This window comes from Myxine glutinosa, chromosome 12 (assembly GCF_964187855.1).
Source record: "Myxine glutinosa chromosome 12, kmMyxGlut1.1, whole genome shotgun sequence".
NCBI classification, from domain to species: Eukaryota; Metazoa; Chordata; class Myxini; order Myxiniformes; family Myxinidae; genus Myxine; species Myxine glutinosa.
The window spans coordinates 40,432,461-40,711,640 of NC_136272.1; the positions used below are offsets into that span (position 1 = coordinate 40,432,461).

General features: G+C 46.0%; 4 protein-coding genes across 11 annotated transcripts in view; 1 reads left to right on the forward strand and 3 right to left on the reverse strand.

Moving 5' to 3' along the window:
• Window positions 1–5,415: 5,415 nt before the first annotated feature.
• LOC137437246 (cadherin-related family member 2) lies at window positions 5,416–164,103 on the reverse strand. 2 transcript variants are annotated; one of them, XM_078766757.1, is made up of 34 exons: window positions 163,889–164,103; window positions 158,301–158,348; window positions 156,519–156,584; window positions 155,030–155,187; window positions 151,920–151,988; window positions 151,007–151,111; window positions 150,224–150,313; window positions 145,589–145,708; window positions 132,326–132,460; window positions 131,456–131,531; window positions 128,175–128,278; window positions 122,001–122,207; window positions 121,539–121,679; window positions 118,953–119,105; window positions 102,778–102,842; window positions 98,241–98,484; window positions 96,102–96,362; window positions 92,767–92,839; window positions 80,310–80,452; window positions 76,697–76,986; window positions 61,109–61,254; window positions 58,527–58,598; window positions 56,310–56,362; window positions 55,590–55,753; window positions 50,520–50,622; window positions 48,274–48,362; window positions 39,499–39,582; window positions 36,247–36,312; window positions 36,043–36,103; window positions 30,316–30,443; window positions 29,627–29,722; window positions 29,198–29,272; window positions 10,227–10,296; window positions 5,416–6,234 (listed from the first exon to the last, which is right to left on the reverse strand). In XM_078766757.1, the coding sequence occupies exons 1-34, from the start codon at window positions 163,914–163,916 to the stop codon at window positions 6,139–6,141; spliced, it is 3,879 nt and encodes a 1,292-aa protein (XP_078622883.1). In that variant the 5' UTR covers window positions 163,917–164,103; the 3' UTR covers window positions 5,416–6,138. The 2 variants fall into 2 exon arrangements, with proteins under 2 accessions (XP_078622883.1, XP_078622882.1); XM_078766756.1 differs by having other exon boundaries at window positions 5,416–6,243; window positions 163,889–164,027.
• A 7,048-nt stretch (window positions 164,104–171,151) lies between these two features.
• Window positions 171,152–207,792, reverse strand: LOC137437931 (histone H2A.V). The gene is made up of 5 exons (XM_068132689.2): window positions 207,614–207,792; window positions 202,866–202,955; window positions 190,936–191,049; window positions 190,625–190,754; window positions 171,152–171,991 (listed from the first exon to the last, which is right to left on the reverse strand). Exons 1-5 carry the CDS (start codon window positions 207,614–207,616, stop codon window positions 171,930–171,932), a joined length of 399 nt encoding a protein of 132 aa, XP_067988790.1. The 5' UTR covers window positions 207,617–207,792; the 3' UTR covers window positions 171,152–171,929.
• Window positions 207,793–226,113: 18,321 nt separating this feature from the next.
• LOC137437930 (prosaposin) lies at window positions 226,114–261,978 on the reverse strand. 4 transcript variants are annotated; one of them, XM_068132686.2, is made up of 7 exons: window positions 261,825–261,978; window positions 254,135–254,269; window positions 253,867–253,936; window positions 253,628–253,659; window positions 240,334–240,468; window positions 227,934–228,093; window positions 226,114–227,817 (listed from the first exon to the last, which is right to left on the reverse strand). In XM_068132686.2, exons 3-7 carry the CDS (start codon window positions 253,928–253,930, stop codon window positions 227,738–227,740), a joined length of 471 nt encoding a protein of 156 aa, XP_067988787.2. In that variant the 5' UTR covers window positions 253,931–253,936; window positions 254,135–254,269; window positions 261,825–261,978; the 3' UTR covers window positions 226,114–227,737. The 4 variants fall into 4 exon arrangements, with proteins under 4 accessions (XP_067988787.2, XP_067988788.2, XP_078622885.1 ...); XM_068132687.2 differs by having other exon boundaries at window positions 254,135–254,266; window positions 261,825–261,950; XM_078766759.1 differs by lacking the exon at window positions 261,825–261,978 and adding an exon at window positions 254,520–254,620 and having other exon boundaries at window positions 254,135–254,266.
• Window positions 261,979–271,970: 9,992 nt separating this feature from the next.
• The window catches only part of LIPE (lipase E, hormone sensitive type), a 123,286-nt gene continuing 116,076 nt past the window's right edge, over window positions 271,971–279,180 (forward strand). For 2 of the 4 annotated variants that reach the window (XM_068132685.2, XM_078766300.1), the window contains exon 1: window positions 271,971–272,326. In XM_068132685.2, the coding sequence (XP_067988786.2) occupies window positions 272,209–272,326 (118 nt within the window). In that variant the 5' untranslated portion in view covers window positions 271,971–272,208. The remainder of the gene's footprint in view (window positions 272,327–279,180) is intronic. The other 2 variants (XM_068132684.2, XM_068132683.2) reach the window with 2 other exon arrangements.

The window sequence follows — 279,180 nt, forward strand, 5'->3', positions numbered from 1 at the left end:
GAATGGAGGAGAAGTTCCAGAATCAGTCTGGGCTAAGTTGTGTTTCGTTGTTCGTTTCACAGTTCCACGTCCCATCCGTGCCAGAGCCATGCCCTCTCCTCTCCTCCGAGCAGAGCGACAGGACGCAATGACCATTTTCCCTGCACGAGCTGTTGGGACTGTGCTGGATTTCTTCCCGCAGGATTCTGCCACAAGTACCCGGTATTTGTCTTGTGGATACTCTCTGTCTTCTCTATTCTGCGATGAATATGGACTCGGATAAGACATTAAAGAATGAAGGATCCCGTTCATTTGTTGTTCAGTGGGTGTGAATGCTTCAGTAGTAGGTAGGTTTTTTTATTGTGCATTAGTGTGATTGCTACTTCTTGTATTTCCTCCCCCATGACCTTTGCTCTCATAATTAAATCTACCTAGTCTCGGGGTGAATTTGGGTCGTGATCATTTGTTGCAATTGGGAAAGTCCGTTGAGGGTTAATTGGTAACGGCTATTTACGCCATGCTCCTGGACCGTGCTGCGTGTCTCTTGGCTTGCTCAGCCACAAATTGGAGACGAGGTACGCGGTACCAATTAGTGTAACTCATCGGCTGATTCGACGGTCCCATCGGCATGAAAACACCCGTAATCCGGGCCGGGAAGGCCGAACCAGCTGGCCATTACAGTCGCATTGAAGTGACCCGCCGGGATCGCACCAGGCAACTGGAATGGCCTACATGCCTACAACAATACAGTATAAGAAATAAAGATCAATAAAGATATTTATTCTTCTTTCTTTTTGTGTTTTAATAATGATCATATTTCCTGATGATGTGAGCTGCTGGAATATTTTACATTGGGTGCATCAAATTTTATTTTTGCATTTACCCTCACCCGGTGACGTTTGGCAAACAAAAGGTGTTGGTGGTCCTTACACCGAGCCTCACTTCCAGCTATTACCCTTTGGTGCGGACCATTAAGAACCATCCACTAAATCCCTTTGCCTGCACTCACACTTGAAATCAAGGGCCTGGTTGCAAAAATTCCCTTATCCTTAACGAAAGATTTCCCTTTAGGTACACTGATTCCTTCGCAAAGGATTTTCTTAAAGAAACACAATCATTACATTTTTGAAGAGATATGTTTTAGAGGATGATATCCCTAACCCATTAGCGCAAAAAAAAAAGGGCGAATCATAAGCTGGATAATCGTGTTTTAAAATCGGTTTATTTTCACTTCCATTATGCAAATGAGATACTTCTGTTGATTTACGAGAAGTCACGGGGGCACAACTCATTGACGGATGTGTACATCTGTGTTTCATCACAAGTTATTCCAGCGTTCAAGATGCCAATGTGCCCAGCTTTCAACTGTTCCAATCATCGAGAAATTTGCCCACATAACTGAGAAGTGTTTTTTTTGCATCCCTGACCCACGATAATCAACAATCATGTGCTTTGTCATTGAAAAACTTAGGAAGAACCAAATTCAACATCAAAGCATCTTTCATAAAATATTGTGTTGTTTGCATAGACTACTTCGAGCCATCAGCATTCAAATTTGATCAACAGGCTCACTACCTGGGAAACAAGCCTCGAAAATTGCTGAAACGATGCAGTACCGACACTTACCGCGTGAGAGGTACCTGTTGATTTGAAGGCATGGGAAAGCCAGACCCATGTAGAGCTAGTCCTCAATTAGTTATCTATATTACTAGAATACTAGCAAAGCCTACCTGTCACTTCGCTGACGGACCAATTAGTCTTTCTCTTTGCCAAAAATTGCCATATTGATTCACTGTGTCAGTCCATAGATCATGATAAACTCAACCTGCATATGGGAATATTTTCTCAGTTTATTGAAGTGCCCTCAGGTCTATAATTGGTCGTGGCTGATTGTGACTTCGTTTGTCATATGCCCTGAGGGAAGTTTGTATTCTCGTAAGATAACCGATCAATCTCCCAGGAGCGAGCAAGAGTTCCCTCACATCGTAAATGATGTGCTGTTGCCTTCATGAAGCCTGCACCTTGCAGTCTTCCAAAATGTAATTGTTCTGCACAAACTGGCCCGCAGTACGGGGACAAGACAACAGATACTGCAGGGCGGCCTGCGAACGCACCACTATGGCCTTCAAGTTCAACTGACTGATGTATAGTTTAGGTTTACCCACCAAATTTTTTTTACAACTTCACCAATATGGTCTAACTGTTCGACCTGTTGCTCTGTGCAGGTTGTAACACATTCCTCATTTCAATTACAATCCTGATCGTCGCTGATGGGTTTATTCAAAAGACAGACACATTGGCGTTTCCCAGTTCCCCACTCCCACCAACCCTCACCACAACCAACCTTACAGTGTGAGGGATCGATTCACAACATCCATCATCAGTCCGATGTATGTGAAAAGTACCAACTCCTCACGATTTAGTACCCTCCTTCATGAATACCCCAGCATAACTTGACCAGTAGTCAGACACTCCATCACACATCACATAGACTCGAGTACTCGGAGTAACCTACCCCTCTAGCAGTAATTTATCCTCCCCCTTACACATGGTCCTGAAGAATACACCAGGAGGATGGAGGCCTTGAATTTGTTCATATGCCATTCAGTCTCCGTGACACAGCTCAGATATTTCAATGTTTCATCGACGACGTCACGCGAGGATTGCCTTTGGTCTATGCCTATCTCGACGACCTCTTAGTGGCTAGCTCTACACAAGATGAGCATGTAACACACCTGAGACCGCTATTCGACTGGTTGCCTAAGTATGGTGTAGTGATCAACCCAGCGAAGTGTCAGTTGGGAGTATCTACAATCACCTTCCTGGGCCACGAGTAGATGAGCAGGAAATACGCCCTCTACCAGACAAAGTGAAGAGCATCCAGAATTTCCCAACACCAACATCGCTCCGCAGTTTGAGATAATTATTCGGCCTGGTAAACTTCGACCACCATTTGATTCCTAACTGCGATGACATGCTTCAACTCCTCACTGACGTGCCCTGGGATAAGAAGAAGAAGAACCAGCCTATCACCATTGGTGAGTGAGATCTTTCAGTCCTTGATAAGGTGAAAGTTAAATTGGCTGAGGCTGCCCTCCTTGGCCATCCCAAGTCAGACGCTCTGTTATGCCTCATGACCGACGCATCAGACGTGGGTATTGGTGGCGTACTGCAACAGTTGGCCGACGGATAATGGCAGCCACTCTCATTCTTCTCAAAGCAACTGCAGCTGGCTGAGACTCACTACAGAACCTTTGGTCGGGAGTTATTAGCCATGTATCTCAGTTTCAAGCACCTTAGACATCTACTAGAAGGAACATATCCCAGTTCACGACAGACATCAGAAATGTTAAGGAACTCGATAATGTGGTAGCGGATGCACTCTCACGTTTGCACATTGCTGCGCTTCACACTTCTTCCTCTATCGATTACAGCTAGATAGCAGCTGATCAGGAGAATGGCGAGGAGCTCTGCAAGCTACAAGATTCATCTTCCACATTGTCATTTCGGCAAGTAAGGGAGAGGCAGGTTAGTTGATTCACTTTTCAGTTATGTTGGCCTATAATGAAGACTGTTAGCTCGACAGGATTCATGAATTGTCCAAAAGAAATATCAGGGTCTTGTACATATCTGTGAAGCATGCCAGATCCACTGCATTATCAAACTTGGAATGGTGGCTCACAAAAAACTGTTTGTCAAACATATCATCTGACCTGACCAAGTGGGTTAGTTGATACACCTTGGTCGGCGTGAATGAGTTAGATGATACATTGATTTACATGGTGAATGAGTTTGATGATACATTGATTTACATGGTATTTCTGCCAATGGTAACAAATTAGCATGCATATAATTACAGATACACATCAAACTAGGCAACATACCATTATTTCTGTATAATATTTGTACTAATGGTATTTTCAGAGTCAATGAGCACTGTTAATTAAAGCTGTTTGTTTGTTATTTATTCAGTACAACAATATAAAAGGAACAGTATAAAATGAATGAGTTTTGGTGGCCCTTTCATTTTTTCGTTTGTAGCATTGGGGCATTTTCCTGCAATAGGTTGATGGTGGTATTGAGTTATGCAAAATGCACTTTGATTGTAAAGTGTATCTAACAATAGGGCTAAAGTTTAAGATAGAGTGAAAAAAGATCTGCCAAACAAATGAATCGGCAAGCATAAAATATCAGGAAAGGAACAAGATTCACAACTCAGATGGACACAACTCTTATATTCTGAAGATGTATAGTGTAGGCTATATAGGCCTACATATATTATGACGTATGAAGCCCAGTTACAAATGGCTACAGCATTGTTTTGTTTTTAAAAAATGGGTTAGTTGATGCAGGTCGGTAGGGTTAGTTGATACGCGTATCAACTAACCTACTCAGACTGTATCATCGAACCCATCCATGGGTTTTTTGCAACACATGTTGCCCACATGCTTATGTGTATTATCCTGGCAATAAAAGCAGCGTAGGCTGAAAGCCACTTTCACAAGGTATAATCAACCAATGAGAACTCCTGTGAAATCGATGTAGTATTATCACAATAAATGATCTTACCTTTTGTTGGAGTTTTTACTCAGGAGGACACAAATCAGGTTTTTTGGAGAATCACACCCTTTCTTTGTCTGTAACTTCTTGACCTACTTATCAATGATATGTAATGCAACTAACTAACAACAGAGGGCAGCATTTACACAAGTTTCATTTCTGAGGGTGAGGAGGAAGGTTGTATCAACTAACCTACTGTATCAACTAACCTGCCTCTCCCCTACCACTCCCTGCTTCAAATGGATACATCTGGTGTGATGTCTCAACAAGCCACCAACGACCTTTACTGCCTAAAAAACACCGGCGTGGAATCTTCAATGCACTCCACTGTTTGTCGCACCCTGACATCAGATCCACTCAGAAATTGATATCGGCACGTTTCCTTTGGCCAGGCAGGGATACTCGTGAGCGGTAAAGTAATTGCATTCCTGAAAGTGGGTTAATTCCCCGGAAAGGTAAAGCGGGGTCAGACGCTGGACTCTGTCTGAAATAGGAGTTATCTGCGGAGCGACGGCTTCAGGATCATCGGCCAGATAGTGGATTTGAGAACTCCCATCGCAATCCCTATCAATGGCGAATCCGTAAAAATATATACACACAGGGTGTTTCAAAAGTAACAGTGCACCTCATGAAATATTTATGTTTCACATGTTTGTTTCACTTAAAATTAAAATGTATGCCTGTTTACTTGCGGGTATAATCGACTCACCCAAGTGAGATACCCAACAGCTGACAGACAACTCAAGTGAACTTCTGTTATCTGGATGTTAATGGTTCATTCCTAAGGCAACCCATAAAGAATGGTCTTAACATTGAATTCAAGTGTTTCTGGTGCAGCATATTTTTCACTATGATGGGAGGTACACTACTGAAGTGCAGGGTTTGTTTCATTTGTCATTTGAAAATCATTTTATTGCAGTTCCTCCAAAATTTACCATTTTGCACCAAAGTTTCAACATACTACTATAAAGATGCATTCAGTGCTACCGTAGCATAATCAGGGATTTTTCTGCACATACTTAAAAACAAAGTGAAAAGTGTATACACGAACCATCGCGTGCTCCTATATGGACTAGAGGAGGGTAACGCAACAGATTTCTTTCGTCTACAAAATCTAGGCTCGCAGAAGATAATCAAGAAGAATAGTCTCACATTTTGGTCAAGTAGATTGGATACACAAAATAATAATTATACTGCCACCATATAATACTACTGCTATACCGATTGTCAGGAATGTGAAAAAATGTCGTGCGCTTCCTATAGTGGTGTAGCTGCCATAAACACAAAAATTCCACCAAATAACGATTATGAATTAAATGGAAATAGGCCAAACCTTATTATGATCAAATACTGCAAAGAAAAGAAGCTGCTTATGAATGCTCCATAATGTTGTTATATTTTATCACAAAGTCATATGACAGTAACTGGTATTTGGCGCACTTCGTGTGGACGATGATTCCATATAGAAAAGAAAAAGCTTTATAGCATTGAAGAGGAAAAAAGTAGAGCAGGACAATTGCCGTCATGTGTGCATGTCAATGGTTGTGGTGTGCTCATTTCTGGAACGTGAGCTCTTGTCTTGTAGATAAGTTGGGAGGATCAAATTTCTGTCGAACTGAGGGACTTCCCTGAGTTGCCAAACTCTTTCAAAGTCTCCTTGAGGATAGGTGGCCGATGTGACACGCTATCCTCTCCCTGCACATCCTCACAGATATCCGCATTTGAACGTTTAGCATTCAAAATGGATCAGGCAAAAATGCTACACAACCTTAATTTATTCTGTATACAATGTTATTGGTTCACACTGAAAATGATATTTCATAATCTTTGGTTTATCATAATTTGTATAAATTTGCACGACTCAGACCAAATAAAGTGAATAAACATTGAGTGACTGTGAGAGCTCCAACTCCAATACACAGATTAAGTTACTTCATACAGAGTTGAAAGGAGAGCAGAGGAAAGGAGAGTTGAAAGAGAACTCCAGGATAGGTTAGAGGAGAAAAAAACAGAGGAGAGAAAAGCCGAAAGGGAGTTAAGGGATCGTGAAATGGCACTTCAGCAGGAAATTAGACTCAAGGAGCTGGATGTAATGAAAGAACGGGGAGAGGTACCATCCATGCCGACTGGTTCGACACCTAGTCAGAACACCTGGGAGGTGTTTAACCCTGGTGTTGGGCTAGCGGCTAGGGTGCCAGCTTAGGATCCTAGGATCGAATCCCGGTCGATCGCTGAATTAACGCCAGGGGGGTTGACTCAGCCTGTCATCCTTCCGAGGTCGGCTAATTGAGTACCAGTTCACTGGTAATTCCCTGCTTGTCGTAAAAGGCGACAAAAAGGGTTGGCGGCAGGAAGGGCATCCGGCCGTAAAACATTGCTTCAAAAAGGGGACCGAAAAACAACAACAACCACGGTCCCCGAAAAAGGCCAACCCCCGCTTGCGGGGAAAAATGGCCTCTAAAGGTGGTTTTTAAACAGAGAACGAGATCTGTTTTGTGGAAATTAAATATGCAAGAATTGCAAGTGTGATGGAAGTAATGAGGAGTAGGTGGGAAGTAAAAGAGAACAAGGGCAAGAAGAGATCGGGCGAGGTAAGACACATGCAAGGCATATTGCGAGGTCAGGTCACAATGAATAAATGAAGCAACATATGCATAAAGAAAAGGAATGGACTCGTGAATGTTTTACCTGAATATACACACAGCTCAAGACAACAGTTGGAACAAAAAGGCAAAAAAAATTGGTAGGATTTCCTTATATTTTAGTGTGGTTGAGGTGGTGAATACATGGTGCGCATAGCGGGAGAGGGAAGGGAGGTTGATGTGGTGAGTACAAGGTGTGCACAGTGAGTGGGGAGTATGGATGCGGTCATGCGGAGCTTGCATATGCATGAATCACAATCCTCAATATATATTATAACAAGTACAGATACATTCAAAGTACAATGCCCCATTGCCCCAATGCCAAATAAATAAATAACATATCCTCCAGTGCACGGTAATGCCGGGCGCCCTAGGCACCCGGCGATGCTGCTGTGCAGTGCATAGAATTGGTATTGAGAGGGAGACATCAACAACAACAACAACAACATGCATTTTAAAGGCCATTTTCCCTACTAGAGCGAGGGTTAGCCTTGCGGTCCCCATGACAATCTTCTCCATTTTGCCCTATTTTCTGCATCTCTCCTTGTTAACCCCCTTGCCCGCATTTCTTCTTCCACCATCTTTAGCCAAGTCTTTCTCGGTCTTCCCCGTCCTCTACTTCCTTCTACATTCATTTCCATCACTCTTCTCAACCAGTCACTTTCATCCTTCCTCAACACATGACCAAATCATCTCAACCTGTTCCTCTTCACAGCATCAATCACAGGCTCTATTCCCATCATCTTTCGCAATTCATCATTTGTCTTCCTCTCTCTCAATGATACTCCACACATCCACCAAACCATTCGCATTTCCACCCTTTCCAGCCTTCGTTGCTGGTCTACGTTCATTACCCATGTCTCGCTCCCATAAATCATAACACTTCTCACACATGCAGCATACACCTTTCCCTTCAGCTTCAACGACACTCCCCTCCTCGTCAGCACGCCACTCAGTTCCCGAAACTTCTTCCATGCACATCTCACTCGAGCAACCGTTGCCGAGTCTGATCCACCTTCTCCATTCAGCATGTCTCCGAGGTAGCAAAATGTTTTCACACCTTCCAGCTTCACACTATCTCCAAGATCCAACTCAACATTTCCTCCATCTGCAGCTCCATCTGTGCACACCTTACATTTGAATGTAGCTGCCACACTGGTTAATGACCTTCTCAGAACACTACATTTTTGATGAACCCACTCAGCGCACATTGTACATTGAATGGAGTTCACTCCGACACCCTTCCTGCACACAGCACATAGTCACTTCCCAGTTCTTTCCACCTCACCACATGCTTTACCACTTGCCATCACCTTCGTCTTTCCGATATTCACCTTCAGACCGTTTGTCTCCATGCATTCCTTCCACTTGTTCATCTTTTCCTTCAGTCCATCCATACTTTCCGCAATCAACACCAGATCATCTGCATACAACAACTACCATGGTAAACCCTCCTTTACGTTCTGAGCCAGCACCTCCATCACAGCTACAAATAGTCGTCGACTTAGTACCGACCCCTGATGCACTCCCACCTTCATCTCAAACTCACCACTGTTCCTGTCCTTCATCCTTACAGCTTTGCGCGCTCTTTTGTACATTGCCATCACTACTCTGGTCAACCATTCCTCCACTCCTAACTTCCTCAATGCCCATGTCAATACTTCGCGTGGAACCCTATCGAATGCTTTCTCCAGATCAACAAACCCAAGAAGCAACTTCTTCCTCTTCTCCATGTACTTCTCCTGCATCTGCCTCAAAATAAAAAGCACGTCTGTCTTTGCTCTTCCTGGCAAAAATCCAAACTGCATTTCATCGATCTTCACCTTCTTCCTTATCCTCCTCTCCAACACCCTTTACAATATCTTCATTCCATGCTCCAATAATTTTATCGCTCGATACGAGCCACACTCTAGAGGGTCACCTTTCCCCTTGTATAGAGGGACGAGGGTACTCAGTTCCCAATCCACTGGAATGCGGCCTTCTTTCACCACCAGATTACAGATCTCTGTCATTCTCTTCACACCCCAACTTCCTGCTGCCTTCAACATATCTCCCACAACTCCCGTCGGCCCTCCCGCTTTTCTACTCTTCATTGCTTTTATCGCTTCCTCAACTTCCTTCTCAGTTATCTTCTCTGTCGGTCCTAAAACTGGGTTACTCTTGATGTTGCCGTCCCATTCATTCTCTGCATTCAACAGCATTTCCATAAATCTCTTCCATCTACGTTTAATTCCATCTGGGTCCACAACGATTTGTCCCACTTCATCCTTCAAGCAACTCACCCCCATCACATCACACCTCTCTTTCGCTGTCTGCTTTGCAATCCTGAATACCGCTCTCTGACCCTCTTCCGAATCCAAGCGTTCTCCGAACATTTTCCTGCATGCCTTCTGCGCCTTTGCTCCCTCTTTCTTTGCAGCCTTCTTGGCTGCCTTTTAACTTTCATGCTCTGCCTTTTCTGCCCCCGTACCCTTCGCCTTCTGCCACTCCTTGAACTTCTTCCTCTTCTCGTCAATCCTCTTTCCAACTTCGTCATCCCACCACCATGTTTCCGAGTGCCTCGGTGGTCCTTTTGTCCATCCACATACCTCACCAACGGCTCCCAACAGACTATCTTTCATTGACATCCAACCACTTTCAAGCTCAACCACATCATCCTCTACCCTACTCAGCCTCTCTTTTAATGCCTCCCTTACTGTCACCTCTTTCAACCTCTCTTTTTGAGGCAATGTTTTTATGGCCGGATGCCCTTCCTGACGCCAACCCTCTTAGTCGCCTCCTACGACACAGAGGGATATGGTGTACCTATTCTAAACCAGGGTACACACCGGGAAACGAAAACAAAACATACTACCCTTACAATGGCACCTTAAAAACAAATTCACATGCAAATTATAGAGGTGAAATAAGTCAGCTTTAAACTCTAAATTTAATATACATTAAACGTTTACACTTATCCCCAACCAAGCATGATCACTTTAAGTAAAAAAAAAAGAAGAAAAAAAGGAACTTTAATTGCAGTCTAAATCCCAGCACACAACCTACCTCCAGAAAGGTATTCAAACAGTCCAATGTTCCAGCATCAAAATGTAAACGTTCATCAAGGGAGTTTATACTGTGGTTGGAAGGAAGAAACAACAATCACTCAGTTGATCAAAAACATTAAAAACCAACCAGTGGCAAAGAGTTTTCAAAAAGAACCAAAAATCAAAACATAAATAACTAGAGAGTTGATAGAACACCTTAAGCCATGCAGTCTTGAGAAAAAGGACATGAGAAGGGTTTTTTTAACTCCTGCTTTCCATTTCCGAGCACAGTCTATATTTTCTATGAGGTGCCATTTTGTCTGAATCTCGATATTCCCCAATGCTGAGAGTGCGAGCAGCAAATTTGATTGGTCAACACGGCAAAAAAAAATTGTCCAAGTACTGCTAAACTGGAGGTTTTTGGGAGTAGTGAGAAGGCGATTTGTGTTCTACAGTGAAGTATTTACTTCATTTGAAATGAAATAAAGGTTTTAAAGGCTACAGAAAAAAAACTTCTTTCACAAATTTACAACCGTTAATGCCACGATTCATTACACAAGTTTATTTAACACGTTTAATTAATTACTTGTGCCTGTTGTTTGTGTCCTTCATGACATCTCAACAAACAGTAAGTTCCTGTTGGGAATTATTTTCAATTTTGGTTCACTGCCTAACAGACAAACAGACTAAAAAAATTATCTTACTTATCTGTGTCACTGTGTGCATGCATGCTCAGGATGAGATTACATACATTTTTCTAAATTCAGAGCCAAAGGTACTGCTAAACTGCTGGTTTGTATTCGAATTCATGTTCTGATTTGTGTTCAAAATATAACATTCATTTGAAGTCAAGTAGTTTCTCGATTATAGACTGACATCTGTAGACAGACAGACAGACAAAGTGAACCAATTGCTTAACCCTGGTTTTCGCTTCGCACATGGGGGTAAATACAGTGGCCTGCAAAAGTATTGTCACGTGACTGCTCTCAGTTAAGACCGAGAGTAAGCCACGGATGGAAACGAGCGTTAATGGAGGCGTTCAACTCAAATTGATGGCGGATTATACAGAATGAGGAAGAAGAGTACCGATTTACCTGAACGACCTCGCTGATGTCTTCACCCTGCGAAAATAACTCAGCCGGGACGCTCTGACTGTGAGAAACAAGATTCTGTGGTCCGATGAAACCAAGATTGAACTGTTTGGCTTCCGTCTGGCTGTCACACATGACCAAGTACATGTTCATTGAAAATGACAAGTTCAAATTGCATTTTTACAAGTTTGGCTAATCGGTGCAAGACAGTATTAAATGGACGCATTACTTGTCGACTACCAAGTTGATAATGTAAAATTGTTAAGCTAGTCTGGTAATCGTCAGTTGCGTAATCCTTTGTTTAAGATGGGTATTTAAGATGGGCCGACAGTGTATGGGTTGAGAGACAGTCTGAGTCATTGAAAAGATGGTTCAACTTACGACTGAACAGCGGACCTTCGTGGTTACAACCTTTCACCAAACTGGAAGTTTGCAGCAAACTCATGATGCGTTCAGGGAACGTTTCCCAGAATGGGAGCCTCCAGCAGCCAAAACCATCTGGGCGAATGTTAGAAAATACCAAGAGCATGGCACTAGCCTCAACCGCAACAAGGAGAATTCTGGTAGGAGGCGCACTGGGCGATCGGAAATGAACATTGCAGCAGTAAGGCAGCAAGTTTTGGAGCATCCTAGTGCAGGACGAAATGGGACGGGATTGCCTTCGGCAACATTCAATCGAATCACAAGACTGGACCTCCACCAACATCCATATCAGAATCACATCCGGCATCAACTTACGCCAGGGGATTTTGCCAGGAGGCTGGTGCTTGCCAGATGGTTGATAGCACGTTGCGAAGCAGATGTCAATTTCCTATTCCCAATTTCCCATTCACACCTTCGCACCATCCACTCCACTCCATAGTTTCCACCATACTCACTCCACGACCATCCATCTCGTTTCATCGTCGACGAAGCTGCTTTCGCCATGGACGGCAAGGTCAATACCTATAATGTTCTTGAATATGCACCGACAGGACAACCCCCGGAATTTAATTTTGACACCAACATGAATCGACAAAAGTGGACTGTTTGGTTGGGACTTTGTGGAAGTGGTCAGGTGATCAGACCATTTTTATTTCAAAGGAATGTCAATGGTAACAGGTATCTGCAGATGATCAATGATGAAGTTTTACCGCAGCTGGAGGAGAACTTTGAGCGACAGGTTCGTGGTGTCTTCAGATATCTCTGGTGGGCCCCAGACGGCGCCCCAGCACATCGTCTTGTCGCTGTCCGAGATCGACTGAGGGAACTCTTTGGAGACTGAGTCATCGCCCTCAACCATGCAGTGGAATGGCCGCCAAGATCACCTGACCTCACACCATGTAATAATTTCCTTTGGGGACATTTAAAGAACAAGGTGTTCGTAACTCCTCCCAGTGATCTTGACGAATTGCAGGGCCGTATTCGACATGAAGTGGATGCTTTGCTCAATGACCCGTCTATGGTGAGACGAGCAGTTCAGGGCATGCTCCGCCGCTGTGAGCTTTGTGTTGAAAGTGGAGGTGGACATGTTGAAGGTGTGGGTGCATAAAGGCCAATCCTTCCTGAGAAAAGTTCACATCTGACGTTCATTTTGCACCAATTATCCTGACTTGCATCGATTAGCCAAACTTGTAAAAATGTGATTTGAACTTGTCATTTTCAATGAACATGTACTCGGTCATGTGTGACAGCAATGATGCATGGAACGTATCAATGGAAAGCTGAGGATCTCCTCTTAATTATGAAACCACATGTAAATTGTCAAAATAAATAACCTTTGCATATTAACCTCTTGAATTCGGATTACCTTTTTTTTGATATGCACTGTATATATATGTATGTATGTATGTATATATGTATATATATATATATATTGTTACGGACGCGGTTTAGATGTTACTTTGGGCCGAGCGGATGGTCCACCGCGACCGTTACAGGATCCCCGATTGGCCCGACTCCCCCAACGTTGACCAGATCGCACCACAGATATTCAATTTGGAAACCTCTAAAGCGACCGAAAGAGAAGGAAGAGAGAAGAAGACAGAGTACGGAGGAATAACAGGATTTATTATACACACAAGCAAAAAGAAGGAGCGATCAAAATTATTTACAAGCAATGGATGGAAGAAGCAGTCACACAGTGCATCGTTAGCTTATACTAGTCAATTTACTTAACCCCAGGACAACGATTAGGACAGACGACGTTCACACTTACACGGGGGATATTGCAGGCAGGTATGGCTTGAGGATGGATGGTTGTTTTTGGGAGGCAATGGAGGGTCCAGCGTGGATTGCTGCCTGGCGCGTCCTTTTCGTGGCCTGCGGCCCCTTAGCTGCCCCCTTAGCTGCAGCGCAGCTGGTCGCACGATGGCTCGCACACACCTGCTCGTTCAGGCGTCTTCCTTCTCCCCAGCAGCAACGAGGGACAGCAAGCAAGAGGACGGGGTCAGAGCAAGAGCAAGAGGGGCAAGAGGAAGAGCTGGAGGGGCAAGAGAGAGTGGAGTGCGTCCCGCGGCGGCTTATATTGGTTTCCTCTCCGAACCTTCGCGCACTTTCTCGGGGGTTCCCGCTCCGCCCTCTCTTAGCCAAACCCCTTGTTCTGGGTTGGCTGAGCGGGGCCGACTTACTCCTCCCCCCTATGACGAGGGGGCGACCCGTCTTCTCTAGCCACTCCCCTTGTTCGTAATGGCCGCAAATGGCGAAAACCGGTCAGCAGCTGCAGGTAAGGCGCCGTCACGTTGCACAGCAGTTCAGTACTGCAATAAACGGTTGATGTCAAAGCTCAAGTGGGGGAATCCCTGGCACTTGAGCTGCCATGGATCATCGGAGGGGCCTACGCTTTATTTCGTTTGATGCAATGCAGAGTCAATCTAGTGGGAAACACATATTTAGCCTACATAGAATAAGGAAATAAACTATTTAAAAAGATATATCGTGGCCTGTGTGTAAGTTTCATGGAATTAACTAGGAGGACGGCTGCGACCATTATTTACATTACGAGGGTGTTACACACAACAAAACCATACTTTTCACATTCGTTACACTTCCTCCAAAATTGTTACACTTTTCAAAACCGTTACACTTCTCAAATTCGTTACACTGCACCCTCCTTTCTTCAGGCCCGTACTCGGGCCTACAAAACTTTAACTTAGTGTGACACGTAGGTGTAATTCCCTCTACAATTAACCTGACCCTGAGTGTGACAATCTTAAAACACAAATAAGTCTGTCCCCCTATTGCATTGCACCCTGTCTAACAGACTCAAGCCCACAGCTAACCGAATTACGGAATTGTTCTCAAACTATACATTTACGGTGGGGAGCATTATTTACAGTGACGTTATTTCTTATTTACAACGCAACCCAGGACCTGTGTTTTTTTTGTTTTTTTTAGGGTACAAGAAACAGAAATTCCTGTTGGGAGGGAGGAGACAGCACGCATTGCATCGATGCACCAATACCAATACCACCAAAGCACCCAAAAGCACCACAAAAGCACCAAAAGCACCACTCGATGCACAGTCACCACTGTTCATAATAAACACAACAAAACAACTGGTGGTGGTCTTCTCTTTCTCTGCTGGACCGATGTTCTTCCCGACGTCTTCTGGCTTCATGCGGCCTACTTGGAAATAATAAAAAGCACAACTTGTGTTCATTTTTATTTAGGGCCGCAGGGGCCAACTAAGGGTGGTCCACCTGTTTGGCATAGGTGCCGCCTTACCGAGGTCCGCAAGCAAGATTCCCTGGCCACTATGGCCGGTCTCCAACAGAGGTGCCCTGCCCCAGAACCTGGGGTCCATCAAGTGGTACTTGGCCGCAGAACAGCGGTCCATAAAGTGGTACATCAACGCAATGCATGCTGGTTCTGAGAATCTCGTGCGCACAATGGCCATCTCACGCACGCTCCCCTCGGCGCCCAATGCCGCACAGGTCCTCAAGTGGGAGACAAAAGGGGGGAAGACAAATGAGCGAGGGGTAAGGTCACAAGGGTACACGTCAATAAAGGCAATGCAGGGTGAAGTGCGTACGGAGAGCGAAGTGAGAAAAAACTCGTCCCTACCGTACGTCACCCCCCCTGTCACCTACACTACCCTTGCCCTTACCCCATATTTACAAGAATTTACACCTTTACAAATTCGTCACTACGTCTTGTCTTCCCCATCTTTCCCTTCTACACCAAATTCGTCTCCAATCCCTCTACTTCAAAATTTGCCATCATCAATTCATCATCAATCCTCATAAGGAGGAAGAGATGGAACATCAAGCACAATGTCACACCCACGTCATGATGCGTCTCACCATCCAAAACATTTGCATCAAAAATAATTAAACATGGCATGGTGCGGAGTACCTGTCACCTCAGGTGAGTGGATGCAGATGGTGCGAGGAGATCCTTCATCCTAACTATCCTCTAAATGATTTTAACACACTTTACACTACCCGGGGTCTTTCCCTGCCAATCCATTGGCCACTTACTCTATGGGTTCTAACAACCAATTCCCATTGACCAAACTGTGGTGCTTCTCAATTTGGGGTCTCACTCCCCCGATTCATCTCCCGGTGCCCTTGCACAATTTCTGGGCTGTGACGTGTAGCTCTCCCAGCAGGTCTACCCACCTGCACACCTCCACCACTGTAGTTGCCACCCGAGCTTACCTAGCTCCTCACCCTAACCTAACTAACTGGGGAAGACCCCTCCTGGCTCTGTCACCCCACTCGGTGCCCTCTGGCACTGGGCTACCCGGGTCCGTCCTACGGATCCTCGGGCCCCATCCACAACAACTACTACCGGCTCCCAGAGCCCACCTGCGGCCTCACCTGGCCGACATCCTCACAGTGGTGGAGTGCCCAAACCAACTACACACACTAACAGGCTACACGCCCAGCCATTTCCACAACACTAATGCACCCATCCAAACATCATTCTTCCACTCGCACCACAGATGCCAATATCCAACCACAATTTACCTATACCCTCTACCTAACACTTACACTACCCGCCCCGGGTATTCGTGATGGGGGTCCATCCTTCCCCCATTCACACCTTCGCACCATCCACTCCACTCCATAGTTTCCACCATACTCACTCCACGACCATCCATCCCAATACGCCATATATCCCATACCATTTATTCCACACAACCATTCTCCATACCTGTTGTTGCACACCTGTGCACTCACACCTGGTGCCACCTGCACCCTCCTTTCTTCCTGGACCATTTGGTCAACACAACACGCAATCACCACTACTCCCTCATACACTGCTCCATACACCTGTTCAGTTGCACACCTGTGCAATCACACCTGTTCAATCACACCTGTTCAATCCTCAAACACACGGCATCATCTCATCTAACTACTCCCCTCTGAAACTTGCGCTTCCCAGTCGCCCTTTTAAACTATTGCGCTCCCACGTCATTATCATCCACGCTAATCTACCTGCGTCCCCACTACAGGTATCCTTGTCACTAACTAATCTTATCGTTACCTAATGTCATCTTCTAGGTCCCTACACACGATATCCTAACCCACCCGGGCTAGTTTTCACTGCCATCAACCCCATAAGCTAGTTCTCCTTTGCCCCCCTCCGGGAGGGATGGTGGATTTGCCATCCCACCACATCGGGGGTCTCTCACTATAAATTTTGTTCGTCCAAATTCAATAAATCAAAAATTTGCCAATCACTCTACCATCATCAAATTTTGCTTTTTTCTAATTTTGGGGCCAAAACACTATCCTCATCACCCGTCTACTTATTAGATCCTCTCGGTGCGCCAATTCCCTTCTAAAGCTCGGCTTCGTACAGCCGAGCAATGAACGCGGGTTCTTTGGTGCCGGCGGCTGGATGCGTCCGGGACTCGGTGCAGGGACGGGGGCTTACCCGTGCCGAGATCCCACGCACCACCTCGGCGCGGAGCCATCCAATTGCCCGATCTCGACCTGCCGGAACGTCTCAATAAAAAGTGGTCGCCATTGTTGTGGAAAACCAATCAGGTCCACACAACTTTAGTCCAATGGTTGGTTTAATTGCATTTAGATCATCACATCATCCTGTAAAGTAGAAATACACAATAAGTATACGATGCGACATCTCATGGGTCCATTCATCTATCTATAATTCCAGTAATCTCTGTGTGTGTGTGTGTCTGTGTGTTTGTTTGTCTGTGACCGCTGTTTCTCGACAACCACGGGTCCGATATACTTGAAACTTGCCAGGTATATTGCTGGGGACCTGAGGATGTGCCTTTTCAAGGTTTCATATTAATCGGACAAGTAGTTACCGAGCTATGGCGATTTCTTTACCAACCGTTCGCTTTGGCTTTGCGAATGGACCAAACCATTTCATGTAAATAGAGGGGGGGGTTCTACCGTACTCGCAAGCCGTTCGCTTTGGCTTTGCGAATGGACCAAACCATTTCATGTAAATAGAGGGGGGGGTTCTGTGGTCGTTACTGCCACGTGGTTTCAAAGTTTTTTTTTGTTGTTGTTGTTTGCACGCATTTTTTTTTGCACGCAAGTACGGGCAAGCACGTACGGGCAAGCACGTACGGGCAAGCACGTACGTGCGGGCACGCCCTAGTATCATTCAATGCAAGCAAGCTGGATATTCTATACAGGCGTACCGTTAGTGAGGCTACCGATGTAACATGTCACAGGAGAAGTCTCTGGAGCACCGTTCGCAGCAGCGGGTCTTATAGTCACGCCCCTAGCGGTGTCAACGTGCAGCGAGCATCACCCCGGGTTCAGTACGAATACGATTTCACTACATTCTCCCCCTGTCAGAATTATACGGCCACGCGGCTAAAAGCGAGTGAGCGTCAGCACGAATAGGGTGCGGAATATCAGTCGACCCAACCGTATCGGGCCGGGCGGCGAATTTCTCTGCCAGCACGCGTCCGAAATCCCCCGGGTACGGCATCACGTATCCCTGTGTCCCCAGCGTCAGAGGCGCCAACAGGGTCGGGTGACGAAGGGGGTAACTCCAAGTCGTCGGGCCCAGGTAGTCTCGGCGAGGGAAGGGTCGGTAGACTTTCGGCGATGGGAGCGTCGGGAGAGGCCATAGACTCATAGATGGGTTCGATCGGTTCGTCCGATTCCCTACTTAGGTCGTCGACCCCGCAAGGGGCAAGGTGACGGACGGAGACAGTAGTCTCACGGCCATCAGCCGTCATCACACGAGCATGCTCAGGATTAGCCTGGAGAATCTGCACTTTGTCCACTAGGGGGTCGTACTTGCTCGCGCGAACCGCCCGTTTAAGGTAGGCCGGCCCGGGCCCAGCGAGCCAACTGGGCAAAGACCGTATACACCCCGAGCTCCTGGGGTGGTGGAAAAGTCGCTTGTGGGGAGTTTGGTTGGTTGCCGTACTCAGGAGAGCCCTGATCGAGTTCAACGCCGCAGGTAGCGACCAAGCCCATTTATCGAGGCCCCGGCCGAGGGTCCAGAGGTGGAGCATGACGGCCCTCCAGATAATCCCGTTGAAGCGTTCGATCTGCCCATTAGCCTGGGGTCTGTACGGCGTGGTGTAACTAGACGCAATGTTATTTTGGAGCAGATAGCCGCGCACCTCCTGAGACAAGAAGACCGCACCCCGGTCGGTATGGACATAGGCCGGGTAACCGAACATTGAGAACAAGTTCTGTAAGCATCGCATCACCGTGGCAGCAGTCATGTCCGCGCACGTATAAGCAAAGGGGTATCGCGAGTACTCATCAACGATAGTGAGCAGATAGCGAGAGCCACTCGACACCGGCAATGGGCCCTTGAAATCCATCGCCAAGCGTTCCCACGGGCGTGTAGCCTTCACCAGAGTCCCCATGGGAGGGTTATAGAAACGCGGTTTGATTTCCGCGCAGATAGCGCAGTCGCGACAGATACGGCGGATATCGTCAATCGAGTATGGGAGATTCCCACTCCGCACAAAATGAGCGAAACGCGTTACGCCGGGATGGCCCGCAGTGGCATGCAGCACCCGTAGGCCCTCCAAAGAGGTGATACCAGCACATGTAGCCGGTCGTGATAAGGCATCGGCGGCCTGGTTATCCTTCCCCGGGCGATATTTGATGGTGTAACAGAAGTCGGCGAGTTCGATACGCCAGCGAGTGATTTTCTCGTTCTTAATGCGCTGGGCGTGTAAGGTGTCGTACATGAACGCAACGCTTTGCTGGTCCGTGATGATTTGGAAGCTCCGCCCGGGTAGGTACGGGCGCCATCGCCGAATAGACTCGACAATCGCATATGCTTCCTTTTCAACGGACGAGTGCCTCTGCTCAGCGGTGGTAAGAGTCCGTGAAAAGAAAGCCACGGGACGCCCGCCTTGGGAGAGGGTCGCCGCGATGGCCTGATCCGAGGCGTCACTTTCGAGGACGAACGAGCCGCTCTCGTCGATTGTCCCCACGGCGGCTCGGGCGATGTCGGTCTTAAGGCCTTCAAAGGCCGTCAATGCGGCCGAACTCAGGGGGAAGGTGTCGCAGGCCACAAGGGGACGAAGTTTCGCGGAGAAACTTTGCACCCATTTGGAGTAATGGGCGAACAGCCCAAGAGCGCGCTTCAGGGACGCCCGATCGCAGGGAGGGGCCATGTCGAGCAAAGGTCGCAGACGCTCCTTATCCGGAGCGACAGAGCCATGGGTCACGGTGTACCCCAGAAGATCTATCGTGCGTAGGGAGTATTGGCACTTATCCTCGTTCATAGTTAAGTGATACCGCTGCGCGACCTCGAGGAAGCGCTTCAGATTAGCATCATGGTGCCCTTGGTCATATCCACAAACCGTAAGATTATCGAGGTAGACGAAAACATCGGTTAAGTGCTCCCGCGCAACGAGGTCATCCATGGCCCTCTGGAAACAAGCGACCCCGTTCGTTACCCCAAAAGGCAATCGCGTAAATTGGTACAACCGCTGCCCCGACTCAAATGCGGTATAGATACGATCCGCCCTAGAGATAGGGATCTGGTGGTACGCACTACGGAGATCGAGAGTGCTATAGACCGAATACTGGGACACCTGTTGCACTAGCGCGTCCATCCCCGGAAGGGGGTAGGCATCCAGCTGTGTAAAGCGGTTAATCGTTTGGGAATAGTCGATTACCATGCGTCTGCGATGGGCCTCGCTGCGCACCACCAAGACCTGGGCGCGCCACGGCGACCTACTAGGTTCTATGATGCCGTCTTTCAAGAGCTGAGCCGTTTCGTCCGCAATGAATTGCATGTCAGCGCGAGAGTAGCGTCGTGATTTTACCGCGACAGGGGTGCAGTCGGAGGTTAGATTGGGGAACAGCGAAAGCGGCTGGACGTCCATTTGCGCTAGGGCGCACACCGCAAGCGCGTCGTCCGCCCCCACAACAAGAGTGTCAGGCCCACCAAACTCCATTACCAGACGTCCATGCAGCTTAAGAAAATCGTGTCCTAACAGAATATCAGCACATAATGCGGGTAAAACCATAAGGTGTACATCAGGGAAAACCCGTCCCTTTAGCACGAGTTTCAATCGGCATTCCCCCTTCGTGCTGAGCCGAAGCCCCTGGGAAGCCATGAAGATTCGTCTCGTAGACCGCCAGATCCGCCATCCATGCCTGAGCACAAGTCGCTGGTCGATAAAACTATCCGTAGATCCAGTATCCACCAAGGCCCGAACACAATGGCCTTCAACCATGAGGGGAATAAGGGCTTGAGCCAGGCCAGACGAGGCTGCTGGGAGCGGGACTGAGCCCCCCCGAATGGGTCGGACCAGCCTCGCGGGTGGATCCTACACCAGCAGCAGTTTTGCGGTCGTGGCCGGAGTCTGCGTTGACCATGGGGAATCCATTATCGTCATCAGAGGGCTTTCCCCAGCATTCCGGTGTTTCGCGATTCAAAATCTGACAATTCTGACGAGAAAAGGCCTCCGTAGTATTTGAAATCGCCTTTTGACACTTTTGGCAGAAAAAGGCTTCCGTAGTATCCGAAATCGCCTTTTGACATTTTTGGCAGAAAAAGGCTTCCGTAGTATTCGAAATCGCCTTTTGACATTTTTGGCATCAAAAGGCCTCCGTAGTATTGGAAAGCTCCCTTATCTCCTTTGTCGGGGCGTGGGCCGCTGTTAGCTCGTGGACGACTCGAGGAGTACGTTCCGCTGGGGCTTGGCGAGGTTTCAAAGCCCCTTGCGTGGCCCGGAGTTTGGCCAAGGACACGGCTTTTGTGCCCGATGGAGAATGAGACGGTGGTGGCTGTCCGGTGACGCCCGCCAAGGACGTCTGAGCGCCCAGGGGTCCGCAGAGAGGGGCCCTCCCCATCGAAGTCGGGTAAGGCGCCGGGTGTCGGGCTCTCGCGGGCTCCGCAATGAGCCCATTCAAGGTCGCTGCGCCCGCGACTGCGCGAGTCAATGAGCCGCGAGCCGCGTGCCGTTTTCCTGCACACTTTCGCGTAATGTCCCTTTAACGAGCACAAGTGGCATATAGCGTCTCGTGCCGGACACACGACCCGGGCATGACGTGGCCCCCCACAGAAAAAGCATGCGGCCCCGCGCAAGGCCTTGGGTCTGGTCGTAACGGCAGCCGTCAGGGCTGGGTCTTCCTCCGGAGCATCCCGGAGTTCAGCGAGCGGATCCGCGTCCTCGGCGGTAGCACTCTCCGGCTGGGCGTGTAGTGTGGTGCCCGCCAAAAGGCGCGTGCGATCATAGGTGTTCGATTGCATCCGCGCTTCGGTGTATACTGTCGCTTGCTCGAGCGCCGTAGCGAAGGTCAGGTCGGTCTTCTCCAAGAGTTTGAGCCTTAGTTCCTGGGAGGAGACCCCTGCAATGAAGGCATCTAAAAGACGATCATCCTGAGCCTGCGCGGGAGTCCGTGGCTCCCTGATGCTGTCCAGTAAAAGCTGCCAGAGCTCCTGGGTGTAGTGGTCCATCGCCTCGTTGGGTTGCTGGCGTCGCGTTTGCAACAAATAGCGTGCGTACACCGGGCTTTTTTCCTTTATGTATAGCCGTTTGAGCTCGGCGATGGAGAGGTCGTACGTCGCGCATTGAGCGATAGCGTTGTACACCCGGTAGTCGATTTTTGCATGGAGAGTTGCTAGCTTCGCGGCAGCCGTCGGTGCGGTCTCAGGCTCATCAAAAAGATTCTGCAATTGTCTGAGCCAGTGCTTCAGCTGCAAGCCACCATCCGCGGCTTGCGGGTCGGCGCTGAAGATGGACACCGTCAGCGTCTTGTTGCCAGCCATGGATCTTAAATGCAATTAAGTGTTGTGGAAAACCAATCAGGTCCACACAACTTTAGTCCAATGGTTGGTTTAATTGCATTTAGATCATCACATCATCCTGTAAAGTAGAAATACACAATAAGTATACGATGCGACATCTCATGGGTCCATTCATATCATTCAATGCAAGCAAGCTGGATATTCTATACAGGCATACCGTTAGCGAGGCTACCGATGTAACATGTCACAGGAGAAGTCTCTGGAGCACCGTTCGCAGCAGCGGGTCTTATAGTCACGCCCCTAGCGGTGTCAACGTGCAGCGAGCATCACCCCGGGTTCAGTACGAATACGATTTCACTACAGCCATGACGACCCTTCCTATCGGGCTGCCCGCTCCGCCTAGTGGAGCCCGGACGCGGCCGTTCCAAGTGAGGCACAGCGCCGAAACCTCCTCACTCACTCCTCGTCGTATCCCCTCTTTCATCTCCTCCATCTCTTTTGTAGATGCCACCCTCATCTGTCCCAATTCATCCCTCTGAGCATCCAGTTTACTTTCTAACCCGATTTGCACCTCCTCTATTTGGTTCCCCATTCGTTTGATTTCTCTGGTAGATTGTTCCCCTATTTCCCGCAATTTGTCCTCCATCCTATTTTCTAACCCTATTAACCCATTTTTCACCTCTTTTATCCCGTTGTCTAACCCCTCAAAATTATTGTCTAACTTCCCAAATTTCTTGTCTAACCCCTCAAAATTATTGTCTAACTTCCCAAATTTCTTGTCTAACCCCTCAAAATTATTGTCTAACTTCCCAAATTTCTTGTCTAACCCCTCAAAATTATTGTCTAACTTCCCAAATTTCTTGTCTAACCCCTCACCGGTACCCCTCGCTTCGTCCCTCATTGCCCCCATTTGGCCCCCTATCCTGTTTTCCATCCCTTTGAAATTATCGTCTGTTTTTACCATAAAGGCCATCATCTGTTTCATAAACAGGTTCCAATTCATTGGCATCTCTGGCTCGGCTGCCGTGACCACGGGCGCGGCTAAATTTGGTGCCGCTACACCCATGTGCGCGAGGACGCCATCTTGTGCGCCCGAAACCTCGTGCACGAGAGCGCCATTTTGTGCGTCTGATACCCCCTCAACCACATCCTCCATATACATTTCCCCGAGGTCCTGGGTTACCCCTAACCCGTCTATCTCCCCCACCGACATCCGATCGCCTTGATTGTCCATGGCGCGATCTCAAAATTCGGGTTTTATAAAACAACGAAATTTCGGCAGCTCGTAATTTTGACCAAATTTTTTCCTAGATGTTTTTTTAAAAAATTTGGTTCGGGCCTCGAATCCCACTCCTCGACACCAATTGTTACGGACGCGGTTTAGATGTTACTTTGGGCCGAGCGGATGGTCCACCGCGACCGTTACAGGATCCCCGATTGGCCCGACTCCCCCAACGTTGACCAGATCGCACCACAGATATTCAATTTGGAAACCTCTAAAGCGACCGAAAGAGAAGGATGAGAGAAGAAGACAGAGTACGGAGGAATAACAGGATTTATTATACACACAAGCAAAAAGAAGGAGCGATCAAAATTATTTACAAGCAATGGATGGAAGAAGCAGTCACACAGTGCATCGTTAGCTTATACTAGTCAATTTACTTAACCCCAGGACAACGATTAGGACAGACGACGTTCACACTTACACGGGGGATATTGCAGGCAGGTATGGCTTGAGGATGGATGGTTGTTTTTGGGAGGCAATGGAGGGTCCAGCGTGGATTGCTGCCTGGCGCGTCCTTTTCGTGGCCTGCGGCCCCTTAGCTGCCCCCTTAGCTGCAGCGCAGCTGGTCGCATGATAGCTCGCACACACCTGCTCGTTCAGGCGTCTTCCTTCTCCCCAGCAACAACGAGGGACAGCAAGCAAGAGGACGGGGTCAGAGCAAGAGCAAGAGGGGCAAGAGGAAGAGCTGGAGGGGCAAGAGAGAGTGGAGTGCGTCCCGCGGCGGCTTATATTGGTTTCCTCTCCGAACCTTCGCGCACTTTCTCGGGGGTTCCCGCTCCGCCCTCTCTTAGCCAAACCCCTTGTTCTGGGTTGGCTGAGCGGGGCCGACTTACTCCTCCCCCCTATGACGAGGGGGCGACCCGTCTTCTCTAGCCACTCCCCTTGTTCGTAATGGCCGCAAATGGCGAAAACCGGTCAGCAGCTGCAGGTAAGGCACCGTCACGTTGCACAGCAGTTCAGTACTGCAATAAACGGTTGATGTCAAAGCTCAAGTGGGGGAATCCCTGGCACTTGAGCTGCCATGGATCATCGGAGGGGCCTACGCTTTATTTCGTTTGATGCAATGCAGAGTCAATCTAGTGGGAAACACATATTTAGCCTACATAGAATAAGGAAATAAACTATTTAAAAAGATATATCGTGGCCTGTGTGTAAGTTTCATGGAATTAACTAGGAGGACGGCTGCGACCATTATTTACATTATGAGGGTGTTACACACAACAAAACCATACTTTTCACATTCGTTACACTTCCTCCAAAATTGTTACACTTTTCAAAACCGTTACACTTCTCAAATTCGTTACAATATATATGTATATATATATATATATATATATATATATTTATATATATATATATATATATATATATATATATACAGACTTGGCATTTAATATGGAATTTTTTTTTTTTCTTGACTTGGGTTTACTTTATGAACTCAGTATATCAATCTGGTGAGTTTCTTTTACCCTTCGGTGATATCTTTGTTGAAAGAACCATGTCACGGATTGTCTTTCGCAGCAAGAAGTCAATAACAGGATTATATCACAGGTGGCGTGACAAAATGTAAGGACAGGTACATTTGACGATTGGCTTCACAATCGGGTATATAAGGGTTGTTGCGTTCTGTGTTAGTGGAAAACAACTGCTGCACGTCTAAAAAAGTTTTTGCCGCTTCCTCTGGAGATGGTCCGTCAACTTGACAATGCTGTTTGTCATGGAGTGGTGGCTTTACGAAATTCTGGCATGAAACAGCGTGCTATTGCTCGGCAGTATGGCATCACTCAAGGTCAGGTGTCAAAGATCCTGAAACGAAATGCTCAGAGGGGTGTCCCTACTCCAATACCGAGGCCAGGACGTCCACGCAGAACCACAAGGAGAGATGATCGCCAGCTGCCCCGGTTAGTCTGCAATGGCCGTACCAAGTCAGCTAATCGGCTTCGGGCTGAGTGGCAGCAACTCACAAATGTGCCTGTATCCAGAAGGCTAGTCAACCAACGACTGGTTCAAGCAGGCTGTCGTGCCAGGCGTCCCCTGAGAAAGCCACGCCTGACCAGACAACACAGCCAGCGCCGATTGCAGTGGGCCAGAGAGCACCGTCAATGGCAGCCAGGACACTGGAATCACGTGACCTTCAGTGACGAGTCTAGATTTCTGGTCTATCGTCAAGATGGCCGCGTCCGAGTGCGCAGACAAGTGCATGAAGCCCACAACGAAGATTGTATAGTGCCAAGAGTCCAAGCTGGAGGTAGTGGGGTGACCGTTTGGGCTGCTTTTCATGCAGGGGGCAAAACTGACCTGGTTGTTCTGAATGGAAACCTGAACCAGTTCAAGTACAGGGTCATTCTGGAAGAAACATAGCTTCCATTTGCTCGTACAGCCTTTCGAGGAAACTTTGTCTTCCAAGATGACAATGCACGGCCTCATCGTGCTCGCATGATCCAACACTTTCTTGCTGACCGTGGTGTCGAGCATATGGAGTGGCCTGCCATGTCCCCGGATATGAATCCGATAGAGAACTTGTGGGCAGAATGAACGCGTCAAATCGACAACTTGGACCAGCAGCCTGCCTCTGTGCATGAATTGCAGCAGGCTATTGTCACTGCATGGCAAGCGATTCCTTTGGCAAATCTCGTGAACAGCATGCCTCGACGTGTACGTGCTCTCCTGAATGCTGGTGGGGGTTACACGAAGTACTGAACTGTAATTTTACTGTCCGTAATCCCAGTCATAATTTAGCTTTTGTTTTTGTTGAAATTTTTTTTGGCTAATGTGCAAAATAAAGAGATACTTCTGGAAAACGTACAGAAGTTTAACACAGTACTGTCCGTGAATTGAGTTCGATATCAGTTTACATCACTTTCAAGGATCAATTTATTTGCTTCGAAATGTCAAATGTGGTTTTTGTTTCTTTCAAAGGTCACATTAACAAAATCTAGAATAATTTCAACATAATTCCAATGAACTTTTGGTTCTAAGTCATCTTGAAAAGTAAGTTCACTCCCACAAAAAAAATATTCCATATTAAATGCCAAGTCTGTATATTTGTATGTGTAGACACATATATATATATTGTGTTTGAAAATACTCATTTAAAGTTCTATGTCTGTCAGGATTTAACATCTTCAGCGATTTTAAAAACACATTTTTCAAAAAATACAACAGAACCGTCACACTGAATTAACATTAGCATGTCAGGCAGATCACTGAGCTATGAGACAAACATGACTGTGAGTACAACTATTACATGGCATCACATTCTAACTTATGTCAAGGTTTAACTGAAGAAGAACTCTGCTATATTTCTACAACTACCTCCAACACAGCATTTAACCATTGGCCAGTAACTATTGTCAAAATCTCCCAAAACCCCCTAATGTAGAGCACAGATTTGTGCTTGTACGCTACATTAAATAATCACAAGTTACTGGCCATAAAGTATGAAATTGATTATGATGGAGGGTGTGGCTCAAGAAAAATCATATTCTCATTAATCATGTATGCAGCTTAGGATCAGGTGCCAGCTTAGGATCCAAGGATCCTGGGTTCGAATCCCGGTCGATCGCTGAATTAACGCCAGGGGGGTTGACTCAGCCTGTCATCCTTCCGAGGTCGGCTAATTGAGTACCAGTTCACTGGTAATTCCCTGTGTGTCGTAAAAAGGCGACAAACAGGGTTGGCGGCAGGAAGGGCATCCGGCCATAAAACATTGCTTCAAAAAGGGGACCAAAAACAACAACAACAACCACGGTCCCCGAAAAAGGCCAACCCCCGCTTTGCGGGGAAAAATGACCTCTAAACGAATGAATGAATGAATGATGTAGTTCAAAATTTTTATTTCACATTCGTTCACAAATTGCACCCAATATGGCATCAGTCTCCCATTAAAACAAGACCAGAAGTTTAACAGCAGCGTAGCTGGGCTTTTAAAATATTATAAACCACAAGCACATATGATTAGCTTTTTAAACAGTCGCTAATGCTGTTTATGACATTAAACAAAAAAAATTCGAGATATCCCGACATCCATAAGGTAAGCTTTACTTACAGAACTGAGCGAAGATCTACTGTAATCTATATACCCCACAAGGATTGGGTAAATAAAATGACCCTTCCTGCCGCTAAAGTGGAGTTTTTCGTAGCAACCTTTTGAAACCCACCAATTAAGGTTTTGTTTTGAAAACCACCAATGAAACCCACTTTTCCTGCTGTTTAACATGAAACTGAAAGGGAGGAAGACCGGGGTGTGCTCATTTACCAAGCAGCTAGCTAGCGCTTGCCAAGCCAGCCGTTCCTTAACAGTTTTGAATGGAGTGCTTCTCCAATGCTTAAAGCACTTGGTGATCTCTCCACAAGAAACTTGGTAAATGAACACACACCCAATGTTCTTGAGACCCGACCATAGATCGACTGTAATCTATGTACCCCAAAGAGGAATGACCCTTCCTGCCGCTCACATAGTGAGCGGGTGTACTAGTAAATAAAATGTCGGTCGGTGGAGTCAGCCGTCGTAATGACATCATAGACGTAATGACGTAGTGTAACGGCCGGACACAAAGCTGCTGCTACTTTAATATATTGAAGATGACGATGCTTTCGATACTTGATGATCATTTTAAGAATCGGTTTGTTTGTGTTTCACACAGAATGAAAAAGGTTATGGTAGAGCATGGCGATTGTGATATATGACAGATTCGACGATATGTTCCGCCTGAACGGCATATACATCAAAATGGCGGAGTGTGGAGAGTCAGTTGCCGGACTGCCATAATGACGTCAGACCTAATCACATCACCCTGGCATGTGACCAGATCCTCAGCTCTGATTGGTATACGTTTGAAGGGGCATACATACATACAGACGGACAAACACTGTTCTAGACTGCTTTGCCCTATGGGCTACGCCGTAAAAATATATATTTGTCTATGAAAACATTGTTTGAACAGACTTGGTGGAATAATCGTTGTAGCATCCACTCTGACTCTGAGAGGTCGGTGGTTCAATTCTGACTCTGGTTGAGTCATCCCAAAAACTTTGAAGATGGTACATGCTGCTTCCTCACTTCACGCTCAGTATTTAAAGGATGCAGAACAGACAAGCTCCATGTGTTGGCATCCATAATAAGGAGAAAATTTAGTCTTAATTGCTCCACTGAATGTGGAGAAAAAAAGCAACATCATAAAGTCACCCACAGTGTCTTGGGAAGTTAAATCACTTTCTCCAAGCTCAGTGGCTGTATGTCTGTGAAGTCAAGGCCAATGTTGTATCGTGCATTTGTCTTCATGTGTAAGTGTGATTTGTGTTGCAGCTCCTCCACGAGCTTAATTAAACCCTATAAAAACATAAACAAATAAATATGTATTCAGTTAACCTTGACGGAGATAAAAATTTTGGTTTACATATGGAGAGATAAAAAATGGGTGGACAAAAAAAAATGCAGAAAAACTAAATATAGTTTCTTACCTGTGCTTCTCGACATCAGTATCGATGTCGTCGTATGGAAGCTCAATTGCCTCCTTGTTAAACAGTGGATTTTCTCTGTTTCAAAGAAATGCAGAAAAAAAAGAATCATTATTTAGTACGAAATTTATTCACAACCTATCAAAGTAAAACTCTCAAGACTCAAAACTGATATTCACATTTTTCTGAAGAAAACAACTGGATTTGAACTTGAACTCAAAACGTAGCACATAAGGCTTTCACTTCAACATTATAGCTTTTGCATTTTCTTTAAATGGCTTCAACATACCTCTCTTTGCCTGTGTGATTTAAATGAATAAAATGAATTCCATTGTCTGTTCAATAGCAAATAATATGTTTAAAGGCCTAGATACAAGGGTATGAGTACAAAATTGGGAATGAATGCATAAGGATGTTGAGCATGAGTTGTACTTGTTATGAGGTTGTTGTTGATAACTCAGTGCATTTGATGCCAGCGCAGCGTGGGTATTACGTAGAGCCTGCTCAGTCTTTATGCGTCTTTCAAAGCTGCAAATGTAAATACAACGATGTCTTGATAAACAGTATATGTTGAGAAAAATAAACGTGTGAATGTGCGTGCAGATATGGAGTGAACGTGCACGCACACATCATGCAACACAAAAAGTCAGTAGCTGTAAACAATTATATATTTCGCAACCAATATCTGCAAGTCAATGGATCACTGAATTACAGTTAAGATATTGGCTTGCAGACCTCAGGCAGGATAGGACACAATACTCTCAGAAATTCATCTTAATTTTCACAAATTACGTGTAAAACCCAAAGGTACTAAAATAGTGCCTTACAATACTTTGTAAAGATTCTTCATAAGTAATGTATTTTGCATTCCCTATTCTTTTTGACATCCTCTCCTAATTTTTTTTAAAAGTAGAAAGTAATTACATGCATATCTTTTTATTAACATACTGTTAACACTGTGACATAAATTAACATACTGCAGTAATTAACACACTGCATATGGCTGCCGAAGCAGTTTCCTGACCGTTGGGCACAATCCTGGTTGGGGCGTCACTCCTACACAGGATACTCGAATGGCTTATTCAGTAGAAGTACGATATGAATGGTAGGCTGCTACGAACCTTCTTCTCATGCAGATAGCAGATGTAATGGAAATAACAAGAATTAAGGCAAGTATCCCAGCAATAACCCCCACAGCAATCTGCCAAGGGAGCTCTGGGGAAGTGACATCAGGTACTTTGGGTGGATTCTGTTAAAAACAAAGCAGCATGAAACAAGAAAAGTGAGAATTTATTTTGTATACTTAGTCGAGGCTCGTGTAAGAGCTAACACATAAAACAAATAATAAAGGGAGTGGGAGACAAGAGGGGGAGAGAGAGTGAAGCACAACAACAGTAGGGAACAGGGACATCGGGAGATCTGTGGAAGGGAGAGGGCTGGGGCGGGGTACATGGGATAAACAAGATGGACCCTACAAGGACTTTCAGGAAAGAAAGCAGGGAATTTGAAGGAGGTGGATTGGCGGGGGTAGAAAAGATCAAGGTTTTGAGGCATTCAGCTTTGTCACGTGCGGTGTCAGCTGTGTAGCCGCTTGAGGTAAGGGAAGGGATGGAGGGGGAACAAACACCAGAAACAGATTTGACCAGATGCCACCAGGATTTCGAGGAGGGAGACTGGTTTGAAAGTTCAGTCTTGAGAGTAGAGAGATATTGTTTCCTGGCTCTCCTGAGGGTAGACACACACTTGTTCTGAGCTTTGTGATATGAACTGAGATTGCCATCATTTGGATTTGCCTTCCATGAGGTGAGGGCAAGTTCTTTCAGGGCAACTGCCTCACCACAAGATTCAGTGTACCATGGATGGGAGGAAGGGTGTGACAACTGAAGATAAGATGGGATAAATCTGTGCATGAGAGAGAGCTCATTTCTTTGGAAGAATTCCCAGGATGAGTTGATGTCAGAGACAGTAGAGATGGGAGACCAGTCCAGATGATTGATGGCTGCTTGAAGACCGTGCCAGTCGACCTGAGTGAAATGCCAGACTCGTCGACGCTGAGGAGGCTCCCTGAGAATGGTCAGAGAGATGTCCACTTTAACAAGCACATGATCAGAAGAACCGATTGGAGCAGAAGAAGAGCAGCAGATATTTGCAGGGAAGTTGGTCATAACCAGGTCTAGAAGAGATGACGTAGCTACCATTGACTGTGATCCGGGTCGGGAAATTGACAGATTGTGTCAGTCCCAATGAGTTGCAGAAGTCGCCACATATGAGTAAGAGAGAGAGTTGGGATTAGGGGATAGAAGTTGGTCCATGTTGTCGGACAGCGAAATGTAGATGGAGTCATCACTGTTTGGTGGACGGTACAACACACATGTAAACAAAAGGTGGGAGCGGAGGTGAAGCTGTAGCCAGAGGTATTCATGGAGTTTGGGAGGTGTGAGAGTGGATTTGGAGGTGTGAGTGCAGTACATGGAGAGTGAGATTTTTTTATGTACACTGTAACTCTGCCACCAGCACGAGGCTCAGGTCTATCATACCGAAGGAGGGAGTAACCAGGGAGAGATACTAAGGAGTCAGGGACGTCTTAAAGGAGGAAAGTTTATGTTAAGCAGATTAAGTCTGCTTTGTGAGACGCAAACTGTATGGAGAGATTGGTCAGGCTTGAGCGAAGGCCCAGATGTTTGAGGGTCCATACCGTTGAGGAAGAAGGAGGGGGAGCAGCGGATACAGGAGAGGGGAGAGGAGGGGTATGGTAAAATAGGGGAGAGGAGGAGGTAGGGAGAGCTGTTGACAGTGTGTCAGAGATTGCAGAAGAGCAAGGAGAGAGGGCAGGATGAGGAGCAGGACAAGAGGCTAGGTGGTGATGGGATGAGGCACAGTGAGGAGTAATATGAGGGGGGGAGGACAGAGGGAAGTCGAATATTGAAGGAGGTGGAGGAATGCATTGCAGGAGAGAGGAAGGGGAAGAGGGCAGCTTTGTGGATGAGTTAAGAGGCAACTTTGAGGATGAGGAGTGAGAGGGGAATTTTGAAGGGGAGGGGTGAGGGGGGAGTTTTGAAGGGGTAGGGTGAGAGGGGAATTTTGAAGGGGAGGAGTGTGGGGTGAGTTTTGAAAGTTTTAGACGATTAATGAAATTCGAACATCCAAAGCAAAATGGTGTTCTTCAGATTTTCAAGTCAGAGTTACGTTTGAAAATGTTAGAGGAGGAGTGGAATAAAGGTGAGTTTAAAGATTGGAGAAAGGTAGAACTGTCAGAGTTTGAAATTTTTGAATTGGAATGATTGAAAGAGTGATTTGAAGACAGCCTTTTGAAAAGGAAGAAAAGTGAGTTGTACTAGAAGAGAGTACACAACACAGGAGAAGGAAATTTAAACATTTTAAAACAAAACCATGAACATTGTCTGGGTATTCACTGAAGTGAGGGCAGGGAAGCTGGGGGGACGATGACTGCAGAACAGGTTCAGAAGGAAAGAAGGTGGTGTATGTAAGCCTTTTGTTAGTACGGGAGGAGAGACACCTTTTTATTTTCTTTATAAATATCTTTCTTTTATTTTTTGAAGGTTATGAGAAAGCAGATTTTAGTAAAAAAGAGAAAGTTGAAAGATCGTGAAGGAGTACAGTGAATACTTCACAAATAGAATGGGGATAGAAAGGTGAAATCAGTTGGAAAAGATGGAGATGGAGGAAAGAGAATGGGAGGGGCGATTTATATGAAAGAGTGGAAATTTCAAGATGGTTAACCATAATTGTTCTGTTTCTGGATGCAAATTTAACTCGCGGAAATATAGGAACATGAGAAATATCCGTGGATGAGACTGAGAGGTATTGAGTACCTATCATTTCATGTTAATACTAGAACGGCACTCAGTAGAGAGCATGTGTGTGTGTGTGTCCTGTGAACAGTTTACGTTTTGTATCTCAGAGTAGACCAGAAAATCACGATACAGAATCACATTTAATCAAAATCAATCACAGGAATCACCATAGGTCTTTCATACCCTGATGTACCCCTCGTTTTTGGCCATATCACTCAATGGTGAAGAATCACTTAAAAACTTCTACTAGCTGGATCCGGATCTGGATCTTCACAAAAATCGAATCGATTCTTCCTTGTCACACACACACACATGTCCAACAAGTTTCGTCCAAATCAGTCCATAACTTTTTGAGATATCCTGCTATGTATCGTTTTTAGCCCTATCTGCCAATGGTGAAGAATCACTTAAAAAATGATAGTAGCCGGATCGAAATCCGGATCTTCACCAAAATCCTATCATTTCGTCCTTGTCACATACACTACCTCTCTGCCAATATTTGTCCGAATCCGCCCACAACTTTTTGAGATATCCTGTTCACAAACGGACAGACAGACAAACAAAAAGATAGACAGACAAGGGTGAAAACATAACCTCCATCCACCTTTGGTGGCGGAGGTAACAAGCGAACAGCCACAGTGGTTGATCGGAAACACACCCACACACGTAGGCCTACAAATACACACACACACACACACACACACACACACACACACCAGACAGTGCTCATGTTAGGGGACAACCCTAACCCTACCAGCTACCCAGTGATAATTGAAGCAATGGGAACGATAAAGAAGAACCTCACTGAGATTTAAAAAACATCCCTGGGAATATTACCACAAACAAACTACAGCTGGAGGCTGTACGGAGCTCACTGATTATCCTGAAAAGATCCCTTGGAACAAAACTGTGAGAACACAACTTCACAACTTCGCTCATGAATCGCGATCCTTCCCCGAAGCAAGGGTGGATACTTCGAGTCCTGGAAGGACTCCGTTCCACCTTCAAAAACCCGCAAATGGAGATAACAACCAACGACACACACTTTCGTTTTTCATAGGGACACAATTTAATTTCCCACATGTATAGTCAATGCAAAAATCTGTCAAATTTTGAGAAAATACATTACTATTTCAGAAAACTGATGATTGTTGGAGCTAAGATTTCAGTTTAAATAGTGTTTAATTCTTTGATAGCAGTTGAACGTCAGACATTGACAGCAGGTTCGTGAAGGACTTGGACAAACAAAACGTACCCAGTTTGAATGTTGCTATATCCAGTCAATGATGAAAGCGCAAATGGCGAATCCGCGAATGTCACGGATGGAAACCCTCAAGTCATTTCCTCATTCTGCTTTAAACTCAATATCTATATTTTCATTCCAAACAGCATCATTCATCATTCAAATCACAAACTAATACTATCTTACTATAATTCACCAAATGTCTGTCTGTCCGTCTGTTCCCAGGTACCGCAAAAACGGCTGAACCGATTGCAACAATATTTTGGGTGGGTAATCCCGGGACCCCCTGGAGTAAAATAGGCTATATTGTTTTTCCAATTTTTCCAATTTTCCAGTTTTTCCAAACACGATGGAATAATATTTACCGATATGAACAGTGATGTGGCTTTTATTGAAATTCTACAAATACTGTTTAGATTTTGATGAGAATTACGAACCTGCCGCGAATGCGGAAGTGGACAGATGAGATGACGGCAATGCGCGGGTTTGATAATATCCCAATACAACCGTCATTCAATCGTAATGTTTAATAGTTAAACGTTAATCGTGTTCATCGTTTTGTTAAAGTATCAATCGATGATTGGAATTGAGTGAATACAATTACGATTTTGAATTCCTAATTGTATTCACCCAACCGTACGGAACTTCACATCAGGATTTAAATATTTGTTTATGTCACGAATGTTGTTAAAAGTTTATTTTTTATATTAATGTTATTTCATTTGTGATTGGAGTTATGCTGTTTGGAATGAAAAAAGAGATATCGAGTTCAAGTGAATGACGAATTGCCGTGACGGTTTCAACTTTCTAAACATGAATTTCTCGGATCGCCATCTGCAGATTCGCCATTGACTGGGTATAGAACAAACGTACCCGTTTGTTTGTGAATGGGTACGTTTTTCATGGAAGTCCTTCACGAACTTGCTGTCCATGTCTGACATGCGACTGAAGGTGCTACAGGAATGTGGAATTTCTTGGTTTCATGCTTTAGCATTCGCCGTTTCTGCATTGTCTGTTTGCTTCTGGCCTCCCACCCATGCGCAGCACGGGTACCTCACTAGGGGTATTAATATATCAAAATATAATGTTCAATCACGATTGTATCGAGATATTATCATGGAGCGAATTGTCATCGTATTGTTCACTTCCGGATCGGGAGCAGCTCCATATCGATCAAATTTCAAAATCATACTTTTATTGAGGAACGTATGAAGCCTCCGACCTACTTATGACACACACTGGGACCCCAAAACGTTTCGCAGAAGGTTTGGCGAGGCTAGCCCCAAAACTAAGGGAGTAGTTTTGGGACAGATGGACAGACGGACGAGCACTGCTGTTTTACAACGTAGATGATTCTTCAGAGGTACACTGCGTTGTCCGATGAACAAATGACGCAAGCGATGAATATTTTAGTTTGCGGGGAATAGAAACAAAATGGCATACACGGACCACGTGACCAGAAATTTCCGGACACATCATGTCGAAACTCTTCTATACAGGGACTCTACCCTACCCTGCCCCACCCAAAGAGTCGGTAAACTAATAGATTGGATTCATGTGGTGCTGAGATAGCACAGGCATGATGGACCAAATGGCTTCTTTCCATGTAAATCTCCTTGTAGAGATGGAGGCAATTAATAGTGGCACATGAGGATGAGGTGAACAACAGACCATCAATGAGAAAGTAAAGCAATGACCAAACAATGAGATGGTCGGCATTCATCGGGATTATGGTGCTGGTGCTTTATCTAATACGAAAGTGTATCTGTTGGCTGTTCAGGAGTTCTCACCACTGAAACAAGACCGAGGTTCGAGAGTTCAACCAACGCGTTGTAGTCTGCATCCAAAAGGCTACAAAGGAAGAGCAACAAGAAAAAAACTTTCGCATAAAATAATTTCTTCTAAAACAGTCAAAGTCAATTCATGTCATATTTTCATTTTAATGTGATTTTGATGAATGACTTCTGTCTGTCATTGGAATAAAATAAATGCACCTCATAACAGTAGTAGGAAGCAGGGAGGTGCCATTGCTGTAGTAAAAATAGGTATCAAGGATGGATCTGGAAAGAAGTACACAATGTGAAGAAGTATAAAAATTCAGTCAATCAAGTGAAGTACTACTCAACTTTTGTTAGGAACCATGATAGCCAACAGGGTTTCATCCTGTGACATTTATTGAATGATAGACTGTTAATATACCAGACTTCACCAGACCAGGTGTTTAATGGTTAGAGTGTCCGCTCTGTGTTTGGGAGATTGGCGGTTCCAACACGGGCCGAGTTACACCAAAAACTAAAAAAAATGGTACGTGCTGCTTCCTTGCTTGATGCTCAGCATTTAGAATGGATAGAGCATGACAAATAACCATAGGTTGGCAAGCATTGCATGGCTTTTATGGGCCTGGTGGCCTCGTCCTGTGTTAAAGCTCCTTATCAGGGAACGTATGTTAATGTACCATTTAAACTGTGGGAAATTATGCATCACAAAAATTAATTTCTTAAAAGCCATTATTATCCCAACGCTTAAAAAACGGGAGTGGGGGATATTGAAATCGGCTCCATATATCTTTCTGTCCCTCTGTCCATCCATCACGCCATCTCCTCCTAGACGGTTGTGCAGAAATTCATCAAACTTGGTAGTTATGACCAGCACAGGGCAAGAAGGTGCGAGAGCAGTATCATTTCTGGCCCGGCCCCCTGGGGCTCTGGGGTGAGGTCAAAAAGTCAAACACCAAAAATGCAATTACGGGCATATTTGTTTAATGAAACTTTTATATGCGATGATTGGGGATGCATGAAATATGTACCCATGGTTTTTTTTGGTTTTTGGTGGTTTTTTATACCCAATTTTTTGGAGTTTACCCATGGTCATGCCCCAAGTGGTGGGGACGGGATCTCAAAAGTTGATATTGGGTCATTCCTGGTGGAACGTTTTGCCATCTTTCAACTTTAGGTGGGAAGTGTGGGGATTTGCGATGGTGGCCGGCACCCGATGGCATGCCTTTGGCCCTAGTTTAGACTTTGATGACAAGAGAACGTGCTTCACCCACTAAAACCTTCTTTGTAGAAATTCAGTCATGATTTAATTATTAGAAGCCACTTTTACAGATCATCAGTCCCATGTTTTCTGCAAAACGCAATCACACTCTACCAATGCCTTTGCATATACATCCCATTCTGAAAGATGTAACATACACTTGCCATACAAGTTGAGCCCATTATAACCTTTGCCACCGAAGGTAGATGGAAGTTATGTCTCCACCCATGTCTATCTGTTTGTTTCTCTGTCTGTCTGTGAACAGGATATATAAAAAAGTTATGGATGGATTCGGATGAAACTTGGTGGACAGATTGGGTGTGACAGAGACGAATTGATTAGATTTTGGTGAAGATCCGGATCAGGATACTATGATTACCCAACGTGAAGCGAAAAGTGGGGTTAAACATTGGGTTCATGTCCTTCTGTCTGTCCATCTGTCTGTCTACAAATGTCAGTTTGTTTGGAACGAACATAAATTACCTTCTTATTAATTCAAATAACCCCCAGTTTTGCAGTATTTGGACATGTTTGGTAAGGTGGTGTATAAGGGTGGTGTTTAAGACTGCTTCAATAGCGCTAAACTTCCCGAATAATTTTTAAACGATTTTAAAATCGTTGTTTTATTTGAAACTGAAGTAGGTATATATGAACACTGTGTGGGGTAAGTTGTTCTACAAACTCTCTATTCTTCACCATTCAGAGATAGGGCCAAAAACAATCTATAGCATGATGTCTCAAAAAGTTATGGACGGGATTCGCTCTAAACTTGGTGATCAGTTTGGGTATGTGACAATGAAGAATTGATTTGATTCTGTTGAAGATCCGAATATGGATCCGGATCAGGGAGTTTTAAAAATTTTATAAACAATTCTTCACCATTGAGTGATCGGGCCAAAAACAATATTTCAAAAAGTTATGAACGGATTATAACAAAACTTGGTGGATGAGTTGGTTTGTCGACAAGAACAAGCAGATTCGATTTTGGTTCAGCTGCACATCCAGATCCGGCCTATCAGAGGGATACAAAACAAACTGTTCAGCCTGGCGGCGGTATGCTCTCTATCGAGTGCCGTTATAGTTTGGTTGTGTTTTGAGGATTCTATCCTGAAAGGTTTTTTCGTTTTTTAAAATGCTTTTTCTCACTTGGTTTTTCTCACCACCACCTGTTTGTCTAACTGGCTGTCTGTCTGTCTTGTATGCACTCCTAAACCACCAAATGGAATGAGTTGAAACTTTGTAGTTGTACTCAGGATGCACACAGGAATATTTTAGCTGGTTAAAAAAAACATTCATATAATTCCCGTTTTTTCCGGCTTAAGTGGCAACGCAAATTCTCCATGTAAATGTGTTCCATGTAGCGCTGTTCCAAGTTGGACTGCATATAACAAGTAATAATGTCATAAAATACATCAATTGTATGAAAACCATAGACATCAGAAATTACCATGATAATTTGAAGTGTTTGTTTGTTTGTTTGTTTGAATCATACGCACTCCTGGACCACTGAACTGAATTAGCTTAAAACAGCAGCTTGTGCTCAGGATGTTAGTGCAGGTTTTAAGGAGTTGGGGCTGTTACGCCCAACTTGTGTTTTAATATCAGAGTGTGGCAATTATTACAATACTTTTCACTACACTGTATTCTCTGCATGAAAGCAAAATTGGAAGTAGATTCAGTGATTACCAAGATAATGAATTTAGGGGAGTGGGTGAATAGGTAAACAGAGGAGTGGATAAATAAGTAGAGGGGGAGTAGGTGAAAAGGTAGGAGGGAGTATATGAATGGATAAAGGGGGAAGTATAGAGGGGGAAGTGATTGAAGGGATAGGGAAGACGAAGTTAAGAGAAGTAGGTAAAGGGGTAGAAAAAGGTAGTGAGAGAAGGGATATGTGGGAGTGGATGAAGCGGGTGATTGGGTTGAGTGGAAGCATGTGAAGGTGTAAAGAAGGCAATGGGATAAGGAGAAGAAGTGGGAGTGGATGAAGGCTTTGGGGGAAATATGTAACGCAGTAGAGGGGAATGGCGGACGGTTTATTGAGTAGACAGATGAAAGGGATTTAGTTTGCAGGCATCAGCTGCAATGGACCGTCTAATGTATATCTATCTATATATCTCCATCTCCATACACCTGCAGAAATTTTCCTTTCAGGTACAGAAGCATTCAATAGCCTTTGTGTATTTGTGCCTCCATTTTGTATTTCCTCTTACCTGGTATCCGTATCTCGTGTCTCTTTTGTTTCTTCATGGAGGCTGGCAATTGCCACTGTTGCTTTAACGGCAGACCTCAGCGTACTGCAAGGGAAAGAATAATTATCAAACAATTGGGCTGCTTTATTTCGAAGGCCTGTTAGTGTTTGTGTTGCCCTGTTCGTATTCCTATCTCAATCTCTGGCATAGAGATGAAATCCTGTCATTTCAGAGTGAAACAAAGCTTGTACAGCAACATACACATCAAAAAGTGCTGTGATTTGGCAGGAGAAGAAAGAATGAAGAAGGTGAATTTCCCAGCAGAGATGCTGCCATGCCTAAATAAAGGCAGACTAAACTTTTAACTTGAGTATTCGGGATCATTGCTTAAAATGGGGTTTTGCAGGCTCTAGACAAATGCTCTTACACAGATATGTACTGGAACTGGGTCGAGTACAAGAGAAAAAGTTTCCCAGGCATGACGAGGAGATCGGGCTCCGAATGATGTCTTACCCTGACCTATTTTTGCATATGATGCCAAGTGCTACCGACTCGCTATACAAAGTACATTTCACAGAAGAACATTGCAGCAGCTTGCAGAAAAGCAGTGGGGAAGATAAGTTTTACTCATTATGACAGAGCATTCAGCATACTAGAAAAAGACTTCAATGCAATGTTTCTGAAGGCAATTGAAGTCACACAGCTTTCAGTACAACATGAAAAGTAGATTCATATCCTGGAGGAACTGGATGTCCCAAATGCTGAACATTATCACTCCTGGGAACTGAATGAGAGACTGAAAACTGCATTTGGAGACAAAATCTATGTTATCTCGAGACATGGTTGTTCTGGCCTCACGTGTTCAAGCAGCATGACTTTTGGGAAAGCACTTAAAAAGGCTGCTTCCTTGGAAGGACTTGTTCACAAAGAAACAACAGATACACATATCCATGATCAAACTGACGATTCACTGGATAATGAAGAAAATTAAAGTTCGCTTATCCTTCACAAAGCTGCTGGCATATTCCGAAAACGTCTTTCATTGGTTAAAGAGTCTGCGGATGTTTATATTCAAGTGATGAAATTTCATTGCAAAAATGCCGTGAAATTATTCCAACACCTCTGTAGGACTTCACCTGTCTTGGAAATTCAAAAGCATTTGCTAATGCCCATAGTATTGGGGAAACACCACTTTGTGGATGATATGGCTTTGCTGAAAGTCTGGTGTTGGCATAACGGTTAAGGGGGCTGGCTTAAGATTTTAGGGTCTTGAGTTTGAGCCCCTTTCGTGCCATGGAAATAACACCAGGTGGGTTAACTCAGCCTGTCATCCTTCCGAGGTGGGCAAAATGAGCACAGATTACTGGGATAATAAGCCATTCGAGTATCCTACGTCAGAGTGGCGACCCGTCCAGGATTGTACGCATGAGCCAATGAAACTTCCTCGGCAGCCCTATGTGACCTCACAGTGTGAAAGAAATGGTTATTATCATGGCTCTGCTGCAGACTCTCAATGATCGGTTGTTTAAAACTTTTGATGATCTGGTGGAGCTTGGCTTTTGAAGCATCTGATGTACCAGCTCAATGGTCCACATGCAGTGATGTCTGTCATTGTCGTGTTTGTTAGACATGACAACCCAAACTCAATCAAGTCTGCAGAGCGTTTGCAATGAACAGGTACAGATTTTGCAATGAAACTCCATGACACGTGGTTGCTGGATCCAGGAATGTACCTCGTTACAAATGTCTCTTCGGAAATAATGCTTGTAAGAAGTGTCAGTTTCACAAAGATTCAAGATTTTACACCACACCTTTCCACTCAGGAGAAGTAAGACACCAGACTTATCCTGCATTCCATACATGAAGCATCATCTTAGTCAAGTTATAGTGAGATGTGATTATACAGATGTCCTTGTGTTGCTGCTGTCATGCCAGGCCAAGGGCTCTATTGATGGAAACGTATACTGGATATGCATTCTGGACACCAGACATCATCTATTCATCGATAAAGGTATATTCCCATCCACGAAAACGCAAGCAAGCTTGGGCATGATATCTGTATGAGTCCTACCTGCTATGCATGCATTAACAGGCTGTGATACAACCTGCTATCTGTGCAAGATAGGGAAGGACACAGCATACAACATTCTTTTGAAGAACAATATCCAGTTTGAACTTGCCACATTTGGTCATTCACCTTCATTTTATGAGGCACTGCCAATTGCCAAAGACTTTGTAATTGAACTGTATGGTAAGAAGGCACTGGCTGGGAGAGAGTGCGAAACTCTGGATGTCCTTCGATACCATTTGTCCAAAAACACAGACAAAACTGCTTTCCAACTGCCACCAACTGAGGATAGATTCAGGCATCATGGTATGTGCTGTCACCAAGTGAAAATCTGTGCAACGGTCACATAGCTAAACCAAACCTGCCAGTTCCAAGTAATAGTGGATGTATGTACTGTCTCCAATGAAGGAACTCTAATTCCGGTGCTATTTGTGAATGATGCTGCCCCAGTGGAGTTATGAGTTCTCATCTATCTCTACTTCTCTGGCAATCAATGTGGCATCCAAAGGAGATGCCAGTGTGTATCAGCAGGACTTTGATGCATAAAAGCTTGCCAGTACCGAGGTGACTCTGGAAATAGTGCTTCAATCACTGAAACTGATGCCGCTGAAAATGACACTGATGACCTGTAATTTCATAATTGTGGAGATAATTAATGCAAAATATCTGAAGTAGGCCTGTGCAATAATGGACAAACCTATATCATGATAATGGGCCTGATTATCAAAATTATTGCGATAATATCACAATAATATAATGTATCCTTGAGAACCATGTAGCATACAATAACAATCTCAATCAGAACAAACCGAATAGTCATAGAGTTATGTGTGTTCTTACTCTTTAATTATAAAGTTCTCGAGGAGCAGGCAGGCTCGTTTGGCAGTAACAATGTGCCCTGCAGCACTGAGGCCCTCTCCGATGAGACAGACGGGGCAGAAATGCACAAATACTTTCGTGCCATCTTGGAGAGAAGTGGAAACTGTTTACGGTAGTTCTTCCACGAAAGAAGGGCTGGGTTTCTGTTCGGGATCTCCATCGATACACTGGTACTTTTGGATTTATTTGGTAGCTGCCAGCTGAGGATTATCAATTGAACTAGATGTACTGCTGGATATGTCCTCAAAAAGTGACATAAGACCACCCTGCTTCTGCCACTTTTGTGGAGGCTCTTGGTCTGTGTTGTCTAGAATAGACACAAGTTCCTTGGCTTCTTCTATAGCAGCAACTACTCTTTTCCTGTCTGGCTCAGGTAGGAAAGACAAAGCATTGAAACACGGATCAAGAAAACAAGCTCTGTCTATGAGGTCTGTCACAGTAGGATCGGTATATCCATACCGGCTCTGCAGGCCAATGAGGATGGCCTTCTTCAGTGATGTCTTGAGATGGCTGTCTGAGGGAGCATCGACAACAGTGGTTCTCAACTCGTTTCGGTCCACGGACTACCAGGCCAATCAAAAAAATTTCGTGGACCACATCCTTTTTAACACATGGTAAAAAGAGTAGACAACAAACATTTTGGTTTGAAATTTTTGGACGGCGGCACGTGTGACTTTGGACAATGTTCCTGTGGACCACCGAAAAAGGTCACCATGGACCACCAGTTGAGAATCACCGATCTACAATATACTTTTGAGTGAGTTTGTGAAGAAGCGGCCTCACAGCTGAAAGCATCACACACTTCTCAGCTCCAATCACTTCCGTGATTTGTAGATCGGCTTCATCACATCGGGAAACGTTTTCATGGCACTGATTTCCGCTTCACTAGGCATTAGCTCAGATTTCCGGATCTGAAGAAGAGTGGTGCAGAGAGGCTGTTGTTGCTTCAAGAAGTGCTCCAGCATATAATAAAGGAGTTCCACCTCATTGCAACATCCAATGACCAAAAAAATATTGCACCGTCATGGATTGAGTGCATAATAGAGAGAGAGAGATAAAGAGAGAAAGGTGAAAGCAAATATTAATATGACAAATGACAATGTAACTTGCCAGGATCCGATTCTGCTCATCATGTCTCAGGTCTTTCTGCTTGTGGTGGAGAAAATTGGTGGATTTGATGGAATGGTGAAAGTGACTGACCAGATGCTTGGCTCGACCCAAAGCTCTGGCCATTTCTGGAACAGCCATGGTATTTTGGACAACCAAATGAAGAGTGTGAGCGAAACAGCTGAGTCTCTTCCAATCCAGAATTTCAAAAGCTGCAACAATGTTTCTAGAATTGTCGGTTGTGATCCTAACGAGGCTGGACAAATTTAACTTCCAGCGAGAAAGTGCTTCTTCTAGGTCAGCGGCTAGATTGGCTGTGGTGTGGTCAGTACGAGATTCAGCAGTCTCCAGGAGATGACAGCAAATCTCCCAATGCTCATTGGTGTAGTGGACAGTAGGGCTAACGTAGCTCTGGTTTGGCCATTAGCTCCAGTAATCGGAGGCGATGGCGAAGTGCTGCATTGCCAAAGCCATTGCATCTGTGACTTTTGCCTTTGTGCACTCGTAAAGCCCAGGAATGTAGTGGCGAACGATCGTTGTACTATCTGGGGGAACATACCGTGGCTCAAACGTGTGGAGCATGTGTCAAAATCCAGGATCATTCAAGGCATTGAAAGGGAAGGGAGCATATCCTTTGCGATACAATAACATACCGAGCCGAGTCAGTCGATGACTTCCACCGTGACGAACTTCGCAAAATCGGTTTGAGTTGCCTAAAGACATCCACAATCGAGCGCTGACCTGCCAGTGCCGGTTGAGATGGCACCACAGAAGCAGTAGTGTATTTTGATGACACCGCATCATTTTCAGGTTTGTCCTTGTACTGGAGGTGGACCAGCATGTTGGTAGTGTTACCCTTGTACGACAGCACATGCTTGCACAACTTGCCTTTTTTTCCTTATCTTTCTCGACAAACTCCCAGCCTCGTGCAGGAAAACCAAAGTAGGCCCAGACAGGACTCTTAGACTTCTCTAATGGAAGAAACTCACTCATCCACAGTACTGCTCTTCACTATCTTCGGATCAAGTGCACATCCAACGGGTTCGCGTCCACTACTCGCCAGTCTAATACAGTAGCACACAGAGCTGCTCTGTACTGTACTTTCATTTCAGTACAGTATTCATTTGTTACCGCAATGGTATGGATTATTACACAATAGTAGCAGCCTATTTATTTTGTCATTTGGTAAAATGCACAGATTTATTATGGGTCCGAAGTGCAATCTACCTACTGCGCATGCCATTATCGTTATCATGATACAAATATAAAGCACGATTATCGTCCCATTGCAATTATCCCACAGCACTAATCTGAATATCACTTTTTGAAATCTGCAGATATCATGCTACAATTCCCATTCCAACGTTACTTTATAACATAAATATGGGTTTCTCAATTTTTTGGGTCCTCAGTGCTGGCCTATTTGGACCACTGACCTCCCAGACTCAGAGCGGACACTAACTGTTACACCACTGAGACTGGTGGTGGATTTCACTCCCCATTGTCCACCATTACGTGTACTAAATTTGGTTGTGATCATGTAGGCTGTTACAAAGATATCCCCCTCCCTGTCCCTCAACCACTCCCCAAAATCTCACCAACCCTCTCCACTCCCCCACTCGCATGATGCTCTCTGTGGAGGCCCCATTGTGTCTGACAAGCTTAGTGTCCCTATAATGTTCTGTTCTCCAGATATACAAGATAAAAGCCAAATTAAGGAAATGGGGAGATCGACAGACAGAAAAATTGAGTGTGACAACAAGGGCAGCTTTGCATTTGTGTAGGATTTTCCCGATACAAGACTGGTCAGCAAACACTCCACAGGTGGACCAATTTATTCTGCTCTTTCCTAGCATGTTACCCTTAACAAGTCAATCCTGCACCTCTGCTAGCATAGCACCTCTCACTCTTCTTCCCAGTTACTTACAGTCGTGGCCAAAAATATTGGCACCCTTGCACTTTTTTCAAATAATGCACCATTTCTTTCAGAAAATTGTTGAAATAAAAAAAATCTTTTTGTATCCACATTTGTATTTCTTTGGTTTGCAGTGGAACAAAACAAAAAAAGCTGAAAAAATTACAAAATCTTAGCTTATTCCACACAGCAATCCTAAAATGGCCCGGACAATATTATTGGCACCTTTTAGAAGTTGTGAGAAATAATTAGATTTCAAGCAGGTGATTCTCGTTTACTTTGGAATTGAAATCACCTGTGGTGAGTTACAGGTGCCTGCAACATAAAAATCACTCATTCAACCAGTTTGAATGGAGAAAACGAGTCATTCTGCTGTTTTGTGTCACTGTGTGTACCTCAATAAGTATGGATAAAAGAAAGAAAACCAGAGAATTGTCTGAGGAGGTCAGACACAAGATTGTAGCCAAGCATGAACAATCTCAAGGCTACAAGTCCATCTCCAGAGACCTTGATGTTCCTGTGTCCACCGTATGCAATGGTATCAGGAAGTTTAAGGCCCATGGCACTGTAGCCAACCTCCCTGGACATGGCCGCAAGAGAAAATTTGATCAAAGATTGCAGCGAAAGATTGTTCAAATGGTGGAGAAAGCACCTCGATCAACTGCCAAACAGATTCAAGCTGACCTTCAGACACAAGGTACGACCGTTTCAACTCGCACCATCCGTCGCCAACTCAATGAAAGGGGGTTCTATGGTAGGAGACCCAGAAGGACCCCACTGCTGAGAGAGAGAGAGAGAGAGAGAGAGAGAGACATAAGAAAGCCCAACTGAAGTTTTCCAAAACACACCTGAACAAGCCAAAATCCTTCTGGAAGAATATCCTGTGGACAGATGAGACCAAATTAGAGCTTTTTGGTAAAGCACATCATCTCTATGTTTACAGAAAACAAAATGAAGCCTTCAAAGAAAAGAACACCTTCCCTACTTGCATGGCATCATGAAATCAGGAGATTACCAAGGCATTTTGGAGGGCAATGTTCAACCGAGTGTCAGAAAGCTGAGTCTCTGTCGAAGATCATGGGTCTTGCAGCAGGACAATGACCCCAAACACACTTCAAAAAGCACCAGGAATGGTTCAAGACAAAACACTGGACTGTTCTGATGTGGCCAGCAATGAGTCCAGATCTAAATCCCATTGAACACCTGCGGGAAGATCTGAAAACAGCAGTTGGGAGAAGGCAGCCTTCAAACTGCGAAATCTGGAGCAGTTTTCACAAGAAGCTGTGGGCCAAACTACCAGTAGAGAGGTGTAGGAAGCTCATCCATGGCTATAAGAAGCGCTTGACTGCAGTTATTTTGTCCAAAGGCCGTGCTACCAAATATTAAGTCTAGGGTGTGTTACGCCCCCCCCCCCCCCCTTACCTCTGGTCTCGGTGGACCTCCGAACCCCGAGAGGGTCCCCGGCAGAAAGATGTATTATCCCTGGTTGAAACCCAGCAAATGAAACAGCCGAACCAATGATGCAACCACACCAAGTTATAAGCAAACCAGACTATATTATAAATCACACACAAAGAGCCATACAGCAATGGGGCAATCACCCCTACTTTCAAATCTTACGATAATATCCTTGTCAAGCCCCCATAACCCCACTCACGGCACCTCCCCCAATGTCTCTGCTCCCCTCCAAGGCGAAGTCCCAATGTCTCTGTGCGCTCCCGCGATCGGGGAGTCGAGGCCCGGTGGTCAATTGAGGCGTGGACGAGCGAGACGACCCCGAGGTCACGGGCTCAGCCCCCAGCAACGCAGCGGTGGCGAGGAACCTCACAAAGGTGCGCTCCGACGTACACGTTGCGGTTCAACCCGCGAGCCTCCGTATAATTCTCACGTGTCCCTTTCTGGCACAGCCGTTCCCGGCAATCCACCAGGGAATAATGCCCAGCCGACACAACGAAAGCCCGTTCCCTGCAGGGTGCTCGTGTGGCCAACATGGCGGACGGCTTTCGCTCCAACCCGGGTTCTCAAGGCCTGGATCCTCTGGGACCTCACTGAGAATACCCGGCGACACAGGCTCCCCGCACTCTGGCGATATTTCTTATCACCCGAACTTCCTTTCAAGGACGCAAGGTTCCCTCGCACTGTACGTCGAACGCTCGGCCCAGAGCCTCCACCACCACCTCCTTTTCCGATCTCCACCTCTTCCGGTCTCGATCCGGATTTCCGGCCACATTTTACCAGGAGCGCTTTTAAATCTTTTACTCACAACAATCCTTTCCCTTAAGTCACAATAAGCATAATATCTAGAATACTTCGAACCAGCAACAATACTCATAACCACAATCATTAAGGCCGAGTCCGTAACAGGTGTCAATAATTTTGTCAATGCCATTTCTTTTTATTTTCTGAATTAAAAGGATATATTAAGTTCTGAATCAAAAACAAAGGTTCTGTAACATTAACAGTGAAATATAGAATTGTGGAGACCAAATACTTTTGTCAATTTAAACTTATATTTAGAGAATTTTTTTCGAGCAAGAGTTATTTGAAAAAAGTCAAGGGTGCCAATATTTTTGGCCACGACTGTATCTTGGCCTCAAGTTTTATGTTGCAACTGCACGTTTTGATTTATAAGAAATCCCCATTCTGTCACCAATATAACATATACGCTATAATGAAATGCCCTGCCTGCAAAGCAAAAGGAAGATGATTTGTATTTGGAACAGATTTTCTCGGAAAATGATCCAGACGAGACAGTTGAAATGTGGGATGCTACAAGTGAGATAAAAGAAAAGCCAGGAAAGTGAACATAGAAAGTCAAGGATTTTACCTGATTATTTCCGGCAAGTTTTTTGTCACCTCATCAACTGAACTTGTGAAAATTAATTCCACCTTACAATTTTGTGGGATCATGTACACCTGTTGTACATGCGTGCACAGAAGACAGATGGACGCACGCACACGCACACACACACACACACACACACACACACACACACACACACACACACACACGCACACTTTAGTTTATTAGTACAATACAACAATTGTTTCAAAAAAACACCTTCAATTTAGAATAAAGAAATCTACTTCTATTCAATGATATACCAAGTACACTAAGAAATGATCTATCTTGTGGCTCCAATAAAAATATTGTTCGTGAAAATAATTGAAACAAGAATGCAAGTCCTAATCGCCCCTGACCGCATCTTAAAATGGGAAGTGTAGATTTTACATTCAAATATATTAAATAAATAAATAAAGGTTGCAGAAACGTAAAAGGTATATAAATAAAAAATAATTCAAGGTGGAATGTCTGTCGTGATGATAAAGTGCATGTAAAGAAATAAATCATTCCAAGGTGTGTTGGTAGTGGAGATGTTAAAGCGTATATAAATAACTAATGCTTCCCTGAGGCATATACAATCTCGTACTATTCTCTAACATAAAATCTTTGTTTAAAAACTGCCAATATCCGAAAATAAAATTGTGTGTCCCATGACTTTTGGCTCCCCTCCCAAAAATAATTTAAAGTACTGTACCTTATGCTCAGTTATTTTTGCGCCAACACAGTGGCATAGTTATTCCCTGATGTTGGGCTCGCGGCTAGGGTGCCGGCTTAGGATCCTAGGATCCTGGGTTCGAATCCCGGTCGATCGCCGAATTAATGCCAGGGGGGTTGACTCAGCCTGTCATACCTTCCGAGGTCGGCTAATTGAGTACCAGTGAACTGGTAATTCCCTGTTTGTCGTTGAAGGCGGCAAAAAGGGTTGGCGTCAGGAAGGGCATCCGGCCGTAAAACATTGCTTCAAAAAGGGGACCAAAAAACAACAACTACCATGGTCCCCGAAAAGGCCAACCCCCGCTTTGCGGGGAAAAATGGCCTCTAAACGGTGGTTGGTACAGTGGCATAGTTAGGGTTTGTGGGGCCCAGGTCCAAAGGTCAATACTAACGCCCCACAGTCACTGGCATAGTCAGGGATTTCTATTTGGGGGCCATATAAAGGAGCTCTAAGTTTCCCCATTGGGTTCAGCAGCAGAGCTAAGCTCCCCTACATTTTCCGAAGAACACCGTGGGATGCTTAACGCCAATTTAACGTCCATTTGAGAGACGGCACACGCATTGATGAATCACCCTGCCTGTGAAACACCAGGATGACAGTTTATAGATGGGTCGGGATTCAAACCCAGGCTAGACAGCTTAGAGGCATACCTGTTGGCCATTCTGAAAGCCCAACACACTCGCTGAGGCCTCTCACCACGTTTACCAATCTGTCGAGACCCTTCGGCGCCTTATTCGCTTTTTTCCCCTCACGTGCCTTTCCTCACTATATGTAATACGTCATGGCGTATCTCATATGTACACGCGGGCCGGGCTTATGTAAACTCTATCCGTGAAAGAGAGAAAAAATTAAGAATTATCGTCGGATGACCACACACATTATAAAGAGGGTGAATGATAGTAAAGGGGGGATTCAAATCTAAGAAGTCAAAAGGAAAAGCGAGAGGGGAGAGGCAGTTAAAGAACGAACTTGACACATGATCCTAGCTGTTGCTAATTGGGCTCATACGGCGCGAGACTTCTGGATCGGATTGACACATCTGTCCAACAATTATAACCTCTCAATTCCTTAGGACTATCATGTGCGATCTCTAGATTGTCTGTTCGATGCATAACATTGTCTGTTCGAAGATTCACAAAAAAATATATATAAGAGATTTACACAGCCGACAGCCCCATAATTACTCATATTGATTTATTTACTGTGCGGAGGTGATTAGTAATTAAAGAAAATGTTAAACCGGATGAAAGAGTTCGTAAACATCGACATGACACATTGACACCTCCCACGGAGTTTCAACTGTAAAATGTGGTTCTGAAAGTTACGCCTTGTGCTCTCACAAATTCGTTGTATTGTAATTTATATACAACCAAATGGAGCATGAAACTTTTTTTGGAAGGGGGGGGGAGGAGAGGGATGCCATTTGGCACCCCATCCGCATTCGCACTTGGGGTGGTGGCCCTATCCCCTCACCCCCATCACTACAGTCTGTTGGGGGCTGAAAATTGCTTACCCTGACTTGTAGGCTGGCAGATAGCGGTTTCGTTCCATTGTCCTTCACGATCAGAGCTGATTGGTAGTAACCCTCAGGTTTTAGCTGAGCATTGGTGCCAAGGCTGTACAAAGAAAAACATTATGCACGGTAATGTTTTTGTCCATTTAAACCATGGAAAAAACTATATTATAACATTCATTACTCAGAAAATAATAACAGGGTTCACATAAACAAATGTAACTGTTACTCCAAGTCAAGACCAACATTTTGACACTGATCTGCACGATTTGAATTCCTGCTTCATCTCGGGCGGCTTATTATGGCTTGGAAATGATTTTGGTTGAGGGCAAAGTCTAACACGGTCAGTCTAAGATTTAGAAAAGTCCATATCTGTCACAGCTGGGCAAATGCAGTTGACTAGGGCCACCTAACCGACAGCATACTGTGAATTTTCAAATTATTTTCTTTAACAACCTGATGCAATTCTTACCAACCGGTGAGTACACACTCAATTTTTTTTTTATTGATTGACATAGTCAAGATGAGCTGTTAAAGAGCGGACATTATAAACGATACATCTCAGCGTCTGGTGATGCAACCAACAGTCATGATGCAACCTACAGAATTACTATCCAGATACCACACTTATCTCACATTTTCCTTAATTAGTAAACCCATTCCCTACGAAGGCAGCAGGAAGGGTCATTCTTCCCTTGGATATATAGATTACAGTAGATCTCGGATCTGGACATTAAGTGAGCGGGATATATAGATTACAGTAGATCTCGGATCTGGACGTTAAGTGGGCGTTAGTCGTTAAAGGATCCCATGGTGTCACGTTAAAAATCACAAAGATCGTCATGACCATGGGGGTAATTTAGTCTAACGTCAGGCTAAGCCAGCCCGTTCGTGAAAGACTTTGGGCCAAGCCTCCACAGGCCAACCCCACAAGTGGGAACAAGAAAGAGCAATCAGAGATTGTAAATCCTTGCCAGGATGTGTTTTCAGTGGTTTTTAAGGCTTTTGTGTTAAAACAAATATGGCGGCCGAACCATGTGACCAATGGCGTCATCAATTTTTTTTTCTCAACCAATTTGCCCTAGATTATGCTCAAGACATTTCATCTTGATCGGATGAAGTTTTGTACTTGTCGAATTATGACTTCATAATGGAGGCACCTATGACATCACCATTAACAGATGTTATTCCACATGGAGAGTTCTTTACAATGAGCCATGTCCCAATTTTTTCTATTTTTTTTTTGTATACAAGATCGACGCTCGTGGAAGAGCGAACATTAATCACACAGAAAGACAAACCGACACATAAAACATATAAAAAGGGGAGCGGTAAACAAGATGGGGAGAGAGGGGGAAGGACACAAACACAACATTTGAGGGCAGGGACATCGAGAGATCTGTGGGAGGGAGAGGGCTTTAGGGGGGGGGGGGCAATGCAGCGCTTTCTATGCAGCGCTTTCTATGCAGCGCTTTCAGAGATATAGAGGTGCAAATGTTTTTGGTTTTTCCAAGATGGCGGCCGAACCACGTGACCTATGACGTCATCATTATTATTTTTTCTCCACCAATTTATGCCTACATGACACTCAAGAAATTTCATCTTGATAGGATGAAGTTTTGTACTTGTCGAATTATGACGTCATAATGGAGGCACCTATGACATCATCATTAACATATTTTATTCCCCATGGAGAGTTCTTTACAATGAGCCATGTCTCAACTTTTTCTATTCAGTGCTTTCGGAGATATAGAGGAGCAAGGTTTTTTTTGTATACTGAATCGAGGCTCGTGAAAGAGCTGACAACCACGAGGGAAAGACAGCACAGGGGCACCGCGAGGGAAAGACAGCACAGGGGGACCACGAGGGAAAGACAGCACAGGGGGACCACAAGGGAAAGACAGCACAGGGGGACCACGAGGGAAAGACAGCACAGGGGGACCACGAGGGAAAGACAGCACAGGGGCACCGCGAGGGAAAGACAGCACAGGGGCACCGCGAGGGAAAGACAGCACAGGGGCACCGCGAGGGAAAGACAGCACAGGGGCACCACGAGGGAAAGACAGCACAGGGGCACTGCGAGGGAAAGACAGCACAGGGGCACCGCGAGGGAAAGACAGCACAGGGGACTGCGAGGGAAAGACAGCACAGGGGCACTGCGAGGGAAAGACAGCACAGGGGCACCGCGAGGGAAAGACAGCACAGGGGACCGCGAGGGAAAGACAGCACAGGGGACCGCGAGGGAAAGACAGCACAGGGGGACCGCGAGGGAAAGACAGCACAGGGGGACCACGAGGGAAAGACAGCACAGGGGGACCACGAGGGAAAGACAGCACAGGGGGACCACGAGGGAAAGACAGCACAGGGGGACCGCGAGGGAAAGACAGCACAGGCGGACCACGAGGGAAAGACAGCACAGGGGCACCGCAAGGGAAAGACAGCACAGGGGGACCACGAGGGAAAGACAGCACAGGGGCACTGCGAGGGAAAGACAGCACAGGGGGACCACGAGGGAAAGACAGCACAGGGGCACCGCGAGGGAAAGACAGCACAAGGGGACCGCGAGGGAAAGACAGCACAGGCGGACCACGAGGGAAAGACAGCACAAGGGCACCGCGAGGGAAAGACAGCACAGGGGCACCGCGAGGGAAAGACAGCACAGGGGCACCGCGAGGGAAAGACAGCACAGGGGGACCACGAGGGAAAGACAGGACAGGGGCACCGCGAGGGAAAGACAGCACAGGGGCACCGCGAGGGAAAGACAGCACAGGGGCACCGCGAGGGAAAGACAGCACAGGGGGACCGCGAGGGAAAGACAGCACAGGGGCACCGCGAGGGAAAGACAGCACAGGGGCACCGCGAGGGAAAGACAGCACAGGGGACCACGAGGGAAAGACAGCACAGGGGGACCGCGAGGGAAAGGACAGCCCAGGGGGACCACAAGGGAAAGACAGCACAGGGGGACCGCGAGGGAAAGACAGCACAGGGGGACCGCGAGGGAAAGACAGCACAGGGGACCGCGAGGGAAAGACAGCACAGGGGGACCACGAGGCAAAGACAGCACAGGGGGACCACGAGGGAAAGACAGCACAGGGGGACCACGAGGGAAAGACAGCACAGGGGGACCACGAGGGAAAGACAGCACAGGGGGACCACGAGGGAAAGACAGCACAGGGGCACCGCGAGGGAAAGACAGCACAGGGGCACCGCGAGGTAAAGACAGCACAGGGGGACCGCGAGGGAGAGACAGCACAGGGGGACCGCGAGGGAAAGACAGCACAGGGGCACTGCGAGGGAAAGACAGCACAGGGGGACCATGAGGGAAAGACAGCACAGGGGGACCACGAGGGAAAGACAGCACAGGGGGACCACGAGGGAAAGACAGCACAGGGGGACCACGAGGGAAAGACAGGACAGGGGCACCGCGAGGGAAAGACAGCACAGGGGCACCGCAAGGGAAAGACAGCACAGGGGCACCGCGAGGGAAAGACAGCACAGGGGGACCATGAGGGAAAGACAGCACAGGGGCACCGCGAGGGAAAGACAGCACAGGGGCACCGCGAGGGAAAGACAGCACAGGGGGACCGCGAGGGAAAGACAGCACAGGCGGACCACGAGGGAAAGACAGCACAGGGGCACCGCGAGGGAAACAGCACAGGGGCACCGCGAGGGAAAGACAGCACAGGGGGACCACGAGGGAAAGACAGGACAGGGGCACCGCGAGGGAAAGACAGCACAGGGGCACCGCGAGGGAAAGACAGCACAGGGGCACCGCGAGGGAAAGACAGCACAGGGGGACCACGAGGGAAAGACAGCACAGGGGCACCACGAGGGAAAGACAGCACAGGGGGACCACGAGGGAAAGACAGCACAGGGGCACCGTGAGGGAAAGACAGCACAGGGGGACCGCGAGGAAAAGACAGCACAGGCGGACAATGAGGGAAAGACAGCACAGGGGCACCGCGAGGGAAAGACAGTACAGGGGCACCGCGAGGGAAAGACAGCACAGGGGGACCACGAGGGAAAGACAGGACAGGGGCACCGCGAGGGAAAGACAGCATAGGCGCACCGCGAGGGAAAGACAGCACAGGGGCACCGTGAGGGAAAGACAGCACAGGGGGACCGCGAGGGAAAGACAGCACAGGGGCACCGCGAGGGAAAGACAGCACAGGGGCACCGCGAGGGAAAGACAGCACTGGGGCACCGCGAGGGAAAGACAGCACAGGGGGACCACGAGGGAAAGACAGCACAGGGGCACCACGAGGGAAAGACAGCACAGGGGCACCGCGAGGGAAAGACAGCACAGGGGCACCGCGAGGGAAGGACAGCACAGGGGCACCGCGAGGGAAAGACAGCACAGGGCACCGCGAGGGAAAGACAGCACAGGGGCACCGCGAGGGAAAGACAGCACAGGGGCACCGCGAGGGAAAGACAGCACAGGGGCACCGCGAGGGAAAGACAGCACAGGGGACCGCGAGGGAAAGACAGCACAGGGGACCGCGAGGGAAAGACAGTACAGGGGGACCGTGAGGGAAAGACAGCACAGGGGGACCGCGAGGGAAAGACAGCACAGGGGGACCGCGAGGGAAAGACAGCACAGGGGACCGTGAGGGAAAGACAGCCGGTCGATAAAGGTCGTCCAGTTATCCATTCCTTGATCATCTTGGACAATCATGTGATGAAAAGGCCGAAACACAATGATGATGATGTGAGTCGTCGCGTTTTTTGGTTTTTCCAAAATGACGGCCAAACCACGTGATCTATGACGTCATAATCTTCGTTAAAAAATTATAGAGGTGGAGTTGCACCTATGGTGAAAATTTCCTGTCAATCGGACCAACGGTTGCAGAGAAAATCAAATTTATTCTGTGCCGACAAACAAAGAGACAGACAAACAGACATACAGACAGACAAAGGGACTCAAATGCAATACCCTTTCCTCAGGCGAGGGTAATAATAGTTGTCGTTAAAGAAGAAGAAGATCTGATTTGTTGTCATGATGTTAAACATGTAATTGAAGACATATATAGATCTGCACACAAAACAAATACATGAAGAGACCTCACCAACCTGAAAACACCTTGAAAGTAGTCCCTTCCTATCGTTGGAGCATTTGTTTCAATTTTAAACAAATCGTTAGATTCTTCTGTTAGCTTTCCATCTTTGGACATGTAGTGCACACTCTCAACCGCGAATGTGAGTTCTGCATTTTTGCCTGAATCGCTATCATCTGCCTGGAAAAAGAAACACCCAAGGAAATGTCAACTTATTTCGATGGCACTCTATGTCAGAGATACATTTTGTATTTGACTGAATTATGTTAGCATCCTGCAAGCTGATGTGCTTCCTCTTTATCAGGGGTTGCAGTTGCAACTCAAAACTTTTGCATATTTTTAGGGGTATAATAAGTTACAAATAAAATACACTGTTCATTATGGCCAAGTCCAGCACGGTGGCACTGAGGTTTTTTCATGAATACAATAATTAGGAAAGTCTCCCCACAATTATTATATTATTAGTCCCTCCTGTTGGACTTGGTCCAAAACGAGGGCTTATGGAGTGGGTCTCGCCCGTCTGTCCGTCCATCTGTCCGTCCGCCCGCAACCATATCTCGGAAATGTATCGACCGATTTTGTTCATACTTGGCACAAAGGCAAGACATGTTGGTATACATATGCACATCATTTTGTTTCGCGTTAGATTATTTCGCGTTAGATTTCGCGTTCCTTCATGTTCCACTGTAGTTGCACTCTTCATACATGAAAGGGTCTACTTTCATTTGCAACTTACCATGTAAGTAGCCACCTGATAATCTTCCTTTGCCAATTCAGCAATAATAATTTCTGCAACAGTAAAAGTGGGAAATTCACTCGTGGTTAACTGTATCTTAAATGATTGAAAAAAACAATTACATATGTACATACAGTCACGTGAAAAAGTAAGTACACCCCATGTAAAGTTTTGACTTTTTCAACATATTTCAACATACAGCTATTTGATCTCCATTTCAACAATATTGATAGATAAAGGTGATATAATTTAACAAATATCATGAAACATTTACATTTTGTAGTCCATTGTATAATTTAAATAAACATAAATGCAAATTTCGCATGTGGAAAAAGTAAGTACACCCTTGGCTCGAATAGGTGGTATTTGGCAGAAACAACCTCAAGTCGGCGTTTCTTATAACTGTCTACCAGTCTCTGACATCGACTGGGAGAAATTTTTGCCCACTCCTCCATGCAGAATTCTTTCAGCTGTGTGATGTTTGAGGGGTTTCTTGCATGCACAGCTCATTTCAAATCCCCCCACAACATCTCGATGGGATTTAGATCCGGGCTTTGACTTGGCCATTCCAGAACCCTCCATTTCTTTCTTTTCAGCCATTCCTTGGTGGATTTACTGGTATGTTTAGGGTCATTGTCATGTTGCAAGGTCGACCTTCGGTTGAGCTTCAACTTTCCGACAGATGGCCTCACATTATCCTCAAGCACCCTCTGGTACAATGAAGAATTCATAGTGGATTCTATGATGGTGAGCTGCCCAGGCCCTGATGCAGCAAAGCTGCCCCAAACCATAATATTTCCACCACCATGCTTTCCAGTTGGTATCAGGTTCTTGTGGTCAAATGCTGTCTTTGGTTTTCGCCAAACATGTCTTCTGGTACTGTGGCCAAATAGCTCTACCTTTGACTCATCTGTCCAGAGCACATTGTTCCAGAAGTGCTGGTCTTTGCCTAGGTGTTCAATGGCAAACTTTAGTCTTGCCCTGATGTTCTTTCTGGACAGCAAAGGTTTCCTCCTGGCACACCTCCCATGTAGATCAAATTTGTGCAGCCTCTTTCTTATGGTAGACTCGTGCACTTTGACATCAACAGTGGCAAGAGCTACCTGTAGGTCCCGTGATGACATTCTGGGGGTTCTTAGAGACTTCTTTCAGCATCTTGCGGTCTGCTCTCGGGCTGAACTTGCTGGGGCGGTTGGCAGTTGAAGCCTGAACAAGTTGGCAGTTGTCTGGAATCTTCTCCACTTATCAATGATCTTCCGGACAGTCGAATGATTGATTTCAAATTGTTTGGAGATCTTTTAAAATCCCTTTCCAGACTCGTAGGCATCTATAACCTTCTTTCTGAAGGCATCAGAGAGCTCTTTTGGTCTAGGCATGGTGACGCCGCACACTTCAACAACAAAGAGCAAACCAAACTAAATGTCTGAGGTTTAAATAAGACAGGTTCCTCCAAGATCCTCTCTAACGATGTTCTAATCATTTGCACCTGAGCTGGTGCACCTGATTCTAATTTTAGGTATTTGTAGTGATAAATGTTGGGGTGCACTTACTTTTTCCACATGTGAAATTTGCATTTATGTTTATTTAAATTATACAATGGACTACAAAATGTAAATGTTTCATGATATTCGTTATATTATATCACCTTTATCTGTCAATATTGTTGAAATGAATATCAAATAGCTGTATGTTGAAATATGTTGAAAAAGTCAAAACTTTACATGGGGTGTACTTACTTTTTCACGTGACTGTATAAACTGTACATACATTATTAATGTACTACACTCTATACAGTGTTGATGCTGCTGAAGCAGTTTGTGGCCTATGATTATGCTGGGTAGTTTGCCATTGCCTTCTCGTAGATTTTGTAGATTTTGTATAACTAGCATAGATTTTGTATCCGAAAAGAGTTCACAAATTACTTTCAAAGCAATGTCAAGTGTCCAACTTACACTGGTGTCAAAATTAAAATTACAATTTAAAATGTGAGACTAACTTGTGACTATATCGTTTTTTTCCCTTCCACATTTTAGGGTGTCAAGCTTGATATATTTTGACAAAGCTATAATTATAATAGTCTGAATATATTGCATATTGTAATAATATTAATAATTATTATCTAAATTTGCAAGCATTTGAAACTCTAACAAAGCTAACTAACACCATTGATTGTTAAATTCCTCAGTCTTTGTTTCTTTTTCTTTGAACAGTACTTACCACTTGTTTCAGGATTTATGAAATAGGGAGCATTGTCATTCTCATCCACTATGTTCACAGTTACATCCGCATCTGTCGGTATACATGATGGCAACAAAACAACATTAATCCTGAAACGTAATGTATGAAATTAATTCATTTAAATTTGGAGTGTTCCTGCATATTCATTGCTGTCTTAACAGTTCTTATGCTATGAAAGTAAATCTGATGCAATTTTAGTTTTCAAAACAACAAATATCTGCAATATGAAAGCTGCTTTTGGTATGCAATTTTTCATTAGCAAAGAGCAATTGCTTGCATGAGGGTTTCTAAATCCCACCACTGCGTATTTAATGCATACTGTCCACAGGACCTGTTTCAAGATGAATTGGAATAAGAGCAAAAAAAAAAGTTTCACATAGAAAGTACACTGGAGTAAAGGCAAAAGCTGCATAATTTTGATTCTCTTCCACATAAGAAATATGAATGGTGAGCATATGGAAAATTCACCAAATTCACCAAATGTTCGTCTGTCCGTCCGTCCATTCCCAAGTACCGCAAAAACGGCTGAAACGATCGCAACGATATTTTGGGTGGGTAATCCTGAGACCCACTGGAGTAAAATAGGCTATATTGTTTTTCCAATTTCAGCTTTGGTCTCCAGCATTTTCAGGTTTGGACTCCCGCCTAACGTTATTGCCCCGCGTACCGCAAAAACGGCTTCACCGATCACAACGATACACCTCCATGCCCCTGGGATTCCCACGGGTAACCACACTAGTATCATAAATGCAGTGACGACAATCTTCCTGATTTGCTCATATTACTTTTGTTGCAGAACATAATTAAATCAACAATTGCGACAAACAGCTATTGCTAGTGCCTCAGTTGATGTTACTCCATCACCTGCTTCATTTGGTTTTCTATTTGCCGGGCACTTATTCAATCAGTTGAATACAACACCTTGACAGAGCATTGTCGTGCCTTTTGTTGAGATAAATAATAGAAGGGAGGTGGGGGGGGGGATAAAGTTTGGCTTTTGTTTTGTGTGGATACTGACCATATACATAAATGGATTGATGCAATAAAGCAGCATAAATGCAAACACAACTATACGTTGGAGGAAATTTGATCACCATTAAACAGATGACGTCCGGTTTGTCAGCAACGGCCAAGATTGAGAGATCTGTCAGGTTGGAGAGGCCCTCGTATGTTTGAGGTCCACATAGTTAGAGATGGGGGTGGGGAGATGTGTTAGGAGGGTGCGGGAAGGGTGGGAGGTTGGGAGGGTGAGTGATTGTGGCAGGGAAGCTGGGAGGGTGCGGGATGGGGGTGGAATGTTGGGAGGAGGCAGGGCGAGCGGGGAGCTGAGTGGGGGGACTTGAGAGGGGTGGGCATAGGGGAATCTGAGAGGAGGAAGTGCGAGGGGGAAGCTGAGAGGGGGCGGGGCAAGGGGGTAGGGTGAGGAGGAGCTGATAGAGGATGGGACGGGGAAGCCGAGAGGGGTGGGACATGTTTTAGATTCCTAAAACAGTGTTTTCATCAGGGGGGTAGGTGAAATTGGGAGAAATATGAGGGGGCCGGGAGGATGCAGGATGAGGGGGAAGCAGAGTGGGGACAGGACTAAGGGAACCAAGAGCCAAGAAGGAGCGAAGCCAAGAGGAGGGGAAGCATTGAGGGGGTTTAGTGGGGGTGGGGGGGGGGGAAGAAAGCTATGAGGTGGTGGTATAAGGGGAAGCCTGGAGAGGGTGGGATGAGGGGGAAGCTTGGAAAGGGTGGGGTGAGGGGAAAGCTTGGAGAGGGTGGGGGGAGGGGAGATGCAGAAAGGGGGGACATGAAGTGGAGGGATGATGTGGGAGGACGCAGGCCTGTAGGCGATGTGGGGGAGCACACTGACAAGGAGGTGTTTAACACTAAAATAACGTGAAGGAGATTTGATTGTCATGCGCAGACAACCTTTGCAAACAGGACTTCTCAAGATTCCCCATATTTAGCATTCTGAGATAAAGATCATGATATGAGTGGAAGGAATTTTTGTTAAAGGTAAAGAGAAAGATCATGCTATTCCTACCGAAGAAAGGTTGACCGACCAAGCACTTAGGTGAGAGGCAGATTTGCACTATATGCCTTGTGAAGAAGAAGAAGAAGAAGGATAGATCATGATGAATAAGAACACGTGGGGTAGTCATGGCAAATAAGGAAAGTGAAGCACTGTAATATGTTTTTAAGGGTTTTTAAGGAAGAAGCAATTCCTTAAATGAAGATAATGAAGATTTCTTAAATGAAGTATCTTAAATGAAGATTTTACAGTGTTAGACACCTCCGTGTCAGGGTTTTTATGGAAGAAGCAGTTTCTTAAATGAAGATATTGAGAAATTGGAGAGATAAAGAAAAAAGGTGGGGGTAAAAAAGCTCATGCATTAATTACTCCCACTACTAAATGGCTATTACGTTTACATGTAATGCAATTGTTTATTATATCATACCTTCTTTTCAATTAATAATATGGGTGCAGTACTAGTACAGCAATTAAAATAAGAGATAAATGTATCAGGCGTTAACTGATTTGTGACAGAGTAGTGAATGAGATATAAAAATCCCACCAGAGGAATTGCTTCCTAAAACAGTGTTTTCATCAGTTAAGCAGATGACGAGCTTCAGTTGCTTGCAGGCCTCATAGTCTATAATTCCCTGCGGGATTAACAATCCAGTTGTTTTGTTGATCCCTATCCAATCATATACATCGAGCCTGGAAAAAAATAAGATGAAGGGTTAATATTGGTGTCGGTTTCATGAAAAACTGATTACAGTCCAAAAAACACAATCAACAAATGTAATCTGGGTTAGAACAGTTTTTCTTCACGACTCCCAACGCTTAAACAAGAATATGGGCTGTTTTCGCAAACAAGCTGATTACCCCCTTATGCTTATGGATGAGATTGTGAAGCAATATGTGTGCAGGTATATATGTCATGAAGAAACAGACTCACAGTATCATTGATTTATCAGAAACAAGTTGTGTTCTTCTTATTATGGGCGAGGGGGGAGCCATGAGTTAACCGCAAGTTGTAGCTATGATCGGAAGATTTACATTTCACAGAAGTAATTTGTCTTGATGACATATCAATGTGACGCTTAATGCTTCGCTGAAAGTTTAAGTACGCAACATGAGCTCTGGATCACTATATATTAAAGATCCTTGTATTTTAAGGAGGCGTTCACGAAAGTTTCGAAAAGATTTGGAATACCATCCACACTCTGTGATTGTTTTCAGATTTTCAAACTGTTGAAGGACTTCCAAATTGTGAATTAGCTTGGAGAGAATGTCTTACTAATGGATGTAAATGTATGGAGGAAAAAAAACAGACAGGTAAAAAATGTGGAACAACAGGATTTTTTTTTTTTTTTTTTTTGTATACTGAATCGAGGCTCGTGAAAGAGCTAACATTTACTTCACAAACAAATCGACCAGACAAACAAAATACACAAAAAGAGGGAGCGGAAGACAAGATGGAGAGAAAAGGGGAAGCACACAAACACAACATCCGAGAGCAGGGAGATGTGTGGAAGGGAGAGGGCCCGGGGGGAGGAGACATGGGAAGGGGGGGGGGGGGGAGGGAGAAGTATAAAGCACAAGGACACCAAGGACTTCCAGGACAGAAGTTGGTATTTCAAAAAGTGGAATTGGGGTGAAATTAGCGGGGGTAGAAAAGATCAAGGTTTTGGATGGGGGAAGATAAGAGATGGTGGTGAACAACTGTTTTAAAGACTTGGAGGGTGGAGTGGGATTGAAGAGAGTGAGGGAGTTTGTTCCAGAGGCGGGAGAAAAGAGGAATGAAGGAGTGAAGGTGAGCAGAGAGTCTTGATTTTGGCAGTTTAACCAAAAGAGGGTTGCAGGCAGATCTTGTGCGACCTGTAGGACTATTTGCGGGACAAAGTCCAGAGAGAGCTGGGGGGGCAAGGCCAGAGAGGAGTCGGTAGAAGACGGTTTAGTAGTGGGATTTAAGCAATCTTATTATAATGGAGCAAATATATATGGTTATGCAAGTATATTTGTGAACAAAACGACTTCTTCTTCTTCAAATTTATTTAACAAATTCCACCATGTTGTTTATATTGTTACGGATCTCAAACGTCGGCCTTTTCCCCTTACCAAGAAGGGGTTAATCCCCTTGTCTGTTACTGACCGACGTGATCCTGAAGTTACCCCGTTCCTTCCGGTCGGTATTAGTTAGGGTTGCTGGTCAATTTGGTCCTGTTACCTAATTATCAACACCGACCGTGAAGCAAGGAGAAAACCTCCCACCCGAGCCGCAGCGTTAGTGGATACGCCGAGCGAAGCGAGCCGCGACTCGGGCCGTTAACAATGACTAAACCTGATTATAGCGGTTCCAATCGTGCCGCGTTTACCCAATGGAAGAAAGGACGGATGCGATCGGATGGAGAGGAAACCAGAAGGTAGGAAGAACAAAGATGGGGTTATTAATTATTTACAAGAAAGAAGAAGAGGAAACGAAAGAATGTACTGGATAGGAAGAGGAAGAAGCAGAACACAGGGCAGTCTTAAAACAGTCTTATCCTTAATACCACAGACAAACGTACACATTCACACGGGGATTGTAGCTGCATTGTAGATGGTCCAGGTAGAGGGTCCGGCGATGGGGTCCAGGCTCCGGTCCAGCGGGTGAAACCCGGCAGGCAGCTCCGCGTGTATTGTTGAACGCGACCGGACAGTTAAAAAGCGGGGGAAGCTGGTGTCCTACGGCGTACGTAATTTGTGCACACTTGTGCCAAACGCTCTCTCTCTCTCTCTCCCCCCAATGTCCTCTCCGTGAAGGCGAGCTCTCTCCCGCAGCAGGTCCGAGGTCTTTTTGTCATGCGCGCGCCTCCAACAAGTCCTTCTCATGAGCGCCGCTGAATAATTCCTCTTAACAAATGTGCTCGCTGGCCAGACCTTCGCGCAATCCTGCTAAAAGCGCCGCTCTCGCACGAGTCCTGTGAAAGGGCTTTGCGCTCGCTTTTTATAGCTCTCCGCACGATCACTCCGCGAGCCAAAAAGCCACGCCTGTCGGTGATGTTACCTCAGCCCTGGTTGGCTGGTGAGGGCTTACCGGCTCCACCTTTGACGGCTGGATGACGTGGCCACACCTTCTTCTTGGCGCTCCGCCTCTTTTCTCGGGCCTTACCTCGTGGCTTATGGCGGCATGAGCGAGCGCTAAGGCAGTGGCTGCTGGCAGAGGCGCGTATCAAATTGGGAGGGGCCATGAGGCACTGACTGTAGGGGCGCGTAATGGCGTCGCTTGGAGAGGGAGGTTGTAAAATGAACGAATTGGGGACCTACTCTTATTTAATTGACGCAACGCAGATTCAACTATTGGAAACACGGCCTTATCAAAAACACATACTAATGAGATAACTGAAGTCCTATGGTGGCCTACGTGTTGCTTGTGGCCTAACTAGGGGGTGCAACCGTTAACCTTTAATGATGTTGAATTTATTTACAAGAGTGTGGGTTCTCAAAACCACAACACTGCACCCCCCCACCCCCCTTTTTCCCGGCTCGTCCCGAGCCGAAACAAAAGGGCTATCTTTTAAATTAATGTGACACTTAGGTGTGGTTACCCTCTACTTTTAACCTCACCCTGAGTGTGACAGTTTTAACACTAGATATTTCCCCCCTGCTGCGTTGCATCCTATCTAACTGACTCACGCCCACAATTAACCAAATTACGGAATGGTCTTCAAACTACACATAAAGCCGTGGGGAGCATTATTTACAAGTTACTAATTATTTACAACTGCAACCCAGGACCTGTCTTTTGTGGGAAAAGAAGAACTTTTGAAAAGAGGAAATGCCATTGCCATGCACTGCACCAATACACCATACCCATATGCACCAATAAAATGCACCATAATAAACAAATGCACCAAAATGCACAAAAAGCACCAAAATGCACAAAAAGCACCAAAATGCACAAAAACAAACATTTTAAAATAATAAAATGATGTCTTCTTCTTGCGCTTGCTCTGCTGGGCCGATGTTTCTGGCTGTCTTCTTGCTTGATGTTACGTCAAATAATAAAAGGGGCACACACCGCGTCCGTTCTTTTATTTGTGGCCAGCAGGGCCAACTCAGGCGGTCCACTGCTGAGCATAGATGCCACTTAAAAGTGGTCCGCAAGCCAGATACTGCTGGCAACAAAGGTCGGTCCCAGCAGAGGTGCCAGGCCACAGAATGTGTGGTCCATAAGTGGTGCCAGGCCACAGAATGTGTGGTCCATAAGTGGTGCCAGGCCACAGAATGTGTGGTCCATATGGTGCATCAGTGCAGGCAGGAGTCAGCAAGGGTGTGGGCGCACAATACACGGCACCTGCACACTCCCTTCGGGCACAAAAGAACATGGTCCATGAGTGGGGAAGGAAGACAACCAGGTTAGCGGGGGCAAGGGCGCAAGGGTACACATCATACAAGGCAATGCAAGATGAGGGGCGCGGGAGAGCGAGCCGAGAAAGCTCGTCCCTAGCGTTCGTCACCCCCCCCCCCCATGTCACCTACTCTACCCTTGCCCCTACCCCGTATTTACACAATCTACAACTTTACAGATTCCGTCTCTACTGTCACGTCTTTCCCATCCCCTAATCCGAATTCGTCATCAATCCCTCCTAAGGAGGAGGAGATGGAATCACAACACAATGTCTCACCCATGTCAAGATGCGTCTTCAATTCCAAATTGTTCACAAAACCAGGTGTGGAGTCCTGACACCTTAGTGAGTGGATGCGGATGGTGCGAAGAGATTTTCCTCCTAACTAACTTCTAAATGACATTAACTCTTTAAACTACCCGGGGTTTTGCCCTGCAAATCCATTGGCCAGTTTACTCTATGCGGTTCTAGAAACCAATTCCCATTGCACATACTGTGGTGCTCACAAATTTGGGGTCTCACTCCCCCGATTTTTCTATACTGTGCCCTCGCACAATTTCGGGGCTGGGTCGTGTGGCTCCCCTAGCAGGTCCTACTTACCTGCGCATCTCTGCCACTGAACGTCGCCACCCGAGCTTGCCTAGCTCCTTCACCCTAACCTACCTTGGGGAAGGCCCTCCTGGCTCTCTCACCCCACTACTGCCCTCCTTGGCATCGGGCAACCCGGGTCCTTCCCTTGGATCCTCGGGCCCCACTGAACTCTAACCTGGCTCCCAGAGTCTACCTGCGGCCTCACCTGGCCGACAGACTACCAGTGGCGGAGTGCTCAACCAACCATACGCACTAACAGGCCACACGCCCCGCCATTCCACACACTAATGCACCCATCCAAGCAGTACTCTGCTACTTTCCGCACCACAGATGTCAATATCCACCCAAATTTTCCTACTCCCTCCAGCTACTTTTAAACTACCCTCCCCGGGTATTCGTGAAGGGGTCCATCCTTCCCCCATCCACTCCTTCGCACCATGCACTCCACTCCACTCATCCCACAATACTCACTCCACACCCTTTATTCCACACAACCATTCATTGTTCTCACTTGCACACATGCAAGTCAATGCACTCAATACACAATTACACACATCCTCAATACTCCATTCATACACTTTTACACACACACATCATTCTCGAGCATTGCCTCATTTGCTAACCAGCACTATAAGGACTTCCATACGCAATGCCTCATTTCATCATGCTCACCACAAAGACTCTCATTCAATTCTTCATTTAAACTAGACCACAAACACACTGCATCATTTAATCTAACTACTCCCTTCTAATACTGGTGCTCCCCGTCATCCCTTATACTAAGCACTCCCTCGTCATTTATCATCCACCTACTCTACTCGACGTCCCCACTACCTGTACAATGTCACTACTTAACTCTCAAGTCACCTATGGTCATCTCTAGATCCTAACATTATTTATCCTAGCCCACCCTGGCTAGTTTGCACCGCCAAACCCCATAATCTATTGCTCCTCTGCCCAAAATGAGGGACAATTACCATCCCCTGACACTGGGTATTATTTCTCACCACTATCACCATGACAGTCCACTACACTTGAGCCTCTCGGTACGTCATTACATCATCAAAGCTCGGCTTCGCAAAGCCGAGCAATGAATTTGGGTGGTTTGGTCTACTGTAGGTTGGGTCCGTCCGCCATTTTCGATTCTGGGGAGGAGGCATACTCGGGCCGAGGTTCCAAGGTCCATCCCGGCACGGAACCTTCCGGTCTTCGGCCCGATGACCCAACCTCGCCCGGTCGGAGCACCGCCCCTACCAGGGGACGAAGGTCCGACCTGGCCTTTCTCCCACGGAATCGTGCCGCTCGCCGCGGCACCGACCATACAGGGCGGAGCCCGGCCCGAATCGTGCATGGTGCTCCTTGCAGGAGCGACGCGGCAACGATCCCCGCCGGCCCCCGCAGCACACAAAATGCACCACGCCCCGAGAGCTCGCGTCGGCTATCCGTCAGCCTAAACGCTGCCTCGGTTAGCGTCGATGCTCGACTCGTGTGCTCACACCACGGGTTCCTTTTCTTATTCACACATCCCGGCGCTCCAACGCCCCTCGTACATCCCATACACTCCATCAATTCTGCCACCGCACTCTCTCGTGCACACCACCCAGGCACACTCTCCTCCGTTATGTACTCCGTAACACTCACGGGTGTGCACTTCTGCATCCACCCACTCAGCACACACCTACCCACGGGTGTGCAATCCCCTATCGCACACCCAATCACGCGCTCTAATGTGCATCCCCGCACACTCTCCACAACCAACTCAGGTGTGCATCCTCGCACACTCTCTCTATCCATCTCACTCTGTGTCACACTCACTCCCACTTTCATACTCTGTAACACACTCACTCTTCGGCGCACACTTTTTCCTCATACTCGCGCCATTTCCTCTCACACAGCGTACCACGGACCTCCTACGAGCGCCCGGGTGACGTCTGGATCCCAAGCGCGTGCAAAATCTTTTCGCGCCAAACCTTTTCGCGCCATATACAGCCCTACTCACCTTGGCGCTTCCTCTTCTTCGCTCCTCCACCACCTGCAAACCTTCCATTTGGTTATGCAGCACGACATCCCGATGTGAACACGGTCTTTGGGCATATTCCATTTCTTCCTTCAACGAGTGCTTTTCTAAGTCCGCTGTCTCTTCTGCCCCAATTTCCACTATTTCTTTGATTTTAATTTATTTTTCCTCGTTAAGCTGGACGACCGCTGGCGCTAATAAAATCAAATTTCCTAATTCCGCGGTCGTCGGCTTTTCTATACCCCGAGTCGCGATTTCTACCCCGGTCCACGTGACTTTGCCTTGCTCAACTTCGCTCAACCCGCACTCCTCGAGTCGCGCTACCTCGTCGCGTACCCCCGCAACCTTTCCGCTTGACCCGCGGTCTCTGTCTCTCCCCATTGCTTTTATTGCATACCTGGCTTCTCCCCTCGCTAACCCCTCATTAATTTCTCGGGCTTGGCCACCCATGTCCTCCAATTGGGCCCCTAATTTACTTTCTTACCCCCCAATTTGACTTTCCAATTGCTCCCCCATTCTATTTTCCAAATTACTTAACCTGTCTCTCAATCCCCCAATTTGGCTTCCCAATTGCTCCCTGTTCTTTTCCATCTCCTTACTCAATCCCTCAATTTGGTTTCCCAACCCCATTTGTATGGCTGCCTGCAGCTGCGCAATAAGGTCCTGCATATTCATCCCTCCCATTTGCGCAGCGGGCGCGGCCCTCGTCGCCATGTGCGAGGCGCCGCCATTTGGTGCGCCTGCAACCCCTACTGCTGCACCCTCATTAATTACCTCTCCCATCTCTCCCACTTCTTCCCGGGGTCCTGGGTTAATTCCAACTCTTCTATTTCCTCATTTACCCCCACCGGCATCCGATCGCCTTGGTTATCCATGGCATGATTTAATTTTAGATGTTAAATAAAATTTTGGCCGCTCGTAATTTTGACCAAATTTTTCAGATATATAAAAAAATTTGGTTCGGGTACAAATCCCACTCCTGACACCAATTGTTACGGATCTCAAATGTCGGCCTTTTCCCCTTACCAAGAAGGGGTTAATCCCCTTGTCTGTTACTGACCGACGTGATCCTGAAGTTACCCCGCTCCTTCCGGTCGGTATTAGTTAGGGTTGCTGGTCAATTTGGTCCTGTTACCTAATTACCAACACCGACTGTGAAGCAAGGAGGTAACCTTCCACCCAAGCCGCAGGGTTAGTGGATACGCCGAGCGAAGCGAGCCGCGACTCGGGCCGTTAACAATGACTAAACCCGATTATAGCGGTTCCAATCGTGCCACGTTTACCCAATGGAAGAAAGGACGGATGTGATCGGATGGAGAGGAAACCAGAAGGTAGGAAGAACAAAGATGGGTTTATTAATTATTTACAAGAAAGAAGAAGAGGAAACGAAAGAATGTACTGGATAGGAAGAGGAAGAAGCAGAACACAGGGCAGTCTTAAAACAATCTTATCCTTAATACCCCAGACAAACGTACACACTCACACGGGGATTGCAGCTGGATTGTAGATGGTCCAGGTAGAGGGTCCGGCGATGGGGTCCAGGCTCCGGTCCAGCGGGTGAAACCCGGCAGGCAGCTCCGCATGTATTGTTGAACGCGACCGGACAGTTATATAGCGGGGGGAAGCTGGGGTCCTACGGCGTACGTAATTTGTGCACACTTGTGCCAAACGCTCTCTCTCCCCAATGTCCTCTCAGTGAAGGCGAGCTCTCTCCCGCAGCAAGTCCAAGGTCTTTTTGTCATGTGCACGCCTCCAACAAGTCCTTCTCATGAGCGCCGCTGAATAATTCCTCTTAACAAATGTGCTCGCTGGCCAGACTTCCGCGCAGTCCTGCTAATAGCGCCGCTCTCGCACGAGTCCTGTAAAAGGGCTTTGCGCTCACTTTTTATAGCTCTCCGCATGATCACTCCGCGAGCCAAAAAGCCACGCCTGTCGGTGATGTTACCTCAGCCCTGGTTGGCTGGTGAGGGCTTACCGGCTCCGCCTTTGACGGCTGGATGACATGGCCACACCTTCTACTTGGCGCTCCGCCTCCTTTCTCGGGCCTTACCTCGTGGCTTATGGCGGCTTCAGCGAGCGCTAAGGCAGCTGCTGCTGGCAGAGGCGCGTATCAAATTGGGAGGGGCCATGAGGCACTGACTGTAGGGGCGCGTAATGGCGTCGCTTGGAGAGGGAGGTTGTAAAATGAACGAATTGGGGACCTACTCTTATTTAATTGACGCAATGCACATTCAACTATTGGAAACACGGCCTTATCTAAAACACATACTAATGAGATAACTGAAGTCCTATGGTGGCCTATGTGTTGCTTGTGGCCTAACTAGGGGGTGCAACCTTTAACCTTTAATGATGTTGAATTTATTTACAAGAGTGTGGGTTCTCAAAACCGCAACAATATATACATACTAGCGTGACTCGGCGCGCTCTACGGGGCTCGGCACACGTCGTTTCAGAGGGGTAGGCATCTTTGACCATTTCGGTGTCTTTTGGGTCTTCATGGTGTTTTGGGTCTTCAGGGCCATTTGGGTCTTCAGGGTCTTTTGGATCCTCTGGGCCCTTAAGGGTGTTTTGGGCCTTTGAGGTGTTTTGGGTCTTCAGGGTATTTTGGGTCTTTGGTGTCTTCAGAGGCTTTTGGGTCTTAAGGGTCTTCGGTGTCTTTTGGGTCTTCAGTGGCTTTTGGGTCTTAAGGGTCTTTTGGTTCTTCTTGGTCTTTAAGGGTCTTTGGGTCTTCGGGTTCTTTTGGGTCTTTTTGGTCTTTTGGGGTTTTTTGGTCTTCTGGGGGTTTTGGGTCTTCGGGGTGTTTTGGGTCTTTAGGGTGTTTTGGGTGTTCTGGGTGTTTTGGGTCTTCGGGGTGTTTTGGTTCTTCGGGGTGTTTTGGGGTCTTCGGGGTGTTTTGGGTCTTCGGGGTGTTTTGGGTCTTCGGGGTGTTTTGGGTCTTCGGGGTGTTTTGGGTCTTCAGGGTGTTTTGGGTCTTCTGGGTGTTTTTGGTCTTCTGGGTGTTTTGGGTCTTCTGGGTGTTTGGGGTCTTCGGGGTGTTTTGGGTCTTCTGGGTGTTTTGGGTCTTCGGGGTGTTTTGGTTCTTCAGGGTGTTTTGGGTCTTCGGGGTGTTTTGGGTCTTCGGGGTGTTTTGGGTCTTTGGGGTGTTTTGGGTCTTCGGGGTGTTTTGGGTCTCTGGGGTCTTTTGGGTCCTCGTTAGTCAGGGTCTTTTTGAGCCTCAGGGCCTTGAAGGGTATTTTGGGTCTTTGGGTCTTTGGGGGTCTTCAGGGTATTTTGGGTCTTCTGGGGTCTTGGTGGTCTGAAGGGTCTTGGGGGAATTAAAGGGTCGTCAAAAGTCTGAGGGGTCTCAGCAGTCTTAACCACGGAGGTATATAATATTATTTTATACCTCCGTGGTTTATTATTATATACCTCCGTGGTCTTAACGCAATTAAGAGGGTGGTGATTTAGTTGAAGAAGAAGAAGACGTTTTCGTCGCAGAAAAACATACATGGCGACATGCATAACCATATACGTTTGCTCTATTATAATAGGACTAGCGGGGTCACCCGTGGGAATCCCACGGGCATGGATGTGTGCGACATTTCGACATATTGACTTAGATGCTGCACCTGCACATTCAGTTTCACAAAATGGTTACTGGCAATTGATCACATCCACAAATGATGTAATTATAATAGGATATATATATATATATATAAAGCTAACCTAAGAAACACATTCGTGAATTACTTGTATTCATCAGCGCTAATTATTTTGTTACTTTGACTTGATTAATCGAGAACGAGATCGCAATATGGCCAAATTAAATATACGACGTAAAAACCTGGCCGTAAGTCCAAGGTAAGCGGTGTATGTATTGCGGTGCGTCTGCTCCGAAGGCTGGAAATTCGCCTTTCCCATCTAATTTTAAAAATAAATTTGTGTTGATTATAAAATTTCGCCATGTTCTTTAGAAAGCTAAGCTAAGAAGCACATTTGTGACGGACCTGTTTTCATCAATGCTAATTATTTTGTTACTTTGACTTCATTAATAGACTCTAAGGTAAGCGGTGTATTGGGGGTATGTCTGCTCTGTAAGGCTGGCAGTTCAAATCACGGAGGTATATAATAAACTGGAGAGCCAATGACGGCTGTCGGCTGAAGCTAGCGGAAGTTGCTTGGCGGCCATATTGGGAAGCCGATTGTGTCTGCGCTCGAGAGATGAATACGATCCAGTCATCAAAGCTTTCGCACTCACTCTTCAATTTTATTCTGCTAAAGGATACGACTATGTTCGAGAGACATTCGACTTGGCACTGCCAAGTCCATCCACAATCCGGAAATGGTACAGCGCAATTGATGGTTCACCTGGTTTTAGTGCAGTTGTATTCCAAGCACTAGAGAGCCGGTTTAAAGCAGAGAAGGAGACTGGCAAGAGAACACTGTGTAGCCTGATGTTAGACGAGATGGCCATCATGAAGGCAATTGACTTTTTAGGGGACAAGGTATTGGGGTACGTCGACATCGGAAACGGAGTCCAAGATGACAGTGCTCCCCAGGCCAGCAACGCACTGGTTTTCATGCTGGTTGCACTGAATGACAGTTGGAAAGTGCCTGTAGCATACTTTATGATAAATGGATTGTCGGGGAAGGAACAGGCGAATTTGGTGACACAATGTCTACTAAAATTGCATGATATCGGTGCAGAGGTGGTTTCCTTAACTTGCGATGGACCGTCCGCTCATTTGACAATGTTACGTGAGCTAGGTGCCGACATCACGCCGCAGAATGTGAAACCAACATTTCCCCACCCAGCAAATCCCGAAAAGAAAATTTGTGTTGTACTCGATGCATGTCACATGCTTAAACTTGCAAGAAACTGTCTTGGATCCATGAAAATGATGGAGGATGGCAACAAAAAAGTCATCGCGTGGAAATACATCCAGGCACTCTTTGATCTGCAGAAGAGGGAAGGCTTGCGTCTGGGAAATAAGCTCTCCCGGAAACACATCGAGTGGAAGAGCAATGTCATGAAGGTGGACACAGCTGCTCAGACATTGAGCACTAGTGTGGCAGATGCAATTCGGTTTTGCAGGGACACTTTGCAACTATCAGAATTTCAGGGCAGTGAGGCTACCTGCCAATACATTGAAACATTGGACAAACTGTTTGACATTCTAAATTCTCGCAATCCATTGGCACGAAACTACAAGGCACCACTCATGACATCACGAGAAGGACTTTTCCTGCCATTCCTGGATACTGCCTACAGTTACTTGTCCAACATCAAAAACATGAATGGTCAAGTTATGACCAATACGCGTTTGAAAACCCCCTTCATTGGTTTCATGATCTGCATAGAGAGTGTCAAAATTTTGTATTTCACATATGTCAAACCTGCCTCATCTCCCCTGCGATACCTGCTCACGTACAAAATGAGCCAAGACCACATTGAACTTTTCTTTGGAGCGGGCCGCATTGCATGTGGAAGTGGGAATAACCCAACGGCCCGGCAGTTTGTTGCCGCATATAAGCGCCTCTTGATGCGACATGACATCAAGTCTGCAAGTGGGAACTGTTCTGCACAGGACTCAACCAGAATCCTGAATGCGGCTTCCTTCAAGTGCGTTGCAAAGCAGGCTGTGCCTGACGAGAGTCACGACATGTTGGTGGCCAGACGATACGACCTGGAGTTGAGATCGCCGGCAAAAGAGGACCACGACTATGCGGATATTCCAAATTTTGAGCAACTTTCCATCTTTACAGAGTCATGTGTTGGCTATATTGCCGGCTATGTGGTGAGGATGGTGAGGAAGACTCTGAAGTGTAGCCAATGTCTTTCTGCATTGACCAGTAACAACGAAGAATGGCAAACCACACCAATGTACAGCCTGATTGTTACCAAGAACAGGGGTGGCCTCATAGTTCCCTCGCACAGTGTTGTTCGTGTCTGTGAGGCGACTGAACGCTGTGTCAAGAGGCTCCTGGCTGTAAGCAATGGCAAAATGCCTCGTGAAAGTGGGATAAGAGCGGCAATTTCCACTTCTGTCCTTTCTGAGGTCGGTCGGTCTACATTTGCTTCCTTGGATCGGCACATGTCAACCATGTGTTTGCTTTAATACATTCTGTATCACAATCATACAGCAAGATACGTTTCCATCATGTTGTGAGAACACTCGATGATGACATGAAGGAAGAGCGCATCAGGAAAAAATATTGCAAACTGGTCCTGTTTGCTCACCAGTGAGGCAACACCAGAGCAAGCTGAAATATAAGAGCGACCTCATCTCTACATGGTGTGGGTGTGTTTTGTGGGTTAACTGTGAATTGTGTGGGTTAACTACATGACAGCGTTTCATGTCATTTATGTGACTGACTCACTGTTGATGTGTTGCTGACCCATGTCAGTGTAGAATAAACTCTGGTTATCATTATATCTGCGTGGTTTCTAACATCTCGGTAATAGAAACATACACATCTTAGTTACAATATAATGACTGAATTAAGTAACATCATATAACATGACAACAAATCACATCTTTATATTGAGGAATATTATAGAACAAGCCAAAGAATGGCAAACGACGATGTACCTCAATTTTATAGATTTCTAGAAAGCTTTCGACTCCTTGCCCAGAGAAAGTCTGGGTCATAATGAAGAAATACAGCATACCTGGAAAATTAGTGAACCTTGTAAAAGCCCTTTACCAAGACTTTCAATGTGCGGTCGTCGACCAAGGTGAAACAACAGAATGGTTCAAGGTGAAGACAGGAGTTAAACAGGGGTGTAACATGTCAGGATTCTTATTCCTACTAGTGGGTGATTGGGTCATGAGAAGAACGATAAAGAACACCGAGCGGTAATTTTGGGCACTTTTTTTTCAAACAAGCTCTAAACCATTGGATTCCCCAGGAAAAATGCGTCTAGAACCAACTTCAAACTTAATGAACACCATTTCCTTAAAGAACGGGATTCTGAGCCCGAATATCAGTTCAAATATTAGTATTCTATATTAATTAAATAGTCGGCGGTCCTAAAATTCGCTCCAGCTGCATCATCAGTGCGCCACGCCTTTGCTTTGACAGGCTTACGATCGGCTTCCCAATATGGCCGCCAGACTATTTCCGGTGGCTTCACGGCGGCTAATGCTGCGAGGTGGCCAATTGGCTCTCCATATTATATACCTCCGTGGTTCAAATTGCCATTCCAGTTTTTGATAAATTTGTGTTGACTTTCCCTTCCAGCTCCAACTGATAATTTTAAATAAATATAAATTTGTGCAGAGTTCCTTTTTATTTATACGTGTTGGGTTCTGACTTCTGTTCTGATTTACAGTCTATATTCAGTCAGAGCACAAAACATATTTGGCCGACCTCCCCCATCATCCACCCCAGAGCTGTAGATAGAGAGAGTTTGGCCAACTAAACAAGAGGCGCCATGTTGTTACCCAAGGTCAAGTCCACGCGCGCGTGCGTTCAAGCGAGCATGCAACTTACTGCTATTAGGGACGGGTTTGTTTTTATGTTCCTGAGTTTCATACATTGTTTAGTCAGTTGCGCATGAGTGGAAGTTGGGATGGATGAGTGGAAGGAGGGATGGATGAGTGGAAGGAAGGATGGATGAGTGGAAGGAAGGATGGATGAGTGGAAGGAAGGATGGATGAGTGGAAGGAAGGATGGATGGATGAGTGGAAGGAAGGAGGGATGGATGATGAGTGGAAGGAAGGATGGATGAGTGGAAGGAAGGATGGATGAGTGGATGGATGGATGAGTGGAAGGAAGGATGGATGGATGAGTGGAAGGATGGATGGATGAGTGGAAGGAGGGATGGATGAGTGGAAGGAGGGATAGATGAGTGGAAGGAAGGATGGATGAGTGGAGGATGGATGAGTGGAAGGATGGATGGATGAGTGGAAGGAAGGGTGGATGGAAGGAGGGATGGATGAGTGGAAGGAAGGATGGATGAGTGGAAGGAAGGATGGATGAGTGGAAGGAGGGATGGATGAGTGGAAGGAAGGATGGATGAGTGGAAGGAAGGATGGATGGATGATGAGTGGAAGGAAGGATGGATGAGTGGAAGGAAGGATGGATGAGTGGAAGTTGGGATGGATGAGTGGAACTTTGGATGGATGAGTGAAAGTAAGGATGGATGAGTGGAAGATCCATCAGTCATCCATCCTTCCTTCCACTCATCCATCCTTCCTTCCACTCATCATCCACCCATCCTTCCTTTCACTCATCCATCTTTCCTTCCACTCATCCATCCTTCTGCTCATCCATCCCTCCTTCCACTCATCCATCCCTCCTTCCAACAGCAATCATCCATCCTTCCTTCTACTCATCCATCCCTCCTTCCACTCCTCCATCCCTCCTTCCAATCATCCATCCTTCCTTTCTTCCACTCATCCATCCCAAATTTCACTCATCCATCCTTCCTTCCACTCATCCATCCCAACTTACACTCATCCTCCATTCTTCCTTCCACTCATCCATCCCTCCTTCCACTCAACCATCCCCACTTCCACTCATCCATCCCAACTTCCACTCACCCATCCCTCCTTCCCCTCAATCATCTGCCCTTCCATTTATCCATCCTTCCTTCCACTCCTCCATCCCTCCTTCCCCTCATCCATCCCAACTTCCACTAAGCGAATGCATGCAATGCAATGCGCGTCCTGCTAGTTACGGAGGTTGGGTAACAACATGGCGCCTGTGAATCACATGACAGCGCTTAACCAATCACAGGGCAGACCAGTTGAAACCGGGTTGACCGAACTCTCTCTCTACGGCTCTGATCCACCCCATCCCCCCCACAATCCCCGAACTACCATCACCCTCACCAATCCACACCCACCATTTCCCCCCTTCCCTCACTCCCAGAGAAAGCAGGCATGGTCAAAGATGCCGAGGCCTCTGCAGCGACGTGTGGTGAGGCGTGTGAAGTGCACCCATCCACGCTGGTATTAACAATAAAAAGATAGTGTGTGTCTGTGTGTAGTGTCACTTCAAAAGTGTCTGGTGTGTGTGTGTGTGTGTGTGTGTGTGTGTGTGTGTGTGTGTGTGTGTGTGTGTGTGTGTGTGTGTGTGTGTGTGTGTGTGTGTGTATTATGATGAATAAAAGTGAAAAATCGAGTGTGTGTTGATGTGTACATAAAAGTGTGTCATGAAGAAACAGACTCACGTTTTATTGTCTTCACACTTTTCTTCGGTAATTTTAAATAACAGATTTGCATTGGTGTCGCTGTCTGAACCTTTAATATCGAGCGGACTAAAATTCTGTGGTAACAAGTAATTGCCCTCATGCACTTCCCAAGTGTAGGAACTCTTTGAGAACTTCGGTGGTTCATCATTCACATCTTCAACGTGAATGTTGATTGTTGTATTGCCCGTTCTGGGATGTTCACCCATGTCAATAGCTTGCAAAATCATTGTGTATTCCTTTTTCGTCTCGTAATCCAATTTACTGCCAAGCTATGGGACACAAAAAAAAGAGACAACCAAACCGAGATATTAATGGACAAACGTTTTGTGTTACAGTATATTTATTGTAAAGTACTAGGGCATGCCCGTACTATATATATGCCCGTACTATATATCTATCTAAAATTATATCCCCCCCCTCTATTTACATGAAATGGTTTGGTCCATTCGCAACGCCAAAGCGAACGGCGAACGGCTTGCGAGTACAGTGACAATCCCCCCCCTCTATTTACATGAAATGGTTTCGTCCATTCGCAACGACCACAGAACCCCCCCCCTCTATTTACATGGAATGGTTTGGTCCATTCGCAACGCCGGCACACGCGATCGTTCGCTGCTCTCTGATTGGTTGAATCGTTTTTTGGACATAGCTCGGTAAGTAATTGTCCGATTAATATGAAACCTTGAAAAGGCACATCCTCGGGTCCCCAGCAATATACCTGGCAAGTTAAAAGTATATCGGACCCGTGGTTGTCGAGAAACAGCGGTCACAGACAAACAAACGTACAGACAGAGATTACTGGAATTATAGATAGATGTCGTTCTCATGAAGCTTATAAAAGTTATGTTAAAAACTGCATTTCTAAATTTCGATTACTTCTGGCAACATATGTTCGTCTGATGGTGGCAGGGATTTGGAATGCTGCCCGAGCACCAGAAATAACTCACGTACACTTTGCAATATACTTCAACATTTACCAGTTAATGCTAGCAGATGGAACAGTCAGCTTAACGTAAATCCAAAGATTGGCGCATTTTGTAAATGCAACACCCTGCCTTCTTCTTCTTCTTCTCTCATTCTTCTTCTCTGCACTTCAATCCCAACCGTTATGGTTCAGCCAATCGGATCCGCCTTCTCCATTCTCATCTGTCCTCTGCATCTTCCTCTCTCTATCCTACGCTCTTCAAATATCTTTCCACCACCTCGATCCACCTTAATCTGTTTTCCGCTTGATCTTCCCCCCCGAATTGGCTCAGTACCATGCTTTCTTAATTGGTTCTTCATCAGTTTTCTTCATCATGTGTTCAAACCACGGAAACGTAGTCTCTCTAATCCTTTCTGTGATACTCAGAACTCCAGCTCTCTTGCTTGCGTATCTCTTCATTCCTCAACCGCTCTCTTTGTGATACTCTGAGAATCCACCGAACGATTCTCATCTCTGTCCTCTCCAGCTAAAAATCCCTTTTTCTGCAGTCATTGCACGGATTGACAGGAAATTTTCACCACAGGTGCGCCTGGGCATGAATATTTTTTTTAAGGATGATTATGACGTCGCAGGTCACGTGGTGCGGCCGCCATCTTGGAAAAACCCAAAAGTTTTACATCGCTATATCTCCAAAAGCGCTGCCTAGAAAAGATTGAGACATATCTCATTGTAAAGAACTATCCATAGAGAATAAGCCTTGTGAATGATGATGTCATATGTGCCTCCATTATAACGTCATAATTCGACAAGTACAAAACTTCATCCGATCAGGATGAAATTTTTTGAGCATCATCTAGGGATAACTTGATGGATAAAAATAATAATAATGTGAAAGCGGGGTTGTTGTAAAGCGTGTGTGTGTGTGTGTGTGTGTGTGTGTGTGGGGGGGGGGTGGGTGGGAGTGTGTGTGGGGGGGGTGGGTGGGAGTGTGTGTGGGGGGGGGGGGGTGGGTGGGTGGGTGTGTGTGTGTGTGGGGCGGTGGGTGGGTGTGGGTGGGTGTGTGTGTGTGTGTGTGGGGGGGGGGGGTAGGCGGGATGTGTGTGTGTTAGTGGGGGGTGGGGGGGGGGGGGTAGGGGGATGTGTGTGTGTGTGTGTGTGTGTGTGTGTGTGTGTGTGTGTGTGTGTATGTATCAGGGTTGTATCCAAGGGGGTTGTGTCAAAGCATGTCCAATGAAAGTGGGGTTGTATCAAAAGCGAGGTTGTATCAAAGCGGGGTTGTATCAAAAGCGAGGTTGTATGAAAGCGGGAAGGTGGAGGATCATCACTGCCAGCAGTTGTAAAGTGGCAGTTCTAGTTATTATTATTATTATTACTATTATTATTCTTTCTGCCAAATTTTGTGGAAGCTGTAGCGTCGACACTGTTGCTCCAATTAAATTGAAACTTTCCTGGAATGTTGGGGCCAATGGGAATTGATGCCATCTTTATTCTAAATTTTGATTTTGCAATCACAATGGCAACCATCTGATTTTTGCGAAAACTTTTTTAAAATCTTCTTCTCCGAAACCGCAAATGCTTTCGATTCGATTCTTGACAGGTTATGATCAACTACTCATGGTGCAAAAAAGTTGTATAAGATGATGTCATCGCTGAAGCAGTTTGGCAGATAGTTGAAGTTCAAAAAAATTCTCCAATTAACACAAAACATTTTTTGTGGTATCTACGCATCAATAAGAACTTGAATGTTTTTTTTTTTTGATTGGTCACATTGTCTAGCAATGAAAAATAAAACCAAATTGATGAAAATTGATAATATCATAGGTCACGTGACAAGGCGGTTACATTGGATTTCATGAAAACCTTTAAAATGCATCTCTGCCTTCATTTTTCGATTGATTGAGTTGAAACTTGGACCACTTATAGTATTCCACTTGACTTGATGTATATCCTCTGGATGGTGTCATCGGTCACGTGACAAGGGGGTCATATTGGATTTATGAAAACCTTTGAAACACATCTCTCCTTCATTTTTTGATTGATTGAATCTTGGACCACTTGTAGTATATGCCACTTGAATTTATGTATATCTTAAGGATGACCTCATAGGTCACGTTACATGGTGGCCATATTGGATTTCATGAAAAACCTCTAAAATGCATTTCATTTTTCGATCGATTCAGTCAAAACTTTGCATAATTGGGTCTGGGCTGCCATTGTCAATGACGTCGTCACGCACTTGTCCAAGTCGCACTTAATAATAATAATAATTAATATTATTATTATTTTTATTATTATTAGACAGCTCAAAGGTATGTGTGCTACCTCTGCAGCATCTTGTTGAATAAGTCTCCCCACCCTCCAATCCCACCACAAGACTTGAGATGTCTCTCATTAATATCAATAAAATCTCATGCAGTTATTATAACTAAAATATTCCACCGCAGCTACCTGTGTGTGTGAGGTTATAAAATTCCAAGATACATGCCAGTAGCCCTAACACATTAGGGCTCTTCCTGGTCTAAAAACGCTACTTTAGTACATCTATGAGGCTTTCATAGCAGGCATCTAAAAGTACTTGAGGCTAAATAAAACAATAAAAAGTTATCATCACAATCATTATCACGATACTGCTATGAATTTAATGATAATGGCATTGAGAATACACACCTGAATCCTGGTAACTCCATTTTCTCCATTTGGTCGAACAGTTAGAATAGCGTTTGATGGGTCAAAGGAGAAACGAAATTGAAATTGATTGTTTGGTGGCTCAGAATCCCCATCAACTGCAGATACATTGAGCAGGTAGGCACCTGTTGAAGCATAAATTCAAGGAGCAAAGTAAGAATGGAGATATGAGACATTATTGTTCAAATACAATTGGCAGGAATCTAGATCTAATCCATACAGCTCGAAGACGGAAATAGGTGGGGGAGACACATCGGAAAGTTCATTCATCAATGATTATTTCTAACCAGAAAACACTTCCTCCAGTCTTGAGGTGTCCAACCTGCTGCCCACAAGGGTTTTGTGGAAAACATGTTTTAAACTGATTTTTTTTTTAATGATTGGTTAAATTATTCATTTTTCAGGAATATCCGTCGGATTTTGTTTTGTGAAGAGAAAAAGCTTCATAAAACCCCTTTTTGGAAAATTATTTTCACCTCATTAACCACGATAAAAGTAAACACATTATAAGCGCCTCCACAAAAAGTTTCCCTTCACTGATATGCATACAAAAGAATGTTCAGTAAATAGGTCAATTTCCGAATTAAGAACTCAACTTGCAAAGAGAGTAATCGATCCCTTTGACTAGTGCAGCATTTTGCATCGCGCATTGTTTTACTGAATTAGAAATGATGTCGACTGGAAAGCACCGAAAGGTTCCGAGGAAGGAAGAGTATTTCAAGAGAAGTGGACAGATAAATACTTTTTCACCTTGAGGAATGATCTTTTGATGTACTCGGATTTCATTTGTAAGAAAAACTTGACAGTGAACAAAGAATGCAACGTCATGCACCACTGGAAGTCATTGCATGGGGCTTTTGAAAATTGTATGGGTGAAGCAAGGAAAACCAGTGCACTAATTTCTCCATGAATTCAGAAGGCAGCAGTGATGTCTCTACGCAACAATCCGCAGCAAGAAAAAGGACTTTAAAGGACCCCAAAAGGAAAAAGGACCCCAAGCTTTAAAGTTGCAAAAATCATTGCCACTCTAAAATGGTGCTAACCCTAAGATGGGGGGTTGGTCAAGGAATGTTTCTTGGAATGTGTAAACACCCTCCATCCAATTGATTGGCAAAACTTTGAAAATATCAGCCATATCCGGCAAACAGTGGCTCATAGGATCACGAGCATGGCAGCAGACATCAGAAAGCAACTCGAGATGAAAGGAGAAGGTTTGCATGTTTTTTTCTGTTGATCTTGATGAGAGCACAGACACGTCACATGTAGTCAGATACAGCCCAGATAGTTTTGTTTGCCTGTGGTAAAGATGATGAGGAACGTTTTGGTTTCCTGTCAATGAAAAACATCACAACTTGACAGGATATTTCAAAATAAATGATTCAAGCAATGGATAGCTTGAAGTTGCCATGGAATTAACTGAGTGGGATCATGACTGATGAAGCATGCCATCAATGACTGGTGTACGGTTGGGAACAGGAACCCTAATCGCTAGACATGCTTCTGAGCAACCTGGATACCCGGGGGGGGGGGGGGGAGGCGAGGGGGGGGGGGTGGTGATGATATCATTCAGTACCACTATCTTCACAAAGAGTGTTCTGCCCGAAACATCTTGGTTTAAATTATATCATGGACGACATTGTGAAGGATGCGAACTACATCAGACCCTTCTTTTTTTTTTTTGTATACAAGATCGAGGCTCGTGAAAGAGCTAACATAAATCACACAAAAAGTCAAACCGACACATAAAACACAAAATAAGGGGAGCAGTAGACAAGATGGGGAGAGAGATACAAGTATCGAGATCGAGGCTCGATCGAGGTTGTGATCGAGGTTTTGTATACATTTGATCGAGGTTTTGTATACAAGATCGAGGCTCGTGAAAGAGCTAACATTAATCACACAAAAAGTCAAACCGACACATAAAACACAAAATAAGGGGAGCAGTAGACAAGATGGGGAGAGAGAGAGGGGGAAGGACACAAACACAACATTTGAGAGCAGGGACATCGCGAGAACTGTGGGAGGGAGAGGACTTGGTGGGAGGTGGGAGAGGTATAAAAGATATGGACACTGCAAGGACTTCCAGGAAGGAAGTTGCTATTTCAAAAAAAGTGTATCTGGGGTGAATTAGCAGGGGTAGAAAAGATCAATGTTTTGGAAGGGGGAAGATAAGAGATGGTGGTGAACAGCTGTTTTAAAGACCTGGAGGGAGGAGTGGGACATGCCTTGAATCATAGGCAATTCAATACGTCCCTGAGGAAATGGAAAGTGAATACTCAGACATCTGTTTATTCAATCAGATCAGATGGCTGAGCTGAGGCAGAGTTATGCAATGAGTCTTTTTTCTTCAGAAATGCCATTGCGGAGTTCCTGCTGAGCAAGATCCATGACACTCATCTCACAAATCCTGAATTTGTGTCAGATATTGCTGATCTGAACCACCTTCAGAGGCCATTTTTCCCCGCAGAGCAGGGTGTGGCCTTTTTCGGGCACCGTGGTCCCATTTTTGAAGCAATGTTTTATGGCCGGATGCCCTTCCTGCCGCCAACCCTGTTAGTCGCCTCTTGCGACACACAGGGAATTTCCAGTGAACTGGTACTCAATTTGCCGACCTCGGAAGGATGACAGGCTGAGTCAACCCCCCAGGCGTTAATTCAGTGATTGACCGGGATTCAAACCCAGGATCCTAGGATCCCGAGCCGGCACCCCAACCGCTAAGCCAACACCAGGCTCTCAGATATTGCCTATCTGATGGACATAATACAATACCTCAAGAAAATGAACCTGGGGTTCCAAGGAAAGGGACGAAGACCGGAGAAGCAAAGCCAGATGTGAGCTTACATAAAAAGAAGAGCCCACCAGCTTTCAGTTAATGGGAGAGTGACAGTCCTTTGGAATCTATCCCTTTGATATACGAATGGTGCAACGAGCCTTCCTTGTTGTCGACCGCCTCAAGAGCAGTAAGGTGTGAAGCGACAGCACCAGCCCAGAATCAGAGGCAAAACCCCTTGGGAGGTCCATATTAAAGTATTGTGCACTGAGATTAACTCTGTGTAGCTCAGGAATGTCTTAGCTCCATGGAGAATACCCAAAGGGTGACTGGCCTTTGATGATAGCTTGGTGATAAGATTTGCCCTTGAAGGATTATGGCAGATAGAGAAGCCAGTGAGTTCCAGGGACTGCACCTTTCCAGTGACTCTCCAGAGAAGTGTATTGGAGAGTTTCATTACCAATCCTTCGAGAGAGACAATGTGAGAGCATATGACTTGCCCTCATCGAACATAATGCACCAAGTCACTGACCAGCAGCTAATCTTGTCTTGGTCTAAGGAAAGGGATTCAGAGGGAGGTAGCCTTTTGAAAATGTGATGTATTGTTCTGCACAGGGTGGAGTCATCAGCAAAATGGAAAAGTGCATTTTTAAGAGAATCAGACAGATCAATGATGTAGAACAAGAATAATGTAGGTCCTAAGACATTGCTTTGTAGAATCTTAGAATAAAGGGAAAGATCATGGGAAAGGATATCACAAAGGGTCATCCACTGTCTCTGCTCAAATAGAAAGTCAGACCACCATTCAATTATGGGACAAATATAATTTGGATCATTAAAGACCCATATAATTAAAAGCTGGAGAACTGAAATTGTATTTGGATTGGTTGCTCCCGGCTGCATCCAGGCGATTCCATATAATTAGTGGATACCAGAGATAATGTGCCGTGTGGCAGACGGTGCGTATCGCTCCCATTAAGGTACAGCATAGCTGGATGGGATACCTTAATGGCGGTTCACCACTGATGGTATGAAATCGCATTGTAACTGGTATATAACCGAAAGGTTTTCAGAGTCATAAGTGTATGCAGGACTCACTGCGTTGCCCTAATGAGCCCCAAAAGGGCGAAACCAGGTCGGTAACTGTGAGTTTAACATACACTTATGACAGTATCTGAACTAAGATCAAAATTATACTCTGTTGGATGGTTCTCCTGAGAGCTTGACAGGCAGAGCGTGCGTACATGGCAGTGACGTCATTACGTGCGCTCATTAAAAGCTGGAGAACTGAAATTATATTTGGATTGGTTGCTCCCGGCTGCCATCCAGGCGATTCCATATAATGAGTGGATACCAGAGATAATGTGCTGTGTGGCAGACGGTACTTATCGCTCCCATTAAGGTACAGCATAGCTGGATGGGATACCTTCATGGCGGTTCACCACTGATGGTATGAAGTCACATAATAACTGATATATATACATTTTTTTTTTTTTCTTAGGTTCCAGGACGACAAGATGAAAAAAAAAAATTATTTGCATCTATTGGTAAAAGGAAAGGGTTGGCGTCAGGAAGGGCATCCGGCCGTAAAACATTGCTTCAAAAAGGGGACCAAAAAACAACAACAACCACGGTCCCCGAAAAAGGCCAACCCCCGCTTTGCGGGGAAAAATGGCCTCTAAAGGTGTTTTTTTTTTGGTTTTTTTTGGTAAAAGGAAGAGCGTCCAGCCCGATATACTTCCTGTTAATTGTTAGATGAGTTAATCTTCAATGCACTTTCACACACTTACATACACATACATACACATACATACACTCACATCCGGGGTCTGCCTCGCAGGCACGTAAGACATCGGCCATTATAAAGCCCGCAGTGTTAGTGTGAGAAATCTCTGATGATATCCTGGAGACTCAATAGCTCAGTGGGGTGTCACTGCGTAAGTGATGATGTTCCTGGGTTTGAGTCCTGGGTTGAGTCAGAATTTTTTCACACTGGCCCCATGCAGGAATTTACTTCCTGTTTCTTAAATACATATATATATATATATATATATATATATATATATATATATATATATATAGTTGAGGATTTGGGAACTGTGTGTGTAATTTGCTGTAAAATACACCCTTTTGTGTGCTGTAAATATTCCTTGTAAATACCTCCAATTGTAAAGGTCAAAGGTCATCCTTAGTTAGGCCATCGCACACACGTAGCCAATCATAAGTTTCCCTCAGTAGTTATGTCCTTAGTAAATGTCAGTATAAGGCTCTGTGGTCCACTAATTCATTGCGTTGCATCGAATTCAAATAAGATAGATCCCCTTTCAATTGCCAGCCTTCATTGCCAACTGCATTCGCCCGCCATTACGCACGTGGTCAAGCCTCGGGGAAGAAGGTGGGAGGAGTCAGCCAAGTGCCAGGAACAAGGTGTGGCCCTGCCAGCGCCTCATCGAGGGGCGGGATCGGTGAGCCCTCGCGACCAATCGAGGCCGAGGCGAGCGGTAAAGTTAACCGTCACAATGTGCGCATATGGGGACGAGAGAATCCACACGAAACTGTAGAGCACGAGCGTGATTCCCCGAAAGTGAACGTGTTTGGTGCCGTTTCTCAAATAAAGGTTTATGGCCCTTTCTTTTTCGAGGGAAAAACAGTTACGGGGCAAACCTATCTCAAAATGCTGCAAAACTGGCTCTTTCCACAACTTAATGAAGATTCCGATGACATCATTTTTCAGCAAGACGGAGCACCGCCACATTGGCACCTGCAGGTTCGACGTTTTCTAAATGACACACTGCCTCAACGTTGGATAGGTCGCACGGGACCCCAAGACTTGGCGCTACACTCTTGGCCCCCAAGATCCCCAGACATTACACCCAGCGACTTTTTCTTGTGGGGATAAGTCAAAGACCGTGTTTTTGTGCCAGCATTAGCGACTAATCTGGATGACCTCAAAAACAGAATCACGGCAGCGGTGACTTCAGTGAAAGAAGACACTGAGATATATATGTATATTGTCGCGATCCCGCCGGGTAAATGTTCCCAGCACGGAATACGGACGTGAATGTCCGGGCTTCAAGTAATCCACGGAGTGGACAAAAGAGACGTAATCAACACAATTGTGTTTTAATCGGCCTTCTAGGGGTAAGGCACGATGCTTTATTGGCTCGATCACAAAAACCATGAAAGGTAACAAATGGAATAGGCTGCACAAGCCTGCAGGAACGGTCGGCCACAGACGCTCCAACAAGACGCAGGTAAGATCCTCGCGGCTCCAATCGACGAGCTCCGGGACTCGAAGGATACCAGGATGGAATACCACACAAGGCCGCCAGGAACGGTCGGCCAGGAGCTCCAACACGAAGCAGGCAATATAGGACTCACAGTTCCAATCTACGATCTCCGGGAATCACTCGTTCTCTTCCGGAATCACTCACTCGTACAATCCATAACTATAAACGATCAGCACAACTCGCTGTCGTGAGGCGTAACGAAAGTTCCCTCGCCTCGAGGCCTCGAACCTCCGAGCTGCGTCCGTATCATGAGATGGCGGCCGCGCTCTCTGACCCTCCACCAATCACGTCCCGACTCGCCTCCCAATCGCGTGAGGCTCCAAGGAGGTTACGTCAGTGGTGGGCGGGGCACTCATTTGGGTGAGAACAAAGGTGGTTTCACCGGGGGGGTTTCTCACAGTCCTCCCCCCCTAAGTAAAAACCCCGTCGAATAGACGGCGTTTTTAAAACCAGTATTTGTAGTAGGTGCAAATCACATGGCAAGATGATGGCGGGAATTGCTAACAGGCAATTAACGCAATTAACAATTACTAACACTTGTTAACAACAATAACGAAACAACGCAACAATACAACGCAACGCAATGGCGCAACACAATAACGCAACAATAACGCACTTATTAACGCAACAGGCAATTAACAGGCGTTAACAGGGTAAACAATGAACCAGTTTTGTTTTTTTTTTCACACACAATATTAAACACCATACACCCCATTAACATCTACCCCACAAGAGTTACACTTCACCCAAAGCACAATAGAGAAACAAGGGAGCCAAACTCAAGGTGGGGAAACATTTACAGGAGGGAAACGGACCGAGACCTAGAGCGGCGGGTTCTCCTCCGGTGTCGAGAACGACAGTCATATGCGTAATGACCCCTTTCACCGCACTGGTAACATCGATCTTTCGGGTCGAACGGCCTGCGGACCAAAGGGCGTCTGAAACGAGGCCGCCGCGACATGCCATTCGACATCTCGACGCACACCCGCGATCCGCAAATTAACCTTCCATCAAGGGCTCTGACCGAATCTTCAGCATCTCGTGGATCTTCAAACTCAACAACCGCGAATCCAGGTGGGTTCCGAGCAACCCATACGTTGCGGAGTGGTCCGTAATGCCCGAAGACCCTCCCTAGCTCGGCTCTCGCTGCTCCATTGCCCAGGTTTCCCACATATACCTTAGCATTAGCGTTCCTGCTGAATCGCGACATGGCGGGAGCGGTCCCTGAGGAGCACGGCACCTGAGGTTGGCTTGACGGGAGGCTCGGGTGGACTTCAGCTGACGCAACGTCACCGTCGGAAACTGGAGTCGAGGCGCTAGGCTCCTCGGGCCAGAGTGAAGATATGTCTGACTCCGCCACTCTCTCCGCCTGTTTACTCTGGGCTCTAGGGACCCCCCCACAGGTCAGAGTCAATGACTCCTCCCTGGCTATGGCATCATTGCCAATCAGCAAGGAGACCCCGGGTATAGGGTAGTAGGGTACTACCACACAGGTCACTGGACCCTTAAAAATGTCACTCCGGACCTCGAGGAGGGCAAGGGGGTACCGGCCAAGAACCCGGTCAATGCCCCGAAGGAGGGTATACTCGCCGGTATAACGCATCTGAGAGGCCGGAACTACCCCCACCCGGAGAACACACCGTGTCGCCCCAGTATCCCGAAGGTATTTGGTCTCAAACTTCAGCATCGAATCGGGGCCACCCACTAAGGCTGTCCCTGAATACTCCTGATGCAGTGGATGAATGGAATTAGCCCCGGTGGCAGTGACCTCGGTCACCGATGCCACCGTCGTGTGCGAGGGCCCGGCGGATGAGTTCCACTGATCTCCCTCCGACTTAACAGGAGGGTTGCCTCGGTAGGCCGGACTGGCGGGATTAGAGAAACAGCGGTTTTCACCGTGCCCCACGCGTTTGCAGAAATCGCACCAGGGCCCTGCCCTGGTCTGCGGCTCGCGAGCGCCCCCAGTGGAGGTCATCGGAGAACCCTTCCCCTCGATCCAGCCGCCGGGCAGACGGGGGGCGGTCTTGATCGCAGACTCCTCCGTCTTACGAAGCGACTGCGTGACTTGCAGCATTTTGCACGCCAAAACATGTTTATCAATAAGGTTGACGCAGTCTGCCAAGGAAACAGTGTCTTTGTCGACAAGAAACAATGCTAAGTCAGGCGGAAGCTGTTGATCGATACGGTAACGCACCAGGAGTTCCGCAACCGCTTGAGGTAACTCAACCTTGCTCCCCTTGAACCATCTCTGCAGCTGTTCCAACAAGGCCCGCGAATGTTCCTCATAGGTTTGACTGGACTCACGAGTCCAGCTGAAAAAATTTCTCCTATAAATACATGCGGACACCGCATAGGCATTCAAAATCTCGGCCTTCAATGCCCTGTATTTGTTTGCGTCCTCGGTTGCCATCCTCGCATATACCTCCCTCGCCTTCTCAGATAGATGGCTCACAAGATGGCCGACCCACAAGCTCTCATCAATGCCACCGGCGGCCAACAACTTCTCCGCCATCTCCAGATACGCTTCTGGCTTCGTGTCTCCCGTCCAGTCCGGCAAACGAACATGAACAGTTTCCGGGACTCTTGCAGCAGACCCCTCTGCCCGCAGTCGTTCAGTCAACATTCGCAACTCATGCTCTCTGACGCGTTCAGCTTCTGCTGCCGCATGCTCTCTCTCTGCTGCCGCACGCTCTCCCTCTGCTGCTGCCGCACGCTCTCTCTCTGCTGCCGCATGCTCTCTCTCTGCTGCCGCATGCTCTCTCTCTGCTGCGGTCTCTGCTCTGTCATTCTCCCTGTTATACATGTCAAGTTGTTGAACCGGAGTCAGCCCGGTCCAGAAGGGCGAACGCATGCATTTAGTCATGATGGGATCGCTTCCTAACATCTCGGGTTGAGTGACCGGGTCAAGGCTGCTTGCGTCGCTCACCTCGCCACCCACGTGACTGTCAACATGATCAGGTTGAACTCTCACTTCCCTGGTCGACATAGCTTGGCTACGAGTTATCATACGACCAGGCACAAAACACAACCTCCAACACAACGCTCAAACACAACGCTCTGTTGGGGAAATACGACACAACTACGCAATATCACCCGCACATCAAATTGCCAATGAGAAAAATACCACGTACAAATACTCACGTTTTTTTTTTTTTTTTTCGGTTGTTTGGAGGGATCCGAGGCTATTCGCTTATTCTTTGTCGGTTGTTTGGAGGGATCCGAGGCTATTCACTTCTCTGCCCAAGACAGCGTCCTACGGCGAGAAAGTTCCTCCCAGACGGCGTCCGCTGGTGAGAAGGCGATGAACAGATGCCAGAAGATGTCGTCCACTGCAGAATTCCCGTCTCAATCGAATGGCTCTTACTTGAATGATCCTAGGACGAGCAACCCATTTGTCGCGATCCCGCCGGGTAAATGTTCCCAGCACGGAATACGGACGTGAATGTCCGGGCTTCAAGTAATCCACGGAGTGGACAAAAGAGACGTAATCAACACAATTGTGTTTTAATCGGCCTTCTAGGGGTAAGGCACGATGCTTTATTGGCTCGATCACAAAAACCATGAAAGGTAACAAATGGAATAGGCTGCACAAGCCTGCAGGAACGGTCGGCCACAGACGCTCCAACAAGACGCAGGTAAGATCCTCGCGGCTCCAATCGACGAGCTCCGGGACTCGAAGGATACCAGGATGGAATACCACACAAGGCCGCCAGGAACGGTCGGCCAGGAGCTCCAACACGAAGCAGGCAATATAGGACTCACAGTTCCAATCTACGATCTCCGGGAATCACTCGTTCTCTTCCGGAATCACTCACTCGTACAATCCATAACTATAAACGATCAGCACAACTCGCTGTCGTGAGGCGTAACGAAAGTTCCCTCGCCTCGAGGCCTCGAACCTCCGAGCTGCGTCCGTATCATGAGATGGCGGCCGCGCTCTCTGACCCTCCACCAATCACGTCCCGACTCGCCTCCCAATCGCGTGAGGCTCCAAGGAGGTTACGTCAGTGGTGGGCGGGGCACTCATTTGGGTGAGAACAAAGGTGGTTTCACCGGGGGGGTTTCTCACAATATACATATATACATATATATATACATATATATATACATACACTACATGACCAAAAGTATGTGGACACACGAACATCACACATCTCATTCCAAATTCATGGGCATTAATATGGAGTTGGTCCCCCCCCCCCCCCCCACCGCCCCCCCCGTCCCCTTTGCTGCTATAACAGCCTCCACTCTTCTGGGAAGTCTTTCCACAAGATGTTGGAACATTGCTGTGGGGATTTGATTCCATTCAGCCACAAGAGCATCAGTGAGCTCGGGCAATGATGTTGGGCGATTAGGCCTGGCTCACTGTCGACATTCCAATTCATCCCAAAGGTGTTCGATGGGGTTGAGGTCAGCGCTTTGTGCAGGCCAGTCAAGTTCTTCCACACCGATCTCGACAAGCCATTTCTGTATGGACCTCACTTTGTGCACGGGGGCATTGTCATACTGAAACAGGAAAGGACCTTCCCCAAACTGTTGCCACAAGGGTGGAAGCACACAATCGTCTAAATGTCATTGAATGCTGTAGCATTAAGATTTCCCTTCACTGGAACTAAGTGGCTGAGCCCGAACCATGAAAAACAGCCCCAGACCATTATTCCTCCTCCACCAAACTTTACTGTTGGCACTATGCATTCATGCAATTTCACATATAAGCAGGCCGCCATGGCAGTATCTTTTCGTGACATCTTCGATTGAAAACGTGGTTGAGAATTGAATGGCAGCGGGGGAGGAAATGTTTTGTGGATTTTGTGGGCGGGGAAGGTGTTTGTGTTCACATCCACAGGTATGGATCAAGTTCTGGAGGAGCGGTGACTATGGCCCCCCTCTGCGGTCATTTCCCCTGGCAGCCAGTCGTGTATGGAAATTGGGAGCCCGTCGGTGGTGGGGGTCTGTTTGGGTGCCCTGCGGCATGGAGGCCCTTAGTGACCCATGAGGCTGTGTGGAAGCCTGAGGCGACAGACCCTGGTGTGGAGACCTCCCCGGCGGGACGACAGCGTAAGGAGCTGTTTGGCTGTCAGGGGGCCAAGGGTTAAAGGGGGGGGGGGGAGGGGGTGAAGAAGTCGTAAGTCGGGCGACTTGTTTTTGGACTGCGGGCACCACAGCCTGAAGCGCCCCCACCATCTTGCTTGTACGGTACCTCCCCGCTGCCTAGTAGAAACACACACACATGTGTAATGACATCTATGCCATGGTCCTGCAGGGGGGGTGAAATACGGTTTTGATGATTTCGTGCCTTGATGATTTTTGTGTTTTTGAAGAGTTTTGAAACGTGTATGAGTGTTTATGGGTTTGTGCGAATGAGTGGGGGCGAAATCCACCGAGCCATGTCACTCACCTGTAGCACCAGGACAGAACCCACGGAAATTTTGGGCGCATTGGGATGGCCCCGCAGGTAACGTTGGGTCTTGTGGCATCAACCGGGGGACAGTCTATAGGAAGGGGTTGTACAAATCTTTTTACTGAATTTTTTGACGGTTAAGTTTTGTGGTCAAGGTAGGTTTTTGTGTGCTTTGTTGTTTTTCTCTTCCTCCCCAGGAGTTAGGAACGAGGATTATAATGATTGTAAATATTTGAAATGTAAATTTTTGCTTAAGGGGGTAGAACGATAAGGAGAGTAGGTAAGTAGCTATGGCTCACTTCCCACAGCCCTCCTGATTTATTTCATCGGCTAATTAAGTGTGAGTCGGTAAGTGGTAAGGCTGGGATGGTAGCGCCTGAAATGAACCTTGCGGGGGCTACGGTTCCAGGGGGTCGGGGGGGGCTATGTTACGTTTGTAGGGGGTATGCAGTGATTACTTTAGTCCAGGTAGATTTGATTTAGACACTAGTTAAAATCGCCCATTAACTTCACTAATTAATAATAAAACCACCAGAAGCCAGGCATGAACAATACCGCTGGCGTACTAACAGGAAATGGTAGCAACTCGACACCTTTCATCCACAGATATTTCTCGTATTCCCTATATTTTTGTGAGTCCGATTTTGCATTTAGGTTAACAGAACAATTATGGGTAGTAACCATTTTGAAATTGCCACTCTCATCTAAATGCCGAATATTGTGTTAAAAAGACTATTTGAATTACAGATGTCATGCTTGTAACAGCAAGTTAAAAGTGTCTGGCGAGAAGAACCGAGTCGCTGAAAACACACACAGCGCATGCACAAAAGGCCTCGTTGGCATTCATACGTCATTTTGAAAGTCTCGTGTTTTACATGTCAATGATTCACAATGATTTGAAAGAATATTGCTTGGGGAATTTCAACATGCTACAACATATATGACCTCTTGATTGTGATAAGGATGAACATTTCTCACCTGGGATGGTGCTTTCAGGAATGCAAACAGCATAACTGGAACTGTGAAACTGTGGAGTGTGGTCATTCTTGTCCTGTTAACACACCACACCGTTCATTTTATATTTCTTTATGACATTTTGATTTACTTACATGTGGCAGTTCTTTCATATCTTCTTTCTATCCCAACGCTTGATATTGTCGTGTCCCCGGGGTTAAGACCCCAAGAGGACGAACTTTAACTCCAAGGCGCATTTCGAACCTGGCAGGATTATTTCTGGCATGCGCGGGAAGGTTCGAGGCCTTATCGGACCGGATTTGCCACAATCGGCAAATGTGCTGGGTGTTGTTTAGCCCTGGCGGCGTTATGAGCGAATGGAGTCATTTGTTATAGTTGTTGTTTGGGTTTTTTAATATTGTAACAAAGATGGAGGGAAGATAACAGGGGCAAATTACACACTGGGGAATTAATATTTAAGCCCTAGAATTACTTAACACAAAGCCACGCTCCTTATGGCGACATGCAAATGCTCTTACCCAGACAGACGGCCTACTTAGATACATCGAGATTCCTCTGTGCGACACTCGGAGCATTGTAATCAACACTATTCTATCTCGACTAAGGTATTTCATTGTTTACCCCCACAAACGTAACAATATTATCATTCTCCATCTATCTTTAATTCTGTTTTGGCTTGATACATTTGAATTTCCCAACCCTAGATTAGTTCCTTTATATGTACAATGATGATTCAAATTCCACCTGAAGTTATATGTAGACAGCAGTATGTATGCATGTATGTAGGACGTTTAAAATGTTCTAGGAGCAGGGTAATAGTTGGTTATCGAGAGCCGTTGCTTTGATTCATCATAAACTTACAATTGACTTCCAAAAGCCCGATTTTCTGGTCACAGTTGCTCTTTTTTGGTCCTCCATTGATCTGCTTCCAAAAAGCTGAGAAAGCTTGTGTGCTGCCGTCAATTTTATGTTCTCTATTTGTGTCGATTGTTTTTTATATTGAGTGCTCACTCCTGTGTATTTTTTTGTACTCATTCTATTTTTTACCTCTGCCACCAAAGGTAGATGGAGGTTATGTTTTCACCCCTGTCTGTCTGTCTATCTGTTTGTGAACAGGATATCTCAAAAAGTTGTGGACGGATTTGGACGAAATTTGGTGGAGAGTTGGGTATGTCACATGGATAAAATGATAAGATTTTGGTGAAGATCCGGATCCGAATCTGGAACCATAAATTTTTTAAGTGATTCTTCACCAATGACAGACAGGACAAAAAACGGTATATAGCACGATATCTCAAAAGTTGTGGACAGATTCGGACAGAATTTGGTGGAGATTTGGGTGTGTGACAAGGATGAAATGATTAGATTTCGGTGAAGATCCCAATATGGATCCAAATACGACATTTTTTAAATTCGTTAAGTGATTCTTCACCATTGAGTGACAGGACCATAAACGATATATGCTGTATGTCATAAAGTGACAGGACATAAGTCTACTCTGCTGTTGATCTGCTGTTGGTTCCCTTCAAGAGCACGCTGGGAGCAATACATTTTTCATGAAAGAGGCTATTAAGAAGGATCTTGTGTACTGACTATGTGCACATGCTCAATGATTCAACAATGAAAATATCCAAAAGGTTATACTAGGAGGGGACATGTGATTGTCCAAAATTGGACAATATGATTGAAAGTGAATTAAAGCATCATTTTGTAATATATTTGTACACACAAGCTTAGTGACAAACATACTCTTGCTTGAACCTTTTCTACGACAAAAAAAAAATCCTTCGATACAATTAGTCTTCATTCTGGCTTACTTCATAATTTAGAACTTTTCACTCCAATTGTTTTTTACTTGCAAAATCGAAGATTTTTCAAGTATACACAAAGAATTAAGTTAAGCACCCCCCCCGTTTTTTTACAACCTCGCACATTACAAGTTTGTTGTCGTCAAAACAGTGTAATATACCCATGATATTGCTATATTTTCTGGAGAAGTGATATTATGGTCACATAAAAACATAACAATCATGCCGTTTTCAATATTTTATTCTGAATAATTTAAGGTGAAATTTTTTGGGAATTTTAGGCATATTTTCACCTCAATTTAAGTATGGAGCTATAGGTCCATCACGGACAGTGTGGATGACGTTTATGTTTTCTAACGTACAGTCATTGTTCTGAGAAGACCTCTAGCGATCTGTGCGCCAATAACGTGTGTAGGACCCACGTGATCGGATCACTGACTCAACCAATCACTTTTTTTCACTTTGATCACTCAATTTCATCAATGGATAATTGCTAATGTCATACCAATCATTATTTGATCTCACATACCTTAGAATATATGCCAATGTATACATATACACAAAGAATATATATTAGGGGGTGCTTACCTTAATTCGTTGTGTAGGGGTGCTTAACTTAATTCTTTGTGTATATATTGGCCGGTTGCATTTGTGGTTCTGTCTGTCTGTCTGTTTGTCACCGGCCTACAGGTCACAATTCTAAACCGATCGTCACAAAACTTCACCAAGATGTATAGGTCGTCCCAATTGAGAAGCCTATTGTTTTTGGGGTCAAAAGGTCAACATAGGCCAAAGGTCACCAACTTTGCCAAATTTCTAAAATCCTCAATTTTCATCCAATTGACTTGAAACTTGAAGAGGACTTGCATATCTGGTCACCGAATTCAACCACCAAGTATTTTTGAGGTCAACATAGGCCAAAAGGTCAACGTAGGCCAAATTTCTAAAATCCTCAATTTTCATCCAATTGACTTGAAATTTGAAGAGGACTTGCATATCTGGTCACTGAATTCAACCACAAATTATATTTTAGGTAACAAAGGCCAAAATGTCAACATAGGCCGAATTTATAAAATCACCTATTTTCATTTGATTGACTTGAGATTCTAAGAGGATTTACATATATGGTCACTGAATTCAACCACCAACTATTTTTGAGGTCAACATAGGCCAAGTTTTTTAAATCCTCAATTTTCATCCGATTGACTTGAAAATTGAACAGCATTTGCACATTGAGTCACTAAATAGGGAAATTAACTATTTTTGAGGTCAAAATGTCAAAGGTCAACTCAAGGTCAACTTTCCAAAATCATCATTTTTCATCTGAAAAATCGTCACTTTTCTTCTTGTTGACCCGAGCTTTGATCAAGATTGTCAATTTTAATCTTGATGAAATGGACAATTTGCTGTATCAATGGAATTTTTTTCTTGGGGGTGGGGGGCGGATTTTGCAAGTATCGTGCTCCGCATGACCTCTTCTTGTTTTTATTCATTCGTCCGTAATATTGTTGGTGGAGTTTTTGTTCTTACCATTACAATAACTGTTGCATTAACAGTGCTCCAACGTCGTGGATTCCCGTGATCTTCTGCCACAATGGTGAGTTTCAAATGACCACCATTTATTCCTTCGGGTAAACTTTCACGGTCCAGAACACCATTAATTATTAGACTCGCATTGACCACAGTGAAGTTAGAGACAAGATCAAGATCTTCTCCTCTTGAGGTGAAACAACTTTGGATGTGGTAGGACACTTGGCTATTTGGAGTGTTTGGTTTATCAAGGTCAGTGGCCTGTGGCGAGAAGGAAAGATCAAATCATCAACCACAAACAAACACAACCTGATTTGAAAGGAGAGTTGCTGATCATACACAATGACAAATAACCCACAAAGAGATTCAGCAACCATGCATACGTGCACAAAGCACATGTTGTCTGTAATAAGTGGTTGAGATCGATTTGAGTATTCATTTTGGAAGATGATGTTTCAGGCATCAACCCTTAGTCGGAGAAAAAAGGGCTGATGCGATGTCAACTTCTCCTTGCGTCCTACAGCAGTTAGCATTATCATACCTCAATCAACGTTCTGTTTATTTAATCCATTCTTCGTCATTGTCATTCGTCGTTGTATGTGACTGGCACAATCGGTTGCAGGTCGCCTTCGTCATTGCATGTGACTTCGTCTTTCCTCTTCTCCAGCATTCGAATCTCTGATCATTGCTTTGAATTCCTTCCCTTCACTCAATGCTAGGCATGCTGCTGCTTATCTTTCAACAAGATATGTAGACCTTGAATCTTGTATCTGATGGCAGGGTTGTCTCTTTGGACGTATACGTATTAGGTATTCGACACAGTCTGGCATTCTGCTCTGCTTGCCAAGCTTCCTGCATGTGTCGTACAAGGTCGCCTTCGTTCCTGGCTTTCCGACTACATCCACTCCCAGTCTGCATGTGGCCCCTAAAGAAATCCTGTCATCTCCTATCCCATTAGAGACTGTTTGCCAAGGCAGTGTCTGTGGCCCAGTCCTGCTCCTTGTATACTTAAATGACCTCCCTGATGCCCTGGATAACCTTATTTGGTCTTTGCAGATGACACCAATTTAAGCCATAGCTTTTGCTTTTCCATCTATGCAAACCTGGAAATTATTGCACACTGGTTTGAAAAATGGAATGGCAATTAAATCAAGCAATTCTCCTACTTTTCTCTGCCTCTCCGGAAGGATCAATCTATGGAGTTTCTGTGTCTCACCATCAGTCATGATCTCTCCTTGGCAGACCATATGTCAAAGCTGGCATCTAAAGCCAGCTGTAAATTGAGCATCTTCTGTCGTGTAGGTCCTTCCTTGGTAAATCAGAAATTCTCATGATCTACAAGACCTTTTTCAGTTGCTCAAGCTAATACTTTTTCCTACTTTGGCCCAGTGCTGGATTAATCTCTTTATTGGATGCTGTGAAATCGAAATCTTTCAAGATCATTGACATTTCCCATGAAGTTGCTGAATAACAAGAACTGCTGCTCTCCCATTGCAGACTGTTTGGTTGCCGCTCTGTTTTACCACCTCTATTCTGGTCATATTCCTTCTTCTTTTTCTACCTTCAAACCCTATCTAGGTCTTCATGGATGCCAGTGTTCTTCCAGAAAACACCTCCTTGTTAAGTTCCCAAAATATAGACTTCCTGTTTACCTCCAATTATTTGTTCCTCTTTTCTCCCACTGTTGGATCCCTACTCCAGTGGTCATGCAATCCCACTCTTCTCTCGCCAAGACTTCTAGGTGCCTGTGCACTACCATTTCATGGCATCCTTCATATCTACCCATGATGTTTTGTACTCCCATTAACTCTCCCCTTTACAAGATCTCTTACTCATATTCCTCCCCATTCTCTTTCTTCTTTCCTTTCATCATTCATTCCATTGCTTGTTAGGTCCACTTGCAATCCCACTATCTGTACATTGCCGTTATTCCTTATATTATGTTATCTTTCTGCTATTCCATGAGCCAAGACTTCGTATATAAAAATAAATAAGCAAAAACAAAGAAATAATCGACACAAAATGTGATGAGACCGTGACATTAGATAGTGAAGAAAATATCACATTTCGACAAAATTAAACAAAAAACATCACAGGGTGGAGTTATCAACATTAAAATTTTCCCTTTAATGATTGTACCTTGAGAAAAAGCGGATTCTGGAGTGGTTCTTCTTCCGTGACAATGAGTGTTCCCAATGGTAGCCATTTAGGAGAATTATCATTGACATCCAAAATGTTAATCTCTAGAGCAGTACTCATTTTGATCCCTCCGCCATCGATCGCCATCACCGTTGCAAAGTAGGTCGGCTTCACCTCGTAATCCAACAATGCATTCTTGATACTGAGAATTCCTGTGATATTATTTAGCGAAAATGTCTCCAATCTGGAGATGCAAGACAAAGCAATAACTTACTTTTGTTAAGATCTGCAGTCATTTAAGATGATATATTATGATGGTGGCTCTTTTTCCTGTGTATAGTGTTGTGCTTAAAAAGACTGGTTGGATGTTAATCCCTCCCCAAGCGCACCTCTTTCCAAGTTTCCCTTCCTGAGAGTTTGTGGCTGTTTCCATCTTGTTCACCTCTTGTGTCCTCACCGAGCCCTCATTCTTCCCCACATCACTTATTTGTCCAAGTCTCCCTCTATTTTGTCCCTCGACCCTGCTGTTGGTAGGGAAACCCCACTCTTCTGTCTCTTTCTACTGTTCCCTTTGTTCTGTTACTTCTTGACTATTCTAGGTTCTAGTTCCTCCACCAGCCTCAACTTTGAATGCAAAAAGACGATTTCTAACATTCTTTGCAATTATTACAAGTAAATGCTCACTTTGTAGACATTGAAGTGAACAAACAACATTGGATACAAAACTATTTTTTACTTTGGAAGATCAAAATATTGCCTAACCAAACGTCATCTTAAAAACTACAACTGCATTCGGTGAGCACACATACCTCCGCCAGGCTGAACAGTTTACGTTTTATATCCCCCTGATAGGCCGGATCTGGATCCGGATGTGAACCAAAATCTACTTGGCTTGTTCTCGTCGCCAAACTAACTAATCCACCAAGTTTTGTCATAATCCGTCCACAACCTTTTTTTAAATATCATGCTATATATTGTTTTTGGCTCCACCACTCAATGGTGAAGAATCACTTGGAAAAATTTTAAAAAATTCTCATATCCGGATCTTTACTAAAATCGAATCGATTCGTCCTTTTCACACACCCAACTGTCCACCAAATTTCATCCGAATCGGTCCATAACTTTGTGAGATATCGTGCTATATATCGTTTTTAGCACTATCACTCAATGGTGAAGAATCAATTTGAAAAATTCTCTGATGTGGATCCGATTTGAATCTTCACCAAAATTTAATCGATTCTTCCTTGTCACACACACACACACACAACTTGTCCACCAGGATTTGTTCGAATACGTCCACACCTTTTTGAGATACCGTGCTATATGGTGGTTTTAGCCCTATCTCTAAATGGTGAAGATTCACTTTTTAAAAATTTGTACAATATCCTAATCGGATTTTTTTTTTGGGGATACAAAGTCGAGGCTCGTAAAAGCTACCAACACATAAAACATAAACAGAAACACACATAGAACATGTAATTGAGGGAGTGGGAGACGAGAATGGCGGGTGGGGGGGAGAGAGTGAAGCACAACAGTCGAGGGCATGGACATCGGTAGATCTGTGGCAGGGAGAGGGCTGAGGGGGTACATGGTATAAAACAAATGGACACTACTAGTAATTTCAGGAATAAAGTCGGAGATTGAAAGAGTTGGATTTGGGGGCATATTAATGGGGGTAGAAAATATCAAAGTTTTGCATGGGGGATGGTGGTGAATGGTGGTGAACAGCTGTTTTAAAGACCTGGAGGGAGGAGTGGGATTGAAGAGAGCGAGGGACTTTGTTCCAGAGGCGTGAGAAAAGAGGAAAGAAAGAATGAAGGTGAGCAGAGAGTCTTGATTTTGGCAGTTTCACCAGAAAAGGGGTGCTGGCAGATCTTGTGCATCCTGAAGGAATATTTGTGGGACAGAGCACAGACAGAGCTGGGGGAGCTAGGCCGGAGAGGAGTCGGTAGAAAACAGAAAGACCACCAACCTCCCTGCGGTGAGCGAGTGAAAGGCCCTCAGAATCAGCTTCATTGCAGGAGATACCAATGATTCTGAAAGCTTTGCTTTCTACAGCGTGAAGCCGAGCTAGGTGTGAGGCAGGTGCACCAACCCAGATGGGAGAGCAGTACTCCATCAAGCTGCAGATCAAAGCTTTGGATATGGTGAGGAGCTCAATAGTGCCAAGGAAGGACTTCGCACGATGGAGGATGCCCAGTCGGCGACTGGCTTTGGAGGCCAGCTTGGAGATGTGGTTTCCCAGGAAAGATAATGGCAGATAGTGAGACCCAAAAGCTTGAGTGACAGAACTTCTTTGAGAGGATTGTTGAGAAAGTAGATGGGAGGGTTTTCCAGATGGTCTTTTCAGAGCGACAAAGTGAGAGTGTGAGATTTGTCAGGATTGAAAGACATGTTCCACTTGTTTGACCAGTTTGTGATTTTATCGGCTGCTGCCTGCCGATCTGAGGGATGAGAGATGGAGCCGTAGAGAGTAGAGTCATCAGCAAAGAGATAGAGAGAATTTTCCAGAGAGTCGGAGAGTTCATTAATGAAAAACAGAAAAAGCACAGGGCCCAGAACATTGCTATGAGGAACTCCAGCCTGAACAGGAAGGGGAGATGAGAGAATTCCATTCAGGGCCACACGTTAACTGCGACCGGAGAGGACGTCCGCGAGCCATGCGTGGAGATTTTCATGGATACCGTAAGAGGAGAGTTTGGTGAGCAGGGCGGGGTGCCAGACCGTATCGAAGGCACGTGATATGTCAAGGGAGACAGCTATGATTTCCTGTTTGGTGTTGAGGATCTCCATCCATTGTTGAGACAGCAGAAGCAGCATGTCCAGAGTAGAGTGACCTGGTCTGAATCCAAATTGATGATCAGAGATCAAGCCATTGGAGAAGAGGAAGGATTTGATATTGCAAGCAATGATGGATTCCATGACCTTGCTGATGATTGAGAGCAGGCTGATTTGTCTGTAGTTGCAAAGATCTGTTTTTGCACCTTTTTTGTGTAAAGCGGTAATGTTGGCTGATTTCCAAGCAGATGGCAGATGACCTTGAGCAAAAGAGAGGGTGAAGAGAACAGAGTGAGGGTGAGATAGAGCAGCAGAGCAGGATTTTAGGACCCGTGGGCTGATGCTGTCTGGTCCCGTTGCAGAATCAGAGTCGAGATTTGATAGAAACTTCTTCACCTTCATCCAAAGGACCTTCACCAAAATCCAATCATTTCGTTCTTGTGACATACCCAACCTCTCCACCAAATATCGTCCAAATCTGTCCACAACTTTTTGAGATATTCCATTCACAAACAACCACATACAGAAACAAACAGACAGACAGCCACAAGTTAAGCCTCTGCATCACTTACAAACCCCATCATGATCTTTGTATGGAGGTATCAATGCTTCCTTCCACCTGACCCACCATAATGGAATACTGCAGGTCTCTGCATTCCAGGAGTCCAAGAAACCAATAAAACAGGAATGATAGCTGCACTACCCACTATCACAAACAGCCGCAGCTCACTGTTTTGGGAAGCTTAGAAGGAAACCAAGTGTGAACACTGTGGCCTATCCTACCCCTTTCTTCCTGTTCTTCAAAGCAAGATTGCATTCTTACATCATTACATATTTTTCTTCATTATCTCATTCAAATGGTGGAATAGTTGACTCTCTTTCCCCTCCCATATCCACCTTAATATTATGCATTACCAACTTCACCTACTGTTACCTCCTCACAACCTGCTTTCGCATATTCCCAACTTCTACTTTCACCCCATTCACAATCTCAGTGGTAGGGAGATACCTCTCCTGAGAACAATTATCCAAACTACCTTCAGGTCCCCATTCACTATATCGTGAGGTATGTCTTGTGGAAATTCCATGGAATTGCCACTCGCAAGAAATTGCCTACAATGGGACACACAGTTCAACGTCCATTTGAGGGACGGCACACACATTGATAAATCATCCTGCCTGTGAAACACCAAGATGACAGCTTATAGCTGGGCTGACATTTGGACCCAGGCTAGACAGTTCAGATGTGAGTATGCGTACCTCTAGTCTAGGCCATCCTGCCAGGCCGTTGCTACTATGCTTCGTCATAATCATTTTCGATCTTCTGGCAGATCCTTTGAATATTTGGGAAATGCTTCCAAAGAGAACAGTAACTGGTATCAAGACTGCAGCAATCCTATCTTTCAACTTGTAGCTATATTGAAAAGACTGTACCTTAGAAAGACTCATTGGTTCTTCATCTATACAAGGGCCAAGGCTCATGAAGGAGCTAAATAACAAGCGGCAGTATATTTACAAGCCAGCAAAGCTTTTGGGGTTGGGGAGCTTGGAGGGAAAGGGGTAGACATTCAGAAGATGGAAAGGAGGAATACCAAAAGGATTAACATTAGCCCAAAGTGGAACAGAATGGGAAGGGATGTGAAGGTTTTCCCATTCGTTTTAAATAGTTGCATATTTTATTGATTCCCAAGAAGATAACTCAGGCACAGCAGCCTGAATGTTGGCTGAAAATGTATGTTTGCTGGAAATACCAACTCACACTTCCTTAGACCCTTCGAGTTCAAAATGGACATTCCCATAGATGCCTTTGTCTTTGTCTGTTACCTGAAAATAAAAGAATATGAGTCAGACAGTAAAATCACATGATGTATTCTTCTACAAAATGTAGTCTTTAGATTACTGCAAGGATACAAGGAAATATAAAGAACTTGGACACAGGAGGAGGCCATGTCGCCCACCTGCTTGTGCTTTATTTGTTTTAATGCCTTGTTTTTAATGCTTACTCAGAATGCTGCTTAATAAAAATAAATAATAATAAATTCCCCCCACCCCAGCTTTATGTGGGGTGCACACAGTCCACCATCAACTCCCTTCTAGTGAAACTCCATAAATCCAGGATCAATGCTCACCTCCACTCAGTCGTTCCTACTTTCCCTACCTGTGGAACCAACTTCCACATTCTCTTCAACCTCAATCCTCCCTCCAAGTCTTCCAGACAGCTAAACTCCACCCCCATCTCTCGATTTCGGCCCTGTGTGAACGGCCGGCCACTTTGGTACTGTGTGGTGGTCATTGCAGATTTCTGTAAAGTTCATCATGTCCGCACTTGCGACGTCAAAATGTGTAACAGAATTGCTCTTTGGGGTCACATCTCAAAAGGGCTGAATGGACAATCCGTCTCCTGAGGTACAACCTTCGAGCAGCTCACAGTGTGATAGCGTGTGGGTTTTGGGGAACGTTGTGAAGCCAAGGATATGTTTATTTATTTCAGTGGATAATTTGTTCAGTTATTAAGTAAATATATGGGTGTCCAATCTTCTTTTTTATATTTCTTCTTCTTTTCTTTTTCCATATAATAATCTTTCTTTTCTAAATACTAATGATACACCAGACACAGGATGTCGTCCCATGGTGCAAACCACTGTTCGATTTTCCCGTCTCCGTCGTCCTCGGCGTCCACATCGCTGGGAACACCAACTGGCTTCTCCGGGTCTTCACGCCCTGTTAGTGTGCTGAGCAAGTGTATATTGTCATAGCAAACATTGCTTCTCTGAGGGGAGGGTGTCTGATCTTCTCTTCTCTTTCTATATAATAATACGCTAAGGCTTTTCTGTCATGGTATTTTACCATGGGCTTCTGCTAGTTTGTAATGAAACCAGTGGGTTTCACTGATGATGCACTTCAGTGCATCCTCCATGTAGACATAATAAATATAAGATTTATATATTTGATGTTGTGGATTGTAAGAGAGCTTTATATTCAAGAGCACTAGGTTACAATGGTATGCAAGTCAAAAGACAAACTAAGTATGTTGCATATTCATAATTAACTTAATCAAACAATGGCAAAAAGATTGCAAGTCATGTGACCAAAATTGCCATACAATGAAATATGCAATATTTAAGGTGTGCTATAATTACGATGATTACTTAGTAATGAACAAATTGCTAATTATGACAATTACTTACTAATTAGCACATTTAAAACATGAATACTTAAGCACATCATAGATCAGAAACATAGACATAGGAGTCACTTGCAATTGCTTCCTTTCTAATGCATAAGGTCCAGTCTCCTTCGACTGTTTTAAAGGCCCATTGTGCTTCCATTCTGAAAACATCTAAATAACAAAAAGATATCAATCCTTAATAAATAGAATGAGCACTATATTTAAAAGTTTACAGCTATAGTAATGTTTAATGTAAATACGGCAAAAGTTGTAAAAGAAGAGGCAGAAGACACACTTGTTACCGTTGCCTAGTAACAGGTTCCAGTGTCAGATCCCTTGTTTTGGGTCATGTGACCCGCAATGAGCAGACTGAGGCTGCACCAGAAACCTTTATTAGTGGGTACAGTATTTTCGTTTACAGAAAGTTGCAGACTGTTTTGTGGTTTTTCAAGAGATACTGGCTTAGACTTTCATTAGTATGCAAAATGTCAGCTTTCTTTGCCACCTGGAAAGTCTTAAACATTTATCAGTGAGTCAGTGGTTAGAAAGAGCTTTATATATCAGATAACGGAAACATGGCCTTCCAACCCGTTAAATGTAACATGACATTTAGCGTCAAGTGCGCATCCACATAATTTCGCCTCCAATTCTGGATGGCGTCCGTGGGCCACACTCATCTATTTTAAAGATATAATTTTAAAGGTCACAAGTAAAGGACAGTGGAGCTATCAACTATGGGCCATTATTATGGGCTCATCAGGATGACAAGCCACACAATCATTTACTTAAGACCATGCAAACCTCATCGGTTAAATAGTGTATTACACCCCCCCTAGCTTGATGGAGCGGCAAGGCACAGCAAGGAGAGGATCCTGCAGAGAGGACTACACTGTCCAGCCACAAGATTGTGCAAGAGCACAGGAAGAATATTTGAGGGCCAAGCCAAACAAAGAGAGCACCATCATGTGGAGCTGCGGGTAAATTGGATATGTAAAACCACGGCACAGGGGGTTAAAGATAAAAGAGAAAATGTATTTTAAAAAATGTTAAGTCAGTGTAGAGATACTTTCCCTTCGCACAATTTTGATGTCTACAGCCACTGCAGAGAACTGGAGTAGGATAATTGAGTTTTGTGAGGACTTCTTGAGTCACAGGTTGATAGGGTAGGGGAAGGCACGCACATATTGTGCTATTCCACCAGCCACAGCTTCAGAGTTGCTACAACAAGCCGATGATCGTTATTGAGGAACTGAGCATAACGGTATACCCTGCAGTTCCAGAGCAACCCCCAGTGGCCATCAATTAAAATATGATCAATCTCGTTTGCCACACTACCAGCATTGGAATACCAAGTCCAGCGATGTGGCGATGGGCACTGCAACCATCAACCAGTTATTCTAAGTCCACAAAATCTCGTGAAATCAACCTCTTTTCCTCCTACCTTGTTCCCTCAATCTATCCGCTCTCTGCCATTTATCTTCACCCATCCACAACAAGTGTTCAGCATATCTCAGCCGGAATTTCAACAATCTCCCCATCAAGCTCCCCCCCTCCTCCATGCATGATACCCACATGGATCCTCCTCCACACCTCTGCCTATGACTTACCGTCACCTGTCACTGTTCCCTTCAGATACTCAAATCTATTTCCGTGTCTGATCTCCTTCCCCTCTAACCTGATATTCATATATTTTCTCTGCTGCCCATCCCAGGTCACCTCAGTCATCTCCATGCTCATGTTCAGCCCAGTTTTCTCAATCATATGACAACAGAAAAAGGTGATCATTCTCTCTTAGAGTGAGGACATTCCAGGCACCCACCAAAAGGGTGGGATAACCCTCAGGATAGCCAATTGGAGACCACTGTCAGGTCGACAACACCTCAGCACCACCTGACACACACACACACCACAACCTGACACAGCAGGGTTCACCTGTGGATCTCCCCTCCCACCACCCCCACCCCCACACTTCCCCCCCATCATCAGAAACTGGGGGTCCCAAAAGCTTTGCCCCAGTCCCCTCATCGAGTGAGCTGCACAACAAAGGGCAACTGCATAGGATGTACTCCCAACACAGTGAATTATTCTGGGTTTCATTCACGTTAGTATACAGTGTCTTCAGAAAGTATTCACACCCCTTACCTTTTTCACATTTTACGTTTCAGCCTGAATTTTAAATGGCTTCAATTGAGATGTTTTGTCACTAATCTACACATAATACCACACAATGTCAAAGTGGAATTCTTTTTTACGGCGTAGCCCATAGGGTATAGCCGTCTAGAACAGTGTTTGTCCATCCGTATGCATGTATGTATTGTTGTGGATATGAGAATGTTTTTTTTTTGTTGTTGTTGTTGTGTAAATTGTTGTAAAATATCGCCCTCCTTACTCCAGTGTTGTATAAAGGTCAAAGGGCGTTCCCGTAGTTAATTCCATAAAGCATACACGAAGGACACCATATATCCCTGTTCAGTAGTTATATCCTTATTATGTGTATTAGGCTAAGGATTTGTCTTCCATTAATTTGACACTCCATTGCACTGCATTAAATAAAGTAGATCCCTCCGACATGGCATCTTTCAAGTGCCAGGTTTAGCCACTTTGCTGCATTTCATCTGCCGTCCACTTTGCTGCAATTGCCAACTGCATTTTGGGCGGTTTTCTTCATTGCCATTGCTGCCTGGGGCTAGCTGGGGCTGGGGCTAGCGCGAATCGCCCCCAAAACCACCATTGGCCACGAGGCAAGGTCGGGGAAGAAGGGCGTGTCTCCACCTCGTCATAGAGGGGAGGAGTGAACCAGCCCTTGCCGACCAACCCAGAACGAGGGGTTGGCTTTAGAGGGCGGAGAGAGAACGTTTGGGGGAGGTTCGCAAAAGGGTCAAGGGTGGGGCTTATATAACCCGAGGCAGAGGCCCCCAGAGAGAGTCGAGGAGGGAGGAGATCAGAACACCGAAAAGCCTGGAAGTTGTTGTTGGACTAAGCAAGAGAGGAAGTTGTTGGACTGGGTTGGACTAAGAAAGAGAGAGGAGAGAACCCGTCACGCCAGACCCCCCACCAGCGCGTCGGCTCCACCAAGCAGCTCCGACCCGTGATTCCGCGCACACGACAGGATCGGTGGCATCGGCGGCCGTCGAGGTCCAGCCCGACGTCCCGTGCGGGATCAAGCTCCAGCCAGCTCCTTGCCTTCTCCCCCTCCAGCCACCCACCTCCTTCCAGCCGATCCACTCTGCAATTCCCCGTGTGAGTCCGTCTTTGTTTGTTCTGTCCAGGGAATAAGTTAAGCCTGTTAGATAAGCTAGTATTTTCACTGTGTCTCTGATTTCTTCTGTAAATTGTTTTATTATCCTTCCTTCTCCTTGGTTTCTTTGATTGTGTAAATAGTAGGAATAAATTTAGTAGCATTTCAAACCTTTTTGTCTTCTTCTTCTTCTTCTTCACATCCGTGTCGCCTTTGTCTTTTCCCTATTGAATATCTGTGGCGCGATTTTGGCCAACGTCCAGGAATCGGGTTAGTCGGGGTAACTGTTAGGGCCGCGGCGCCATCCGCTCGGCAAATCAACATCTTATCCGCGGTCCGTAACAATTGGTGCCAGGAGCGAGAACGGACCTGAAGCGCTTAGTGAGCTCAAATTACGAGTGGGCCGAAATTCGTTTTATAAAAACTTAAATTTGAAAATTGCGCCATGGCTAGTCAAGGCGATCGGATGCAGGTGGGTGAGCTAGAAGAGGGGTTAGGGGTAACCCAGGATCAGAGGGAAGAAATGGAGGAGAGAAATAAGGAGGTGGTTGAGGAGGTATCAGGTGCACAAAATGGCGCTCTCGCGCACGTGGTATCAGACGCAAAAAGTGGCAGCTCGCACGAGCGCGGGGTAGCCGCGCCCGCTGCGCAAATAGGGGGAATTGATGTGCGGGACCTCATGGCGCAGATTAATGCAGCCATACTAATGGCGAATATGGGGCTAGAAGCCAAAATGGGAGAAATGGGGGGCAAAATGGGAGAAATGGGGGGCAAAATGGGAGAAATGGGGGGCCAAATGGGAGCAATGAGGGACGAAGCGAGGGGTACCAGGGCCCAAATTGGGAAGATAGACAGCAAATTGGAGGGGTTAGACAATAATTTTAAGGGGTTAGACAATAATTTTAAGGGGTTGGACAATAAATTTGAGGGGTTAGACAACGGGATAAAAGAGGTGAAAAATGGGTTAACGGGCGTGGAAAATAGAATGGCTGCCCAGGGGAATCAGATAGAGGGGGTGAAAAATGGGTTAGAGGGGTTAGAAAACAAGATGGAAAACAAATTGCGGGAAATAGGGGAGCAATCGGCCCGGGAAATTAAACAAATGGGAGAGCAGATAGAGGAGGTGAAAATCGGGGTAGAAACCAAATTGGATGCCCAAAGGGATGAATTAGGACAGATGAGGGCGGCATCCACAATAGAGATGGAGGAGATGAAGGAGGAAATACGCCGAGGTGTAAGCGAGGAGGTCTCGGGGGTACGCGAGGAGGTAAAGCGAGGTGAGAAGCGTATGGAGAAAAAGGTGAGGAATAATACGGCTAGGTTACAAGGGGGCATAGAGGACCTGACGCAGGAGGTGGAACAGCTGACGGTGGGACAGATGGAGTTAGTGGAGCAGGTACAAAGGAACACTGCGGTACTAGGAGGGTTAAAAGCGACACAAAAAGACATTAAGAACGAATTAATAGCGACACAGAAGGAATGTCAGATGGTACGTGAGGGACTGACAACGAGGTTGGACGAGGTGACAGAAGTAATGGAGACAAAGGACCAGGAGGTGAGGACGCACATAGAAACGGTCAAGGTGGCCTTAGAGGACGAAATTGAGGAGACGCACCGGGAAATAAAAGAGGTGAAGCAAAAGTTAGAGGAAGTGGAAGAGGGGGTGAGTGAAATTAAGAAGAGACGGAGGGAAACTAAGAGGGAGATAAAGGAGGAGGTGATGGAATATGTACAAGGTCGGTGCTCAAATCGTGATGGTGTGCTCGCTAACCAAATAAAGAGTTTGCAGGTGGCGAAGGAGGTGCGGAGACGAGGTGCCAAGGTGAGTGGCGACATATTCGGAAATGTATATGATGTGAGGGAAGCTTCAGTCGGCTTGGGGGTTGATTTGGATCCGGGTGTTCGTGAGAGGAAGACGGGGAGCACTAAGTTAGCAGGGCAACAGGTAGTTCATTTGATGCCGTGTGTATGGTTATAAGGTGTGATTCACAGGTGTGCAACTGAACAGGTGTATGGAATAAATGGTAGTGTGGAATATATGGAGTATTGGGATGGAAGGTCGTGGAGTGAGTATGGTGGAAACTGTGGAGTGGAGTGGATGGTGCGAAGGTGTGGATGGGGGAAAGTAGGATGGACCCCATCACGAATACCCGGCGAGGGTAGTGTAAGTGTTAGGTAGAGGGTACAGGTAAATTGTGGATGGATATTGGCATCTGTGGTGCGTGGTGGAAGAATGGTATTTGGATGGGTGCATTAGTGTTGTGGGAATGGCTGGGCGTGTAGCCTGTTAGTGCGTGTAGTCGGATGAGCACTCCACCACTGTGAGGATGTCGGCCAGGTGAGGCCGCAGGTGGGCTCTGGGAGCCGGTAGAGTTGTTGTGGATGGGGCCCGAGGACCCGGAGGACGGACCCGGGTAGCCCAGTGCCAGAGGGCACCAAGGGGTGACAGAGCCAGGAGGGGCCTTCCCCAATTAGATAGGTTAGGGTGAGGAGCTAGGTAAGCTCGGGTGGCAACTACAGTGGTGGAGGTGTGCAGGTGGGTAGACCTGCTGGGAGAGCTGCACGACCCAGCCCGGAAATTGTGCAAGGGCACAGGGAGATGAATCGGGGGAGTGAGACCCCAAATTGAGAAGCACCACAGTTTGGTCAATGGGAATTGGTTTTTAGAACCCATCGTGTAAGTTGGCCAATGGATTGGCAGGGAAAGACCCCGGGTAGTGTAAAGTGTGTTAATGTCATTTAGAGGATGGTTAGGATGAAAATCTCCTTGCACCATCTACATCCACTCACCTGAGGTGACGTAACTCCACACCATGCCATGTTTTATTATTTTTATTGTGCAGATGTTTGGAATGTGAGACGCATCATGACGTGGGTGTGACATTGTGCTTTGTTGTTCCATCTCTCCCTCCTTATGAGGATTGATGATGAATTGGGTGATGGCAAATTTTGGTTAGAGGGATTGTGGTAACGAATTTGGTGTAGGGGAAATATGGGGAGACGTGACAGTAGCGACGAATTTGTAAAGGTTTAGATTTTGTAAATATGGGGTAAGGGCAAGGGTAGAGTAGGTGACAGGGGGGGGTGACGTACGGTAGGGACGAGCTTTCTTACTTCGCTCTCCGTACGCACTTCGCCTTGCATTGCCTGTATTGATGTGTACCCTTGTGACCTTACCCCTCGCTCATCTGTCTTTCCCCCCTTTGTCTCCCACATGAGGACCTGTGCGCCACTGGGCGCCGAGGCGAGCGTGCGTGAGTCCGCCATTGTGCGCCCGAAACTCCCGGAACCAGCTGTCTGCATCGATGCACCACCTTATGGACCACATGTCTGTGGCTGAGCACCGCTTATGGACCCCATGGGTTGGGGCATGGCCCCTCTGCTGGAACCGGCCATGAAGGCCCTAAATCTTGCTGGCGGACCTTGATCACAGGGAACCGATGCCCCACAGGTGAACCACACTAGTCGGCCCTGTGGGCCATAAATAAAATAAAAATGGACACGTTTTGTGCAAGTTTTATTGCAAATAGGCCGCCAGCAAAGAAGATGACAACAACAGGAAAATAACATGGCCAGCAGAGGGAGCCGAAGAGGAAGACCAGCACCAGGGTTTGTTGTTTTTATTTTTATTCATGAACAGTGATGACTGTGCACCAATTGGTGCTTGAGGGTGCTTTGGTGCGTTTTGGGTGCTTCCTGGTGCATCGATGCAGGGCAGACTGTCTCCCCCCCCCCAAAAGAACGATCACAAGTCCTGGGTTACGTTTTGTAAATAAAGCCGAGTCATTGTAAATAATGCACCCCCACCGTAAATGTATAGTTTGAAGACCATTCCGCAATTCGGTTAGCTGTGGGCGTGAATCTGTTTGGCAGGGTGCAATGAAGCAGCGGGACATATTTATTTATGTTTTAAAACTGTCGCACTCAGGGTCAGGTTAAATGTAGAGGGAACTACACCTACGTGCCACACTAAAAGTTAAGGTAAGAGGCCCGGGACGTGCCTAAGAGGAGGAGGGTACAGTGTTGTGGATATGAGAATGGTTTTTTTTTGTTGTTGTTGTTGTGTAAATTGTTGTAAAATATCGCCCTCCTTACTCCAGTGTTGTATAAAGGTCAAAGGGCGTTCCCGTAGTTAATTCCATAAAGCATACACGAAGGACACCATATATCCCTGTTCAGTAGTTATATCCTTATTATGTGTATTAGGCTAAGGATTTGTCTTCCATTAATTTGACACTCCATTGCACTGCATTAAATAAAGTAGATCCCTCCGACATGGCATCTTCCAAGTGCCAGGTTTAGCCACTTTGCTGCATTTCATCTGCCGTCCACTTTGCTGCAATTGCCAAATGCATTTTGGGCGGTTTTCTTCATTGCCATTGCTGCCCTTTGGCTGGGGCTAGCACGAATCGCCCCCAAAACCACCATTGGCCACGAGGCAAGGTCGGGGAAGAAGGGCGTGTCTCCACCTCGTCATAGAGGGGAGGAGTGAACCAGCCCTTGCCGACCAACCCAGAACGAGGGGTTGGCTTTAGAGGGCGGAGAGAGAACGTTTGAGGGAGGTTCGCAAAAGGGTCAAGGGTGGGGCTTATATAACCCGAGGCAGAGGCCCCCAGAGAGAGTCGAGGAGGGAGGAGATCAGAACACCGAAAAGCCTGGAAGTTGTTGTTGGACTAAGCAAGAGAGGAAGTTGTTGGACTGGGTTGGACTAAGAAAGAGAGAGGAGAGAACCCGTCACGCCAGACCCCCCACAAGCGCGTCGGCTCCACCAAGCAGCTCCGACCCGTGATTCCGCGCACACGACAGGATCGGTGGCATCGGCGGCCGTCGAGGTCCAGCCCGACGTCCCATGCGGGATCAAGCTCCAGCCAGCTCCGTGCCTTCCTCCCCCTCCAGCCACCCACCTCCTTCCAGCCGATCCACTCTGCAATTCCCCGTGTGAGTCCGTCTTTGTTTGTTCTGTCCAAGGAATAAGTTAAGCCTGTTAGATAAGCTAGTATTTTCACTGTGTCTCTGATTTCTTCTGTAAATTGTTTTATTATCCTTCCTTCTCCTTGGTTTCTTTGATTGTGTAAATAGTAGGAATAAATTTAAGAGCATTTCAAACCTTTTTGTCCTCTTCTTCTTCTTCACATCCGTGTCGCCTTTGTCTTTTCCCTATTGAATATCTGTGGCGCGATTTTGGCCAACGTCCAGGAATCGGGTTAGTCGGGGTAACTGTTAGGGCCGCGGTGCCATCCGCTCGGCAAATCAACATCTTATCCGCGGTCCGTAACAGTATGTATATCAATCAGAGATGAGGATCTGGTCACATGACAGGGTGATGTGATTACATCTGAAGTCATTATGGCGGTACGGCGGCTGACTCCGCACCTCACCATTTTGATTACAATTTCGTTCAGGCCGAACATATCGTCGAACCTGTCATATATCACAATTGCCATGCTCTCTCTACCTTTACATTTTTCATTCAGTGCGAAACACAAACAAACCGATTGTTAAAATGACCATCAAATATCGAAAGCACAGGTATTACGGGTCTTCCAACAACACAGTACTTATAGGCCTTAGGCTTCATGCCTTCATGGCTCACCTTCAGGCCGCTTCAGACAAATTAGCCCAGGTATCTTAATACAGTAGTATTGTTTTTGTTATAATAATAATAAAAAACATGTTTATTTAGTATATCAATAATAGCATTAATACTAATAATATAGTAAATATAATCGTAATACTGCAATCCCTTTGTCATTATTGGAAAGTTTCTAGATTGAAGCGGTGTATGGTTGGTTCATTGTTGACGTGAAACATAAAATAAACTAATTCCGGGATTAGCCGGTATCGTGTGTGTGTATCATGGTGAAAATGGTCCTTAAGTTTTGCAGGTTTGTTTTTAGTTTATTTTCATTCATATTTAAATTTAGCAAACGAGGAAGTTCCAATGCTTCAATATGGATTCATAATGACTGTCCAGACACCTTGAGCTCCTTGTATCGCACGGTTCGGTGCTGGGGTTCTGCCTATGAGGCCTACGTGGTTCTGCAGTGACCGATCCTCTGATGGTCTCGTCTCAGCGGTGGCGAGGTGCACCCTTCCTCCCATGCCAGCATGGAATCCATGCCCCTGTTCGTGGATGTGGCGGTTTTTGTGATGTTCGGGTTCATGACCTTTCGGGCCGCTCTTGCAGTGGCCGGGAGGTTTCTGGCGGTAGGTTTCATCGGCGGCGTTTTGAGCAAGGATCGTGATGGAAGAATGCCTGAAAACTTGCAAATCGTGAGTGGTGCCATATTCTTGGCTCTGCATTTTGCGTTCGTGCCCATGCTGTCTTTGGGCTGCTGGCTGGATAGGTACTACCCTGGATTTGACGGATTCGACTCCTGGCTGCACACCTGGCTCTGTGTTGCGCACCTGGCTCTGTGTTGCGCACCTGGCTCCCCGTTGCGCACCTGGCTCCCCGTTGCGCACCTGGCTCCCCGTTGCGCACCTGGCTCCCCGTTGCGCACCTGGCTCCCCGTTGCGCACATGGCTCCCCGTTGCGCACATGGCTCCCCGTTGCGCACATGGCTCCCCGTTGCGCACATGGCTCCCCGTTGCGCACATGGCTCCCCGTTGCGCACATGGCTCCCCGTTGCGCACATGGCTCCCCGTTGCGCACATGGCTCCCCGTTGCGCACATGGCTCCCCGTTGCGCACATGGCTGCCCGTTGCGCACATGGCTGCCCGGTGCGCACATGGCTCCCCGTTGCGCACATGGCTCGCCGTTGCGCACATGGCTCCCCGTTGCGCACATGGCTCCCCGTTGCGCACATGGCTCCCCGTTGCGCACATGGCTCCCCGTTGCGCACATGGCTCCCCGTTGCGCACATGGCTCCCCGTTGCGCACATGGCTCCCCGTTGCGCACATGGCTCCCCGTTGCGCACATGGCTCCCCGTTGCGCACATGGCTCCCCGTTGCGCACATGGCTCCCCGTTGCGCACATGGCTCCCCGTTGCGCACATGGCCCCGTTGCCCACCTGGCTCCCCGTTGCCCACCTGTCTCTCCGTTGCGCACCTGGCTCTCGGTTGCGCACCTGGCTCTCGGTTGCGCACCTGGCTCTCGGTTGCGCACCTGGCTCTCGGTTGCGCACCTGGCTCTCCGTTGCGCACCTGGCTCTCCGTTGCGCACCTGGCTCTCCGTTGCGCACCTGGCTCTCCGTTGCGCACCTGGCTCTCCGTTGCGCACCTGGCTCTGCGTTGCGCACCTGGCCCTGCGTTGCGCACCTGGCCCTGCGTTGCGCACCTGGCCCTGCGTTGCGCACCTGGCCCTGTGTTGCATGCTTCTCCTTGGTTTTATCGGTGACGTTTTGGATCTGCCTTGGCATCACAGAAGGGCACTCCCTTCCTGCCATGGCTGCCCTCCCTCTGCTCATGGCTCATGACTTGATCTGCTCGTCATCGGGCCCACCACCGTGCTCGTTCCTGCGCCCCTCTGCCCATTGCTTAGTCTGCGTGTGGACCTTGGTGTTCTCTGCTGCGTGTGCATGGGACATCTCCGTGTTTTTCTGCACAAGCGCTGTGGATATCGCCGGAGTTGTAGGATGGAGGTCGAGGAGACGGTCAATGTCGCAGCCTCCTTGGCTTCTTCGGTCTGGATAAACTTCATGGGGAGGCTTCTTGGTACTGCTTTATTTTATTTTTTTCTCTCACTGCACTTCATGGTGCCTTTGTTGTGCACCACTCTGGGTCTACTCTACCACAATTGATTGTTTTGATCTACTTCATTATTTTGATATTTTAATTTGCCATACTTTATATTGCCTTTCATATTTTTCTTCTGGCCTTTTTGTGTTGAAATAACTTGATATTGGTTTATGCATTTTATAACTTGCACATATCTTATTGTAACTTATTATTGTAATCAAAATGCAGTATTTGTAAATTGACTGTAATTCAGCCTTTGGCTGCAAAAGTCTTTTTGGAATAAACCGATTATTATTATATTAATATTGTTACGGATATCGGTTTCGGCACTCCTCTTACCGAGGGGGGTTTAATCCCCTCGTCTATCACACTGGCCCGAAACCTAGAAGGTATCGCGCTCCTTTGCGGGGTTGAGATTGACCAGGGTGACTGGTCAATGGAGTCGCAGATACCTTCGCCAACCTCGCCGCAAAGCAGGGCGCTACTTCTGCCCGAGCCACGGACAAGATGGAATTTTGCCGAGCGGTTTAGCAATCCGCAGCTCGAGCCGTTAACAAAGGGACTAAACCCGATTTAAAGCAGTTGGCCAAATCGTGCCACAGGTACTCAATGGGGAAAAGACTAAGACGATCGGACAAGAGGAAGCAAAGAATACGAAGGGTATAGGAAGAACAAATATGATTTATTACTATCTACAAGAGGAAACGAAAGAAGGGAATATACAACGAGAGGAAATAAAAGGACATAGGGCAGCCTTAAACAGTCTTATATTACCATCCGCCCCACAGAACAAACAGACTTACACGAATAGGGAATGGCAGGAAGGAATGGCTGGGAGGGGGAGAAGGTCCAAGCAGATGGCAGGGCAGGAAGGTCCGGGCAGATGCACAGCGTCGAGGTCCGCTCCAGTCCACGCTCCGGTCCACGCTCCGGGCTTGAGGCGAAACCCGGCGGCAGCTGCACATATGGTTTCACTCGGTCGGACAATGCGTATATACTGTGGTATTGTCGTCGTCAACAGACCCACTCTCCTGCCTCACGATTCGTCGTGTTCTCATCTGGTACCTTGTACTTCGGACCTTCGCACTCATCTCTTGATGCACTCATCTCTTGACGCACTCATCTGCTGAAGCAGTCCCTCGCAGCCGCTTTTATAGGGCGCTCTTGTGTCCAGCCGCCGGCTCCTATGACACGCCTACCGGTCGGCTCACCTCGGCCCTGGTTGGCCGGCGGGGGCTCGCTGGCTCCACCTCTGATGGTGAGTTGACGTGCCACACCTTGTTCTTGTGTCCCGCCCCCTTTTTCCTCGGCCTGAGACCGCATGTTCAATGGCGGCTTGGGGCCATCAAACAAACCAAGACAAGGGGCAGCGAACGCTGCCCTACCGCTACTGCACTTTGAAGAGCGGGAGATGATTGGGGAAATTGAAGGGGCCTATCTTATTTGATTAATGCAATGTAGATTCAACTATTGGGAACAGATCCTTAACTAAAACACATAATAATGAGATAACTACAGAGAGGTCCTATGGTGTTCTACGTGTTGTACATGGACTAAATAGGGTGCGATCTTTAATATTAGCCAATTAATGGGGATATTTACAGGGGATCATTCATAAGGGAACATTTACTAAAATTTACAGAAGTGAAGGTTTCTAAAAACCACTAGAAGTACCCGGCGTTGCTGGGTGGGGGAAGGGGAGGGGGGGAGGGAGGGGAAGGGAGGAGGGGGGGAGGAGTGAGGGGGAGGGGAGGGGGAGCGGAGGGGGGTAAGGGGGAGGGAGGGGGAGGGGGAAGGGTGGAGGGGGAGAGGGAGGGGGAGGAGGGAAGGGGAGGGGAGGGATATAGATGGTTACTGGCAATTCATCACATCCACAAATGACGTAATCCACACAATTTATGTACTTTACATAACGCTAATAGGAATACATGGCCGTGTAGATGGGAAATACAGTTTGTTTGAAATAAATCACAAATATTTTAAAATTTAGAACTATTCACACTCAGAGTTAAACAGCACCGCAACATTACGCGGTTGCTTCAGCGTTTTCTGTGCCATTTGAGTCGTTTTTGGCGCTGTTCTTCTGTCTCCTGCTGTCTGGCCCTCGCAACACTTTGTTGATTGGCGTTCAGACGTGCCTCTGTCTCATCTTCTGTCTCTCGCTGTCTGGCCCTCGCCACACGTTGTTGATTAGCGTTCAGACGTGCCTCTGTCTCATCTTCTGTCTCTCGCTGTCTGGCCCTCGCCAGACATTGTTGATTGGCGTTTAGACGTGCCTCTGTCTCATCTTCTGTCTCTCGCTGTCTGGCCCTTGCCACACGTTGTTGATTAGCGTTCAGACGTGCCTCTGTCTCATCTTCTGTCTCTCGCTGTCTGGCCCTTGCTACACTTTGTTGATTGGCATTCAGACGTGCCTCTGTCTCATCTTCTGTCTCTCGCTGTCTGGCCCTCGCCACACGTTGTTGATTAGCGTTCAGACGTGCCTCTGTCTCATCTTCTGTCTCTCGCTGTCTGGCCCTCGACAGACGTTGTTGATTGGCGTTTAGACGTGCCTCTGTCTCATCTTCTGTCTCTCGCTGTCTGGCCCTCGCCACACATTGTTGATTGGCGTTCAGACGTGCCTCTGTCTCATCTTCTGTCTCTCGCTGTCTGGCCCTCGACAGACGTTGTTGATTGGCGTTTAGACGTGCCTCTGTCTCATCTTCTGTCTCTCGCTGTCTGAATCTAGAGACACGTTCTTGATTGGCTTGTCGATGGTGAAAAGTATCTTCATCGGCTTCATGGAGTCTCCGATCAGCGATTTTCCTTGCTCGGGAGGTTGAACGTGACAAATTTCTTTTCTTCGGTGCCATTGCCTTTATCACAGTCAGTCTTCCAGTCACTCACTCGTAGACAAATTCAAAATACCAAATTCAAAATACTCGTAGACAAAATACCACGTTTACACGTGGTAAGAAACGACGCAAACGCACGATTGCAACTCTGCGTCGTGTCGTGGGCGTGGCCAACGTGGCCTCATGCTCCCAGGTGATTGGCTAACTCGAGCTCGAGAGAGCGCTACGCTATGGCAAAAAATATGGATCTAAAGATGAAAGGGAAAAAAACCTATGTGGTGTGAATGGCAATGTTCGTCGCTGAAATGTGAAAAAAGGCAATTGCTTTTCGCTCTGAAATACGTGCGAACGCGTAACTGTGAGTTTATGGCGGCAAGGAACATCACGTGATCATTCGGAGCGAATCAGCGCGCTGCTCTGCGACCGCTCAGATTCCGTGCATAATATTCCTCGCTGAAATGCGCTGAGGTAAAAATATGGTTTAAAAATATTATGAAATCAATTTTTAGGTCGGCCATGTTCTTACCAGGCTCAATGGCCATGTCTGTGCCAAATATCAAGTACGTCAGCCTCTCCGTTTAGGCGTCTATCGGTAACATTACACACACACACACACACACACACACACACACACACACACACACACACACACACACACAAACTGTGTTTTATATATATATATATATATATATATATATATATATATATATATATATATATATATATATATATATATATATATCTCAATAATAGCAAATTTGACTTCACTGTTCAAATACGCATCATAGCACTATAAATCCTAGCCTTCAAGGCCAGAATGCATGATATCATAAATGTTTTATGATTGTGGAGTGGTTGTTTTGGGCAATGATCATATAGGATGATTACAAATCCTTCAGCACCAATCTGATAAAATATAAGTGGTGAAAAACAATTTAAGAATTGCTCAAGTACATAATTTTCTGATGGAATATATGTCATATAAATACAATATAGTTGCGGAAAAACTTACATGAATGGTCGTGAGATAATTTCCGCGTGTGGCATTTTCATAGACGTCCACATCGTAATTACTTTGATTAAAGGTCGGTGAGTTATCATTCAGGTTTATCAATACCACCAGGACTGTTAGCGTTGTGTTATACTTCCCATCTGTTGCGATCACCTGGGCAAAAAACACCATTAGAACATTAATCAAAATCATTGCAAAATGCATTGAACCTTAAACTATCTCAATTCATCAAAGGCTTGCGTTTGCTCCCTGTTACAAAGCATTATAATTATTTTTACACATTCTGTGATCATAACAATTTTCAAAATAAATTAGCAATGCTTTGTTTAGCCAGAAAATAAATAAATGGAAATCCGACTTTGCTCTGTCACATCTGGGTTTACTGAAGATGTACCGCACCTCAAAAATGTGAAGACTTTGGTTATATCTGGGGCCATCTATTTATTATGCACAAATTCAGCAGGATCGGACGAAGTACTGATAAAATACAGCTTCATTTTCTGATTCATGTTCCAATTCGTGTTCAAAATATAACATTCAATTGAAATCAAGTTGTTCCTTGATCACAAGATGACATTTGTAGACAGAAGGATAGGCAGATAGAACCAATTGCTAAACCTCACTTTTCGCTTCACGATTTTTTAAACAATTTTTTTAAAGATTACCTTTTCAAACAGTCGCTACTGCTGGTTAACATTAAACTGAAAGGGATGAAATCCAGGCTGTGTTCAGTTACCAAGCATATGTCAAACGGTTGCCAAGTCGCCAAGCCAGCAGCCAACAACTAGCGCTTGCCATGCCAATCTTTCCTTATCAATGGTTTCCAATGGAGTGCTTGCTTGAACGCCTAAGCCTTTTGGCAAGCGCTCTACTTTGGTAACTGAACACACTCCTGTCGTTCCTGAGGCCTGAGACTAGATCTACTATAATCTATATACCCGAGAGAGGATAATAACATAACTCTTCCTGCCACTCCTGTAAGAGGTGGATGGAGTAGTAAAGACAAATACACTTTAAATATCGCCGTATGAGGTAAAGCAAGGTGAAAGGTAAGCTAATAGGCTATTTGCAACAGAGGGAGGAGGATGGGGGGTGAGTTATAAAGAAGAAGAGAATTAGCAAGAGGAAAAATAGAGAAGAAAAACTTCTTTCCTGGAAATCCTGGCAGTGTCCATATGTTTATACCTCTCCCACCCCCCCCCCCCCCCTTCACATGCCTCCCCTCCTTCACATGCCTCCCCCCCAAAGCCCTCTCCCTCCCACAGATCTCTCGATGTCTCCATGTCTCTCGGTCCCTGCTCTCAAATGTTGTGTTTGTGTCCTTCCCCCTCTCTCCCCATCTTGTCTACCGCTCCCGATGTTATTTGTTTTATGTGTCTGTTTGTCTTTGTGTGATTAATGTTCGCTCTTTCACGAGCCTCGATCTTGTATACAACAAAAAAAAAAAAAAAAAAAAAAAAAAGAAACACAATTTTGGGCTCAAGTTTCACAGGCACCATTTGTAATTAGGGGTGCACCGTAGCTCCGGATCCGGGGCAGAGCTTAGCTCCGCAACACTTAATGAAAAAAAAAACATTCTCATCCATGATCAGTTGAGTTATTGTGCTATGTGTGCTTTCATGGCCAAATGATCGAGGTCAATGCTTATTCTGAAGCTTGGGTATGTCAATATGTTGGACACTTTGTCTTGGGAGCGATATTATAACAATACGGGTTATAGGCAACACAGACCCAGATGAATTGCCAAATGTAGTAAGGTCCAGAATCGAGACAAACTTTCCAACCATTTTATATCCAGATTTAGTGATCTTGTGTTTACAAAAAGTGGACGGCATGAAGGCATGAAAAAGTTTGGATGCCTACCATTAGTTGAAATATGGTAGATCCGTGATGTGACTGTTCTTGTGAAGAATGGCTATAATACATCAATGAAATGGACTCATGTTGGCAGAGCAGATAAGAATGATGTTATATACGAGTATGTTAGCATCATGATTACCCACTCTGCCATCTCCTTTAATACTCGTCGATGTTTATCTGGCCCCAAAACTTTATCTTCTTTCGTCAATTCCAAGAAAGACATCAAGTAATGTGAAAGACAATGAAATAACTAATGCCAACAGAGAGGACGCCCGTTTAACTTCCATCCGATGGACGGCACACACATTGACAAATCACCCTGCCTGTGAAACTTCGGGATGACAGTTTATAGCTGAGTCGGGATTCAACCCCAGAGGAGACAGCTTCCAGGCGTACCTATAAGCCCTCTAAGCCGTACCTCTAAGCCATCCTTCCAGACCTGGTACTAAAAAAATTAATATAAACGTTTTAAAGTTAAAAAAAAAAAAATCGACGATATAGAAGATTTTAAAATTAAAGACTTTTTAAAAGTTTTTAAAAGTTTAATATAGAAGATTTTAAAAGTTCCACGGCCAACAAATTTTGCACTTATACCACCGCTTGTAATTATATATAAAGACACAGAGTTACATAGTTTTTGCTTATAAGTATAATCATTGTGAGTTATGGAAGACCATAACCATCCACAGATCTCATCATGGTATCAATGTCGTTGTGCAAAATCACCTCAACAGTGAAATTCTCAATAGATTCATAGTCCAACTCTGTATAGACACGCAAGGAAAGAGGTGATTGTCCATCTACTTTTGTGGGATAAATAGACATCGTGTTAGGATCCACGATCAAATGCATATCTGCATATTTACCCTGTCAAGGAGACAAGAATAGGTTGTCATCAATTGCAATTATGCCTATTTCCTATCACGATTATACATCAAATTATCTTTTGCTGCATTGTTATATGTTACGAGTATATACAGTGAATTGTTATACAGTGAATTGTCAGAGTAAGACAACGGAATAAAAGAGGCTGTTATTAGTTATAATCCTGAAGAAGGAAAATGACCTGTATAGTAAATGGTGATAACATTCATTTATGACAATTTCAACCCTTCACTGAGAAAGATAAAGATAGACAGTTAAACAAATTAAATACTTAAACCAAAAGGCAGAGTGACATGTACAAACCTCATCAGCGTCCCGCACAGAGACATTCTCAAAAAATTCTACAGGTGTGCCAGTTGGGCTGTTTTCTTGCACTTCTACAGTAATACTGTTGATTTGTTTGGTAAAGTTCCAAAATATTGGTGGGTTGTCGTTGACATCCAAAACGACAACAGACACATCTACAGCTGCAGTTGAATTTGTCTCTGTATTGTTCACAATCTCTGTTGCCTGCAGTTTCACAGCACAGATAGAACGAGATTTTAGATGGACAGATATTGACAAGTGCGAAAACACAAGGAAAGGAATGGCACAAAAATGCTGGGGAAAAATAAATAAATAAATAAATAAATAAAACAGCGACATGCTCAAATCAGCATAATTCAAAATATATTGCTCGACACAATTTGCAGTGCAGACTAGTAAAGTATTCAGATTCTCATTTCAATGTCATGAAAGTTGTTGAGTGATTGTACATGCAGGGTATTTTATTTGTAATAAGCATCTTTCTTAAATAGCTAATACACAAGATCCTCAATAGCAGCTGCAAATCTTGCATCAAAAAGAAAGATGAGTTGGCAAAATAAAAAAAACTAGTGTGTGTGTGTGTGTGTGTGTGTCACATAATGAGCAAACAGCATGTCGTGCATTGCCTCCGCCCAAAGACGGATCTCTGCAACATCAATTAAAGTGTATTTTAATTTGGTCATGATGCAAGGAATGATGCACAATTCTTTAACTGCGACACCAGTCTGTGGAATGAATGAATGAATTATCGTTTTAAGGCCATTTTTCCCCGCGAGAGCGGGGGTTAGCCTTGCGGGCCCCATGACGATCATGGTTCCCTGTTTGAGGCAATGTTTTTATGACCGGATGCCCTTCCTGACGCCAACCCTTGATCACGCACGCTCTTACGATGCGCAGGGATACGGTGTACCTATTCTAAATCGGGGTACACACCGTGATCATTCATCCCAGCAAGCTGGTACTCAATTTGCCGACCTCAGAAGGATGACAGGCTGAGTCAACGCCCCTGGCGTTAATTCAGCGATCGACTGGGATTGCGAACCCAGGATCCTAGGATCCCAAGCCGGCACCCTAACCACTAAGCCAACACCAGTCTGTGGAATACACATTATTCTGACAATTAATCCTGAGTGGCCCTGATAATGTGCAAATACATAAAACTTCCCAAATATTTCCACTTCCTTGTGCTCGGCCATCCTTGGTTTATTAAAACCAGAGTACGTGCTGTGGTGACACAAATTTGTGCCCCCATCCACAACCAATGCGAAGCAAATTTAAACAACTGTTACGCCTAGGTCCCCCGTCGTTGAAGTGATGTGAGTTGACAAAGTGGAAGACGCAAGGCGGCCATCTTGGATTTTGACGTGGCGACCCAGTTTTCAATAGCGTTCTTCCTTATGCGTAGATACACCCACACACCAGATTAGAAGTTAGTAGTTCGATTATTTTTCAAGATATTTCACTCACAAAGTTCAGACATATATATGGTGGCGGCCATCTTGGATTTTGACGTGGCGACCCAATTTTTAATAGCGTTCTTCCTTATGCCTAGATACAGTCACCCACACACCGGATTAGAAGTTGGTACTTCGCTTATTTTTCAAGATATTCCGCTCACAAGGTTCAGACATACGTACATGGCGTCAGACATACATGGCGGTGGCCATCTTGGATTTTGACGTGGGTTGCGCCCACACACCAAATTAGAATTCCGTCCTTCGCTTACGCACGCACGCACGGATGCACGTTCGCACGCACGCACACACGGACGGAGGGGAAAACCATAGTCCCCCTTTCGCTCCGCGGTGCGACGGGGGAGGGGGACAATGTTGTGATGTGAAAAAAATGATGTGATGATACGTTAGTGTGTACGCAAGACGATATTGGTATCTCATGGGATGTCATGTACTGTAATAATTCAACATTTGGTTAGTATGTGTTGGCTTCCTGTACCGGGACACAGATGTTCGCAAATAGCCATCTGCTTTTCAGCAAACCTGAACATCCAAAAGAGACAATCACCACCTTTCCCTTTGTAATTAGCCCCGTTGGACTTTCTAATTAGCCCCTCCCCCCCACCCAACCCCCCCGAAACGGGGGCTTATGGATTGGGTCTCGCCAGTCTGTGTGTTCGTGCATCTGCAACCACATCTCGGACATGTATGTACCGATATTGTTCATACTTGGCAAAAAGACAATACATGACGGTCTACATATGCACATCATTTTGTTTCACAATGCGATCAAAAATGGCCGACTGGCGGCCATTTTAGTTGTAAAAAACATGTTGAACACGTCCTCAACCATTTCTCCGACAACAGATAAATAATGATGGCTTACTTACACACGTCATTACCTCTGCCACTAAAGGTGGATGGAGGTTATGTTTTCACCCCTGTCTGTCTGTCCGTTTGTAAACAATATATCTCAAAAAGTTGTGGACGGATTCGGACGGAATTTGGCAGAGATGTAGCGTATGTGACAAGGACGAAATGATTAGATTTTGGTGAAGATCCAGATTCGGATCCGGCTAGTAGAATTTTTAAAGTGATTCTTCACCATTGGGAGATAGGGCCAACAATGATACATAGCAGGATATCTCAAAAAGTTGTGGACGGATTTGGACAAAACTTGGTAGTGGTTTTGGGTGTCTAACTTGTTGGATGTCTGACAAGAACGATTCGATTCGATTTTGGTGAAGATCTGAATATGGATTCGGATATGAGAATTATTTAATTTTTTAAGTGATTCTTCACCATTGGGAGATAGGCTAACCCCCGCTCTTGCAGGGAAAATGGCCTTAAAACGCCTGTTGTTGTTGTTGTTGCTTCACCATTGGGAGATAGGGCTAAAACCAACATACAGCAGGATATCTCAAAAAGTTATGGACGGATTTGGACGAAACTTGGTGGTGGTTTTGGGTGTCTAACCTGTTGGGTGTCTGACAAGAACGATTCGATTCGATTTTGGTGAAGATCTGAATATGGATTCGGATATGAGAATTATTTAATTTTTTAAGTGATTCTTCACCATTGGGAGATAGGCTAACCCCCGCTCTTGCAGGGAAAATGGCCTTAAAACGCCGGTTGTTGTTGTTGTTGTTGCTTCACCATTGGGAGATAGGGCTAAAACCAACATACAGCAGGATATCTCAAAAAGTTATGGACGGATTTGGACGAAACTTGGTGGTGGTTTTGGGTGTCTAACCTGTTGGGTGTCTGACAAGAACGATTCGATTCGATTTTGGTGAAGATCTGAATATGGATTCGGATATGAGAATTATTTAATTTTTTACGTGATTCTTCACCATTGGGAGATAGGCTAACCCCCGCTCTTGCAGGGAAAATGGCCTTAAAACGCCTGTAGTTGTTGTTGTTGTTGCTTCACCATTGGGAGATAGGGCTAAAACCAACATACAGCAGGATATCTCAAAAAGTTATGGACGGATTTGGACGAAACTTGTTGGACCGGTTGTGTGTGTGACAAGGAAGAATCGATTCAATTTTGTTGAAGATCCGGATTCAGATCCAGCTGGTAGAATTTTTAAAGTGATTCTTCACCATTGAGTGATAGTGCTAAAACCGAAATATAGTAGGATATCTCAAAACGTTATGGACGGATTTGGATGAAACTTGGTGAATACATTGGGCGTGTGACAAGGAATAATCTATTCGATTTTGGTGAAGATCCAAATACGGATACGTACTTGATTTTGATTTGAAGAATGATTTTGATTAAATGTGACTGTATTGTGATTTTGTGGTCTACTCTGGGATACAAAACGTAAACTGTTCACCTGGTTTTCTCTGCAACTGTTGGTCTGATTGACAGGAGACTTTCAACACAGGTGCACCTCCTCCTATATAATTCTTTGATAATTATGACGTCATATGTCACGTGGTATGGGCGCCATGTTGGAAAAACAGAAAAACTTTGCACCTCCATATCTCCGAAAGTGCTGCATGGAAAAAATTGAGACATTGCTCATCTATATAATAATAGCGTAAGGACTCGACTTTATTATCCCTTTTACGCCGCACCCAGTGACCCGATGCCCACGGCACGAATGGATTTACGATCTACGAACCGCGCTCTTTGTTTATCACGTACAGCCATATTCGAAAAATCCGAATTAGCCGACGTTGGGGCCCAAAAGCATCCGATTAACTGCCGATACGACGCCATCTTACGACGCCATCTTATTGGCGTCTGCTGGGTGAAGGTGAAGCAAGCCGTCTGCTGATTGGACAGGCGAAGGCAACAGCAAGCCGTCCACTAAGTGGACAATCCCAGAGTGGTGCTTTGCCGATTCCTATTACGAATCCATTCATTTTTCAAAAGTATATCGTAGCGTTGTCATTTAAGTAGATTGCAATAAATACGTTGTTCATATACGCACTCTTCATTCTCATCTTTCTTCCTAACTCTTACTCGGACAAGCAAATCCCTTATGCCATCCATAATGGTACACTCTATCCATACACCACATCCTCCCTTCCGTGGATGTTCCACGGGTTTCGGCTAGTCTATATAATAATAGCGTAAGGACTCGACTTTGTTATCCCTTTTACGCCGCACCCAGTGACCCGATGCCCACGGCACTAATGGATTTACGATCTACGAACCGCGCTCTTTGTTTATCACGTACAACCATACTCGAAAAATCTGAATTAGCCGACGTTGGGGCCCAAAAGCATCCGATTAACTGCCGATACGACGCCATCTTACGACGCCATCGTATTGGCGTCTGCTGGGCGAAGGCGAAGCAAGCCGTCCGCTGATTGGACAGGCGAAGGCAAAAGCAAGCCGTCCACTGAGTGGACAATCCAGAGCATGCATTTGTGCCGGTGTCGGCGATCGTTGTTCATATACGCACTCTTCATTCTCATCTTTCTTCCTAACTCTTACTCGGACAAGCAAATCCCCTATGCCATCCATAATGGTACACTCTATCCATACACCACATCCTCCCTTCCGTGGATGTTCCACGGGTTTCGGCTAGTTGTAAAGAACTCTCCATGGGGAATAAGATATGTTAATGATGCTGTTATAGTGTTATAGGTGCCTCCATTATGACGTCAGAATTTGATAAAGATAGACAGTTAAACCAACTTCATCCGATCAAGGTGAAATGTCTTGAGCATCATCTAGGGATAAATTGGTGGATAAAAAATATACTGATGACGTCATTGATCATCTGATTCGGCCGCCATATTTGTTTTAACACAAAAGCCTTAAAACCACTACAAACACCTCCTGGGAAGGGTCTGCATCCTCTGATTGCTCTTTCTTGTTTAATTTGTGAATTGGATGCTGGGGAAGACTTGGCCTAGTTGTAAAGGTGTCATTAACATATCCGTTCTCATATGACAGCAAATCTTCATCAATATCAAAAGATCTTACATTCCACTTCCTCCATAACAAGATTAACTGTACCTATGGACATTAAAAGTATCAGCTGTACCAAAGATCGGTCAATGTATGTTCCATTAGACATGATGGTCATGCGATACAAACTTCTGTGATGATGATATGTTTAACGCTCAATGTTTAGTATGCTCTTTCCACTTTTTGCATTCGCATGAACTGGAATAAAACATGAATGTGAACATAACAAATATAACGTTTTTTGATGCTTTAGGCTGCTTTGCAAGTGGAACATAATGCCGACTTCTAGAACAGCTGCGACAATACTCTAAAATTGCTACATCATTCAGTTGAAAGAGCATAAATCATTTGGCTATTCACAATCTGACAAAGCAGATCCTGCTGCCCACAACAGCCCCATACAGGATATGGCGCTCGTGTTCACAGATGATGCTTGTAATTATCGCAGCTACATCTCCAGATCTACTTGCGGACGACTGGCATGATTTTGGCTCTTCTCTTCAATGGTAATGGCAATGGTTCTTCAATTCTTCAATAATGGCTCTTTCGTAGTGTGAAGGGAATAAATTGTCATTTTTTCATGGTAACCCACTAGGAATAGTCTGTCACAAATGGAAGACTATGTCCTTAAAGCAATGATTATAAATACCTGCACATGTTGACATGCAAACCACACAACAAAATAAAAATTAAGAAAACACCATATTCAATATCTGTGCCATTTACACCACATTCATGCAATCATTAATTTCAAAAGAAATCATAAAAGTTGATGAGACATACATGAATTTGGAACTCTATTCTGTCCTCAGGCAATTTTTCACGGTCGATAGTTCCATTCAAAAACACGTCTCCCGTTTTGTTATTCACATGAAAGTAAGTTGTCCCTGTCAGGAGAAATACAACAAACATCATTTGTCTGACGTATATATTGTCTGGAATATTTCCTCCACTGACTCTAAAAGCTAAGTATGCAGTGAATGCAAGTTCAAACTCAAACGGTACAGCACAGATATCGATCATCAACAAAAGCATCATGGGATAACTCACATGTGAAACAAACAATGGGTAACAACATAAAATGCTGAAAAATGGGGTAAACATCAACTTTTAACAAGCGTTACGCCTAGGTCCCCCGTCGTTGAAGTGATGTGAGTTGACAAAGTGGAAGACGCAAGGCGGCCATCTTGGATTTTGGCATGGCGACCCAATTTTCAATAGCGTTCTCCCTTATGCGTAGATACACCCACACACCAGATTAGAAGTTAGTAGTTCGTTTATTTTTCAAGATATTTCGCTCACAAGGTTCAGACATATATATGGTGGCGGCCATCTTGGATTTTGACGTGGCGACCCAATTTTCAATAGCGTTCTTCCTTATGCCTAGATACACCCACACACCAGATTAGAAGATGGTACTTCGCTTATTTTTCAAGATATTCCGCTCACAAGGTTCAGACATACATGGTGGCGGCCATCTTGGATTTTGACGTGGGTTGCTCCCACACACCAAATTACAGACTTGGCATTTAATATGGAATATTTTTTTGTGGGGGTGAACTTACTTTTCAAGATGACTTAAACCAAAAGTTCATTGGAATTATGTTGAAATTATTCTAGATTTTGTTAATGTGACCTTTAAAAGAAACAAAAACCACATTTGACATTTCGAAGCAAATAAATTGATCCTTGAAAGTGATGTAAACTGATATCGAACTCAATTCACGGACAGTACTGTGTTAAACTTCTGTACGTTTTCCAGAAGTATCTCTTTATTTTGCACATTAGCCAAAATTTTTTTCAACAAAAACAAAAGCTAAATTATGACTGGGATTACGGACAGTAAAATTACAGTTCAGTACTTCGTGTAACCCCCACGAGCATTCAGGAGAGCACGTACACGTCGAGGCATGCTGTTCACGAGATTTGCCAAGGTTTGGACAGGAATCGCTTGCCATGCAGTGACAATAGCCTGCTGCAATTCACGCACAGAGGTAGGCTGCTGGTCCAAGTTGTCGATTTGACGCGTTAATTCTGCCCACAAGTTCTCTATCGGATTCATATCCGGGCACATGGCAGGCCACTCCATATCCTCTACACCACGGTCAGCAAGAAAGTGATGGATCATGCGAGCACGATGAGGCCGTGCATTGTCATCTTGGAAGACAAAGTTTCCTCGAAAAGCTGCATGAGCAAATGGAAGCAAAGTTTCTTCCAGAATGACCCTGAACTTGAACTGGTTCAGGTTTCCATTCAGAACAACCAGGTCAGTTTTGCCCCCTGCATGAAAAGCAGCCCAAACGGTCACCCCACCACCTCCAGCTTGGACAATTGGCACTATACAATCTTCGTTGTGGGCTTCATGCACTTGTCTGTACACTCGGACGCGGCCATCTTGACGATAGACCAGAAATCTAGACTCGTCACTGACGGTCACGTGATTCCAGTGTCCTGGCTGCCATTGACGGTGCTCTCTGGCCCACTGCAATCGGCGCTAGCTGTGTTGTCTGGTCAAGCGTGGTTTTCTCAGGGGACGCCTGGCACGATAGCCTGCTTGAACCAGTCGTTGGTTGACTAGCCTTCTGGATACAGGCACATTTGTCAGTTGCTGCCACTCAGCCCTAAGCCGATTAGCTGACGGTACGGCCATTGCAGACTAACCGGTGCAGCTGGCGATCATCTCTCCTTGTGGTTCTGCGTGGACGTCCTGGCCTCGGTATTGGAGAAGGGACACCCCTCTGAGCATTTCGTTTCAGGATCTTTGACACCTGACCTTGAGTGATGCCATACTGCCGAGCAATAGCACGCTGTTTCATGCCAGAATTTCGTAAAGCCACCACTCCATGACGAACAGCATTGTCAAGTTGACGGACCATCTCCAGAGGAAGCGGCAATAACTTTTGTAGACGTGCAGCAGTTGTTTTACACTAATACAGAACGCAACAACCCTTATATACCCGATTGTGAAGCCAATCGTCAAATGTACCTGTCCTTACATTTTGCCACGCCACCTGTGATATAATCCTGTTGTTGGCTTCTTGCTGCGACAGACAATCAGTGACATGGTTCTTTTAACAAATAAATCACCAAAGTGTAAAAGAAACTCACCAGATTGATATACTGAGTTAAGAAAGTAAACCCGTCAAGAAAAAAAAATATATTCCATATTAAATGCCAAGTCTGTAGAATTCGGTCCTTCGCTTACGCACGCACGCACGGACGCACGCACTCATGGACACACGCACGCACAGACACATGCACGCACGGACACACGCATGCACGGACACATGCACGCACGGACACACGCACGCACGGACACACGCATGCACGGACGGAGGGGAAAACCATAGTCCCCCTTTCGCTCCGCGGTGCGACGGGGGACAAAAAACACTAAGCATATCCACATCTGCTGCTAAAATACACACACACAATATATTTATCGTGTTGTGGAAATGACTCCAAGTGATTAATAATACATAAAACAGAAAATATATTTCCTTAATGAGTATTTTAGAATACGCGTGAAGGAATTAAATGTGTTATTAGACATGCGTCGCTTTTATGTAATTATTAGATGACGACGTCGAAGCCCTCTTAATATCTGTCTCTAAAATCGCCATCCCTTTTGACCTATCGATTGACATTTGCGCTTTATGTCTTTTAAAGCGACTATTAGGCCTGGACGTGACAGTTTTGAGTTGTGGCCCTCATCTAATTACAACTTTCCCCTTTAATACCCCCCCCCCCCCCCGGCACACCCCCCACCCCACCCTCCATTTATAAGAAGCGTTTTCCAATTTTCCCACCTTCCCACGTGAACACCGCAAGGTTAAGCTTCATTCGGGTGATCCTTGGGGAAATGTAGTAATCGTAATATTAATTAAATGCAGTGTGGTAAATTGAAACATCGTTTCGGTCATTTGCTTATACCACCTGCTCAATCAGTCCATGTTAATGGCCCACATATCAGGATAATACACAAGCACACACGATAATACACACAAACAAACACTTCTTTATTTAAATACACACATACATAATTTGTTGAGTGGTACTCCTCTCACCAGAAATACTGTAAAAGATGTTGTTATTGATTCCTCTGTCACCATCAATAGCTTTCACGTGTAAAACTGGATCCATCTGCAAAGCATTAAGTATCTCTTACTACAACCACAACTAGAACGACACTCTTCAACGTCACGACGTCGACCGATATGCCTCCGCCCACATTATTGCATCATTATACATACTTACACCACGTTTGATTTAAATCCATTCAGCTGTTCTCAAGTATCACATATTTACCCGACATGACCTTTGACCTCACCAAAATCACCTCACTCTTCACCTTTGATGCCAAAATATAATCAGTTCATCTTTGCATCATAACATATAAATACCAAGTTTGGTCAAATTCCCATCACCGGTTCACAAGTTAGAACAGCAACATAATTTTTTTACTAAATATGACCTCTAACCTTTGAACTCTTGACCCCAAAATTTTATCAGTCATGTTTACATCATTATACATACCTGTACCAAGTTTGATTTGAATTCCTTCAGCTGTTCTCGAGTTATCACGTTTTTACCTGACATGACATCTGACCTTTAACCTCTTGATGCCATAATCCAATCAGGTCATCTTTGCATCATATAAACAGTACTTATACCATTTTTTTTCAAAATCCCATCATTTGTTCACAAGTTGGTGTGGCAACATAATTTTTACTCAACATGACCTCTGATGTTTGACCTCTTGACCCCAAAATCGAGCACACATTATTTACAAGCACTTCACATCACAGTATTGGCATATGTGCTGGTATGATAACATTTTATTCACTGCAAATAAAACTTGACTTTGTGTGCTCCAAACACGTTCAATCACCATCTTACCTCTCTCCACATATTTGTTTCTTCTTTACTTGGATTACCTTTGTAGAGTTCTCCTCAACAGTTCCTGAATATGAAGTCGAAGTGAATTCTGGAGGGAGGTTTGGTATGTCTTTCACAGTAACAACAAGATTGGCAGTGGCGTTGTGGACGGTTCCATATTGGTCAGCTCCATCCTGGAAACAGTGGTTTGAAAAGGAACCAACAACAACAAAAGAAAGACGAATAAAAGAAGATACAGAAAAAAATTCAATCCTTCGCAAGCAACTTGCAGTCAGGTGAGTTTTTTTGATACTGCCACTGGTAATATGTAACCCAGTGCTACCTGCCGCATGGTCGGGTTGTCGGCGACTAAACAACAACATTCGACAAAGGGCGGATGAGCTCCCTTCGGGAGCCAACGGCCATCCAGTATGGAGATGATGTCTCCTAAAAAGCACCCAATGGGGGTAGGAAAATTTATTTTTCTGCCTGGCCTAGTTACCCCCTCCTGCACAGTGGTCGTGTGAAGAGGTTTCCTCGTTTCAGGACTAGGTTAAGGTTTTGCCAGTTTTAACGCTTCTTCTTTTTCCATGTAGCCCTTGACATTTCGTGGCTCTCGGCCTCGTTTAGGGCAAATTTCAATTTGAAAAAAAGCAACGCTGCCCATCCAGTCTGCAGTCTACATCATGATCCATTTGTCACATTTGTCCATCCGTCATGTAAAATATCACGAGATGACGGAATAGTGCGAGATTGTGAATTAAACATTGTTTGGTTGCTATTTAATTTTAACATTGTATTTATGCATCAATAGAAGAACCACCTTTAGAACCACCTTTAGAACCACCTTTATTAGCACAATTCAGCTAAACACATTCACATGAGAGTAGCAATTTCACGGAGTTTCACGACCAAGAGTCAGTGCGACAAGCAAACGGGGAACGTCATCAGCAAAGACATTGTTGAAGTCACATTTTACATTGCGTGGAATTTTCCGCTGGTACCTGATAGCTCTATGTTCCGTTGAATGTTTAGTATAAGATTCATCAGTATATACATGGGACATTGATCAACATTCAGCAATGTGATATTAAATAGCATCCTAGAGCGGTGGTTTTAAGCTCATTATAATCTTGCATGTCTGCTTGTTATCATCATTTAGTTTCATAAAACTGACATTAATTGTTGTTGGTTGATAATCCAGAAGTTTGCTATGAGAGAATCATTTTAGAGTATAACCTTGCATGTCGTCTTCCAACTAACTGTTCAAATGCCTTGATAATATTTAACTACCTACAGTTTTGCCCTGTAATGAAACACAATTTCAGGTAATGTACTTTGTCACAATGTACACTACTCACAATAAGTTAGGGATATTGTGGGAGTGAGTTTATTTTTTTTATGGGGGTTAGGGTTACGGTATTGAAATCAAAAATGCTGTGTTTTTTCACACTCATTAATAACCATAGAATTAGGACCAACAACTTTTTTCAACATAATTAATACACAAAATCAACCACACCGTTTGCCCTTCACGTGACTCGTGGTGGTCCCTCTCGGCTCTCCCCCCGTTGGTATTTTTGTGCACATAAGATTGTTCACGGTTCTGTTTAAATATTATTTTAAATATGTTTAACCTTTCCCCTTCAGTGTTTTACTCAGTGGTATTTTACAACACGCTGTTTTTCTTCCTATTTAAAAGGCTTTTCTCAATTTCCTCTCCAACTCATTCCACCTCAAAAAAAAGAAAATCAATATCTTATACGTCTCCCTCACTACATGGTCTAAATTCACATTCATTCCATTCCTCCTCCATCATTCTGAACCGGATTGCTAACTTGAAAATCACAACAAACCCAATTTGTTTTCAATGTTCGTCTTTCATTAATCATCCACTTTCTAAACTCCCCTCTTGCCCCTCCCATCCAAATCCCTCCCCTTGCACCTACACTCCTAAACTCCCCCCTTGCCCCGCCACTCTTAAACTCCCCCCCTACCCCTCCACTCCTGAACTCCCCCCTTGCCCTTCCACTCCTGAACTCCCCCCTTGCCCTTCCCCTCCTAAACTCCCCCCTCACTCCTCCCCTTCAAAACTCCCCCCCAACCCCTCCCATTCAAATCTCCCCCCATACCATTCCTCTCCAATTCTCCCTCCTCCCCCCTCCTCCTCAAAGCTGCCTCCTCCCCACTTCGTCTCCCTTCTATCTCATACCTCCACCCCCCCCAACCTTCTTCTTTCCTCTGCCCCCCCCTCAAACAACCCCTCTCTGTGCCTCATCCCTTCACCTTCAAACCTTTCATCCTCCTCATCCTTCCCTTTCTTGGAACTCTTCTGCAATCGCTGACACACTAACATCTGCTCTCCCTACCTCCCCCTCTCATCCTTCATCTTACCCTACTCCTCCCCTCCCCTGTCCTGTACCCGATGCTCCCCCTCTCTCTTCATTAACGGTATGGACCTCAAACATCCGGGGCCTTCGCTCAAACCTGACTGATCTCTCCATACAGGTTGCTTCTGACAATCCAGACTTGATCTGCTTAACAGAGACTTTCCTCCTTCAAGATGTCTCTGATTCCTTAATATCTCTTCCTGGTTACTCCCTCCTCCGGTATGATAGACCTGAGCCTCGGCCTGGTGGTGGGGTGGCTATCTTTATCAAAAACTCTCTTCCTCACTCTCCTTGCACTGCCCTCTCTCCTCCTCACCCCCAGGAGTACCTCTGGCTACGGCTTCCTCTCCGCTCCCACCTTTTGTTCATATGTGTTCTGTACCGTCCCCCAAACAGTGATGACTCCATCTACATTTCACTGTCTGACAACATGGACCAACTTCTATCCACTCATCCCAACTCTCTCTTCCTCATATGTGGTGACTTCAATTGTCATCATGCCACCTGGTTGGGTGTGGGTTCCTCTCTCACCAGTCATGGCACCTCAGCAAAGGACTTCTGTGACTCACTGGGATTGACACAATCTGTCAATTTCCCGACCCGGATCTCAGCCAATGGAGTATCTTCTCTTCTAGACTTGGTTATGACTAACTTCCCTGCTAATGTCTGCTGCTCTTCTTCTGCTCCAATCGGTTCTTCTGATCATGTGCTTGTCAAAGTGGACATCTCTCTGGCCATTCTCAGAGAGCCTCCTCAGCGTCGACGAGTCTGGCATTTCACTCAGGCCGACTGGGACGGTCTTCAAGCAGCCATCAATCGTCTGGATTGGTCTCCCATCTCCACTGCCTCTGACATCAATTCTTCCTGGGAATTCTTCCAAAGCAAACTGATCTCTCTCATGCACAGATTTATCCCATCTCGCCTTCAGTTGTCTTACCCTTCCTCCCGTCCATGGTACACTGAATCTTGTGGTGAGGCAGTTGCCCTGAAACAACTTGCCTTTGCCTCTTGGAAGGCTAATCCAACTGAAGGAAATCTCAGTTCCTTCCACCAAGCTCGGAACAAGTGTGTGTCTACCCTCAGGAGTGCCAGGAAGCACTATCTCTCCTCACTCAAGAATGAACTCTCAAACCTGTCTCCTTCCTCCAAATCCTGGTGGCGTCTGGTCAAATCCGTTTCTGGTGTTTGTTCCCCCTCCATCCCCTCCCTTACCTCAAATGGCCACACAGTTGACATCGCACGTGACAAAGCCGAATGCCTCAACTCTGTGTTTGCCTCAAAATCCTTAGTCCCAAACCCATCTCTCTCTGTTCCCACCTTTCCCAGTCGAACCAAACTGCTCCTGGACTCTGTGACCTTCTCTCCTGACAAGGTGGAGGAGTTTTTGTCAAACCTCGACTCTGATTCTGCAACTGGACCAGATGGCATCAGCCCACGGGTCCTAAAATCCTGCTCTGCCGCTCTATCTCACCCTCTCTCTGTTCTTTTCACCCTATCCTTTGCTCAAGGTCATCTGCCAGCATCCTGGAAATCAGCAAACATTACCGCTTTACACAAAAAAGGTGCAAAAACAGATCCTTGCAACTACAGACCAATCAGCCTGCTCCCAATTATCAGCAAAGTCATGGAATCCATCATTGCTTCGGATATGAAATCTTTCCTCTTCTCCAATGGCTTGATCTCTGATCATCAATTTGGTTTCAGACCAGGTCACTCTACTCTGGACATGCTGCTTCTGCTGTCTCAACAATGGATGGAGGTCCTCAATGCCAAACAGGAAATCAGAGCTGTCTCCCTTGACATATCACGTGCCTTCGATACGGTCTGGCACCCAGCTCTGCTCACCAAACTCTCCTCCTATGGTATCCATGGAAATCTCCATGCATGGCTTGCGGACTTCCTCTCTGGTCGTAGTCAACGTGTGGCCCTGAATGGATTTCTCTCATCTCCCCTTCCCGTTCAGGCTGGAGTTCCCCAAGGCAGTGTGCTGGGCCCTGTGCTTTTTCTGGTCTTTATCAATGATCTCTCCGACTCTCTGGAAAATCCTCTGTATCTCTTTGCTGATGACTCCACTCTCTGCCGCTCCATTCCTCTTCCCTCAGATCGGCAGTCTGCAGCCTCCTCACTCTCTGAAGACCTGGACAAAATCACAGACTGGTCAAACATGTGGAACATGTCTTTCAATCCTGACAAATCTCACACTCTTACTATGTCTCTCCGAAAAGATCGACTGGACAACCCTCCCATCTACTTTCTCAACAATCCTCTCCAAGAAGTTCTGTCGCTCAAGCTTTTGGGTCTCACCATCTGCCATGATCTTTCTTGGGAAAACCACATTTCCAAGCTGGCCTCCAAAGCCAGTCGCCGACTGGGCATCCTCCGTCGTGCGAAGTCCTTCCTAGGCACACCTGAGCTCCTCACCACATACAAGGCTTTCATCCGCAGCTCAATGGAATACTGTTCTCCCCTATGGGCTGGTGCTCCTGCCTCACACCTGGCTCGGCTTCACGCTGTTGAATCCAAAGCTTTCAGAATCATTGGAATCTCCCGCGATGAAGCTATCTCTGAGGGCCTTTCACTCACTCACCGCAGGCAGGTAGGTGGTCTTTCTGTCTTCTACCGACTCCTCTCCGGCCTTGCTCCCCCAGCTCTCTCTGTGCTCTGTCCCCCAAATATTCCTACAGGTCGCACAAGATCTGCCAGCCACCCTCTGATGGTTAAACTGCCGAAATCTCGGCTCTCTGCTCACCTTCACTCTTTCATTCCTCTTTTCTCCCGCCTCTGGAACAAACTCCCACACTCACTTCAATCACACTCCTCCCTCCAGGTCTTCAAAACAGCTGTTCACCACCATCTCTTATCTTCCCCCATCCAAAACCTTGATCTTTTCTACCCCCACTAATTCACCCCAGATCCACCTTGTTTGAAATTCCAACTTCTTTCCTGGAAGTCTTGGCAGTGTCCATATGTTTTATACCTCTCCCACCCCCCCCACTTCCCATGCCTCCCCCCAAAGCCCTCTCCCTCCCACAGTTCTCTCGATGTCTCCATGTCTCTCGGTCCCTGCTCTCAAATGTTGTGTTTGTGTCCTTCCCCCTCTCTCCCCATCTTGTCTACCGCTCCCGATGTTATTTGTTTTGTGTGTCTGTTTGTCTTTCTGTGTGATTAATGTTCGCTCTTTCACGAGCCTCGATCTTGTATACAAAAAAAAACAAAAAAAAACAAAAAAAAAAAACACCGAAGAACCTGCCAATATCCCTAACTTATTGTGAGTCGTGTATATAGCACAATTATAACCTATGGCACAAATATTATAAATTGTCAAAATAGGCCTGCATTACAAATACTTTGGATTTTTCAATCATCTGCCAGTATGTCCTTTTCAATTATGTATCAGAACGTTCCGGTGTGCCACCCCACAATGTCTACTGAGCGATAAAATGCATGCAGTGATGGGCGACCATTTTCCTGTTTCAACATTGCGTGTGTTATCACACTACCTTACCTCTGTTACCTCTGTCACCAAAGGTGGATGGAGGTTATGTTTTCACCCCTGTCTGTCTGTTTGTCTGTCTGTCTGTTTCTGTCTGTTTGTTTGTTTGTTTGTTTGTCTGTGAACAAGATATCTCAAAATGTTGTGGATGGATTCGGCCAAAATTTGGCAGAGAGGTAGTGTATGTGACAAGGACGAAATTATTAGATTTTGGTGAAGATCCGGATCTGGATCCGGCAAGTAGAATTTTAAAGTGATTCTTCACCATTGGGAGATAGGGGCAAAAACGATATATAGCAGGATATCTCAAAAAGGTTATGGATGGATTTGGACGAAACCTTGTGGACGAGTTGGTGAGCTGACAAGAACAAGCCCATTCGATTTTGGTTCAGATCTGAATCCAGATCCGGCCTATCAGTGGGATACAAAATGTAAACTGTTCAGCATGGCGGAGGTATGCGATGTACAGAGTGCCATTCTAGATTTTTTTTCTGGAACATTTAAGTTACATTTTTCTTCTGAGTTGAATGAAAATGGGATGCAAGAGGAATGTGGGGGTAGCCTGGAAATTAAATGAGGGGGCAGAGGTGGTGAGGTGCCAAAGCCCATAGATTGCCAGAATCTTTTGACATTCCTCCAATATTCAGGAAAGCTTTATGCACAAAGTGAGTCTAACAATTATGCAGAGATGTCTACTTCTGAAACATCAAAAATAAGAATTCTAAATATCTATAAAGCTCAGTTGACTTTTTGCTCCACCAAATAACAGTGAAACAGAGTTGAGTAAAAGGGTGAAAATTCTACAGATACTGTGATAAATAACTACCTCTATCGGTTTGAATGTTTGAAAGAGAATAGACGTCTGGATCAATTTTTGAATTAAATTTAAATCCCGATTTATCTTCTATATAAATAAAGGAGGAGTGTCTGTGTGTGTGTGTGTGTGTGTGTGTGTGTGTGTGTGTGTGTGTGTGTGTGTGTGTGTGTGTGTGTGTGTGTGTGTGTGTCTGTCTGTCTGTCTGTCTGTCTGTATGTCCGCTTATAACCCAAGAACTACACATCGGAGAAACGTTTTAGACACAGATTCGGAATCAGCATAAAATCCCGGTGGTTAGAGGCTACTTTTTATTTTAATATCAATGGTTTAAAAAACCGGGCCAGCTGCAATTCCACTTGAGGCCACAGCCAGAGCAATTTCTGACTTTTGACGAACCTTGGCCAGGATGATATTAATGAGGAATGTTTTTCCTGTCCCGCCAGGAGCATCGAGGAAGAATATCTTGCCAGCATCATCATCAACACTCTTCAGGATATAATTAAAGGCTTGCTGTTGGTCCTCAACCATTCTTGAGACATTCTGCTCGACAAATGTGGTCAGCTCTTCCATGTTGTAGTTTGTGGCGGCGCTATTGCCCCTTTCCGATCCCATGACGCATTGCGGTTCCGATTCGCGATAAGGTCTATGCACCATCACCGACACTTTTTCACCTTTTTCATACCTTTTAATCAGATTTAACTTATCTTCCATCGTAACCACATTACGCTTGGAAACACTAGCATTATCCTTCTTCGGACCCATGGCTAACACAGACACAGTAAAGGAATACTGTACGTCGCCTCTGTTTTGAATGGGAACCAGCAGTTGCGCGTACGTACAGTATACTGTACGTACATTTTAATATATTTTTAATGTGCTTTTTATTTTATTTTAAATTGTTTTTTAGCTTCTTTCGTTTATTGTTTTATTTATTTTAAATATATTTTTAAGGGAAAAAAATTTTTCACGTCCGTAGGAGTGACATAAAGTCGCACATAATGACGTTCGCTGCCCGGTCATGAAAGAAATTATGATTCTCTTGACAAAGTGACAGATGAAGATCAGGCAGTAAATTTCCCAACTGAGTTTCTCAACAGTCATCAGCCTCAAGGACTCCCAGCACACAGGTTGATTCTCAAGGTGGGAGCACCAATCATGCTTCTAAGGAATATTGATCCACCAAAGCTGTGTAATGGAACACGATTGACAATCCAGCAAATGATGCCGCATGTCCTAGAGGCAACCATCCTCTCAGGACAATACAGAGGAGAGAAAGTATTCATTCCAAGGATACCACTTATTCCACCTGACCTTCCATTCTCCTTCAAGAGGATTCGGTTCCCCATCAGGCTATGTTTTGCTATGTCCATCAACAAGGCGCAGGGGCAATCAATGAAGGTTGTAGGCCTGAACTTCACAGAACAAGTGTTTGCCCATGGCCAGCTATACGTGGGCTGCTCGAGGGTTGGAAAACCAAGCAATCTTTGTCTTGGCACCAAGTAAGAAAACCAGAAATGTTGTATACTCAGAGGTTTTGAGAAATTGAAAATTGAAAAAACGTCATGTAGGAAATGTACTGTGATATTGCTCTAAAATATACATGTTCTTTTCATCATATATTTGTCTTATTCTTATTCAACCCGAGCGAAGCCTGGTACCTCAGCTAGTATATATATATAAACACGAGTTGTCTGTGTGTTTGTCTGCGTTTTATTCAGAGATGGCAGAACGGATCTTCATCAAACTTTCAGAGGTTCATCAGTGAGTGCCTGGGAGTGTTCTAGGCGAACAAAAAAAAAATTGGGAAAAAAAGGTTGGTTTTTTTTGGAGTTAAAAAAATATATATATATATCGCTCGATAGTGCTGAAGCCTTTTTAAATGAATGACAGTTATATACAAGTACACATTCGCATAAATAAATACAAAACAATTACCAGACATTTGAATACAAATAAATCAAACAATTCCGGAAGTGTACGAATTTGGTAGTATGGCTTCTTCTTCTTCCTGATCGGCATCACACCTAACTCAGAAACGTGAGCCACATTCACTCAGAAACGTGAGCCACTCCCCTTACTCTCCTGCCTCCCCCCTCCCCTCCCCTTCCCCTCTTCTCCCCCCTCTCCCCACCCTTCCCCCCTCTCCTCCCCTCCCCTCCCCCTCCCCCTTCCCTTCCCCCTCTTTCCCTCCCCTTCCCCCCTTGCCTCCACTCTCCCCTCCCCTGCTCCCCTCCCCTACCTCCCTCCCCTCCCCCTCCCCCCTCCCCTGCCCCCCTCTCCTCCCCTCCACTCCCCCTCCCCCTCCTCCCCGTTCCCCTCCCCCACCCGCCCGGCAACGCCGGTACTTCTGCTAGTATTTTTATAAATTTAATTCCAAACTATAATTTATTGAAAGATTATGTCAATGCATTTTGAATTTTCAAAGTTACTGAATTGTATCAGAGAATAGTCGCCTGGGATTTTCAAGGAGAAATTACCTCAGAATATGGCTACTCAAACCTCTACTTTAGTAACATTTAATGAGCCTGCCAATTTATGTCACTCCACTGCTGTTCAAAGGTATCAATTTCAAAATCCTCAAATGAAATTAACATTGGTTCAGACGAGCAATACGCAAATTATAACAGCAAAGATTCAATGCTCTCTGCAAAAAAACAACACTTAATCTTTGGCTCGATGGCCTTCACATAAATCAGACTTTCATTAAGGAATTACTCCTTGTTTGTGGCAATGATGGAGATTTGTAGATCAAAGTTACTTCGGTATAGAAAGATTTTCAATATCTACACTAAGTTTGAAACTCTAAACGTTTCCTTTAAGTTATGAGGTGAACACTCTGGATGACACAATTATTTAGAACCCGCATTTGCGAATTAATGTCATACATCATATATATTTTTTAATGAGCTCTAGACATATTACAGAATAATAAAACTAGAACGGTACTCAGTAGAGAGCATACCTATGCCTAGTGAACAGTTTACGTTTTGTATCCCACTGATGGGCCGGATCTGGATTCAGACCTGAACCAAAATCGAATGGGCTTGTTCTTGACACCTAACAAACTCGTCCACCAAGTTTATTCAAAACTCGTCCATAACTTTTTTAAATATCATGTTATTTATCGCTTTTCACCCGATCTCTCAAAGGTGAAGATTCACTTCAAAATTAAATAATTATTGTAGCCGAATCCATATTCAGATCTTCACCAAAATCGAAACGATTAGTCGTTTTCACACAAACACAACCTCTCCACCAAGTTTCATCCAAATCCGTCCACAACGTTTTGAGATATCCTGCTATATATAATTTTTGGCCATATCACTCAATGGTGAAGAATCACTTTTAAAATTCTACTACCTGGATCCCGATCTGGACCTTCATCAAAATTGAATCAATTCTTCCTTGTCATACACACAACCTGTCCAACAAGTTTTGTCCAAATCCATCCATAACTTTTTGAGATATCATGCTATATGTTGGTTTTAGCCCTATCTCCCAATGGTGAAGGATCACTTAAAAAAAAAAATCCATTATCCGAATCCATATTCAGATCTTCACCAAAATCGAATCGAAACGTCCTTGTCAGACACCTAACCAGTCCATCAAGTTTCGTCCAAATCCGTCCACAACGTTTTGAGATATCCTGCTATATATAATTTTTGGCCATATCACTCAATGGTGAAGAATCACTTTAAAAATTCTACTACCTGGATCCCGATCTGGACCTTCATCAAAATTGAATCAATTCTTCCTTGTCATACACACAACCTGTCCAACAAGTTTTGTCCAAATCCATCCATAACTTTTTGAGATATCCTGCTATATGTTGGTTTTAGCCCTATCTCCCAATGGTGAAGGATCACTTAAAAAAAAAAAATCCATTATCCGAATCCATATTCAGATCTTCACCAAAATCGAATCGAAACGTCCTTGTCAGACACCTAACCAGTCCATCAAGTTTCGTCCAAATCCGTCCACAACGTTTTGAGATATCCTGCTATGTATCGTTTTTGGCCCGATCTCCCAATGGTGAAGAATCACTTTAAAAATTCCAGTAGCCGGATCCGAATCCGGATCTTCACCAAAATCTAATCATTTCGTACTTGTCACATACGCTACACCTCTGCCAAATTTCGTCCAAATCCGTCCACAACTTTTTGAGATATCTTGTTCAAAAACGGACAGACAAACAGACAGACAGGGGTGAAAACATAACCTCCATCCACCTTTGGTGGCAGAGGTAATAAATAATATATTGAACAAAATGACTCCAAAACCTGCAGTGCAAATATAATGCACCATTAGTCATTTATGTCATGCAGCGTGTGGAAGTCCATTTTGAATTTCCAAGTGTTCGTGAGATGTCTATCCTGAAGAGTAGGCAAGTTATTGCCGGCATCTCATATAAATTTGTCCATCGTCCTTTTAATTGTCAAGATAGTTAAATAACATGCATTATAATGACAAATCTCCTTTCTGGTCTCTTCTTATCAAAATCCTCATGAAGGCACCAATCTCCAATGTATTGCTCATGAGAAGAACACTAATATTAGATGTGATGATATAAATGTTTCAGTAATAATTATTTGATGAATCTTAACAATACTGCATTATGGTTCATAAGAATCTTGAAGAAGAAGGGTTAATTATATTTTTAGATATGTATATATATATATATTGTTACGGTCCGCGGATAAGAATGTTGTTTGCCGAGCGGAGGCACCGCGACCTAACAGTTTCCCCGATTCACCCGAACGTTGGCCGTATCGCGTCACAGATATTCAATTTGGAAACCTCTAAAGCGACCGAATGTAAAGAGGAAGAAGAAGACGTACAGAAGAGTAACAGGATTTATTATTTACACACACAAGCAAAAGGAGCAGTCACGGTTATATACAGGGAACATGGAAAAAGCAGGTGACACAGTGAAAATTACTAGCTTAACTATACAAGCTTAACTTATTCCCTGGACAGAACAAACAAAGACGGACTCACACGGGGAATTGCAGAGTGGGTTGGCTGGAAGGAGGTGTGTGGCTGGAGGGGGAGGAAGGCACGGAGCTGGCTGGAGCTTGATCCCGCACGGGACGTCGGGCTGGACCTCGACGGCCGCTGATGCCACCGATCCTGTCGAGTGCGCGGGATCACGGGTCGGAGCTGCTTGGTGGAGCCGACGCGCTGGTGGGGGGTCTGGCGTGACGGGTTCTCTCCTCTCTCTTTCTTGGTCCAACCACTCTTTCTCTCTCTCTTGGCCCAATCACTCCTCAACGCAACCACTCAACGCAACCACTGACCACCACTGACGACCAACTAACGACCACTCTGCTCTGACCAAAACCACACAACTCAGCTCCTTTCCAAAACCACACAACTCAGCTCTTCGCAACTTCTTGCGCGCGCACCTTTATAGCGCCTCCGGCGATTAAGCCGCCGGCTTTTAGGACACGCCCATCGGTGTGCTCACCTCGGCCCTGGTTGGTCGCGCGACCCTCTGGCTCCGCCCTTGATGACGACGGGCGGGCACGCCTTTCTTCCCCAACCCGAGCACATGTTCAATGGCGGCTTTGGGGCGAAAACAACCCACAGCTGTAACAAACTGGCAAACTGCCCAGTGCAGTTGGCAATGGAGACTTGGAGGGGATGTAATTGGCCATTGAGGCTTGGCAATGATGAAAGGGGAAAGTGAAAGGAATCTACTCTATTTCACTTGGTGCAATGGAGTGTCATTTTAATGGAAGACAAACCCTTAACCTAATACACAGAATAAGGAAATAAACTACTGAACAGGGATATTATAGTGTCCTTCAATGTATGCTTTATGGAATTAACTACCGGGACGCCCTTTGACCTTTATACACACTGGAGCAAGGAGGGCTCAGACTAAACAATAATTCATAACAATTTACCATACAATACAACACAATCAAAAAAACACAATCCTCATTTCCGCAACAATATATTTAATACATATATATTTCAACCGAGTTCAGGGATTTGAAAGTATAACTTACAGACTTTGTTAGGTGCCAAGAGTTGCTTATGTGATGGAAAGACATCTACATATCTCTCTCTCTTTGCAGTAATGTGTAAATACCAACTTGGGGATAGGATATGTGAATGCTTTGTTTTACAAAACAAACATCTTCTGGCACTCCTACTTTTTGTGATTAAATTGTGTTCCTTGTTGACCAACTGGTTAGATAATGTCTGACTCAGTATTATCAAGACCTCCCCGTCCTCCGATCTCCCCCTCCCTCTCTCTACTTCCTGCCACTTTGAAGACAACCCGACCAAGTCTCATCCTTTGTCTTCATTCGCTATAAAGGAGTGACGTCAGCTGAATCGACAGGAGATTCCTGGAACGTTCATGTTGAGTCCTGTTCAATGTACGCCGGCAAAGTATTTTGTTGTAAATCTTGTTGTATCCCGAGTAAATTTCCTCCAAAGAATTACATCTTCTAAATTGTTATTGGTGTGGACATTTTAGTCTGTTTAAATTCCACGACAAGCGTCAGCATTGTTACATCATTGTGCGCAATCGTGGGAATCCACCAACAGGTATGAGTATTTACAGCAAACATGTGTCAGGAGGCTTTTGGTGCAGGTGCAAACAACTTACACGGGCTTCGATGTCAATGTAATAAAGCATGTTTTCATTGTAGATTAGACTTCCATTAACAGAGATGCTGCCTGTTGCTTTATTGATGGAAAATTCCACACCATTTATATGAGGAGTCCACTTTTGGGCACAAGATCAAAAAGAGATGGACAGTGAGAGACAAATGCAACAAACTGTTATACAATACATTTCAACTGCACGATTAAGAGTGATAATTATACGACACTGACACCAGCATTTTTCACCACTTGGTGAAATAAACAATTGCTCATGTTAATGGAATCAAAATCAAAAATGAAATTACCGGTAACTTGATTCTAACTTACAAATGCAACTCTGATAATTATTGGAAGAAAAGCTGCAAACCAGCCTTTTTAAAGTATTGTTTTTACATTAACAGAAAACGATTATGGATTGAAAGTTACTGTAAAAGTGCACAATCATCATCTACAGTACCAGCAATACATCCTGCCAGGTTATCCTAGAGGTATGCACACTTGCCTGTGAGCGGTCTAATCTGGGTTGGAATCCTGACCTAGCTATAAACTGTCTTGCTGGTGTTTCACAGCGAAACATCAATGTGTGTGTTGTCCCTCAGATGGACGTTAAATTTGGCGACCCACTGGACATAATTCGTTGATGGACATTAAATATCCCACGGTGTCCTTCATGAAGAGTAGGCGAGGTGTCTGCCCAAATTGGCACCCTGCCCAAATTCATGTCCTGGCTACCACTGGGAAGGAAACGACCTGCCAGGTAGTATAATCCCTCTATCAGCAATATATATATACACAGTCATGGGCAAAAATATTGCCACCCTTGCACTTTTTCAGATAACTCTAAAAATAAAATGTTCTCTAAAATAAGTTGAAATTGACAAATGTATTTAGTCTCCACATTTCTTTATTTCACTGTTAATATTACAGAACCTTTATTTTTGATTCAGAACTTAATATATACATTTAAATCAGAAAATAAAAATAAAGTGCATTGACAAAATTAGACACCATCGACTTAATATGTGGTATATAGCGTTTGGACAAAATAACTGCAGTCAAGGGCTTCCTATAGCCATGAATGAGCTCCTACACCTCTCTACTGGCAGTTTGACCCACTCTTCTTGTGCAAACTACTCCAGTTCTCCCAGATTTGAAGGGTGCCTTCTCCCAACTGCTGCTTTCAGATCTCCCCACAAGTGTTCAATGGGATTTAGATCTGGGCTCATTGCTGGCCACTTTAGAACAGTCCAGCGTTTTGTCTTGAACCATTCCTGGGTGCTTTTTGAAGTGAGTTTGGGGTAATTGTCCTGTTAGCAAGATCCATGACCTTCGACAGGGACCCAGCTTTCTGACACTGGGTTGAACATTGCGCTCCAAAATGCCTTGGTAATCTCCTGATGTAATGATGCCATGCACACATTCAAGGCACCCAGTGCCAGAAGCAGCACAGCAACCCCAAAACGTCACTGAACCTCCTCCATGTTTGACTGTGGGGAAGGTGTTCTTTTCTTTAAAGGTTTCAATTTGTTTTCTGTAAACATAGAGATGATGTGCTTTACAAAAACGCTCTAATTTGGTCTCATCTGTCCACAGGACATTCTCCCAGAAGGATTTTGGCTTGTTCAGGTGTATTTGGGGAAACTCCAGTCTGGCTTTCTTATCTCTCTCTCTCTCAGCAGTGGGGTCCTCCTGCATCTCCTACCATAGAACCCCCTTTCATTGAGTTGTGACGGATGGTGCGAGTGGAAACTGTCGTCCCTTGTATCTGAAGGTCAGCTTGAATCTGTTTGGCAGTTGATCGAGGTGCTTTCTGCACCATTCGAACAATCCTTCACTGCAATCTTCCATCAAGATTTCTCTTGCGGCCACGTCCAGTGAGGTTGGCTTCAGTGCCATGGGCCTTAAACTTCCTGACAACATTGCGTGTGGTGGACACAGGAACATCTAGGTCTCTGGAGATGGACTTGTAGCCTTGAGATTGTCCATGCTTGGCTACAATCTTATGTTGACCTCCTCAGACAATTCTCTGGTTTTCTTTATTTTATCCAGTACACCCGGTGACACAAAACAGAAGAATGACTCATTTTCTCTATTCAAACTACTTGAATGAGTCGTTTTTATATTGCACGCACCTGCAACTCACCACAGGTTAGTTAGGGTTAGTCTTAGAGGGACAACCAGGCGAAGGATGTCCTTGATCCTCAAGGAAGGAGTTTCATGGAAAATCATCCGCAAAAATATTGGCCTTATCGGCAGAGGAGGTAAGGACTTCAGGAGTATTGAAAATGACATGTATGGATGATTTGTTTTGGTTGAGAAGACTGTCAGAAATTCTCCAGAAATCTCTGGACCTAAGCTACTGAGCTGGGGTATAATTATGGATAGACTCTGCATACTGGAGCTTGACATTCTGTAACACCGTTTTAGAGCCATTTCTTTCTTCTTTTTTTTATGTTGAAGGCTCCAGTCACAGACTCTATAGCCCTCACTGAGGCCAGGCCTTAAATAAAAGAGCTGCATTGATAGAAAAGTGAAGAAAGAGAGAATAGTCAAAGAGTCTGAGTAAGTAAAAAATCAGCTTTTTGAATAGCGGGAGGTCGTAAGAAGGTTTGTTAATGTTGCCGATTCTCACCCTCAACCACAGCTCATCCTTTTCGCCAGACAGTTTCTCAGCATGGAAAGGCTAAATGGGATGCATTCCGCTCATTCTTTAAGTGATTTTCCTTGGAACCCTGTTCTTTATCATAGCCCATCAGAAGCTGCTATTCATCCTTTTTTGGACCTCCAAGTGAGACCAAATTCTCAGTTCAACAAGGTACAGATCCTGTGCCAAACCTGTACGGAACCTTCTGAGGGACATCCAGAACCCATACAAATCCACAACCGTAGTAGTGACACACCGATGGCCTTGGGTAAGCAACTGGAGGTAGATGCACGACCCACCACCCGTGCATGTGGCATTACAATTACCCAGGAATTTTACACCCTCTGATAGATCAGCCTCTCGGTGCATTACAATCGAGTTCTGGACCCTCTACTATCAGGCAGCCATGATCTACAACACGTTTTTAACATGTACCCTCCAGAGAGGTAAGTCTAAGGTAGTCATCTCATTCATAAGATTTGATTGTACAACAGTGAAGAAATGCAATGATGCCTAACCTTGAAGACCCAAAAGATCCTAAAGACTCAAAACACCCCAAAGACCCAAAATAACCTTAAAGGCCCAGAGGATCCAAAAGACCCTGAAGAGCCAAATGGCCCCGAAGACCCAAAAGACCCGAAGACTCAAAACACCCTGAAACCCAAAAGTCCCTGAAGACCCAAAACACCCTGAAGATGCAAAAGATTCTTAAAGACTCAGAGGAACCAAAATACTCTTAAGACCAAAAAGCCCCTGAAGACCCCAAAGACCCTGAAGACCCCAAAAGACCCCAAAGACCCGGAAGACCCAAAATACCCAGAGGATCCAAAAGACCCAAAACACCCTGAAAACCCAAAACACCCTGAAGACCCCGAAGACCATTAAAGACCCTTCAGAGCCAAAATACCCTTAAATACCTAAAAGACCTTTAAGGACCCAGAGGAAACAAAAGACCCTTAAGACCCCAAAAAACCCAAAACCCCAAAGACAAAAAACACCCCAAAGACCCAAAATACCCTTAAAGGCCCAGAGGATCCAAAAGACCCTGAAAACGCAAATGGCCCTGAAGATCCAAAATAACATGAAGACCTAAAAGACACTGAAGACCCAAAAGACACCGAAATGGTCAAAGATACCTATCCCTCTGAAACGTGTGGTGAGGCGCACGGAGCATGCCGAGTCATGATAGTGTGTATGATGGTTGTATCTTTTACACAATATTGTAATGAATGTACTACAATGTTCTTAAAAATATACATACCTATACATTATGGTTAAACCACAATACTTCAATGGACATGGATTAAATGGTCCCATGAATAACTGTTTATGTGATAAGTGTGTTGAATATTTTTTTTTATACAAGGGCCTGGCCTCGTCTCGATGCCAAATATCAAAGGGCAGCAGACATGCAGGGTTAAGCGGTTACAAACTACCAAAGGGTGTAGGGGCTAGGTGGAGGTAGGGATGGACATGTTCAGGGATAAAAGGAGGAATAACCCAAAAACGAGTAACCATGGCACAGAGAGGAAAAGAATGGGAACGAATCAATGTGCGTCGAATAGATCATGGATGTGTAGTTGTCAGAGGGCTGAAAGAGTAGAGGATGAGTGCATGAGGTAGTGATGGGCAACGCATTTGAAATACAGAAGTGATGAGCACCAGATGACGGACACGGGGAGACAATTCCACAATCGGAAGAATAAGGAGCATATAAGATTGGTTGGCCTTGTGTGCATTATGATTCTTATTTTTTACTGTTTCAGCAAAAACAACCTGTTGAAAATGAGTGTAAACTGAACATCGGAATACTGTACATTGAAGTTTTTATTGCGTTTATCTTATTGCAATTTATTGCATTACTAAGTTCAACTTGAACATTTTTTAATACAGATTTTTCAATATTGCAATACAGAGAACATTTGAAATACATGTTTTTAATACATAGGCAATGGGACAGTGGAAATGTGAAGGAATTAGAATATTTCTCACCATGATAGAGTACGTTAGTGTGCCTGCTTCGCCTTCATCGAGGTCACTGACATTGGCATGAAAAATAAAGAAAGGTTCTGTGAAATTTGCCTGCAAATACATTCAGCGATTTGTTAATTTCTGCAACTGAAAACAATTTCACAACCAATGAAAAGAGTAGGCCCCATGTGAGTGTCACGAGGTTCAGTCGCACAAATCAAAGGCTGTGTCTCTGCTGGTCATTACCACAATAGCTGTTTCATCCCCAATTTAACCTGCCAATTCATCACTCTGTGAAGCACTTTACACAATGTCATTTTGCAAGACAATATTAAATCCAGAAAATAAAAAAGGAGAAATAGGAAAAAAACATTTATTAAACAATGTTAATTCATATCCAAGTTATCCAAAACCTGCAAGAACAATTATGTAACAGTATGTACCTTCCTAACACATGTTCCTACATAATATGTAGATGGGTTCTTACTTGTCCCTGGGTCATCAGAGTTTTTTACATCTTCAGAAGACTAGTGATGCTGAGATAGTGGTTTTGGAGCTGGCAACAGCAGTGTGCCATTAATCTTCACTATGAGTACCCCTTCCATCCCTAATTTAGATCAAGTACTTACAACAATTGTGAACATTCAGAAAAAAAATTGTTTAAAGAGATCAAAACGATACCAAATCAATCTTTCAAACATCTAACGTTATTAAAGCCCAATCATTTGCAAAGTCATCAGGTCAAAATAAGGTGCGGATTGTGCCGTGATAAAAACAACAACCTGGGTATTTAAAGGTACTTACCTCATCAATTGATTTGGAGTATGGCAGGAGGTTAAACTTCGGAATGTTGTCATTCACATCCTCGACAATAATTAGTAGTACATCGTCACACAATAGCTCCTGATTCTGAAAAAAGAACAGGATTAATATTTATAGTTATATTTAATTTTTTCAGTTATATTCATCTGTCATCTCAGAGTAATGGGACATTCACAAGAATGAGAGGGACCCCCAATCCTGTGTAAATATTTGTTATGTTAAGGACAGACACAACATCCGAGTACATACTTAGTGGATAACCGCATAACAAATTAATAGCAAGAGCGAGAATTGCTTTGCAATACGTGTTGCCAATGAATGTTTGGTTGCCAATACGTGTTGCCAATACGTGTTGCCCCTACCATTGCCAATGAATGTTTAAATTTTTTAAACAAATTTTTTTAAATCATTAAATGCCCTGAAACTCGAACTTGTTCTGTAACTTATCATAATAAAGCCATGTACCAAGTTATAGTTCAATATGTTAAATGGTATGGTAAAACTAGAGCAATGCGACAGCGTCACCAATATGCCGCCGCATAGTCCCTGCCCGTGTAGCCCTCGGTGACTGTCCTAAAAATAAACAAGTTTGATTTAAATCCATTCAGCTGTTTTCAAGTCTCACATTTTTAACCAGACATGACAGGTTTCACATCGATCGGTGAAGCGGTTTTGGAGAAGGGTTTTTTATATTGGTCTCTCATCTCTTAAAGTTTTATCAGTCCAAAGCAATGCAATAAATTCCGTATGTATCATTTAATTTACTTAGTAGTTTACAAACACATTTACGTTCTAAATATTGAAAAATAGTTACCAGAAGAAATACATTCAACATTTATTATCAAAATCTGTAAGTTGGCTTTCAAAATAAAGGAGAATAAAGTATTTGACTTACTTCATCCTTGAGAGCTACCGTTAACATAATCGAATCTGTAACCTCCTTATTTCGGGGATATGGAAGATTCTGCAAGAAACAGAGGATTTATATTCACAAGTTCATTACTTCATTACCACATCAAATTCCTTGCATATACAAAACAAAAAGCCTGCGATTATAATATCAGCACACCATGTGATAAGACATTGTAAGTCATTCAGAATTTAAGTATCGAGTACACCATAATCATGAGAGGCATCATTTCACTTACAACGTCCAGGAGCAAACATTCAAAAGGGACCCAGAGATTTGCAGTCGTAGCACACTCAGTATTCAGAAGGTTTAACTTCATATTTTAGTGGGATCTTTTGTACTTACTAGTGGGGAATGCTTACACATTGTTTAAGCAATAACAAATCATGCTTCATACGTATGTGCATAATAAATACAAGCTTTATGATTATAGGCAAACATCAGGGACCTGCTGCCAGACATCAATTTAAGTTTATTTATTTATTTACTTATTTATTTTACGGATACGTTGACAGTTTTCACATACATTTTCATTGAGATTTTCATTTCACAGTTTACACTTATATAAATTACAATTTTCAAATGCTAGATATCGATTTGAGGTTTTTTACTGTGTAGCCCATAGGGCAAAGCCATATAGAACAGTGTTTGTCCGTCCGTATGTATGTATGTATGTATGTATGTATGTCCCCTTAAATGTATACCAATCAGAGCTGAGGATCTGGTCACATGACAGGGTGATGTGATTATATCTGAAGTCGGTACGGCGGCTGACTCCGCACACCGCTATTTTGATTCCAATTCGTTCAAACCGAACATATCGTCGAATCTTTCATATATCACAATCGCCATGCTCTATCTTTACGCTTTTCATTAAGTGTGAAACACAAACAAACCGATTGTTAAATGACCATCAAATATCGAAAGCATAGACATTACAGGTCTTCCAACGACACAGTACTTATAGGCCTTAGGCTTCATGCCTTCATGGCTCACCTTCAGGCTGCTTTGGACAAATTAGCCCAGGTTTCTTAATACAGTAGTATTGTTTTGGTAATCATAATAATGGCGTTAATACTAATAATATAGTAAATATAATCATAACACTGCAATCCCCTTGTAGTTATTGCAAAGTTTATAGATTGAAGCCATGTATGGTGTTCATTGTTGACTCGAAACGTAGAATAAACCATATGGTGTCTCAATGTAAAAATAATTTATTACTTACAATTACTTGCTAACTGGAAACTGGTATCCCCACCCAGGTCATACTCTCCTCTTCAACTAAAGTATCAAACAAGCCCGGCTTCGCTGATGTTAGACTTTCAGTCTTGTTTTGTTTTTTTTGGATGCCTTTACGGTTTTTTACGTAAATTTTCAGTTACGGACGCTTTTTCTTTTTTTCATTTACAGACATATTTACATTATTGTCACCTCTGTCTTCTCCATCCTATTTTTCAGCCCATGTTTCTCAAATGCCTCATTCCATTCCCCTGCCCCCAGTACATCCTGCATCTCCCGCCCACTTTCCACCACAACAACCAGATTGTCCACATACAATATCCTCCCCAGAATATCCTTCATGTTTAGCTTCCTGCTTACCAGCTACATTAAAAATTCAAGTGTACATTTATTTGTTATCCAAGTTGTAAAAACCTGTATTCAAAATAAACAGCAGGACAGTGTCAGGTAGGAAGTGCTGTGCATTATAACAAAGGGAAAAGTATAAGCCTTAAAGCAGCAATGTCACCTAAATATGGTTGGACATTCATTCTCAACATTGTCCAGGATTGTCATTCACAATTTACGATGCATTTGGTCATTCACATGCCAAATCACTTCGCCATTGTGGTCCACATGAACTAACTCAGTTGAATAACAAATTGTCACACAATTATCTTGGCACATCTATACCTAATTACCTCCGCACCAAAGATGGACGAAGGCTATGTTTTCACCCCTGTCTGTCTGCGAACAGGATATCAGAAAACGTTGTGAACGGATTCGCCCGAAATTTGATGGAGAGGTTCGATGTGTGACAAGGACAAAATCACTAGGTTTTGGTGAAGATCCAGATCCGGAACCGGAAACTATAATTCCTTAAGTGATTCTTCACCGTTGAGAGATCGGGTCAAAATGATATATAGCAGGATATCTCATAAAGTTATGGACGGATTCGTGTGAAACTTGGTGCAGAGCATTGGTGTGTGACAGGGGAGAATTGAGTCAATTTTGGTGAAGAACTGAATCGATCCGAGAATTTTAAAAAGGAATCTTCACTACTGAGGGCCAAAAGGAGAACTGACACAATCAAATTCTTCACTACTGAGGGCCAAAACCGATATATAACATGATATCTCAAAAAGTTATGGACAGATTGGTACGAAACTTAGTGCACTGTTTGACAAAAACTCATGGATGCGATTTTGGTGAAGATCAGAATCCGGATCCAGATAGGAAAAGTTTTAATTTTTGAGTGATTCTTCACCATTGAGAGATAGGCCAAAAACGATATAAAATACATTTATGTTAAATTTACTTCTCATATCTAGTATACCTGTATCCATCTTTTAATCTCCCGTGAAGAAGCCAAGCAAGCCTAGTTGAACTTTTTTTCCTTCCTGAGACTTCCACAATAAGCAGTGCACCACCATCTCTTGTCATCCCCAATTCTGACACTTGTGATTCCCATTACCCCCATTAACCTTTCCTAACCCATTTATCTTGCTTGCTACTTTCAGTATTTCCTCCCCTCCTCAGTCTCCTCTTTTCCTGTCCATTCGTTCCCTTGGTGTTTGCTTCACTATAATTTCTGCCTTGCTCGTCCATGAGCCTCACTCCAGTAAAAATCCAGTAAAATTATATTAACATATATCTTCACCTTGAACTCTTATTCACTCACTGTCAAGGAAAAGGTAAAATGCTCAACAAATTACTTATTATATGTCTGACCACATGAAAAAACATCAAGTAAGCAATGCAATAAAAAGGTTAAGTGTGCAAAATAACAACAAAAGAAGAAAAGAAAAAAAAAAACTAAAACAAACAAGAAACAACAAAATTAATTTTGTTAAGAAGAAACAACAAAAGCTCACATTGTCGTCTCTGTCGATGCATTTCTTTAATGCTATATTTCCTGTACTTTCATTAACATTAAAATATGATTGAACATCACCACCACTATCTTCCAAAGAGAACGTAGCACCAACAGGTATGCAGAACAATTTGGCTGCCAGATCATACAAGTCCGTGCCTGCAAGAGACGTACAAGAGAAAATGGTACAAACTGGGATAGGATCTATCATTGAATTTTTCACACAAGAAACAGCAATGTTCATGATTAATGATTTAAAAAATAAACAGAGAAAATAAACTTGTCATGAGATCAAGGTTTCGAAGGCATCCCCGCCATCACAAACAAAACGATGGATTGTCATTTGCTGCAATCTTAATGACATTATCTCTTGTCCGACACAAAAAAGATCTTTGATTATAAGTTTGGCTTCTGCCTGACCTATTCTACCATGGTCATTTTGCTTCCAACTAAACAATAGATGGATCCTGAAAATCTCTAGGAAATATAAAAACCGCTCGACAACCATTGGCCCCTGAAAATTTATCCTTTAAATTATAGGAGTATCAATAGAATGGGTCTTTTATTAAATATATCAGGTTTCGCTCGTTTAAAAAGTCAATAACTTTACCTTCAATATATTACACGTAGATTGTCTTTTTTCTTCTGAGATACACCAACTGGCTCACCTAATAAAAAGAATGCCTGGGACCAACCTTATCTTGATAAACATTTTAAAGTGTTTGTGTTTGTGCGTTTGTATGTTATTCTTCCACGGCTGAACCGTAGCACCTTGAGGCCCCACATTTTAGGTGTGAGTACTCCCGAACCTGGGCACGGTTTTAAGCTACATTGACCTTGATGTCCGTTCTGAAGCCCCCAAAAGCAAACCAAGCCTCAAGGGCGGTGTACAGGAGCGTTCTTTAAAAATCACTATAAATACAAGGCACGGGGAGGTGAAATTTACTGCATGTGATGTGCAACGCGCGCAGAGTAAAACGAGTGTTCATTTACATCCGTATGATGTCGAATAAATAAAGAAGACATAAGCACACCTGACACTAGGCCGAGGCTTCAGACTTTAGTATGCTCATGAGGCTGCACTGTCAAATAAAATGTTCCAACTCGTCATTTTTGATGGGATTTTTACTCGTATGATAATGATGATGTTGTTGATGGTGTGAGTCGTCGCTTTCGACCAATCTCTTGGGAATATTATAATAGGAATATAATGACAACAACATACTCGAGCTATAACGAGGAAAAAATGGGGTTAGTAAGGTCGAAATGTTTTTACCCGTTAGCCCTAAAGTTACCGCTGCTGCTTATTTTGAAGAAATCAGTAACTTTTTGTAAACTTTCACGATACAGGAGAGGAAGGACATATTGCATTGTTATTGACACACAAACCCATCTCAATATCAGCAATTGATTATCTCCTTCTGTTGTTGTTTTTCTTTTCTTACCACAACAGTTAAAACGAAAATAAAAGTTATATTTGTCGCACATACCTGTACGTGTGTTCTCAGGAAAAACCAATGGTGGCAGTGTAAAAAATGGATCATCGCAGTCGTGACCTGGAAAAGAGGATTGCGCTGTAATTACTTTCCTTTTAAAATAACATTACATGATGATCATGATGAGGATGATTGTTTTAGAAAACATTGATTCAAGTAATTCATTTATGCAGCATTGGTCATTTATGAGCTTACAAAAGGTGCACCGAATTAGTGAGAGTTGTTAGAATTCTCTCACAATGGGGTAGAGTTTTGTCGAAGGTAACACACAGATAAGAGTTTAGTGAATGTCGTTGCTAATTCCATCTTTTGCACTTTGCTGAGCTGTCTAGCCTGGGATTGAATGTCGATCAAGCTGATGGGCGAGACATCAATGTGTATACCGTCCCTTGTAAACGGTGTCTAATCTGCTGGCATTAGTCAGTGGGCATTCAACATTCCGGTGTCCTGTGTGAAGAGCAGGCAAGTTATCACCGGCACTCTGAAGAAATTCCAAATTCCTGTCACCTACATTCGAACGTGAGGCCTGGCCAGCTGGTTCGTGAAAGACAGGCCACAGACTTCCCCCGCCCTCCCTGGGCCTTCTTCCCCACATGAACATGGGTATAATTGTGGCCATTAAAAAGTATTAATACACACACATATATACACACACACACACACACACACACACACACACACACAAACACACACACACACACACACACACTTTCACACTTTGAGACCTGGTACTGGTAGGAATACGTTCCATTTCCTGAAACGTTTTTACACACACACACACACACACACACACACACACACACACACACACACACACACACCAAATTATTTCACTTGCCAAGTACATAATTTTTCAGCTCGACGACAAAAAGTTGATGAGGCGACAAACAGGACGATCACACGCAATGGGGGAGGATGGCCTCCTTAACGCTCCCCACCTTGCAATTCTCAGAACTTCACAGTTCTCTTCAGTTCAGAAAACACAGCGAGCACCACCGTTTTTTTCCTCTCACACCTCTCTTCGTCTCCTCGCAGCCTCTCAGAGCCCCACTGTCGTCTTTTCCCGCTCGTCCTGGCTCATCCCCTTCTCCTCAGCCTCTCCACAGACCCTGCGAGCTCCACACCATCTTGTTCCCGCCCAATTCTCCTCACAGAACTTACTGCTCTTTGCTCCTCCCTCGTCTCCCTTGACAACGCTTGCCCCTCCTCCAGGCGTTGAGCTCCACCCCCGTCCAGGAGACAATTATAGCTCCGCCCCCTCTCTGAACATTGTTCAACATAGATGTCACCCGGCACGACGGTGGAAGTTTACATGACGTTTTACACACGTTTCCTTAACTTTAATCCCCCTATCTTGTCCATGCTATTCCTACACAGTTCTATCTCTTCTAAGGTAACATTTTTAGCTCTTACACGAGCCTCGATCTTGTATACAAAAAAAAAAAATCGTTTTAAAATTTGGTTGGAGAGGTATCTATAAGAAGTGGCAATGGGGTGGGGAGATAATATACAGTGTATTGGCATGACTTCAGCAAAAATCACAGCCCAGGCTTGATGGGCCTAATGGCCTCCTGTGTTGATGTCCCTCGTATGTCCATCTAAACTGTGAACATTCATGTGTGTAAATTTCGCTTGTACAGTTAAGCAAATGAGTTGATTGGTATGTGGTTAAAAAGTTATGCAACCAAAATTGTCTTTTAAGAGACGTTCAATGCCTTGGTAATCATTCTAAGTGGTTGATGTTATGTAGACAGACAGAGTTGTTGACTCACTCACCGGAGATTTGTTTTAGAAAGAACAGGAGGAAAGCAACCACCAGGAAGCCTGCAAAAGAAAAACATCGATATTACATTTTTTATTCTTCATAATCTCACCTCCTGCACCTCCTCCTCTTCCCACTACCACACCCTAGTTCCCACTATTGCTACACCATTTCTCCTCTATCCTCAAAGTATGAGTAAAAGTCTCCGATATAAGATGCAAGTACCCACAGCACCGCAAAGTCTGCTTCTACCATACAACCGGACGTTGTTTGTATTGTACTGTTGCATTGTAATGGATCGATAAGAACGTAATCGGTGTGCTTTTAGATGATCCACATGCTGGTTTCTCGGAAAGACAGTTTTGACTTTTCTCAGAACGCCAACAAATAACAGCAACTTGCATACACACATATAAAGTCGTGGCCAAAAGTATTGGCACCCTTGCACTTTTTTCAAATAACTCACAATTTTCTCGAAAAATAAGTTGAAATTGACAAAAGTATTTCGTCTCCGCAATTTTTTGTATGAAACGTTTTTCTACATAACCATACATTCCACATTTCACTGTTAATATAACAGAACCTTTGTTCTTGATTCATGACTTAATGTATCCTTTAAAATCAGAAAATAAAAACAAATGGCATTGACAAAATTATTGACACCCTAGACTAAATATTTGGTAGCACAACCATTGGACAAAATAACTGCAGTCAAGGGCTTCCTATAGCCATGAATGAGCTTCCTTCACCTCTCTACGAGCAGTTTGTCCCACTTTTCTTGTGCAAACTGCTCAAGTTCTCCCAGATTTGAAGGGTGCCTTCTCCCAACTGCTGTTTTCAGATCTCCCCACAGGTGTTCAATGGGATTTGGATCTGGACTCATTGCTGGTCACTTCAGAACAGTCCAGCGTTTTGCCTTGAACCATTCCTGGGTGCTTTTTCTGACACTGGGTTGAACATTGCGCTCCAAAATGCATTGGTAATCTCCTGATTTCATGATGACATGCACACATTCAAGGCACCCAGTGCCAGAGGCAGCACGGCAACCCCAAAACATCACTGACCTCCTCCATGTTTGACAGTAGGGAAGGTGTTCTTTTCTTTGAAGGCTTCATTTTGTTTTCTGTAAACATAGAGATGATGTGCTTTACAAAAAAGCTCCAATTTGGTCCCATCTGTCCACAGGACATTCTCCCAGGCAGGTTTGGGCTTGTTCAGGTGTGTTTGGAAAAGTCCACTCAGGCTTTTGTATGTCTCTCTCTCAGCAGTGGGGTCCTCCTGGGTCTCCTACCATAGAACCCCCTTTCAGCGAGTTGGCGACGGATGGTGCGAGTGGAAACTGTCGTACCTTGTGTCTGAAGGTCAGCTTGAATCTGTTTGGCAGTTGATCGAGGTGCTTTCTCCACCATTCGAACAATCCTTCCCTACAATCTTCGATGAAGTTTTCTCTTGCGGCCACATCCAGGGAGGTTGGCTACAGTGCCATGGGCCTTAAACTTCCTGATAACATTGCGTACGGTGGACACAGGAACATCAAGGTCTCTGGAGATGGACTTGTAGCCTTGAGATTGTCCATGCTTGGCTACAATCTTGTGTCTGACCTCCTCAGACAATTCTCTTGTTTTCTTTCTTTTCTCCATGCTCATTGCTGCACACACAGTGTGCAAAACAGCAGAATGACTCCTCTTCTGCACTCAAACTGGTTGAATGTGATTTTTATGTTGCAGGCACCTGCATCTCACCACAGGTGAATTGAATTCCACAGTAAAGGAGAATCACCTGCTTGAAATCTAATTATTTCTAACAACTTCTAAAAGGTGCCAATAATATTGTCTGGGTCATTTTAGGATTTCTGTGCGGAATAAGCTAAGATTTAGTATTTTTTCAGCTTTTGTGTTTTGTTCCATTGCAAACCAAAGAAATACAAATGTGGATACCAAAAGATTTTTAAATTTCAACAACTTTCTGGAAGAAATGGTGCATTTTTTTTTTTTTTTAAGTGCAAGGGTGCCAATATTTTTGGCCACGACTCTGTGTGCACACACTCGTATATACACTCACACACGAAGGTGGATACTTTGAGACCTGGGAAGACTACATTCCACCTTCTGAACCCCGCATATGAATATAACAACCAACGACATACTACCAATTTCTTCAGCTACAGATACACCTGAGCAATCACTCAGCAGGGTCAAACTGATCAAGAATCATCTTTGCTCCACAATGACTGGAGGACAGCTTGGGCTGGCATTCCTCACGAAATAGAAAGGGATCTTACATCAAGAGTAGGTTAATCATCGATCGGTGCATGACAGCTTTGCCAGAATACGCAAATTTTTATGTCAAGGTCAGTTAAAAGTAGAATTTTTATTTGCTTTATAAATAAGCATCCTTAGATTGTTCAATAATACATCCTTAGATTGCTCAGATATACAAAATTTACAAAAGAGCAAAAGTAATGTACTCATATTCATAAGGGTTTCATTTTACCCCAGCCGAGGTCGTTTACGATTGATAACAATAAGGGGAGCATCTGGCAAAATGAACATGTGACATCGGCCATCCTCCTGACATATATCATTTGCTCGGGTTTTGCCCCCCTTGATGCCAATGTCTGGATACCGTACCCCACTGGTGCTGCTTCCTTGCTTGACCCTCCCCATTTACAAAGGTTAATAATTATATGAATGACACAGGAGGCCATTAGGCCCATCCAGGCATGCGCTGTTATTACCAACCGATGGCTGTTTATCTATGCTGCACGTATCATTGTTGAAGTCCTTGGTATGACTCGGACGGGATCCGAACCGAACCGAAGGCCGTTTAATGGAAGACAAACAAACCAAAGATTGGCAATCACAGCAAAGGCTTTCTGATGGTCTCATGGCCTCCTCCTGCGTTGATGTCCATTGTAAGAGAACGAGTATTAAAGTACAACTTTGTACCACTTTGAAGTTGAAATAGACTTTGGAATGAGCCAAACTGTTTTGTGATTCTGCCTCCAACATGAGATCTTTTCCTGGAACCCCAAGATAGTAAAATTTAACTTCAGTTACCCCAGGGACGTCATTTTTACCCTGCGCTCGTGAAGCGAAAAGCAGGGTTAGGCATTCGGGCGCGTACGTACGTGTGTCTGCATTTTAAAAATTCATTTTCTCGGCAACTGTTCGTCTGATTGACACAAAATTTTACCACATGAGCGCCTCCGCCTATAGAAATGTTTTCATAATTACGACGTCATATGTCACGTGGTACGGACGCCATCTTGGAAAAACATTACACCTCCACATCTCAAAACCACTCGATGGAAAAAGTTGAAATCAGGCTCATTGTCAAGTACTCCCCATGAGGAATAACATATGTTGATGATGATGTCATTGATGGTTTCATTATGACATCATAATTCGACAAGTACAACGCTTCATCTGATCTGTACGAAAGAAAAAATTCCTCTGCAATTTAGTCCGATGGACACAAAAGGTATACCATAGGAATGCCTCCTCCTGTAGAATTGTTTAATGATAATTATGACGTCGTAGGTCACATGGTACAGGCGCCATCTTGGAAAAATCAAAAAACTTTGCACCTCTATATTTCCGAAACCGCTCCATAGAAAAAATTTGAAATTATGGTGCGTTGTCAAGTACTCCCCATGGAGAATAAGATATGTTAATGATGTCATCGGTGCCTTAATTATGACGTCATAATTCGACAAGTACAACGCTTGATCTGATCAGTATGAATTTTATTTTCTCTACAATTCTTCATCTGATGGACATTAAATTTTCACCAGAGGAGTGCTTACTCCTTTAGAATATTTTAATGATAATTACGACGTCATAGGTGACGTGGTACAGGCGCCATCTTTGAAAACCCCAAAGAAGGTTGCACCTCATCTCCAAAACCACTCAATGGAAAAAAATTGAAATGGCCTCATTGTGAAGAACTCCACATGGGGAATAGGTGCTGTTTACGATGACGTCATTGGTGCCATAATTATGACGTCATAATTCGACAGGGACAACGCATCGTCTGATCAGTTTGAAATTTATTGAGCATCATCTATGCAGCAATTACATTAGAGAATATAAATTTATGATGTCATCGCTCACGTGGTCTGGCAGCCATAATGGATCAAAGAATATAATAATGGATCTCTTGACATACAAAGCCCTCCATAACCTGGCCCCATCCTACCTGGCTGACCTCCTCTCCAGACACACTCCCACCCGCAACCTCCGCTCTGCTGGTACCAACCTCCTGACCCCCTCCATCCGGACCAAATTCAGATCCTGGGGGGACAGGGCCTTCTCCATCGCTGCTCCCACCCTCTGGAACTCACTACCTCACACCATCAGAGACTCCTCCTCACTCACCACATTCAAAACATCACTAAAGACCCACCTGTTCAACGCTGCATTCAACATTCAACCCACAGCATTTAACCCCTGACTATCTCTTCTCCTTCTCCCTCCTTTTGCTTTAAATATTTCCCTGTTGATTCTTGTCTTGTCTTTTTGATTCTTGTCTTATATATATGCCGTATATCGCTGCTGTTTGTTTTCTTGATTCTTGTCTTTTTGCAATTGTTGTTTTCATGTATTGTTATGCATTATGTTTTCCACTCTGTCAAAGCGCCTTTGGGCTTCTGGAAAAGCGCTATACAAAATAAATGAATTATTATTATTATTATTAAAGAAAAAAAAACCTCCAAAAACAAAATAGTTAGCTCGTACCACGTTCAATGCTGGGTGGGTATTCCATGAATACCATCTCATTGAAAATGTGTCCCTATGAAATAGCATAAGTTAAAGAAAAGGGTAAAAACAAATTAACACGTTCTGTTAACTACATGTCAACAGCTAGGTACCTGCTTTTACAATCATCTCCAGCACAACCATATGGTTAACGAATGGTCACATGAGTAGACCTATATTTACCTCTGCCACCGAAGGTGGATGGAGGTTATGTTTTCAGCCCTGTCTGTCTGTCTGTCTGTCTGTGAACAGGATATCTCAAAAAGTTGTGGGCAGATTCAGACAAAATTTGATGGAGAGGTTGGGTATGTAACAAGGATGAATTGATTAGATTTGATGAAGATTTGAATCCAGATTCGGATCAGAGAATATTTAAGTGATTCTTCACCATTAAGTGATGAGGCTAAAACCAATATACAGCAGGCTATTTCAAAAAGTTATCGACGGATTTGGACGAAACTTGATGGACAGGTTGGGTGTGTGACAAGGACAGATCGATTCGATTTTGGTGAAGATCCGACTCAAGACCCGGAAATTTAATTTTTTTCAAATTGTTCACCATTGATTGAGTGATCCGACCAAATTGTACATTCAGCATATTTCAAAAAGTTGTGGACGAATTGTGCCAAAACCTGGTGGATGAGTTGGTTAAGTGACAAAGAACAAGCCGATTAGATTTTCGTTCAGGTCCGAATCCAGATCTGTCCTATCAGTGGGATGTAAATCGTAACCTGTTCAGCCTGGCAGGGGTATGCTCTACCGAGTGATGTCCTAGTTTTACCTATTTCCATGTGGTATCTAATTCTATTTAGAAAACAGAAATAAAATACGAGTCGACTTACCTCCACTCTTAAGTTTTACACCAGCCATGATCGCCGTTTGTGTCTGCAAAAATGAGCCAGCCACTCCTTGTTCTTGGGACTATTGTACCTGGTGTACCTGTTGTTCATTACCTGTAAGTTTCGATTGCGAGCAAAGTCCGTGTGCTATTTTCAGGTTTGATCAACACACTGCGTTCGTCACAACCATCGTCCCGAAGATACACCACACCGTCTGTACCTGCCGCCTAAAATACACCGCATATCTATGGCGGCCAAAGTGCGCTGCATCTCCACGACACCCACCATGTCGAAAATACAAATTAAATAGATTTTTTTTTTGTATGAAAGGATAAATCTACCATATAAGAGGTCAATTTTCTCAGAGATGGCTGAACGGATCTTCGTCAAACTTTGAGGTTCATCAGTGAGTGCCTGGGGCCTGGGAGTGTTTTAGGCAAAAATAAATAAATTGAAAACAAAAAAGTTCCTTCTTTTTTTTTATTTAAAAAAAAAACTATCTATAGTGCCTAAACCTTTTTGATTAAAAACAGTTATATACAAGTACACACTCGCATAAATCAATACGAAACAATCACCAGACATTTCAACACAATCAAACAATTCTGGAAGTGGTCAGAGTTGTTGGTAAGGCTTCTTCTTCTTCTTCCTGAACAGCATCAAACTTAACTCAGAAACGTAATGAACGGCACATTCACCAGCAGATATTCAACGAAAAGGTGAAATGATGATTTGACATTTGTGATGCATTCTGATTTGGATGTAATTGCTTTTCCATTATATTTGCCCTCATTTCAAATACTAGGGCATGCCCGTACTATATATATATCTAAAATTATATCCCCCCCCTCTATTTACATGAAATGGTTTGGTCCAAAGCGAACGGCTTGCGAGTGGTGACAATCCCCCCCCTCTATTTACATGCAATGGTTTGGTCCAAAGCGAACGGCTTCCGGAGTTTGGTAAAGAAATCGCCATCGCGTGCACAAACGCGCAGGAAAGCGAATGAATCGCAAATTCGTGTTTATTAGTTGTAAAACATAGTTTAACGCCAACATAGTTTGCAAACGTGAAATAAATGAATACGCTCTCAAATGTGCCATCCGAGGCAGAGTGTGCCCGCCACGTTCGGCACACGCGATCGTTCGCTGCTCTCTGATTGGTTGAATCGTTTTTTGGACATAGCTCGGTAAGTAATTGTCCGATTAATATGAAACCTTGAAAAGGCACATCCTCGGGTCCCCAGCAATATACCTGGCAAGTTAAAAGTATATCGGACCCGTGGTTGTCGAGAAACAGCGGTCACAGACAAACGTACAGACAGACAGACAGAGATTACTGGAATTATAGATAGATGTTAATGTTTCTTTTTCGCTTGACCAACGCCGTGTACTCCAGCTATAAATACATATACTTTACTCGGGGTACAAATACAAATACAACTTTGTGTGGGTGGGGTAACATAGGCTATGTGGCCACGGCCTCATTCGGGGTGTGGGGGACCGGGAGAGGAGCATAAAGTCTCTATGTAAATGTGTAAGGTGTAGCGCCACCTGGTGATGGTGGCAGAGGGTATTACAATTTCCTTTTTTTACCTGGGCAACACTGGGGTGATGAAGCACTCTCTGCACAGGAAAAAAATTTCTTCCTTCCCTTCCCCCCTCCCCAAAACGGAGGGGCCTGTCAAAACCACCCCCCCCACCAAAAGATGTATATGTAGTACAGTATATCTTTCCCCTCCCTCTCCCCTCACCTCCCCCAGTTCATCTTTGCATCGTAATATATACTTATTATAACAAGTTTGGTCAAAATCCCATCACTGATTCACAAATTATCACGGTAAACATTTTTTCTTAACATGACCTTTGACCCCAAAATCGAATCAGTTCATCCTTACATCATCTTCTATCTTCCACATCTTATTATAATAGAGCAAACGTATATGGTTATGTATGTTATGTTTATATGCGACGAAAACGTCTTCTTCTTCAAATAAAATTACCACCCTCTTAATTGCGTTGACTGCTGAGACCCCTCAGACCTTTGACGACCCTTTAATTCCCCCAAGACCCTTCAGACCACCAAGACCCAAAAGACCCTTAAATACCCCAAATAACCAAAACACCCCAAAGACTCTTAAAGACCCAGAGGAAACAAAAGACCCTTCCGACCCAAAAGCCTCTGAAGACACCAAAGACCCAGAAGACCCAAAACACCTCAAAGACCCAAAATACCCTTAAAGGCCCAGAGGATCCAAAAGACCCTGAAGACCCAAAAGACACCGAAATGGTCAAAGATGCCTACCCCTCTGAAACGACGTGGCGGAGCGCGCCGAGTCACGCCAGTACATATAAATCTGAACGTCTGTTTGTTCGGTGGTGCCTCATGGACAGCCAAAGGAAGTGATTTAGAGAGGAAAGAGGGGGTCCATGGGGGTTATCTTTTTATGACAAAAAACATGGGCACATCAGAATTAGACTTGGGGCATGGCAGCGGGGCGTGGCTTCCTCTGACTATAAAGAGCCCACCACACACACGTGACTGACTATTTTCCGGGCAACGCCGAGTAATTGTGCTAGTTATACATACCTGCACTAAATTTGGCTTTGGTCCCTTTGGCCTTTCTTATATGTTATTGCAGAAACAAAATATTTTTTTTACTTAACATGACCTCTGACCTCAAAATCTAATCTGTTCAACTTAATATATACTGTTGCGGTTTTGCGAATAGAGGATAACACCCCTCGTAGGTAGTTTCACCACAACATGTAGCCTCGCTTTAGTTGTTATTTCTTATTAAATGTAAGCTTAGTATAGTCTCCTTTCTGGTGTTAGTATGCGTTGAGCAGGCCAGTAAGTGTAGGCTTCGGTGCTCCTTGGGCTAGAATGCCCTGTGTTATTTTAGGCTGGAATGCCACGTGCTATGCCTGGAACAAGTCTGGCAGGCCCAAGGGAGGAGCTGCAGGGGAGTGGCCGGTAAGCGGCGAGCAGCCAATCGGAGCTCAGGGGGAGTGGCTAACAGCAGCGGCCAGATGAGGGGCTTGGAACATTCGGGTAAGACTCGGGGGTGGGGCTATAAAACCCTGCCCCGGGCTCCCCGCCGCAGTGCAGCAGTGGCCAAGTCTGAGCACAGAGCGTTGTGAGAGAGCGTTGTGAGTGATCGAGAGAGAGAGTGCCCCAGTGCCCAAGTCACCCAGGAAGAGACGTTGTGGTTGAGTGACCCCGCGGAGTGAAGTCAGACGGGTGCTTGTTATAGCTCTCTCTCTGTGCACGAACTCTCCCTGTGCCCTGCGCTCTGCGGCTGTTAATCGCGCTTGTGAAGACGATCCATCCCCGGGCCACAGACACACGATCTCCCCGCCTGCGCTCCCAGCACACGTGCCGCGAACATCCGAGGGCCACGCCCGGCGAGTTGTCTGGAGCGAATGGCGCCAGGACGCGTTTGGAGCGCGTACTTTTCCTTCCTCTTTCCCTACGTGAGTGAGTGGGCCCTTGTCCGGGGATTAAGTAAGATTGACTAAGTATCTGCTCTGTCTCTCTTCTCTTTACCCTGATCACTGTGTAAATAATAATAAACCTGTGTTCTTCCTTCCATTTGATCGTTCCCGTCATTTCCATCCATTGGCCTAGCACTGTACGAATAAGACCGCTCAATCGGGTTCAATAAGAATTAACGGCATAAGTCACGTCACACGCAAACCGCTCGGCGTATCCATGTAGCGTGGCTTGTGCGAGGTCCAGTCCCCGTTCACGTGGCGGCATGTGTATTGAAGGTACGTAGGGACTCGACCAGATACCCTTCCGCACGCTCGCTATGAGTGGCGACTCGGCCTCGTGGACTCTAAGCTCGAAGGGGGGAAAAGGGGTTTAACCCCCCCCCCCCCCTCTGTACGTCGACGGGCTCGAGAGATCCGCAACAATACTTATACCAAGTTTGGTCAAAATCCCATCACTGGTTCACAAGTTAGCTCGGTAACATTATTTTTACTTAGTGGGACCTCTAACCGTTGACCTCAAAATCGAATCGGTTCATCTTTAAATCATGCTACAAATTTTTTTAATATATATATTTTTTTACAGAATCGAGGCTCGTGAAAGAGCTAACACATTGAACATGAAAACATGCACAGACACATAAAACATGCAATGAAGGGAGTGAGAGACAAGAGGGGGAAGAGAGGGAAGCACACAAGCACAACAGTAGAGAACAGGGATGTCGGTCGATCTGTGGAAGGGGGAGGGCTGGATACACTGTATAAAGCAAATGAACACGACTAGGAATTTCAGCAAAGAAGTTGGGGATTGAAAGAGGTGGATTTGGGGTGTTTTAACGGGGGTAGAAAAGATCAAGGTTTTGGATGGGGGAAGATAAGATATGGTGATGAACAGCTGTTTTAAAGACCTGGAGGGAGGAGAGGGATTGAAGAGAGTGGGGGAGTTTGTTCCAGAGGCGGGAGAAAAGAGGAATGAAGGAGTGAAGGGGAGCAGAGTCTTGATTTTGGCAGTTTCACCAGAAGAGGGTTGCTGGCAGATCTTGTGCAACCTGTAGGAATATTTGGGGGACAGAGCACAGAGAGAGCTGGGGGGGGCAAGGCCAGAGAAGAGTCGGTAGAAAACAGAAAGGCCATCAACCTGCCTGCGGTGAGTGAGTGAAAGGCCCTCAGAATCAGCTTCATCACGGGAGATTCCAATGATTCTGAAAGCTTTGGTTTCAACAGGGTGAAGCCGAGCTAGGTGTGAGGCAGGAGCACCAGCCCAGAGGGGAGAGCAGTATTCCATTGAGCTGCAGATGAAAGCCTTGTATGTGGTGAGGAGCTCAGGTGTGCCAAGGAAGGACTTCGCACGACGGAGGATGCCCAGTCGGCGACTGGCTTTGGAGGTCAGCTTGAAAATGTGGTTTTCCCAGGAAAGATCATGGCAGATTGTGAGACCCAAACTTGTACCAAGTTTGACTTGGAGCCCTTCAGCCGAAACGAAAACATCACAGACAGACAGATAACTCGGAAACAATGCCTCTGCCGACTCAACGGCGGAGGATAAAAATGCTTCAATATCAACTTTAAAAGTTCCACGTTTACATTTCAAGAAAATATTATATACTTAAAAACGTAAGCTCACCATTGAATTTGGTTAACAATCAAATAACTTCCGGGCTCCAATTATTATATTTAAACATTATTCATTCGTTCACGCTCAGTTTGACCAATACTCAAATTCATTTAATTTCCTACTCATGGCAACTTTGAGAAACATACCTTAAAACTAGAACGACACTCGGTAGCGCATACCTCCACCAGGCTGAACAGTGTGTTTTGTATCCCACTGATTGGCCTTATTTGGATTCAGACCTGAACCAAAGTCGAATCGCCTTGTTCTTGTCATCTAACCAACTCGTCCACCAAGTTTATTTACAACTCGTCCATAACTTTTTTTTAAATATCATGTTATTTATCACTTTTTCACCCGATCTCTCAATGGTGAAGAATCACTCAATAATTAAATAGTTATCGTATCCGAATCCATATTCAGATCTTCACAAACATCAAAATGATTAGTCCTCGTCACACAACCAACCTGTCCACCAAGTTTCATCCAAATACGTCAATAACTTTTTGAGATATCCTGCAATGTATCGTTTTTGGCCCTATCTCCCAATGGTGAAGAATCACTTTAAAAATTCTCATATCCGAATCCATATTCAGATCTTCACCAATATCGAATCGAATCGTCCTTGTCCGAGACCCACCCTGTCCACCAAGTTTCGTCCAAATCCGTCCATAACTTTTTGAGATATCCTGCTATGTATCGTTTTTGGCCCTATCTCCCAATGGTGAAGAATCGCTTAAAATATTGTAGTAACCGGGTCCGAATGTTCACCAAAATCGAATCATTTCGTCCTCGTCACATTTCGTTGACTGCACCTCTGCCAAAATTCGGCCGAATCTGTCCACAACTTTGAGATATCTTGTTCACAAACAAACAGACAGACAGGGGTGAAAACAACCTCCATCCACCTTCGGTGGTGGAGGTAACAAGATGGTTCTGCAGTAATAGATATGCCTTTCCACCAGGAAGTGGCAGATTGAGGCTTGTCCCATCTTGGATGAGATATCAGGCATCGTCTTGCAATATATTTTATGAAGGATCTCTTGACATGTCGGGCATGTGAACTTTACATTAGCACTTGTCTGGCAGCAACAGTTTTCTCGATCCTATTCCACCCTCTTCTTGACACAAGCATCTATCACCTCATGGTATTTCATTCCCAAATTAGACGACTTGGTGATGTAATGGTTAGAGCGTCCACTGAATCTCGGAAGTCAATGGTTTGAACCTCGGTGAATCATATCGAAGACAATTGTAAGTGCTGCTTTCTTGCTTGATGCTCAGTATTTAAGGATAGAGAGTGAAAACCAACAAACATAAGTGGCAACATTCATGTAGACTTTGATGGGCCCAATGGCCTCCTCTTGCATGGAAGTTTCTTGTAAGGCAACTCATTTATAACCTTTCCTGAGCTACATCGAACCGGCTGCGTTCAAGTATCAAACGTCTTCTGGTCTTGTCTCACCATCTTGGCTGGGCTGTGGCAACCAAACACATGCACGCACACCCTTCCTTATATACCACTAGAAGTACCCGGCGTTGCTGGGTGGGGGAAGGGGTGAGTGAGGGGGAGAGGAGGGGGGTAAGGGGGAGGGGTGAAGGGGGAGGGAGGGGGGAGGGGGAGGAAGAGGGAGGAGGGGTTGGAGGGGGGACGGTTAAGTGTGTTGCCAATCACGAAGAAGAAGAAGCCGTACTACCAACTTCAAGCACTTCTGGAATTGTTTGATGTATTTGTATTCAAATGTCTGGTGATTATGTATGTATGCGAATGTGTACTTGTATATAACTGTCATTAATTTAAAAAGGCTTCTGCACTATCGAGCGAGTTTTTTTTTTTGTTTAACTCCAAAAAAACGAACTTTTTTTTTTCAATTTATTATTATTATCTTTTGCCAAAACACTCCCAAGCACTCACTGATGAACCTCTGAAAGTTTGATGAAGATCCGTTCAGCCATCTCTGAATAAAACGCGGACACACACACACACACACACACACACACACACACACACACACACACACACACACACACACACACACACACACACACACACACACACACACACACACACACACACACACACACACACACACACACACCTCGCGTTTATATTCTTATTTACCATGGCAAAACACAGCACACCAAAACATCACCAAAATGTAGCCAAAGGTGAGATCAGTTTTATTAAGCACATGTAATGGAAATAACTCAAGAAAAACAAATGATGCCAGATAACTGCACTCACAGCTCAGCACTGCAGATTTAGGATTAAACATGGAAAAAAGAAACGTTTGAAAGATTACTAGATGTACAAGTTTAAGCATACCTAGTCATAACGATTCTGTTGACTGCACCCGTTCAAAAGCTCCGTAGAATAAGATTTCAACCTGTTTCACCAATAAGATAAAGAAGAAACTCACCGACAAAGCATAAATCCATGCTTTTTGAGAATAAGTATTTCGACAAAGAATACATTTTATATTAATAAAAAAACATTAGAATGGGGAGAGGAATCGAATTTCTTTGAAACAAAGAAAAAGGTGTTGAAAGGATTTCATTATAATGATTGACAAATAAGGAAAGCAACACAAGAAAGAAAATCCAGGATGTTTATTGAATCAACTCAAAGTACAAAAACCCAACACATATAAAACTGTTCAGTCTCTTAGACAGCTTTAATTTCTAACCAACACCTATTCTCACAGATGCCTGACCCTCCTCACAACCACAACATCTGCTCTAACCTAACCTCGATTCTACTCACCCGTAATGTGAGACAGCTATTAAGTAAGACCGACAAATGAAGGGGATGCACCAATGGATCATGAGGCGAATTTGATGCCAAGAAACAGCGTAAGGTGGTGGAGTTTGCAGTTTGGGTGCAGAATGAGAGTGAGGGCAAAGGTGAGGAACAGGGACAACTCAATCATGGTGGACATTAAACTGTCTTCTGCTGGCCCTTCTTGCCGATGAGTGACTTGTGGATGTGAGGAATCACGCCTGATGAGACAGAATGAGTGCCGCACAATTAGTTAGCATATGTGCAAAATAGTTGATTAGAAAGACCGTGCAGACGACCGACACCCAATTACATGAAAAATAATGTTTGCTGTGTGCAGTAAAATAAACTCAAGCTGCTCAACCAAATAAAACCATCAAATTACAATATGCCCCAAACCTTTACATTTTTGGCTGTAAAAATGCAGGATATATTACATGGACGGGGATGGGAGCAAGACATTGGTAATGAACGTAGAGCAGCAACGAAGGCTGGAAAGGGTGGAAATGCGAATGGTTCGGTGGATGTGTGGAGTATCGTTGAGAGAGAGGAAGACAAATGATGAATTGCGAAAGATGATGGGGATGGAACCTGTGATTGATGCTGTGAAGAGAAACAGGTTGAGATGGTTTGGTCATGTGTTGAGGAAGGATGAAAGTGACTGGTTGAGAAGAGTGATGGAAATGAATGTAGAAGGAAGTAGAGGACGGGGAAGACCGAGAAAGACTTGGCTAAAGGTGGTGGAAGAAGAAATGCGAGCAAGAGGATTAACAAGGGGAGATGCAGAAAATAGGGCAAAATGGAGAAGATTGTCATGGGGTCCGCAAGGCTCTCCCCGCTCTCGCAGTGAAAATGGCCTTAAAATGCCTCTTGTTGTTGTTGTATATTACATGGAGCTCGAGATGGGAGCAACGAGAAAAGGAAGAAAGGAGAATGTGGGTATAAAATTAATTTAATAAAAGTGAGGCTTAACTCAGAAAAGCACTCACGAAGCTATCAAACCACCGATTTACGTTGCGGATGTGTTCCTATGTTATATGTTGATGGCAAGCCATCAAAAGGGTAGAAAATCTCGAGTTTCCAATATCTCACCACCCCTACTTCCTGAGGTAAAGCAGAATGTGCAAGAAAAATGAGAGCACAAGTTGTCTTGCCGATTTGTAATGAAGAATCAACAAATCGGCAGATGAGTCAGAAAGGAAAGCCAAACTTTCAATGGAAATTTCCTCCTGGATCTGAATTACAGAAATGAAATCGACAGTTAGAAAATATATTTTCAAAGGAGTTTAGGGCTGAAGCATTATGTAGTTATGGCAATATCAGCTACAAAATGTACTGCATTTTGTCTCACAAAAATAAATCCTTATTTGGAGATTTCTTCAACCAGTATTTCGTTGCTGGAATGGACCATGAGATAGATTGGCTCCAGAATTATACTGGAAAAGAAGAAGAAGGAAAAAAAAAGCATGTTCAACTTGTCAAAGAATTGCATCTGAGCCCTTGCAATTGTAGTGCTGTCAAGATGAAAGAAATCTGGACTAAGTTGCAGACAGTTTAGGTGGTCGGTTTAAGGTGGACTGACATTTTAGATGTTCCACAACTTTTTCTTTGGGTGAGGTATGTTTCAAACTGTTATGAAGGAAAATTGGAAACTCCTCCAACACTCAAACTCCACCCCTTATAACCTCCTCTCTCTCCCTGCCTTTGTTGGGATGATCAGACCTCCGACATTCTGAATAATGTTTTGAAAACGAGAAATATGCACACAATCTGGATAAACTTGCATTTTGTACCACGGCGGCAGAATTGCACTGCACATTAAAAAAAACAACCCATTTCTCATTCTCCGTGTACTGCTCTTACACTTCCCAAACCCCAAGAATACCTCGAGCTGTGACTTCCCCTTCGCTCCCACCTCATGGTTCTCTGTGTTGTACCATCATCCCAACAGTGACGAATCCATATACATCTCTCTCAGACGACATAGACCAACTTTTAATCACTCATCACATCCCACCTCTCTTCCTTGTGGTGACTTCAATTTCACCATGCTAATTGCCTGGGTGTTGGGCTAGCGGCTAGGGTGCCGGCTTAGGATCCTAGGATCCTGGGTTCGAATCCCGGTCGATCGCTGAATTAATGCCAGGGGGTTTGACTCAGCCTGTCATCCTTCCGAGGTCGGCTAATTGAGTACCAGTTCACTGGTAATTCCCTGTTTGTCGTTAAAGGCGGCAAAAAGGGTTGGCGTCAGGAAGGGCATCCGGCCGTAAAACATTGCTTCAAAAAGGGGACCAAAAAACAACAACAACCATGGTTCCCGAAAAAGGCCAACCCCCGCTTTGCGGGGAAAAATGGCCTCTAAAGGTGGTTTAATTGCCTGGGTGTGGGTACCTCTCTCACCAGCCATGGCACTTCTGCAAAGGATTGCTGTGACTCTATGGAGCTATCTATACTTGTGTGAACTTTCCCACCCAGATCTCTCCCAATGGCAAATCCTCCCTTCTTGGATTTGGTGATAACAAACCTCCCTGACAATGTATCTTGCTCGGCCTCTGCCCCAATCGGCTCATCTGACCACATGCATGTGAAGGTCAACATCTCTCGGGCCATCCTCAGCGAATAGCCCTCAGTGCCGCCGAGTCTGCCAGTTCACTCAGGCAAACTGGCAGGGACTGCAAGTAGCCATCACACTCCATGACTGGTCTCCTATATCCACCACCCTTGAAATTAACTCAGACTGGGAATTCTTCCACAGAAACCTCCTCCTTCTAATGCACAGATTAATCCCATCTAGTCTTCAGTTATATTACCCATCCACCCACTCTGTGTACTTTGAATCCTGTGGTGAGTCAGTTGCTTTGAAACAACTAGCATTCTCCTGCTGGAAGGCAAATAAACCTCAGATCATTCCACAAATCCCACAACAAGTGTGTCCACTCTCAAGAGAGCCAGAAAATAACATCTGTCCAATCTCAAGAATGAGCTTTCAAACTTGTCTCCCTCCTCCAAAACCTGGTGGCACCATGTCAATTCTGTCTCGTGCATCAAAATATTGCATCCCGAACCACTGGTAGTGAAATCTGCAATCTGGTGGTGAAAGAAGGCCGCATTCCAGTGGATTGGGAACTGAGTACCCTCGTCGCTCTATACAAGGGGAAGGGTGACCCTCTGGAGCGTGGCTCGTACCGAGCGATAAATTTATTGGAGCATGGAATTAAGGCATTGGAGAGGGTGCTGGAGAGGAGGGTAAGAAAGAAGGTGAAGATCGACGAAATGCAGTTTGGATTTATGCCAGGAAGAGGAATGACAGACACGCTCTTTATTGTGAGGCAGTTGCAGGAGAAGTACATTGAGTAGAGGAAGAAGTTGTTTCTTGGGTTTGTTGATCTGGAGAAAGCATTCGATAGGGATCCACACGAAGTATTGACATGGGCATTGAGGAAGTTAGAAGTGGAGGAATGGTTGATCGATCAGAGTTGTGATGGCAATGTACAAAAGAGCGCGCACAGCTGTAAGGACGAAGGACGGGAACAGTGGTGAGTTTGAGGTGAAGGTGGGAGTGCATCAGGGGTCGGTACTAAGTCCACTACTATTTGTAGCTGTGATGGAGGTGCCGGCTCAGAACGTAAAGGAGGGTTTACCTTGGGAGTTGTTGTATGCAGATGATCTGGTGTTGATTGCGGAAAGTATGGATGGACTGAAGGAAAAGATGAACAAGTGGAAGGAATGTAGAGACAAAAGGTCTGAAGGTGAATATAGGAAAGACGAAGGTGATGGCAAGTGGTAAAGCATGTGGTGAGGTGGAAAGAACTGGGAAGTGGCCATGTGCTGTGTGCAGGAAGGGTGTCGGAGTGAACTCCATTCAATGTACAATGTGCGCTGAGTGGGTTCATCAAAAATGTAGTGGTCTGAGAGGGTCATTAACCAGTGTGGCAGCTACATTCAAATGTAAGGCTAGGTGTGCACAGAGGGAGCTGCAGATGGAGGAAATGTTGAGTTGGATCTTGGAGACGGCATGAAGCTGGAAGGTGTGAAAACATTTTGCTACCTCGGAGACATGCTGAATGGAGAAGGTGGATCAGACTCGGCAACGGTTGCAAGAGTGAGATGTGCATGGAAGAAGTTTCGGGAACTGAGTGGCGTGCTGATGAGGAGGGGAGTGTCGTTGAAGCTGAAGGGAAAGGTGTATGCTGCATGTGTGAGAAGTGTTATGATTTATGGGAGCGAGACATGGGTAATGAACGTGGAGCAGCAACGAAGGCTGGAAAGGGTGGAAATGTGAATGGTTCGGTGGATGTGCGGAGTATCGTTGAGAGAGAGGAAGACAAATGATGAATTGCGAAAGATGATGGGAATCGAGCCTGTGATTGATGCTGTGAAGAGGAACAGGTTGAGATGGTTTGGTCATGTGTTGAGGAAGGATGAAAGTGACTGGTTGAGAAGTGATGGAAATGAATGTAGAAGGAAGTAGAGGATGGGGAAGACCGAGAAAGTCTTGGCTAAAGATGGTGGAAGAAGAAATGCGGGCAAGGGGGTTAACAAGGAGAGATGCAGAAAATAGGGCAAAAAGGAGAAGATTGTCATGGGGACCGCAAGGCTAGCCCCCGCTCTGGCAGGGAAAATGGCCTTAAAATGCATGTTGTTGTTGTTGTTGTTGTTGTTGTTGTAACCACTCTATCTCTCTCTGTACCCACCCTTCCCCGTCATACCCAATTGCTCCTGGACTCTGTCTTTTGCACCTGAGTAGGTGGAAAAGTTTCTGGTAACCTCAGACTCTGCAACTGGACCAGTTGGCATCAGCTTGAGTATCCCAAAAATCTGCTCTGCTATTCTTGCACTTCCTCTCTCTGCCCTTTACCACAGGTTATCTTCCATCTGCTTGGAAATCAGCAAACATCACAGGACAACAAAAATAAATAGCCCCGAGTGGGCTAATTGTAATCTCTTTATGTTGTACTTCAGACCTCTGCTGATCTGGGGGAGCCGCCCCGATTTTTAAATCGAAAAATCGAAGACCGAGCGATCCTGCAGACCATCGAGTAAAAGGGCTGTATCTGGTTACAGAGCAATTTGTTGGTAAATATGAGACGAGTAGGGATCAAAAGATCCATGGGGTAACCCCCCTACCACTTGGGAGCTCCCAATGTGAAATCGAAAAATCGAAGCCCAAGCGATTATATGGGCTATTGTCTTGTATTCATGTGACAAGTTTCAGAACAATCAGCCAGGTGACAAGGGAAGAGTAGCAAAAATAACAAAAAGTTAATGGACGGACATCACAGCCCATTTTATGACCCCTCTTCGAGAATTGAGATGATGACCTAAAAAGGTGCAAAAACGGATCCTTTCAACTACAGACCAATTAGCTTACTTCCAATCATCAGCAAGGTCATGGAATCTATAATCACACTTGACATCAACTCATTCCTTTTCTCCAACAGCCTCATCTTCGATCATCAATTCAGATTCAGACGTGGTCACTCCACCTTGAGCATGCTGTTCCTACTCTCCCAACAATGGATGGAGGCCCTCAATATCAGACTGGCATCCTGCCTTGCTCTCCAAACTGTCTGCCTATGGAATTCAAGGCCAACTCCACTCGGATTACTGACTTCCTCCACTCTCAGGGCCATTGTGTGGCTCTCAACGGAATCCTTTCTTCTCTCCTTGTCAACGCTGGAGAACTCCAAAGCAGTGTTTTCAGCCCCATCTTATTCCTAATCTTCATCAATGATCTCACCAACTTTCTGGAATGACTATCTTTTTGCTGATGACAACTTTCTGCCTTGTTATTCCTCATCCTTCTGACAGACAGACAAGCAGCCTCTTCCCTCTCCACAGACCTTGACAAAAATTTGAATATGGTCAAACAGTTGGACCTGAGCTCCGATCCACCTGCAACACTTTCATCCACAGCTTGATAGAGTATTGCTTTCCTCTCTGAGCAGGCTACCCTGCCTCGCATCTTGCTCAGCTTGACGCTGTGGAAACCAAGGCTTTCAAGATCATTGGAATCTCTCGCGATGAAGCCGAGTCGATGGGCCTATCACTTCGTCATCGCCAACAGGTGGACAGTCTGTCTTCTTCCACCTCATTTCTGGTCATTGCACCCTTGGCCCTCTCCGTACTCTGCAGTCTCTCCCCCCTCCCCCTACTCCCTCCCTCCCTACTATCTGCAAGAAACGCACACGGTCCACCAGCAACCTCCTCCAAATGAAACTGCCTAAATTCGCAACCACTGCTCAATCATTCCTCTTTTTACCCACCTGTGGAACCACCTTCCACACTCCCTTCAATCTCATTCTTCTCTCCAGGTCTTCAAGACAGCTGTTCACAACCATCTCAAGTCATCCCCCATGCAAAACCATGATCCTTTCTACACCTGTTAAACCACAACCAACCCTCCCAAAACTTTGCTTACATATCCATTTTGTTCACCCCTTGCTTTCCTCCCTACCACTCATCATTACCTCCACCCCATGGTTGTCCATCTCCGTCGACTTTCTCCCTCTGCCCTGCTGTTGGTGTTTCCCCTTTTACTGCTGTTCCCTTTGCTGTGTTGTGTCCTGATCTATCCTGTGTCCCTGATCTATCCTGTGTCCCTGATCTATCCTGTGTCCCTGATCTATCCTGTGTCCCTGATCTATCCTGTGTCCCTGATCTATCCTGTGTCCCTGATCTATCCTGTGTCCCTGATCTATCCTGTGTCCCTGATCTATCCTGTGTCCCTGATCTATCCTGTGTCCCTGATCTATCCTGTGTCCCTGATCTATCCTGTGTCCCTGATCTATCCTGTGTCCCTGATCTATCCTGTGTCCCTGATCTATCCTGTGTCCCTCATCTATCCTGTGTCCCTCATCTATCCTGTGTCCCTCATCTATCCTGTGTCCCTGATCTATCCTGTGTCCCTGATCTATCCTGTGTCCCTGATCTATCCTGTGTCCCTGATCTATCCTGTGTCCCTGATCTATCCTGTGTCCCTGATCTATCCTGCGTCCCTGATCTATCCTGCGTCCCTGATCTATCCTGCGTCCCTGATCTATCCTGCGTCCCTGATCTATCCTGCGTCCCTGATCTATCCTGCGTCCCTGATCTATCCTGCGTCCCTGATCTATCCTGCGTCCCTGATCTATCCTGCGTCCCTGATCTATCCTGCGTCCCTGATCTATCCTGCGTCCCTGATCTATCCTGCGTCCCTGATCTATCCTGCGTCCCTGATCTATCCTGCGTCCCTGATCTATCCTGCGTCCCTGATCTATCCTGCGTCCCTGATCTATCCTGCGTCCCTGATCTATCCTGCGTCCCTGATCTATCCTGCGTCCCTGATCTATCCTGCGTCCCTGATCTATCCTGCGTCCCTGATCTATCCTGCGTCCCTGATCTATCCTGCGTCCCTGATCTATCCTGCGTCCCTGATCTATCCTGCGTCCCTGATCTATCCTGCGTCCCCGATCTATCCTGCGTCCCCGATCTATCCTGCGTCCCCGATCTATCCTGCGTCCCCGATCTATCCTGCGTCCCCGATCTATCCTGCGTCCCCGATCTATCCTGCGTCCCCGATCTATCCTGCGTCCCCGATCTATCCTGCGTCCCCGATCTATCCTGCGTCCCCGATCTATCCTGCGTCCCCGATCTATCCTGCGTCCCCGATCTATCCTGCGTCCCCGATCCATCCTGTGTCCTGATCCATCCTGTGTCCTGATCTATCCTGTGTCCTGATCTATCCTGTGTCCTGATCTATTCCATGAGCCTAGACCTTGTAAAAAATAAAATGACAAATTAGGCGGCTTTGATGAATGGATGACGTTTCATTTCCCTTCTGAAGAAGCAACATAGTCGGACCATTCTAACATTAAGGTTTAAAAGCATAGGAGAGTTTGAAAAAGTGAGGTCCATCAGGTGATAGAAGTTGCTAACCCAAATCATTGCAGGCCCTTGTGTCATTAATACTTCCATGCCTTTCTGGAAGAAATGAAAGAAAACTATTCTGATATTGCTTCTTTCAGAAAAGTTGGATGGCCAAGTTGACAACCTATCTGCAATTTGTTGATATGCTGCAACCAGTTTGTGAATTATTGAATAAATAAATAAAGGATCTACTGGGCAAATTTGGGGGAGAGGGGGCAAGGGAGAAGGTGCGTTTTCTTTTGTCGCTGAATGATCAGACATCACATTTTAAATTATCTGAACCCGAAACTGCAAGGCAAGAACAAAAGTAAATTGGAGCTGGTTACAGGGGTGAGAGCTCATGTGAAAGTTGAACCTTCTCTGCCAGCATTTCAATAATGCTCACTTCAAGAAAATAATAGTCAGGTTCACTATGTCAATAAATTATATTTCGTTCAAAATCATGGTAGATTAGCAAACCTATACATTTTTGGAAAGGTTATAGCATAAGGAAACTAAAAATCAATGTTTACATTTGGAGAGATACCTGTATGGCGGCCATTTTGGATTTTCAAAATGGCCACTGTAAAATACACATTTTGTTCTATTTCTGCCTCTAATTACCCTAAAAACTTTTTAAAATATACTAAACCTATATTTTCAGGGACAAGGAATCCAATGAAAGTATCAAATTAGTGCTATGGGGAATGGTAAGACACGAATCAAAGGTTTTGAATTGCAAAATACTGTCTTTATATTCGCGATAAGTTGCATAATCAAATACATGTTATCATTTTGTACAGGCAGTTAACATCAAAATGTGTCACAATAATTCATATCACCAAACATACACAGGCAGTCAGCAAAATCATATATACACATGCAGTCAGTATAACTTCACATCTACACAGGCAGTCAATGACAAAATATACACAGGCAGTCAATGGCATCAAACATACACGATTACAGAATATGCCATTTAGAGTTCGTCATCACTGTCCTGTGTGTCGTATCCGACAATATAGTCCGCATCGTTTTCACAGTCCGTTCCACACAAGCAAAGGTCGGTCAAATTGATTGGCAAATCGAATCGAATCGAATCGATCGAATCGATCGGTCGAATGGAATTGGTCGATTGGTCGAATTGGTCGAAATTGGCAAATGTAAACATTGATTTTCAGATTTTCCATGTAATAACGTTTCCAAAAATGTATAGGTTTGCTAATCTACCATGATTTTGAACGTAAAAACATAGTGAACCTGACGATAACCAAAATAGAGACATTATGATGGAGTGGTAGAAGAAAAAAAATTCAATTTAAATTAAAAAAAAAAAAAAATTCATGATTATCCAGAAGTTAGAAACATGACATTTTCTGAATCAATCTAACAGTCTAACTGAAGAGAAAATTAAGGAAAACAAGTGAATCCACTTGGATTCCGCCCAGGTTGGCACATGGAAATTATGATGTAGCATAATTATCATCTCGGGTCAAGATTTGAAATTATGCCATGGTTTTTGTAAAATTGCTACCAGTATTCACATTATGTTCACATTCATTCACATTCACAGGGTCCTCTGGGTCCTCTGGGCATTTGGGTCCTCTGGGTCATTTTCTGGTCTGGGTCTGGCAAATCTTCATTGACATTTGCCCAGTTTCAACTTTTATTGACCCAGAGGGTCATTTGGGTCCTCTGGGTCATTTGGGTCCTCTGGGTCATTTGGGTCCTCTGGGTCATTTGGGTCCTCTGGGTCATTTGGGTCCTCTGGGTCATTTGGGTCCTCTGGGTCATTTGGGTCCTCTGGGTCATTTGGGTCCTCTGGGTCATTTGGGTCCTCTGGGTCATTTGGGTCCTCTGGGTCATTTGGGTCCTCTGGGTCATTTGGGTCCTCTGGGTCATTTGGGTCCTCTGGGTCATTTGGGTCCTCTGGGTCATTTGGGTCATTTGGGTCATTTGGGTCATTTGGGTCATTTGGGTCCTTTGGGTCATTTGGGTCATTTGGGTCATTTGGGTCATTTGGGTCCTCTGGGTCATTTGGGTCCTCTGGGTCATTTGGGTCCTCTGGGTCATTTGGGTCCTCTGGGTCATTTGGGTCCTCTGGGTCATTTGGGTCCTCTGGGTCATTTGGGTCCTCTGGGTCATTTGGGTCCTCTGGGTCATTTGGGTCCTATATTCCTATCCTATAACATATATATCCTATAACCTATCCTATATATATCCTATATCATATAACATATTGTTATGAATTTGGTAATGCAACATCTAGAGCTAGGTAGATCTGAATAGGTAGGTATTCGGCTGTCGTGACAGGGACTCTACATGTAATAAGTTATTGATGTTCAGGCGGTTGTCGGGGTAAGATGTATGAGTGTGGATCTACCTGGAGATTCGAGTGTTAAATAGTGAGGGATTAAAGGTAACGCCCCTGTGAGTATCACCTAGTAATCAAACCTTTGTCCTTTATGGCACTGCAAACCACATAAACATTAGTTAGGTCCTTAGTGCAACATTAAATAATTCCCTTTCCCTGACATTGACTTCGTAATAAATGGGCACCACCAGGCCAAGAACACCGCCACAATACACCGCCACCGTTTACACCTCCAAGGCCTACAAACCTCGCCTGCGCACCTCAAAGGCCTACCAACCTCGCTGGCACGTGTTACACCAGGACCGCGGGGTCACGGACGGGAGATGTCAGGAGTCGCATGCCGCAGAGGGCGTGACCTGGGCGAGTTGGGAGGCTATGATTGGCTGAGGAGCGCGCCAATGTGACGTCATCGGCCACCAATATAGGCGACGGTCGGACGCCATTTCAGCAGTTCGAGTGGAGTCCAGAGTTGAGAGAGTTGAGTCGCAGAGTTCGTTGTTACAGTTCCGTACCAGAGTTCGTGGCAGTTGGCACAGGACACGGTTCGTTGAACATTCGTGACCACAGCTCGTTGCAGTTGGCAGTTGGCACTTGGTTTTGGTTGCTTCGTGCAGCCCTGCGGTGGACCGTTGGAGCAAAGGAGCTCGTGGTGTGTGTGGGCCGTTGTACCGACGAGGCCTGGTGGCGCTTGGAGGCGGACGCAGAGGGCCGTGGAACTTGGAGCGAGGTGTGCGATCGGGCCGAAAGGAGCGGTGTTGGACGGCAGCCACAAAGACGACGAAAGACCAGATAAGCCCGAATCCGCGTACATTTTGAACGACGTGACGTGTTCTTTTCGTAATTAATCTCCCTCGTTTTGTGTTTGATATCAGTCGTGTGGGGACGTCCCGATTTAGTTATTAGTATTACCGGCGCGTGTTTTTTTTCACTGTTATTACTTTTCAATAATAAATCCTTATATTATTTTCTGTACATATTTGAACGCAGTTTCCTGGGTGTTTCATTTTAATAGATAAGGCTGTGGAGCTCGTTGCGTCTGGCCTCCCGCGCGTTTAACTTTGTGTTGAGCTTGAATCCGCCATTGAGTTTTCGCCTCGGGAGTGTAAAGTCTCGCAATCGGTCATCCGTGTTACCCTACGGTGTTCACCAAGGGTAGTCACGCGACAAGTGGTGTCAGGAGTGGGATTTGAACCCGTCGGACAAATTTTTTTTGTCCGCGGCGAGACATCGACACGGTCGGACAAATTTTTTTGTCCGCGGGGAGAAATCGACACGGTCGGGCGTACATTGCGCCCGACGTTCGAACGCAAAATTTTTATAGTTGAGGCGGAGAAATTTGATAATCAATTGGGCAAACGGAGCGCGATATCGCGTCTTCGTCAAATTTAAATTGTGTTTCAGGAATTATTAAAATAAATACGCGCGCGGGGAACGACCTTCCGAAAAGCGGATGTCGGAGGTGATGAGATGGAAGTACGCAGCGAGGCCTCCGTCAGCGTCGGGAGTGAGCCGGAAATAGGGGAATTAGATGCAGAGGTGAGCCTTGGAACCTCCCTCGTCCCGAGCACCAACTTATCCCCCTCCCCCACCGGGGAGTCGGGAGCAGTAGGAACGGCCCCGACAACCGACCAGATGTTGGGTCAATTGCTTCGAAAAATTGACGGGCTGGAAAATAAAATGAGTAAGGAATGTAGGGAAGGAATGAAGGGAATGAGTGAGCGATTGGAGGAACAAATGGGACAAATGAAAAGTGGGATGGAAAATAAAATGGAGTCCCAGGGGAAGGAATGTAGGGAAGGAATGAAGGGAATGAGTGATCGATTGGAGGAACAAATGGGAGAAATGAAAAGTGGGTTGGAAAATAAAATTGAAGGGATGGAAAATAAAATGGAGTCGCAGGGGAAGGAATGGAGGAATGAAATAAAGGAAAGGAATGAACAATTGGAAGGAAAAATTGGGGAAATGGCACAGCAGCTGGGGGAACGAATTGATGGCATAGAAGGGAGAGTGCAAAACCAAATTACGGACAGACTGGGGAAATTTGAGGGTAAAGTAGAAACTCAAATGGGGGCACAGGAGAAGCCAAAGGTGGCAAAAATTGAATCGGAACGGGGGGAAGCTAGATTGGGAACAGGAGAGAGTACGGCCCATGCAGATGTGCACGGGGCTCAGGAGCCGGAAATGGCAAAATTGGGAATTGCACAGGGAATGGCAATTGAAGTAAATGGGGAGACCGCAGGTCCACAGGTGGATGGGGAATGTCCACAGGTGGATGGAGAATGTCCACAGGTGGATGGGGAATGTGTACAGGTAGAGGGGGAATGCCTGCAGGTAAACGTGGAGAGTCCACAGGTGAGCGGGGAAGGAAATTTGGAATGTGAGAGTTGTAATGGGGAATGTTTCCCACATTCTGGCCTGGTTGTTTATCGGGACCGTGTGGATGTCACAACACCCCAACCGGGGGATGAATTTGGAATTGTGCAGCACCAGGGCGGTGGTGCGGAGCAAGAGGGGGTAGAGTTTTTGGGGGTCCATGCGATAGAGCCGGACCGGGTATTTATTGGGGATATTGATCAAAGCCTGGCGGGGCCAGGAATGATTTCTAATGATGAGGATGAGTTGATCCAGCGGCTGGAGACCTGTGACAGTCCCATGGAGGTAGAGCTTGTTCAGGCCCAAAGGAGTCTGGGGGAAGAGGTGAGTTGGTTCGAGGAGGTGGTTGGAATGACCGAGGGGACGCTCACTGTACACTGCTATTTGGAAACAGAGGCTCCAAAATTGGACAACCAGTTGGGGGAGTGTGTTGGCTCCGGGCTGGATTTGGATCTTGGAGGATCGGGAGATAGAGCTTCTGGAGATTTGGTCCCTGTAGGGAATTTGGATCAACTGCAGGGAGGGGCAGAACAACCGGTGGTAGAGGTTGTTCCCTGCAGCTGCGGTTTGGCAGTGGGAATGAAAATTTGTAAAATGAAAATTTGTAAAATAAAATTACAATGGGAAATTGATTTGGAGCAGCCATGGTTTGGATTGGTCCCCGGGCTGCGGGATTTGGACATGGAGAGGTCATGGGTGATGGCCTCGGGCAAAAGTTGCCCCTTTCAAAATTTGGGTATGCCGGCCAGCTGGGGGGCTGTGATGGCGAGATTTGGACGTGGGGTCCAGCCTTGGGTGTCGAGGTACGACCTGGGTCCCACGGGGGGTCTGGTGGAGTGTGGCGTCCCTTGTCCGTCGGGGCGCCGTCCGAGCTGGTGGCTCGGGCCGGCAGGGTCACCGGACCCTGGTGGGGGTTAAGACCTCCAGGGAGGTCCGAGGTGGTTTCTCAAGCCTGGGATGGCAAATATTGAGGACCACTAGGGGGAGGTGTTGTGGGTCGCGCTTTGGTGGTGGCACTGTGGACGGCCAACTTGGGACTGATGTGGTGACCACCCGGGCATGCGGCCTGGCACTCTCCTCCAGGGACTCTGGGACAACCAGCATGTGGTGACCTGGCATGGTGGTTGGTCTATGGACGCGGGTCAAACCGAATGGACAGGGATGGAGATAGCCTGCCGGACAACCATTGGGGCATCTGTGGAACGTGATGGTGTGAGTGACCTTCCACAGATGCTCCGTTGTGATTTATGGACTCTCGGGTTGGGAAGAGAGCCATGGGGATGTGAATCGGGAGATGTGTAACGAGCCGAGCATATGGGCCATGCTCGGCTGGCATGTGTATGGCAAAGCATCCTTCTTTGGTGAGGTTAGTAAAAGGTGACAAATGTTTGGCATGGGTAATCTGTGGGTTAGATGCAAATTTAAGGGTGGATTGTGAAATGCCATGGTGGACACTGTATAGTGACGCCATTATTGATCCAGGTGTGTAGACCAAAGTGTTGGAGGCTGTGATGAAATTAATAGGGTAGCAAGACACAGCTTTCAACTGGTTGCGGGGGCAACTGTGCTGATATTTGGGACGCGGGATGATGGGGATGTAGTTGTGTAGCCTGAGGGTCAACGTGGTGCTGTGCGTGTCCGAGGTGTGTGGACCATGTCTTCTGGGTGGGTCTCCTGGTGGAGCATGGCTGTTGACTGGACCTTGGTGTGGTCAAGTGTGGGTGAGCACTGGGGGGCTGCAGTTCTGTAGTCGGACTGGGGGATGATGGGGAGGTGCAGGGGACGTGGCTGTAGGGATGCCACGCACTGCGACCGTGCCCCCCAGGGCCGAGGTTGTGTGTGCGGTAGTGTGTGTTTTGGCAGCAAGTGCTCACCACATTGGCCAGCTGGGGCTGCTGCAGCTGTGTTCCTCGCAGGGGGGGCCGAAGGATGGATGGTGGGTCGCACCCTTATGGACACTCATGGGCCATGTTGGCGTTTTGACTGCTCACCTTGTCCCGGTGACCCTTGCACGGTAGAGGTGCAGAGCTGTCGTGGCCACAGGTAGTTGTGTAGTGATGATCACCGTTGGATGCGGATCCACATACCTGCCAGTGTAGTGGGGACAAAAGAGAAATTTGGAAGTATTTGGTAGGCCCAATGTGAAATTTTGGGATTGTGAAGGGTGGATGACACTCTTGGACCTGACCAACCTGCAACTACCTGCACTTGAGGTGAGTGTTTTGAGGAGTACTGTCCCAGGCTTCAGGATTTGCTTTGGGAAATTGGGGACATGTAATTTGGAGTTGGGAGGCGGGTGAGAGTGATGACATGGCCGGTGAGGGGATGGAATGGGAGCCACAGTGTCTTGTGGGTGGCGTATGTTTTTGTATTGTGGTTAGGTGTTTTGATGTGGTCGTGAGAGTGGAACCTGGAGAGTGAGTGATGATTATTGGAGATAATGAGGGGCGATAAATTGTGCTTTTTGGAAATGTGCTAATGGAAAGGTGTAAGGATTTAATGATTCGAACTGTGAATGGGATTTCACATTGGCAGGCCATGGCAAGCCTTGTAACACCTTTTACACCATCTATGAATTGTACTGAATTGTGCTGAGTTGTGTGGAGAATTGAATGGCAGCGGGGGAGGAAGTGTGTTTTGGGGACCATGGGTGGGGAAGGTGTGTGTGTCCGCAGGTACAGAGCAAGCTCTGAGGAGCGATGCCTGCGGGCCCCCCTCTGCGGCAATTACCCCTGGCAGCCGGTGGTAACTGGAAATTGGAGCTCGTCGGTGGAGGGTCTGGTTGGGCGCCGCGGGGTGAGGAAGTCCCCCGGTGACCCGTGTTGCTGCGCGAAAGCAGGAGGCAGAGGAGCCTGGTGTGTGTGGAGACCCTCACCGGCGAGGTAACGGCGGAAAGGGGCTGTTGGGCTGTCACGGGGCCAAGAGGTAAAGGGGGGGGGGGGGGCAATGAATTTGTAAGTCGGTTGACTTGTTTTTGGGACTGCGGGCACCACAGCCTGATGCGCCCCCACCATCTTTTTGTGCGGTACCTCCCCGCTGCCTAGTTGAGGAATGCACACACACGTGAATGACATCAATGCCATGGTCCTGCAGGGGGTGTATTGGGAATAAGTGCTTTGTTGATTTTTGCAATGCCTTGATGACCTATGGAATGAGAATGAGTGGTTAAGGGGTCTGTGTAGCATGAATGTGGGCGAAATCCACCGAGCCGTGTCACTCACCTGTAACATCTGGACAGGGCCCGAGGAAATTTAGGGGGATGCATTGGGGATGGCCCCGCAGGTAAGGTTGAGTCTTGTGGCATCCACCGGGGGACGCGGTCTGTAGACCGGGGTATGTACAAAGGTTAGAGTTTTGAGTTTTGGAAAGATGGTTAAGTTTTGTGGTTAAGTTAGTGTTGTGTGTTGTTGTTTCCTCCCTCCACAGGAACAACGAAGAAGATGTACATACTTGCATGATGGTTAAGGGGTTCAGCATGTTAAGGAAGTGTAGGTAGGTAGTCCGACTCACTTCCCACAGCCCTTCCTGATTTATTTCATAGGTTAATTAAGTGTGTGACAGTAAGTGTTAAGGCTGGAATGGTAGCCCTGCGGTGAACCTTGCAGGAGCTACGGTTCCAGGGGGGGGGCTGTGTTATGAATTTGGTAATGCAACATCTAGAGCTAGGTAGATCTGAATAGGTAGGTATTCGGCTGTCGTGACAGGGACTCTACATGTAATAAGTTATTGATGTTCAGGCGGTTGTCGGGGTAAGATGTATGAGTGTGGATCTACCTGGAGATTCGAGTGTTAAATAGTGAGGGATTAAAGGTAACGCCCCTGTGAGTATCACCTAGTAATCAAACCTTTGTCCTTTATGGCACTGCAAACCACATAAACATTAGTTAGGTCCTTAGTGCAACATTAAATAATTCCCTTTCCCTGACATTGACTTCGTAATAAATGGGCACCACCAGGCCAAGAACACCGCCACAATACACCGCCACCGTTTACACCTCCAAGGCCTACAAACCTCGCCTGCGCACCTCAAAGGCCTACCAACCTCGCTGGCACGTGTTACACCAGGACCGCGGGGTCACGGACGGGAGATGTCAGGAGTCGCATGCCGCAGAGGGCGTGACCTGGGCGAGTTGGGAGGCTATGATTGGCTGAGGAGCGCGCCAATGTGACGTCATCGGCCACCAATATAGGCGACGGTCGGACGCCATTTCAGCAGTTCGAGTGGAGTCCAGAGTTGAGAGAGTTGAGTCGCAGAGTTCGTTGTTACAGTTCCGTACCAGAGTTCGTGGCAGTTGGCACAGGACACGGTTCGTTGAACATTCGTGACCACAGCTCGTTGCAGTTGGCAGTTGGCACTTGGTTTTGGTTGCTTCGTGCAGCCCTGCGGTGGACCGTTGGAGCAAAGGAGCTCGTGGTGTGTGTGGGCCGTTGTACCGACGAGGCCTGGTGGCGCTTGGAGGCGGACGCAGAGGGCCGTGGAACTTGGAGCGAGGTGTGCGATCGGGCCGAAAGGAGCGGTGTTGGACGGCAGCCACAAAGACGACGAAAGACCAGATAAGCCCGAATCCGCGTACATTTTGAACGACGTGACGTGTTCTTTTCGTAATTAATCTCCCTCGTTTTGTGTTTGATATCAGTCGTGTGGGGACGTCCCGATTTAGTTATTAGTATTACCGGCGCGTGTTTTTTTTCACTGTTATTACTTTTCAATAATAAATCCTTATATTATTTTCTGTACATATTTGAACGCAGTTTCCTGGGTGTTTCATTTTAATAGATAAGGCTGTGGAGCTCGTTGCGTCTGGCCTCCCGCGCGTTTAACTTTGTGTTGAGCTTGAATCCGCCATTGAGTTTTCGCCTCGGGAGTGTAAAGTCTCGCAATCGGTCATCCGTGTTACCCTACGGTGTTCACCAAGGGTAGTCACGCGACAATATATCCTATATATCCTATAACATAACATATAACAAATATATCCTATATTATGTACTAGCGAGCGGCCGCGTACCAGCCAAAGGGGTAGCCCATGGTTAGCCTAAATATAGATTTGATGACGTCATGTTTACACATCTGAGCGACAGAAACGTGCTTCACTTTTGGAGCGACAGAAACGTGCTTCACTTTTGGAGCGACAGAAATTCCCAGGCAAACGCTATAACGCACCAGGTTTACAACCTGTGCGTTAATAATTGCTGTTTTGAAACGAAGCCCAGCTGAAAATTGCAGTTTACCAGTCATTCGGGTGATTGAACAGCAAGCTGAGATTTCCCTTTAGATTTAACTTTAGCTTTAGCTTCTTTTTGTTGTCGACTTGCTTGGCATTAAAATGTGACCCTCAAGCATTTTAAATTAACTCTTATTTACACATCAATGGCTCAAAATTGCTCGGTATCATGGGTAAATTGAAAAGTGTAGATTGGCACATTTACAAATTGTTAATGCTCAAGATTATTTTAGGTGCGTGATGTGAGCCAATCATTAATCGAAAGAACCATACCTACCCACAACGCTACTTTAACTGTTTATTTATCAATTTAATAAAATTGAAAATGACTTTTGCAGTTCATGAGATTCACCTTGGGGGAATTTAAAATTAAAAGTAAATAAATGTGGCTTCTGACCTTTACCTCCTCCACCAAAGGTGGATGTAGGTTGTGTTTTCACCCCTGTCTATCTATCTGTCTGTGTTTGTGAACAGGATATCTCAAAAAGTTGTGGATGGGTTCGGACGAAACTTGGACAGATTGGGTGTATGACAAAGACGAATTGATTCGATTTTGGTAAATATCCAAATCCGGATACGAGAATGTTTTAACTTTTCAAGTAATCACCATTGAGCGATTGGGCCAAAACAATATACATGTATTCCTCTATTTACGTCCAGGATGCGTTCCTGGAAAGCATGGTGCAAATTGAAAAGGCATAAACCTAATGTGTTTTTTCCCAATAATTTAAATGTAGATATTAAAGGTGTTAAATGGCGTTAAACTGAATATAGCACGCATAAATCGTAAAGTGTTCCCTAATTCTTCCATCGCGTTAAACCAAAAACGCGTAAAATGAATGGGTGTAAATATGTAAATAGAGGAATGCCAGTATAGCATGATATTTCAAAAAGTTGTGGACGACTTTATGCCAAAACTTGGTGGATGAGTTGGGTAAGTTACAAGTGCCGCTCTCGTTATTGTGATGCAAGATCTGTGATTGTACAAGTTTTCTCACCGCCTCCAGCAATGGTGGCCTTGATGAGAGAATCAAGCTCTTCATCCCCACGAATGGCCAGCTGCAAATGTCTTGGGGTGATTCTCTTCACCTTCAGGTCCTTGGATGCATTACCAGCTAATTCTAGCACCTGAACAAAAATTAATATGCACCATGTGAGCGTGAATGCACACGATTACAGCCAATGCCAGAATGAAAGTCCAGGAAAATATAAAAAATATTTAAAATGCATAAATGGCCTCCCTAAAACACCCATCATACAAAGATCTTCCAGCAGAATAGGCATGACGGCACTTCATAATCCAGGTTACCTCAGCAGTGAGGTATTCTAGGATAGCTGCACTATAGACAGCAGCTGTAGCCCCAACTCGTCCATGGCTGGTAGTTCGAGTCTTCAGATGACGATGTATGCGACCCACGGGGAACTACAACAAAAAAGCAGATGGTGCTCAGAAACATGTGGCATGTTTGCAAGATGGCAGGCTTAAAATGAAGAACAAAAGTGTCCCAATGCCTATGCTCTTTAATTCCTCCTTAGGAAGCTTTCCTTCTATTTCCAGTACTGACTATCCCACCTTTCCTTCTATCTCCTAAATCATCAGCAGCATCATTTAGATCCACAAAAAACAACAATCATAATCATGCACCTTTTGACAAACCATAACAGCAGCAGTCCCCATGAATCTTGAAGCGAAAAGCCAATTGGAAAATCAAGACGATCACTGAAAAATAACCTTGTACCTTCCGGTTCTCCAGCCCTTCCCAACTTCCTTGATGATTACTTCACTCATCTTTTGTCTCAATAATGGATGATGCTCTAAATCTCACAAATCAGATCTCACTTGGGATCCGAGACTAACGAGTTATTGGAAATCTCTAATGATTTCACTAAACTCACACACAATCATATTGTTGCGGTGTCGTGTCGTGCGGTGCGGTGTCGTGTCATTTAACCCAGCCGTTGTGTCCTTTCCTTCATTGATCTAGCGTAGCGCGATTCGGCCAACGTTCGAGTATAATCGGGTAACTTGTGCGAACACGGCGGCCATTCCGCTCGGCCCAGCATAACATCTTAATAAGTCGTGTCCGTAACAATTGGTGTCGGGAAGTGGGATCGGTCACGAAGCGCGTTTCACGCGCTCGAAATTATAACGGCGAAATTTGATTGTGTTTTACAAAAAAAAAAAAAAAACCCGAATTTTGAAAGTCGCGCTATGGCAAATCAAGACGGCTGGGTTCCGGTAGAGGAGAGTGAGGCAGGGTCGATCCAGGACCAAAATGAGGGACATGAGGAGAGCGAAGCAGTGAGGGTGGCAGGTTCGCAAAATAGCGTCGTCGCGCACGAGGTTACGGGCGCGCAAAAAACGGCGACCACGCCCGCGACCGTAGTAGCGCCACCGGTGGATTTGAGCCTTTTTATGATGCAAATGACGGCCCTTATGGAAAAGAATAGTGAGCAATTGGGAGACCAAATTAGAGGTTTGAAAAGCAGTATGGGACAAATGGGGAACCGGATGGCTGCCCAGGGTGAGCGATTGGAGGGCCAAATGGGGGTAATGAGGGACGAAGCGAGGGGTACCGGTGAGGGATTAAAACATGGGTTAATGGGGGTAGAAAACAGAATGGCCGTTCAGGAGAATCAAATGGAAGGGATGAAAAAGGGGTTAGAGGGGTTAGAAAACAGTATGGAAGGCAAATTGAGGGATATGAGGGACCAAGCGGAAAGGGAAGTTAAACAAATGGGGCAGCAGATAGAGGGGGTCAGAATGGGGGTAGAAACCAAACTGGATGCTCACAGGGAGGAAATGGAGCAGATGAGGGTGGCATCTGGGCAGGAGATGCAAGTGATGGGAGAAGAGATCAGAAGAGGTGTGAGTGAGGAGGTCGGAGGAGTGCGCGAGGCGGTGAGGCACTGTAAGGAGCGCATGGAGAAGGAGGTGAGAAAGGGGACGGTAAAATTGCAAGGTGGTATAGAGGAGTTGACGCTGGGAGTAGAACAACTGACAGTGGGACAAAAGGAGTTGGGGGACCAGGTAAAGAAGAACACAGCGGTAATAGAGGGTTTAAAATCGACACAGAAGGAGATGAAAAAGGACGTAGGGGTAATTAAAAAAGAGTGTCAGACGGTACATGAGGACCTGACGAGGAAAATGAACAAAGTGGTAGAGGTGATGGAGGTTAAAGAGCGGGAGGTGCGGGAGCACATAGAAAAAAATAAAGTGGAGTTAGAGGAAGAACTAAAAGGGGCGCACGAGGAGATGGAGGTGAAGCAGAAATTAGAAGAAGTGGAAGAAGGGGTGAGCGAAATTAAGAAGCGACGGAGAGAGGATAAGAAAGAGATAAAGGAGGAAGTAAAAGAATTGGTCCAAAGTCTGTGTTCGGATCGTGATGATGTGCTCATTAACCGGATGAGGGATTCGCAGGTGATGGAGGAGAAGCGAAGAGAAAGAGGACCCGGTGTAAGTGGTGACCAATATGGTCGTGCGTATGATGCGCCAGGTGATTTAATAAGCTTGGGGGTCGAGATAGACCCGGATGTTCGTGAGAGGCCAAGAGTGAGGTGTATGGTTGGTCCGGAGGGTGTGACGGGAGAGTGTGCGCGAGAGGATGTGCGAGAAAGGTGTGTAACGGACAGGTGCATGAGGAAAGAGTGTGCTGTCGAGAGTAAGGGTGAGTGCGCTGTCAAGAATGGAGGTGAGAGTAGTGAGAGTGACAAGGAGCGTGAGTTGGTTGTGACAGGTGAGCGAGGATGTACACCTGGAATGGAAGGATGCACACCTGGAATGGTAGAGCGTGAGGGGGAATGCACGCTGGAATTGGTAGTGAGGCACGTGGTTGGGTGTGTGGGTGAGAGCACACCTGTGATTGTCACAAAGGAGGTGACCGAGAAAGGGGCGCGAAGAGGTGTGTTGGTGAGGTGTGCGAGCGACGAATGTGTACCAAGGTGTTCGGTGGTCAGGTGTGTGACCAAGTCGGTGAGCGGAATGAGGGTACCTGGGTGTGTAAGGAAAGGTGTGAGCAAGCAAGGGGTAGCGTATGCATGTAAGCATCCAGGTGAAGCATCGACGGTAACCGGGTTAAAGGTTAGAACGACTTATAGCCGAATCGGGCCCTCGGTGCGTGCTGGGCCTCGCTTTGAACGGCCGCGTCCGTGCTCCACTAGGCGGAGCGGGCAGCTGGATAGGAAGGGTCGTCATGGCGACCACTTTTTGTTGAGGCATTCCGGCAGGTCGAGATCGGGACATTGGATGGCTCCACGCCGGGGTGGTGCGTGGGATCTCGGCCCAGGTAAGCCCCCGTCCCTGCACCGAGTGCCAGACGCGTCCAGCCGCTGGCACAACACAACCCGCATTCATGGCTTGGCTGTATGAAGCCGAGCTTTAGAAGTTAATTGGCGCACCGAGAGGCATTAGTGAGTAGACTGTGTGATGAGGTTAGTGTTTTGGACCCAAAATTAGAAAAAAAAAATAAAAAATTGATGATTGGCAAAGGATTGGCAGTAATGATTGGCAGATGATGAGTAGTGATTGGCAAATTTTTGATTTGTTGAAATTTGATGTGCAAAATTGGTAGTGGGAGATGCCCGATGTGGTGGGATGGCCAATCCACCATCCCTCACAAAGAGTGGGGCAAAGGAGCTATAGCTTATGGGGTGTATGGCAGTGAAAACTAGCCCGGGTGGGTTAGGATATTGATAGGGATCTAGCGAAGATGACAGTAGGTAACGTTAAGATTAGTTAGTGACTGATACCTGTAGTGGGGACGCAGGTATGTTAGTGTGGATTATAATGACGAGGGAGCGCAATAGTTTAAAGGGGCGACTGGGAAGCGCAAGTTTCAGAGGGGAGTAGTTAGATGAGATGATGCCGTGTGGTTGAGAATTGAACAGGCGTGATTGCACGGGTGTGCAACTGGACAGGTGTGTGGAGCAGTGTGTGAGTAGTGAGTGTTGTGGATCAGCGCGAATGCGCTTGGGGAGAGAAGGGTGCAGGCGGCACCAAGAGTGAGAGCACAGGTGTGCAAGTACAGGTGTGTGGAGAGAGTTGGAGTAAGTGGTACGGAGTGGTGTGCATGGTGCGAAGGTGTGAATGGGGGAAGAGTGGACCCCCATCACGGATACCCGGGGCGGGTAGTGTAAGTGTTAGGTAGAGGGTATAGGTAAATTGTGGTTGGATATTGGCATTTGTGGTGCGGTTGCAGAATGGTATTGCGGATGGGTGCATTAGTGTTGTGGAAATGGCTGGGCGTGTAGCCTGTTAGTGTGTGTAGTTGGTTGGGCACTCCACCACTGTGAGGATGTCGGCCAGGTGAGGCCGCAGGTGGGCTCTGGGAGCCGTTAGTGTCAGTGGGGCCCGAGGATCCGGAGAACGGACCCGGGTAGCCCAGTGCCAGAGAGGGCACCGAGTGGGGAGAGCGCCAGAGGGCCTTCCCCAGGTAGTTAGGTTAGGGTAAGGAGCAGGTAAGCTCGGAGGCAACTGCAGTGGTGGAGGTGTGCAGGTGGGTAGACCTGCTGGGAGAGCTACACGTCGCGGCCCAGAAATTGTGCGAGGGCACCGGGAGATGAATCGGGGGAGTGAGACCCCAAATTGAAAAGCACCACAGTTTGGTCAATGGGAATTGGTTTTTAGAACCCATAGTGTAAGAGGGCCAATGGTTTGGCAGGAGAAAGACCCCGGGTAATGTAAAGTTGTTAAAGTCATTTAGGAAATAGTTAGGATTGATGAACCTGTCGCACCATACGCAGCCACTTACCTGTGGTGATGATGATGACTCCACACCTGTGTTTTCTTTGTTCTGTGTGCAGGAAATGAGAATTGCTGTGTGGATTGGTGAGACGCATCACGACGTGGATGAGACATTGGGGTGATGCCATCTCTCCCTCCTTAGGAGGGACTGATGATGAATTGGTGATGGCAAATTTTGATGTTGAGTTGGAGATGGCAAATTGTGATGAGAGTTGGAAATGGCAAATTTGATTGGTTAGGAGGGAGAGAAGACGAATTTGGTTTATGGGAGGAACGGGGAAGACAGTAGGGACGTTTGTTGATTTGTAAAGTAGATGTTTATGGGTAGTGTTGTGTTTTGTGGATACAGTAAGGGGTAAGGAAGGGGCAATGTAGGTTACCTGGTGGGGGGGGGGGGGGGGCGTACGGTAGGAACGTACCTGTCTCACCTGGTTCCCATGTGCCCCCAGTGTGCATCATCTTGTATTGCGTGCACTTTTGCGCCCTTACCACCTTACTCACTTGTCTTTTCTTTTGTCTCCCACCTCCGAGGCTCTGGCTTTGGGGCAGAGAGAGAGGAGAGAGAGGTGCTGGCTCCGCAGTTGTGGGCCTGTACTTTCGCTGCTTGCTGCCTGGATCGATACACCATATGGACCGCAATGTTTGTGGCCGCCCACCATGGACCGCAGTTCTTTTGCGGGCAAGCACCACCCGTTGATGGACCTATGGGTCAACGTGGCACCTAAGCCATACAGGTGAACCACTAATAGTTGGCCCCCTGACGGCCACAATTTAGAAATGGACGCGGTTGGCGCCTTTCTTTATTTTTAAAGAAGCCAGAAGGCCAAGTGCACCACATGAAGGCAAGACCAGCGGCAGAACATCGGCCGGCTGCGACACCACCGGTGATTGTTGAACACTTTATTGGTGCACCGGATGGTGCTGACTGTGTTATGGGGTGGTGCTTTTGGTGCTTGAACGGGGTGCTCTGAACATTATTAAAGGCCGTAGGGCCACAGAGCACTCGTGGGTTGGTGTATCGATGCTGGCATGCGTGCTCTCTCTCTATGCATAACATCTGCATGTGTTCCTCCAAAAGCAGGTCCTGGATCGTAGTGTAAATATCAGTGTAGTCTTGTGTAAATAATGCTCCCTACCGGCTGTATGTTTAGTTTGAGGATTCTTTCCGCGATTCGGTTATCCTGTGGGTGTGTTTCTGTGAGGAGAAGGGTGCAACGTCGCAGGGGGACATATTTACTCATTTGTGAACATCTGTAAAACTGTCGCATTCAGGGTAGAGTTAATAGTAGAGGGAACTACATCTGAGTGCCACACTAAAGTAGGTAAAAATTTATCGGGTCGGAACGCCCCGAGGTAGAGAAGGGTGCAATGTTGCGGATATGGGATTTGGCCTCCATCCATATCCGCTTGTAAATATTCCCCTATTTCCCCAATACTCCCCAACTATCCCCAATCCCCCATTCCCTAGTCCCATTGTCTGTAAACAACACTCTGTAGCCCCGACCTTCCCCTTTTTCCCCCATTAAATGTCGTGCCCAGGTTCACCGCATCTCACGTAGACAACTATAGGACATCTTGCTAGTTATTCTTAGTCTATGTCAGTTAAGGACTCGTTTCCATTAATTCTGACTCTTCGTTGCACCAGAATGTGATTGTATGGCACCAGTAGTAAGTTTAGGACCTCCCAATACCTCCCCGCATCTCTTCCTCCTGAAACAACAACACCAACAACAACAACAGCGGCGCGGGGAGTGCGCGTCCTCACTCCGGCTTGGTTAGCCGCCATTGACCATGTGCTCCGACGGGGTTACCACACAGGGGCTCACTGTCAGCTCCTCGTCAAGGGCGGAGCCCGGTAACCCCCTGCACCCAATAAGAAGCGGCGGACCGATTCCATCTGGGGCGGAGCCAACGAGCCAAGGGCGTGTCACTCCCCGCTGGATATGCGCCGGAAGACGGAGGTGACGTCAGATGCGCCTCAGCTACGAAGGAGAACGGACGCCACCTCCAGCGCGACGATACCTACCCGCATCTTTGGACCGGACCGGGTCGATTCTGCCCCTGAGCCAAGGTGCACCTTGAGCCATCGACTACCTGCCCCTCCTTGCCATCAATCCCTGTGTGAGTCAGCCTTGTCCCGTTTGTCTGTGGTCTGTCGGGACTAAGATAAGACCGTGTCTAAGTGCCCACCTTTCTGTGCTGTACCTCTTGTGCCGTGTAATCTAAACGTTCTGCATATCCCATATTATATCCTCCTCCGGAGGTCTTGAGAACTGTACCCCTGGTGTCGTGTCATTTAACCCAGCCGTTGTGTCCTTTCCTTCATTGATCTAGCGTAGCGCGATTCGGCCAACGTTCGAGTATAATCGGGTAACTTGTGCGAACACGGCGGCCATTCCGCTCGGCCCAGCATAACATCTTAATAAGTCGTGTCCGTAACAATATATATATATATTGTTGCGGTTTTGAGTTTTGTACAGTCAGTATAATAAAGGTTAAAATTTCCCCCTCATAGTCACACAAGCAACATGTAGCCTCCCGATAGTATAGTTATCTTAGTATTTGTGAGCTTAGTCCTTTTCCTCTGCTAGTTCTGCGTTGAGTAGAGTAAGGAGAATAGGTCCTACTTCTACTGACTATCCCACCTCCCTAGCCTCATGCCTCTTTGTGCCGACTTTGGTTCATTTTGGGCGAATTAACACGAGGCAGGCCTAGGAGGATCGGGGCGGGGCCGAATGAGGGCGGCAGAGTAGCTGACGGTAAGCACGAGCCGCCAACCAGGGCTCAGAAGGTGTAGCGGCAGCACTGCGTCACAGGGCTTCGTTGGAAGGTTCGAGGGAGTTCGAGAAGGTTCGGGGCATATCTATATAAGCCGTTGCAAAAAGCCCCCAAGAGGACTGACGACTGATGGACTGAGCAGAGGACTGAGCACCAGCGGTTGAGAGTTGAGTTCCAGCAGCGCGGTGAGCCTAAGAGGACTTTGAGAGATACGCGAGTGAAGAAAGACGCGCATTGAACCAGGATACGCGCCGATATATAAAGCGACGCTCGGTTGAGCTTCAAGCCGAACTGCGTACAGTGCATTAAGTTACGCGAGTGATAACGGCTGTGTAACCGCCAGCCACGCTGAGACACGCATTTTCCGTCCTACCTCATCGGCTGCCTTTTGTTCGGGAGACGCGCTACGAGGACCCTTCCACCGCCTGCTTGCCATCTTCGCGGGACGTGCTGGGACCGTGGAGAGCCGGATGGGGCCGTTCCTGGATGACCACGTCGACGCGTCTGGGCGGAACATCAACCTGCCTGCTATTCCCTGTGTGAATGTGACGGGCCCGTGTCTGGGGAATAAGATAAGACTGACGAAGTGCTGCTCTGTGTCTCTGCGTACCGATCCTTGTACATACATGTGGGAATAATAATTAAACCTGTGTTCTTCCTTTTCCATTCGATCGTTCTCGTGATTTCCTCATTGGCTAAGCGTGGTACGAATAGAACCGCTCGAATCAGGTTCCACTACCTAAAACTGCACGGACCACGTGGCACTCGATCCGCTCGGTGTACCCAGATCACACGTGGCTCGTGCGAGGCTTGCTTCCTCGCTTCCGTGGCGGCGCAGGGATTTAGGTACGAGCGAGACTTGGTCCCGAAACCCTACCTTGCGTTTTGCCCGGAAGAGGCGTTTCAAGTCTCTCGGTTCCGCCAAGCCCAGAAAGAACAAGAGGATTATTCCCCCCTTGGTAAGGGGAAGAAGGGTGGCTGAGAACCATAACAATATATATATAGATATATTTTCCACTCAACTGTCTGTGATTGATATCAAAAATATTTTTGTTTTCCTTCAGTATGACCATCTAATGAGAATAAGCCTGGTGTTGGCTTAGCAGTTAGGGTGCCGGCTTGGGATCCGAGGATCCTGAGTTTGAATGCTGGTCGATCGTTGAATTAACGCCAGGGGGGTTGACTCAGCCTGTCATCCTTCCGAGGTCGGCAAATTGAGTACCAGCTTGCTGGGATGAATGTGCCGGTGTGTACTCTGTTTAGAATAGATACACCGTATCCCTGCGTGTCGTACGAGGCAACAAAAGGGTTGACACCAGGAAGAGCATCCGGCCATAAAAACGTTGCCTCAAAAAGGGAGCCATGATGATTGTCATGGGGCTCGCAAGGCTAACCCCCGCTCTATCAGGGAAAATGGCCTTAAAAAGGGAATTTTTATTTATTTATGACCATCTAATGAGAGATCTGAGTGACAAATTCTTCAAGCAGAAGTTGCAGATTCTGACAGTCACCATTAACAGCTGCATGAACACCCATTTTTTTTTCAGGCCATCTACACATCAGGTGAACCAGAGTAGTCAACATATTGTTTTAATTATTTTTTTTGTCTACGTCGATGTTCTTGGAGGAGCGAAAACGTGGAACAGACAGATCGCGATGCGACAGAACAAACAGAATATTAGAGGGGGGGAGGGGAAACACAGCAGAGTTGAAGAAAAATATGGGGAGACTTGGCTACAAACTTTCAGGAAGGGAAACTGGAAACTTGGAGGGAGATGAGCTTGGGGAGGGTTAACAGAGGTAGAAAATATCATGGTTATGGGGGGGGGGGGGGAGGCGGGGGGATTGTTCGTTTTAAGGATTATCTCCTCACCTTCCCCCCCCCCCCCCCCCCCCCCCCCGCTCGACTCACCATCAGCCATGACCTCTCCTGTGCCAATCACATAGCAAAGCTAACCACCAAAGCCAGTTGGAGACTGGGCATCCCAGTCACGTAATCAACGGTCCAGTTATCCAATCCATTGGGTTCGACCACCATATTACAGGAGGCTGTGGCGGGAGGGAGCCATTTAGCACTCATGGGTTTTCAGTATGGCAAAGAAGAAAACTTTCGTTTTACATCCCCTTCTGCGTTTCCACCGAGTAACATATAGTCAACCTGTCCTTTCCCGCTTTAAACTCTGGGGTAGTCTTCTCTTCTCGGGTGATGCTTGTACGAGACTATTTGCCAAAATAATCCAGTTTCAGCGATATTGTACACTTGCTTTGGTGAGAAACCTCCTCCTCCATCATCTCCTTCAATTTTGCGGGAAACTCCCATGTGACAGCATGGTCTGCACTTGCTGCCTCACCTGCATACTTCAGGTTGTCGAGGTTCGCACGACACCTAAAACTCAAGAACCAGCCCCAGCTGCCCATGAAGGTCTCTGCGCAATTACCTTCCTGTTTATTCTTCAAATTATTCCACAAATGAAGGGCTTTTTCTTGGATCACAGCAAGAGATAAAGGCATGTGATATTTAGTTTGATCTTTGATCCATGCACCAACATCTCCATGTTTTGTATGGCACTCTCTCTCTCTCACTATGGCTGGTCTCACAGCACTCAAACTGGTCAGTCTGTGGTCAGTTTTTATTTATGGCAAACTTTTCACAATCTAAGGCATGGACGATACAGTGATCCACATGCGCGGACGATTTGCATTATTGTTCCTTGACCACACATGTCTTTTAATTATGTTCAATTTCATCTCCCTAAAAGCTTTTCATCGTTTTGTGAGACGAGGTGCGATTGTCAAATGACTCGCGGGACTCTTTGCACTCATTACGGAGGGTTTGGGCTGTTTCAAAAGGAACGTAAACCTCTCGATCACAGAGCGTCTTCCACCCTGCGAGCGCAGAGGAGTAAATACAGAGTACAGTACACGTGCAGTAGAGTGAAAATGTGTTTATGCACATCCTCGGTGGTTGTTGTTTAAGGTACAAGGTTTGAAAGTTTTTCCTTGGGAAGGCATTGTGATAATGCGAAACATTTGCACTAATCAAATATGTGGCATAAAAACTAAATTGTGAGTAAACTGAAACTGCAATATGCAAATTTGCGACAAGGGAAGACTTGCTGTACTTGCTAGTTTTGGCGTTTCCTCCCTTTCTCCCTCTTTTCCTTTCCTGTTCAAATATCCCCTTGCTGGTTGTGCCCAATTGTTTTCCCTGGTACCCCACAGTCAATTTTTCCTTGCTCTTCCATGGGCCTCACTCTTTAAAGAGAACTAGAACACTTTGACGTTGGCCAATATGCCTCCACCCACATTATACATATACCAAATTTGATTTAAATCCCTGCAGATGTTCTCAAGTATCACATTTTTACCTGACATGACCTCTGACCTTTGACGCTGAAATCAAATCATTTCACCTTTGCATCATAATATATACTTATACCAAGTTTGGTCAAAATTCCATCACTGGTTCACAAGTTAGCTCGGTACCTTTGACCTCTTGACCCCATAATCCAATCAGTTAATCTTTGCATTATTGTACGTACAAGTACAAAGTCTGACTTGGATCCCATTCCTTCAGCCATTCTTAAGTTATCACAGTAACGACAACCTGCCACGGACAACCCGAAAACATAATTCCTCTGGCAACTTCCTCGGCGGAGGCATAAAAAAAGAAAAAAAGGAACGTTTGGAGGCAGGGCTGCCCAAACACACATATTCCAAAGATAGTTAATATGGGGGAGCAGGCAATAGGAGTCGACTTCCACCCGCTCCCAAGATTGAAGGGCTAACCGACGACTCCATATTATGCTGAAATTGGTCAAAGACGACTCCATATTATGCTGAAATTGGTCAAAGACGACTCCATGTTATGCTGAAATTGGTACAGCTGCATTCAGTACCAAAAAAAAACAAACAAAAAAACCTTTCCTGCCAAATTACAACAGAATCAGAGGACATGGAATATTAAATCGTCTGTCTCTGAGGCTGGAATAACAGAATCAGAGGACATGGAATATTAAATCGTCTGTCTCTGAGGCTGGAATGGTCAAAGACCACTGCCCGAGGACCAATAATCGGATTGGCACACAAACATCTCATCCTCCCGCGTTTACAAATCACCTGCCCCACTTGCACATTTCTATTCTATACTGCACCATTGCTCAGCAGAAAAAGTCTGCAACGACATAAGCAATAGCTTGTACAAAAGCAAAACGATTATGAACCTATCTACCTGTATAAAAATTAAAAAAAACACCTTTAGAGGCCATTTTTCCCCGCAAAGCGGGGGTTGGCCTTTTTCGGGAACCGTGGTTGTTGTTGTTTTTCGGTCCCCTATTTGAAGCAATGTTTTACGGCCGGATGCCCTTCCTGACGCCAACCCTTTTTGCCGCCTTTAACGACAAACAGGGAATTACCAGTGAACTGGTACTCAATTAGCCGACCTCGGAAGGATGACAGGCTGAGTCAACCCCCCTGGCGTTAATTCAGCGATCGACCGGGACCCAGGATCCTTGGTATCCTAAGCCGGCACCCTAGCCGCTAGCCCAACACCAGGGATACCTGTATGTACCTGAAAAAGTGGATGCAAGTTTCAACATTCATTTAAATGGTCTGTTTGGTACAGCATGACAAAGCAGACGGCAATAATGGGAAACTCGCGTTTATTAACGTGTTGCCACCAGCAATATGAAAGGATGTGCCTAAAACGTGGCTCGCACCTGAAGTCCAGCTCTTTGGGAGCGAGAGACAGCCTTGGCCTTTGCCTTCCCTGTGTCCTTGCCAGACTTTCCTTTGCCACCACCTCCTGCCTGAAAATAAACGGGAAACATGAGAACATTTTGTATTTAATTTAAAAAAAAAAAATTTTTTTTTGAAAAAAGGACAAGCAAAATAGAATATAAAAAGCAAGTAACGTCATCATTTACCCGTTTAAACACAAGACGTGTCGATTGCCCTTCAAATTCAAAGTCCATTCAAGTGAAGCCAGAAAATGACCTGGAAAATTGAAGTTTAAACTGCAGAAGATGCTGCCCAGATAACAACCTGGTACCAAGGAGCCTCCAAGACCAAGACCACGTGGGAAGTTGAAATTGAACCAGGGTGAGATAACTCGCCTCCTCTTCACAAAATATATCGTGTGACTTTTTAACGTCCACCAAGTAATGCCAGTGGATAAGCCACCTGGTTTACGTCCATCCGAGGGATGGTGCACAATCTATGCAGCTCCATGCACGCGAAACACCAGGGTGAGTTTTATTTGCTGGGCTGAGATTAAAATCCAGGCAAGACGACTCAAATGCGAGTGCGCGTAACATCTCATAAACATCATGCGATATAATCGCTTTTCACCCGATCTCAAAATGGTGACGAATGACTTAAAAAAATTATACGAGTCGGATCCGACGGGTTCTTCACCAAAATCTAAACATTTCGTCCTTGTCACATACGCTACACCTCTGCGAAATTTCGTCCAAATCCGTTGACAACTTTTTGAGATATCTTGTTCACAGACAGACAGGGGTGAAAACGTAACCTCCATCCACGAGCAATATAAACGAGCAATAAATGATGGAAGTAACAATATAAACGAGCCACAAATTACAAAAGAAATTAGAATTTTGCTGAAGTAGTTGCACAAAAAAATCTTAGCATTTGGAACAAAGACAATTTAACATGAAGTGCTGAACCGTCTGATTAAATACTTTTACAAAGCACAAGGATTTAAGCAAAGTCAAATGTAAACATAGCATTCAGCCATATAAAAACAATGGTACCACAAATGGCCAACCCTTACCTGCACATGACACATCCCATTCTCACCTGCACATCCAATCCTCATGTGTGTTCAAACCTCTCCTCCTCCTTCCCCCAGCTCATCAGCCCCTCATCTCCCCCTCCTCCCCGGCTCACCAGACACACAACTTCCCCCAACTCCTCTCCAGACAGCCAGCCCCTCAGCTCCCCCCCCCCCCCCTCCCGACAGTTCCTCACCTTCCCCCCACTCGCCAGCTCCTCACCTTCCCCCCACTCGCCAGTTCCTCACCTTCCCCCCACTCGCCAGCTCCTCACCTTCCCCCCACTCGCCAGCTCCTCACCTTCCCCCCACTCGCCAGCTCCTCACCTTCCCCCCACTCGCCAGCTCCTCACCTTCCCCCCCACTCGCCAGCTCCTCACCTTCCCCCCACTCGCCAGCTCCTCACCTTCCCCCCACTCGCCAGCTCCTCACCTCCCCCCCACTCGCCAGCTCCTCACCTCCCCCCCCAGTCGCCAGCTCCTCACCTCCCCCCCCCACTCGCCAGTTCCTCACCTCCCCGCCCCGCTTGCCAGTTCCTCACCTCCCCCCCCCCCCCAGCTCCTCACCTCCACCGCAGCTCGCCAGTTCCTCACCTCCCCCCCAGCTCGCGAGTTCCTCACCTCCCCCCCCTAGCTCGCCAGTTCCTCACTTCCCCCCCAGCTCACCAGTTTCTCACCTCCTCCCCAGCTCCTCACCCCCCCCCCCAGCTCCTCACCCCCCCCCCACCCGCTCGACAGTTCCTCACCTTTCCCCCCAGCTGGCCAGCTCCTCACTTCCCCCCCACTCTGCAGCTCCTCGCCTTCCCCCCACCCTGCTCGACAGTTCCTCACCTTCCCCCAACCCCCCAGCTCCTCACTCCACCCCCCCCCCAACTCCCCAGCTCTTCCCTCCCCCCAGCTCCTCACTTCCACCCCCAGCTCTTCCATCCCCCCAGCTCCTCACTTCCACCCCCAGCTCCTCACTTCCCCCCCCCCCCCAAGCAGCTCGCCAGCCCCTCACTTCCCCCCCACTCGCCAGCTCCTCACCTTCCCCCCCCCCCTCCCCCCAGCTTGACAGTTCCACACCTTACCTCCGCTTGACCGGTCCTCTCCTTACCTCCGCTCGACCGTTCCTCACCTTACCCCCGCTCACCAGTTCCTCACCTTCCCTCCGCTCGCCAGTCCCTCACCTTACCTCCGCTCGACAGTGCCTCACCTTCCCCCAGCTCGACAGTACCTCACCTTCCCCCCGCTTGACAGGGCCTCACCTTCCCCCGCTCGACAGTACCTTGCTCACCTCCCCCCCAGCTCGCCAGTTCCTCACCTCCCCCCCCCCCCCAGCTCGCCAGCCCCTCACCTCCCCCCCCCCCAGCTCGCCAGCCCCTCACTTCCCCCCCCCCCAGCTCGCCAGCCCCTCACTTCCCCCCCTCACTTTCCCTCCCTCCCCCCAGCTTGACAGATCCACACCTTACCTCCGCTCCCCAGTTCCTCACCTTCCCTTCGCTCGCCAGTCCTCATCTTTCCCCCGCTCGCCAGTTCCTCGCCTTCCCCCCGCTCGACAGTATCTCGCCTTCCCCCAGCTCGCCAGTTCCTTGCCTCCCCCCAGCTCGCCAGTTCCTCACCTCCCCCCTCAGCTCGCCAGCCCCTCACTACCCCCCCCCCACTCGGCAGCTCTCACTACTCCCCTCCCCCCACTCGGCAGCGCCTCACTTCCCCCCCCCCCACTCGGCAGCTCCTCACCGCCTCATTCTCCCCCCCCCCCCCCCGCTCGACAGTTCCTCACCTTCCCCCCACCCCGCTCGACAGTTCCTCACCTTCCCCCCACTCGCCAGCTCCTCACTCCCCCCCCCCCCCACTCGGCAGCTCCACACTCCCCCCCCCCCCCCACTCGGCAGCTCCTCACCTCATTTCCCCCCCCCCCCGACACTTCCTCACCTTCCCCCACCCCGCTCGACAGTACCTCACCTTCCCCCCCCCCCCGCTCGACAGTACCACCTCCCCCCCCCCCCCCCGCTCGACAGTACCTCACCTTCACCCAGCTCGACAGTACCTCACCTTCCCCCCGCTCGACAGTACCTTGCCTCACCTCCCCCCCAGCTCGCCAGTTCCTCACCTCCCCCCCCCCCCCCAGCTCGCCAGCCCCTCACCTCCCCCCCCCCCCAGCTCGCCAGCCCCTCACCTCCCCCCCCCCAGCTCACCAGCCCCTCACTTTCCCTCCCTCCCCCCAGCTTGACAGTTCCACACATTACCTCCGCTCGCCAGTTCCTCACCTTCCCCCCGCTCGACAGTACCTCGCCTTCCCCCCGCTCGACAGTACCTCGCCTTCCCCCCGCTCGACAGTACCTCGCCTTCCCCCCGCTCGACAGTATCTCGCCTTCCCCCCAGCTCGCCAGTTCCTTGCCTCCCCCCCAAGCTCGCCAGTTCCTCACCTCCCCCCCTCAGCTCGCCAGCCCCTCACTACCCCCCCCCACTCGGCAGCGCCTCACTTCCCCCCCCCCCCGCTCGACAGTACCACCTCCCCCCCCCCCCCCGCTCGACAGTACCTCACCTTCACCAGCTCGACAGTACCTCACCTTCCCCCCGCTCGACAGTACCTTGCCTCACCTCCCCCCCAGCTCGCCAGTTCCTCACCTCCCCCCCCCAGCTCGCCAGCCCCTCACCTCCCCCCCCCCCCAGCTCACCAGCCCCTCACTTCCCCCCCCTCACTTTCCCTCCCTCCCCCAGCTTGACAGTTCCACACATTACCTCCGCTCCCCAGTTCCTCACCTTCCCTCCGCTCGCCAGTTCCTCACCTTCCCCCCGCTCGACAGTACCTCGCCTTCCCCCCGCTCGACAGTATCTCGCCTTCCCCCCAGCTCGCCAGTTCCTTGCCTCCCCCCCAGCTCGCCAGTTCCTTGCCTCCCCCCCAGCTCGCCAGTTCCTCACCTCCCCCCCTCAGCTCGCCAGCCCCTCACTACCCCCCCACTCGGCAGCGCCTCACTTCCCCCCCCCCTCCACTCGGCAGCTCCTCACCGCCTCATTCCCCCCCCCCCCCCCCCGCTCGACAGTTCCTCACATTCCCCCCACCCCGCTCGACAGTTCCTCACCTTCCCCCCACTCGCCAGCTCCTCACTTCCCTTCCCCCCACTTGCCAGCTCCTCACTCCCCCCCCCCCCCCACTCGGCAGCTCCACACTCCCCCCCCCCCACTCGGCAGCTCCTCACCTCATTCCCCCCGCTCGACAGTTCCTCACCTTCCCCCCACCCCACTCGACAGTACCTCACCTTCACCCAGCTCGCCAGTTCCTCACCTTACCCCCGCTCGCCAGTGCCTCACCTTACCCCCGCTCGCCAGTTCCTCACCTTACCCCCGCTCGCTAGTTCCTCACCTTACCCCCGCTCGCCAGTTCCTCACCTTACCCCCGCTCGCCAGTTCCTCACCTTCCCTCCGGTCGCCAGTTCCTCACCTTCCCTCCGGTCGCCAGTTCCTCACCTTCCCTCCGGTCGCCAGTTCCTCACCTTTCCTCCGCTCGACAGTACCTCACCTTCCCGCCGGTCGGCAGCTCCACTCGAGACGGCCTCACAAGTGCCTCAGTTAACCGCCTTGCAGGCACCGCACCTGATTTAACCGTCTCACTTGATCTTAACCACTTCACTCGATTATTTCCTAAATCCTGCTTCACTTCCCGCCAAAATTAAAAACAATCATTACTTACCATCGATTTACTGTTTTATTCCTCCTTTGAAATACCCTTCGTTAGAAACGTCAGCTTTCAAGACGTCTTTCTGCCTCGGATTTCCAGGCAATCAACGCCACACTCGAAAACTGATGCCGCGCGCAAGCCGGAAGATGGCGGATTTTCCCGCTCTTCTTCTTGCTGGACTGCTTCCGTCTTATATGCAATCTTGCTTTTTTATAAATCTTCCCAAATCATACAAATGATCGAATTCATTGAGTAAGAAATCTTTCATAAATATGAGACAAAAAGCAAAATTCCACAACTACAAACGGACATTTGACAAACCCCGCGATAACAGCCAATCAGATCATGAATTTTAAATCACCAAGTCCAACTCGTAGACTTGAAACACACGATGATTGTTTCTTCTGTGGAGTGTGGAGGCAGGTTTATGGAGGGGGGAAGGTGCTCAGTTTATTCTCTACTCGCATTTTGCGAGAAACCTTGTTTTTTGACGATAACACCTCAACAGGTATCCGAAAAGTTATATTAAACCTTTAGTGAATAAAAACCAGGTCACAATCGAGTGAACAAATCGGACGCTGGCGGCTTAAGTTCACGCGGTTAAAATGTCGTGTCAATATAATGTTGATGCGTTTTACTTCGGGTGTTAAAGGTAAACGTCGTCTGCACATGTTCGTTGATTCGTGCCAACGATCTCTGTCGTCACAAAAACGCCTCCTGCTGCAAATCGTATTATCCAATCATCATCAAGCTTGTTAGACAGTCGTTCTTATCAACGACCAATAGGAACACATTGATCGTTTACTTTCCGTTTCTATGAAAACTGGTGATGAGCGACGCTGAGCAAACATCCAGCCATACTATTACTAATAGCATGTTATTTTCATGTTTTACTACCTCCGCCACCAAAGGTGGACAGACGTTCTGTTTTCATCCCTGTCTGTTTGTTTTTGAACAAGATATCTCAAAAGGTTGTGGACGGATTCGGACGAAATTTGGCAGAGATGCAGCGTATGTGACAAGCACGAAATGATTCGATTTTGGTGAAGATCCGGATTCGGCTACTAGAATTTTAAAGTGATTCTTCACCATTGGGAGATCGGGCCAAAAACGATGCGTAGCAGGATATCTCAAAAAGTTGTGGATGCATTTGGACGAAACTTGTTGGACAGGTTGTGTGCGTGACAAGGAAGAAACGATTCGATTTTGGTGAAGATCTGAATATGGATTCGGATATGAGAAATATTTAATTTTTTAAGTGATTCTTCACCATTGAGTGATGTGGCCAACCAGGTGGAGGTATGCTCTCTACTGAGTGCCGTTCTATCTATATAATGTATTTATTTCAATGAAATTGACATGTTCAACAGCAAAAACATCGTTTCAACTGGAGGGGCACTTGGCAGAGAGTAAACCTCCACCAGGCTGAACAGTTTACATTTTGTATTCTACTGATAGGCCGGATCTGGATTCGGACCTGAACCAAAATCAAATTAGATTGTTCTTATCACTTACCCAACTCATCCACCAAGTTTTGTCTGAAGTCATCCACAACTTTTTGAAATATCATAATTGTCATGTATGCAGTGCAAATATTCACCGTTGTATCCCTACACCGGGACCGGGTTGTATCCCTACGCCAGACCTCGGATGGCGCTGCTGTGAATCGGGCCTTGATCGGCAGAGTGAATAAACGCGTACGACAATTGATCGCAGTTTGTCGAGATACTTTACATGGCGACGAGGATAAACATCTAGACCATGACTTCTTTCGGCCATATCGATGAATTCGACCCTCATGAGGGGGATTTTGACACTTAATCTGAGCGGTTGTCTTTCTACTTCGAGGCGAACGGCATCGCGACCGAAGGCCGGATGAAGGCCGTCTTCCTGTCCGTTTGCGGAGGTGAGACGTTCACACTTGTTAAAAACCTGATTCGGCCTCGGACAATCCAGGAGCTCACGTATGCAGAGCTCAAGGCCGCTTTGAAGGAACATTGCAACCCATCTCCTTCAGTCATCCTGTGTCGGTTTAATTTTTACATGTGCAGACAGCAGCAAGGTCAGTCGATCGCAGACTTCATTGTACACCTCAAAAAACTGTCACATCTGTGTGAGTTTGGGGACACGATCGATGACATGCTTCGTGATTTGCTGGTGGTTGGCATGTCCGATGACCGCACTCGTAGACGCCTGCTTGCTGAGAGAAGACTGACGTTCCAAAATGCCAGAGACACCGCCATTTCCATGGAAAGTGCTGAACGCAACGCCACAAGCATCGGTGCCACTCGCTCGTCTGGTACCAGCCCTGCTGTGAATCGGTTGGATCATGTTCAGCCAAAACGTTGGAACAAGGCTCCTCGTCAGAAGCCAGTGCGGGCTCAAACCCACAACAACTGTTTTCGGTGCAACGGAAAGCACCCTCCGGAGACGTGTCGGTTCAAAGATGCCACCTGCCATTTCTGTTCGAAAACTGGCCATATTGCTCCAGCTTGCATCACTCGCAAATCGGGAAAAGGAAAAGCTGCTGACAAGATTCATCAGTTTATCGGTTCGGAGGAACCCGGGCTTGACCAGGTGAGCTCTGTTTCCGACAACTCAGAATCGTATGACCTGCTTCATATTGATTCTCACCATAGGCGGGACCCTCTTCTTGCCAATGTTGTCGTCAACAATCTACCATTGCAAATGGAGGTCGACACTGGTGCGGCCGTCTCGCTCATCAGCCATGCTGTTTTCACAAACAGGCAGCAGGAAGTTGGGGTGTGAAGAGAATGACAGAGATCTGTAATCTGGTGGTGAAAGAAGGCCGCATTCCAGTGGATTGGGAACTGAGTACCCTCGTCCCTCTATACAAGGGGAAAGGTGACCCTCTGGAGTGTGGCTCGTACCGAGCGATAAAGTTATTGGAGCATGGAATGAAGGTATTGGAAAGGGTGTTGGAGAGGAGGATAAGGAAGAAAGTGAAGATCGACGAAATGCAGTTTGGATTTATGCCAGGAAGAGGAACGACAGATGCGCTTTTCATTGTGAGGCAGTTGCAGGAGAAGTACATGGATAAGAGGAAGAAGTTGTTTTTTGGGTTTGTTGATCTGGAGAAAGCATTCGATAGGGTTCCACGCAAAGTATTGACATGGGCATTGAGGAAGTTAGGAGTGGAGGAATGGTTGATCAGAGTAGTGATGGCAATGTACAAAAGAGCACGCACAGCTGTAAGGACGAAGGACGGGAACAGTGGTGAGTTTGAGGTGAAGGTGGGAGTGCATCAGGGGTCGGTACTAAGTCCACTACTATTTGTAGCTGTGATGGAGGTGCTGGCTCAGACCGTAAAGGAGGGTTTACCGTGGGAGTTGTTGTATGCAGATGATCTGGTGTTGATTGCGGAAAGTATGGATGGACTGAAGGAAAAGATGAACAAGTGGAAGGAATGTATGGAGACAAAAGGTCTGAAGGTGAATATCGGAAAGACAAAGGTGATGGCAAGTGGTAAAGCATGTGGTGAGGTGGAAAGAACTGGGAAGTGGCCGTGTGCTGTGTGCAGGAAGGGTGTCGGAGTGAACTCCATTCAATGTACAATGTGTGCTGAGTGGGTTCATCAAAAATGTAGTGGTCTGAGAGGGTCATTAACCAGTGTGGCAGCTACATTCAAATGTAAGGTGTGCACAGAGGGAGCTGCAGATGGAGGAAATGTTGAGTTGGATCTTGGAGACGGCGTGAAGCTGGAAGGTGTGAAAACATTTTGCTACCTCGGAGACATGCTGAATGGAGAAGGTGGATCAGACTCGGCAACGGTTGCTCGAGTGAGATGTGAATGGAAGAAGTTTCGGGAACTGAGTGGCGTGCTGATGAGGAGGAGAGTGTCGCTGAAGCTGAAGGGAAAGGTGTATGCTGCATGTGTGAGAAGTGTTATGATTTATGGGAGCGAGACATGGGTAATGAATGTAGAGCAGCAACGAAGGCTGGAAAGGGTGGAAATGCGAATGGTTCGATGGATGTGCGGAGTATTGTTGAGAGAGAGGAAGACAAATGATGAATTGCGAAAGATGATGGGAATATTGCCTGTGATTGATGCTGTGAAGAGGAACAGGTTGAGATGGTTTGGTCATGTATTGAGGAAGGATGAAAGTGACTGGTTGAGAAGAGTGATGGAAGTTAATGTAAAAGGAAGTAGAGGACAGGGAAGACCGAGAAAGACTTGGCTAAAGATGGTGGAAGAAGAAATGCGGGCAAGGGGGTTAACAAGGAGAGATGCAGAAAATAGGGCAAAATGGAGAAGATTGTCATGGGGACCGCAAGGCTAACCCCCGCTCTAGCAGGGAACATGGCCTTAAAATGCATATGATGATGATGATGATGTGGAGTGATGCTGACCGACCCCATCTGAAACCTACTACCTATGGACTCTCCACCTATACAGGTGAGAAGATTGTTCCCTGCGGTACATGTGACGTCACGGTGGGCTACGATAACCGTGAGTTTCACCTACCCCTGATCGTCATTCCTGGAAAGGGCCCTTCCTTACTCGGCAGGAACTGGTTGAGCATAATTCGACTGAAGTGGGAAAGCATTCATCAACTCCGGGCAGCCAACGTTTCTCCTACCGCAGCATACACACTCAAAAATGTGCTGGATACGTACCCGGATGTCTTGAAGGATGAGCTTGGAACCTTGAAAGGACATACGGCTAAACTCAGGGTTGACCGGGATGCCAATCCTATATTTTGCAGGGCTCGCCCAGTCCCTTTCGCCCTGCGTGAGCGGATTGACAAGGAACTGGATCATCTTGAAAATCTGGGGATCATCGAGCAAATCCAGTATGCCGAATGGGTGGCGTCCATCGTTCCGGTCATAAAATCGGACCAGTCCATCCGCATATGTGGAGATTATAAAATGACCGTGAACAGGTGTTCTTCATTGGATAAATATCCAATCCCGAGGATCGAAGACCTCTATGCTCGTCTCACGGGAGGCAAGACTTTTACGAAACTCGATCTCAAATCCGCCTATCTACAGCTCTGCTTGGACGAGAATTCGAAACAGTATCTTACCATCAACACGCATCGTGGGTTGTACAGGTACCACCGACTTAGTTTTGGAGTGAAATCTGCACCTGGAATTTATCAGCGTGTCATGGACAGTTTGTTTGCCGCCGAACGCAACGTCGTTTGTTACCAGGATGATATTCTGGTTACTGGTCGTACGGACGCGGAACATCTACAGAACCTGGAGAGAGTTCTGAAGAAGATTTTGGACTCCGGCCTACGTTTGCGTCGAGACAAGTGCAAGTTTATGGTGCCATCAGTCACGTACCTGGGTCATACGATTGATGCCGAGGGTCTACACCCGACAGATGAGAAAGTCCGAGCTATCAAGGATGCTCCTGCTCCACGAGATGTGACCGAATTGAAGTCATACCTCGGTTTGCTTCAGTTCTATGGTCGTTACATCCCGAATGTGACCGACGTTTTGGGCCCCCTTTATCGGCTTTTGAGGAAAGGAGTCTCCTGGAGCTGGGGGTTTACTGAACAATCAGCATTCCAGACCTCTAAGGATCTGCTCAAATCGTCCAATGTTCTCGTTCATTTTGATCCAGAGAAGGATCTTGTGCTGACATGCGATGCCTGTCGGTATGGAGTGGGGAGTGTATTATCACACGTGATGCCTGACGGTACGGAAAGACCGGTTGCATTTGCATCCAGAACGTTGTCCCCGGCAGAGAAAAACTATTCCCAACTTGACAAGGAAGGATTGGGAATCGTTTTCGGCGTCGGCAAATTTCACCAGTACCTTCTTGGACATCATTTCACGATTCGCACTGATCACAAGCCGCTGATCAGTCTGTTTGGTCCAACTAAGGCGACATCTGACACACTACCGCCTAGGATCATCCGCTGGTCCCTGTTTCTCGCTGCTTATGACTACACCATATGTTATAAGCCCGGTTCGTCTATCACAAATGCAGATGCCATGAGTCGGTTACCCCTTCCAGAATCCGTTGATGATTCGCCTACACCAGGATCCATTATCGCACTGATGGATCATCTGGAAGATTGTGCTGTCGATTCCGGCCAGATCCGCACTCATACTCGACGAGACCCCGTTCTGTCCAGAACTGTCCAGGCTGTACAGCTTGGATGGCATTTGCTACCTGAGGGTGACCCAGATTTTGCGGCTTTTAAAGCACGTAAAAACGAACTCAGCGTGGAAAATGGTTGCCTACTCTGGGGATGTCGTGTCGTGATCCCGAAAAATCTGCGTTCCAGGGTCATGGATGAAATCCATGACTGTCACCCCGGGATTGTGAAGATGAAGTCACTCGCCAGAAACTATGTGTGGTGGCCGAATCTTGATGCTGATATCGAACATCATGTTCGACATTGTTACCCCTGCCAGAGCACCCGGAATACACCTGCGAAAGCGCCACTGCATCCCTGGGAATGGCCCAGCGAACCGTGGCATCGCCTACATCTCGATTATGCCGGGCCTATTAACGGCAGCATGATTCTAATAATTACGGACGCGCACACAAAATGGATTGATGCCTATGTGACGCGTGGTACTACGTCGGCCATTGTCATCGAAAGACTCAGACGCTGTTTTGCCACTCATGGTCTGCCCAGGATGATCGTGAGTGATAACGGTTCGTGTTTTTCCAGTACCGAGTTTGCCAAGTTCACACGTCGGAACGGCATCAAACATAAGTTTGTCAGCCCACATCACCAGGCTTCAAATGGCTTGGCCGAACGATCCGTAGGAATCATCAAATCCGGATTGCAGAAACTTCAGGAGGGAACCCTGGAAACAAAGCTGTCTCGTCTCCTGTTCAAATACCGTATCACGCCACAATCAACAACCGGTGCAGCTCCGTCTGAGTTATTGATGAAACGACACTTGAGATCGACACTTGACAATCTCAAACCAGACATATCATCAAATGTTTATCAGAGCCAGCTTAATCAAAAGTTGGTGCACGATAAGACGTCCAACAGTCGATGTATGAACATTGGAGATCCAGTGTTTGGCCGAAATTTTGGTGCAGGTGCGACGTGGCTACCGGGGGACATCATCGAGAAGCCAGGTCCACTGTCCTGTGTGATTTGCCTGCAGGACGGCCGCGAAATTCGTCGACATCAGGACCACATAACCTACCGTCACTGTGAGTCGATGGAGCCTGTAGCATCGTCACAGTCAGGACAACAGTTCGACCCGCCACTGCCGGAGATCGTCGTGGCCGCTCCAGCCGGCTCGGATGCCCCGAAAACCTCTGCAAACGCTACACCCTTCGTGGAGACCAAAGGAATCACCTCGGACTCTGTATCCACTGGTACACCGCGACCCAAAGGAATCACCTCGGACTCTGTATCCACTGGTACACCGCGACCCAAAGGAATCACCTCAGACTCTGTATCCACTGGTACACCGCGACGCTCAATGCGTGAGAGAAAAGCACCCGACCGGTTGAATCTTTGAAGATGTTTTTTTTTCACGTTGACACATGTTCTATTTTCACGTATTTTCATTATTCTCATAACTGCTTGCACACATATTTTCACATGTTTTGGAAATGTTGCTTTTGAAATGTCAATTCTGGAAATCTAGCACGTATTGCTCGTGGTAATTTTGGACTTAAAGGGGAGGATGTCATGTATGCAGTGCAAATATTCACCGTTGTATCCCTACACCGGGACCGGGTTGTATCCCTACGCCAGACCTCGGATGGCGCTGCTGTGAATCGGGCCTTGATCGGCAGAGTGAATAAACGCGTACGACAATTGATCGCAGTTTGTCGAGATACTTTACAATAATATATATAGTTTTTGGCACTATCACTCAATGGTGAAGAATCACTTGAATTTTTTTTTAATTATCGGATCCGCATCTTCACAAAATCAAATAAATCCTTCCTCATCACACACACGAGCTGTCCACCAAGTTTCATCCGAATCCGTTCATATTTACCTCTGCCACCACAGGTGGATGCAGGTTATGTTTTCATCCCTGTCTGTGAACAAAATATCTCAGAGTTGTGGACGAATTCGGAAGGAATTTGGCAGAGACGTAGCGTATGTGACAAGGACAAAATTATTAGATTTTGGTGAAGATCCGGATTCGGATCCGGCTACTAAATTTTTTAAGTGATTCTTCACCATTGGGAGATAGGGCCAAAAACGATACATAGCAGTATATCTCAAAAAGTTGTGGACGGGTTTGGACGAAACTTGGTGGACCGGTTGGTGTCCAACGAGGACAAATAGATTATATTTTGGTGAAGATCTGAATATGGATTCGGATATTAGAATTATTAAATTTTTTAAGTGATTCTTCACCATTGGGAGATAGGGCCAAAAACTATACATTGCGGGATATTTCAATATGGATTGGCCGAATATGTAAAAAGTACAACAGACTATCGAATCCAATTTGTAAGCAAACACAAAGACAACAAACCAGAGAAGGTATCCCTAACCCACCTAACAAAATTTTTTCCAAGGGCAGGTGCAAATGGAAGATGTCATCTATCTATAATTCCATTAATCTCTGTGTGTATGTGTGTTTGTATGTGTGTATGTTTGTCTGTGACCGCTGTTTCTCGACAACTACCAGTCCGATATACTTGAAACTTGCCAGGTATATTGCTGGGGACCCGAGGATGTGCCTTTTCAAGGTTTGAAATTAATCGGACAAGTACTTACCGAGCTATGGCGATTTCTTTACCAAACACCGCAAGCCGTTCGCTTTGGACCAAACCATTTCATGTAAATAGAGGGGGGGGTTCTGTGGTCGTTGCGAATGGACCAAACCATTCATGTAAATAGAGGGGGGGGTTCTGTGGTCGTTACTGCCACGTGGTTTCAAAGTTTTTTTTTGTTGTTGTTGTTTGCACGCATGTTTTTTTGCACCCACGTACGGGCACGCCCTAGGATGTTTACACACACACACCCCTACACAAATTTTTTTTTTTTTTTTTTTTTGGCAAGGAACGGGCACCCACGTACGGGCACGTCCTAGCTTCTATATAGTACGGGCATGCCCTAGTCTATCTATAATTCCAGTAATCTCTGTGTGTGTGTGTGTCTGTGTTTGTTTGTCTGTGACCGCTGTTTCTCGACAACCACGGGTCCGATATACTTGAAACTTGCCAGGTATATTGCTGGGGACCTGAGGATGTGCCTTTTCAAGGTTTCATATTAATCGGACAAGTAGTTACCGAGCTATGGCGATTTCTTTACCAAACTCCGCAAGCCGTTCGCTTTGGACCAAACCATTTCATGTAAATAGAGGGGGGGGATTGTCACCGTACTCGCAAGCCGTTCGCTTTGGCTTTGCGAATGGACCAAACCATTTCATGTAAATAGAGGGGGGGGGATTGTCACCGTACTCGCAAGCCGTTCGCTTTGGCTTTGCGAATGGACCAAACCATTTCATGTAAATAGAGGGGGGGGATATAATTTTAGATATATATATAGTACGGGCATGCTCTAGTACAAGAAACCGAAACAACGAGTAAAGCTCTAACAAATGCAAAAAAGAAGAAAAATATAAATAACGAAATATCAACAAATATACACCAACAACTGGGAAAAGTATTAAAGAACAGGAAGGTATAAAGATTGAGAGTTGTACAGATTGAGAGTATACAAAGAAGGCTCTTTGGAATGGCTAAGAAGAGGTCGGCTAAAAATAAAAAATATGAGGAATGGCTAAAAAAAAATGGAATGGCTAAGATTATAAATGCCCAAGACCAAGCACACGACACCAATGGCTTTTAAAAAATGGTGGAACTGAGTCAATTGGACAAGTGTAAGTTCTGCAAGTTAGAAACAGAAAGTATGAGCCACCTCCTATCAGGATGTAAAAAAAAGCTCATGTCAGAGCAGCTGTACACCCAAAGGCACAACAAAGTATGTCGATTAATCCAATGGCATATCTGCAAAAGTCTCAATATCCCAATTCCAGAAAACTCGTGGAAACATGAACCAAAAGCAATCACTGAAAACAAGGAAGTAATGCTCATGTATGACCTAATGATCCCATCAAGCGTGAACATAGAAAACAAAGCATTGCGACGGGAGTTTTACCTGTTAATTGCTAATTAATTGTTAATTGCTAAAAAGACATTGCTAATTGAGGTGTCAGTCTTCACCTAATTTGGCCTAAACAACGCAGAAATCAAGAAAATGACCAAATACCAAGGCCTCGAAAAAAAAGTGAAGAGGTCATGGAAGCTGAAGAGTGCCAAAAATGTGCCAGTGATTATTGGAACAACAGGAATGACAAAAAGAACATTACAGAGATCTTAAAAACCATCCCTGGGAATATTACGACAAACGAACTGCAGTTGGAAGCTGTCCGATGCTCGGTGATGATCCTCAAAAGAGCCCTCAGACCAAAACTTTGAGAATAACAAAACTTCACAAACTGTTCCATGAATCATGATCCCTCACTGAAATGGAGTTGGATACTTCGAGACCTGGAAGGACTCCGTTCCACCTTCAGAAACTCGCATATGGAGATATCAACCAACAACACACACACACACACACAACTAGTTTTTTTTAAGTAGGAGGGTTAGACCAAGTCATTAAGAATGACCTCATGCAATGAGGGATGAGAATAAGAGACAATCACAAAGAGCAGACTCGCATTGCAGATCATTGATAGATGTGATCGGTTCAGTCCCAACACCTGTGTGTTCCGGTATTTGTTTTCCGCACACACTCAGATCAGTGTGAGTACAACAAGTAAAGCAGTTCGGATCATCTTGGGAAGAATGGCGACTTACTTTTTGGAAGAGCAATCAATCGAGAGAAAAACACAGGAGGGAATCAAACCTGGGAGAAAACAACAAGAGGTCACAGAGGTCTGGACAATCTTCGCAAAGTCCATTAGGCAATGTGCTGAGGAGTGGGAAGAAAGTGAAGAATGATCACAACTGTGACAGTGATCGAGTGCCCAATCGAGAGATCGAGAAAGTATTCAGACCACTTCACTTTTTTCACATTTTGTTATGTTGCAGCCTTATGCTGAAATCGTTTTAAATTCATTTTTTCCCTCATCAATGTACACTCAATACCCCATAATGACAAAGTGAAAACAGGATTTTAGAAAGTTTTGCAAATTTATTAAAAATAAGAAACTGAAATATCACATTGACATAAGTATTCAGACCCTTTGCTATGACACTTGAAATTTAGCTCAGGTGCCTCCCATTTCTCTTGATCATCTTTCAGATGTTTCTACACCTTGATTGGAGTCCGCCTGTAAATTGTAAATTCAATTGATTGGACATGATTTGGAAAGGCACACACCTGTCTATATAAGGTCTCACAGCTGACAATGCACATCAGAGCAAAAACCAAGCCATGAGGTCGAAGGAACTGCCTGCAGAGCTCAGAGACAGGATTGTGTCGAGGCACAGATCTGGGGAAGCCTACAAAAAAATTTCTGCTGCATTGAAGGTTCCCACGAGCACAGTGGCCTCCATAATTCTTAAATGGAAGAAGTTTGGAACAACCAGGACTCTTCCTAGAGCTGGCCGCCCGGCCAAACTGAGCAATCGGGGGAGAAGGGCCTTGGTAAGAGAGGTGACCAAGAACCCGATGGTCACTCTGGCTGAGCTCCAGAGATCCTGTGTGGAGATGGGAGAAACTTCCAGAAGGACAACCATCACTGCAACACTCCACCGATCTGGGCTTTATGGCAGTGGCCAGACGGAAGCCTCTCCTCAGTGAAAGATGCATGAAAGCCCACAGAATCTTGTTTCTCACAGTCTGAGAGTCCTTTAGGTGCTTTTTTGCAAAATCCAGTCAGGCTTTCTCAACAGTGGGGTCCTCCGGGGTCTCCTACCATAGAACCCCCTTTCATTGAGTTGGTAATGGATGGTGCGAGTTGAAACTGTCGTACCTTGTGTCTGAAGGTCAGCTTGAATCTGTTTGGCAGTTGATCGAGATGCTTTCTCCACCATTCGAACAATCCTTCGCTGCAATCTTCGATCAAGTTTTATCTTGCAGCCACGTCCAGGGAGGTTGGCTACAGTGCCATTGGCCTTAAACTTCCTGATAACATTGCATATGGTGGACACAGGAACATCAAGGTCTCTGGAGATGGACTTGTAGCCTTGATATTATCCATGCTTGGCTACAATCTTCTGTCTGACCTCCTGAGATAATTCTCTGGTTTTCTTTCTTTTCTCCATGTTCATTGTGGCACACACAGTGACACAAAACAGCAGAATGACTCCTTTTCTCTATTCAAACTGGTTGAATGAGTTATTTTTATATTGCAGGCACCTGCATCTCACCACTGGTGAGTTCAATTCCGAAGTAAAGCAGAATCACCTCCTTGAAATCTAATTACGTCTAACAACTTTCCGGTAACAACAACAACGACTTCCGTTTCCGGTCTTGCTGGCGAGGGTTCGTTTATTCTCAGCTCTCCACGCTATCCATCGAAATCGAAGTTAAGTAATTGTTCCCATTTGTATTTTCGTTATAACTGTATTTATTTTATGGTGTATATATTGTCTCCCGACGAAGATTTTCGGTGCAAATCTTTCATACCTGTATTGAAAATCGTGTTAATTCGTGTCGTGTCTTGAGGCCTTGTACAGTGTACACTGTACAACCTTGAGGCCTTGTTTTTCTCTCAGCAGTCCGTCGTTTGTGATCCAATAACTTTCGTTCTCTGTTTTCCCAGTCTTTTCACCCCATAGCGTACTTCCTTATGTAAATCTCAACTCAAAAAAAAACAAAAAAAAACATTTCCTTCTCTGTTCTCATTCATTTATTAATTCTTATTCGTTCGTTCGTTCGTTCTTCGACCACGTGTTTCTCCCCCATTTCCCCAGATAGATTGTCAAATTTCAACTCGTTATTTTATCGTCCATGCGTTATTGTTTGATTATAGTTAGTTTTGGTTTGAATTTCCTGTAACACGTAATTAATTAATCGTGTTCTGCTCCTCGTGTGCGGCCTTGTAGTTGTACCCCCGTCGGTGTTTGTTAACTTAAGCGTGTTCTGCTTGGCTCTTAGTTTTTTCCCTTCTACCCCGAACATAATACTCTGTCTCACGTTCTAAATCCCCACCCCCCACCCCCACCCCCCAAAAAAAACAAAAAAAAAAAAACTTTTTTCCCCCTTTCTCCACGTGTACTGTTGTCTCATCCTGTATTTTCTGTCCAGGTGTGCTGTTCGCCTTGCCCCCATTATCTCCTTGCCATCCACAGTTTGCCCTGTTCACGTGACTCGTGGTGGTCTCTCTCGGCTCTCCCCCCGTTGGTATTTTGTGCATATAAGATTGTTCACGGTTCTGTTTAAATATTATTTAAATATGTTTAACCTTTCCCCTTCAGTGTTTTACTCAGTGGTATTTTACAACACGCTGTTTTTCTTCCTATTTAAAAGGCTTTTCTCAATTTCCTCTCCAACTCATTCCACATCAAAAAAAAGAAATTCAATATCTTATACGTCTCCCTCACTACATGGTCTAAATTCACATTCATTCCATCCCTCCTCCATCGTTCTGAATCGGATTGCTAACTTGAAAATCACAACAAACCCAATTTGTTTTCAATGTTCGTCTTTCATTAATCATCCACTTTCTAAACTCCCCTCTTGCCCCTCCCATCCAAATCCCCACCCTTGCACCTACACTCCTAAACTCCCCCCTTGCCCCTCCACTCCTGAACTCCCCCCTTGCCCTTCCCCTCCTAAACTCCCCCCTTGCCCCTCCACTCCTGAACTCCCCCCTTGCCCTTCCCCTCCTAAACTCCCCCCTTGCCCCTCCCCTCCAAATCCCCCCCTTGCCCCTCCACTCCTGAACTCCCCCCTTGCCCTTCCCCTCCTAAACTCCCCCCTTTCCCCTCCCCTCCAAATCCCCCCCCTCGCCCCTACACTCCTAAACTCCCCCCTTGCCCCTCCACTTCTAAACTTCCCCCTTGCCCCTTCCCTCCTAAACTCCCCCCTTGACCCTCCCCTCCTAAACTCCCCCCTCACTCCTCCCCTTCAAAACTCCCCCCCAACCCCTCCCATTCAAATCTCCCCCCATACCATGCCTTTCCAATTCTCCCTCCTCCCCCCTCCTCCTCAAAGCTGCCTCCTCCCCCCTCCTCCTCAAAGCTGCCTCCTCCCCACTTCGTCTCCCTTCTATCTCATACCTCCATCCCCCCCAACCTTTTACTTTCCTCTGCCCCCCCTCAAACAACCCCTCACTGTGCCTCATCCCTTCACCATCAAACCTTTCATCCTCCTCATCCTTCCCTTTCTTGGAACTCTTCTGCAATCTCTGACACACTATCAACTGCTCTCCCTACCTCCCCCTCTCATCCTTCATCTTATCCTACTCCTCCCCTCCCCTGTCCTGTACCCGATGCTCCCCCTCTCTCGTCATTAACGGTATGGACCTCAAACATCCGGGGCCTTCGCTCAAACCTGACTGATCTCTCCATACAGGTTGCTTCTGACAATCCAGACTTGATCTGCTTAACAGAGACTTTCCTCCTTCAAGATGTCTCTGATTCCTTAATATCTCTTCCTGGTTACTCCCTCCTCCGGTATGATAGACCTGAGCCTCGGCCTGGTGGTGGGGTGGCTATCTTTATCAAAAACTCTCTTCCTCACTCTCCTTGCACTGCCCTCTCTCCTCCTCACCCCCAGGAGTACCTCTGGCTACGGCTTCCTCTCCGCTCCCACCTTTTGTTCATATGTGTTCTGTACCGTCCCCCAAACAGTGATGACTCCATCTACATTTCACTGTCTGACAACATGGACCAACTTCTATCCACTCATCCCAACTCTCTCTTCCTCATATGTGGTGACTTCAACTGTCATCATGCCACCTGGTTGGGTGTGGGTTCCTCTCTCACCAGTCATGGCACCTCAGCAGAGGACTTCTGTGACTCACTGGGATTGACACAATCTGTCAATTTCCCGACCCGGATCTCAGCCAATGGAGTATCTTCTCTTCTAGACTTGGTTATGACAAACTTCCCTGCTAATGTCTGCTGCTCTTCTTCTGCTCCAATCGGTTCTTCTGATCATGTGCTTGTCAAAGTGGACATCTCTCTGGCCATTCTCAGAGAGCCTCCTCAGCGTCGACGAGTCTGGCATTTCACTCAGGCCGACTGGGACGGTTTTCAAGCAGCCATCAATCGTCTGGATTGGTCTCCCATCTCCACTGCCTCTGACATCAATTCTTCCTGGGAATTCTTCCAAAGCAAACTGATCTCTCTCATGCACAGATTTATCCCATCTCGCCTTCAGTTGTCTTACCCTTCCTCCCGTCCATGGTACACTGAATCTTGTGGTGAGGCAGTTGGCCTGAAACAACTTGCCTTTGCCTCTTGGAAGGCTAATCCAACTGAAGGCAATCTCAGTTCCTTCCACCAAGCTCGGAACAAGTGTGTGTCTACCCTCAGGAGTGCCAGGAAGCACTATCTCTCCTCACTCAAGAATGAACTCTCAAACCTGTCTCCTTCCTCCAAATCCTGGTGGCGTCTGGTCAAATCCGTTTCTGGTGTTTGTTCCCCCTCCATCCCCTCCCTTACCTCAAATGGCCACACAGTTGACATCGCACGTGACAAAGCCGAATGCCTCAACTCTGTGTTTGCCTCAAAATCCTTAGTCCCAAACCCATCTCTCTCTGTTCCCACCTTTCCCAGTCGAACCCAACTGCTCCTGGACTCTGTGTCCTTCTCTCCTGACAAGGTGGAGGAGTTTTTGTCAAACCTCGACTCTGATTCTGCAACTGGACCAGACGGCATCAGCCCACGGGTCCTAAAATCCTGCTCTGCCGCTCTATCTCACCCTCTCTCTGTTCTTTTCACCCAATCTTTTGCTCAAGGTCATCTGCCAGCATCCTGGAAATCAGCAAACATTACCGCTTTACACAAAAAAGGTGCAAAAACAGATCCTTGCAACTACAGACCAATCAGCCTGCTCCCAATTATCAGCAAAGTCATGGAATCCATCATTGCTTCGGATATGAAATCTTTCCTCTTCTCCAATGGCTTGATCTCTGATCATCAATTTGGTTTCAGACCAGGTCACTCTACTCTGGACATGCTGCTTCTGCTGTCTCAACAATGGATGGAGGTCCTCAATGCCAAACAGGAAATCAGAGCTGTCTCCCTTGACATATCACGTGGCTTCGATACGGTCTGGCACCCAGCTCTGCTCACCAAACTCTCCTCCTATGGTATCCATGGAAATCTCCATGCATGGCTTGCGGACTTCCTCTCTGGTCGTCGTCAACGTGTGGCCCTGAATGGATTTCTCTCATCTCCCCTTCCTGTTCAGGCTGGAGTTCCCCAAGGCAGTGTGCTGGGCCCTGTGCTTTTTCTGGTCTTTATCAATGATCTCTCCGACTCTCTGGAAAATCCTCTCTATCTCTTTGCTGATGACTCCACTCTCTGCCGCTCCATTCCTCTTCCCGCAGATCGGCAGTCTGCAGCCTCCTCACTCTCTAAAGACCTGGACAAAATCACAGACTGGTCAAACAAGTGGAACATGTCTTTCAATCCTGACAAATATCACACTCTTACTATGTCTCTCCGAAAAGATCGACTGGACAACCCTCCCATCTACTTTCTCAACAATCCTCTCCAAGAAGTTCTGTCGCTCAAGCTTTTGGGTCTCACTATCTGCCATGATCTTTCTTGGGAAAACCACATTTCCAAGCTGGCCTCCAAAGCCAGTCGCCGACTGGGCATCCTCCGTCGTGCGAAGTCCTTCCTAGGCACACCTGAGCTCCTCACCACATACAAGGCTTTCATCCGCAGCTCAATGGAATACTGTTCTCCCCTATGGGCTGGTGCTCCTGCCTCACACCTGGCTCGGCTTCACGCTGTTGAATCCAAAGCTTTCAGAATCATTGGAATCTCCCGCGATGAAGCTATCTCTGAGGGCCTTTCACTCACTCACCGCAGGCAGGTCGGTGGTCTTTCTGTCTTCTACCGACTCCTCTCCGGCCTTGCTCCCCCAGCTCTCTCTGTGCTCTGTCCCCCAAATATTCCTACAGGTCGCACAAGATCTGCCTGCCACCCTCTGATGGTTAAACTGCCGAAATCTCGGCTCTCTGCTCACCTTCACTCTTTCATTCCTCTTTTCTCCCGCCTCTGGAACAAACTCCCACACTCACTTCAATCACACTCCTCCCTCCAGGTCTTTAAAACAGCTGTTCACCACCATCTCTTATCTTCCCCCATCCAAAACCTTGATCTTTTCTACCCCCACTAATTCACCACAGATCCACCTTGTTTGAAATTCCAACTTCTTTCCTGGAAGTCCTGGCAGTGTCCATATGTTTTATACCTCTCCCACCCCCCCCCCCCTCCTTCCCATGCCTCCCCCCAAAGCCATCTCCCTCCCACAGTTCTCTTGATGTCTCCATGTCTCTCGGTCCCTGCTCTCAAATGTTGTGTTTGTGTCCCCCTCTCCCCATCTTGTCTAACGCTCCCGATGTTATTTGTTTTATGTGTCTGTTTGTCTTTCTGTGTGATTAATGTTCGCTCTTTCACGAGCCTCGATCTTGTATCCCAAAAAAAAAAAAAAAAAAAAAAAAAAACCTTCTAAAAGGTGACAATAATATTGCCAGTTTGACAATATTGTCAACCTTGACCTTGACCTTGACCTTGACCTTGTCAACCAAAAACCTTGACAATGTTATTTGTTTTATGTGTCTGTTTGTCTTTCTGTGTGATTAATGTTCGCTCTTTCACGAGCCTCGATCTTGTATCCAAAAAAAAAAAAAAAAAAAAAAAAACCTTCTAAAAGGTGACAATAATATTGCCCGGGCCATTTTAGGATTTCTGTGTGGAATAAGCTAAGATTTAGTGATTTTTTTCAGCTTTTTTGTTTTGTTCCACTGTAAACCAAAGAAATACATATGTGGATACCAAAATATTTTTTAATTTCAACAATTTTCTGGAAGAAATGGTGCATTATTTGAAAAAAGTGCAAGGGTGCCAATATTTGTTAAAGGTTAAACCACTCTTCGCACAGGTAAATTTGTCCCCTCCCTTCACCCACCACCAATCTCTCCATCGTGCTATATATCATTTTTTGCTCCTTATCTCAATGGTGAATAACCATTTTAAAAATTCTGAGATCCAGATCTTCACCAAAATCTAATCATTCCGTCCTTGTCACAATGTCACATTCCCAACCTCTCCACCAAATTTCGCCTGATATTGGATATCCTGTTCACAAACAGACAGACACAGGTGAAAACATACACTCCATCCACCTTTGGTGGCAGAGATAAATATGCCTAAAATGTATGAAATATATATATAATGCGGAAATAATTTTGACACCGAAAGCGCATGATTGCCCTGTTGCCTGTTATTTTATTTTTTATAAATGACAAAATCACGTTTTGTTTATTTGAGTTTTTTGTCTGAAGTGCAGTTTACTGCCTTTGTGACGGTATGGTGTTTCATCGTGTCTTTGCCAATTGTGATCACACCCTGAGAATGATGCGTTGGCTGTTTGTCCAATGGTTAGATGGGTTGATTACTGTTTATAAGTTTATTAAAGCAACACACAAAACACAGGGATTCTCCAGCAAAAGGTAATATTGATTCGTAACATAAAATTGCATAACATGCGTAAGATCAATTTTTTCTTTTTTTCCACTGATGTATATATGTATATATATATATATATATATATATATATATATATATATATATATATATATATATATATATATATATATATATATATATATATATATGTAGGGCTTGTGGGACACCTTGTACATTGTGTGTAATCATGTGCAGACAAAGACGGTTTACATCAGTGGTCTTTCACATGAATTATAAGAACATTAGTAGATAATGGATAAATACATATGACCTCAAGCAAATACATATGAATATGGGATACCTGTGGATACAGATGGATGTGGTATATCAAACCTTGGGATGTCTGCAACCTGCACTCGGATGTCTGACCTACAATTAAGTTATTACTTCCAGTCCAGATCAAGGGGTAATCATATGAAAACACACCAATTCTACATACTGTATGTATGCAAGTATGTATGAACCTTAGAATCGGAAACGACTTGGTCGATCTCCACCAAAATTTGCATACATGCTGGGATAACATGTGAGCTGGTCACGGCACAAGTAAAATTGTCTTCTTTCCCCTCAGGGATGGGAGAGATAATCCAGACAAAAGGCAGAGTAATGTGTGGATATTAGTCTAGATCAAATTGAAATATCATGGGGGGAGTGGGTGCAACTATAATTTTTCTAAACGGTGGGGGTTGGGGGTTAAGTAACCAGGATTTTTATAAGGGAGGAGGGGTACATAACTAGGTTTTGTAAAACGGGAGAGGGGTGCCCAACCAGAATATTTATAAAGGGGGTGCTCGCAGCATATGTCGATCAAATATCTTATTAAAAGCAAATAAGACAACCAGAATTGAAAGTTAATTTTTTTTAAACAAGCAGATTTCTTATTAAAAGGAGAAGGGCACAAAATATCTAATTGCCACAATAATTCACTCCTGGAGGGGGTTAGGTATTTACTAATAATCCATAATAATATAGCATACCCGTTTTATTTAACACCACCAGTAATACCAACTCCCACCAGGAGCGAAATATGGTGTCAATATACCCTCTCCATGGTCGACGGCCTCCTTCTTATTTGCGTGAGAATGGACACGTCTCCTTTTAGTAATAATAACAAATGTTCCCTCCCGGAGCGAAGAAAGTTCCAATATCCTATCCCTTAAACCACTTGCACTATCCTCTGTGAACAAGTGAAAATCGCAAGTTGTCTCCCCATTCTCACAGTGTGTGTGGGGGAGGGAGAGGCTGGAGTGAGGGAGGGAATTATTCTGTGTCCATAGTCTGACCCTGGATAAAAGTATGATGGAACAATGATCACAAGACTAGCAATAAAAAGGATACAAATACAAAAAAATTTTTTAGTAAGATCATGCTACTCAAGTTATATTCCACTCAACAACTGTAAGCCATGTGCATGACGAAATGATAGAATATTGTTGAGTTTTCATGGAGGGAACTGCAAATTAAACAAATAATACAAGTTAATTGTTTTGCCATTTTTGATTTTGTGACGAGTCAAAGCATGAGGCTGTGTGTTCAATCAGTAGACTAAGTCAGAGCTTTGTGTCTTCCCATGGGGAACCTGTAATGGGAGGTTGGGGTATCAAAGGAGCATTTTGACCTCCTGCAGATCCTGTGGAAGGGGTAGAAGAAAGAAAGCAGAAGTGACAAAAACCTTTGAGCTTTCCAATCCAGGTCAGCAACAAGGTAAGAAATCAGACAGTAAGTAGCAGGGAGAACAAGACTGACCTAAACAGATGCCAAGTGCTGTGCATACAACAGCAGGGGAGAAAGAAAGCAGTAAGGAGACGATACGTGGACCATATTGATGGACAAAGTCCTCACAATCCTGAGATAGTGACCCAGGAAGAAGATCACAAACCGATTCCAAAGCTTTTTCCACAGCTGCCTGGGGAATGAAAGAAGAAGCAAACAATGAAGTGAATCGTGTAAAAGTATTTCCATTTAGCCATGAGTTCAAAAGGGGGCGATATTACAAAGTCAAATCGTCATATTCATTAACATCCTTTGTCAATTCATTGCTGGAGGAATAGTGGGGGGGCCAATGTTTTCCCGTTGAATTCAAATGTTAATTTGTGGACACTGGTTGGGTTGTCTTTAGGGATGATAGAAGTTGTAGAAAAAATATGTCTCCATTTTTTTCAAGTTCTTTATAGCGGCCATTTTGGATTATCAAAATGGCGTTTGTTGAAAACCGAAATTGTCATTATCTTGGCTTCTAAATGACCTAGAGTGTTAATTTTGGTGTCCAAATGTACATATTTGCGGATACTTAATCCAATAAACACACATTTATACACCTACATATGATCAAAAGGGTTCTTATGGCAGCCATCTTGGATTTTCACGCACTTATGCCAACACATATATATATTTTTTTCCATCATTTTCACTTCTAAATCACATAAAGGCTGGACTTTAGTGTTCAAATGTACACTTATAATGTCTTTGTGCAATATTTTTAGTTGGCAGTGTTCATTGTTACATTGAAGGATCTCCATCCTCCTCATCATCAGTGTTATCGATTCCCATGGGGCGCTCCTGACCCGTGTTACCACACACCTCTTCATCTGCCCCACACATACACATCTCAGAACAGTTGAGATGCTGAGACCTGCATGAGCAGTGAGACATGCATTGGGTCTTCTTGCAGTTACATTTGATTAGATGTGTGATGGCAGCTGGGGCTGGAGGGTCCTTGGTTGTGATGGGCACCAGCTGATCTCCTTCTGCTCTCCATCCATGTTCTGTTGGTTGTGGAAGCTGGGGGTCCGGTACATCAGCCTGATGCCACACCATGGCCTGGAAATGTGCACGAGCAATGGCTTCATGTAAAGCTCCCCGTGTTGGTGGCAGCTTCTGTGCCTCTAGCTGTTTCTTGGTAAACAGTCTCCACCTCAGCTTGCCCACATCCACAACTGTAGTACGAGGCTCATACAGCTGGCATACAAATGCCTCAATGTCACTTTCTGTGTCAGCTCTCAGCTCCTCAGAGGCCCCAAGGTCATGAAACGCAGATACCACCTCAACAGAGCACCTATTGAGGGCTTGCCAACATGTCGCACAACATGAGGGCTTCCCTCAGATGGGGATGCTCTTGGAAGAATTCGTCCACATAGAGGTCGAAGAGGGCTTGGACAGTGGTGATGTGGGCCTCCAAAGCCCTCTTCATGTGCTTGGCTTCCAGTATTTGTCTGGTCGTTGTTGGGCCATAGATATCAGCCTCAGACCAAGCCTCGTCAAGACCACTGTCCTCTATGGCATTCCCAGCAGCCCTCAGTGCAGCCATCACAGTGTGCATCTCCCCTAGTCGCAGTACCCACTTGCCTTTGCAGTCATCTCTGGTCATCTCCAGCTGTTTGGCTCGCTCATACAGGGCCATGTCTAAGGTGATCACTGTCTTCCTATCGGGACCCATGACCATGCAGTTGATTTGCTGTGTCTGTTTCAAGACTGTTATCAGTGTTTGCCATTCATGGGCTGGTGCTGCTACCAATGGCAGGGCGTTGACCTCTGTCAGAGGCTTCGAAGAGGAGAGCAGTGAGTTGTAGGCTGTCCAAGTTGGGATATCGTGATGCTTGATCCTACTGCCAGGTGGCTGTTTTGGATCGTGGACGAGTGACCCAACAGGGTCAGCATGCTGGGGTTCTGCAGCTTGCAGCTGGTCATCTGGTGGGATGATGTCGTCTTGTACGTCCTCAGCTTCAGCTGTTCGCATGATTGTGCGTGAAAGTAGCCACACTGTGTCCGTCGCAGAGTACGGCTTGGTGACATCTGGGTTTGACCGTGTCTTGAAGCTATACGTGGTACCTGTGGCAGATTGTTTGTTTGGTGCTTGGCAAGGAACAAAGTCTGGAGCAGTCAGAACCTTGAGTGAGCGGTGTCTGGCCTTTCGGTCATGTAGTGTCAGTGTTCTATGTTCATCTGTGGAGGGTGCATGTTCCCGTCGTTGGTAGAGTGCCCAGGCTGTAGCATGGAGTGTCCGCTTCCCATCAGGTGTGTCTTCATTGAAGTCACTGTTGTCCACTGCAAAGAAGACAAACGTCCCTATGCGCATGGTTCTTGGAAAGTATACACCCTGTTCTGTCGTAGACTCTATGACTGAGTTGGCCAGCTGTGTCTCCAACCGCAAGATCCGACTATAATCAACAGACAGACCGAACCCATGCAGGAAATCCAGAAGCTTCTTGTTTCTGGTGGACTGATGGACTACAATGGCAACGGCAAGCTGCTGTGGCCATTCTAAGCGATGGCGGAATGGTGCATCTGGCTCTTTGGGCTTGTACGTGACTTGGCGTTTTGACTTGTAGCCGTACATGATGTTCTGACTGATGGTTATAACATCTCGATGAATAGTGGCTGAGCGCATAGTCTCTGGCTCAATGCTCGTGGCTGGTCCTTCCAGTAGCCAGCGGAGGAAAGCATAGAGTACTTTGGGTACATGCTTTTCAGCATCATCAGTGTTCATTTCTCCTTCAAATTGCCATGGGTGCTTGTTCTGACAAGCAATGGCACTGCGGAGAACAGAGGCACTCTCAAACAGTTGTTCGATGTTTTTTTCATTTGTCTTCGTCATTGCATCTTCGACAGCTGCATCACGCACGGCAGTGGAGAATACACAGTCTGACTCGTTTCGACGTTTTGGTTTCATGAAGTGAACGTCATCAATGTGAGAGTTGATTTTCTCCTTCATGCCTTGGGTAGTAGGTGATGGGACATTGTGCACACCATTATTGTCAAGAATCCTGGAGTAAACCGACTTCAGGTCAGACATGTTGAGAATTTCACCAGCTTGGAGTAGAGAGCGAACAAGGCTGACAAACTCAATGTCTGCGGCTATTTTGATAACATTAGTTTCTTGCAGTATGTGTTCTTTGTCATCACTTGATGTCCCACTCTTGGGAGCACGTTGGACATTCTGCACCCAGCATGGGAGATGATACTTGACGTCGATCGCATGAGCATCATGTGCACTGATGGCAGCACTCAGCTGAACTTTCCACTTGTGGTTGCTGCCTTCTTCAACAGCTTTCTTCAGCTGTTTACCTGCGTTGAACGTGCATGTACACTTTCCTTAGTGACCTCTTGACAGAAGAAACAAAGGTCTCTGTTGAATGGAGTTGATGATGAACGTGTGAAGCGAAGAGTCTCGTCTTGCGTAGAACCTGAGGTACTTGCAGCGGCAGGTGCAGAAGAAGGACGTCCACACCTCTTATGAAGATGCTGGGTGTCGCCATGTTCGCAGGCTTTCTGGTGGCGAACTCTAGCACGCTCCAGGTGAGCAGTGTTGCATGTAGATCCATAACATGCCCGGTGCCACTTTGCTTTATTGTTCCTCAAGTCAGTGGCAGTGAAACAGCTTAATCGTTCGCTGATCTGTTTGAAGTCGGCATCACCATATCGTGCCCTCTCCTGGATGAACTGGAGAAACTTTGCATATGAGCCCAGTGCTGGCTCAGTCACTAGTGCACCTTGGGGATCCTGGCACTGAATGCAAAGTGTGAAATCAGTTTCTTTCTTGGTTTTCTTGCTTTTTGGCTCCATCATAGCTCAGGGTCACGAATCTGGAACATACAAATAACAAATAACAATTAAGATAGATGTGCATTAAGTTAGATTTTGGACACTGGTTCGGCTGTGCCATAAAAACCTATTTTTATCCCTTGTAGGTTATTAAAGAAGGTTTCATTCAATTCTCTATCCCCAAAAATGTACAACTGGACACCAGAATCGAAACTCTAGGTCATTTAGAAGCCAGGATAATGGAATTTTACGTTTTCGACATCCGCCATTTTGAAAATCCAAAATGGCCGCCATAAAGAACTTGAAACAATTGGAGACATATTTTTTCTAGAACTTATATCATCCCTAAAGACAGCCCAACCAGTGTCCAAAAATTAACAAGCAATTTCACCGGGCATTTCAATCTGCTACATTGGCCCCCCCACTAGAAGGCCTCTCAAAGATTCCTTCATAAACATCATCTTCAGGAAGTTTCATCCAACTGGCTCTTGCAAACTTCTTGATTTCATGTTGCCATCATTCAAGATGTCTTCTGCAGTGAAATTAAATATTCCTTGACTGCAAACCTACTGACCGGTGTTCAGCATGGCAGAGACAATGTGTTAGTGTGGCAAGCGACACTTGTTGCTGGCAGGTCGTGCAGCAAGCGCTGTCATGGGGCTTGCTGCCTCGTCAACTTTGGGGATTCGATCTGTGTTTATTGTCAAGCTTAGTATGGTCACGAATAAATGATTCAGCAAGCAGTATGTTGTCCTCATATTGTCCTCAACAAGGGTGAAATCTAGATCGACATCTCTGCTTTCGTCTATTTGAGACCATAGGGCTTTAATCTCGGTCTGCAAAGACGCAAGTAAAGCTGCTGGGGAAGTAGGTAAAACATTGGAGGAAGGAGAAGCTGCTCTTTCTGACCAGCCACACAGCGGTCAATCAGCCACAGCCATAGCACAAGACAGCATCCAATGAGTTGACAATGTGATACAGCAGGATTGACGCATCACATCTACAGTCACGTCAAAAAGTAAGTACACCCCATGTAAAATTTTGACTTTTTCAACATATTTCAACATACAGCTATTTGATCTTCATTTCAACAATATTGATAGATAAAGGTGATATAATATAACAAATATCATGAAACATTTACATTTTGTAGTCCATTGTATAATTTAAATAAACATAAATGCAAATTTCACATGTGGAAAAAGTAAGTACACCCCTACATTTATCACTACTTCAAATACCTAAAATTAGAATCAGGTGCACCATCTCAGGTGCAAATGATTAGAACATCGTCAGAGACGATCTTGGAGGAACCTGTCGTATTTAAACCTCAGACATTTAGTTTGGTTTGCTCTTTGTTGTTGAAGTGTGCGGCGTCACCATGCCGAGATCAAAAGAGCTCTCTGAGGCCTTCAGAAAGAAGGTTATAGATGCCTACGAGTCTGGGAAGGGATTTAGAAAGATCTCCAAACAATTTGAAATCAATCATTTGACTGTCCGGAAGATCATCTACAAGTGGAGAAGATTCCAAACAACTGCCAACTTGTTCAGGCCGGGCCGCCCCAGCAAGTTCAGCCCAAGAGCAGACCACAAGATGCTGAAAGAAGTCTCTAAGAACCCCAGAATGTCATCACGGGACCTACAGGTAGCTCTTGCCACTGTTGATGTCAAAGTGCATGAGTCTACCATTAGAAAGAGGCTGCACAAATTTGATCTACATGGGAGGTGTGCCAGGAGGAAACCTTTGCTGTCCAGAAAGAACATCAGGGCAAGACTAAAGTTTGCCAATGAACACCTAGGCAAAGACCAGCACTTCTGGAACAATGTGCTCTGGACAGATGAGTCAAAGGTAGAGCTATTTGGCCACAGTACCAGAAGACATGTTTGGTGAAAACCAAAGACAGCATTTGACCACAAGAACCTGATACCAACTGTTACGGATTTATGTGGATTTATGTGAATTACTATTCAGGTCTTTGCTTATCAATGTGTAGTCGAGTAACGGTTGTTGTGATTAAAGGGTCAGGAGCCCTTCTGGGAAAAAGGAGACAGGAAACGGAAGAAGAAAAGACACGAGGTCCTGGAGAAGCGACGATCTTCTTTCTCTTCCTCGCCGAGCTCCGACGAGAGTTGGTATCGATATTGAGCAGTGTGGAGGACGCTGCGTTTGAAAGCCCGTCTGACAAAAGGAGTTACCTGCGCGGGGTACTTACCCCTTGACACGTCAAGTTGCCGTGGGTTCGTGCACGGAACCCAGCGTCCGGCACAGTTCGCCTCACCGTCTACAAGGACGCGTACGGGTCGCACCTTGGGCCTCGCGCGCGTTGCAAGCCGCGCTTGGTTTTGCCCCGTTGTGTGGCAAGGAGGTGTGCGCTGCAGCAGCTGTCCCCGGTACGAGACGTGCACGTTTGGAGCAGGTCCGCCCGGGGTTCGTTTCACCACCCGTGTGCGGAGAAGAGAGACATTGTGAGGGACAGTGGCCCAAGTGGTCGTGAGTGGGGACAGGGGGGGGGACACATATGTAAGATGGCCATCTTAGTGATTGATTGTTGATTGTTGATGGTTGTTGATTCCTTGGGGGAATATATTATTGATTACTCTGGATCCTTGGTGTGGGGTTTCTTATTGACTGGAATTCATATTGATTGCGTTACGAAAGCGTATAAATCATATATCTTTCTGGCGGGGTGCCTCCCACGGTCCGGGGGTCACCGAGGCCAGGTAGTTACCGGGAGGACCACGTAACAGAATTGGGGGCTCGTCCAATTGCATTCCGGGATTTAAAATTGTATAACATAATAAAATAATAATTTTTATTAATTAAAATTTATTAATTAATTATTAATTGGTAATTTTTTCAGGAATTGTGATAAAGTCTTGGGTGAAGGTTAACAGGTGTTAACGATAGTCACCATGGCGTTTGTTGCACAGAACTTTGCGGTAACACCTAGTGAGGCACAGTTCCGAGCGTTACTAAAAGCGGACCTCTTGAAATTGGCCAAACATTTTAACTTGGAGGTCCGAACTAATTTGAGGAAGGCAGAGTTGCAGACCATGGTGATACAGTCTATGGTGGGATTAGGAACATGGGACGAGTTAGCCTGGCAGTGGCTACCCGAAGAACCAGAAGACGTTGAGCTCCGGAAACTGGAGTTGCAATTACGGAGCCAGGAACGGATCAAGGAAGAAGAAAGGAAAGCAGAAAAGGAAAGAGCAGAAGAAGAAAGGAAAGCAGAAAAGGAAAGAGCAGAAGAAGAAAGGAAAGCAGAAGAGAGGAGAGAAGAGAAACAAGCAGAGGAAAGGAGAGTGGAACGAGAACTCCAGGAAAGGTTAAAAGAAGAAGAAAGGAAAGCAGAAAAGGAAAGAGCAGAAGAAGAAAGGAAAGCAGAAAAGGAAAGAGCAGAAGAAGAAAGGAAAGCAGAAGAGAGGAGAGAAGAGAAACAAGCAGAGGAAAGGAGAGTGGAACGAGAACTCCAGGAAAGGTTAGAAGGGAGAAAAGCAGAGGAGAGGAGAGCTGCCAGGGAACTCGAAGCAGAGGAGAGAAAAGCCGAAAGGGAGTTGAAGGAACGTGATCTGGCACTTCAGCAAGAGATTAAATTCAAGGAGCTGGATTTAATGAGAGAACGGGGAGAGGTACCACCCTTGCTGACGGGGTCGACACCTAGCCAGTACACCTGGGATGTGGGCAGACATGTGAGGCTGGTTCCACCCTTCAGTGAAAAGGAAGTTGCTAAATTTTTTCCACACTTTGAGAAAGTGGCTCGACAGTTAAACTGGCCGGAGGAGGCCTGGACCATACTCATGCAAAGTGTGCTGGTGGGTAAAGCTCAAGAGATTTATTCGGCGCTACCAATGGACCAATGTGCAGATTATGAGCTATTGAAGAAGCACATCCTCAAAGCCTATGAGTTGGTTCCGGAAGCTTACCGGCAAAAATTCAGGAATGCCAGGAAGAGGGAGAGTGAGACCCATGTGGAGTTTGCTAGAGTGAAAGAAAATATGTTTGATTGGTGGTGTGAGTCAAAAGGAGTCGGGAACGACTTCGAAGCATTGCGTGACCTGATGCTGGTGGAGGAATTTCAACAGTGTGTCCACGAGGACATCAAAGTGTACCTGCAGGAAAAGAAAGTACCAAAGTTGTGGGACGCAGCCACCATGGCAGATGATTATGCCTTAACACACCGGATAGGGGTCCACGAACCTAACTCCTCGCCTAGATCTCCGCAGGGGAGGTGTGGAACAGCAGGTGCGGAGAACGACAATACATGGCGGCAGCCTCGAGATGAATATGGGGACAACGCTGATACCCGAACTGTTCGAAATCAGGGGGCTACGGGCCCAAGACAAACTTATTTTTCGGGGGGCCCGAGGCAGACCACGAGTTTTTCCTCCGGGCCTACTTGCGCTTTTTGCAAGAAACCTGGACACTTGATGTCCAGTTGTTACCTCATGAAAAGGGAAAACCCAGAGCGGAGTCCGACTATTACCACTCCGAATGCGATGGCAAGCGTAAGAAATCGCCCACAGAAGAGTTACCAACCATTTATTTATGAGGGGTTGGTCTCACTCAAGGGAGACTTGACTAACCCAAGACCGGTTAGGGTTTTGAGGGACACAGGAGCCCATCAATCCTTAATGCTTGAAGGCATTTTGCCATTGTCAAAGAGTACCGCAACTGGTGATAGTGTTCGGTTACAAGGGATCGGTGGCTGTGTTAGTGCCCCACTTCATGTCATCCATTTGGAATCCGATTTGGTGTCAGGACCGGTCACCGTCGGTTTACAAGCCACGCTTCCTGTAGAGGGAGTATCTGTGATTATCGGGAATGATTTGGCCGGGGGGCAAATTTATGGTAACCCGAGGGTTGGTAAAGAGCACAGCAGGGAAAATAACACCACACCAGCTCGGGATGGCGACAAAAGTTCCAAGTTATTTGTAGGGGGACTGAACTTCAACACAGAGGAAGAAGTTCTGACCTCTGTCTTCAACAGATATGGGCCGCTGGTGGAAGTGCGGGTGGTAAAAGACAGGGAAACGCAACGGTCAAGAGGGTTCGGCTTTGTCACATTTGCAAGCACAAGAGACGCCAGGGAGGCAGAGAAGAATTGGAATGGTAAGGATTTGGAAGGTCGGACCATAACAGTAGGGAAGGCATTTCGTAGGCGTCGAGAGGTCTACAGAAGAGGACCACTTGGCAGTAGTTTTGGGGTGGGCAGCAGCCGATATTACGATGGAGGCTCCCAGAGTTACGGCACCTCCCGAAAGAATGAATGTCAGAGCACTGGCCGAGAAGGAGACCGCCAGTCAGGTAACGGCTGGGACAAGGGGTCCCACCGTAACTGTTAGGAGTCTGGAGAAGTTGAAGCCCTATATACGGTGGAGCCGCCGAGCCGGGGCTCCTACACGGACTAACCGTGAACGCCACGTTCTTAAAGGCGTCCAGGTAGTGAACTTTCCTGCACGGACTAACCGTGAACTCCACGTTCTTAAAGGCGTCCATGTAATGAACTTTCCTCCCCGGACTAACCGTGAACTCCACATTCCTCAAGGCGTTCATGTAGGGAATACTCCGCTGGGCCTCCCGAAAAAGTGCTATAGAGAGGTTTAAATTTGGGGGCTTTGGTCACCACCTCTTAACCGTCATTCAAGAGAAACTAGAAGTGGTTGACGCTTGGTCCAGAGGGAATTAATCTAGGGGATTGTGTGAAATTTTGTTGCTTTATTTTTAAGTGATGACTGTGCCCGGGGGGGAACTGATGATTTGGGGGGGGGTGAGTTATCTGGTTTGTTTATCCAAGTTGGCCGGCAAAGAAAGTTTTCGCTGGGTTCAAACTTTCTTTCTTGAAGGGGGGGAGTGTTACGGATTTATGTGGATTTATGTGAATTACTATTCAGGTCTTTGCTTATCAATGTGTAGTCGAGTAACGGTTGTTGTGATTAAAGGGTCAGGAGCCCTTCTGGGAAAAAGGAGACCGGAAACGGAAGAAGAAAAGACACGAGGTCCTGGAGAAGCGACGATCTTCTTTCTCTTCCTCGCCGAGCTCCGACGAGAGTTGGTATCGATATTGAGCAGCGTGGAGGACGCTGTGTTTGAAAGCCCGTCTGACAAAAGGAGTTACCTGCGCGGGGTACTTACCCCTTGACACGTCAAGTTGCCGTGGGTTCGTGCACGGAACCCAGCGTCCGGCACAGTTCGCCTCACCGTCTACAAGGACACGTACGGGTCGCACCTTGGGCCTCGCGCGCGTTGCAAGCCGCGCTTGGTTTTGCCCCGTTGCATGGCAAGGAGGTGTGCGCTGCAGCAGCTGTCCCTGGTACGAGACGTGCACGTTTGGAGCACGTCCGCCCGGGGTTCGTTTCACCACCCGTGTGCGGAGAAGAGAGACATTGTGAGGGACAGTGGCCCAAGTGGTCGTGAGTGGGGACAGGGGGGGACACATATGTAAGATGGCCTTCTTAGTGATTGATTGTTGATTGTTGATGGTTGTTGATTCCTTGGGGGAATATATTATTGATTACTCTGGATCCTTGGTGTGGGGCTTCTTATTGACTGGAATTCATATTGATTGCGTTACGAAAGCGTATAAATCACATATCTTTCTGGCGGGGTGCCTCCCACGGTCCGGGGGTCACCGAGACCAGGTAGTTACCGGGAGGACCACGTAACACAACTGTAAAGCATGGTGGGGGAAATATTATGGTTTGGGGCAGCTTCGCTGCATCAGAGCATGGGCAGCTCACCATCATAGAATCCACCATGAATTCTTCGTTGTACCAGAGGGTGCTTGAGGATAATGTGAGGCCATCTGTCGGAAAGTTGAAGCTCAACCGAAGGTGGACCTTGCAACATGACAATGACCCTAAACATCTATCTATAATTCCAGTAATCTCTGTGTGTATGTTTGTATGTTTGTATGTTTGTATGTCTGTGACCGCTGTTTCTCGACAACCACGGGTCCGATATACTTTAAACTTGCCAGGTATATTGCTGGGGACCCGAGGATGTGCCTTTTCAAGGTTTCATATTAATCGGACAAGTAGTTACCGAGCTATGTCCAAAAAACGATTCAACCAATCAGAGAGCAGCGAGCTATCACGTGTGCCGAACGTGGCGAACAGACTCTGCCTCGGACGGCACATTTGAGAGCGTATTCATTTATTTCACGTTGGCAAACTATGTTGCCGCTATGTTGGCGTTAAACTATGTTTTAAAACTAATTAAAACCATTTCATGTAAATAGAGGGGGGGGATTGTCACTGTACTCGCAAGCCGTTCGCCGTTCGCTTTGGCGTTGCGAATGGACCAAAACATTTCATGGACCAAACCATTTCATGTAAAGCGTTCGCCGTTCGCTTTGGCGTTGCGAATGAACCAAAACATTTCATGGACCAAACCATTTCATGTAAATAGAGGGGGGGGATTGTCACCGTACTCGCACCCACGTACCCACGTACCCACGTACGGGCATTGCACCCACGTACGGGCATGCCCTAGTACTAGTAAATCCACCAAGGAATGGCTGAAAAGAAAAATGGAGGGTTCTGGAATGGCCAAGTCAAAGCCCGGATCTAAATCCCATCGAGATGTTGTGGGGGGATTTGAAACGAGCTGTGCATGCAAGAAACCCCTCAAACATTGCACAGCTGAAAGAATTCTGCACGGAGGAGTGGGCAAACATTTCTCCCAGTCGATGTCAGAGACGGGTAGACAGTTATAAGAAACGCTGACCTGAGGTTGTTTCTGCCAAAGGGGGCAATACCACCTATTAGAGCCAAGGGTGTACTTACTTTTTCCACATGCGAAATTTGCATTTATGTTTATTTAAATTATACAATGGACTACAAAATGTAAATGTTTCATGATATTTGTTATATTATATCACCTTTATCTGTCAATATTGTTGAAATGAAGATCAAATAGCTGTATGTTGAAATATGTTGAAAAAGTCAAAACTTTACATGGGGTGTACTTACTTTTTCACATGACTGTATATTACTATCACAGGATTTGGAAATTGGTGCAGTCAATATGAGCAGATTGATCGACTGTTTGAGATATTTGGAGGTTTGTCCGAAATTGGTGGCTTGACAACTGACACCTGTACACAAGGCTCAATGAAAGGACATTTGCTCTAAGTTGTTTGGACACTTTGGGAGCAGAGGGCAAGGCATGCTTTCCCGACAGGGAATGCTTGCACTTGTTTCCTGGCGATCTAAAGCCATTGATAAAGATGGATATTTTCGTAGAACATTAGGGTATGTTATCATTATTAATGGAGTATTATGTTATCATTCTGTATGTTATCATTAGGGTATTAATGGAGAAGATTGTCATGGGGTCCGCAAGGCTAACCCCCGCTCTTGCAGAGAAAATGGCCTTAAAATGCCTGTTGTTGTTGTTTGTATTAGGGTATGTTATCAGATTGTGTGTCAACATTTTGGTGAGGTTTCATGCTCTGACAGTAAAATATGTCTGAGGAAAAATATTGCGGCATTACTGCTCCTCGTGGTATTACATACAGTGCAGAATGTCCTGAAAATGTCCCATTATTGGGCAAAAATAGTACAGCAAAGCATTGAGTTTCTTGGCAGCATATTCACCAACCTCTGTCCAATTTGTTCCAATAATGTTCTCCAATTTGTGCACGATCATCTCACAGAGCATGCAAAGGGGATTAAGGTCTCCTGCTGCTGCAAATGCAGGTAGACTTTCCAGAAGTCCATGCGGAGCATCCGGCATCTGATGACACACACAAGCACCAACACATTTCTTACCACACAACTCATCACACCTATATGACTCAATCAAACCTGAATCGGTCATTAAATCAACAAATACTAGCTCTTACAAAACAAAAAGCATGTTTTCTCCAATCTCCAAACTAATTAAAAATAAAAATAAAAACACCTGTAGAGGCCATTTTCCCCCGCAAAGCGGGGGTTGGCCTTTTTCGGGGACCGTGGTTGTTGTTGTTTTTCGGTCCCCTTTTTTTGAAGCAATGTTTTACGGCCGGATGCCCTTCCTGCCACCAACCCTTTTTGTCGCCTTTTTACGACAAACAGGGAATTACGACAAACAGGGAAACAGGAATCTCCAAACTCATTGCACTCTTTAAATCAATATTGCTTTCCCTGACCCATTCCTCATACACATTATACTCGTACTTGCAGGCACCAATATATTGTTACGTTTGTAGGGGGTAGACAATGATTACCTTAGAACCAGGTAGAGTGTATAGATTAGCATGCTCCGATTGTCGTGAAGAAGAACCACCATGTAATAAGTAGGGAATTTGTTTAGTCCGGATGTCGTGTGAGGTGTATCTTCGTCCCCATTACGAGGAGTGGGGTATGTTAATTAGCTCAGGGATTATGGGTAATTTATCCCTTTTATGTCGTTACCTCTGTAATTTATTTCCTATGTCCCTTTTGGCACCACACCATAGACATTAGTGAGAATCCCACATTTAAACACCCTTATTAAAAACCTGCCGGAAGCCAGGACATTGAGCGCTGCCACTATTATTGGCTTGGGAGCATTGAGCGCTGCCACTTGGGAGCCATTTCCAAGCATTGACTTGGGAGGCGCACAGGACGGGCAGGCCAAGGCCACGCCCGAGGAGCCGTGATTGGGCGGGGTTTTGATTGCAGGGAAGGACTGGTAGGGAGCGACTCGCTGATTGGCGAAGCACCGCAGATGACGTCAGAGCCTGGGTGATAAAATAACGTGATAGCGGACATTATCTCTTTTCGCTCTTCGTTCTTCGCTCTTCTTCTTGGCTTGACGCACTAGCAGACATTCTCTGTTCTCTTCTCCTTGGCTCCTCATTCTGATCGATTCCCACTTGCACCTGCTCATTTTGAACTTTGTTGGTGAACGATCGCATTTTTATCTCTCTCTGCATCAACGCCCTTCAGGTTCTTCTCTGATTTTGGATCTCATCGTGGTCGGCCATGCGCCGATATCTTGCTGGTGGTCGTGAGGGGGGGAGAGCTGTGGCTTTCCAAGCAAGAGTGACGGATGGCATGCTGATCGACTCGCTGATTGGTGGCTTTGCAAAAAAAAGCGACGGATGTCATTCTGATCAACTTGCTGATTGGCGAAGCACCACAGATGACGTCAGAACCTGGGTGATAAAAGAACGCGATAGTAGACATTTTCTCTCTTTGCTCTTCTTCTTGGCTTGATGCGCTAGCAGACATTCTCTGTTCTCTTCTCCTTGGCTCCTCGCTCTGACCGATTCCCGCTTGCACCTGCTCATTTTGAACTTTGTTGGTGAACGATCACATTTTTATCTCTCTCTGCATCAAAGCCCTTCTGGTTCTTCTCTGATTTTGGATCTCATCGCGGTCGGCCGTGCGCCGATATCTTGCTGGTGGTCGTGAGGAGGAAGAGCTGCGGCTTTCCAAGCAAGAGCGACGGATGGATGAGCGCTGCTGGCTCACTGCAGTGCGACACACAGCGAGGCCTGGGTTCACACCAACAAACGAGCGGTTCCCGCCAACGAACGAGCGGTTCCCGCCAACGAACGGGCGATTCCCGCCAAAGAGCGAGCGCATTTTACTGCAAAGGCCTGGACGAGTTCTGACGAGACGCACCGGTCGAGTCGAGCTAGGCTAGGAGAGTCGAGTTGACTCTCTTCCTGCCTTTAAAACCTCCCTCAAAACCTATCTGTTTCACAAGTCTTTCAAAGTCTAAGTCCTGTTTTCCCTTTGGTTTGAGGTGGGACAGAGATCGAGAGTATGTCTGTGTGCATGTGCGGGGGAGGGAGGGGAGGAGGAGGGGGAGTACACATCTGTGGGTTTTGAATGGGGAGGGAGAGGAATAGGGCAAGAGTGAAGGTGTGTCTGTGTGTGTGTATGTGTGTGCGGTGTGTGCGTTCGCATGATAATGTAAAGCGCCATGAGGGTCGTTTACTCTGCTTGATGGGGCTATATAAGACTCTTTTATTTTTATTATTATTATTATTATTAGGTACAATTAAATAACACGTTTTGCTTTTACCGTTCTATTTCCCATTGTCCGCATTTGATCCTGTGTGTGGGAACACTCCATATATAAATTTTAGTGTTACCGTGTTTTATTTTGTACCGGCAATTTCCTAATAAAGCCGGTATTTATTTTTGTACATTTTAAATCCGTTTTGTGTGAGTTTATTTATTACAGGTGAAGACTGCATCGGGAAAGCCGTTCAGGTCAGGCTCCGGTTTCCTCTCTCCCTCTTGCCCCCCCCGCACCCCTTCCCACGCGTATTATCCGCCATTTGATTGAGCGCCTCGGCGTAACAGCTTGTTTGGTCATCCGTGCTACCCTACGGTGTTCACCACACAAGGTAGTCACGCGACAATATATATGACAGAAATGTAGAGATAGTATGGGACACCTCAAAGAACCAAACTCTTTATCCTTGACCTTTAAAGTGATAATCCTGAAAATTGCAGAACTTGGAAATTATGGTCTTTTCCAGTGAACTACACGTGCATGATAACTTCCTTTCTCAGCACATCACCTCCAAACTTACCATCACCTTGTCAGCTTATTTTATCTATCGATACATAGGGCTTTCTCGGTCTTCCGGTCCCTCGAGCGACGAGGCTTGCTTCGATCTCTCCACGGCATCAAAGTTTGAGTGTTTTCCCGTTCGTTTCTTGGTCAAATTTCCGCTGGGTATTTTGTTGTGTATGTGTTATTGTGTGTTTCTATTTGGTTTTGGTTTTGTAGTTGTTGCAAATTTGTGTGTAATTAGTCGTTTTTTTTGTTCGCGTCTCGTGCGCCCTGGTCTCTCCGGGCTCCCTCCCCCCCCCCCCCCCCCCCCCGTCAGTGTTTTGTGAATATGGGTTCTTTCCTTCATAGTATTTGCTTGTTTCTTTGATTTTCTTTTGTCCCCCCCTACCTCGCACGAACATCTTACCCTTTGTCCAGCGTTTTGAAAACAGAACAAACAAATAAACAAACCCCAAAAAAATTCGATATTAATTCTTTCTCTCCTCCTAGACACGTGCTTGTTCGCTCTCCTCCTCGTCTCGACTTGTGCCCCGCCCCCTATATCTCGTTTTTCTTCCACCTCTGCTCCTGCTTTCTCAAATCCACGTTCTCACTTAGAGACTTTTCCCTGATTGTTTTTCATGGTTTTGCTTAAATATTATTTAAATATGTTTAAACCGCAGCCGTGATGCTGACGCCCCCCCCCCCCCCCCCCCCCAGAATTTCCATGTCTTAAACGTTTCCCAGTGTTTACCCTGGATTAGAATAGGTACACCGTATCCCTGCGTGTCATAAGAGACGACTAAGAGGGTTGGCGTCAGGAAGGGCATCCGGCCATATAAACATTGCCTCAAAAAGAGAACCATGACAATTACAACTACATATGGGCAGGGTACAGCCCGAAGTGGAGATCGGTTTCTGAGGTTTGGGACATGGAATGTAGGGACAATGACAGGGAGATCAGGAGAAGTGGTGGAAGTATTGATCAGAAGAAGAGTGGACATATGTTGTGTGCAAGAGAAGAGATGGAAGGGAAGTGGTGTGGGAATGGTGAAGGGTAGGCAGGGACAGAAATACAAGTTTATGTGGCAAGGGTGCCTGGAGGGCGTGAATGGTGTTGGTGTCCTGTTTTCTGAGGAGTTTGTAGACAGTGTGGTGAGTGTGACTAGAGTGAGTGATAGGTTGATGATGGTGAAAATGATGATTGGAAAGCTCTTGGTGAACGTCATCTCGGGATATGCTCCGCAGGTTGGTCGAAGCGATGAAGAGAAGGACAAGTTCTGGTGTGCGATAGAGAAGCTGATGGAAAACGTGAAAGATGAGGAAGTTGTGGTAGGAGGAGACCTAAATGGACATGTGGGAAGCAGTATGGATGGTTTTGACTGAGTTCATGGGGGTTACGGATATGGTGTGAGAAATGGAGAAGGTGAAAGGATTTTGGAGTTTGCTGATGGAGCTGATTTGTTGATTTGTAATACTCAGCTCCAGAAAGAGGATAATAAGTTTGTTACATACACGTCAGTTGGGTCGACAACAACCGTTGACTACCTGATGGTGCGTAGGCGAGATAGGGGGCACCTCCGGGATACAAAGGTGATCCCGGGGGAGGAGGCTGTTTCACAGCACCACTTGGTTGTCTGCGACATAAGGGTGAAAGGTGCGAGGAGAGCTCGGCGGGTGAAGTACCACCCGAGAATGAAGGTGTGGAGGTTGAAAGAGGTGACAGTAAGGGAGGCATTAAAAGAGAGGCTGAGTAGGGTCGAGGATGATGTGGTTGAGCTTGAAAGTGGTTGGATGTCAATGAAAGCTAGTCTGTTGGGAGCCGTTGGTGAGGTATGTCGATGGACAAAAGGACCACCGAGGCACTCGGAAACATGGTGGTGGGATGATGAAGTTGGAAAGAGGATTGACGAGAAGAGGAAGAAGTTCAAGGAGTGGCAGAAGGCGAAGGGTACGGGAGCAGAAACAGCAGAGCATTAAAGTTATAAGGCAGCCAGGAAGGCTGCAAAGAAAGAGGTAGCAAAGGCGCAGGAGGCATGTAGGAAAATGTTCGGAGAACGCTTGGATTCAGAAGAGGGTCAGAAAGCAGTATTCAGGATTGCAAAGCAGATAGCGAAAGAGAGGTGTGATGTGATGGGGGTGAGTTGCTTGAAGGATGAAGTGGGACAAATCGTTGTCGACCCAGATGGAATTAAAGGAAGATGGAAAAGATATATGGAAATGCTGTTGAATACAGAGAATGAATGGGATGGCAACATAGAGAGTAACCCAGTTTTAGGACCGGCAGAGAAGATAACTGAGAAGGAAGTTGAGGAAGCGATAAAAGCAATGAAGGGTAGAAAAGCGGGAGGGCCGACGGTAGTTGTGGGAGATATGTTGAAGGCAGCAGGAAGTTGGGGTGTGAAGAGAATGACAGAGATCTGTAATCTGGTGGTGAAAGAGGGCCGCATTCCAGTGGATTGGGAACTGAGTACCCTTGTCCCTCTATACAAGGGGAAAGGTGACCCTCTGGAGTGTGGCTCGTACCGAGCGATAAAGTTATTGGAGCATGGAATGAAGGTATTGGAAAGGGTGTTGGAGAGGAGGATAAGGAAGAAAGTGAAGATCGACAAAATGCAGTTTGGATTTATGCCAGGAAGAGGAACGACAGACGCACTTTTCATTGTGAGGCAGTTGCAGGAGAAGTACATGGAGAAGAGGAAGAAGTTGTTTCTTGGGTTTGTTGATCTGGAGAAAGCATTCGATAGGGTTCCACGCAAAGTATTGACATGGGCATTGAGGAAGTTACGAGTGGAGGAATGGTTGATCAGAGTAGTGATGGCAATGTACAAAAGAGCGCGCACAGCTGTAAGGATGAAGGACGGGAACAGTGGTGAGTTTGAGGTGAAGGTGGGAGTGCATCAGGGGTCGGTACTAAGTCCACTACTATTTGTAGCTGTGATGGAGGTGCTGGCTCAGAACGTAAAGGAGGGTTTACCTTGGGAGTTGTTGTATGCAGATGATCTGGTGTTGATTGCGGAAAGTATGGATGGACTGAAGGAAAAGATGAACAAGTGGAAGGAATGTATGGAGACAAAAGGTCTGAAGGTGAATATCGGAAAGACGAAGGTGATGGCAAGTGGTAAAGCATGTGGTGAGGTGGAAAGAACTGGGAAGTGGCCCTGTGCTGTGTGTAGGAAGGGTGTCGGAGTGAACTCCATTCAATGTACAATGTGCGCTGAGTGGGTTCATAAAAAATGTAGTGGTCTGAGAGGGTCATTAACTAGTGTGGCAGCTACATTCAAATGTAAGGTGTGCACAGAGGGAGCTGCAGATGGAGGAAATGTTGAGTTGGATCTTGGAGACGGCGTGAAGCTGGAAGGTGTGAAAACATTTTGCTACCTCGGAGACATGCTGAATGGAGAAGGTGGATCAGACTCGGCAACGGTTGCTAGAGTGAGATGTGCATGGAAGAAGTTTCGGGAACTGAGTGGCGTGCTGATGATGAGGGGAGTGTCGTTGAAGCTGAAGGGAAAGGTGTATGCTGCATGTGTGAGAAGTGTTATGATTTATGGGAACGAGACATGGGTAATGAACGTAGAGCAGCAACGAAGGTTGGAAAGGGTGGAAATGCGAATGGTTCGCCGGATGTGCGGAGTATCGTTGAGAGAGAGGAAGACAAATGATGAATTGCGAAAGATGATGGGAATAGAGCCTGTGATTGATGCTGTGAAGAGGAACAGGTTGAGATGGTTTGGTCATGTGTTGAGGAAGGATGAAAGTGACTGGTTGAGAAGAGTGATGGAAATGAATGTAGAAGGAAGTAGAGGACGGGGAAGACCGAGAAAGACTTGGCTAAAGATGGTGGAAGAAGAAATGCGGGCAAGGGGGTTAACAAGGAGAGATGCAGAAAATAGGGCAAAATGGAGAAGATTGTCATGGGGGCCGCAAGGCTAACCCCCGCTCTAGTAGGGAAAATGGCCTTTAAAATGCATGTTGTTGTGTTGTTGATACATCGGGCTTTCTACCGGAGCATTCGTTTTTTACTTGTAGCTAATTTTAAAAATAACTTATTGAAACATTTCTACTTTATGAAATTGAAATATTGAAACATCTATGCTTACTAAGAGTGTGCAAGCTAATTTGTAGTAATTTACAAATGCACTCAGAATAAATACTTGTGTGTGTACAGAATGGTGTTAATGGGTGTTAATTGGGTGTTAACTGGGTGTTAATCTTTCATACCTGTAAAAAATAATCGAGTATTTCGTGCCACGCGGCCTAGTTGTTGAAGCTTCCGACCTTGTGGCTTGGTCCTCTCCGGGCATCCAAAGCGGTTATTTTTTCATTCGTGTGTTTGTCAAATTTAAACTCGTTATTTTATCGTCCATGCGTTATTGTTTGTTTATAGTTAGTTTTGGTTTGAATTTCCTGTAACTCGTAATTAATTAATCGTGTTCTGCTCCGCGTGTGGGCCTTGTACCCCAGTCGGTGTTTGTTAACTTAAGTCCCCTACATCGTGTTTTGCTTGGCTCTCAGTTTTTTCCCTTCTACCCCGAACATAATACTCTTTGTCTAACGTTTTAAATCCACCCCCCCCCCCCCCCAAAAAAAAAACAAAAAAAAAAAACCAAAAATATTTCTTTTCCTTTCTCCACGTGTGCTGTTGTCTCATCCTGTACTTTCTGTCCAGGTGTGCTGTTCGCCCCGCCCCCATTATCTCCTTGCCGTCCACCTTTTGCCCTGTTCACGTGACTCGTGGTGGTCCCTCTCGGCTCTCCCCCCATTGGTACCTTGTGCACATAAGATTGTTCACGGTTCTGTTTAAATATTATTTAAATATGTTTAACCTTTCCCCTTCAGTGTTTTATTCAGTGGTATATTACAACACGCTGTTTTTCTTCCTATTTAAAAGGCTTTTCTCAATTTCCTCTCCAACTCATTCCACATCAAAAAAAGAAATTCAATCTCTCATACGTCTCCCTCACGACATGGTCTAAATTCACATTCATTCCACCCCTCCTCCGTCGTTCTGAATCGGTTTGCTAACTTGAAAATCACAATAAACCCAATTTGTTATCAATGTTCGTCTTTCATTAATCATCCACTTTCTAAACTCCCCTCTTGCCCCTCCCCTCCAAATCCCCCCCCCCCCTTGCACCTACACTCCTAAACTCCCCCCTTGCCCCTCCACTCCTAAACTCCACCCTTGCCCCTCCTCTCCTGAACTCCCCCCTTGCCCTTCCCCTCCTAAACTCCCCCCTTGCCCCTCCCCTCCAAATCCCCCCCGCTTGCCCCTACACTCCTAAACTCCCCCCTTGCCCCTCCACTCCTAAGCTCCCCCCTTGCCCCTCCCCTCCTAAACTCCCCCCTCGCCCCTCCCCTCCTAAACTCCCCCCTCACTCCTCCCCTTCAAAACTCCCCCCCAACCCCTCCCATTCAAATCTCCCCCCATACCATTCCTCTCCAATTCTCCCTCCTCCCCCCTCCTCCTCAAAGCTGCCTCCTCCCCACTTTGTCTCCCTTCTATCTCATACCTCCACCCCCCACCCCCAACCTTCTACTTTCCTCTGCCCCCCCTCAAACAACTCCTCACTGTGCCTCATCCCTTCACCATCAAACCTTTCATCCTCCTCATCCTTCCCTTTCTTGGAACTCTTCTGTAATCTCTGACACACTATCAACTGCTGTCCCTACCTCCCCCCCTCATCCTTCATCTTACCCTACTCCTCCACTCCCCTGTCCTGTACCCGATGCCCCCCCTCTCTCTTCATTAACGGTATGGACCTCAAACATCCGGGGCCTTTGCTCAAACCTGACTGATCTCTCCATACAGGTTGCTTCTGACAATCCAGACTTGATCTGCTTAACAGAGACTTTCCTCCTTCAAGATGTCTCTGATTACTTAATATCTCTTCCTGGTTACTCCCTCCTCCGGTATGATAGACCTGAGCCTCGTCCTGGTGGTGGGGTGGCTATCTTTATCAAAAACTCTCTTCCTCACTCGCCCTGCACTGCCCTCTCTCCACCTCACCCCCAGGAATACCTTTGGCTATGGCTTCCTCTCTGCTCCCACCTTTTGTTCATATGTGTTCTGTACCATCCCCCAAACAGTGATGACTCCATTTACATTTCACTGTCTGACAACATGGACCAACTTCTATCCACTCATCCCAACTCTCTCTTCCTCATATGTGGTGACTTCAACTGTCATCATGCCACCTGGTTGGGTGTGGGTTCCTCTCTCACCAGTCATGGCACCTCAGCAAAGGACTTCTGTGACTCACTGGGATTGACACAATCTGTCAATTTCCCGACCCGGATCTCAGCCAATGGAGTATCTTCTCTTCTAGACTTGGTTATGACAAACTTCCCTGCTAATGTCTGCTGCTCTTCTTCTGCTCCAATCAGTTCTTCTGATCATGTGCTTGTCAAAGTGGACATCTCTCTGGCCATTCTCAGAGAGCCTCCTCAGCGTCGACGAGTCTGGCATTTCACTCAGGCCGACTGGGACGGTCTTCAAGCAGCCATCAATCGTCTGGATTGGTCTCCCATCTCCACTGCCTCTGACATCAATTCTTCCTGGGAATTCTTCCAAAGCAAACTGCTCTCTCTCATGCACAGATTTGTCCCATCTCATCTTCAGTTGTCTTATCCTTCCTCCCGTCCATGGTACACTGAATCTTGTGGTGAGGCAGTTGCCCTGAAACAACTTGCCTTTGCCTCTTGGAAGGCTAATCCAACTGAAGGCAATCTCAGTTCCTTCCACCAAGCTCGGAACAAGTGTGTGTCTACCCTCAGGAGTGCCAGGAAGCACTATCTCTCCTCACTCAAGAATGAACTCTCAAACCTGTCTCCTTCCTCCAAATCCTGGTGGCGTCTGGTCAAATCCGTTTCTGGTGTTTGTTCCCCCTCCATCCCCTCCCTTACCTCAAATGGCCACACAGTTGACATCGCACGTGACAAAGCCGAATGCCTCAACTCTGTGTTTGCCTCAAAATCTTTAGTCCCAAACCCATCTCTCTCTGTTCCCACCTTTCCCAGTCGAACCCAACTGCTCCTGGACTCTGTGTCCTTCTCCCCTGACAAGGTGGAGGAGTTTTTGTCTAACCTCGACTCTGATTCTGCAACTGGACCAGACAGCATCAGCCCACGGGTCCTAAAATCCTGCTCTGCCGCTCTATCTCACCCTCTCTCTGTTCTTTTCACCCTATCTTTTGCTCAAGGTCATCTGCCAGCATCCTGGAAATCAGCAAACATTACCGCTTCACACAAAAAAGGTGCAAAAACAGATCCTTGCAACTACAGACCAATCAGCCTGCTCCCAATTATCAGCAAAGTCATGGAATCCATCATTGCTTCGATATGAAATCTTTCCTCTTCTCCAATGGCTTGATCTCTGATCATCAATTTGGTTTCAGACCAGGTCACTCTACTCTGGACATGCTGCTTCTGCTGTCTCAACAATGGATGGAGGTCCTCAATGCCAAACAGGAAATTAGAGCTGTCTCCCTTGACATATCACGTGCCTTCGATACGGTCTGGCACCCAGCTCTGCTCACCAAACTCTCCTCCTATGGAATCCATGGAAATCTCCATGCATGGCTTGCGGACTTCCTCTCTGGTCGTAGTCAACGTGTGGCCCTGAATGGATTTCTCTCATCTCCCCTTCCTGTTCAGGCTGGAGTTCCCCAAGGCAGTGTGCTGGGCCCTGTGCTTTTTCTGGTCTTCATCAATGATCTCTCTGACTCTCTGGAAAATCCTTTCTATCTCTTTGCTGATGACTCCACTCTCTGCCGCTCCATTCCTCTTCCCTCAGATCGGCAGTCTGCAGCCTCCTCACTCTCTGAAGACCTGGACAAAATCACAGACTGGTCAAACAAGTGGAACATGTCTTTCAATCCTGACAAATCTCACACTCTTACTATGTCTCTCCGAAAAGATCTACTGGACAACCCTCCCATCCACTTTCTGAACAATCCTCTCCAAGAAGTTCTGTCGCTCAAGCTTTTGGGTCTCACTATCTGCCATGATCTTTCTTGGGAAAACCACATTTCCAAGCTGGCCTCCAAAGCCAGTCGCTGACTGGGCATCCTCCGTCGTGCGAAGTCCTTCCTTGGCACACCTGAGCTGCTCACCACATACAAGGCTTTCATCCGCAGCTCAATGGAATACTGTTCTCCCCTATGGGCCGGTGCTCCTGCCTCACACCTAGCTCGGCTTCACGCTGTTGAAACCAAAGCTTTCAGAATCTTTGGAATCTCCCGCGATGAAGCTATCTCTGAGGGCCTTTCACTCACTCACCGCAGGCAGGTAGGTGGTCTTTCTGTCTTCTACGGACTCCTCTCCGGCCTTGCTCCCCCAGCTCTCTCTGTGCTCTGTCCCCCAAATATTCCTACAGGTCGCACAAGATCTGCCAGCAACCCTCTGATGGTTAAACTGCCGAAATCTCAGCTCTCTGCTCACCTTCACTCTTTCATTCCTCTTTTCTCCCGCCTCTGGAACAAACTCCCACACTCCCTTCAATCCCACTCCTCCCTCCAGGTCTTTAAAACAGCTGTTTCACCACCATCTCTTATCTTCCCCCATCCAAAACCTTGATCTTTTCTAGCCCCACTAATTCACCCCAGATCCACCTTGTTTGAAATTCCAACTTCTTTCCTGGAAGTCCTGGCAGTGTCCATATGTTTTATACCTCTCCCACCCCCCCTTCCCATGCCTCCCCCCCAAAGCCCTCTCCCTCCCACAGATCTCTCGATGTCTCCATGTCTCTCGGTCCCTGCTCTAAAATGTTGTGTTTGTGTCCTTCCCCCTCTCTCCCCATCTTGTCTACCGCTCCCGATGTTATATGTTTTATGTGTCGGTTTGTCTTTCTGTGTGATTAATGTTCGCTCTTTCACGAGCCTCGATCTTGTATACAAAAAATATATAAAATAAAATATGTCTGCCGCTACAAAATGAGTCAGAAGTTGCATGGAGTGTTTTTGTTTTGTTTTTTGTTTTTTCAGTAGTCGTATTTGTATGCTGGGGTTCTGCACGAAGGCAGGTTCAGTACTGTGGAAGCAGTTTCTTGGCAAGTGTCATGCTGATCGGTTTGCCCTTCCCTCTCCCGGCAGTAGTTACGGCAATAATTTGAAATTTGTTCAGGGTGCCAGCGATAACTCACATACTCTTCGCGAAGGACACCGTGGGGTCGTTAATGCCCACCAACCTTGATTGATGTCGAGTCTCCTCGGGCTATGATGGCGTATGCAATCATATTGCTTTTATAAGGCTGGTATATATAGGTAAGTGTGTGGTATAGCCGGGGGGTCGCCACTCCTCTCCATCTCTCTGTTGGCCGTTGGGGAATTCACCCTCTTCCGCCCGTGCTGTTGGAGTCGAATGAACTCTCATCCACCAGATGTGCAGAGCCATCTGCCATTTAAACCGCATGGCTGCAGACCGTTACCCTGGTAAGGGGGGCTGACAGGTATACACCTTGCCCACAGGTGACCTGGGATTATGCAAGGCAGGGGCATCCATCTCCCTGAGGTATCAGAAGACACCCGCATAACCAACCCACACCGGCAGACGGGAAGACAATTTAACGTCCATCCGAGGAACGTTAAATTGTACACACGCAATGATGAATCACCATGCCAGTGAAACACCAGGGTAACAGTTTATAGCTAGGTCGGGAATCGAACCCAGGCTAGACAGCTTACAGGCGAGCGTACATACCTCTAGCCATTCTGTTAGCCCTGGCATAGGAATAAGAACAGTACAGAGGTCCTGTGTGCAAAGCACTATGGATCCAAATCCAGAAAAAGAAAAGTTTTACCACGTCAGATGATAGACAGCAAAGATGTGGGTTGCTACTTTGTGTCTGATGATGATGGCTGTTCATCAATGATGAAGCATCAATGCTGATGATGAAACATTTGAACCACCTGGTCAATTTGTTTAGAGTGCAGAAGTTGTTGTCCAGAGAGCAATGTGGTGTCAAGGAACCTCCAAGAAGACCAGACCACTTGCAACCCACAGTTGAGCCAGGAATTTGTAACTTGTTCAGGATGCCGGCAATAACTTGAGTACTCTTCACAAAAGTCACCGTGGGATCTTCAACTTCTACCAACTAATGCTAACAGACAGGACACCTGGTTTTAACGTCCATCCGAGGGAAGGCACACATATTTATGCATCGCTCTGCTTGTGAAACACCAGAGTGGCAGTTAATAACTGGAAAGAGATTCAAATCCAAACTGGACATCTCACGGGTAAGTGCACATACCTCCAGCGATCTTGGTCATCCTGCTAGACAAAAAATAATCATATACTGTACACATATTGTGGAATAGGTGCTTGTGTACCTTTCGCCACTTCCACTATTGCAGATAGCAGTGTCTTACAGTGGTTGCCAAAATATTCAGATAGAATCCAAATTTATTCTCACCTTGAAGCGGGGAAAGTCATTTGGGATGCGAGCTGTAGGAAAGAAAGACAGCAATGAGAAATGAGAGACATGAGAATATGAGAAAAAAGAAACATGAGAGAAACATGAGAAACATGAAATGAGAAAGGCAGAAACATGAGAACAGATTTTGAAATCAAGTCATGCATCGATCTGCAGCATATTATATGAAACATGAAATACTCATTCAAGATGTTCGTTCAAGATGTCACCTCCCCTACCTGCTGAGCTGATTGAGAAAGTTGCAAAAGACAACAGCAGGGTGATGGTGAAGGACAGCAACATAGCTCTCTGCAGAGACAAAAAGAATGGAGAAGTGGGTGTGAAAGAGGAAGTGAGAGTAATGGGCAGACCCAATTTAGAGGAAATACGACTACTACTACTACTTGTTTATACAAAATGTTGATCAGACAATCACAAACAAAACACCAAAAAGAAACCAGAGCGACAAAGAACAAAGTTACTTTGTCAGATTTGCCCAAACCGTACTGTCAGCTGCGGTGGATTTCAGTTCGTCCGTTTGCAGCCCAGTGTCGCTGCAGACAATATCACTCAACGTCAAGTTCGGTGGACCAACTCTCCTCTCTGATGGCGTCCTAAGTAGAACACTATTTGCTGCTTCTTCTTCGTTCCGGAGGACATGACCCACAGGAGGAAATGGCCGGAGGAAAGGAAATACATACAGTAAAGGAAAATGTGGCAAACGATAAGGTTCACATTTTATCATGGAAATATTTCAAATTGGTTGAATGGAATTTCCTATTGTTTATTACAAAAAACGTTTGGAATTATATCTGTGTCAGAGGATTGAAAATTGGATTTAAAAATCCTGTCGATAACAACAAAAGGTTGTGAGCTTTATTTATAGCCTCACCCGGTATGTACCCTGGTTTAGAATAGGTACACCGTATCCCTGCGTGTCGTAGGACGCGACGAAGAGGGTTGGCGTCAGGAAGGGCATCCGGCCATAAAAACATTGCCTCAAAAAGAGAACCATGACAATTACAACTACATATGGGCAGGGTACAGCCCGAAGTGGAGATCGGTTTCTGAGGTTTGGGACATGGAATGTAGGGACAATGACAGGGAGATCAGGAGAAGTGGTGGAAGTATTGATCAGAAGAAGAGTGGACATATGTTGTGTGCAAGAGACGAGATGAAAGGGAAGTGGTGTGAGAATGGTGAAGGGTAGGCAGGGACAGAAATACAAGTTTGTGTGGCAAGGGTGCCCGGAGGGCGTGAATGGTGTTGGTGTCCTGTTTTCTGAGGAGTTTGTAGACAGTGTGGTGAGTGTGACAAGAGTGAGTGATAGGTTGATGATGGTGAAAATGATGATTGGAAAGGTCTTGGTGAACATCATCTCGGAATATGCTCCGCAGGTTGGTCGGAGCGATGAAGAGAAGGCCAAGTTCTGGTGTGCGATAGAGAAGCTGATGGAAAACGTGAAAGATGAGGACGTTGTTGTGGTAGGAGGAGACCTAAATGGACATGTGGGAAGGAGTATGGATGGTTTTGAGGGAGTTCATGGGGGTTACGGATATGGTGTGAGAAATGGAGAAGGTGAAAGGATTTTGGAGTTTGCGGATGGAGCTGATTGGTTGATTTGTAATACTCAGTTCCAGAAAGAGAATAATAAGCTTGTTACATACAAGTCAGGTGGGTCGACGACAACCGTTGACTACATGATGGTGCGTAGGCGAGATAGGGGGCACCTCAGGGACACAAAGGTGATCCCGGGGGAGGAGGCTGTTTCACAGCACCACTTGGTTGTCTTCGACATAAGGGTGAAATGTGCGAGGAGAGCTCGGCGGGTGACGTACCAACCGAGAATGAAGGTGTGGAGGTTGAAAGAGGTGACAGCAAGGGAGGCATTAAAAGAGAGGCGGAGTAGGGTAGAGGATGATGTGGTTGAGCTTGAAAGTGGTTGGATGTCAATGAAAGATAGTCTGTTGGGAGCCGTTGGTGAGGTATGTGGATACCACCACCATGCACTCGGAAACATGGTGGTGGGATGATGAAGTTGGAAAGAGGATTGACGAGAAGAGGAAGAAGTTAAAGGAGTGGCAGAAGGCGAAGGGTACAGGAGCAGAAAAAGCAGAGCATGAAAGTTATAAGGCAGCCAAGAAGGCTGCAAAGAAAGAGATAGCAAAGGCGCAGGAGGCATGTAGGAAAATGTTCGGAGAACGCTTGGATTCGGAAGAGGGTCAGAGAGCGGTATTCAGGATTGCAAAGCAGATAGCGAAAGAGAGGTGTGATATGATGGGGGTGAGTTGCTTGAAGGATGAAGTGGGACAAATCGTTGTGGACCCAGATGGAATTAAAGGAAGATGGAAAAGATAAATGGAAATGCTGTTGTATACAGAGAATGAATGGGATAGCAACATAGAGAGTAACCCAGTTTTAGGACCGGCAGAGAAGATAACGGAGAAGGAAGTTGAGGAAGCGATAAAAGCATTGAAAAGTAGAAAAGCGGGAGGGCCGACGGGAGTTGTGGGAGATATGTTGAAGGCAGCAGGAAGTTGGCGTGTGGAGAGAATGACAGAGATCTGCAATCTGGTGGTGAAAGAAGGCTGCATTCCAGTGGATTGGGAACCGAGTACCCTCGTCCCTCTATAAAGGGGAAAGGTGACCCTCTGGAGCGTGGCTCGTACCGAGTGATAAAGGTATTGGAGCATGGAATGAAGGTATTGGAAAGGGTGTTGGAGAGGAGGATAAGGAAGAAGGTGAAGATCGACGAAATGCAGTTTGGATTTATGCCAGGAAGAGGAACGACAGACGCGCTCTTTATTGTGAGGCAGTTGCAGGAGAAGTACATGGAGAAGAGGAAGAAGTTGTTTCTTGGGTTTGTTGATCTGGAGAAAGCATTCGATGGGGTTCCACGTGAAGTATTGACATGGGCATTGAGGAAGTTAGGAGTGGAGGAATGGTTGATCAGAGTAGTGATGGCAATGTACAAAAGAGCGCGCACAGCTGTAAGGACGAAGGACGGGAACAGTGGTGAGTTTGAGGTGAAGGTGAGAGTGCATCAGGGGTCGGTACTAAGTCCACGACTATTTGTAGCTGTGATGGAGGTGCTGGCTCAGAACGTAAAGGAGGGTTTACCATGGGAGTTGTTGTATGCAGATTATCTGGTGTTGATTGCGGAAAGTATGGATGGACTGAAGGAAAAGATGAACAAGTGGAAGGAATGTCTGGAGACCAAAGGTCTGAAGGTGAATATCGGAAAGACGAAGGTGATGGTAAGTGATAAAGCATGTGGTGAGGTGGAAAGAACTGGGAAGTGGCCATGTGCTGTGTGCAGGAAGGGTGTCGGAGTGAACTCCATTCAATGTACAATGTGCGCTGAGTGGGTTCATCAAAAATGTAGTGGTCTGAGAGGGTCATTAACCAGTGTGGCAGCTACATTCAAATGTAAGGTGTGCACAGAAGGAGCTGCAGATGGAGGAAAAGTTGAGGTTTTTTTTGTTTTTTTTTGTATACAGAATCGAGGCTCGTGAAAGAGCTAACATTTATCAAACAAACAAATCAAACAAAAAAGCAAACAAAGTATATAAAAAGGGGAGCGGTAGACAAGATGGGGAGAGAAGAGGAGGAAGCACACAAACGCAACATTTGAGAGCAGGGACATCGGGAGATGTGTCGGAGGGAGAGGGCTTGGGGGGAGGCAGGATCGGTATAAAACGCAAGGACACCAAGGACTTCCAGGATAGAAGTTGGTATTTCAAAAATGTGGATTTGGGGTGAAATTAGCGGGGGTAGAAAAGATCAAGGTTTTGGATTGGGGAAAATAAGAGATGGTGGTGAACAGCTGTTTTAAAGACCTGGAGGGAGGAGTGGGATTGAAGAGAGTGAGGGAGTTTGTTCCAGAGGCGGGAGAAAAGGGGAATGAAAGAGTGAAGGTGAGCAGAGAGTCTTGATTTTGGCAGTTTAACCATAAGAGGGTTGCAGGCAGTTCTTGTGCGACCTGTAGGAATATTTGGGGGACAGAGCCCAGAGAGAGCTGGGGGTGCAAGGCCGGAGAGGAGTCGGTAGAAGACGGAAAGTCCACCAACCTGCCTGCGGTGAGTAAGTGAAAGGCCCTCGGAGATAGCGTCATCGCGGGAGATTTCAATGATTCTGAACGCTTTGGTTTCAACAGCGAGTTGGATCTTGGAGACGGCGTGAAGCTGGAAGGTGTGAAAACATTTTGCTACCTCGGAGACATGCTGAATGGAGAAGGTGGGTCAGACTCGGCAACGGTTGCTGGAGTGAGATGTGCATGGAAGAAGTTTCGGGAACTGAGTGTTGTGCTGATGAGGAGGGGAGTGTCGTTGAAGCTGAAGGGAAAGGTGTATGCTGCATGTGTGAGAAGTGTTATGATTTATGGGAGCGAGACATGGGTAATGAACGTAGAGCAGCAACAAAGGCTGGAAAGGGTGGAAATGCGAATGGTTCGGTGGATGTGCGGCATATCGCTGAGAGAGAGGAAGACAAATGATGAATTGCGAAAAATGATGGGAATAGAGCCTGTGATTGATGCTGTGAAGAGGAACAGGTTGAGATGGTTTGGTCATGTGTTGAGGAAGGATGAAAGTGACTGGTTGAGAAGAGTGATGGAAATGAATGTAGAAGGAAGTAGAGGACGGGGAAGACCGAGAAAGACTTGGCTAAAGATGGTGGAAGAAGAAATGCGGGCAAGGGGGTTAACAAGGAGGGATGCAGAAAATAGGGCAAAATGGAGAAGATTGTCATGGGGACCGCAAGGCTAACCCCCACTCTTGCAGGGAAAATGGCCTTAAAATGCATGTTGTTGTTGTTGTTGTTGTTATAGCCTCACCCATTCGCAAAGAGGCAGGGTATTGCAAAAGCGTGTGTGTGTGCGTGTGTGTGTGTATTGTCGTGTGCCTGCCCTCTGGTGAGCACCGCAGGGCAACACGGAAGACCAAACAAGCTTTACTCCCAGGTGTTCAATCCAAAATGACGGTATTCGTTACACGCGAGGGAAAGGGGGATGACGAACTTACCTGGACGGCTTCCACCCGACTTCTTCGCACATGGATAAGTTAATCAACTCAAACGACACAGGGTTAAAATATACAAAAATACCGGCTTTATTAAATAAAACGCCGGTAACAAGGAAAGCATGATAAAAATAAATTCCTAATTGGAGCACCCTCACACAGACTCAAAGACAAACAATGGGAAAAATAACTAAAAATAAATATGTGTTTGTGTGGCATTTAGCTATAATCGGCTCTTGAACCTCGTCAGGAATCATCAGAACCCCCTTGCGTCCTTGGCGGCAAAACCACAGGCTTCACTGCCGTGGGCGCGTACTAGGCCTCGCGCACCCTCATTCGCCCAGCCGCGCCTGTCTTCGTCGTCCGTGCGCGGGAAACCGCAGTTCTCGGTCCGCAGTTCCTCCTCCTCACGATGAAGATGTCGGTGCACGACCATTCACCACCGGATCCAGCAACCGAGAGATACAAAATCGTGGCTGCTCCCAATGAATGTCCCTCACTCAAGAGCGCACCGTATATATCCCCATTCTTTAAGAATGTTCCTCGCTCTGGAGCAACCCAACACAAGAGAGAAAGCCACGAGGAAAGCGAGAGAAGAAGAAAGAGACAAAATGCCGGGGCATGACTGTTCGTGATGAATCTCCCTTGCGCCAGAGAAAATGTCGGCCGAGTGTTCCTTTATAGGCAAGGCTCTGATGTCATCTCACGACGTCTCCGTGTCCGCTCCTATCAGTGAGTCCCATCTTACCAGTCCTTGCGCCAATCAAATCCCGGTCCAATCACTGCTCTTCGAGGCGTAGCCTCACGGGCCTTTTGTGCCTGTCTGCTCACCAGGTTGATGTTATCCACGGTAGTGCTCAATGTCCTGTTTCAGGTTGGTTTTTATTTAGTGTGGTTAATGGGTGATTTATTACTATTTGTGTGTGATGCTGGTGTCATAAGGAACAAAGGAAAAAATAACAGAGGCCATTACATACAGGGAATTAATTTACCCATAATCCCTAGCTAATGAACAAACCCCACCCCTCTCATGGGGATGAAGATACACTTACACGACATCCGGTCTAAACGAATTTCCTACTTATGATACATCAAGGTTTCTTCTTCTTCATGACAGTCGGAGCATAATACCTATTCAATTCTATCTGGACTAAGGTATTGCCTACCCCCACAAATGTAAGTGTGTGTGTGTGTGTGTGTGTGTGTGTGTGTGTGTGTGTGTGTGTGTGTGTGTGTGTTTCTGTGTATGTCTGTGTGTGAATAAGAGAGAGACAGAATTGTGAGGAACAGAAATGAAAAAGCGAGATGTGTGTGTGTCAGTGAGTCAGGATGCAGACTTTGCTCTCATACAGTGACTCTAGGCGACCTACTTTAATATTGTACCCAATGGTCCACAGCAAGGTTCGACAAAGACATTTAATATGGGACTTTCAAAATGACGTAACCCACCCAAGAATGTTCGGCATGCATGCACAGAAACCCCAAGCAGCGAGGTCCATCGGGGCCGCCAAACTTCTTTCATACATGCCAGATAAGGATTGTAACATAAATGGCTCACAAAGCTTGTAAAAGCTGAAAATACTTGGAAAAGTAACTGAGAGAAAGGGGTGTGCCTCTGGACAATAAACAATTTGGAGAAATCTCCGATCAACTCGCCCAAACAGTTCATCTCTTGCAGCCCGTACTGCAAACACTCCTGATGAGGTGTGCCTGTTCAAGACCAATGGATGGGTGCATTCTACCCGTCCTCCCCGATCATTCCTGTCAGAGAGTGGATTTTGAATCTTGCAGGATCACCTTGTGTGAACATGGCAGGCTTGGTGATTTATTTAATGAGCATCTGCAATTAGAAGGACGTCATTATCATTCCCAACATTCAGGCAGACTTCTCAGAGGGAGACGCCGTATCTGGTTTGGGTGCTTCTTAACACCGATGGGAAGGTCATCGCTGGGGCTTTGCACAGGGCAAGTTTAAAATGATATTTACGATTCATCTGGTTTGTGAGGAGGTGGGGTGTGGAGAAGGGGGTTGGGGGGGGGTGGGGTCGGGGGGGAGCTGTATGGACTGAGAGCTGTTATAATATTTTTTTGGGTTTGTTTCCGAGCCCACGAGAGAAATTATACTAGATTTTTGCATCTATAGGTAAAAGAAGAAGCGTCCGTATGTGTGTGTTATTTTCACTGATACTGCTCGATAATTGTACTAACAGGAAATGGTATGTTCGTGACGCCTCTCATCCACGGATAATTCTCGTATTGCTATATTTTCACGAGTCCGATTTGCATTTAGGAACAGCATGTAGAATATGTCAATGAATGGAGAAAACCTTGAATGTAGAATATGTCAATGTTATCCATGACCATTCCCAAGTTTGTGTGTGCCCACACCACTCATGGATTGAAGCATGCTACAAGTCATAAGGGCTCAAGAAGCATGCCCAATAAAGTTTGCCTATTTCAACATAACATTTTAAATGGCTACTTTACTCACAAGTTGATTTTATACTGTGCATGGATTAAAAGTATAATGTATATCCGGCTTTGAATAACGCATGAAAACCTCACAATAGGCACAACTTTAATGATTGAAATTTCAAAACGTTTTGAACTCCCTCCTCGTCATCGTCGCAGGTAGCATGATGGAGTCCATTCCATTTTGTTTAATGTTTGGATTGTACTGGGAATAGTATCCAATAATTCTTCATTGAGAAACAATCTTGTCATCAAATGATTATCTGATTTGTCAAATTGCCACCTCATTTTTGTGCCTCCTATAACACATTCCCTCTTCTATCCCAGCTGAGCCTGTCACTTTTGTCGACCTGAAGCAAATCAACCAATTGTTACTAATACTGTACGTAAATCTCACTCATCTCGGAGCTCTCTGCCCTGGGTTCGATTCCAGACCCAGCTATAAACTGTCATGCAGGCAGGGTGTTTCATCAATGTGCGTGTCGTCCCTCGGATGGACGTCCCTGTCTGCCGGTGTGAGTTGGTGGACATTGTACAGTACTACTGTACATCAAACCACATTGTTATTATACATTTCATTTTAATAAAATCTACATCCCCTTTATATAATCAGATTAAGTGTCAGATTTCATCTCTCGGCAGGACATTTAGCCAGTGTACCGGCACACAATGGCCTGCTCTTTTCCAAAGATACCGTCGGGTCTCACCTGGAATCCGCTCCCTGCAGACAGTGCCACAAGACGGCAAATTCAGCGAGAAACAAATTTAGGATTAGTGTGTTAAAATGGAAGTATTTTTAAAATAAATTATGAGCAAAACCGAATCCTATAACGAGTTTCGGTATTACTTTGTAAAAAATATAGCTCTGGTTTTGGATATATTGCAGATCGTCGTAGATCTGAGGAAGTATTTAAACAGCAAAAATATACAATCTAGCCTTTTCTCCACAAAATATATTTACATTTTCCTTCTATCACCATCGAGAGCAGATAAACACCAGCAATTTAGAAAATAAATTGATAAAAACGAACGAAGCATGTGAATCCTTTGAATGACAACATTTGTCCTTTGAGGCGCCATGCGAGATTTTAACGATCGTCACTTTTATTTTAATCATGATTAATTCTTATACTATATGAAAGTGCTAAAATATTTTATAAATTGTAACATTCACAGATTAATTTATTACATTTTATTAAAAAACGTCGCAATGACGTCTCACAGTGAAAGGCTTCTTCTTCCTTAATACAATGGCGTACAGTATTATTGTTGTAGGGTGGGGAGGATTAGAGTCTCTGTATATAAAGGGACTCTAGGGAGGATGACCTAGGGCTAGGCCGAGAGGCCCCGGACCGTGTAGGTACACTCGCTCTAATACACGTAAAAAGAAGTTCACTGAAGAAAAATCTTTCGCTCAAAACTCAACATTTATTTTAATTATTGTCTCATCATCAAAATCCAATTGAATGAAAAGCAGGAATTTCATATCATGAAACAAATGACAAAATGGTCTAAAAATGATCAAATGGCAGATGAGCTCCAGTAGGAAGCCAGCGGCCATCCAGTAAGGAAATGGTGTTGTGGCGGACACGAAAGCCCACTGGCGTGGTGACATCATTCCGCGCACTAAGTGGGCGGCGGCCACGCCCGAGGGGTAGGCGTGGCCTCAGGATATACACCGGGCGCGCAGCCCGGAGCGCGCCAGTGCTACAGTGACCTCTTGTCAATAAAGACACTTTTGTTTTAACCGTGTTGTCCGGTTCCTCCTTGGTAGCAAGTCGCATGCGTAGCACCACGCTTCATTGGTGACCTTCGACATTCTGGTCAGCCGCCGCTGACCACCCGAACCCACCACAGCCATGGCAACCAACGCGGTCTCCGTCAAGCTCCCTGAGTTCTGGGAGGCACAAGCTGAAGTTTGGTTCCTGTAGGCAGAAACCCAGTTCCAACTTCGAGGCATCACGGTCGATGAGACCATGTACTGCCACGTGGTCGCCTCCCTCGGGCCCGGCGCGGCCGCCCGCGTCGTGTCGGTCCTGAGGAATCCACCGGCCGACGGCAGGTACGAGGCGATCAAGCGCCTCCTCCTCGCCACGTTCGGCCTCACGGTGGACGCACGAGCCGACCGCCTCTTAGACCTCCCCGAGCTCGGTGACATGCGACCATTGGTCCGCATGGACCATATGTTGTCGCTGATGGGCGACGAAACCCCGACCGCTCTGTTCCGGGCGTTATTTCGTCGCCAGCTGCCGGCACGGGTCCGCCTCGTGTTGGCCGGTTCTACGACAACGGAACCCCGGGCCTTCGCTCCCGAGGCCGACAGGTTCTTCGCGGCTTTGGACATGCAGGCGAGTCTTGCCGCGGCCGTCGCGGCTCTCGGGGCTGCTGCTGATGCACCACACCTCGTGTCCGCCGCCACGTCCCGCCCACCACCACCGCCGCCGCGAATAAACCCGCGGCCTCCGCCGCCGCAGCCGCCCACCTGGTGTTTCTTCCACGCCAAGTTCGGCCACAAGGCTCGGCAGTGTCGCCCGCCGTGCTCATTCGGCAGGTCGGGAAACGGGCAAGCCGACGCTCGGTGGCGGCTTTGAGCGTCGGCGGTTCCAACAGCCTACTGTATATAACGGACACCTTGTCTGGGCGCTGTTACCTGTGCGACACGGGAGCGCAGGTGAGTGTCGTTCCTGCCGGTACGTCCGACAAGCAAACCGCGGGCCGTGGCCCCGCGCTGCTTGCGGCCAATGGTACGTCCATACGCACGTACGGAAAACGCTGTCTCTCTCTGCGGTTCGGAGGGCAGGTTTTCCGGTGGTTGTTCGTCACAGCCGACGTGCCCATGGTATTGCTCGGCACGGACTTCTTATGTGCTCATGGACTATTGGTGGACGTAAAGCACTGAAGGCTTGTCCAGGCGGAGACGTTCAGCTCGCTCGCTTGCGCGCTGCGCCGCTCGTTGAGCAGCTCACAGAGCGGCTCATCGAGCGGCTCATCGAGCGGCTCGCCGAGCGGCTTGCTGAGCGGTTCCGTTCCGGCCAGGTTCATCTGTACACTTCCGGCAGCGGACGAATTCACCCGCCTCCTCGCCGGTTTCCCGGCGCTCACGCGGCCCACCTTCCCGGCGGGGGCCGTTAAGCACGGGGTGGAACACCACATCCCCACCTCCGGGCCACCGGTCTACGCCCAGGCACGCCGCCTCGAGCTGACGAAGCTCGCCGTAGCTAAAGCGGAGTTCGCTATGCTAGAGCGGCTCGGCATCGTACAGCGCTCCGAGAGTGCCTGGGCGTCGCCGCTCCACATCGTGCCCAAGCCCGGCGGGGGATGGCGACCGTGCGGGGACTACCGGCGCCTCAACGACGCCACCACCCCCGACCGCTACCCCGTCCCCCACATACAGGACTTCTCCGCCCGGTTGGTGGGCATGTCCTTCTTTTCAAAGGTGGACCTCATACGTGGCTACCATCAGGTCCCCGTCAGGCCGGAGGACATCCCGAAGACGGTGGTCATCACGCCATTCGGACTGTTCGAATTTCTTCAGATGCCCTTCGGTTTGAAAAATGCGGCTCAGGCGTTCCAGCGACTTATGGACAGCGTCTTGCGCGACTTGGATTTTATATACGTCTACCTGGACGACATCCTCGTCGCCAGCGCGTCCCACGAAGCGCACCTTCACCATCTCCACACGCTCTTCGAACGTCTGGGCCAGCATGGCCTCATCGTGAACCCCGCTAAGTGCCGGTTCGGCGTCGCCGACATCGACTTTTTGGGGCACCGCGTCACAAGGCACGGGGCCGTCCCCCTACCGGCCAAGGTGGCGGCGGTGAGGGGGTTTCCGCGCCCCCGCACGATTAAGGGGCTCCAGGAGTTCCTGGGCATGGTGAACTTTTACCTTCGGTTCCTGCCCCGCATTGCTGAGCTCCTGCGGCCCCTCCACGAGGCCCTCCGAGGGAAGCCGGGCAAAGGTGACGTTACCTGGACCGAGCAGATGGACGCGGCGTTCGCGGGCGCGAAGCTCACCTTGGCTAATGCCACCATGCTCGCGCACCCAGCGCCCGATGCACCGATCGCCCTCACCACCGACGCCTCGGACTACGCGGTGGGCGCGGTGCACGAGCAATGGGTGCGTGATGCTTGGCAACCGCTGGCGTTCTTCAGCCGGCAGCTTCGCCCGCCCGAACGCCGTTACAGTACCTTCGACCGCGAGTTGCTCAGGCTTCACCTGGCGGTCAGGCACCTCCGCCATCTGCTCGAGGGCCGTGCGTTCACGGCCTTCGTCGACCACAAGCCGCTGGTCTTCGTGATGGGCAAGGTCGCCGAGCCGTGGTCGGCCCGGCAGCAGCGTCACCTCTCGGCCGTGTCCGAATACACGACGGACATCCGGCACGTCGCGGGAAAGGACAACCCGGTGGCGGATTGCCTTTCCCGGTCCGTCGCCCACGCGGTCCACCTTGGCATCGACTATGCCCGGATGGCGGTGGATCAGGCCGCCGACCCCGGTGTCCAGGCCTTGCGGACCGCCGTCACGGGCCTCCGCGTCACCGGGGTGCCGTTCGACGGCGCGGGCACGGCCCTCTTGTGTGACGTCTCCCTCGGGCAGCCTCGCCCCATCGTGCCGGCGGGCTGGCAGCACCAGGTTTTTGACGCCATCCACGGCCTATCCCACCCAGGCATGAAGGCCTCCCAGAGGTTGGTCGCCGACAAGTTTGTCTGGCATGGCCTCCGGAAGGCCGTCCGCGGCTGGACCAGGACGTGCCTCGCGTGCCAGCGCGCGGGCACGGCCCTCTTGTGTGACGTCTCCCTCGGGCAGCCTCGCCCCATCGTGCCGGCGGGCTGGCAGCACCAGGTTTTTGACGCCATCCACGGCCTATCCCACCCAGGCATGAAGGCCTCCCAGAGGTTGGTCGCCGACAAGTTTGTCTGGCATGGCCTCCGGAAGGCCGTCCGCGGCTGGACCAGGACGTGCCTCGCGTGCCAGCGCGCGAAGGTGCACCGGCATACCCAGGCCCCATTGGCCCCGTTTACGGTGCCGGCACGTAGGTTCGACCACGTGCACGTGGACCTGGTGGGACCTCTGCCCCCCTCACGGGGTATCATCCATGTCCTTACCATGGTGGACCGCACCACCCGGTGGCCGGAGGCCGTGCCTTTGGCGGCGACGACGGCGGCAGACGTCGCGCAGGCGTTCATCGCCACCTGGGTCGCCCGGTTCGGCGCCCCCTCGGACATCTCGTCCGACCGCGGCCCCCAGTTCACCTCGGAGCTCTGGGCCGTGGTCGTGCGGGGGCTCGGGGTCCAGCTGCACCGAACCACGGCCTACCACCCCCAGGCCAACGGCCTGTGCGAGCGGTTCCACCGCTCGTTGAAGGCCGCGCTCCGGGCCACCCTCCGCGACGGCGGCTGGGTCGACAGGCTCCCCTGGGTCCTGCTGGGCCTCCGGACGGCACCCAAGGAGGACCTGCGCGCATCCGCGGCGGAGTTGGTCTTTGGACAACCGCTGCGGGTGCCGGGTGAGTTCCTCCCCGACCCCACGGCACCTTGGTCCGCGGCGCAGGAGCGCTCCGCGCTGCAGGAGACCGCCCGGAGGTTCGCCCCGGTGCCGACGGCGCACCACGGGCACCCACCCACGCACGTCGCCCCGGAGCTTCGCACCGCGGAGTATGTCTTCGTCCGGCACAACGCCCACCGGACACCACTGCGGCCCCCGTACGACGGGCCTTTCCGCGTGCTGGAGACCAGGGTGAAATACTTCACCTTGGACATCGGCGGTACTCCCGACCGTGTCTCGGTGGATCGACTCAAGCCGGCCCACCTCGACGTGGACCACCCACCGCCGGTGGCTCGGCCCCCGCGTCGGGGCCGCCCGCCGGCGGGCAGACACCCGGCACCGCCCAGCACCGCCGGCACGCCGCCTCCCGGTCCGGCACCCATCCCGGGTACAGCCGGGGGCATCCCAGCTGGCATCCCTGCACCCCGGACGCCGCCGGTCGCCAGAGGGCGCTTCGGCCGGGTCATCCGTTTGCCCCGCAAACTGGCCCTCCAAGTGCGCGGGAATTCTGGGGGGGCGCGTGTGGCGGACACGAAAGCCCACTGGCGGGGTGACATCATTCCGCGCACCAAGTGGGCGGCGGCCACGCCCGAGGGGTAGGCGTGGCCTCAGGATATACACCGGGTGCGCAGCCCAGAGCGCGCCAGTGCTACAGTGACCTCTTGTCAATAAAGACACTTTTGTTTTAACCGCGTTGTCCGCTTCCTCCTTGGTAGCAAGTCGCGCGCGTAGCACCGCGCTTCAGTGTCTCCTAAAAAAAACACCTATTCCGGTTTGAACTGGTTCAGGTCATACCAAAGACGTAAAATGGTACGTGCTGCTTCCTTGCTTGAAAAGGATAGCGCACAGACAATCCCCATCGGCTGGTATCCATGGGGAGGAGGGAATTCCTCTAAAAGTGACCTTCGATCACAATTATGGTTTTGCCATCATCTGAACATTTGCCTTCATCATCTCAATAATGTGAATCACTTGTCACAAAACTTTCTTCTCCAACACATTGAGGCCTACTGGATACCCTGGAGAATTTCCCATGGTCAAAATGGATGTACTTGATCGGGACTGTACTCAATATACAACAACAACAACAACAACAACAACATGCATTTTAAGGCCTTTTTCCCTGCTAGAGCGGGGGTTAGCCTTGCGGGCCCCATGACAATGTTCTCCATTTTGCCCTATTTTCTGCATCTCTCCTTGTTAACCCCCTTGCCCGCATTTCTTCTTCCACCATCTTTAGCCAAGTCAACCACCAAGTCACCAAGTCTCCCACTCCAAGTCACCCACTCAATATGCCAGATTCAAACAGAATGATAGGGACTCTGGATTTTCTGATATTTGGGATACCCTTCCACTTCTTGGTTCACCAATAGTCTAAAGAAGAGAAGCATCTCCGATGACAAATCAATGATTCAGGTAATTCATTAATAATCAAGTATCCACCATGGGAACAAACTGAATGGAGCGCTGTGGTCAACATAGCTGTGGTCTGAGGAATATCGGGTGACCGCACATTCCAAGACTACATCTTCGGCTATATGCACGTTGATACGTGAAAAAAAACGATCGCTTTTGATGGGAGGGGAAGGCTTTAGGGAGGCCACATGAGGAGTGTGCCACCGAGGGGTTTAGGGCGCCAGTCCATTCCTCTTTTTTCCCGCATCTGGAACAAACTCCCACAATCTCTTCAATCCCACTCCTCCCAAACTAGATGATGAAGGTCTTCAAAACAGCTGTTCACCACCATCTCTTATGTTCCCCCATCCAAGACCTTGATATTGTCTACCCAAGTTAATACACTCCAAATCCACCTTTTTAAAATTCCGTTTTCTTTTCCTGAAAGTCCTTGTAGTGTCCATCTTGTATATCCTGTGTACCCCGCCCAGCCTTCTGCCTTCTACAGATCTCCCGATGTCCCTGTTCTAAATTGGTGTTGTCTCTTCTCTCTCTCTCCCCCTCTTCTCTCCCACTCCCTTTATTATATGTTATATTTGTTAGCTCTTACACAAGCCTCAATTGAGTGTAGAAAAAGGTACAACAACAGATCCTTACAACGACACACCAATCAGCCTGCTCCCAATCATCAGCATGGTTATGGAATCCATCATTACTTCTGATATTAAATCCTTCCTCTTCTCCAATGGCTTGATCTCAGATCAATTTGGATTCAGATCAGGCCACACTATGCTGGACATCCTTCCTTCTGCTGTCTCAACAATGGATGGAGGTCTCCAGACAGGAAATCAGAGCTGTCTCTCTTGACATAGCTTGTGCCTTCGATACGATCTGACACCCAGCTCTGCTCACCAAACTCTCCTCTTATGGTATCCCTGGAAATCTCCATGCATGGCTCACAAACTTCCTCTCTTGTCGTAGTCAACGTGTGGCTCCAAATGGAATTCTCTCATCTCCTCTTCCTGTCCAGGGCAGTGTTCTGGGCCCTGTGCTTTTTCTGGTCTTCATTAATGATCTCTCCAACTCTCTGGAAAATCCTCTCTATCTTTTTGCTGATGACTCCACTTTCTGCCGTTCCATCTGTCATCCCTCACTCAGATCGGCAGTCTGCAGCCTCTTCACTCTCTGCAAACCTGGATAAAATCACAGACTGGTCAAACAAGTAAAACATGTCTTTCAATCCTGACAAATCTCACACTCTCACTTTGTCTCTCTGAAAAGACACTTCATCTGGACAACCCTCCCATCTACTTTCTCAACAATCCTCTCGAAGAAGTTCTGTCACTCAAGCTTTTGGGTCTCACTATCTGCCATGATCTTTCCTGGGAAAACCACATTTCCAAGCTGGCCTCCAAAGCCCGTCGCCGACTGGGCATCCTCCGTTGTGCGAAGACCTTCCTTGGCACCTCTGAGCTCCTCACCACATACAAAGCTTTCATCCACAGCTTGATGGAATACTGCCCTCCCCTATGGGCAGGTGCTCCTGCCTCAGACTTAGCTCGGCTTCATGCTGTAGAAACCAAAGCTTTTAGAATCATTTGAATCTCCCGCAATGAAGCTGATTCTGAGGGTCTTTCACTCTCTCACCGCAGGCAGGTTGGTGGTCTTTCTGTCTTCCACCGAATCCTCTCCGGCCTAGCTCCTCCTGCTCTGTCTGCTCTGTCCCCCAAATGTTCCTTCAGGACAAACAAGGTCTTCCAGCAACCCTCTTCTGGTGAAACTGCCAAAATTGAGACTGTTCACCTTTCATTCTTCTTTTCTCCCACCCCTGGAACAAAGTCCCACATTCTCGTCAATCCCACTCCTCCCTCCAGGTTTTTAAAACAGCTGTTCACCACCATCTCTTATCTTCCCCCATCCAAAACACCCCAAATCCACCTTTTTCAAATTCCGTTTTCTTTCCTAAAAGTCCCAGTAGTGTCCATCTTCCTTATCCCGTGTACCCCACCTCAGCCCTCTCCCTTCTACAGATCTCCTGATGTCCCTGTTCCCTGCTGTTTTTGTGCTTCCCTCTCTCTCCCCTCTTGTCTCCCGCTCCCTTTATTATACTGTCTATAAGTCTGGAACCATAGGGCAAAATAAGTGATGTATAATTTTTTCATTTAAGAATGTTTTTTTCATGATTTTTTCGTTTATTGCAGGTGTCCATGATGTCGCTGAGTAAGGAAGAACTCATCCAGGTAATCCTGCTCGTAGGAAATTGGAGTCATATGGAGGTCACTGAGGAATTCAAAAGATTGCATCCGAACCGTGCACCGATTACACACAGCTGTGTCGGCAAACTGGTAGCAAAGTTCAGGGAAACGGGATCCATAGGAGATAAACCACACTGCACCCCCAAGGCCATCCACGGATGACCACACAGCTACTACCATCCTCCCTCATTTCATGAAAAGCCCCAAAAGGTCTCTTCGGTGGTTGTCCACTGAGACAGGAGTGTCGAAAAGCAGTATCCCTGGCATTTTTCAAGCACACAAATGGCATCCTTACAAACTTCAAATCCTGCAGAAATTAAGCGAATATGATCTGGACCGACGGATGGAATTTTGTGAATGGGCTATGGAACAATGTGCTCAAAATTCCGATTTCCCATCCACCATTATGTTCAGTGATGAGGCCACTTTTTACGCAGATGGTGAGGTGAACCGACAGAACACCAGCTACTGGTCGCAAGACAACCCTCATTGGTTTACTGCTTCAAAGGAACAAGGTGTCGCTCGTGTGATTGTGTGGTGTAGCATTTGGAAAGACCGCATCATAGGCCCCTTCTTTTTTGATGGTGCAGTCACAGGAGATGCCTACTTGCGTATGCTCAACGAGGAAGCATTCCCCAGTGTCTTGAACACAGATGGGGATTTCCCAACACGGTTCCAGCAGGATGGCGCTCCTGCCCATTACAGCATCCACATGAGAGAGTGGCTGAACCAACAATTCCCTGGTCATTGGATAGGAGGTGGAGGGCCTGTGGAGTGGTCGGCGAGGAGCCCCGATCTCAGCCCTTTGGAATTTTATCTCTGGGGTCACTTGAAGGCGTTGGTCTATGCCAAAAAAAATCAGAGTGCTGCACATTTGGAGGAGCGCATCAGCGATGCATGTAACACCATCACTCCTGACGCCATTCGCCATGTGACTGCTGACTGGATTCATCGTCTGCATTTTCGTATCAATCATATTGGTGGACACATTGAACACATCCTGTGAATACAAGCCCTTTTCATCATTTTGTCCTATGGTTCCAGACTCATGGGATGGTTCCAGACTTATGGGACACCCTGTATGTTCTATATGTTAGCTGTGATATGAGCCGCAACTTTGTATACAAAAAAAAAGACCCTGTAAATCCCCAAGACAGTTTAAGACCTTTATTTAAAGGGTTTAATATTTTTTTTAAAGACCCTTTTTTAAAAACACCCTTTCGTTGAAGCATACATAATTCGGTAAACTGGAGCTTATACTAAAGTGTATAAGAAAGAATTTGCACAATTTTTTTGAGATTTTACATTAAAATATGAGCTCTTGTTAGCTCTTTCATGTTAGCTCTATCATGTTAGCTCTAAATGTTAGCTCTTTCACGAGGCTCGACTCTGTATACAAAAAAAAAAAAAAAAAAAAATCGCATTTTAAGGAGTGTGCAACACATAAAAGTGGGTTCAAAGAACCTGCTCTAGTATCTTTGCCAAATACTACAAATGGTATGTGCTGTTTCCCTCCTTGACGCTTAGCCTTACAAAAAGGGTACAAGAGGGGAAAATAACTCTATGTTGGTAACAATAACGCAAGCTTTTATGGGCCTAATGGTCTTTTATCCCCCGTAAATAAGGCTTAAAACAAAAACAACAACAACAACAACTACCACGATTACGAGGCATGTATATTACGTCACATCCGCGTTCGACCAACCACAACCAAGTCAGGAGTGTCAGTGTGTGCAACAAGATGCAAATAAATATAAGAGGGATAACACGAACCCGTTGACAAGAACAAAAAGAGCGCCAACGGAGACGGTTGGAGTTCAATTCAATAATAAGCAGCGACAGCCCGAGTGTGTAAAATATAATAACGTTTTCATCTCCGTACCGAGTGTATGATTTAAAATGGAATCGTGGAGTGGGGAAGTCAACCTCGGCGAGGAGAGGGAGGCAGATGAGGAGGACGTGGAGGACGTGGAGGAAGATGAGGAGATTGAGGATGAGATTGAGGACGATGTTTCTGGTAAGTTCTGAAAAGCCTTATTTATTTATTTAATACCTCCGCCAACAAGCAAAGGTGGATGAAGGTTATGTTTTTACCCTGCCTGTTTATGAACACAATATCTCAACAAGTTGTGGACGGATTCGGACGAAATTTGGCAGAGATGTAGCGTATGTGACGAGGACTAAATGATTAGATTTTGGTGAAGATGCGGATTCGGATCCGGCTACTAGAATTTTAAAAAGTGATTCTTCACCATTCCATTGGTAGATCAGACCAAAAACGATACGTAGCAGGATATCTCAAAAAGTTGTTGATGGATTTGGACTAAACTTGGTGGACAGGTTGTGCTTGCGACAAGGAAGAATCGATTGATTTGGGTGAAGATCTGAATATGGATTCGGATATGAGAATTATTTAATTTTTCAAGTGAATCTTCACCATTGAGTGATATATAATGGCCATCCAGGCGGAGGTTTGCTCTACTGAGTGTCGTTCTAGTTAGACGAGTCGATGCTTTCCGGCTTTGAGTCAATCGAATGTCGCACTGTGAGAGCCAATACGTTGGGGATAGAGAGGTGGTACGTATACTACATGAGTACATTCATTATTTCATGGGAATTACAGAAATGCGCGGAAATGATGGTCGACCTGTTGTTGTTACCTTTTTCAAGAACTTCCTTGTTACCTCGGCCACCCACGGTGGGTGGAGGTTATGTTTTCACCCCTGTATGTCTGTTTGTGAACAAAATATCTCAAAAAGTTGTAGACGGATTCGGACGAAACTTAGTGGAGAGGTTGGATATGTGATGAGGAAGAACTGATTCAATTTTCGTGAAAATTCGAATCCGGATCAGAGAATTTTTAAAGTGATTCTTAACCATTGAGAGATCGAGCTAATCCGTTGTATAGCAGGATATCTCAAAAACGTTGTTGACAGATTTGGACGAAACCTGGTGGACAGGTTGGGTGTGTGACAAGGACGAACTGAGTCAATTTTGGTGAAAATTCGAGTCCGGATCCAGATCAGAGTTTATAATTTTTTTTTTTTAAGGGATTCTTCACCATTGAGAGATGGGGCCAAGAACGATATATATTGTTATGTCGGTAGGGTAAAGGAATATCTAGAGCCAGGTAGATCTGAATAGGTAACATGCTTCGACTGTCGCGATAGAAAATCTACTTGTAATAAGTTGTGTTTTAGTCTGGTTTGTCGGGTTAAGATGCATACCTGTGAACATACCAGGATGTTCATGTGCTAGGTAGTTAGGGATTAAAGATAACAGCCCCAGTGTGTCAAACTTGGTAGTCAAACCTTCGTCCCTTATGGCAATGCACTCATTTAAACACTTAGGCAGGCCCTTAGCGCATCATTAAATAATTCCCTTCCCTGACAAGGACTTCGGAAGAGAACAGGCAAGAGGCCAGTTCGGGGCACCGCCGCATGGGCCGCAGCCAGCTACACCTCCGGCAGGCCTCGAGTAGCTCGAGCTATGACCACGCTACAGGCCTGTGATTCGGTGGAGGGCACTTATTGGGTGGCGCGCCAAGGCTGACGTCACCGCCGCAAGGTTATATAGGGGCGCGCGGAACGACATTTTCCCTCTTGGATCTCCAGCAGTTCGTCTTGCACATCCGGCTCTTCTTGCTTGCACAGCTTCCTCTGGCAGCTCAAACTCTCTTGCGCACTTCCTTCCCTGGCTGTCTTTTGCTCTCTGTGTTTTTCCTCTTGGTCTTGAGAGGTCCTGGTGGTCTTGGCTCGCCATCTGCGTGGTGCTTGGAGCGGTGCTTTTGGTGCTTTGGGGCCTCGTGTGCGATCGGTTCTCCTGGAGCTTGGAGTGGTGCACGGACCTCGTGGCGTGCGACTGATTGGAGCGAGGGACCTCGTGGTGTGCGACCGTTTGGAGCTCGGCCTGGTGGCACGCAAGCGGGGCCGAACGGAGCCGTGTTTGGACGGCAGACAATACAAGACGACAGACGAGATAAGGCTGCACCCACAGTCCCACACCCCACATTTACATTACACGACGAGACAATTCTTTTTTTCTTTTTTTTCCTGTGTCTGTTTCTGAAGTGAGTTGTGGGGACGTCCCAATTTAGGAATGAGATTTATCGCCGCGTTTCCCTGTCCCAATTCTTATTACAATAAACCCTTGTGTTATTTTCCGTTCCCTGCAAATCTTGTGCCGTTTGAGTTCGTTCGACTTCCACAGTTACGCGCTCCCGCTTCTTCCTCTTCCCTTCTTCTCTTCCCGTGTTTGATAGTAAAATCAGTATTGATCGTCGCCTCCGTTAAAGCCGTTCTGGTCTTCCGCGGTCCCTGGTGTTAACCGAAGGGTCCGCGTGACAATATATATATAGCATAATATCTGAAAAAGTTATGGACGGGTTTGGACAAAACTTGGTGGATGAGATGGTTTGGTGATAAGAACAAGCCGATTTTTTTTCCTTGTGCGTATGACCAGAGCCTGAGCATGTATGCAAAATTTGATGGTGCTCAGATGAGCTGGCTTTTTTTTTTTTTTTTTTTTTTTTTTTTTTGCCCCCTCATGACGATTTTTCAGACCCACCCGCACTCCTTATTTAATATAGTATATCCCCTTGTGATACAATTTAGCCCCCTCTCTCCCACCACCCAGCAAAGTATTTTCCCACTCATTTTCACTCCAATACCGACATTCATGGTGTGCATAATTATGTGCAAATACTCATAAAAATAAATGTTACTGTATTTCAAAAAAACATTTTTTTCTGCAGTACGAGACAAAATATTGCAGTACTTACTACATACTTTTTATTCCTCTGCCGACAAAGTCGCTGGAGGCATTATTTAATATGGATTAATGTCTAGATATTATGTACAAAAGGAAAAAAATCTGTTTACAACCCATAAATAGCATGGCAGAGATGAGAATGCAAAACATTTGATTGAGTAAATCCCAATTGTAATTTTAAATACTAGCAACGGTACCCACCCTACGGGCGGGGCTTCATTTGGGAGGCCCAAATGAAAAGGCAAAATATCAGAAATTGAAGGCTTTTTTTATTTTAAACGATTTATATAAACATCTGTTAAATCATATCACACGCAAATCATCAAAATCGAAACAGTATTTGTAGAATTTCAATAAAAGCCACATCACTGTTCATATCGGTAAATATTATTCCATGGTGTTTCAAATTTGGGCAATTGGCTCTCCAATATTCGATGTGTTCACGGTTTGAATTACGTAACGTAACGTTTGTGACAATATTTTCATTGTTACGATGTTGTGACGATGTTTGTGTTCACGGCAGTGTTTGATGTGATGGTGTGAATGTAATTTCGTAATGTTTTTCGTTTTTATTTTTGTAATCATTTAATGAACGTTTAATGTTCAATGAACGTTTAATGAGCGTAACAATGAGCATAATGATCATTAAATGAATGAATGAATGTAATGAATGCAATGAATAATTCGATGCGAAGCGAAAGACGCCTCAGAGCTGTCACATTCACAATCACGATGTAGTTTGCACTCCCGATACGTGTTTCCTTCATTGTAAAAACTACCAGGTCACCAGTTAAAAGGATTTTGAGCCGATATGTGTTACGGCCTTGGCAAGATCGATGGAGACAGCGATCTGTTAGCTTATACTCCGCCCAAATAGCTATGTGGAATTATCTCATGTAGAGATTATACCCACGTCATTTGAACTTTGGCCGATGTCATTATTTACTTTTTATGATGTTTATATACTAATCAAAAATAACATAATTGGTTTTGGGTCGTCCTTTCCACATATCTCGTGGGATTGTGAGTTGGAGAGATGACCGTGATGGCGGGGAGGGGGTTGGCATTCTCTCAAGCAGGGATTCAACACATGTCCTTATAAAAGGTCTTTGTCCGAGGTCACCGAGTCCGATCGGTGCAGCCATGCAGTGCAGCTGTGCAGCGATCGGTACAGCCGTTTGTGCGGTACCCGGGAAAATAACATTATGCGGGAGTCCAAACCAGAAAATGCTGGAGGCCAAAGCTGAAATTGGAAAAACAATATAGCCTATTTTACTCCAAGGGGTCCCAGGATTACCCACCCAAAATATCGTTGCGATCGGTTCAGCCATTTTTGCGGTACCTGCGAACGTACAGACAGACAGACAGACAGACAGACAGACGGACATTTGGTGAATTATAGTAATATATATATGTATGTATATATATATATATATATATATATATATATATATATATATATATATATATATATATATAATTGCAATAACGTAACAACCTTGAGGCAACATAAACTGTGTTGGGATTGAAAATTGAATGCATTTAATCATTAATGCCAGTCACATCCCATTCTTAACATTCCTTTACCACATCTCACACTTGAGAATGAACAGTGCCATTAACACGTTTATGTGGAGGTTAACGATTCATCAAGTTACTGAAAATTACTTGGTAGTTTTCACCATGTCATCTGAAGTGCTAGGAAGCTGCTCAATTTACCAGCCAGAAATAACTCCAAGTTAACAACACTGTCTGAACTTGTACAAACAAGTTGAAATGGAACAATCATGAGAGGATGAAAAACGTCTTCCTTGTATGATTTGGAAAAGGTTGTTATGGAATGGTGATCTGAGATGCATTCTCAACCTGTATTTTCAGAAAACCTCCACATCAGGGGTTTCAAGTGTACATGTGATATATACAGTCACGTGAAAAAGTAAGTACACCCCATGTAAAGTTTTCTCTTTTTCAACATATTTCAACATACAGCTATTTGGTCTTCATTTCAACAATATTGACAGATAAAGGTGATATAATATAACAAATATCATGAAACATTTACATTTTGTAGTCCATTGTATAATTTAAATAAACATAAATGCAAATTTGGCATGTGGAAAAAGCAAGTACACCCTTGGCTCTAATAGGTAGTATTGCCCCCCTTTGGCAGAAACAACCTCAAGTAGGCATTTCTTATAACTGTCTACCAGTCTCTGACATTGACTGGGAGAAATTTTTGTCCACTCCTCCATGCAGAATTCTTTCAGCTGTGCGATGTTTGAGGGGTTTCTTGCATGCACAGCTCGTTTCAAATCCCCCCACAACATCTCGATGGGATTTAGATCCGGGCTTTGACTTGGCCATTCCAGAACCCTCCATTTCTTTCTTTTCAGCCATTCCTTTGTGGATTTACTGGTATGTTTAGGGTCATTGTCATGTTGCAAGGTCCACCTTCAGTTGAGCTTCACCTTTCTGACAGATGGCCTCACATTATCCTCAAGCACCCTCTGGTACAATGAAGAATTCATAGTGGATTCTATGATTGTGAGCTGCCCAGGCCCTGATGCAGCAAAGCTGCCCCAAACCATAATATTTCCACTACCATGCTTTGCAGTTGGTATCAGGTCTTGTGGTCAAATGCTGTCTTTGGTTTTTGCCAAACATGTCCTCTGGTACTGTGGCCAAATAGCTCTACCTTTGACTCATCTGTCCAGAGCACATTGTTCCAGAAGTGCTGGTCTTTGCCTCGGTGTTCATTGGCAAACTTTAGTCTTGCCCTGATGTTCTTTCTGGACAGCAAAGGTTTCCTCCTGGCACACCTCCCATGTAGATCAAATTTGTGCAGCCTCTTTCTAATGGTAGACTCGTGCACTTTGACATCAACAGTGGCAAGAGCTACCTGTAGGTCCCGTGATGACATTCTGGGGTTCTTAGAGACTTCTTTCAGCATCTTGCGGTCTGCTCTCGGGCTGAACTTACTGGGGCGGCCTGGCCTGAACAAGTTGGCAGTTGTTTAGAATCTTCTCCACTTGTAGATGATCTTCCGGACAGTCGAATGATTGATTTCAAATTGTTTGGAGATCTTTTTAAATCCCTTCCCAGACTCGTAGGCATCTATAACCTTGTTTCTGAAGGCCTCAGAGAGCTCTTTTGATCTTGGCATGGTGACGCCGCACACTTCAACAACAAAGAGCAAACCAAACGAAATGTCTGAGGTTTAAATAAGACAGGTTCCTCCAAGATCCTCTGTAACGATGTTCTAATCATTTGCACCTGAGCTGGTGCACCTGATTCAAATTTTAGGTATTTGAAGTAGTGATAAATGTAGGGGTGTACTTACTTTTTCCACATGCGAAATTTGCATTTATGTTTATTTAAATTATACAATAGACTACAAAATGTAAATGTTTCATGATATTTGTTATATTATATCACCTTTATCTATCAATATTGTTGAAATGAAGATCAAATAGCTGTATGTTAAAAATATGTTGAAAAAGTCAAAACTTTACATGGGTGTCCTTACTTTTTCATGTGACTGTATATATATATATATATATGTACTGTATATATATATATATATATATATATATATATATATATATATATATATATGTACTGTATATATATATATATATATATATATATATATATATATATGTGTGTATATATATACTGAAACGCAAAAGAAACTTACCACCTTTGAAACCTTTAAATATCAACAATAACACTGCGTGTAGTAAATGTGTGAACTTATTTGTGGACAATAGTGTCCTCGCTGTCAGACAAAACGGTCACGGATGGTCACTTGAACCTTCCATGGTCACTTCATAGCACAGCTGTTGAACAGCCGTTTTGACTGTCAGTGATTAGCCAAGGGGTACGGGATGATTTTAATGAGCTGCACGTGATGTCTTGATATTGGCTTTAAAAAGGCCAGTGCAAAATGGGCATTTTGACCGAAAGATTTGACCATTTTGACCAACTTCAAAAAGACCGAAAACACAAAAGAAACTTACCACCTTTGAAACCTTTAAATATCAACAATAACACTGCGTATAGTAAATGTGTGAACTTATTTGTGGACAATAGTGTCCTCAC

Bases quoted from the DNA above. Each gene is read 5' to 3' on its own strand.
- LOC137437246 (XM_078766756.1), bottom strand. From the start codon at position 163,916: ATGGCTGGTGTAAAACTTAAGAGTGGAG. The intron at 61,255-76,696 runs GTGAGTCTGTTT...ATTTTTTTCCAG, and splicing joins AAGTGTGAAGACAATAAAAC to GCTCGATGTATATGATTGGA. The intron at 58,599-61,108 runs GTGGGATTTTTA...GTATACCGACAG, and splicing joins TTTAGGAAGCAATTCCTCTG to ATGCGGATGTAACTGTGAAC.
- LOC137437931 (XM_068132689.2), bottom strand. The intron at 191,050-202,865 runs GTGCGAGCCACG...TTTTTGTTGTAG, and splicing joins CCCAAAGAGCTGGACTTCAG to TTCCCCGTGGGTCGCATACA. The intron at 190,755-190,935 runs GTAACCTGGATT...ATTTTTGTTCAG, and splicing joins TAGAATACCTCACTGCTGAG to GTGCTAGAATTAGCTGGTAA.
- LOC137437930 (XM_068132686.2), bottom strand. From the start codon at position 253,930: ATGTTGCTGTCCTTCACCATCACCCTGCTGTTGTCTTTTGCAACTTTC. The intron at 253,660-253,866 runs GTAGGGGAGGTG...TCTTTCCTACAG, and splicing joins TTTCTCAATCAGCTCAGCAG to CTCGCATCCCAAATGACTTT. The intron at 240,469-253,627 runs GTGAGAATAAAT...GTGTGTCATCAG, and splicing joins ATGACTTTCCCCGCTTCAAG to ATGCCGGATGCTCCGCATGG.